Here is a 241,421-nt window from a genome sequence, read left to right as displayed (position 1 = left end):
AAACTCTTGCTGTAGGCTGCAGTAATAACTGGACTATTAATTGCAGCATGTTTTTTTTGGGATGGGGGAGATTGCATTCAATTTGGAATAAAATGCTATCAAAGACATGTAGGCTATATATACCTAGAAAAATTAAGCGGTTATCCCTACTGCTCTGACATACATCTGCAGTATTCTGGTAAAACGTTTGCTCAAGTATATCAGTGCTGAAGAGCTACCAGATAAGGGTAAACTGCATTTTGTAGACTTGCAAACAATGAGAAATGTAACATTTATGTTCATTGCCATTGGTTGCCCACAAAGTCTTTAATGCTGGAGTCCTTTCTGTAGATCTTTCAACAGAAGAGCTACCCAGCAACACCTCGTGGCACTATTATATTAATAATTAATTACACTGTGAATGACAATTAAGTATTCTCATTTGTATTGGGCCTGCTCTGTACCCCCAAAACTTTTCAATGTGTACCAAACAATTTGAAAACCTTAAATTTAGTGTAACTCTTAGAGTAGAAGTTCCTATGAGGCAATAGACGTAGGTTAGATGCCACATGAATGGAATGCGTGCTTACTTTACTAAATACCATGACTCATTTTTACTGGATTCCATAATAACACAAGAGATGTCAAATGTGATGTTGAAACATGTCTAGTGTATAAAAAAAAAGTGTTTCATTGTGCCAAAAAGCAGATGTGCACACCCTTGTTTAGAATAAAAGAAAACAAGACTGCCCATGTTTCTTATTTTTTCGTATGCATATATTTTGCATTTCGATTGCTGCTGTGCAAGAAGCATTGAAGAATATGAATGTATAAAACAAACGCAGTCTTCAGTCTCTTATTATACATAAATCGCCCAGTTCAATTTCATCTCACTTGCCAAAGAGGTGAGACCAGCACTGCTTTTTCAACGATTTGACACAAGAACCATGAATGAGAACAGACAATAACAACAGCAAAAACATAGGCGATCTTATTAGAAGTAATTGTAATGTACATTTGAAGAAAGAAAAAAGTGGACGCAAAGATAACTTGCCCTGGGCAAGGACCGAACCTGCGACCCTCGAAAAACGCCAGGCCTGCGCGGTATAGGCGCAGCGCAGTCACAGCGAAAGCTATAAAGGCAGCCTTTCAGAGCCTTTTCAAAACACTCATTGGGTAACTACTACAAGCACACTTGCTTGGTACCCACAAGGGCATTAATATTAAACTTTTGGGTAGTAGGCCGGCATTCGCTATGCTATTTTCTGTCATTCTTCTGAGAAGCGTGGTATCCGCTAAACACTTGCAAGAAATTTTGTGACATTTGTCCATGCAGTGGCTGACGACGATGAGGAATTATGGCTGAAGTGGGTATGCGCCACAGTTAATAGGGGAACAAGAACAAGCTTTTGTGATGGTTTGGAGTATTGGACGACCCACTCGTTACGCTATTCGCATTGTGCGACGACTGCTTGTTCTTTCGCTGTTGTAAAACGCTTTATAAGTTGTATTAACGAGATTGCTTTCCCGACATCAAGCCTGCCTAAGGCAAGTTTGACAACAAGTCACAAGCACCGGCGTAACTCAGCGGTAGAATATTGGGCTGGCACTCAGCGGGCCCGGGTTCAACCCCCACTGTGTCAGCGGTGCAAGTTTTTTCTTTTTTTTTTTTTTCTAATTTTGCACTCTGTGGTTAGGGACACCGGCAGCAGACAACAACTGCGCGTGACCCGAAAAGTGCTCTCATAACTTTCGCTGTAATAACGCGTCCAGTGCTCTACCAACTGAGCGACCATGGTGGCTATACCTAGTGGTTTACACCATCCGGTGCTTTGCAAATAGTGTTATCACAACAATTCATGAACTGTGCACCATGATACGAGCAAATCTACAGTTCCAGCATCAGGTGAGTGCTTATTCCGCCACACCCGCACCACAGGCCCTACCTTTGGCTCTGAATGCACCTGCACAACTAGTTCTTTCCAAGGACCATGTGGACCCAAGAGTAGACAAAGAGTAACCAAACTACACAAAGCTGTTATCTTCATAAGCTAAACCATCTGTTGATACATATACTGTAGAACCCATATGAGTCAAATTTAACATATATATATATGTTATATATATATCCCACATATATCGAACTCTAAAAAAAGAAAAACAGGAGTCAGTTTAATATATCACGCAATTTGGTATAAAACCATTAAAAGAATTTCTAATGTTTATGTGAATTTTGATGCACAAGTTGACTTGATGGCACCGCTTCCCGACAACGCAAGAAAGTTGGCTTCACAGTGATATGCTAGTATCTTTGATTTATTTGTTTACTTTTCCATGGTTTGTAGCTGCGAGTGTCGGCTATATGCAGGGGGAGGGGGATCATAAGCGAGAAAATACAGTGTCGATGTAAACAGCCCCTGAACATCATATGGAGACAAGCATACGCAATGGCCACCAGACCTCTACTCTGCCTTGGCCCTCACACTGCTGTTAACTTTCAATATTAATATTAGCTGCCTTCTAGGGATGCTGAATGCAGCAAGGATGCCAGACTTCTTTTCTTTATGTTCGAATGTGTTTACAAAACATCGCCAGCCCAGCAGAGAACAGCCAGGTTCTTCCATTTCACAGTAGCCACTGAGTTAACAAAAAAGGGAGTGAAAAAGAGAATGGCAACACCGCTGATGTAGTCGGGGTTCCGCCCAGAGCACGGGAGCCAGCCAGAGTCTCAAGGAGATGACGAGGAGAGGAGCCCGGAGCTGTTAACAGTAACATTTAATTACAACATTTACAGGTAGCGTGTTACATGATGGTGGTAGCATCATAGAAGCTCTTCTTGACAGAAGCAAGATGGGAGCTTCTGGGAGCTTGTGAGAGCCTGACGGGCGCGCATCGACGCTCGCATTTTATGTCCTGTCCTTTCCAGGATTCCCCGCAGCAAAACAATGAAGGCCAGAATAGTCCAATGAAAATTGCCATATTCACCTCCGCCCCCAAAAGGGTAAGGTGAAACGGTGCCTTCTTCCCAAACTACGAAAGGGGGAAGAGGCACGCCCAGTTCAGCCCATGGCGAGGGAGAAACACTGCACAACACGCATGACACAGCACAGCATGAAGACGTTGAGTCTTACGTGGAAGTCAATTTCGCAGTCTGTTGCAGTGATGGCTATGTGGCGCCAGGCAGACCACAAATTGTAGAAACAGCGGCATCAAGGCGCCACGGAGAACGCGGGAAATGAATCTGCAGACGGTTGTCACGCTGGGCCCTTTGCCTGGGGCACCTTGGCAACAAAGCAAGCCGCCTCGACGGCCAGCAACTCTTCCTAATCCGTCAGTCGCTCAGGCGTGTCCAAAGGGTTTTACGAGGGGCACCGATGACCTGGGATAGCTAAAAGTACGATTTCTCTGTTGTAGCCGCTCTTGGTGCATCTCTGGGAGCCCCGACTCAGAAGAAATCAGGGTAGGCTCAGCCACAATGTCTCATGCGACAAAGCGGCTTCAAGCCAGGCAGGCTGATCATAGCACCAGAACACAAATATCAGGTGCGATGACAAAGAATCGTGAGCAAAATCACGCAGTGGCAGGCAGTAGTTTATACTCGCTCTGCGTGGCACTCTCCTAATCACACCCCGCTTACTTTGTCAGATGCATGCGGGAGAGTTCCCTTCTGCACGAAAAAGCCAACTTCTCAGGGAGCTTCGCACTGCCATATTTTTGACATATGAAGTGTTCGGACTGCTTTTATTTGATGTAGCCATTATTTTTTTATGCACTGATGTCAAAGCATTGCCGTGTTCCGAAATGGTTCATTATAAAAGACCTGAGTTCGATATTGTCAGGTTTGAATGTAGTTCGATACAATAACTTTAAATACAAGGTAGATAGATATATGTAGGGTTTAACGTCCCAAAACCACCATATGATTATGAGAGACGCCGTAGTGGAGAGCTCCGGAAATTTCGACCACCTGGGGTTTTTTAACACGCACCCAAATCAGAGCACAGGGCCATACAACATTTCCAGCTCCATCGTAAATGCAGCCGCCGCAGCCGGGATTCGATCCCGTGACCTGCCGATCAGCAGCCGAGTACCTTAGCCACTAGACCCCCGCGGCGGGGCAATCTTTAAATACAAGATATGTTCATCTGAGCACAGTCTAAAAATTTCATACACCCCAAACAGTCACTTTCGATGGGGAAAGATGTTTTTTCCTCAGTGGAAGAGGGGGGTAAAGAGAGACGAACACTGCAATTGACTGGCAGCACCATATTAAATTATTGCACAACAGCTCGTTATGTCTTCCAAATGTCGTCCCTGGTTGTATAACTTGATGCATTACCTAACAAGGGGCAGGCTTACGACAAAGTGTACTAACAGAAATCGCAACATGCTGCCGAATTCTTTAATATGGGCTAAAGCTTCATATAAGCCCGCAGTACTATAGCATACATTTGGGTGTGACTTTCTTAGTTGTTACAAAAATGAATTCAATACCTGCGGGTTTGACTGCACTTGAATCGCAATATTATGCATTTAGCTTCGAACTTTCTCATTGGAATAGGGCCTCTATGCAAATGTTTTTTTTTTTTTCAACCAAAGGAAGTCGAAACAACTTTCAGTAGTAGCAAGATTTGAGTACCGGTAGGATGCGAGTGATAACTCATAAAGCACGTAACATTTTAAAATTTATTATACGTAGAGCATGTAGGCAGTCATTACAAGCTTTTAACTGCAATAAAATAAAGAATTGATTTGAGGGCAATATTTTCATTTAAAAAGGCCCTGCAACATTTTTTCAAGTAGCCATGGAATGGATTCGCTAAAGTATCTTATCGCCTCACGAATTCACCACTGCAAAAATTTTTAGAATCTGTCCAGTACGAGTGGAGTTTCAAAAATTTGTCAAGCACTCCAATTGCATTCTCTCTTCTCGTCTCGACGAAAGCACTGGAAGCTAAGCAGGGAGGGATGGAATGGGGAAAGAAAATAAGTCACGTGCACCTTGTGACCTTGAGCACTTCCTTTTTTTTTTCTTTGAATACACGTTTTAGTGTGCTCGCACACGCACGTGTGGAAAAGTTGAGGTCTCTTACAGCGATTCCTGTAATGACAGAGTGCGCCATGTTCAAATCAGCCAGTGGCTGATACAATGGCTGTGACAAGTGATTTTTGAGCTTATAGTGCTATTTGCCGAGAGAAAAGAGCAATTTTCAGCAGACCGAGAATATATTGTGAATTTCAGGCCATGTGCTGCGCTATAATATTTGGCTCCCGCGTTCTCAGTAGCATCGACTACCGATTCTCTGAGCATGCTCAAAAATTGTTGCAGTGCTCCTTTTAGTTTGAAGGGGGGCTTCGCGGCAAAACGTATTTCCTTTTGTATAATGTTTTTACAACTTAGCGCCCCCACACTGCGGTGAAACAACCTTTACAGGCAATTGCATGCGGAATAATATTTAGTTATTCGTTCATTGTGGATACTTCAAAATTTTCAAAATTTAAAATTCGAATCGAAACGATTTTGAATACTCGACAAGTCGTTCGAATATTCAAAGCATTCAAATATTCGCACAGGGCTATAGCGAATGTCATTAGTATTTGCTCCCGCGTCAGCGGCCTCCATGAGCGAAGAGGAAAAAGTTAAGCATATCTTCAAAGGCATCGAGCACGCCCGTTTCTCGTGTGCCGAAACTTACGCCCAAGAGAATCTTTTTTCTCCTCTTCCCTACGCAAGAAATATGAAGTACGAAAAAAAAAACTACTTTGAAATTGATGATGTCCAGCACAAATATTCCAGCACGAAATTTAAAAATGAAACTTTCTCCTTGATTTCTTACTTTATTAAAAAAACCTGTGATGGTGGAATGAATGCTGTTAGAGTTTTCAGGGTACGATCTATCAATCTATACCAATTCATCGCTTCACATTAGCGTCCCTTTAAAGGATTGATGGGGCACTCCAGATATGTCAGCTTCGGTGCATTGCACAGCATTCAGTTATTCATGCCTCACTTGAGGATATCGCCATTTTATTCTTCGGTTGTTTTATTCCGACATTCTGACAGTACCTGAGCGCAGGCACAAACTAATTATAAAAACAATGAATGTGGTTCAATGTCCATCGATAGCTGCACGCTTCAAATAAGAAAGAAAATATTAGGCTTTTGCGAATAGTGAATTTCAGGGTCGAAGCGAATAGTGATTTTGGTTGAATAATTTCGAATCGATTCGAATAGTATGTATGACATATAAAAAAAAGGAAATATTTATCATAACCTAACTAACCTGCACGATATTTCTTTTGAATTGAAATAGGGGCTCTATGCAAATGCCTTTTTTTTTTTCGTTGAAAGGAAGTCGAAACAACCTTGATTAGTAGTTTCGGTAGGATCTGAGTGATAACCTGCAAGATACATAACCTTTTAAAATTTATTATACTTAAATCATATAAACCATCATAACAAGCTTAATAAAATGGATTGATTTGAGGGTAACATGTTCCTTTAAAGGGGCCCTGCAACACTTCTTCCAACTATCCATAGAGCCAGTAAACATGATTGTCACCTCACAAATTTACCGCCGCAAAGTTTCTAGAATCGGTCCAGTACAAGCGGAGTTCCAAAAATTTGTCCCATGCTGCAATTGCATTCTCCATTCTTGACCCGTCGAAAGATCTGGAAGCTAAGTAGGAAGGATGGCACGAGAATAGAAAAAAACGTCATGAGCGCCTAGCGACCTTGAGCATCTTTTCTCTCTCTTTTTTCTTCGAATACGAGGCCTTTCAGTGCGATCGTGCACGTACTTGTGGACAAGCGGCGGCCTGACGCGCCGATAACAACGAGCGTGCCATGCTCAAATCAGCCAATGACTGTGACCAGAGCCGTATTTTCTTTCTTGGCTGTGACAAGTGATTTTTGAGCTTGTAGTGTCATTTGCTGAGGGAAGAGAGCAATTTTTAGCTTTGAAAATTTCTTGTGAATTTCAGGCCGCGTGCTGCGCAATAATACTTGCCTCGCGTGTTCTCGGTAGCTTCTACTACCGATCGGCAGCATTTTCTGACCATGCTCAGCAAGTGTTGCAGGGCCCCTTTAAACCTGAAGGGGGGCTTCGCGGCAAAGAAAATTTCTTTTGAGTAAATGTTTTTACGGCTTTGCATTACTACATTGCACTGAAACCACCTTTACAGGCAGACTAATGTACGTCTTTTTGTTTATTGCGAATATACTTCGAAAATATTCGATAATTTAAATTCGAATCGAAGCGAATTCGAATACTCACCTATTCATTCAAATATTCGAAGCATTCGAATATTCGCACAAGCCTAGAAAATATGCATGCTTCCTTCCTCTATCATCCCAAATGAGAGTAAAGACGCAACAAACCTTCTTCCATAAGAAAATAATTTATTACTTCATTGCGTACAACAGAAAAAATTAAACGAACTTGCAAGCCTTGAAATGGGTACAAAGTGTGTTTTTTAAATCTTGGATTAATATATAAAATATAAAAAGCAACAATGCACGTATATATGTATATATGTATGCGTCTTATGTACATTATAATTGGCTCTGTGCGATTTCCATACTGGTTAATATCTTTGGGTCCACAAAACACCCTGAAAAATCATAAAAATACCTGTAACATTACAGTACACCTGCATAGCAGACAGGAGATTGGAGAGTGCCTTACCGAATGTGCGCTCAAAACTTGACAGCAGCAATGACAATGATGGCAACCATAAGAAGGACGATAACAAACCAGTACCCTGGAAGTGAAACAAAATACTTTAGACCGCAGCTCTGAAACACAAACCAAGAAGCGCGAGAATTTGTACAAAAATGGAATAATTACAGTACAAAATGAACAGCACTTCTTGCCCACATCCGAACGAAGAAATCCGCTCACCCACTGCAACGGAGCTGCACCACTTAACAGGACGTCACATCTACTTCAACCACCATTGCCCTGTGAACACCCCAGAGGGACTTGGAATGGGTGATGGGAATATTTATTTTGTTCCCAGGGAAGGATAAGTGCTAATCCTTCTGCTAATCTGCTAATCAGTCCACTGACCACTGATCATGGGCCACTGATTAGCATCTGCTAATCAGTGGCCCATGTTCGCACGGAAAAGTAGAGTCTCACCAAAAGCAACATCATAGATGATCCCTCTTTTTATACTGGTGATCAACCTGCCTCGTGAATACCTCATTACATACAAGGAACACGAAAAAATAAATAGAAAAATTGGTGTGCTTCTAGAGTCTGGTTATATCTTGGAATGATAGGGCAAAAACACCAATGATGGGAAGTTATGGCAGCAGCTCATATATGTCAAGGTGACCATTTTACAGTGTTTATGGTGGTAAAAGCTGCTGTTCAGGTATGACAGAAAAGCAGAACTTAATTTCAGGGTAGAATGTAGATTTTAAGTAATCATGTGGGCGATTCACATATCATTAGTGTATGCTTTAACACTGTTCCCCAACATAATATTAATAATAATAATAATAATAATAATAATAAATATATGGGGTGTTACGTCCGAAGACCAAGATGTGATACGAGAGATGCCTCAGTGGAGAGCTTTGGAAATTTCGACCGTTTAGTGTTCTTTAATGTGCACCTTTAATGTGCACAAGGACCCTAGTCCCAATAGAGAGTTGCATGCCAGCTGTTATATATACATCAGCAAAATTATGTTTTTACAATTAAGAGTCTCTCTAATTGATGAGAGGGGAAATGAAGACCTTGAACCCATTTATTTCAATGCTGAATTTTAGAACATCACAGTACTGTATTTACTCGAGCTTAACGTTACTTTTTTCCCAAATTTTTGCTGACTGAACTCGACTCACTTCACAATAGAATACCGAAATTCAAGTTGTACAAAAAGTTCAATATGCACACATTTCTTTTATTATTTTTTCTTGAAAAGTCACACATCGAGTTAAATTTCTGGTTTCATTACAATAGAGCAAACACGATACGTGAAACTTGCTTCATAGTTTCTTTCACATTCTTTATGATGACAAAAGAATCGAGAGGAAGCAATGGTCAACGATCTGAGAAGTTGACTGCAAGCACGTCATATAATCATTTCTAGGGAATGTGCCACCCCCACAAATTTGCCTCAAGGTGATACAGAGAGAGGGTACAAAAAAGAAATAGTGATTTTGAGAGTAATGCTTTCTAACTGGATGTACAAAAAAAACACTAAAGAAGTTAAAATTTTTCAACTTGTCCAACTATGAACTGTAGAAAGTCTCTCAGCGAAACATCCTCTGGTGCCACACAGTTTTTACAATGTACTCAAAATTGGCAACAGAACCTGGTAAGGCAAGCCTGTATTATGTAGTAATGTAATGACAGTGCTGAAATTTAGGCATTAAAAAATTATAAAAATGCTTACAACAGGTTCCAGACTTCTTATCCACAACAGCAACATTTCTTGTTTCTCTTATAAGGCGTTCCCTCATGCGGTCAGTGTGTTCAGATATATCATCAATGATCTCTGAAAGAGTGAGATATCATAATGGCATCTTCCATCATTTAGCCATGTTTCTGCAAATTTACACTATTTATCAATTGCTCAATGTTGCGAATGCTAGTTCCCAGTGTATTCAACCAGCTTTACCATTGTGAAGGTTGAGCTCTTCGTTGAAGCCAATGGCCATTTCTTTTTGCCTACCCAAAACATGTGAAAGACCTTCCAGACCTTTGTCTTGTTCTGAAACATTGAGAAAAAAAGAGCAAAATTTGGGAATTTACATGTTACATAGCTTAAAAAAAAAACAGCAAGAACACACTGATGCGATCGATGAAACATAAATGGGCTTGTAGATTCTTCCCATTAGATGTAAGGCAAAGTTCAATAACCAGGCTACTGAGCAATACCATTAAATGAACTTCAGCACTCAAGCCGAAAGCACAGGTAATGTTACCACAGTTTCACTAGAACACCACTGCGTGTAGTATAGCACTGCATACCTGAAAAGTGATGGTCTTATTGACTTTTTATTTTTAAAGCAGTTATAGAGTTTATAATAGCAATTATCAAGTCATCTTCCTTGGCTTGAGACCAAGCAAACCTGTGTCTGTATTTCTGAAAGCTCCAGCGTATACTAAACAACAAAAATCAACCGATGTTCCTCAGCTAATAGACAAAAAACTATTGAAATAAACACACCGCTAGCAACGCGTCTTTAGAGACAATATTCTAGTAAAAAAGAATAAGTATGCCGACATTTGTAAGCGTTACTACAGTACTGCACATGTGCTAAAAAAATACCCCTCTCCAATTCTCCACTGTTCGTACTGTGTACTACTGTTTTCCCAGTATTTTAAATGATGCCACTTTCTGGAATGTATCACTTTAAAGAACAATATTAGAAGCAGCTACCTGAGAGTTATTAGCTGCTGCGTCAATCACAAAACAAGAAAAAGTCAGTATAGTATATGCACTGAAAGCTTGCCTCCATGGTACAATATCAAGCACATAAATTCAAATAAGCATAGCACTACTCATTATTCAATATATCCAAGTCTTCTTAGAGATTCATGAATTCAATAATTAAACATAATTAGCAGCTATTGAAGCCATTCGGCACACACAGCAGAAAAAGCGAAATACGCGTTGTGAACACTGTCACTGAAAATTGTCCCACTTCCTCATTTTGCGAAAAAAAGCTTTCAAGTACCTCTAAGTATCCTCTGTTGTTGTTGCCTAATTTCGCCCACAGAGAGATTCTGTGTGGCTTCGGTTTCCTCTCCATTCCAACCACCCTCACTCACACTGGAAAGTTCCGTGCCAAAAAGCTCTTGCCTGGAAGTACGAGAAAAAGAAATCGTGTAGCACTTAACAAGAGTCCAGCAACCTTTAACCCTTCTCAGTCCGAAACTTTTACCCTCTTTCCAGTTCTACCAGTCGGGAACAATTTTGCCAATTATCGGCAACGCAAAAAAAAAAAAACTCGCACTGTAGAAGAAAAACTCACGGGATATTTGTTTTTGCTCCTGCACTCTGCAGGCAACTCATTTAGTGATATTTGTGCAGCGTATGATTGCGCTCAGAGCATTCTCCTGGGTGCAGGCCATCATTGTTACTTCAGGTTGTGCAGAAAACTACAGTCAACAGAGGTGTTCTCTCCACTGCCCCCGTCTTCGTCACTCACTTCTGTCGAATCACTGTCATCACTGTCTGGTGGAGGCCCGTAATTCTCTTCCTCAATTAAGTCATCGCCACTTCCACTAAAACCACCACCGTAAAACTCAGGCAATGAAAACGTGGTCGTGCTTTTCAGTGAACCGTGCACGAGTGGGCATGCTCTAGACTCCTAATTACCATAGTGCTGCATTCTATTGTAAAAGTAAACCTCAAAAAACAAAGCTCACTTACTGCTTAAGAGATGGCGCTTCATGTGTTTAAAAAAATGCTCATGGCTTGAAGTGAAAAAACCGCAAAATATAAACCACGAACACACTTGTCGGGCGGTGCCCGACAGTGGGCCATTACGATTGTGTTGCGTTGTCGGCGCTGCAACGAACCGCAAAGGGAAAGACACACAAAAAACATTTATTTAGCTTGGCTTTACGATTCGAAGCAATTTACACTTCAAAGAAAATGGCATTTAAACCTTTTAAAGAGATACTTAGAAAAACAATTGAACTCATATTAGTAGGTTATTCTTGCATAATACCAAAAAAGACTGCTCTTTTCGCAAGATACTTGGTAAGCCACAAAACACACAAGAAAAGACACTGGTAGCAATGCTGCCTGAAGGTTTCCACCACGGTGCAAGACTAAGTTAGGTGGTGACACTGCGCCTGGCACCGCATCCAGATTGTGTTCGTCGCCTGGGCTGTTTTCGTTTGATGCAGTAGATGGCGCTCGCGGAGGGTGGACCAAGCGCTCACTGGTGAGTGACTCGATCCGTGTGTAAAAGGTTATTGCTGTGGAGCCTCGCTGGTTTGTTACACTCGATATACAGATATACATGGATGTCAATAAATTAATACACTGTGACTCAACTGTAAAGAAATTAATTTCCTAGTTTGATATGCAGCTTATTAGCTAACAGTGTCTTTGTGATATAAATGCATCGACTGCACCTAACGTTGGCTTGTGGAAAGCAGTTGCATTTTGATGCGACAGCACTAAAGATCTCGTTTCGTTGAAATTGCATCGGCATCTTTGGCTCAGAACAAAAAGCAGCGTTGTCCGTGAGAAAACAATTTAGGTGTTTGCAATAAGGATAGCAGCTTGAAGGCAAAAGGTGCGCTAGCTATTAGGAAGGCGATAGCCTGCGTGCGTGCGTGTGGGGAGGGGGTGCGTGAGAGCGTGCATGCATGCACGAATATCACTGTCGTGTTTTCTTGCTAAGAAAAATCAACGAAAAACTTCGTCATAAAACTTTCAACTCGTGTATCAGGAAACTCGCACGCATTATATTAAGAACCTAAATTGATACACTACCCAAAAGCAGTTTTACTGTTAGCTTCACGCAGATTTCTGCCTTTGGCAGTGTATGCAGCATGATATGGTGGGAAAGCTTCATTGGGTACTGAAAGTCGACCCTGGGTTGACCCGTACTACACCTATGTTGGGGCTGTTGGGCCAGTGCCATCAGCCATACTTTGCGCTATTTTATTAGGCCATGCAGAGTTCAACTTGATGAAGTGCTTATGAGACAGTGGATGTGAGTGCACTACCTAATACAGTATATCCTGTGCAACTCGACCCATATGCCACAGACGCGGGACGCCAACAATCATATTCCGCGTTTGATGAGGCATATAAAGATATCTAAGGCTTTCGCCTTAATGAATAAAAGGTGTTGTATCATAAGTATTGTAATAGGAAGTGCACCTGCAATGTTGCAAGACGGTGACAATGAAGCGCTAAGTACCTCTAAAAAACGAGAAAATCTAGCTTGACCCCATGAAGCATGAAAAACTAATTATAACCACGATGGCTGCATCACAGAATTAGTGTGTACAATGATTTCTGCTCACTGGTTACACTACATTTAATTTTGCTTGGTCCAAACAGGCACAGATGAGGCATCTCAATTTAAAACAAGAAATTACTATTCCTGGGTGATGAACTCAGTCGGTAATGCACAGGCCCACACTATCAGGGTCATGTTGAGAAGCATCCTCCTGTTTATCTGGAGGAGGCCCTGTGTTTTAGAATAGCCACAGGCGTAACATTGAAAGTCTGAGGTGAATATATTGAGCCAACGTGAATAAAAATAAAAACAGAAAAGGCTTCAAGATCTGCAGCGTCACTCTGGCATACTGACTCTGGTAGTTTATGGCAGGAAATCCAAAAATTTTATTATAACTCAAGCCATCTTGTTATTGCCTATACAACCACATATTTCACAGATTTGATGAATGAACTTTTTTGCGAGTGAGCATTGTTGTCTCTTTAGCTTACATTATTGGCTGCGCTGAGCGCATTAGCAAGCATACTGGCAACAAGTTAATCGGCAGGAATTGGAAAGTTTTGCACGCTCAGATCAATTTCTTTTTTTTTTTATGTGGCAGCGATTTTGACTTCTAAACAGCATTTTAAAACGAACACAAGAGTGCAGTATTCGTGGTGCACTGCAGTGTGCTGTTGTCCAAATGGCTCACTTTTTCTGCGTGATGGTTTGCCACACCATTGCACCGGTTTCACAATGAAGACTCATGACGGGCCTTCAGGGCGTGAGAGTGGCAGTAGCACCACTTCGTGCCCAACACGTGCATGCGCATTTATGCTTTGCATTACGACCCGTATGCCAGAGAACCTCACACAGCGCGATCGACATAGAACACTTTATTTAGCGAAATATCGAACTATTGCACAACTGAATCTTAATTAAAATGGACACGACTTGTGGTTGTAGCTTGTGAAAACCAGAACTCGTTATAACGCATGAAGACGCCATTCACATACAGTGCACTCATGCCAAAAACGGTATAGCTGCATGGCTTGAATAGACATTACGATAAGCATAGAGGCTTAGCAAAAAAACTCACTTGCCGAAGTATTATCGATGAATTCCCAAGAAAAGCTTCCAGACAAATGCCAAACACTAGAGGTCACACGCATTTATTTTAGGTGGTCCAATTAGGCGGGAATCGGACTGGTGGAACGAGGAGAAGTCAATTTCTTGGCAATATGGGCGTGTGTATTTGGTGCTAAACCAACAATATTTTGACCAGAAACACTTCACTCCTGTTTAAGCAGGCGAAATGTGAACTTCGGCACAAATCGCACAAGATTCATTTGAATGGGTGCAATAAGGTGCAAAGAGATGTAATTGTAACAAAACGGCACAAATGACGCAGTTAGATCACCACTGAAATATGGGAAGCTTAGTGAGCAATGGAGAACTAATCTGCAGCCACTACGACCAGGCCTAGGCAAAGACGTCATTTTCCAAGATGCCTTGGCCACAGGCGGCTTGTGAACATTATCATAAATGCTGCACAAGGCCGCATCTATGACGACCAGAGTCCGGCAAGTGATGTACGTTAGAAAGTCAACATTATGTAAAATACAGACAATAAAAGTTGCTGCGAATGTGTAGTGCAATACAACCTTCCAGGTTGGCCAGGTGCTTTGCTGTTGAGCAATGCATCGAGTTCACGCCCTTTGTTTAGTAATGAGTTGGCCATGTACTGGCGCCGCTCCACCTCTCCAGTGGTGCTGAAAATGCGCGTCAAGGAGAGAATGACACTTTACATGAACTGCACTTTTTCTTAAAATTCTGCTGTGAATTAAGGATACATTAACAGCGTATTCCTGGATAGTTCTTCTTGGAGTTTGGTTGCATCCACCATGTACTGCCGAATCATTTGGCGTGCCTTGGCAGTGGTCTGAAAAAAATGGTGTGCACGTTATGACAGTGGCGATAGAGATAAGACTGGTGAAGGTAGAAAACTGGAGGCACTACACCAACCACGATAAATATTTATAATAAACACCCACAAGAAAGTGTTGCAGTTCACACACAAGCATGACGAAAACACGAGTCCTAGCAACTCGCTTTAACAACACTTGAATATGTCATGCAAAGAGCGCACATATACTAAAGATAGATTACCATCGCCACTGTTGAGAGTGAGCAGAGTGGTTATTATGGAGCTACTCAAGATAAAGAAACCCTGACAGCCCTTTTTCTCGAACGAGAAAATATTACTTCCCCAGTTGGTTGCATATCCCTCTGAAGCACGCTCAACCAAACCACTGGGTTTGACATTTCCTTTCCCGTGTGCTCAGATTTGGATGCACGTTAAAGAAAGCCAGGTGGTTGAAACTTCTGGAGCCCTCCACTACAGCGTCTCTTATAATAATATAGTGATTTCAGGACGTTAAACCCCATATATCAATCAATCTATTTCTTCACATCATAATTTACCGTGACGGGAATCGCCAAAAGTGTTCTTTATCAGGTTTTGTAGCAGGAAAAATTATGATTTCCAGCAACTGCCCTCAATTTTGTAGCACGTTGCGAAAACAAAAAAAAACTAATCAGATGGCATTTTAATGCTTTTATTATACAATAAATTGAAGTATTAAATATAGTGTGCACATGAGTTCAATGATGGCACAACTAACGCAAGCTTTAAATGAAGCCCAGGATCACAAACATATGAAGACGGGTTGGCACAAAGGCGCAGGTACACAATACATGAATGTCACTTGCATGAAACACACTAAGCTTTCTTCCCTTTTTTCTCTGCATGCAAGTGTGACATACACTCGGCCATCTTTTTTCATGCTTGAGCACGCACTGCTCAGCTCAAATGACAGTGCCACCAGGTACCGAGACTACACAGTGACAAGCCTACGCACTACAGCCACGTGCGGCTGTCAGCCGCACGTGGACACACGGGCTAACAATAACAAACTTACACCGCCCATGCATTGGATTGTATTGAATTGGCTCTGCCTACGAATGACACGAGAGGCGGCAGCCTATATGCCACCTGGTGTTGCTGAAAAATCCCCTTGACGGTGGCCCCCGAGATAAAGCGGCGCATTGCCAGGTAATCTTGGAGGCTATGCGTAGCAGCTTTGGAGCAGCTGTGCTCATTTGAAGCATAGATGTAGCAGCTTTAATGAAATGTAGCAGCTTGGAGCAATTGTAGCAGCTTTCCCATCACTGAGTTTAGCCATCTTCAAAAGTCACCAGTTTCGCCAACGTACACATAGTGACAGTCCGCGTGTGGGACTCTGTACACAATAAAGAAACTTCTCTTTAAGCAATTTGTTCTTAGCATTGACAAGCGAGTGTCGCACTTTCTGGTCTGGAACGTGTGCCACTTTCACTACGTAGGGACACAGAACATGGCTTAAGGCTTTGCTTATGGAAGGGATAGATGGCATTTCCGCACTGTTTGACCAGAGGCAGCACATGGTAATTGCAGACGTGTGATTTGTTGTTTGACAGCGTTCAAGAAGGAAATTTAAATGCCAAAGACTCAGGAGTGGCTCTGGTTTTCTACCTTCACCACGCATCGTCCAGACCAGAAAACCTTCCATCAGACTTTAGGGATGGGCTAAATTAAAGACTGTGTCCAAATGTGGCAGTACAGTGACATCTTGAAAGCAGTGAGTGCACCAAGACAAGGACAGAGAAAACATGACAAAGCGCTACTTCCAACTAATATTTATTGCAACAAAAATACGCCACATAAATATTAGTTGCAATAAATATTAGTTGAAAGTAGCGCGATGAGTGTCGTTTTTCACCGACCTTGTCTTCATGCGCTCCCCGCTTTCAGCGATAGGACCGTAAAAAATACAGAAACGTGGTTGTAGCCGTAAGCCTCAAATTAGAGGTTGAAATTATGCGGTAAGCGAACGAAACAATTAAACTGCGTCATCTAGTAGAACATAATAAAAGGAAGAGCAGCGCAACAGACAACGCCTGGCGAAGAACACGCACAGCGCTGTGAGTGCATTCTTGGCTACTCAGAGACTGTTGAGTTATTACTCCTATTACATGTCCAAAATTTTACCCTTCATTCTTGTCGCAGTTTCGTCACAAGCCCAAAAATCCGGTAATCCATGCGACACTAGAAATTGCCCCTGAAGAACCTCGTTTATGTTCGACAAGGGTGCTCCTGTATCCCCTAAACTATAGCATTCACCGACTGCCAATTTCCTGATCAATGTTTTCAGGTGCATGCGTCAGAAAGCTCAGGCTGCGAGGACTGTAGGTAATTCATGTCGCATTGCAAACATAAAAAGTGCAAGTAGGAAGACACTTCGCACTCACCTGCACATAGGCAGCGGTCTGCCGCCCGTGCTGGTTTCTCTGCATGATGAGGCCCATGATTTCTCTTCTTTTTGTCTCGCAGCCATCGTAAGCCGTAAGCCTGAAAGCAAAGGTACCCACTTAAGTGGAAGCATACGATTTCTGTGTAATGAAAGACGTCGCGGGAACGCCTTAGGGCTCATGTGACTTGGTTGACAAAGATAGAACGAGCATGAAGCACCAACACTTCACTCGGTGATGACAATACGCCACCAGCTCCTGTAGTACAGTGCTTGACAACGCTCGCTTGGGAGGGGGACAAACAACCACAATTTCCCCTTCGAAAGTCATACGCAGCGTTAGCTAAGGCAACCGCAGGAACAGAATATCGAATACCAACCACGGATCGGCCCCACTGAGCGCCATTTTGCACATACGCTGTCAGGCGTATAGACAAATGGAAAAAATCAGCTGACTTCTCTCTGCTTTAGACTCACTTTGCGAATATGTCTTATCTCTCTAGGCAGTCATTTCTCTCATTTTTATTTTGTTCAACGTTTTCGCGGCATATACAAGGTGAGCAAACGTGTTTTGTAGGTTAAGAAACGTTCGAAAGGTATTTTGACTTGCTTGGCTCTAGGTTAATGACCTTCAAGATGCACTCGACAGTTTTGTTACTGAGCCCTGACCTGCGAGACTGGCGAAACTACGGGCAGCTACGGGTGAGCGGCACAAACATCGCCTCTGGAGTGAGCTGGACCAGTAGGTGTTCTGTGGCTGGACCACGGGAGCTGGACCCTCCACAGTAACGTGGTAGGTTGACAGGAAGAGAAACCTAATAATGGTGTTCTGTGACTATCCAGAGGAAGCTGCGTTGGAGCTTTACGCTCTTCCTCCTTGTTTCCTCCGTGGCCCTCTTTGTAGATTGGTTGGTTGGTTGGACCCAGGAGGATTGGGTGAACCCGCTACGGGGGATCAGCCATAAATCGCGTGGCAGTGGGATTTCGGGGAAGAAAGGAAAAAAAAGGAAAAAAGGAGGAGGAAGAGGATGCATAAATATTTTTTTATATAAACGAAAAGCTTAGATGTGCTAACAGGCTAATATGAATTGTTTAAAAGGAAAACAAATAAAAATATGAAATAAATAAAAGTACAGTAAAAATATATGAAATAGACCAATGAAAAAGAAAATAAGTGATGAGTATGTACTTACGAGATTAGCATGGTAGCCCTTTTGATTCTTTTATATAGTTATATGTCTCTGTTGCAATGACCTAGTGCCGAAGCACCCAAGGAGAGTAGTACCGTTTCAGATAGCTCAAGCCCGTGTTTTTGGAAAGCTGGTATTAGAAATGTTTGCCCTAAATTTCGATATCGGCGGCATTCTGTGAAAAAGTACTCGATAGTTTCTGTTTGTGTACAGCATTGACAATGGGGGGAAGAAAGAAAACCAGGTCTGTATAAAGAAAAGTTTAAAGGTGGAATCCTGCATCAGAATTTAGTGAATGTCACTTCGAATTGTATTGTTGCACATCATGCACTGTATCACTGAAACGTAAGGTGCTGAAAATCTGCACCATTTAGAACAGAAGAGTTGGTGTGTTCCTGCCGTATACAGAAATTTCGGAATCGTATGATTGTATATAGGCAGCAGGGTCTTAGAATATTTAGGACGGGGCCTTGAATTGATTCTGCCGCCAGTTTGTCCGCAGCTTCATTTAGTATTAGTCCCGCGTGTCCTGGCACCCAAACATATCGGATAACACAAACATGACTGGGTACATACATATGGAATTCTAATAAGCAAGGCGACGTCTTTGGTACTGTCAGAGCCGTGCAAACTGATAAAGAATCAGTCGGTATAACAGCCGAAGAGATTTATGTTCATAGCTTGTGTATGGCCAGAATCACTGCCATCAGTTCTGCTTGGAATATTGGCGCAAAATCAGGTAGTCACAGTGAATAAGACCGATCTAATTCTGTTGAGTAGATGCCCACTTTTGCTTTTTCGGCATTACCGGAAGCATCTGTAGCAATAACGGAACTTATCTGTAGTCTATTCATATTTTTTATTGGCAAAAGTTTAGCATTTTTTGGAAATATATCGCCAAACTCTATTCTTACCGTAGGATTCCGTATCTGTGAGAAACTCACATCACGGATTTTCACCCCTAATGGCTCTAAGAGTATTTGCACATAAAATATTTGAGGTCGACGTAGCCAAGACCACTCACAATCAAAAAACATGGAAGGCTCGCTTATAAATACATATTGGGAGCGTCTGTGGGGAGGCATAAATGTTCAGAATTGTTTGCACAGTCAGTATGCGAAACCTGGTTTGTAGAGAGGGCAAATATGCTTCATCATAAAGAACATTAGTATCGACAAACTGAGGGAGGCCTAAACATAGGCGCCATGCTTCACGCTCTATAGAAAGAAGAGGACGTAAGTTATAAGTGGGTACCTCACAGAACAATACGCATCCAAACTCTAATATTGGGTGGACACACATGCAATATGTCATCAACAAAGCTCTTCTATGCATTCTAATTCAACCATTGCTGATGCCTTTGAGCAACCCAATCGCACATAATCCCTTAGATGCAATATACTCAATATGTGAACTCCTATTAAGATTTGCAGGGTATACTATACCCAAATACTTTAATGAGTCTGCCTGTGCAATGAAGTCCTGTCTGTACATCGATGATATTTTCACAGGAGAACTCAGTGGAAATACAAGAAGAGCACTTTTCTTAACATTAGGGACATGCTCAGGTCCCTGAGCCATACTTTAATAGCATTTAAATACGATTGGAAAATGTTGTACAACAAGTATATGTCATTGGAAGCTGAAAAGAAGGCTATATCGTCTGCCTATACATATACTTGCACTTTATCGTGAGTAGGGATAGAGCTTAATAATATATTGAATAAAATGGGTGAAAGAAATAATCCCTGAGGAACTCCCATTGTCTGTTTGTATTGTTGGGAAGATAGCCCATGCGAACAATAGAATGTATGTCCATTTGAAAAAATTTGAATACATGCAATTATATATTCGGTAATGTTAACATTTCAAAGTTTATTAATCAAGATGGCGTGCTTCACACTGTCATACGCCTTAGCAATATCTAAGGCCACAAGAGTGGCATATTGCTTTCTGTGCCGAGCAAGTTTAATTCTAACTTCCAGGTCAACATGTGCACATCATATAGAGCACCCAGGTCTGAATCCAATTTGCGATTCACTCAATACATTATCTTGTTCTATCGATTTTTCAAAATTTCAATATAGAAACCGTTCTATTAGCTTTACAAGATTAGAGGTGAGGGGAATAGGTCTAATGTTGTCTATATAGCATAACCAGCTCCTTGTTTTTAAGTAGTGGTGTTACTTTAGCAACTTTTTAGTCAGGATGCACCCAGGCATTTTGCTATAGAAAAATTTATAAAGTTAATGAGATTGCTGGGAGACAAATCAAACATAATTTTTATCATCACTGTAGTTATGTTATTAGGGCCTGGAAATGAAGTTAGTAGTGATTGTATTACCTCTGATGTCTCTTCTAGTGTTGTTGCCTTGTATTCATTAGCTGTTTCTGTATCCGGCAAAGGGTGGAGTAGCACCGACGTAAAACTATCTTCTAAGCTTTTCCTGATTGCTTCTAATGACTGCGACAATTCTGCGGCCACAACTGACCCATGCAGAGAAGAAGATGCGTGCATCGCGTTCGATTTTGACTGATCCCTTTTCAATGCTGCTTTTTTTATCCGCTGGGCTTTGCGATTTGGAACAGCAGTCAAATTTTCTGAACTCGACTGCACGCGTGCCTGTAGCTAAGATAGCTCTGAGCCCGTGGTGACGCCTTTGAGCGTGCAGTCTGTGCACATAGTATGCCATTTTCGTAACTTTTGGACTTTACATGGCAAATCTATCTCGCTTATTGAGATACGGGGTAGCGTGCTATATTAGTGTTTCCTTTCTTCTATGGAAAGGGAAACACTACAGAAAGGGGGGGGGGGCAGTCATTCTTGTGGAGAACTAGACGACTGGCTTAGTAGTTTCTTAGAATGCATAGCAAGTTGCTTAGTGTGCACTAAGCAATTGTTGCTTAGTGCATGAACGTCTCATGTTTGCAAATGTGTTTTGTTGTTGTGTAGTACGATTGAGTGGGGTTGAGGCGTTGCTTGTTGGTTGAATATTTGTTATTGCACAGGATTACTCAACATAACTCATTTCATATTAAATACATACCTGAGCACACTCCTGCCCAAACGCCAAATACATGTGAATGATGCCCAAACTGCATCATATCTAATCTGGGTCCATGTTTTAGAACTCACACATTAAAAGCTAACCATTAAACGAATGCTATTTACCTTGACTGCAAACCTATCTAAAAGCAAAGCCTCACTTGTTTCCTTAATTCATTTTCATTCCAAACCAACTGTCTCGAGCAGAGTAGAGGACTCGATAACTGCATTTGCTGTAGGATCTTTGTTTCGTTTTCTTAATTTGCCTATATCTTACGTAATATACTGCCTTAGGCGTATGAGCCGGGGCAGTCAAGGAGCGCTGAGCCCCCCCCCCCCCCCCCACTTTTGATAGTGGTCACTCTTGCTGTGCGCTGGGGAACCCAACATGTAAGGTGAAGTTTTCCATCACAATAATCACTCAGTTATGTTCTTACGGGAAAATGAAAATGTTACGAGGCAATGTTACAACATAGTGAAATTTTCCCATCATTTCTTCTGTGATGATCTTCCTCGTGGGCTCCTTGCGGTGCGGGTCGCCTATGCGATGCCTTTGGGTCTTGTACTGTAGTATTTCAAAGCAGGTAAGCGCTGAACAGGGGCTCTATGATATTACATCACTTGTTCCTGCTTTTATTCTGCTGTGACTTGTTGATGAAGTTACGGATGGGAACGAGCAAACTTTTTAAAGACTGGTGAAAGCATTTGCTGCTTCTGGAAAATCATTTTCTTCAAAAAGGATATATCATCACCGCTGCTCTGTCGAAACTGTTGTGAGCCAATGAGTGTTACGAATCGTTCTGGACACGGAAATTGGGCTAAGGGCACAATTCCTCAGTTAAACTGAGATTTGAACTTTGTGGAACTCCTAAGAAAGCGAGTCTTGTCACCTCTGTGTATGCAAATTCATATGAAAGTCCGATATATATATATATATATATATATATATATATATATATATATATATATATATATATATATATCCCGGTGGACGAGTGAGGTAGGTTTGCCCCTTTCCCTTCCCCACTCATGAAAGAGTTGGTATGCCACTGTATACTGCTATTACCATTTAGGTGCTTGAACATAGTGTAGTGTCACCTCATGTGTGCATGTTTTGTTTTGTTCTTTATTTGCGACTTGGCCAGGTTCTGAAAATTGTGTAGATGGCAGCTGCTTCGCATACTTGTATAATCCAGTTTTTTGTCATACTGAAAAAAAAGTTCTCACCTGAATACATTGAAGTAAGGGTATCGAACATTGATATGTGGGCATGGACGTTACTGCCATGCCCACATTTATAAAAAATATTAGAACTTGCTCATACTCACTCAAGAAACATATTTTGCTCAGAGAGCTCTCTGACTCACTCTCCTAAATTTTTCTACCTGACTCCGACTTCTCCACACTTTTTCTCAACCGGTCTCATTCAAACTCAAACACACCAGTGTATCACCTTGCTCTACTCACTCAGACACAGACTTGCCGCTTGACCTGAGTCTGAGTAAGCCCCAGTGTGTCAACTCACAAGTCCGCTGACTTAAAGGGCCAGTCAGCAGGCTCCGAAATGTGCAGCAGAAGCTTGCGCATCTTTCGTGCGCCTGACCAACCTGCTTCCAGGGGCAGTGACGCCAACTCAACGATCGACGAGGTGATGCAGCACACAGCTAGTCGATTGGTCCAGCACACAGTTAGTCGATTGGTTTTGCAAGTAGCGTTTTGCATCAGGTCTCAAAAAAGAGTAATAAAGTCAACGTCGTCGATTGCCGAGTTCACGTCACTGCACCTGGATGGAAGTTGGTCAGGCATATGAAAGATGCGCGAGCTTGTTTGGAGGGTGTAAAAAAAAATTCTGAGCCTGTTGACTGGCCCTTTAAAATTACCTTTTCCGATCATGGTGTATCTGGCTCAGCAGTCAATATCTCACATAATCAGTGCCCTATGATACGCCTTTTGATCTTATACCTTCTAATACGAGCTATCAGAGGGGTTGCTATCCACGTGAAATTTAGGGCTCACAAGACATATCTCTATCAAGAACATCCTGTAAAAGAGTTTTCGGGAGGGGGCGGGGTCACGGCACCCTTCTAACACCCACCTTCAATCAGTAAACATTAAGCTAGGTGGCGCATGCAGGCCAGTGCATTGAGATATGTGCAAATAGACTCCATTGTATAAACATAGGCTGATATAATACTGACAGTAATTCTAATAGGGGAGTAAATCAGACCATAGGTTGACAATAAAAAGTAGAGCTCACTCAGACTTACTCAAGAAATGTACTTTGAGCTTAGGGCTGGCTTGTACATGAGCTTGCCAATAATTTCCTCAACTGGATTCGTACGGACGCAAGACTCACCAAAATAGTACTCACCCGGACTCACTCAGACTCGGCTTGATACGAGTCCGAGTGTTTCGACTCATGAGTGAGTTTGCCGACCTATAGTTTCAAGAAAGGATTATTTCTGAAGCTCTATTAAGAAAAAAATGGATGTCAGTGGCAAGGCATTGTTGTGCACTTTCTTCACGACATTGCCGTTAGTTTAATCGCAGACAGACTGGATGTTTTGTAGCACTACTGAAAAATGATCTGCCATCAATATTGCATTCTGCAGTAGTTTATGTTAGGCCTTTATTCTTTTTTAAATGTGGTAATGTACTTGTCTGGTTTATGTATCGTGTGATAACCTATACTGTGAAATAGACACCGATCGCGTATTATTTCGGAAATACTTCAATAATTCATGGAGTAACAGCTAGCGATCCACTGTTATATAAGCTCAGCTGAGAAATAAGCTCAGCTGAGAAAAACATATTGGCTGATGCAGGACTGTTATTGAACAATGAGACTTTGCCAACTCTTCGAAATGGCGTGCATGTGGATAGTCCAGAAAACACAGAGCAGCCCCTTTCACGAATGAATTGCCACAACATTAGTGCTTTCTTTGTATATGCACACCTTCAGGTTGTTATGTACTATGGCCTCTTTTAAGGCCATAGAGCTATTTAAGATATTTTGCTACTGTCGTATTTGACTCTATTATTAACTGCGTCTGCATGCTTTACATTTTCTCTCATGTATCACTCAGTTGCTGGTAAGTGCCTATTTTGACTAGACATTTTCCACCCACTATGTAGCAAATGGGTTCAGACACATTCACAGCTGAGTCACATTTCCATATTGTCATTCATTGGTACTCTGTCACACATTATAACTGATCTGGCACTCTTTGGCAGCACCTGGCCTTTCCATCATTAAACTCCATACATCATCATCATCATCATCAATATGTTGGCTAAGGTGAGTATCGGTAAGCGAATTGCAATTATTGAACACCGAGTTCTTTAACAGCTATTGTCTGTAGGTGTTCTCAGATAACACTTCTAGAGTAAATGAATGCATCATGTGTCTCCTTTGAGCAGGTCTCTTATTAGTAGGAAACGGTAATTGTTATTCACACGGACTTTATTTACAGTTCACAGTTTTCAGCAGCATTCGATGCGGCTGATGCAACACACTTGAAATGCCAAACATACCGCACACTTCCATGATGTTTGATGTGTTGAGGAGCAGAGAAAGTAGCATTTTGGCAGCGAGAGGTCGTCATGGACACCACGCTTCCAAAATGGTGAAGGGAAAAATGAGACCTTTCATTCTTGCATAGCTGATGTAAAATGCCCTACATGCCGCTTGCTCCTCCAATTCGAGAGGCAAGCAGCCTTATCATACTTGGACCAACGGGCAATTTGAGAGATCTGCCACTGTGGGCAGTGGTCAGAACTTTGTCGCTTCACTGTTCAAATCGTGTCTTTCTATTGCTGGTAGGTGACTGGATCTGCGAAGGGCAACCGCAGGCGATTCATCACTGATGAAGCCATTTTTTTCTGTTACGATGGATGTGTCAGCAGGCCTTTCTTGCTCAACTTCTGCCGACTCATCACACTGCTGTCGTGCAAAGTTCACAAAGACCTGAAATATTTGCGAAGGGGTTAGTACAGGAGTAGAAACCATTGAATCAAAATGATGTTTCTTGCAAACCGCAAGAATAATAGGTGCGAAACTATATTGCAGAAGTACAGTTCGTTATTAATGTGCAAACAACATTATTTTTTAAAAACTTAATCTTGTATTGTCTAAAAAAATTAATGCAGTTGCTTTCGTTCTATTTATTTGTTCAATAACTTATACAGTATTACAGCAAAGGTACACTAGGCAAAAACAGAAGCCTCGTTACACAATCGTTGCCCCAACTCTTGCCATCCCAGACCCAAACCAACCATTTCATGCTCTGAGCTGTGTGGTAGTGTTGAACCAGTTGTTGGCAGTTTCCAGCCAAACCCATGCTGTTCATCCTTTAGCCCTAGTCCTACTGCTAAGTGGCTGATCATAGCCACCTCATTTAAAAGAATACTGAAGCAAATTTGTAAAAATTGATGAAAACCGCAAAATCCTACATGGGAAATGCCACTATTCTGACAGAGTTAATTTCACATATTTCTGAACAGCTGGCTGTATTTTGGCTGGATGAAATGTGACATGCACCCTCCAAGCACTTCGGAAATGCTTGCAGGGTGCACGTATTCCTGTCCTCTTCTTCCCTTTCTCCACCTCTCCTTTCATTCTGCTCTCCCCCTTCCACAAAAGCAGTGATGCCTTGCCGCAGCAGGGCATTCCCTGCTGTTGTGGTTCTGGGAGTCTTAATGAGAGCCGAGTGGGTGTAGAGACACGGACGACAGCTGGGACTGTTGGGATGCCTGTTTCCTATGAGGGTAACACCACCAAAGACACCCCCTCTAGTTCACGGCATGGTCACCAGATGCGATACTTTGTAAAAAACTAATTAAATTAGTTATTTTTCTATAGTTTCTGTCTTAAATGAAGGCTGTGTTTATTGATTTAAACACCCTCTCTTTCAGTATGGCTGAAAATCTTGGCGGCAAAAATTATGTTCGGCGTCCCTTTAAGAACAACACCACTTTGCGGTATTCATCAATGACGCACTTGAGCATGTTGAATGTGAGGACATGGCATGAAAGATCTGACAGCCTGTCTAAATTACTTTCAATGAAGTGCTTTCTCCACCTCATTTAAAGTGTAAGTGAACCACTTACGACTGGAAAAGTGACAAACGCAAGGCATGCGAGTCCTTACCTGATCTAACGTCGTCTGAGACACGGAAAAGTCTAAGATGCTCAAATCACTGCTGTTCTTTTCTAAGAATTTAAACACAGAGGAAAGCGATGTTTGCTTCGAAGGTAGGCTGAACTCCATGATGTTGAAGTGTTGTGCCTGCAGAGGAGACAAAATGCAGTGAGAAAAAATTAAAATCTATGACTCAATGATGTACCTCGAGCACGAGCTGGCTTTGACACAGAAGTTTCAACATGTCCTTTACGATATTTAGGAAAAGGAAGTACTGAGATAGTACTTATTCTAATATTTATCTATTGACTGTCACATTGTTAGCCCCACCGCGGTGGTCTAGTGACTAAGGTATACTCGGCTGCAGACCCGCGGGTTGCGGGATCGAATCCCTGCTGTGGCGGCTGCATTTCCGATGGAAGCGGAAATGTTGTAGGCCCATGTGCTCAGATTTGGGTGCACGTTAAAGAATCACAGGTGGTCGAAATTTTTGGAGCCTTCCACTACGGCGTCTCTCATAATCACATGGTGGTTTTGGGATGTTAAGCCTCACAAATCAATCATCAAATCATCAGTCACATTGTTACTTTATATGTGCTGCTCCAAATTATGTAAAAGTTAGCTTTTGTCTCCTCTAGCTCATTCTTAGTTACTCAGCCTGCATTGAAACTCCATATATCTTGATCCATACCTTTAGTGATGCTGCGGGGAAGTGAGTAATTAGACATTTAATTGCTTGCTTCCAGTCCTTGACATTTTCAGCCATGCGTATTGTGACGGTAAATCCTGCTCCAAACCTGCAGAGAAGATATTTTGTTGATGTAGATCCAGAATTGCTAATGACTGAAAAGAATTACTAGCACATGAAAAATGCTAACATATGTACCACATGTGCAAGGACAAACTGCTTTTGTTGTGGCTTTACTTTCGACTAAATGTCTGCTCTTGTGGTACTCATTAGCTGTGAGCAAAGAATATTGCATTTAGAGATTTGAAAGAAAGAGTTGGACCAGACAAATAAGAATACTATTAATTGTACACAGATGTAAATATGGTCTTATTCGTCACATCAGTAAGTGATAAAGATATGCTTACAATAATATCAAATTAATGATGCATATTTTTGGGCCATATTCAACTTCATTATGGAATTTCACTAGGGTTGACGTGAAGTGTGATTGGATAAACTGTACAATACGTCAAAAGTGATTTTATTTTCTGCTTTTATTTTTCTTGCCTTGTGTAGTTGCACTGATTCAATTAAAACTAGGAGTTTATTTTTTCTTCGTAAAAATAAATTATTACAAATATTAACATTAATGTCTCCCCTTGAGTCATCGCTCCAAGAGGGACAATGAAAAACACTAAAAACTTCTCACGCTCTCTGGTTGCTTTCACAGTTATTGTTCGTAGTTATCTGACTACAATGCTCAGGAAACGACTAAGAGTTGCATAAGATGCAATTTTTTTGGTCCTTGGTTCAGTTGGTGAATTTATTTTTGGGCATTCAAGAAGAAAACATATTAATCCAAAATAAAATATTAAAGGTGCCCAAACTCTATACATATAAACTATGCCTTGAAATTATACGGCAGGTTAAGTCTGACAAACAATCCTTCCAGACTAAATACAGTGTGAAAATGATAGGCTATAATTTAAGAAATAGTTTTTTGTCTACACCACATAGTAGAACAAAGTACGGGAAACAAAAACTGGCTGTGCAAATTCCTAACCTCCTCAATAACTATACCTTTATCATGGATCTCCTCAAATCTAGAATCAGGAAGCAAGCATATAAAAAAAATTAAAAAATTATTATTTTCAGAGGACTAAAGCAAATAAAAGAATAATATAGTTGTGTATCAAATGTTATGTACTGTTTTGATTTTCTTTCTTTTTATCTGCTCACATGTGGCTTGTGAGCCGTACAAGTTGTTCCTAGTTCTTTATTTTTGTGTATTAGTATAATGCAATTTTCTTTTCCCGCTCAAGAGTTGTGCATGCACATTTTTTGTTAAAACTGTGATCATGTTAGTGCTACATAACTGTGTAACATTGAGCTGAGGTGTATTATCTGATTTTTCTGTACCCTTTTATATTTGTAAATGCCTTTTCCTACTGCTGCTGCTGTATGGGTGGCATGGCCCAGCCAGGCAATGTTTGCCCTTCGCCGTGTCTCCTTGGACAATTCTGTATTTGTTTCTAATAAACTAATAAAAAAAGAAAGTAAAAAAAAACACCTGGACTCAGCAAGAAGACAACACGAGCACCAACTTTCAACCGACATTGTTGTTCACTAAAAAGCAGGCCTAGTAGCCACGTAACCCTTCACTGCGCAGAGTACAAATATGCACCATGTGTTGTCTTCGCGGCGTCGTTGAAGCACATGAGACGTTGTAGTAGAAGAATAATTTAATAAACTCCCATGAAACGCTGAAGCTACACAAGCTACAACCGCCACACAGGCGAAACGCACGTGAGTGTCTCTGAAATGTCGCCGTCCTCTTTCATTAGCTACTTCAGGGCATGTGCATCTAGTGCATGCTCTCGCTATTTTTCAACGAGCTGCTGTACTATTTCAACACGGTGGTCGAACAAGGTAGCTGAGGCTTTTTTCATTGCAATTTTAGGTGATAAATGCATAAGCCACTCATCTTTATCCCTATCTGACAAGAAACTAGGTTTTCTGGCATCAGGGCTGTAAAAAAGAAGTGAAATTGCTGATTATGTTTATATAGTTTTTGTGTTGTTGGACGGAGTCGTTGTGCATGACCAACTGTTTTCATGTAGTATGCATGTTCTCTTTCCGAAAAAATAAACGTCAGCTAAAAGATAGCGTCAGTGTAGTCTTCTTGCTGTGTGAACGCGTTTCTTTTGTGCTATTTTACAACGCATTACCACCCAGCTCGGCTTTCCGTACTACTTCAGAACGTTTCATCTTCTTTTTCTTGTTTCTACTGCCACAGCAGTTCCACTCAATCTGTGGTCATCGACTGCTCTGCTGTGTTGTATATTTCGTTCTTGACTCTTGGAGCTACTCACTTGTGTTTGAGATACTGTGGGCTTCCTATACAGCACAGTTGTCCATTCACCATGATTGCGAGCCTTGAACAAAGTAAGTCGCATTCGGCCATGCTGCATCGATGATGAGAAGTGAAAAAAATTTGAAAATTTTACGCTGGAGCTTCTCAAAACAATTCTGTAATGCAGTCCAACAATAATCACATTTCATAGGTGTCATTATTCTCCAAATATATGTTTATACTGAGAGATGGACTTTTTTCACTTTCTGCTTTGCGGAAATATTTGAGATGGGGCGCATTACTGCAATACTCACTTTCTTGTTTGCGAATAAAAGGTGCACCATGGATTTTAAAAAGTTGTGGCACATGGGTTTTAGACTAATACTTAGGAGAATCTTTGTAGATACACTTTTTGCATGTGGCTCACTAAAGAGCCCATCAGTTGTTTGCTTGTACATACTGGTGCAAACCTTGACTATGAATCGCACTCTGCAAATCCGTGCATTGGACTTATTAAGCTTTTTATTAAATCGTATCCACCGTGGCCTTTTGGATCTCCAAATCATAAGCGTGGGCAGGGTTCTCCGAGGCGAAAGTTATTCATAGCACCTCCTCTCCCTATTAATTAAGTCAACATATAAGACAGACTCTATGCCTCCCTCGTTAGGAGGTCAGCCGGCCCCCTCCTCCCCCGCACATGCCTATGCCCATAATGAATTGTGAAATTACTTTGCTAACAGTTAAATATCATAGCACCTAAAGGCAACACTGCCAAACAACTTGCATAAGTTTAACATATTCAAAGCTTTTATTTATTTATAATAGGAAAAATAAATTAAACTCGATTGTTGCTTATTATGTGCAAGGGTTCTAGCTTTATTAACTATAATTTTAAAGCTGATGGATAATCTTGTTTAGTCCCACTTATACTGCACTAAGTGCAGATGCTCATGCTCATATAATGTTTCAACTAGAAGCATCATGCAAATTGCTGCAAGTGAAAATGTCCAAATATCTTGCCTGTGTGATGTTAGCAAGACGGATCGCTTTTCTTGGATGGCTTCAGAAACATTAGACCAAACCAGTCTACGAGTAACAGGATCCATTCCACTTGTTGGCTCGTCCTGGAATTCAGTGAAATAAACTTGAGAAATAATGTCTTACCTACCATAAAAATTTTGGTGCTCTCAAAAGTAGGGTAAACCAATAAGCTGCTTTTTATGTGACCGCACATTGAGTGTTATGGGCGTGAATCGTGAGCAAAGAATAAAATTGAGCACGCACTCAGCTTTGGGTGTTGCAGCTTATTTCTTGTGCATATTTTATAATTGCACTTTTAGAAACCTGCTAGGCCTCAGCCTTGTCACTGTGTTCACAGTATGTTTGGCTCTTACGTGCTTCTCAGCGCAAGTTTTTCTCAAACTGGGTCAGGAAATCTCAGTACGCGAAATGTTCATTCTGCTGCAGTATATTCGAATCAGTGTACTGACCGCCATACTATTTCTTTTTATTGTATTGCAAAACACCTTTTACAAAACAGCTGCCTTCTTTAACATTTACTATGTGCCAATCACACCTGAACAAAACCCAGCTCAGTTCGTATAACTTGTGCTGTGGCCTGTCACTTTAGGTGGAATCAATAACATAAACAAAAGGCAGTATGTGTATTGCAAAGATAACTGATTATGCGAAGGAAACTAACCAAGAGCACGATTTGTGGATTCCCGAGCATTGCGATGGCTGTACAGACTTTTCGTCTTGTGCCACGGCTGAGTGTTCCCACTTTGTAATTGGCATGAGCAGAAAGCTGGAACCTTGCGAGGGCTTCCTCAACAACCTGCAAATAACATTAATTGTTGTAAACATTGCATAATCCGTGATGTAAAATATTTGAAAGAATGGGAAGCAGAAAAAAAAAATCGATCGGCATTGTTTTGGAAAGTAGTAGTGTATTGAGAAAGTGCACACTAGAAAGTTCTGAAGGCTATGTGAAGATGTCTGCATTGATAAAGTTATGTGTTTAAATGAAGAGTTGCCCAGAAACGCTACCCATTAGCAATTGTGTAGTAGTTCCCTTGAAAAAAAGGTTATGTCAATTCGGATTAGCTGCAATGGTGTCATGATGAGTCTGTGCGCTGTTTGACATATATATTGGCACAGCACCGCACATCCAAATATCTTGTACAGGCATTCAAGCTGTTATAATTCGTGGTGTTTCTGGATGTTATGTCTTGTTTAAAGCTCAAATTATGCAAGTTCTCTAAGCTTACTTATGCTATCAACTACAACTGCATCTACACATTGTGAAATGCAGCTTTTACTTCTGAATATATGGCTTTATTAAATTGCTGGTTGCTACACTTGTGTTTAGTGGATACATTGTTCACTTTGGTCCACTGTACACAAGAGCCACAAGAGGTGAGCCAATAGAGCTCAGTACTGTCTACAGTGGCAGTCTTTTCACTTAGCAGTTGTGTGGCTTATACAAGCTGTGCACACCCTCACTATCACAGAGAAGCGTTAGTTTTCGGTTTCTTTCTTGCACTGGCAGTATAGTCGCTGAAGAATAAGGCAATCACCTCCTGGATCTCACTCTTTGGTATCCCACGCATCATGGAGTAAATCACGAGGTGCTCCTTTGGAGACAGCAAGTCGTCAAGTGCATCAGCTTGGGGACAGTAGCCCACCAGCTGTGTGCCTTTTGCAAACACTTTGTCCAATCTGTAAGCAATGTTGTTCTCAGTTCAGAATATGTTTAAACCACACATGTCAATTTATGCATCGTGTGTGTTCTAAGCAGGGCTACCTTGTATCTTGAACGAGGGTGGTTCCCTGTGTAGGCTGAAGCTGTCCAGTTAAGATGCGAAACAAGGTTGTCTTTCCAGCTCCATTTACACCGAGGAGTCCAAAGCACTGGGATAACATGATTAAAAATTGATGAAATTGAATAGTATACAACATTGCTTCTGTTATAGAACTGTTTCTTATGTATGTTAGAACAGTAAAGTAGGTTGTAATATTCGAAATCAGCTTAGCATCAGATAATTGTAACAAAAAACTGTGAAATTAATCTCGTATATCTAATACAGCTATAAGCACATTTAGTTTTAGTATCTAAGGGAATAAGTACTGATAGACTACTGTACTATAGTAATATACAAGTACATTACTAAATCATACGTCATTATTACAAAGCCTCGTGCACCAGGTAAATAATTTATCACGCTCCATATCAGTGATGAACTTGTATTTAGTACTTGTTGATGTCAATAGAAGTGATTTTAAATTTAGTGCTTTGTTACATTCAGTACGATACAAAGAACTTTATTTAAAGATCTGGAGAAGTGTCACCCTTTAGGGCAACACTGCGGGCCGCTCTCACGTCTAGACGGTTAGACCTAACCTAACCGCTGCATCGCAGGCCCTCTGAACACCTCTGAGTTGATGCTGATATTCCGAGCTTTTGAGGACCGAGCAACGTTTCTGCTCGCACATTCCCCCGTAGCAATGCGACTTGAAGTGACTTTGAAATAGACAGTGCATCAAAGTGAGATTCGGATAAAAATTAGTCTAACATCCTGACAGTCATCTCCAGTGGTTTCGTGAGATTTCTGTGTGGTGGAGGAATTACCCTTCTTTCCAGATAGAAGTGTTTTGTGAATTCGTTAAACGTGAATAAAGTTTCTTGGAACTCTTGCACCCTGCACTGTGGCAAGGCTTCTCCTACACGGAGAGTTAGTATGCGTGCTTGGGAGTTGGCATTGTCGTTCGGGTTGGTGAGTGAGTAGAAAGTTTGGCCTAGGTGTGCTGGGAACCAAGTGATTGTGTACATAGTTACATTCAGTAATCAATTTTAATAATTTTTGCTATAACCATGTTCATGATATTGATGCGTTACTTATTTTTTGCTTGTAAGTAATATAATAATATTTTAATACTGTGACGCAGCTAGTAAACAATGCCATCTTGTGTTCATATGATTAGTATGATGCTTACCTCGCCTTTTGGTATGCCAAATGAGACATTGTCCACCGCTTTGTGTTGTCTTTGATAAACCTGTGCCGAAAGCAACTGTGTTAATAGAGCACCTATGATTGTAAGTGAATGAAAAGTAGAAAATGACAGCATTTCTAGGTGTTTGCCTGAATAGAGCGATGTCACAACTTCTGTTTCACCTTATACGATGATGCTAGACGTATATCATTGTATCATTGTCATGTGCGCTGAAAAAGTCAATTTTCTGTGAGCACATGTGCAGATGTTTGGCAAAGAAATGATCGCGTTTTTTGCGCACCAAAAATACTGGGTGTTCTCACTATTATGTGAACATAGGAAAGACACAGCATAATGCAACCTGTCATGAAGATACCAGGTTAACATAAAACAAGGGAAGAAACTCTTCAAATAATGTACAAATGAAATGATATGATCCTTATTTACATGCACCCAATGGACTGTTGCTGTTTATAATAAGTGAGCAAGCATTTTTTACTCGTTATTACCCCTCAACCTGCAACGCAGCAGAGGGTGCTAAGAATTTCTATATCCGGACAGGCCGCCATTGGAACCTGAACTTGGCAACGTTCAACGCTAGAACCTTATCTAATGAGGGAAGTCTAACTGTACTATTCGAGGAGCTAGAGGGTGTTGAATGGGATATGATAGGGCTCAGTGATGTTAAGAGGACAGATGAGGCCTATACGGTGCTTCAGAAAGGGCACATCCTTTGCTATCGGGGCTTGGATGAAAAAAGAGAACTGGGAGTGGGGTTCCTAATTCACAGAAACATAGCTGGCAACATAGAGGAATACTATAGCATTAATGAAAGGGTGGTAGGTATCGTAATTAAACTGAATAAGAGATACAAGATGAAGGTGGTACAGGCCTATGCACTTACAACCAGCCATGATGACGCTTCAGTTGAAAGCTTCTCTGAAGACGTGGAATTGGCAATGAGTAAGGTAAAAACACAGTATACTATACTGATGGGAGACTTTAATGCAAAGGTAGGGAAGAAGCAGGCTGGAGACCAGGTAGTAGGAGATTATGGCATCGGTACTAGAAACGCCAGAGGAGAGCTACTAGTAGAATTTGCAGAACGCAATAATTTACGGATTTTGAATACCTTCTATCGAAAACGAGGAAACCACAAGTGGACATGGAGGAGCCCTAATGGCGAACATAAAAACGAAATAGACTTTCTAATGTGTGCACACCCAGGCATCGTGCAGGATTGTGAAATAGTTGGCAAGGTACGATGCAGTGACCATAGAATGGTACGGTCTCGAATTCGCCTAGACTTGAAGAAGGAACGACAGAAACTGATACGCAAGAAGCCAATCAATGAACTAGCACTGAGAGGGAAAGTACAGGAATTCAGAGTCTCGCTTCGGAACAGGTACTTGGCTCTTAGTGAGGAAACCAACCTTAGCGTAGATACAATGAATGATAATCTGACGTGTCATTATGGAGTGTGCAGTGGAAGTTGGAGGCAGGGTAGTTAGACAGGACAGTGGCAAGCTTTCCCAGGAAACGAAGAATCTCATTAGGAAGGGTCCAATCATGAAAGTCTCAAGTACAACAGACAAAACAGAACTGGCAGAGCTTTCGAAGTTGATTAATAGGCGTAAGGTATGCGATGTAAGAAAGTATAACATAGAGAGAATTGAACACGCTCTGAAAAACGGAGGAAGCGTCAAAGCAGTGAAGAGGAAACTTGGGATAGGCAAAAATCGGATGTACGCACTAAGGAACAAAGAAGGCAAAATAACTACCAACATGGATAGGATAGTTAAAATAACGGAGGAGTTTTACAGAGATCTGTACAGTAGCCGGGACAACCACGACCTTAATACTATAAGAACTAGCAGTAACCCAGATGATGCCCCACCAGTAATGATAGAAGAAATCAGAAAAGCTTTGGAGAGCATGCAAAGAGCCAAAGCTGCTGGTGAGGATCAGGTAACATCAGATCTGCTGAAAGATGGAGGATAGAGTGTGTTAGAAAAACTAGCCACTTTGTTTACGAGGTGTCTCCTGATGGGAAAAGTACCAGAGTCTTGGAAGAATGCTAACATCATCTTAATACATAGGAAAGGAGATGACAAGACTTGAAGAATTACAGGCCGATCAGCTTGCTCTCTGTAGTATATAAGCTATTTACAAAGGTAATTGCTAACAGATTAAAGAAAACATTAGAATTCAATTAACCAAAGGAACAAGCAGGACTTCGAACAGGCTACTCAACAATCGACCACATTCATACTATCAATCAGGTAATAGAGAAATGCTCAGAATATAACCAACCACTATACATAGCCTTCATAGATTAGAAGAAGGCAACTGATTCAGTAGAAATATCAGCCGTCATGCAGACACTGCGGAATCAAGGCGTCGATGAAGTATATATAAACATCCTGGAAGAAATCTACAGGGGATCAACTGCTACCATAGTGCTTCATAAAGAAAGCAACAGAATACCAATCAAGAAGGGTGTAAGGCAGGGGGACACAATCTCCCCAGTGCTATTTACCGCGTGCTTACAGGAGGTTTTCAGAGGCCTAGAATGGGAACAGTTAGGAATAAGATTTAATAGAGAGCACCTTAGTAACCTGCGCTTCGCCGATGACATTGCATAGCTGAGTAACTCAGGGGACGAATTGCAACTCATTATTACGGAGTTAGACAAGGAGAGCAGAAAGGTGGGTCTTAAAATGAATCTGCAGAAAACGAAAGTAATGTACAGCAACCTCGGAAGAGGGCAGCGCTTCGAGATAGGTAATAGTGCACTTGAAGTTGTAAAAGACTATGCCTACTTAGGGCAGGTAATAACCGCGGAGCCGAACCACGAGACTGAAGTAACTAGAAGAATAAGAATGGGGTGGAGCACATTTGGCAAGCACTCTCAAGTTATGACAGGTAGATTGCCACTATCCCTCAAGAGGAAGGTATATAACAGCTGTATCTTGCCGGTACTAAGCTACGAAGCAGAAACCTGGAGACTTACAAAGAGGGTTCAGCTTAAATTGAGGATGATGCAGAGAGCAATGGAAAGAAAAATGGTAGATGTAACCTCAAGAGACAAGAAGATGGCAGAGTGGATTAGGGAACAAACGGGGGTTAAGGTTATCATAGTCGAAATCAAGAAGAAATAGACATGGGTCGGGCACGTAGCGCGTAGACAAAATAACCGCTGGTCATTAAGGGTAACTAACTGGATTCCAGAGAAGGCAATCGGGTTAGGGGGAGACAGAAAGTTAGGTGGGCAGATGAGATTAAGAAGTTTGTGGGTATAAATTGGCAGCAGCAAGCACAAGACCGGGTTAACTGGTGGAACATGGGAGAGGCCTTTGTCCTGCAGTGGACGTAGTCAGGCTGATGATGATGATGATTACCCCTCCCAGTAAAAGATTGAGACCTTTGCTGCTGTTGTATGGATGGTCATGTTGAAGAATATAACTTTTCTAGTCCACCCTAGAAAACAAAAATTGTCCAGTATGATATACATCTACATTTAATTTTTTTGAAGAAGTAACTTAATTCCCAAATCAGCTCGTACGCTTCAGGGAAGGGTAGAATTTTCACTAGATCTACAGTTGTTATAATATGAAAGTTTAGGGTTTCATGTCCCAAAACTATGATATGATCGTGAGAGACCTCATAATGAAGGGTTCTGGAAACTTGAACACTTGATGTTTCTTGCACCAGAATCTATCTACATTTGCAGAGACAAAAAAATGTTGACTAGAATACTGTTAAATTGGCAGTAGCACTTGTTTAATTACTAAATGTAGCAGTTGCAGCACAATGCACAATATCAACGGTTGGCGATTGACCTGATCTCATGAAAAATTTATACACACTGTAATGATATCAAAGAAAAGTATGCTTGCGCTTTTTTAAGCTCACTCTTGTGCCTACTAATATAGCGTTTTTGCTACCATAAGTGTGGAACCCAGCTACTCAAGACTAGAAGTGGTTATGTGGCCATCACCTTTACGACATCCAGCACTCTCAACACATCATTCTTGCCACTGTCACCATTCGCACGCATTTTTTCCGCTGTAACATCCGTGTCTTCAGGCACCTTGGATTGTCTTTGAGTCCTGAAATGAATATATAGCGATTTCTCTGAACCAGAAACTTGTAAACCTGGGTATTCTGTCATTCATGCTCTTATTTTTTTCATGAATTGCATCAACTTCCTGAGAAGCAACTGTGTAATACAAAATTGTTATAGGCTCTCATTGTAATGAACATGAATAATAATTGGCTGTAACATTGTAAATATAAGGTTTCTTTTTAAAATAACATTTTAAATAGTGTGTGCCTATAAAGGGATATGAGATGCAATAGAATTATTTTTGTGTTGGTTGTTATTTCAATAATGTTTCTTCTTACTCTCAATACTGGCTTTCAAGCAGTTACTATTTGGTAGAAAATGTTTAACAATATCTGGCGGCTAAATGAAAGCACATGCTTGCTTTTATGAATGCTGTCTCAATAACCGAACTCCATTAACAAGTAATATAGGTACTACTGCTTAAATAAAGAGGTGAGCCTTATCATTTCGGTCTAGCATTGTATGCCTGTCACACAAATATGCCTTGGCTGCACAATATGCCTGATAGATTGTTTTTCATTTTGATAGGCTTGTTTTGTCCACTCATCACTCCTCTTTCAGATCTCTTTCTCGCTGTATTTGAAATTGGCTCCCCTTTTTTTTTCTATATTAATTAGGAGTAAATATTAACACTCCTTGACGACACATTATTTAACTGTAGTGCTCATTGAGATGCTTGCACACTCAAACTTCGTTATATGAAGCCAGATATAACAAAACACCGGCTATAGTGAAGTAAATGAAAAAAAGTTTTACAACTGATGTACTGTTGAAATTAAACCTTTACAACAAATTTCCAGCTATATCGAACCAATTTTTGTGTGAGATGTAACTTTGTTATAATGGGGTTTGAGCCTATATGAACTAAAGCTGTGTGCTGCCACATCTACAGCAAACAAAAATGAAAACGGAAACTTAAAAAGATGTGGGCTAGTCTATTAGATGGTGTTACTAATATGAAACAGCACTGGAATACTGCTGTCATTTGGCATCACTGTCTTTGTTCAAAACATTGTTTCATGGTCGTGCATTTTTCACCTGTTGGTAAGTGACGCAATGCCATATCTGGAAGGCTTTATGGCTACCTTATTCCCTCTCACATATAACAAAACAGTTGCACGTATGCTACAAGGAGACATGCTACAAAGCTCTTGCCGAACATGTTCAGCACACTTTCACACTTCTTGCATGCTGTGTAGCAACACTAGATACGTATGGAACCACTGTTACTTTGCCACTTTTTCAGAGCTAGCGTCTCTTTCCACCTTGCTGCTAGCTTATATTTCTCAAAAGGGGCTGCTACCATTGTATACTGGGTGGCAGTATTTGTGGGTAAAGTTTATTTTGTTGGTACCTGCAAACCCACTCAACATTGCCATACATGCCACTCTGTGTAAGCACATATTCAAGGCAATCAAGGCCTTTTACTACCATCATAACTTGTCTAAAAGCTATATTTCAAGTTGACAATTCATTCGCAGTACTGTATACTATGATAGATTTTTTTAGTTGCTACTTGTATGGCAGACAATTGTTTTTATGACCTCTGTTGAAGTGAGCAGATGAGAAAGCTTACCTGGAATGCAACGGTGCTTTCAAGTGACACTCTAGAAAGAGGTTGATGCAGAAGAAGACTACTCCGACCAAGAACATGGCATAAAAGTTGTAGTTAAGGACTTCATTGCTGAATGGGTTCTCGTAGGTGTCTTGTCCGTACCGAGCATATATATCAGCCTGAATGTGATTCTTGGCGAGGCTGACAAAGCCGCCTATCAGAGCATACTGTGGGAAAACGAGTGCGGCATTCTGGAGTCCAGTCATGAGTTGACGATTGCCCTGCAAACGGAGTCATAAGATGTGGCTTAGGATAACTCCGCTAAAGCATTAAAGCACAGGCAATAATTGTAAATGCATATGGGAGCACTTTTAGGTCTCTCCCTTGTCAGCTAAAAATTAAGACGCATCGTATTCATGTAGCTGAAAAAAGACTGTGGCTTAGAAATGTGCATAAATATTCATAATTTATGTAAAAAATTGTGGACTTGCCTGCTATGTTCTTACCGCGGCAATTGTTTAATAGTATCGTATCCTTGAATGTACTTACCGAGCTTATCTGGATCATGTTGAGGACAAGCATGACAATTGCTATGTTGAGACCGATGAACAAGTTCACACAGTACAGAACAACAAATGAGATGCTTGCTTCTTTGAATAGCCGTGACAGGCAGTACATGAGAGGTGTGGTACCCCACCTAGAAAGCATTGAACAGCCATTTGTATGCATATATGCAACGGATACGTGTTCACGAAAATTTCGTGCTTAGTAAATGCCGCGGTGCAAAGGACAGGGAAATAGATTGTGCAAGATGATAGGGTGCCACCTAACATTATTTGATTTTCGAATTTTATAAATTGAGTGCTTTTATTTTTGCTGTTTTTTATTATTTGTATTGTAGTGGGAAAAAAACACCCATACAAAGAGATTATATAAACTGATTTATATTTCTCAGCTTAAGAAAAACAAAGATTCTAGAAAGGTTCAGGCATGTGACAGGAATTTTGAAGTACCCTTGATAATAAAATATTTTTGTATTTTTTAATTACGCGAAGTCATGTGTAGAAAGTGAGCAATAGAATTGGAGTTTACCTATACTAGTTATTCAGTGAATACCAAAAATTACTGCCATCATAAGAAAAAGCGTTAGTTAGCAATAACATATGCAAAAACAAATAATAGATAATAGCTGTATATTGGAATTGCCACTCCAGGGCCGCAATTTCGTGAAATTCGGTAGTATCAGCTAGGGTCTAGATAATGATTCATGAAACTACGTTGTGATGTAAAGAGTCATACACTGAACTTCAATATTTTCGAACATTTTATTGCATCTCAGTGGTCCGTATCACTGATCTCACACTGAAAAACCTAATCAAACTAAATTGGCTTAGTTTCGATGTTGATAACATATGACTTGCCATTAAAAACTGGCCTTAATGTTTTTGTGTGGAAAAATTTTTTCGCATTCTGACTGCCACATTCAAGGTAACGATGAGGCTGTAGGTGGGTTCTATTGATAAGTTTTTTTCGGCTGCATCATACTTACCCAAACAGAATCATGAGCAGCAGCACAGCCGGGAAGTTGAGCTTGCTGACGTACACAGGGAGACCAAACGCGATGATGATCAGGGCAGAAAGGGCAACTGTTGCTAGGACAATTCCCATGTCCCAAATAAATGTAGTCGTCCAGTAAAGCAGCGTTCCGACTCCAGAGATGCTCTGAACCTGTTTCTCATCACGTATACGTTCATTCACGACGTAGACTATCACTCGCGATGGAATGAATGCCAAGCCCATGAGCACTACCATGGCAATGCCTACTTCGGCAACGTGTCCAAGTCTGTATAAAGAGAAAGCAGCATGCCATACAAGATTTTGTTGTGAGATGCGAAGCTGGTAAAACACTCGGGGAACATAGCATTTGTTGAAATATAGCACTTGATCCTCTATTAACGAAGCCGGGTATAGCGAAATATAGGTTACAACAAAGTAAATGACGACTGGTTTTGTACTAGACATAGTGTTAGAAAAATACATTTATAACAAATTTTTGGATATAACATACTTCTTTTTTATTAAAGTGCATCTTTGTTATAATGAGGTTTGAGTGTCATGTACAAACTATAAATTGCACGTGTAAAGAAGGTATAAAAGTATGCGAGGTATGATGTAAGATTAACAGTGAAAAAGTGCTTATTGTGATGAAATGTTACAGATGTGAGTGTGCATTGTTTTATTGCAATAAGTAATCCTCTGTTGTGAATAATCTTGAATTATGGTACAACTTTCTGGCTGCTCTTGCTGAATAAGTAGCACCTAGCGGTGAATGTAATCTGTCTTCGATTTCTATGTTGTTATAAATAAATTCATGGTACCTTCACCATGACTTGACAAAAACAGCTGCACAATACCTTATGACCTGTACAGTTGTGCTCATTGTATGGCCATTCTATAAATTTTTGCATATAAAAGTAAATTTGAAGGCGGCACAATTTGTTTGCCTGAAGTGCAAGACAGTACTGATAGCACAAACCGACTTGGAATGCATGACAATAAAACAAACACATGCTTGAAAATTAAAACTGTCTGTGCCTTTGTTGTGCGAGTGACAAATGTTTTAGTACTTTGTGACAAGCTACAGAAAGCTCACAGAATATTTTAGTATAACCACGAACCTTGCACGTAATTATCAAATGTTGCTACCACTGATGCACATATTCCCATTAGTCATGAACTAATGTGCATGATCATAAAAAGTGTGCATGAAGACCTGATCATAAAAAGTGTGCATGAAGACCATAAGATCGAACCCTGGCTGTGGCAAGTTGGAGCGAAATTACTAGAGGCTCTGTAATTAGGTTGAGGTGCATGATAAAGAACCCCAGGTCATTGGAATTTTGAACCCCTCCACTACTGTGACTCTCATAAACATGTCTCCACCTTTGTTTAACAATGTGAAACCCCAGCAATTATTATTATTAATAAATGTCAAAGTTGTATCGTTTCAATCCATGATGCTGCGGGCTCCAGTGGAGGCCAGCTCACAGGTTGAGCTTTCGCAATTTGGAAATAATTTCACTGACATCTAATGTAAAAACATTCACTCCTGCCACATTTAATAAGTGCATTTAAATCATGGCCTCAAAGTGCCTATGTAAATTAATTTTTGACTCCAAGTCTTGAAAAAAAGAAGGTCTTTTATTACGGCTTATGGAACATGGCATGACCAATAGCTTCTTTATCGTGGAAGTGCTTGGTTGCGGTCTAGCAATGCTTTGTACTCGCAAGTGAACTGGAGTAACATTATATAAGCTGAGGGTTCTGTTGATTCACAACTCAATGCCCCTCTTTTTTTTTTCTCGCCACTACAATACAGAATGCACAAAGGCAAGCCACACACACACACACGAGTGCACCACAACAAGAGGGGTATTGTTCGTAAGAATAAAAGGCGAGGGGACGAAGAACGGCGATCCTGTTAGGTTGTTCCACACCCAGCCACACATGCAAGTTAGACATAGAGTAGTAACATGCCAGTGGCATGCACTGGAAAGCATTCACTTACATTGTCTGTTTCCCAAGCTGTTCGGAAGACAAATGAAGAGGGTGGTTGTACACCGTGATCCCTTCAATCAGAAAAATTCATAGGGAAGTTAGTGCCATATCGCAAACCACCAATGTGATTCTAATGAAAAAGCATGCAGTTCCAGTACGATGCCTATTGCTTTTTTATTTTTTTCTTTCATGCATCTATTAGTTGCACGTAACTTAGGTAAATAGCCATCATGACTGCTAAACTTACCCACTCTGGAGGCATTTAGGGGAGACGTGGAGTGGCTGATGGCAGACCTGAGAATGGCGTTGCTGAGTGCATTTTGATATGCAGGCATCGAATGGAAACCTGTGTTGTCGTACCATACTTTCACCTGATTCGTCTCAAAAGTCCAGCCGCCATACCTGCAGTGTTAGGAATTTCATTAAGATGCGCGTGCACTTATCATGATAAAATCCAGTGTAACAAGAATTTTCACCTGCTAGGTGAGCCACTGTACGGTGTACAAAACTAGGCTTCAAATAAAAGGTGACCACTTCTTGATTGCTCCATGAACTGTGCTTGGGTTGCTTATACATCCAAAGTGAATCCTTGTGTTGAGGGCTAGGTTGTTATTTGCTGGATTTTTGTAGGTATACTTAGCAATAGCTACTGTAATATTTACAGAGCTAAACTTGGGCACACACTCTTACGTGTGTACAGACGAGTTATAGTTGAACATAATACATATTTGTGTATTCTCTAAAAGCATTACGTGAGATGAAATTCTGAAGTAGAGGTCTTAAGATCCTGTGTCTTTTAAGACTTAATATTTTCGTAGTTTATGAAATTTAGCATGGCACTGAATCATAGGCACAGTTCGCCTAATTTTATTTAGTATGCCTGTGGTCAATGTTAAGTCATCGTGTACAATTAGTCAAGATGGGAAATTGAGCGAGTTGGTGCAGATTCATTGTGGCTAACAGCGCGAAGACCCAGAGTAGAAGTGAACATAGAGTAGAAGTGGACTTGGCGTGGACATGGCACACTGCCATGTCCACGCCTTGTACTCTATGTCTGGATCTTTGCACTGTTAGCCACAATGTACAATTAGTGTCCATATGTAGCCGACACCACAGAACATTTTCACTTTGAAACTATAGCTAAAAAACTTTGTCATCTTCCTAGAAGCCTTAAACATTACCTTCTTTCTATGAAATCCGGGAATGACGATAAGAGATAGTTTGGTATGTTGAGTCCTGTTACGTTATACACAATGTCAGTGGTTTCTGTCATAATAGTTTGCCCATTTCCCCATCCTTCTTGAGTTTCTGAAGTGTGGCAGGTGTAATGGAGCGCTCCCTTTGGTATTTTCATGGCATTGCTTGCCATGCCAGTTGTGCTCATGCAGTGAGACCTGTGAAAATAGGATAAATATAAGATATGTAAGGGCTTTGATACAAGCATCCAAATAACTTTGTCATTATTGTGCCTGCTTGTTGTGAACAACTTGTCCATATTACAGTACACAGGGTTGGGAGGAAGTTCTCTAGATAGAAGCAGTACTATTTTTAAAATATTCCTTTCACACTTCAAAATATAACCCTTCCATTCCTGTGTAAGCTGTATGAAGTTCAATGTTGATACAGTGAACCAGTATATAATGGACCATTACCTAAAAGAAAGTAAACGTAACATTATTACAAAAATTGTTATTTATATAATAATTGACACATATAACACACACCTTCATATCGAATGTGACTTTATAATCACCAGATTTGACTAATACTCATCCAGTGTTTCATTTATATAAGCGTTTTTAAGTATAGTAAATATGAAAATAATGTTGCACAAAAGGGCATCAAGCTTATATATCCTCATGTTGGTTGCAGTATGCATAATACAAGAACGAGTTCACTTACTGTGGTGCATTTCTTTCTAGGCATGATGAGCCTACTCCAGGATAAGAAAGCATCCTTCCAGACACATCGGTTGGTGGTATCTCACTGTAAAAGTGCACGAATGAACGAATAATCCAGGTTTTTAATGTACTTAACGTGAAATATCTTACACATGCAGTAAAAAATGAAGTTTCAGCAACCGCTTAGTACAATTTTGCTGTGTCTGCAAGTACCCCAGCCGTCTGCCCAATAAACTTAGCATCATGGTCTTTAACAGTTGACAGAATAACTGCTTAAAGTTATCTCCATGCTTTTAGAAAACTAAGAAGGGATCTCACTACATACCTTATAAAACCAACTGCTCCGGGCCCATACAGCTGCGTCGATAACCTCAGCGATGGCTCGGGTACGGTTCCTGGTGCAATCATGGTGAAGCCCATGGCGATGGCGATGAATGTGCATGGAAGCACAATGCTAAAGAATATTGCTTTCCAGTTGTTCACGGTGTGATGGAAACGTTTCAGAATAAGTGCCTTGAATTGGCTCACTTTTAGCTTACGTCCCATCAGAGGGTTTACAGTTCCCAAGGAATGCCTGAAGTTGGGACATTCTAACGTGACATCTGCAAAAGTACAATGGTTGGATTTAATTGACTGTAGTGTAGCACAATTCCAGTTTTCATTTATTATGCTTGCATACTATTGTTTACATATAAGTTCTGTGATTGCTAGGTTACCACTTCCTCCACCATTCTTTTATATATCGAGATATAGCTAAGTACGTTCAGTAAATTGCAATTTATGATTGCTTTCATAAAGCACACCTTGTCAAATTCTTATTTTTGTCCGCAAAGCTTTACAAACAGTGGTAGTTAAAAAAATATCAGGCATGGGTTGGTGTCCTGGAATTGATAACTGTAGCTGAAACTTCCATGTGGGTCTTCCATGTATTTGTTCATTAACATGTCAGCTACAGTTATTACAGCTGTAATAATAGCAGCACACATTAAATGTTAACTAACCTAAGCCCAGCACTGTTACAGGAATGATATCGGCACTTGTTGGCTTAGCAGTCTACTAACCTGTGTGACGATGCTTGTCACGTCTGTCAAAAATTCCATATCTCGCCGTAGTAGGTAGTGTGTGGCCTGACTGCACTGGTTTGCCTGCATCGCACAGGGCACAAAGGGAAAGGAACACTTCTTCCAGCGTTGTGCTTGAGAGACCGTAGTTTCCGAACCCAAACTCGAGCATGCGTTCGTCGAGGAGTGAAAGGAGGTGGGAGTAGGAGTAGAGGACGTTCTTCTCTGGATCTCGTTGTGGGAGGCTGATCACCACTTCTCCGCCATTGTTTTCCACCACTTGAGCCGGTGGGACAACACCTCTGATAACGTGAAGGATGCCTTCAATATCTGAGGAGTCATCTGAAAAGGTCAAGCACAGCAGTTCGATGCTCAATCCTTTGAACGCTAGAACTCATGCACAGATGTATAGCATGATATGGCTGTACGTATAGCAACAATAGTTACAAGGTGACAGGTGTATCACCTGACCTAGCCTAGGCTAACAGAGCCCTTTTTTGCAAATTCTCGATTTTCAGCTAGTAACTTTCCTGTAGTCTGATGTCAACAAAATGCATACAAAATTTAAAATTTTAAAAAATATCTAACAAAAAGGACTTCCTCTTTCTCCCATCGTACATAACTAGCATACCATCAACACTTGTTCTTGACACATTCGATGAGTGTCCAGAGTCACTGTCTTTGTTAGGTTCCGAGCAGCTTCTTGTTAATGACAACTTGTAGCCGAATCCAAACTTGCTCTTCAGTAGAAGTGGGGAGCCTTCGCACAACAGTTTGCCCTGCAATAAAATGAAAAGTGTCTCATTTTTAGTACACTTGCTGTAATGCATTCATAACATAATGTTTCGAAGGGAGCATACCTTGTGTATGATTGCAACTTTGTCGCTGAGCACGTCGGCTTCATCCATGTGGTGAGTTGTAAGCAAAATTGTCCGATCTGGTACGATAGACAGAAATCCAGCCATTATTAATGTTTATTTCTCTTATAAAAATGCTATATGTACAATTCAGGTTTATATGCAATAAGTTTTGCTTAAACCAAATAGTTGTATGTATAGGTGCCCTCACCATGTTTTTAAAGTATACTTTGAAAGTGGAAGTCTTGCTTTTGTTTTATTTCAAGTCTTTTGATGTTGCTAAAATTATTAGACCACAATGTATGCTCCTGTGTATTTGCATGGGCTTCTTTTTTTTTGTTGTTGAAGAAAGTGGATGCATTTGATATGCAAGTTCGTGCTAACTGGTTTGATCTGTATATCGTTGGAATCCTCAGAAACATTATGTTTAACTGGATTTATGCAGTTGTACTACATATCATGCACGACAGTTGTATATGGAATAAGAAGGAAGCATTGGAGATTTTGCATGCCAAATTCACATTTTAGAAGCAGTGGAATACAGTGCCAAAACAATGACGCACGGAGTGCAGCAAAACATGAAATTACCATGCTTGTGCTTTAATATTAGGTCCCATATGTTCCGGCGGGCCATAGGATCCACGCTGCTTGTAGGCTCATCTAAAATGACGAGTTTTGAGCCCCCAACAAAGGAGAAGGCCACGCACAACCTTCGCTGAAGCCCTCCTGATAGATGGCATGCCTGCTTGTTTTCCATATGCTTCAGACCCATTTGTCGTAGCAGCCTGCAGGGAAGCAAGTAGAAGAACATCTTTTTTGGTCAAGAACAGCTTTAGAATCCAATCAAACAGTGAATAAAAATGAGATCTATGTGAATGTTTGTCAAAACGTCAGCCAGCTGTCATTGCGTGTTCAAGGCTTTGTGAAGGTTCAATGTTCTATGGTGCCATCTGCGCAGTTTGGTTTTCTTAATATGCTAGTGTAGCTGTAAAGTCAGCATATCACTCCATTCTTTCTTTTTACACAATAGTTATGTACCTTTTCTTAAATGAAGAATACCTCTGTCATATTGCTGCATGTGATTTGTAGATGAGTGCATTTTCGGTGCAGAGCGCAGATAAATAAAGAAAAAATTTGCACCAGCATAACTTTTTAGAGGATATGCAAGACCAATGTAACCATATGTTCTACAACCAAACTTCAATATCACCTTTCAACATCTTTCTCTACTTCCTCTGGTGACAGCAGTTCTTTCAGATTGCCGAAGAAGATAAGATGTTCCTTGACAGTAAGCCTGAAACACAGCATTACATACAGGTTTTAGTTGTTATAAACATTTCTACATTTACGATAGAAGATGGAGATGTCAAGGGATAAATAATGAGCTTACTTTCCATACAGTGTGTTGTACTGAGGACAATATCCCAAGTACTTTCTGATTTCTTTTGCTGCATTGTTGACATTCCTTCCATAAACATACACTTCACCAGAAGTTGCTGAATGTTGACCAGTCAGTACCTTTCTGTGAGTGAATAAACCATTTCAGGCATGTCTCATCAGGTGCTGTTAAAGAATCAAGTGTAAATGAAAGTTAAAAAATTTTAACAGGATTGCTCCCTCACATGGTACTGGTCTTTCCTGCTCCGTTCTGGCCGAGAAGCGTGTTGATGTGGCCCTCGTCAAAATTAAGAGACAAATGAGACACAGCTATTCTTTCTGTACTCTTCCCGCTGTTATAGGCAATGCACAAGTCCTGTATGGATATGCCAGTTGATGCCATTGGCGCTTTGTCATTGATAGTGTAAGGAGCTGTGAAAATGAAATATTAATGCATGTGAAGTTTTATAGGTTGTTGGAGGGTATATCAGTACTTAATTATTCGGCAGCGAAAAAATACATACCTTTTAGATTATGAGGTGATATGCTACCATTTACAGTGTTCTGTAAGTAGTACTGCGTCGCTGAACCACTATTCTTAGTTGAAAAAAAGGCCAGCAATTTTCTTCGTGAGAGAGACGCCTTTTCACCTGGAATGAGAGCATAGTAGGTGTAAACATATTGTAGCAATCTATCAATAGAGAGTTGTCGCATGGGAAACAATGAAAAATAAGCTTATTAACTTAAGCCGTAGTGTAGAGGATTTATCTAGTAGAGGCACTAGATCTTCTAGCTATCTAAGAATGCAGATAGACAGATTACAGAAAACTTATACTTTTATCCTAGCCTCGTAAAGACGAGTGGGTCTTTAAATAACAGTGATGCTTAGGATGCGAGTAGGGTTTGTTAGCCCTGTAGCAGTGCTAATTAAAAGTGACCAGTACACTTAATAATGTGGCATCTACAATATTGCACACACCTTTTCATAATGTATAACCTGAGTGTGGCCTTAGCTGTGTGTGCTGAACTGATCAGTAATAAAAATAGAGCTGTGCAAATTATTATAAATCTTCAATGCAGATAAATAGTTTCTGTCATTTGGTTTATATTCAGTTTGAGAATTTACTATCTGAAGTCGTATAAATGAAACCCGCTAGTTGCATGTAGAGGAAGACGGAGTGACAAACGTAATTAGCATTCTAAATGATTCTGTTGCATGATAGCCGAGATTGTTGATCGAAGTCCCCGGTTTACATTTGTTCACAAAAAGTGCGGCCGCTCTTTAATAAAATTCAGTGCAGTGCTAAAGCTTAATCAATCCATGAAGACTGCATTCCACTTACCTAAAAATATATTCGACATTACAAGCCCTATCGTGAAGTATACAAGGCTGTCGATTGCCATCATTACAATGCAATATCCCATGTTCATGGTGTCTCCAGGAATTGGGCTTTGCCATAGGTATTCCCATTGCACACCTAGGCCTTGTTCTTCAAATCTACTAATGTAGAGGCAGCCATAGCTAAAAGATGTTGACATGGAGAGGCACTGAAAATACAAAAATCTAGTCAGTTCCTATAGGTGGAAGGCATGCAATGAAATTATATGGAGGCGAGATTGGGATCAGCATTTCAAGTGCCAAGAAACTTGTGTTTCATATAATGGTGGCACCAGTTTTCAGCTTTATAAAGCCCTGATAATCTCTCTTTCATGGTGGCATTAAGGAATCCATGTAATGAAGGTATAGTTAACATCTGCTGACCGACTACGGTATGCTCACACTTGCAGTTAAAAAAGTACACAATGCTTGGTGCTACTATGATTACTATTGCATGCCACTGCATATGGACTTGCCACGTGGTCTATTGTACCACTTGTCATGCATGCAACAATATTTAATGTAGAAACCGGATTTGCATTACTGGTTACATTCAGTTAAAAATGTGCTTGTACATTTTTTCAATTTTTACCAGTACTGACTCCTTGTCAGGCAAAGCACTTCTCAGCGACACTATACAAAGCTTTCTCCGCATGCAAAAGCACACACAGACATAGAAGTGTGCATAGGGGGGGGCAGAGGGGGCAGCCACCTCTAGTCACTTATGACGAGGGGTGCAAAGGCGGCGCTACACATTGACATAATAGGGAGGGGGGAACTGTGACTCAGGGGGGGGGGGCACAAAATCAGCTCTCTTCATTGACATATTGGGAGGGGGGTGCTACGAAGAACCTTCTTTTCCCTCCTGAAAGGGAACTTCGTGCACGCCTATGTGTACAGATAAGTGTGAAATATGTGTGCACCTGTGAAATACACACAACTCAAACACGTGCAAGCATGCACACAACAGCAATTATATTTATGCAGATGTGTCATACATTGCTTGATACTGCATGCAAAAACACTTACGAGAAGGAGCTTTTGTTTGAGTGAAAATGTTGCCTCCATAGACACAGCTATCACAAAGGGCAGAAAGCTGATCAGGTATCCCACTATTCCAGTTAAGGAAGCCACAGTAGCTGACTTGAAGAATATGCTGATCATGTAGCTGAAAAAACAAGAAGAAAAAAGTAATGGCATGTGTCATTCTTGTATAAAAGCAGTAGACATTGTAGCAGGGGCAAATCCAACCGCTCATTTTTGGAGGGGGGGCAGTCAGCTAAAGTAACACCAGAGAGGGGGGGGGGGGGGTAAGGTCATGACTTTTTTTGTTTTAGGGGCGAAGCTCGTTATGGCGTGGGTATGTCGCTTCTCCGTATGTATGTATGTGTGTGTGTGTGTGTGTGTATGTATGTATGTATGTATGTATGTATGTATGTATGTATGTACGAAGCCACCAGTGGCATATAGCCACTCTAGAGTGGGTACGTGCCACAGGGGTTGCGAGATGGGAGATGGTGGTACTTGGAGGGTTCATTAGATGGACGCACGGACGGCTGGATGGACGAATAAATGGACGTGCGGACGGATAGATGCACAAGCGGACGGATGGACGAACTCGCAGACGGACACACGGACTGACGCATGGATTGATGCACAGATGGTCACGCGGCCGGACGGAAGCAAGAACGAACGGACGACGGGCTGGCGAACGTTTCGCCCTACTCATCATCATTCACTCCATGGATATGCCGTTTCTTTTAGCAGCAGAAAAACCTCTCATAGCACAAACACTGTTTATGTGTTCTCACAGTGGTTTCACTCATTTGTCTTAAATAGTGATAGAAGGTGGACTACGAGCACTGAATTGAGGGGGAGGTGGGCTGACAGAGATTTTTTTGGGGGGGGGGGGGGAGAGGCGATCACCCCTAAAGCTCCCCCTCTGGATCCGCCGATGCATTGTAGCAGTCTGTTTCCATAGAACAATGTTTGATATCCTAGGCAGAATATGGAGATCACACAGCAAAAGTAGAAATATGGATGTTGAAATCACATGTATGCAGACATGTACAATTCTATATGGCAGAGCAATAGACAGACACATGGTCTTTTTTTGATACAAACAAAATAAACATATCTTCAATAAAAAGTACGAAAAAAATGCTTAAAGGTTGCCTTTGGTTCAGCACAAAAATGAAAAACCTATAGCTTATTGGTGAAATTTAAGAACCAAAGGCTCTCCAACACAAGGACAACTATTGCCATCTTTGAATTGTTTGTTGCTAAAGTATTCTTTTAAATGTAATGTCAGCAGCCACCTGCACAATCCAAAGTGTTTGTTCAACTTATGAATGAATAGTTAATTTTAACCTATTAGTTGTCAAGCTATTCTTCAGTCAGGCATACATCAACAATGCTTCGCAAATGACAACACATTGAAAGAATAAATTTTTTCACACTGCATGAAAGAATTGTCCGTGATACTTACCAGAACATGATCACTGAGAGTGCAAAGGTTCCATAGAAAATGAAGAGGAGTAGAGGATTGCTGTACGGTAAAATGCCTCCGTAGCAGAGAATGGCAGTTGTGCATGCCACAATGCCAATAGAAATGAATATGCTGATCAGGAACGATGCACTCCAATCAATCCAAGGTTTCAGGCCCATAACTTGCATGATCTAGTGAAAGCCAGGGGGAACAAGAGGATGATATATAAATAGATTTCAGGAAGGCAGATTGGCCATGGAAAATTTCACAGTAAAAGGCCTTTACTGTTTTGACGTAGGACATAGATGCAACATATATTTCAATATGTATGTCTGTGCATTAACCAGCACTGCTTACATATGGCACTCTTATATTTGGCTTTACTGCTGGTGCCACCAACAGTAAGCAACATTGTTAGTTACCAGCAGTGGCACTTATATATCTTAAGATGTACGTGACCATACGAATGAGAAGCTGAGCATGATTGATATGTGGGGTTTAACGTCTGAAAACTAGGCTATGATTATGAGAGACACCGTAGTGAAGGGCTTCAAAAATTTCGACCACCTGGGATTCTTTAACGTGCACCCAAATCTGAGCACACGAGCCTACAGAATTTCCGTCTCCATCGGGAATGCAACCATTGCATCTGGCATTCGATCCCGCGACCTGCGGGTAAGGAGAAGCTAAACATGGAAAGCTTATAAGGCACACTGGAAATCTCTAGTTAAAGCATTCACAAAACTGGGGAAGCTGGTTATCATCATCATCCTAATTATTATATCATCTCGACTGAGTTGAAAACTGTTGCCAATGCACTTGCACTGTTATGTCCGAAAAACACGATCTTAACTTTCATGGTGATGTTAAAATGACTCCACGCAGTTAACTGCTGAGTCTGCCTAATGAATATTTTAGTGGAAAGAAAGCATGTTAAGAAAAACTCAGAGTGTGGAATCCTATTTAATTCTTGGGCAACGTCACAATCGTATATGTATTGTACTGAACATCGGATATGCCAGGAAAAGCATCAAATGTGCTTTTTTAGTCCAGGGAAAATACATGGCAATAAAATAACCTAAATATTCAACCGCATTAATAGTGCATAAAACTGCGAAAAATGTGCTCTGACGCATATTTCTATGGTGAGACGCACTCATATCAGCATTGCTCCGTCAACCACTTTCATTATTTTCATTGATGTTTTTCAACTTCACCTTGCACGTAGTTTCTGCAAAAGTTTAAAATGCCAAAAGAACTGGTTTTTATAGAATGTCTCATTATAAACTTTGTAAACTTAAAATATAAAGTTTTTACAGTCTCCTATAGTCCTAAATAATTTTTCAAGAGACGTGTGTTTTGTAATGCATGCACTGGCATGTTGAAACTGTACATAATATGCGATGTTGAATAATAAATAAGGTGTACAATTTTCTTCCTAATATAAAAGTAAAATCACCATATTTTCAGTTGCTTAGTGAATACAAAGAACTATACACATTTTAGAGTAAAAGCTCATTAATTCAAACTCAATGAGTTTGAACTTACAGTCAATTCGAACTGATGTCCTAGTCTCAGCACAGCCCTGTGAATTTCTACCGGGAAAAACTCTCAAAAATTTGAATATGTCAATGTCCATAACGATCCATTTGAACTGGGAGCCCCTTGTTTTCATTGCTCATCAGAGAAGTCAACCCTAAGTGGTTCTACGAAATTTACCATAGATACAAAAAAATGAAACAGTAGCATATCTTAGCAGATGAAAATTCATACCTTGCGCTGAAGTTCTCCAGCAAGGTGCTAATGATGCTCATGCAGTCGCGACAGAAGAAATGCGAGCTAATGCAAATTACTAATTAGCTTTAATTCTGATTGTACTAACTCTGCAATGTAAATAAACCCATTTTGGAGCATAAATAGCATCACTTATTTTACGTTCAAGCTCAGAGCTAACATGAATACATGACAATGCTTGTTTCTGGCATTTCACAGACTGATAAATTAATTCTGTTCTCTGTTAAAGCTCCATGAACTAAATTTTTGAACTAACCTGCCACAAATGTGTAGTAGCGTCGAGTTTGCTACAACGAGTGAAGATGAGGCTTAACGCAGTGAGGTGCAATGTTCATTTATTCAGTGCCCGCCAACTAATTAAACAATTTTATAATCCCTGTCTAGTTTGAATTAGCAAGCTTTTACTGCATATTCAAGAGGTGATACAATGAGGTATTTTTTCTTCAGGATGGGCTACATACTGCCCTGTGTTAATGTGCCGTTGTGCATTTTTCATAGATTGGACTACAAAACTTCATTTGGGCACTTACTTCTTCCAGGTGCAATTCTTTCGGAAGGACCCTTTCTCGTACGAAAAAGGCAACCAGAAAAATCCAAGCTAATGTGAACACCAGTGGTAGCATTGCCTTGATATAATACCCCACTCTGTAAAAACAAGAATCGATTGGCTTAGCTATATTTGATAGAACCAACAAGAAGAATATCATGCTCATTAGAAATTAATAATGATAATGAAGTGACAAAGATTTTTACCTAAATTAAAATTCTTCAAAACAATTAACATTGTTATAAAATACCTGCATTTCATTTTTGGTACACATCCTAATGAGAAACATGTGATCCAAAGGGTAAAAATAGAGAATTTAAAAAATTTTGATCATGTCTTGGTATAGTTACCAGAAATATTGCTAAGTGCTACTGTGCTATCTGCCTTGCCTACTTGATGATGAAATAAGCTAATATAAATCAATGAACATACAAAACTATTTTGATTTGTTTTATTGCAGCAACGAATACTGCATTCTTGTTGCAACCATTGCAGGCCTTGCTTGAATCTAGTGGATTTCATCCAGTTAGTGTTGTTCATTTCCTTTGTTCATCTACTTATAATTTCCTATAGTCGAATAAAACTTAGAAGTCCAAAGAGGCCACACGCAGATAACCGAAGCACAGCAGCTGATTGCCTCCTCGAATAAAGAAACAGTTCTGCTCATGCAATCAACAACATTCTTCAAAGACGACGTCACTGGCTGTTTAGCTAACGATGTCAGTCTGCAGTGCATGCCCATTGGTGTAGGCTAGAGGGCATTGGCCTTCGAGGAAGAAATTCTGTGGATTTCCAAAGTTGTATCTGACCATAGAGGTTAAAATATGCGTAGCTGTATGTGTCAAAGAGCTTTGTCATCTGAAGTTACCCTGCTGTTTACTTACGAGTCCTTCATGTAGCAGGGATAAGGGAACTGTTGCAGATAGCTTCGAGGGTAGTGAACTGACTCTCCCACATGCAACTTGGTGATTGCCCTGTCTATCAGCTCTTGGAAGTGTGCAAAGCCTCGTAGGTATCGCATATCGTCCAAGAAGTCGTCGTTTGCACCTGGTTGCCAGAACCTGGGGTAAAAAAAAAAATCATGCGGCGTCACGTCCAATTGTATCTTCAGTCTTTCTGGCTGGTTTAAAACTTGCCGCTTCATCACTAATGTAGAATCAAAGAGGTATTGAGTATTTTTGATAAAACACTCCGTAAGTGGCATATAATCATTTTTTATAGAGTACATGTATAGCAGCTGACATTGTGAAGCACAAACATCCTTCCTAGATTGTGACATTTATCTTGCCACCTTTCATCCTCTACCATTTAGCAAGTGTTCTGTTATATAGCAGTGAAAATAAATAAAATGAAAACTATTGTGCACGTTCTTTTTAATGAGCAGTATACCTTTAAGACCATTTTTGTATAGAAAATGTCAGGAGTGCCGAGCTCATATTTAATCGCAATCCTTTGTATTTTTTTGTGAGTTGTAAGCTTATCAACATTTTAAAAATACAGTTAAATAGTTTGAAGGATCTACTCATACCTTGATTTAACAGTCTTTGTTAGAGGAACATTATCAATGTCCATTCTGATCTTGTATTGAACATCGGGGGGCAGCAAGGATTTCACAATAGATCCATTCTCCAGGCGCAGCTCATTATTTGTATCCAGGTTGAGGAAAACAACAGCTGTGCACAAAACAATGTTTTTTGTCAATGCAACAAGCAATGTTTAGCTGTAGTTATTTGACATTGAAAATGAACCTTAAACATTCCATGTATTGGCACTTCCCTTTAAAAGAACTGTCCACCATGTCCACTGCACGTTGAAGGTCATGAAAATTTTCATTCATGTTTCTAGCCAAGTGAGTTTCTTAGCTGGTGAAAGTTAACTGGACTGAATACATACTCATTTATGCCTTGTACAGTGGAATGCCTGTATAACAAAATGATCAGGACCTTCAAAATACTTTATTGAACAGGTCAATATATTGTGAAGAAGCACACTGTAATGTTCACAATTTTACCAAAATGTATCGAATAATTTTATATGAAGCTTATTTCTTTATAGAGGCCTTCATTTTAGAGGTGACAATTTTAATATTGGAGGAATGTCTACATAGAAAGTAATTTTGTAAGCAAAAAAAAAATACAATAGTTAAAGGCGTCATTACTTGAAATAGGGTTAGTTTTGAGTGATGTGTTATTACAAACACTGATGGCTGAAGTTCAGCAGCACCGTAATAAGCGTTCAAAAAGAACACATTGTTGGATGTGTTAGTGTTCGATTAAAAACATAACTGCAGTGCAAATAGTGTGACCACACAAAAGACAATAACATATACCGTCTCGGACATCTTATTGTTTTCTAATTTTTTACGATACTATTTTTACACTACAATACATTACGTTCCATTAAGATCGAAACGCACGTTGTTACCACTTCTATTTAGTCTACAGAATTCGTCTACTGTATACAGCATCACCTTTTGTTGTTGAAGGAAGGATTACCCAGCTGAAAAGGTGATGAAAACAGAAAGTGAATCTGTAACTTGCCTAGTATAAACTCCCTCCTGGCACCGAGGTGCATCGCAGTCTTCACCAAGTCATCTTCATTGCTATGCTGCTTGAATCTATCCAGCTCAAAGCACTGAGATATACTTCCTACAAGCTGCACAAGGTCTAGCAGTCCTCCAAGGTCACCAAATTCATGACGCAGGTCCTCAACGCTGAGGTCCGTAAGAAAAGCATACACGTCATCCCCAAGCATGTCCTTGGCAAGAGGCTGCAGACTTTTGGATGAGATCAGCTCCTGCAACAATTTGCATGCATTACGTTCCAAACCTTCCTTCCATTCGCCATGCGTCTGTTCACTCTACAATACATAACCCACTTCGTTTTGCTGCTGCTGCTTCACTGTTGCCATTGTCGCATGTGGGGCAATATTAGGAACGCTGCATTCGTTTAACTCTTTCTACTCATTCACCGTGGTTAAACTAGTGACGTTGATTCATGGTGTTCTACACATAAGCGTAGCTAAACATTAGTAATGAAAAATATAAATTAGCCATGACTTACCTAATTAATGCACGTGGACAAAGCATAAGTGCATTCAACACTCGCGAAAAGCATAGCACGCTCAGTGATAGCACTTGCGTCCCTATGGTCATATGGGCAGGATGTATATGGTGAGCACAACTCTTCATTAGCGCATGTGCAAAAGCCGACTGCATGAATAATGTGTTGGGTGAAAAAAATAAATAAATCTGTTACCTTCAGTTTCGTTACTGGTCCATTCTCCTTTGTCAGAAACTTTAGCCCGATCGTTCCCTCGCTCCACACGTGAAGAGCATCGATTATAGAGGACATGGACTCGAACGTCTTGTTCACCTGCAAATTCATCCCGGAAAATTGGCAAATGATATCTTGGAGTTCAAATAGGACATATGAAACAGAGTGAGAATAGCGGACGTTGACAAAATGGCACCGCTAATTACATGATTGGTCATGATAGTTTCGCATTTTAAAGAAAGCGAGTTGTGGTTTAAGAAAATAACATGCGTAACACGGTCCTTCATTTCGAATCAGTGCACATCCTCTGTAGTAGCTTAGTCGGTTAAACAGTGGTTCGCAAATGGCGGTCCGTGGAACCCAGGGGGTCTGCGAAATTCTCAGAGATCTGCGGGAATCATTCACGAAAAGACAAAAACGTGTTCTTCAGAAGCACGCTACGTCTCCAGACAGTGGCGCCTTCCGACTTTTGACATGCTTCATCGCATAATTTATTTGCATTGCGGCGGACTTGACTTGCGCTTATTTCCTTGATGAGTTTTTGTTGCAATATTAAACGACATACAGACGCTAGCACACACGTAGTTCTTCTATGCTTGCTCATTTGAAGGGCAAATACAGCTATACGTAGGCTTCAGGTGGCTGAAGACACATTCACAAGCTGTTGAGATCAAATTGGCATGGCTATTTAATTTTAGAACTGACCTGACACATGTTTTACGAGGCATGCTGTGTTGTCTCACTGCAAAGGGTACCTCATCGCTTCCACTGACCCACCGAATCATCCATGTCTGCGAATCATTCCCGCCGGCAGTGGAGACCCCCGCCATGGTGCGCCTCATAATTGAATCGTAATTTTCGTATGTGAACGCCCTTGAACGTACTTATTTTTTTTTTTTCAAAATACTTCAGGCTAGTGTATAGTAGCTACATCACAAATGTTACATGTCGTAAGGAAGGAAATGAGTACATGATAGCAAGAATGCAGAGGACAAGACTATCATAGCCTTAACCCACCCTACAAGCTTCTCTCCATAATTCATTCATTCATTCATTTTCTGAGTTCATAATTTGCGACACGGCCTGTATTGAAGCAAGAAAACGGTGTGAAAGATTAGTGCACACATCGCCTCGAACCAGCTCATGTATCCTGTAAAGGGTACTCCTTTGCATGCATGATCTAAGTGCAAAAGAGCCAGCTTTACAGGAGCGTTAATATGAAATTTTCAAAAACAATTGTTGTAATCTTGTTAGTACATTTTGTCAGAGAAAGTGAAATAATGCTACTTCTACTGAGAAGCCTAGTGAAAGAAAAAGTAAAGTGTAAAAATGATAATGGGGAAAAGACATTTCTTTTTGACAGAAAAGCGGAGAGGTCGGCCTGACCTAAATTTCTCAGACACCTGCAACTTCGCATGTTATGTCGGCGTGGATATTTTCAAAACTCACTCTCGTGCTCTTGGGTGATTCTATTCGCACTTGTGACGCTGGTGGCTTTGTCTTTTTTGCGTGAAAAAAATTCTTCAGTGCACAGTAAGGTTATAAGGACACATTCCAGAAAAAAAGTGCGTTTCGAATTCTAGCGTTATTGGATAACTTAGGTGAGCGATTTTATTTCTTCTTACAAATTATAAAATAAACTCGGGATGCTAAAAATTATTCTTCTCATTTTTTTCTTTCTTTCTTTCTCATTACGCAATGATTCTTCCTGACTGTGTTTCTCTTTCATGCCGGGAATAGGACTTTCGTCCACGAACTTAGCAGCGCAACGCTTTAGCTGCTACAAGCAACAATGAAAATCTTGCCTTAATATCCAGCCAACCATGAAAGGTCGCAACATGAAATGACAAGTCACCTCGGCGAAAGGCCTGATTAGCATGTCAAAAGCGGCTGATCGCAGATAAACACACGATCGTGAGAGCATCAATTATTGCAAAAACGGCACGTACAAACACGCACGTGACCGGACTGCCTTCGAGGGTCGCATTTCCGTTTACCGACACCGAGTTTATCGCGTGCTCACCGGAATTTGTGAGTTATGAAATCTTTGCCTAATAATTACAAAACTGAAAACGACTTCAGGTCGTCTGTTGCCCCGCAAACAACTGCAAACGTACATCATATAGTCACGGCAAGCACACTCTACATACGCTAAGACGCAGTACATGGTACTTACTTTCTAAAATAAGATACGAAGGGGAACTTCCCTATGTGCGTCGTCTCTTTCGCGAAATGTCATTCGATATTTAGGACCCTGATGAAACAAGCTGCCGACTGTGACTGCCGACTGTGACTGATCGAGTCAGCAGTATATATATCCTTCACTGCTGCTGAAGAGTCAGTAGTTGATTTTTATCTTGACAACAGCAAAGTTACGAAAATGTAGATGGCGATGTACCAAAGTCAGTAGTTGCAATGTTCACCTCCTCGTACCACTATTTTTTAAAATTTTGCTTGCTTTTACCTCGATTTCTACTAAAAACTCTTTTTAAAAGTTTACTTATTAATAGTTTAGATTAAGAACTAGAGCGGTGCGAATACCAACTGATTAGTGAAACTTTTTATGAGTTTAGCTAGTGCCTTATATAACGCGTCAAAAAGTGAGGACTATAGACCATACCTCTTGCATAATTTGGAAAGCAGCCGGTGATCTCGGTGCATACAGTATCTGGCCTCGCAGAATGGGCTTGAGAAATCCCCAGATAATCGGGCCACCGGACATCCTCATCACTTGTTCATAGCCACGACGACAGAACTTGCCTGTGAAAAAAAAGTGTGACGCGCGTGGTGACGAACGTAAGCGTCATAAAGGCAACAAAGAGAGCTAGATTCGGAATGTTCATGAAACAACAGACAGGGCATGCATGGCCTGCGTAAACATGACCTGCATGCTAGACAAATGGCTTTGATCTACCTTTTTTTTATTGAGATTACTTTTTCGCGGACATGGAAAGATACAGACACACGAACGCATGCAGAACGTAAGCAATCGCAACGAAATTCGCGACTCTAAAAATTAAGCCATAAAATATGTGAAAATACCGAAATACGATGCGATTGTGACTGTCGTGCCATTTTTGACGTACCGTGACCTTTTCATTCTAATAGAACTTTCTATTTTCTACCTTTGTTTAATTTTTAAAAATAATGTGTTGCGTGATATCAAAATTTATGCATTGGTTTATATCCGGCTTGTAAAGAGGTAGTCTTTGCCCGGTGTATTTCTGAAAACCGCTGTCAAGTTCCAATGCCCGTGTGATAACATAACCTTTGGGTTTAAACACGGAGCATAAGTTATGGTATAACGTAGGGCGAAATCTGCGGTTCCGTGCGAACGAAATTACGCAGTTGTGAATTGCAGTGAAATGACTTGCTAGGAATACATAACTTTCGCAAAAGTGAAAACTGAGGTATTCCACGAATCGTCGTAAAAGCTAGTACTGTTTCTTTACTATTTAGGGCCACATATTAAACTTTTAAATTCGCATTTCTATTTTACTTGTCTCTGTTCTCAATTAATCACGCACACTGACAAGTAACAAAGGATCCTACTTGGTAGTTCCTCAATTTCCTGCACGTCAAGTGTCGGCTCGCGAGATGACGGTTCCAGCAGATAAAATTGGTCCTCGAGTGCTTTGAGGGGTGAACCACAGAGTAGCTGGCCTACTAGACTCAGCGCTGCGGGACCTGTGTGAGATCAAAAAGAGAAATCGTTAAGCTATCAGGTACAACACTGATGCCATGAAGTATATTCTAAACAAACTTCGTTCTTTTTTTTTTCTTTCGGTGTTTAAAGCTGCAATGGGGTGCACGTTCATGGCAGAAAGACTCGTGTAATTTAAGCATTTTTTTAGGTTTTCAGGACACTGACTTGCTCATGCAGAATGCGTGTAAAGAGTGATGTTAGAATTGTTAGATATTTTCTTATTACCATTACTTTGCCTTAAATACAGGTACACCGCATTGGAGGCTGTCGTACTTGTCAAAACGCTGATGCCGTCTTGGGTGATGTTGAGGTCGGAGAGGGCCTTCGCGGTCTTCGGGTCCAGGGCTTCAGAGAGGAGCGACAACTTCTCTCGTATAACTGGAACGACTTTTGGTGCTGTGCTGAGTGCCTTCAAGGCGGCCTTCACCACTTCCTTGCTGAGGTTCGACTTCCGCAGTACGCCGTCAAACACAGCATCTGCAAACTTCAAGAAGAAAACAACAACAAAAACAAATGGAATCAAATAGGTGGATTAGTGTATGCATTGCGTTAAAAAAGACATGCTTACAAATAAAATAACTGAATGATTCCGGACTCACGTTTTTGACGACCTTCGACATCGTGAGTTCGGGGAACGGCCGGTATTCAATTTCTGAAGATAAGGCTGGAGTGCAACCTTCCGTGAAGTCCTTGTGGCGAACATTTGATTGGCTTTCGACAACGTCGCAGATGACAGTTGCGACGACATTGTTGATGCTTTCGTTGCGGGCGAGCTGGTCGAAGCAAAATGAAGGCTATTATATTTAGCATCATCAAAGGCGATATCAGTACGTAGAATAAGTATTACGAGAAGACTGTGTATGCGCCTTGTTTTCTTTTTGTTATTCGGACAACGCAAACGTACAGTTCTCGTAGATTGAAACCCGACATCATAACTTTCAATATGCCAGGTATGCAAGGCGACAGGTATGCAAAATTTCTCGAGCTCACGCGATATGTCGCTAAGGATGTGGCAGCACAAGATAAGGTTGGCTCTTATGTAAATGAGTCAAAATTAAGCCGATATCACTCGAAGATCAAGGTGGTAGAACAAAAAGCATGCTTATTAGATGCGAAGCATCTTATGGTCGAACTCAATCTGGCATGAGCCGTGACCACCCTCACTAAGCATGCACATCCCCTCCTCCTCTTTGTCCTCTCCTACACCCCCCCTCTCGCCTCGCGACGCCGACGCAGGCAGCGTCTGCTAGCGATTTTCTTGATTGAAAAAAAAAAAAAGCCACAGTTTCACCGCAAGGGCGCAGCAACGAATGCGATGGCAACAACTTGGAATGTATAACGCTGAGAACGGCAAGCAGATCGACACGTGCAGCGTTCTGCTCACGCACAAATGACGCACGAAGACAACACACACAGGATGATAGCAGAACTAACAACGTTTACCGCTCGACATTAAACACGCCGTTTAAACAAAAAAAAAACGACGCACGATACGTAATCACAAGTACGGACGAGTGCAAACTAACAAGTGTCCCAGTTGTTTTATAGTGCATGAAAAGTGCGCTCTTTTCGCAAACAGAGCCTGTGCAGCGGAGCGCAGTGACCTTTGTGGGCCCGGAAACTAACGCAGTCATTCCGGTGAAAGCCAAAAGCACACGATTCTCCCCACAAAAGGATAAGCGCGCGCGCAAAAGCATATACCCCCCTCGCCTCTCTCCCCCCCACCCCAATTCGCGGGGCAAAGTAGGCGTAGGAGATTATCAGCGTCGGCGCATCTTGACAAGCTGGACTTCGGGCGGCTTCTTTTTTTTTTCTTTTTTGAGTTTTAATATATATAGACACGTATACATATACGGTGAATGACGGCCGTGGCGACGGCAAAAAAGTATCCGAGACTGTCCATATAACTGTTATCGCAAGAAAAAAAAAAGCAACTGCTCGGGCTGCACAGCCGTTCACTGGCCACACCGTATATACAGGGTGTCCCAGTTACCACGCAGCACGATTAAAAAAAAAAGGAATGGTGTTACGTGGACCAAATTTAGTGCATATTGTTTCCAGTGCAGTGCGGTAACCACTGATAATTTTGTTGTGACAATTAATTAATTAGTCCTAAATTGACTTGCATCTCAGAAGGTACTAGCCTATTTATCTAAATGTCAATGAAGCAAATGTCCGCATGTCGAAACGACACCTGTCTGCTACTTCCAAGAACGTACTGATTGCGTGCTCATTTCTTTATGTTACTAAAGAAAACCCGCCAAGTATGAAAACGACACGTGACTAGGCTGCTTCGCGCATCTGAAAGCAGCGCCATCAAACAAGTTCACTTTGAGGTGGCCAGTATCAATGGAAGAAATGTAGCAAAGAAAAACATACGAATCCCGTCAGAAGAAACGCACCGCTGTGATCATAGACAGTCGGTATCTAATCAGAAGAGTGTTCCATCCGCTTTATCAATGAAAATAGTTGGCCGTGAGATACGAGTAATGATAGTGATGCACAATCAAGCGAAAAGAATCCCTGCAAGATTGCGGCATATGTTGTTGGCGATTGGCCTGTATAACTTCGCAATGAGCGGAACGCTGTCTCAGGCAACGGGAAAGAACCAAAGCGGTTGCTTGCAGTAAGCTTAAATGAGGGCGCTGCTTTCTCTCGCGAGTGGGAGCGCAGTAACGTGCTATATATTTTTTTTCATATTTCGCGGGATTTCTTTATCAACAGCAAAAAATGAGCACGCAATTATTATGGTGTTGGAAGTAGCACAGATGTCGTTTGAACATGCCCCATTGACATCTTGATAATTAGGGGAGTACTTTCGGAGTAGCGAATATAATTATGACTAATTAATCATTTAGTAGTGGCTGCTACAGCATACTGGTAACAATGTGCACTGAGTTTGCTTCACGTAACGTCGTTCCTCTTTTTTTTTTTAATCGTGCTACGTGACAACTGGAACACCCTATATAGGCACTGGATCTGGACCTCCAAGGTAGTGCCAGTGGGAGATTTCTCCCATGCGTTACTGAATAATAAAATTTCACAGCATGCGCGTTAACTAAAAGTGGACTGCGGATTTTTGTGTCCAATTGGAGTCTTCTGTCTCTAATTGCCAATTATCAGCGATTGGCATGTTCCAGTAGGAAATACCGGTCCATCACTGCGTGCTTTCTGCCTCCCCAGGTTTCTCTCCTGTGCAACGCTGCAATGAGCGCCAGCGTCAACGCCACCGCCAGTGTAAGCGTTAGCGCCCCCTGCTTCGCATCTACACATGGTTCCTTTCGGCTGGCGATTGTGTCATTTTTATTTAACCCTAAGTTGACGCATTTTAATCAGTGACGACTGCACGTATATAAGTACAAAATTAATGGCTCAAATCGGGACTTACACGGGTGAAAAAGACGGGACGAAAAAAAAAGCAATGACAGAGTGTAGATCCTCACCGTATTTATGTCCAGCGGTCGCTTTAGCACTTTGTCAATCTCCTCTTGAAGCAAGCTCAGCTCTCTCTTTATGATTTTCTTGGCCTTCTCCTTGTCAGAAAACGTGTCCTGAACGCTGTCTGCATCACACACACAAAAACAATTTCTATTATGACTCACCTACCGTATCAGCATAAATATTCATTGTACGCTTGCCGGCAATAGAACAGCCCTTCTGAATTACGAAATCACCTTATTCGCACTATTGCTTCATTGAAAACTTTCTTTCCCAATCCCTGCTGGCGGGGGTAGCCAAGCACGACTGTATCGAAGTCGGGTAAATTGAATTATTCTTTACATCAAACGACTTTGTAGCACGATACTGCTTTACCGTCAATGGCAGAAAAATGGCGCACCATATATATATATATATATATATATATATATATATATATATATATATATATATATATATATATATATATATATATTATAAAGGAGATTTATTGAGCAGAAAGGTTGATGCTTGGAAGGCGATGCACCAGTCGCAATTCACGAGCTCGAGCCGCTGCTGCACGCTCGATGCTGCTGTTTCTGCGCCGGAGTACCTCCTCTTCTTTAATATATATATATATATATATATATATATATATATATATATATATATATATATATATATATATATATATATATATATATATATATATATGACGCTATGATGAATTGGTTACGTGGCCTGGCTCATACGCCATGTTTATTCCGTTCTGACTTCTTCCTTCTCTGCTTCTACAAACCATCCATCCCATCATATGTCACACGATTCCCCCTCCCCCCGAAAGAAGGCATGAGTTAAAACTTACAAACAAGAAAAAGTGAACAAGGAGTGGCTTGGAAGCCACCAATGTCAAAATAAAGAGGTAGTGTCACAAATTTTAAAATGCACGTACTGTCTTTTTCGTCGCTAAGACTTGAGGGGAGAGTGTGGCAGTCCGGTGATATCAATAAGAAATCTGGCGGGCGAGGCTGATGGTTGCGTTCTGGATAACACAAGAATGCTTTGGACGTGGAGATAGCGGAAATCGCAGCCGGCATTCTTGTGAAGAACAAACGAGGTTCGAACACCTTGTAGAATCGACAGTTCGGATATCGTAGGCATCAAATTCTTCGTCGTGGCACAGGCCGTGCAGGCAGCTTGCGTGCGCGTTGATCGAGGTTTATTGGGCGCTGCCTGTGTTTCTGCCGAGGACAAGGGGTGCTTTTGTGGCTTTTGGAGATTTTTCTATGGCGATGTCGCAGATGTTTTGATCGAAGGCACACTTTTGATCTTTGGTGGACAATGTATCCACCACGATGGACCTTTTTGCAATGTTCTTTAAGCCTTAAGAGTGCACTCGATGAAGTTTTGTTTCGTCGTTGACAATGTTGAAGTATACGTTGAAGTTGTAGTTTCTTGGTTTCGTCAACTTGCTTGTGGTGTGACGTTGATCGTGCTGCACCAGGATTCTTAGCAAGTTCTCCGCAAGCTTCTACGACGCCAACCAATGCAACTATTTCCGGCGTAAGATAATGTGGCGGGTTTGGTGCACTTGAATCGTCTGTATTTATAAACCGTTCATTGTTGGTGGTTGCCTGAAGCGTACTTATGTCTTCAGAAGTCGCACCTGCGGGTTTGTTTTCACTATAGGTAGTGACGTTGTATACTGGATTCACGTCGCTTCGATCTTGTGATTGATGAACACTCAACGCTTCTGCAGAACACTTTTCTTCACATGATGCTGATTGTGAATGCTTCTGTGTTTGTGGAACTGCTGAGCTGAATACTTTGAACAAATGAGATTTCCGTGAACATTCGTTGTGTGGTTTGGTTTCGTGCGGATTCACTAAATCGTCATACGTAAATGCTACGACCTTATGAGGTGCTTCATCAGGTATATCAGTAAAGTTGATGACAGGAGATGGAACTGCTGAGCTGAATACATTGAACGAATGATGTTTCTGTGAACATTCGTTGTCTGGTTTGGTTTCATGCATATTTTCTAACTTGTCATGCGTAAATGCCGTCACGCGTCCGAAGCCATGTGGGCCATGTGTGCGACACGAAGCATCAAGTGATTCGGGTTGTTCAGTAATACCTGAAGTATTATGGTGCCGTAAATACATTGGAAATGTCGATTTAATTGCCCGTGAAGAATCCAACCGGAAGTTCGGTCTTTTGGCAAAATGGTCTACATTCTAATCGGCATACGGTGGCATTACCTTCTCTGATGCGACGTGCAAGTCCCTAGTTGGTGTTGTAATGCGTGAAGTGTATTCGGACGAGTCATATGATGGTACAATGGTGGAATATTTACTCTGAAGTCTTGTTTGGGAAATACGCTTACTGCGGGAAGACTTCGCGTAACTGTGATGGTTGAGTTGAAAAGCCTTCAGCTGATGAGGTATGGAGAAGTCTTCATCGTATTCTTTGAAACGGGTGACCATTTCTTCTTTGCTCTTTTTCCAAGACTCATCGTTCTCAAAGATGTGGGTGAGGTAAAATTTGAATGCCTCACCTGAGATGTAGTCAGTGAAGTTTGTGATCATTTCCCGTTCCGACCACGATGCAGCGGCAGCGGGGAGCTCGAAAAGGTTGAACCAGTTCTGTACGGGTCCGTCGTCCGCTGATCCGGTGTACTTGGGGATGTCAAGGTCGTCTGATGGTGCTGTCATGATGCTGGTCTTGGTGTACGGTTGGGATGTACTTTTGTGGTCCACGTTCGGTCACTGCGTCTTACTGAGACGTTTGAAGATGGTGGCCGGTTGATGAAGTGGCCGCCAGGTCTTCATCCTGCCGACTCGTGTGACGCTATGATGAATGGGTGACGTGGCCTGGCTCATACGTGATGTTTATTCCGTTCTGACTTCTTCCTTCTCTGCTTCTACAAACCATCCATCCCATCATTTGTCACACACACACACACACACACTACATATCTATATATCTATATATATATATATATATATATATATATATATATATATATATATATATATATATATATATATATATATATATATATATATATATATATATATATTGACGTCGCTCAATGCAGGAACAGGAGCCTAACATAGCTGTGCTCTAATATAGCCCCGGAACACTTCGGGCAAGAACATCGCGCAGCAGGAAGAAGTTTATTTCCCTCACAATAGCTGTTTTACCTCGCAAGTAGTTGGCTTTCTCTCACCGAAAAGAACTTTTCTGAGCGAATTCGAGAGTGCGAAATGTGTGACAAGATTGGGCCGCGCGGAGTGAGTAGAAACTAATTGCCATCACGAGACTTCTCCGATAATTTCTCGTCGACCTGCCCTTCATGCGCAGTCACCGTTCGCTTTTCTACGATTCTCTGCCATCTTTGTAAACGCGAAGGCTTCCATGAAAAGGAAGAATTGGTTATTTTCCGCAAAGCTGTGAATAGTTAAGACAGTCGGGCGTGGAGAAAAGGAGGCTGGCGTCGCCGGTGCGTAGAGCATCCCAAGAAACACAATTAGTAATAATATTGAATGACAAAGGTCACTTAAGGGCCAAGGCGGTCAAACTGAGTATGAAGGCGCTGAGGCGCTCTTATCATCCTTCGTAATGTAGGGAACCACTGCCGCGAAACCGAACTGGGCACCAAAGCTCGCACTGAGAGTACGGTAAATGTATAAAATGTTTTGAACCGATTTAAGCGACACGTTCCAGGGTGCGACATATAAAGGTCCTTCCCGGGTGTATGAGCGGGTTTAATATATGCGGGTTTAACCTATTTTAAATGAAGTTACGAAATGATGCTCTCCTGGAAATTGCGATGAACGGGGCGAGAAATTCACACCGGACCGTTTGACGCAGCATGCGAGATGAGATCCTGCGTTATTCCCTTGGAACTTGTTGGATATACAAAGATAGCTAAACATCTCTTCCCCCCACATGCCAACTTGATTGACACTACAGGCGGTAAAACTTTAGAAGGCTGCTAAATTTCTATCTGACAAACGGATGTGCACAAACCTGCACCAGTGGGCGCGTGCCCTGGTCTCACGTCATAAGCCGCAAAGCCAGTGACCTCGCTGTCGGAGTACACTTTTGAGAAACGGGTGGGGCTACATCTTCAGTTGTGGTGGCAATCGGATGGAGCGCTCCGGTCATGGTACCACTTCTGCCTTCTTAACGTGTACCCAATACTTATTGTAAAGAACTATATCAGACATTTATACTGTGCCTAACAAAGCAAGCGAGCCCAGTAATTCGCATCTATGTTAATCAGACTGTATCTGATTAAAATCAGATTGTATCTTTAACTGAATCACGTGGTGATAATAGACTTACGACGCAGTTGCCCACGAGCGTCAGCAGAGTTCTACCACAATGACGCCGCCACCATCAATTGAAGCCTAGATTTAATCAAATTTTTCAAGAATCCGTGCTATTGGAGTGTCCATCCGGCGGCTATATCTTGGTTTTTCTAGCACGTTTTCGCATTTAACGAAGTACCGCTTACAACGAAGCGCGTTTTCTGTCTTTATGATTATGTTATAGCGAGAGCTACAATGTGATTTGTGTTACGCAATGTGCACATAGATATCGCTAACACTTAGATAGAACCTTTTCAGAAAAAAAGCCGTAAACGGAACAGTTTTATCATGTCTACAATATCATATATTATCATAATGTGCGATTCACCTTTGAAGGATTGTTAGCGGAGCGACTCTTATAAATGTGGAAAGGGGCAAATCAGACTTACACGTCAGATGAAACAGGCCACTCTCGCCCAGTTTTTGAACGCCTTTGAGTCCTTGAGTAATCAAGTTGACGTATTCCGCTATAGAACCTCCAGGAAAAACTGCTTCCGTTAACTCCTGGACTTTCTCCAAGCTGGATAAAAAATTTTACTTAGTTGCTTTACTGGAACGCCACAATACAAAGTAAATGTGATGCAAAAGATGCACTCGTCCACTGTCTTCACCTGTTTATGAGCTCTTTAATGACGCTATCGTCGAGTAAAGTCAGAACCGAGGACAGCGTGCCAGCCAAATTATCGCTCGACGTGTCCAGCGAAAGCGCTTTCGTCGACTGAAAAAGCTTGGACATAGCATCCCACAGTGAGGCCGCGCCTTTCAAGATTTCGTCCAGCCACTTCGCTGCGTAGAATGCCTTGGTTTGTGCTTCCATAACCTGTAAGAGGACAGCAATAACCAAAAGCACACTGAAACACGAAATGATCAAATTTGTCATGATTGATTGCTCGAAATGGAGGTTTGCAATTCAAAGGTTACACTGAGGCGTAGGAACGATGTCTCACACTTTTGCAACGCAAAACGAAAGTAACAGTAAGACGGTAAGTTGGGCCAGTTGGTTAGGATCCATAGTGAACTTACTTACAGCGCAACACCAGAAAAAATACAGGACAGGAAAGATATGATCCCTGACATTTGAGTTTCAAGTCGCTCGCTTGCTTAGGACATATCACGCTCACCTGCTTCGCAATTCCGGATGTGTTGAACAGAGACCGGGCAAGCGCTTCTGCGAAATTAGCGTCGCACAAGTTTTGTCCCTCCTCCGACTTGTACGCAAGCAGACGCCTATGGGGGCTGCTGCATAGAGCCTGCTCGAACGACTCTTGCGAAAAATTATGACGAACCAACTGCAAAGTAAGAAACATCGGTGCTGTGCGTCACTAACGCAAAAAAAAAAAAAACTGAGCCCAGCCAAATCGACGCACTTTCTCGGGTAGCTCGTATAAACAGCGCTCTAATGAGCGTGTATATGCATACATACCCAGTTCAAGTTTATTTCGGCATTTTCGATCACGTCCACCCATGAGCTGGCGCCTCCGTGCAATGATTCATTGAGCGTCTTCGTAGTAACAATGTTCGACAGTGTTGTATAAACTACAAATATAAAAGAACAAAAAAATGTGCACATCTAAGTATAATTCGATCAGTTTTAATATTTATAAGTAATTAAACTACAGTCAACGCTTTATTTCAATGAATAAAATATAAGTGCCTAACGAGTACGCCACACAAGGCAGATACAGCATAATGACACATTTCAAGTGCTATTTACATTATCGCTATGTGGCCATTAGGATGCAGTATGAAAAACTTTAGCAGTGGCTTCGCCCGGCTATTCCAGGGTAGACGTAGCGTGAGCTACGGACGGATGGACTAACGAGAGAGCACGCGCGAGTCAAAGTGCCAGCCCACTAGTGAGACGTCACTCCAGCAATCTCCAGGCTTTCTCCGGTGCTTCGTGTGACGTCACTCCTCATCGGGCATGCGCGGCACGGCTCTCAATAAGCCACGCGAAACTGCTCAACCTCGGTCAGTGTAGCTTACGCTACGCGGTAGACTGCAATTTACATCAGCCCTTCAGATACTGTGGCATATAGACTGCAGCAAAATTTGATTTCTTTTGGAGCAGGACTTTACCGTATCCGATTTAAGCGTCAATTCAAATAAGCCGTTTCTGAATATGTGCACTAAAAAAAAGGAAGAAAACGCGTCATTAAGCCAGCAAAAATAACTTCCTCGCTACAATAATTCGTGGACAAATTTTGGCCGACAGTAGGGGATTAGGCCTCACTCATCATTGCCTTCCCACTTTTCTAATAAAAAAAATGCTAAGATGTTTGTGTAACTGATTGCTTCCATCAATTCACCTACTGGTAGTGAACTTGTACATTCCTCTTTCTGTATTTATCTTCCCCATTGCTCTGGCCACAATGTAGCCTGAAACTTAAATTAGTAGACACTTGTTATGTTTGCTAAATAGTGACACGCCCCACCGCAGTGGTCTGGTGGCTAAGGTACTCAGCTGCTGACCTGCAGGTCGCGGGATTGAATCCCGGTTGCGGTGGCTGCATTTCCGATGGAGGCGGAAATGCTGTAGGCCCGTGTGCTCAGATTTGGGCGCACATTAAAGAACCCCCGCTGGTCGAAATTTCCGGAGCCCTCCACTACGGCGTCTCTCATAATCATATGGTACTTTTTGATACGTTAAACCCCACATATCAATCAATCAAATCTAAACAGTGATATGGGCACGGCAATATATTACATTGCCACCATCCAGGTTTCGGGAACAAATGTATAAAAAACGGGGGTTGTAAGTGTTGACAGGGTACTTTATTATAAATTACCCTGCTCGTAAGTTTTGACATAATAATCTGGTTATAAAAGTATCCGTCGCCGCTTTACGCAAACAGATCTGAACACATGCTCTATAATATTCACGCACATTTTTTGCTGACACGTACGTGATAACGGATAACCAACCTGGTAGTTCGCCAACGACCTTGTTTACGAGGAACTGAAGCAGAGACTCGTCTTGAGAGCTTCTTTTCAGCAGCAGCTCTTTGGCAAGGTCGAACAGATGTTTTGTTAACGTCACGTATCTGAAAATTGTGGAAAAAAAAGCCATCATGGCACAGTCTTAGCAGGGCCTGCAGGACGAGATCGGGGCCGTATGGCCGAGTGATATGCTGCAACACAGGCTGTACCTTTCGACGCTGTATTTGAAAGTTCCATTGTGATACACATCGATGCAGTGTTCGAGCTTCTGGTAACTATAGTCCTCGGTGAGCTCACTGACATACATGTCGATGATATTGCCACTGGCCGATAGAACACCCGCAATGGTCTTGCATTGCTGTTGACGTGCAGCGTTCGGGTATTTGATGGCCACCTGAAGCTGTAGTGTAAAAACAATGTTCGATTTGGGCTCTTGTGGCGAAATAATATATAGAAGGTACAGGTGGAAGCAGAGTATGCCGAGATGGGCACAAGCCGGCATGGCACTGCTGGCGAAATTTAGCACCGAGTTCCCACACACCCATCCCGCTTTGCGTACCAGTTAACCTCTTGTGTATCGATCGGAGTTTTAATTCGACGAGTGAAGAGCCGGATATATTGCCAACAAGTCATTTGTTTTTCTCACCTTTGAGATGAAACTCCTGAGGCTCAGTCTCTGGGAAATCCACTTATAAGCGTTGGTGGCAGTTTTGTTTGGAAGCGCACATACCAGCTCTTTCGGCTCTGAAACAGAGTGTTGAACCTTGTAGCCATGAGGGTACGATCGCGTGTTAGCTGGCGTAGAAAAGTCAGCACTAGGTGTAGGCATCTGTTTTTTAGGTGTACATGAAATCTATTTGGATTATTTATTATTACCCGGAAAATCTTGGAGACGATTGAACACTACGTCCAGAATGGCAGCGTACGGAGCGCTTTGGTTATGCTCGCAGAAGTAGACATCTCTGAAAAGAGTAAGAAAGAAGCATTTGATGACACGTTGCTTGGGCGGGGAAGTTAATTTTGTGAGTATAATTTCGATGTCCACACTTACGTAACGTTAAGAACGATGGATAGGAAGCGAACGATCTCAGCTGGATTGTTAAAAGACTTCTGTGAAACGAGTTGTCTCAAGAGCTCCTGTTTCTGGAAAGGATAATGTACACGCGCACACTAAGGATGATTTGGTAAAATATTACCAAAGGCTGCATGCCAAGTGCGTCATAACGTATCGTCTGCAGTTGTGAAATGTGTTGGAGCAACTTTTGCCTACTCACACAACTTTTTGAATAAAGGTATACAGGGATTTCAAAAAGGTATATTTTACACCACACATGAAAAATTTCATAAAATCGGTTTACTCTGCATGTATTCAAGCTCATAGTGGTTGTCTAAGTGGTGGTAATGGAAATAATGTTCGTGAACTACAACGACGCGCTGTTCTTTTAGGAGAGAAGCCCCTTGAGGCGTGGGCTGAGCGTCCCGTCGTAATCGTATCTAGCCAGCCATTTCTCGTTAGTTCTTGAACCGGCCGTAGAGGGCAGTACTTGAACATATAACGAAATGCATATATGCTGAAAAATGCAAATGGTACGATACTAGAGGTCATTACCTGTATGATAAGTAATAAAAATCACATCATATCCATGGAGCAAATGATGATGAGTGAGGCGAAGCGTCCATCATTCCGACCGTGCTTCTGGCCTTCGTTCATTCTCGCTTCCATCCATCCATCCGTCCGTGCGTTCATCCGTGCGTTCATGCGTCCGTCCGTGCTCTTGTGCGTCTGTCCATGCGCCCGTTCGTGCTCTCGTGCGTCCATTCATTCGTGCATCCGTTCATGCGTCCGTCCTCTCGTGCGTTCATCCGCGCGTGCGTCCGTCTGTGCGTCCGTTCGTGCGCCCGTCCCTGAGTTCGTTCATGCGTCCGTCCGTTCGTCCTCACGTTAAACAGACAGACAGACGGACGGACGCGGCCAGCGGATGATTCACGTTTTGCCGATAAAAAGTGTGATACGCGCAAGGCGGCGGCGGCGGCTCGTGCTCGAAGACGGAGCCCCGATGTGCGAACGCGCGAGAAAATAGGAATGACGCCACACGAATACGTTGGCGATCGCGTGTTTGTCAGTGGCGCCGTACGCTAGGGGGCGCAGTGCTGTAAAATAGAAGCCGTTTTGGTGCGTGTGCGCCCGCGTTCAGAAGGTTGGCGGATAGACAAGGCTACAGAACGGCGTGCGCGCAAGGCGGCGGCTGGCGCTCGAACACAGAACCCTGATGTACGAGCGCGCGAGGCAGAAGCGTGCCGTGAAACTGCGCGGCGGCGCGGACAAGATTCCGGCGTGCTAGAACGGGAGGCCGAAGAGGCACGGAAGCGGCGCGTGGACACAGCTGAATTCGCTCCACTCTCTATCATTCACTGCGTGGATATGCTGTCTTTTTTTTTCTGTCTTGAAAAGAGAACTTGAAATTAAACAGCATGAAAGGGATGAAAAACACTGATGATTCTGCTACTTACATCGTCTAAAATATCTGTTCCAAAGCATCTTGGACATGAAGGAGTTCTTCTTTGCGCAACGTAAGCATTTTCTGAAGGCACTGTAAACATAACGATATTGCAAATGTATTGAAAGAACTATTGCCAAATTATCAATATTGCATTCATTCACTGTAAGCCTACAAGCAGCAATAAATAATCTATTCAATCATCTATCCTTTACGATTCTATTTATAATACCTACAATATTTTCGTTTTTATTTTGTGTGTATCCTCTTTTCGATCCTTATTTCCCCCCATCCTGTGCAGGGTAAAAAAACCGGCTCTCCCACCAGGTTAGCCTCCCTGCCTTGTTTCCTTGTTATTTGTTTGTCTCTCTCTCTCTGTCTAGTAACTGTTTAGAAAAGAATTAATTACTCATCACCAATGTAGCAAAGAAGGACTACAAGCATTCTTCTTGATACAGTGAGAGTTCTGCCTCATATGCCTGTATTCTACACGTGGCTTAAGATATGAGCATGAACTGCTTAGAGATGTACATAATACGCACGCATTCAGCGCATAACTGGATCAAGTTCAATAAAGCTGGCTTTTATGCCACCGGCCACACGGCGTAGTACATTGATACACATCTCAACATCGGCTTATTCTGCGCGAAGGTTGAGGCTTGCATGTTGCGTATTAAGAGGATTTTAAATCATGGTATTTAGATGTGGCATACTAGTAGATCTGTAATTGTAGCGTGCAATGAGCGCGATGTGAGCAGTAATCCTGTAATTGCCCAATCCCGAAATTACAGCATGTGGTTCCGCATTCATGTGACTTTGCGCCCGTGCACGTGACGTCTTGTACTGTGCCATTCAGTCATCGCACTTTTTGCTTACGATTGGCTAATGCATTAATTTACAACCCGCTATATATGTCACGTGTTTGGCCCCAATGCACTTGATTTCAGTCGCAGAACCCTGATGCTTATAATTATCGGCGCAATTTACTCCAACTACATGCATTCATTCGACGGCGGACATGAAATAGGGTGACAATGACGATGATTATAGTTATGATGATGATGATGTTGATGATGATGATGATAGGCGCCGGCATGCGAACATAAAAAAGAATACTTGCATTGCTCGAAGTAGGAATTGAGGCTTGCGGCGAGGTCTAACAGTGTAGGGACCGCGGAATTCCACAGCGGCGAGCTGCTTGTATTCTGATGCACCATCCACATCATGCTTAGAAATAAACGCGTAGCGCTGCAAATGAACATGTCGCAATTAACTCTCGATTTCCATTTACGTTGCAGTCTTCAATTTTCTTGCTTAGCTAATCTCGTACCTGTGCAAAGGTCTGCTCGCATAGCCTTCTAGGACGGTCATCACTGTCGCGCTGACTTGCTCATCGTTGACGAGTCTCACGGTGTCGTTGCCGTCACTGTGATAACCCGCGGCCATGTCTTCGGCAAGCCTGTCCATTTCCTCGAGTGAGAAAGCAAGTTTTGCTTCTGGCATTTGTTCGATCCATTCGGTGTCAGAACTGACGCGGTTTCGGACCTGCCATTTTGGGAAAAAATGCATCTGAGAGAGTGAGAATCCGTAAAAACCATCATAAAAATATATCACAGAGATAAGATATGATGTGTTACCTGGCTAACGTTGACGGCTCGCATAGTCTCTTTGTAGTCTTTCCACTTGTCCATTGTGAAAATGCTCACTAGCAAATCCGCATCTGAAGAAACAGGAGAAGCAACTTTTATTACTTAGCTTTACATCTAGCTTAGCGTATACAGTGAACGACACATGCGTATAAATTCAGACGAAGGTGCGCCTACCCTGTGTTCTAGATTCCGAGGCAAGCATTGCGTAATGATAGAACTTTCCGATTTCTTCTGACAGTTGCTTTGCGCTGAGCTGACCCGTTGCGATCAACAACTTTGTGAACTTTGACAGGCTGAGAAAACGAACATTGAAGGAGGATAGTTAAACATTTCAACGTACACTAAAGAAGCAGCGTTCTTTTATTACTCTTTAAAAAAAACATGACAGAGTGGATACTTCCTCTGTGCATATAGTGCTGTGGTTGAAACATGTTTTTGGTAGTCTCCAAGGCATGCCCATTAATGCGAAGCGCCTATCTAAGAACGCGTAGAACGTTTTGGAGAACACATGACGAATGTATTTACAACGGACACTTTACATTCAAGAAAACGTCGTACATTATCACTGGGACGTAAATGTTTGCTCTGTCGTTGCAGAAGATAGTAGAGATATTTAGAACAATTCTTCATTACCATAACGCCGCGACTGCTTTTTCCGTTGGCAATTTCCGAAATCTGAATATTCCGCGCGAGTAACACGCCACGTCTTCCATTCTTAAACTCCTTCAAATCTCATTACTGTATTTTGGCAAGAATGTGCAACGTTGTTTTGTATACAGTAGTGCAGGTGCTATTAATGTCGAATGAGAGGAAGCAGTGAAGCAAGTGAAAGATTTCAGCAGTTCAACCCTGTGCCTGTTATTAGCGTACATCGTTCTCAGCATACGAAAAGTAGCCACCACATGTACCACGAGATGACCGTTCAAAAGAACTCAAACTAGATTGCAAGACTTGGAAGTTCCTTTGAAACAGAAACGTTCTTAGTTTTTACGATTGAAGAGCGTGCAGAGTTGTATCACTAACTGAAATAGGCGCTTAACTCTTGATTGTGATCCCTATAAGAAGTTGTTCCTAAAGCTCATGCATGGTGTCACGCAATAACATTCTGCGATATTCAGAACGCTCGCAAATGTTCTCTAGTAGCTAGAGAAGACGCATACTCACAACCTGTTTGCGGGGCAACAAAAATCAACCCAACAATGGTGACAGAAAAGACTAACTGTGTGTTTCTTTTTGACTTTATGGCAATAATTTACCGATAACGCCAGTCAAACACTCACGTTTTCCACGCAGTCTTGTCGTCCAAGAAACTCAACAGCTTTCGCATCTTAATGAGGGCCACAATTCCTTTCCTAACGGCAGCGCTGTCGGACATCCGTGCATCTAACAGAGCTTTGTTAATGTTGAAGGTCTCCCACGGCGACAGGAAAGTGAACTCGTCGTTCCAGGAATGTCGTTCACTGGTGGAATTCACGAGCGACCCCTTCGTGGTTGTCAGTTTTTTTACCAAGGTGTACATTTCCCAAGCAAAATGCTTCGCTTCTTGAGACGTTTCCACGTCTTTTACAGTCTGAAGAAGAGGGAGAAAAAAACGTTATTCATCATTCCTTTCTGTTTTGTACGCTACACCAGCAGAAAGTCACTACTAAAACGCTTACGTTTGAATCTGCCATCAGTTCTTGGATGACGGCTGTGAAGTTTGTGCTGCAAATGGCGTGTGTGAACATGTGTCTCTCCAAATCGTGGTGCACCATGTCAGTTTCGTTCCACTGATTGCATATTTGGCGCTGCACTTGAAGGAAATTCCCGATAGGAGAGTAGTTCTGCGGCGATTTCAATTAAACGATTGTTACACGGCTGTCTGATTAACTGCAATTTACTACCTTACCTTTGCTTTCTGTTGAACGATTAGCGACGACATCATCGTCTCCGCAGCCGCTGGAAGCATTGGCAACCACGTGTTTAGAAAGAAAGCTGTGTTTGTCTTGTTACCAAACACTTCGTCAATCGGTATGAATGAAGATCCTGAAAATAAAGATTTGATTATTAATAATTGAAAGAACGACCTTGGAATTTCGCTCACTGGCAGGTGCTGTAATAGCAGCAAAGGGTATTATAATTTCTGAACTTAAAAAAAAAAAGATTAGTTGGCACGCGCATAATTCAGTAGGATTTGTCACTTAAACCTGTAGAATTTAAAAAAAAATTGCAAAAGTGAACTAGCAGCAAGCGTACGCACATACGTGAAAACAACGATAGGTCGCATCTAGCTAAAAAATTTAGGTGTGCTTTTGAAAACATATCAATCATACGGAGGTAAATATATATAAACTTCAAATATTTGGGAGAATTACAAAAGAACAGCAAAATCTCACTAACTGCCATCTACCGCTTAGTTATTTTAAAATGTTAGGAGTAGTCTATCTAAAGTACTTTACAAAACGCAGTAGAGAACTAACAGAATTGTGAGGCTCTTCGTGGAGCGGAAATCAACAAAGTTGTGTATCGAAGACGGAAAAAATATCAAATAACAGAATAAAAGAAAAGCTGCGAAAGAATTAAACGTTAATAGAATATAAGGCATGATATAGAACATATATAGAAAGTTCTGGTGCATGTGGGGATCAGTTTTAGTGATATGAACAAACAGTCAATAAAATTTTGCGAGAACCACCATGAAACCTTATAATTTTGGAAAATCATGTGTTATCGCTGTAAGCATGCAGAGAACAATTCTTAGCTAAAATATTGCCGACACATATCCCCCAAGGCTTTAATATATTTATCGAGTACGAGCCATTCTAGGCATGAAAATTTTGCATTATCTAGAATTTCTGATATGTCAACTATGCTGAAGTGTGCCATTAGAAGGGGGGTGCACATAGCGTCTCCAGAGCAGACCACCATCTGACCCGAGTTGCAGGTGCCCGTCGTGAAAACTGCTAGTATCGCTGCGATTCGATGGAATATTTTGTAAAAGTGAAATCACCCCCTGTGGACTCTCTCAAACGCGCCACAAAGGTAACACCAAAACTAATTCAGAGACATAAAAGCTTAACAATGCATTCAAATCGAATGTCTGAAGACTCTCTGAACAATAGGTTCGAAGAAATGGCCGTATACCTGCCTTTATACTGCCGTGTCATCGTGTGGACCAAGTATTTAAGGGCACTTAGTGCGTGGTGGTAGTTGCTGCGGGCTTCGTCGCTTTCAAACTGGGCTTCTAGGAGCGAAGACCACGTTTCTACCCTGTAAAGAAACAGAAACAAGTAAAATTTTACGTGATATAACGAACTGTTTTGCAAATGTACTATTCCTCAGCAGTGGATGTTGAGCCAATTATCGTCAAGGGGCACACACTGCATACAATATTTATTAACCTTGAAAACATAACACTTATGTCCTGAAAATTTATTCGCTGACATTGAATGCACATCACAACTTTTTCTAATATTTGGTAATCGATTTTGTACGACTTCATTATTTCTCGCTTCACGCATGGTCTATTTGAGCAATTTAAAGTTGTGCGTTGTTTGTGTGAAAGCTTCAACTGGAATAGCACGTGGAGGTATAGCCTATCACAACAGTTAAACCTGGATATAACGAAATTTACGAATTCTCGGGAAAATTCGTTATAAAAAGGATCTCGTTACATGAAGGTGCGGTACGAAAATTCAGAAAATAAACGCGCAATTTAAGCAAAAGGGGGACTGGAAAAGGCAGAGCTAACCCAAAACACAACAGTAAAAAACTGCGATATTATTGCGATACCAATTATATGGACACAATTGGTGGGGTTTTGCCGTCGCCGCCATGTTCCGTAACAAGTTCAAATTGCTAACATGCTCGCGCGTGGTAAGTTTCACGAGCGGGTAAAAGTAAAAGTGCGGGAGCACTGCGGAAACAGAGATCAAATGAGTTGGCCCATCCCTATCTCCTGGAAAGTGCATAAGATACCATCCTCCACGCGTTAAAACTGCTGTCGAATGCTGAAACAGAAAGTAAACCACCCGTCTTGCACTACCATGAAACAACGCGGGGTGGGGTGGGGGGGGGGGGCTCTCGAGTAGCAATAATGAACTTAGATATTAGCCAGGGCGGTCGCGATCGCTGGCACGCTTGCTATCTTAACGAGTAAATCAGTGCGCTTTCAACGCGAAGAGACTGTGCGAAAAGAGCACTTATCCCTGGAGCGGCCGTATTTGCTCACACCCGCGTTTTTTGGTAGTTCGGCGATATCGGATCCAAAAGAGTTGGCTGCCAGCCTTACTTCGTATCACATTTTTTTTTGCTATTGCGTTCATTGCAGTGCATTCAACGCGCCATCGTGTGGCCAGAACTGATCGGCCAACAGCGAAAGCTTGCGAATTCGCGGCGCGGTGCAAGACAGAAGCGCTTGACGAGTCGACCTCCGAAGATCCTTCGTTACCGTGGTCGCGGAGAGTTTCCATCAGCGCCTAATCTGACATCCCCTCACATCCCCTCGGCTGTGACGACACGGTTGTCCGAAATCAAGAAAATAAAAGTCACAGCTTCACCACAAAGGCAAAGCAATGAATGCGATAGCAACAACTTGGAATGATTTGATGACTGATGTGTGGGGTTTAACGTCCCAAAACCACCATATGATTACGAGAGACGCGAACAACTTGGAATGTAACGCTCGGACCGGCAAGTAGATCGAAACGTGCAGCGCGCTGCTCACGCACAAAATGACGCATGAAAACAATATACACAGGACGAGAGAGAACTAACAACGTTTACTGATTGACACTTAATGCGCTGCTTTAGCAAACACGAGGCACGAAACGTAATCACATGTACAGATACGAGTGCGAACTAACAAGTGCCCCAGCTATTACTTCGCCGTGTTTGAAAGGCGCACTCCTCGCAAAGGGCGCCTGTACAGTGAGCGAAGTGATCTTTGCGTGCCCGGCAACTAAACAAAATCATTCCGGTCAACGGTCGAAGGCGCGCGATTCTCCGCGATTCTCCCTATCGAAGGATAAGCGCACGCGTACAAATCATCCACCCTTACCCCCCCCCCCCCCCATTCACGGGGCAAAATACGCGTGGGAGATGAGCGCGCGTCGGCGCATCATGGCAAACTCGGCGCCGAGCGCGGGCGGCTTTTTTTTTCTTGAGCTTATATATATATATATATATTGTGATAAAGAAAGAGCGTCGTTGGCAAGCAACATCGCCACCGCTTGGGTACTGGGTGCTGGGCTTCGCTCGCTCGGCTCGTGCTGATCATCGCCGGCATCTGCTTGACCGTTGCTCTTGCACGATCGTGTTTCTTCTTAGGACCACCGTCGCAACAGTCGTCAATAAACCCTTTTTCAATTGGTGGAGGTGCTGACATTCCCCGTCGCCTGAACCTGGGTGCTGCCATTCGCCATCGCCTGAACCTGGAGCTGCGCAACCGAACGCTACCTCCCATCATGGCTACCAACAACGCGCAACCTGGCTCTTCCACTCCATCCCCCAGCAACCCCGGCGTTCTTCGTTTGCGAGAGCCCAAGGTCTTTAGCGGAGCTGATGAGACCGACGTGGAAGACTGGTTCGCTAACTATGAACTGGTGAGCGCAAACAACAAGTGGGATGACGCGGACAAATTGACTTACGTCATCTTTTACCTCACTGACGTGGCCGAAATGTGGTATAACAACCACAAAAACGACATCACGACGTGGTCCACCTTTAAAACCTTGTTTGCTGACGTTTTTGGCCGACCCGCAGTCTGCAAGTCCAGAGCCGAACAACGCTTGCGGACTCGCGCACAATAGCCAACGGAATCTTTCACCAGCTACATCGAAGACATTATTGGTCTTTGCAACCGTGTGAACACCACCATGCCCGAGTCGGAGAAGATTCAACACATCCTCAAAGGGATAAATGACGGTGCATATCAGCTGCTCCTGGCCCGTAATCCTGCCACCGTTGCGGAACTTGTCACTTTGTGTCGAAGTTTCGACGAGTTGAGCAAGCAGCGCGCCCTGACTCGGCCATTTTCCTCACACGCCGACTCTCTCCAGTCTCACTTCTGTTCCCGACCACTCACCAACCCTGCAAGAGATTAAAGACTTTGTGCGTGAAGAAGTAGCTCGGCAACTGTCGTTGATTCCCTTCACGCAGCAGCCGCCGTCCTCTCGTCTGCCCTCACCACTCCGCGACGTTATTGCCGAAGAGGTAGCTCAGGCTGTTCCCGTCGCTGCCCACCAGCAGCCTGTGGCCATGCCTGTTGCCCATGCGCCGGCTATGCAGCCCGTGGCTGCGCCTCTTACGTATGCCCAGGTGGTACGTAGCAGACCCCGCCAGCAGCATTTGCCACCCATGTCTTCAGTCGCTCCCCACTCCGCCCCATTTTCGACACCTTGGGCCGCACCACGAGTCAGCAATTCCTGGCGCACTCCTGACAATCGACCGATCTGCTACGCCTGCGGTACTCCAGGACACGTGGCACGATATTGTCGCCGTCGCTTCCAACCACTCCACGACGCTACTCGGCCGTTACCGTATGACCCTCAGTCCATGCACATACCTGCTCCCTATCCCTCACCGCAGTATGGATGCACTAACTTTCCTGAGTCTCGGTCACACCAGCCTCAAACTCACTCTCCCCGCTCCCCATCTCCTCGCAGGCGATCACTGTCCCCAATGCGTCCTAGACCCGCTTCCTCCAACCGGGAAAACTGAACGCCGCAGTTCCAGAGGCAAGAACTGCGCCGTCGTCGAAATGCTCAAGTCCTCGCACTTCACCAGCTAACGTCGTCGCTATATCTGTCGATGGTGTTTCTACCTTTGCCCTCGTCGACACAGGTGCTGCCGTTTCTGTTATAGCCGCCCAGCTCTGCCGCTCCCTACGCAAAGTGACCACGCCGCTCTCTGGACTATCGCTTCGTACAGCTAGCGCACAACAAGTTCGACCTCTTGGCACCTGCACGGCCCGCATATTCATCCAAGGCTCTATGTACGTTGTCGAGTTCATCGTCCTTTCGGTGTGCTCGCATGACGTTATCCTCGGGTGGGACTTTCTGTCAAATCATCATGCCATCATCGACTGCGCACGCGCTGAAGTTCAATTTTCGCACCTGTGTGACGAACCTTTGCACGAAACCCTTGAGCGGTCGCCAAAACTTGTCGTGCGTGAGGACACTGAAATTCCGCCAGCCTCTCTTGCCGTTGTCCCGGTTTGCTGCGATGACTATAACGATGCTACAGTAATGTTTACACCTTCCGACATTTTCATGAGCCGCAGAGCCGTTTCCTTGCCTTTCGCTACACTCGACGTCACTGCGGGCCGAAGCAATATTTTCGTCCACAACCCCCTTTCTGCACCGCTTACGCTACTTGCCGGCGAATGTCTCGGTCGAGTGGAGTACCTCGATTCCTCTTTATTCCATAACATGCCAGACGAATCGTGCAGTAGCGCCTCGACCGAACTTCATGCCCTTTCCCCACTGGAGTGCTCATCGAGTGACACCTTCTCGAGTTCCATCGCCGACACCTTAAGTGCCCATGAACGCGCCGAGCTTCTTAATCTCCTCCAGCACTTCGCGAATTCATTCGACGTTTCTCAGCCGCAATCGGGTCGGACTTCCGCAGTGCACCACTACATTGACACCGGTTCGCACCAGCCATTGCGTCAAAGACCGTACCGTGTCTCTGCTGCAGAACGTCACGTCATCAACGACCAGGTTGAAGAGATGCTACGCCGTCGCGTTATTCGACCATCGCACAGTCCTTGGGCATCTTCTGTCGTTCTAGTTCGAAAAAAAGATGGATCGATTCGATTTTGCGTCGACTACCGGCGATTAAACAAGGTGACGCGGAAGGACGTCTATCCATTACCGCGCATTACCGCCCTTGACAGCCTACAAGGAGCCGAATTCTTCTCCTCCTTAGACTTACGATCTGGATACTGGCAGGTTCCTATGGCAGAAGCTGATCGCCAGAAAACTGCGTTCATTACACCAGATGGCCTGTACGAATTTAACGTAATGCCATTTGGTCTTTGTAATGCTCCTGCCACGTTTGAACGGCTCATGGACAACACACTGCGTGGACTGAAGTGGTCTGTGTGTCTATGCTACCTCGACGACATTGTCGTTTTCTCTCCCGATTTTCCTACGCATCTGCTTCGGCTCCAACTGGTTCTGACGTGTTTAACCAACGCTGGGCTCCAACTGAACCTTAAAAAGTGCCGCTTCGCCACGCGAGAGCTGTCCATCTTAGGGCACATCGTCTCCAAGCATGGTGTTCGACCCGACCCTGCAAAACTGCGAGCAGTCGCTGAGTTCCCGAAACCAACTACACTGAAAGAATTACGCAGTTTTGTCGGACTATGTTCGTACTTCCGGCGCTTCGTGCGAAATTTTGCATCGATCATGTCACCACTGACCAACCTCCTACGCGGTGATGCAGACCTTTCATCCTGGTCTTCTGACTGCGACGTCGCGTTTGCCACGCTCCGTAGTCTGCTAACATCTCCTCCAATTCTTCGGCATTTCGATCCAACAGCTGCAACGGAAGTTCACACAGACGCTAGTGGGGTTGGTCTAGGCGCCGTCCTCGCCCAACGCAAGCCGGGCTACTCCGAATACGTCGTCGCTTATGCGAGTCGCACACTTACTAAAGCTGAGGCCAATTACAGCGTCACTGAAAAAGAGTGCTTGGCGCTAGTGTGGGCGCTTCGCAAGTTCCGCCCTTATTTGTACGGTCGCCCATTCGACCTGGTAACGGACCACCATGCACTTTGTTGGCTCGCCACATTGAAAGACCCTTCTGGCCGCCTAGCTCGGTGGGCACTGCAAATCCAGGAGTACGACATTCGTGTCATCTATCGCAGCGGACGCAAGCATTCTGACGCCGACGCCCTGTCGCGTTCGCCTTTACCTCCCGACTCGGCCTGCGGAACCACTGGTATCTCCATCGCATCTCTCGACCTCGACTCCTTTACCAGGGAACAACACAAGGACCCGTGGATCGCTTCTCTTTTTAACTGTCTTTCTGGATCGTCAACCACTGTGGTACCACGATCTCTCCGACGTCAAGCTGCTCATTTCGCCATTCGTGATCGGCTACTACACCGACGCAACTACGCCCCCGAAGGTCGTAAGTGGCTCTTGGTTGTCCCGCGCAGCTTGCGATCACAAATCTGCGCCTCCTTTCACGACGATCCCCAATGTGGTCATGCCGGAGTTTTCAAAACTTACGAACGCATTCGCCATCGCTTCTACTGGCGCGGAATGTATAATTTCGTTCGAAAATTCGTTATGGGCTGTCCTGACTGTCAACGTCGCAAATCACCGCCTTTCCACTCGTCCGGTGCGCTTCAACCGCTTCCGTGCCCTGCCAAACCTTTCGATCGGATCGGAATTGATCTCTATGGCCCTCTACCGACAACATCAGATGAAAATCGGTGGATTATAGTCGCTGTGGACCATTTAACACGCTACGCTGAGACCGCCGCCCTTCCAAGTGCCACTGCGCGGGACGTAGCATCCTTCATCCTTCATCGCTTCATATTACGACATGGTGCACCTCGAGAACTACTAAGCGATCGAGGTCGAGCCTTCCTATCAGAAGTCGTCACGTCTCTGCTTTCTGAATGCCATGTTGTTCATCGCAAGACCACGGCATACCACCCGCAGACTAACGGGCTCACGGCAAGATTTAACCACACCCTTGGCGATATGCTCGCCATGTATGTGACATCCGATCATACTAACTGGGATCGCATTCTTCCATTCATTACGTTCGCATATAACACTGGGGCACAGTCTACCACTGGATTTTCACCTTTCTTTCTTCTTTATGGACGCGAACCATCCCACACCATCGATACTCTCCTTCCACACCGTCCTGACGCATCCGAATGCCCATCTGTGTCCGAAGCTGCCCGAAATGCGGAAGAGTGCCGTGAACTCGCACGCACCTTTACGTCTCGAGAACAACAGCGCCAGAAAGAAAACAACGTCGACTCTTCACAAAGCCCCAGCTATTCCCCGGGATCACTTGTATGGCTGGCTGTTCCTTACCAAACCCCCGGCATTTCCTCAAAACTCGTTCCAAAGTACGAGGGCCCATACCGCGTTTTGGAGCAAACCTCGCCGGTGAATTTTCTCATCGAGCCACTTTCCCCATCTAACGACATGCGCCGGTGGACGTGACATCGTCCACGTCGCCCGCCTTAAGCCATATTATAGCCCTCTGCCTCCAGACTCTTAGGTCGCCAGGATGGCTCTTTTTTGGCGGGGGCAAATTGTGATGAAGAAAGAGCGTCGTTGGCAAGCAACATCGCCACCGCTTGGGTACTGGGTGCTGGGCTTCGCTCGCTCGGCTCGTGCTGATCATCGCCGGCATCTGCTTGACCGTTGCTCTTGCACGATCGTGTTTCTTCGTAGGACCACCGTCGCAACAGTCGTCAATAAACCCTTTTTCAATATATATATATATATATATATATATATATATATATATATATATATATATATATATATATATATATATATATCAACGTCGTCGGGGGCCAAACCATGCACACGCACACGGCGTTAAAAACGAATAGGGAACGACACGGCCACAGACACCGCGGAAAACTATTCGGTAAAGAGCCCTTCATATGCAACTATGCAACGTGGCCCCACATATGTGACGATAACTAAATGCGCGGCACTGCCAACGTGAAAACTAGTTTTTTTTTTTTTAGCTTTGAGTGTGTGTGTGGGGGTGGGGGAAGGTCCGCGCATGCGCCCGTTTTGGCGAGAACGGCGGCAACGCCGGGTCGTGGGGTGTAGGCCCGTCTGCCCGCCTCGTCTTACACCGCTCGCTCTCGCCTGGTGCATCCTGCGTGCCGCCGCCGCTTTGCGCTTGGTCGGGTCGGCGGCGGGGCAGCTTCGGAAGATGCATGCTCGTACCAAAATGCTAAAATCTGGAGTGAAATTTCTAGATTACCCGTGGCGAAAGTTCGTTATATCAAGGTTGTCTCCCGCTGTTACTTTGTTACATAGAGGTCGCAAGCGCATGTGCTTCTATAGAGCAACGGCGGGGAATAGAAAACTTCATTATATTGAAAAAAATCGTTATATAGAGGTTCGCTAAAATCAGGTTTAACTGTGTTTCATGTGTTTGCTGAGGATGAACTGGTATTATCTTCTGGCAAGAAGTTTTTACCTGTTTCAAATGGTAGTTGATGCTAATTAGGCTTAGGTTCATTTGAACATTTATGAAATACTTTAGGCGAAGTTTCACAGACATCATATCGCTAACATTGTATCCCTACAACTTTGACTGGCATCAATAGCATGCATATGAGCACACACCCATAGTAATTTAGTGCGCAGCCTTTTTATTTGCTTTGTTTAGTTGTCTCACCTGCGTGCCATTTGACTCCAATGGCGTCTTCATATTCAGATGTAGTGGTAACTGGAGAGACCTTATTTATAAAATTTTCAGCACTATATCTGTGTATATATTTCTATAACTCCTAATTGCACCCTTATTGATTGGTATACTTTGTACAATACATATTGGTGCTTTAAAACTGTTTTCTATACTCACTTTTTTAGGTCAAACTTCAAGAGACCGTTGCTCAGTTGATTGACAAAAGATTCGAATAGCTCTTTCCATTTGACAGCGGTCAAAAATGGCACGTCTGCTGTGGCACCTGATCTGTACGAAGCAGCCAGTTCATCGTAAACGTCCATGGCGGCGTCGTAAAATTTGTTAACATCATCTGCATTAGCTGGATTCACCTGACAAAAGCCAAAAAATGAATTAGCTGGAGCAAACTTACCTACTCGTTTCTGATATATAACGAATATATGTACTATTTCAGTTGCATAGCATTCCATTATGAGGAAAGCTTAATTACCTTCATACATAAATCTATGGTACCTGTAAGTGTTGTTCGCTGCACTTACAAAGGACTGGCTGCTTACTATAAGGTGACTGGGCAGTGGTTGGCGAGTGAAAACGAATTGACAGATTTCACACTTGTCTGTTATATAGGGTGACATAGCACTCAAAACTGACGGTAATGTCGATAACTATGCCGCAAGAACGTCAGTTCAGTCCGAAAGACGCAATATTGATAGCGTTTTCGGTGTATTATACAACTATACAAACTAAGGTTCAGTGGCATCGGCCATGTATTGCAGTAAAAATTCACTATTTAAACAAAAAGAGACGAGAACACTGTTATGCACATAGTGGAAAACGTGAATAGATGTAATTACACGACTACAGTCTCTCACTGCCACAAAGCTGATTTAATGAACGCTGTGGACAGAAATGAGCAAACTTATTGCCTCTCGAGTCGTAACACTCTCAGCGGGGAGACAGCGCACGCTAAAGTGATCAGCCATCTTGATTCGTTCAAATTTGCCGCCCTCTGTAATAGGAGGGCCGCGTACGGCATGAGCTGGCGAAAAAGACGCACGTACACACTTGCTTCAAAGTAAACTCAAATAAAATCTTACCTGAATTTGGTCGCACTTTGACTTCAGTTCGTTTACCGTATCGGCGGGGCTGAATTTGCAGGCCAAGTGGTGAATGGAGTCCGTTGGGACAGTGTCAATGTTGTTGCCAAGAGCAAAGTACTTCGTCCATTCGGTCTTTTTTAGAGAGCAAAATCTCTCAAGACCGTCTTTGGTGTTGGCAAAGTCAGTTATTATCGCTTTCACCTGAGAAACCGAAAAGTGCACAGCTGCTAAGCGATCATTTTCACAGGGCATATACGCTGTCATAGATTATCAGAAATGATGCAATACAAAAGTAATCTCAAGACCGAGACGTACATATTTGGACTCCATGACCGTGTCAAAAGTGACGTCGACAATATTTGTACTGGCGTTCAGGACTTGCAGAATCGCGTTGATATTTTTGTTGTTCTTGTTATTTTGCAACAGGCTTTTCCACTTCAAGTTCCCTGCCATACAAGAAGACGAGAGATGAGGAGGCACGTGCGGACATTTTTTTTTTTTGTACCGATAGACATCGACATAGCCCAACAATATAGGTATACGTACAAAATGGAGCCTTCAGTCTGCATGCTGTTTTCGAAGTTGCCTTAAATATGGACTCCAGCGCAGCAGTGTCATTTTCGAAAACAACGGTGATTCCCTTGAGAGCAGCCATTACTTTGAGCCGATTAGCCGATGATCTGAAAGGAAAAAAATTATGAAAAACATGTTCATTGTTTGAAAACCTTATGTTCTATGATCATTGCGTTTGTTTAATCTCAACTTCGTAGATAGAGCGTAGTGCAGATTACGCAGTCATGCACCTTCTCTTTCGTGCTTATTTCATCGTCTTTCTGTTATAAGTCTTGAAGTTCTGAAGTATAACTACAAGTATACAACCCAGGGCTTGCTTGGCGGCACTGAAAGATTTTCCTGGCTTATCAGCGTTGAACAAGTTTCTCTTGAAATCTGATTAACATTAAGCGATATAAGTTATAAAACTGGATAAAGTTGATTGATTGATTTGTGGGGTTTAACGTCCAAAAAAACTGGATAAAGTGGTGCAAGTTCGCAGTAAACAGTGCAATATGAAAGATCAAGTATGGCACAAAAAAACAGTAAGGCCGAATGCAGAAATAGTTGAATAAAGTGCATCGAGTGCTCTTAAGGTACCACTAATACACGACGAGAAGTATGCTGTCCACGCAGCTACTCTCGCGCAAACACGTGGCGTTCAAGAGTAACAGCAGTGTAGCTTAATTATCGCATTGACGTAGCGTCAGCAAGCGCTTACCTGGAATCCCAAAAGTTATTGGAAAGAAAATGGTTCCACTGAGTGCTGTTGAACAAGCGAGAGGCTCCCGACTGCGGTTCTTCGTTTTGCAGCAAGCTTACGATACGATGAAGGATCTCGAAAAACCATTGCAGCTGGTCTTGTTTTGGAAGCGGCTGTGTACGGCCACTTTTCTTTAAAAAAAAAGAAAAAGGGGCACATAAAGTGAGTATTAGGTCAGAAAGAAGAGGTTAAGAGTGTGCAATATATTTTCAAGGGGCTCCTATAACAACCTCTGAAAATGCAAAGAACGACGGGGTTACTCCGTGCATTTCTGTCTTGTCAGCACAATTCGTAACGTCGGCAGTCTGCTGACGTGACATCATGAGCAAGTAAGAGCTCGATTGGTCCGTACACGAGGAATGTCAGTTGTGAATCATCTGCTGTACCCTGCTTTACCTAGATACGCACGCCCGTTATTCCGCGTCTTGAATGACCATAGCGCGCTATCAGCTTATTTCACTTCGTTTTGTCAGTTTCAGAGTGTGCAAGTGTAAAAAACGTTGTGCGGACGAGAAGCGCGAAATTCCGATAGGCGCAACGCTTAATGCAGACATTGTCTACATGCATCGCGAAAGAGTAAGTGGCGATGAAGGGATACCGCGTATAGGAAGGACGGTGAAGGCAAAAAGAAAACCACTGTCGTCAATAAAATCAGAGAGGTTGTACAGACAAATTGGTATACTGGGCACCTGCAAGACTTCGTGGACACCCGTGAAATTAATGGCACACAGGTCTTGGAGGGCTGAGGTGGCGATCTCTACCTCCTGCATGGGCACCGTGAGGTAATCTTGCACGCGGTTATTGCAGAACTCGTCAATTGCGTACTTCTGCTTCAGGAGGTAGGATATCTGGAGATAACAGAAGAAGAAGAAGAAAGAAACAATTAGTCACAGTTTCGCCACAATGGCGAAGCAATGAATGCGATAGCAACAAATTTGAGTGTCACGCGAAGAGTGGCAAGCAGATCGAAACGTGCCACGCGTTGCTCACGCACAAATGACGCAAGAAACGTACTCGCAAGTACAGATGAACGCGAATAAGTGTATCAGTTGTTATATTTCTGTGTGTGCAAAGCATGCCCTTTTTGTAAACGGAGACTGTGCAGCGAGTGCAGTGACCTCTATGTGCCTGGTAACTACAACAGAATTGTTCCGGTGAAAGCCCAATGCGTATGATTCTCCCCACCGTGATATAAGCGCGCGCACGCGTAAGCTTCTACCCCCTCCCCTCCGCAGGGCAAAGTACGCGTGGGAGATGAACGCATCAGCGTGCGTCGCCGCGTCGTGACAATCTACCGACGAGCGCTCATTGCGTCATCTGAAAACGCAATAGTGCCTCCGAGATCGCCATCGCCAGCGGTAAATGGTAAATATAAATAAATTGCCGTTTCAACGTTGGAAAAGGTGCGTTTTCTTGGCTCAGTGGCTAACGCCACGCACTTACAAGCAAAACGTCGGACGTTCCTTACCGCGCGCCGGAGTCGTTTTCTTTTTCTGGATTATTTTTCTTTCTTGGGTTTTCATACATATAGATACTTATGCATACATATACAGTGAATGTCGGTAGTCACCAACGACGACGTCGGCGGCAAAATCCAGCCGAGAGTGTGAATATAATTCTTATCGCAACGAAACAAGAATATGGTGTCACAATGTTTAAATGAACAACGCTACAACTTTCTTCCGCTGATTCGACAAACATTATAATCTGAATAGTCCGGCAGAAATTCCTGCCATTCGCGCGACAAATGACACAAACGACCGACCGACAAAAACTGGGCAAAGGTCACACATAAAACCTTCACGTAAGGCTAACGAAAGATTGCATAACGCTACATGATTAATTGTTGAGATGTCCGACGAATGGCACAATACATCGCGATCTAAATTAAGATGCAGCTGTATATTCCTTCGAAAGTGTCCGTACGAGACGTCACCATGCCAATGCCCGGGTTAATAAGTGCCATCCAATCAATAGGTACAGGCTGTGCAAGACAAAGAAGGAAGCAACAAAAGGGAGAAGGCAGGGAGGTTAACCAGAAAGACATCCGGTTGGCTACCCTACACTGGGGGATTAGGGAAGGGGACAAGAAAGATGAAAAAGAGGGAAGACAAGAATACATAAGAAAACAAACGACAACATTTTACAAGCATTCTAGTGATTCCGCTCTTGACTGTTACGTTACATTAATCGACAACTTACACTAACTGTTGCATGTTTTCACCCATGCCGAAATTCCGAAATTATCGTAGGTCTCCCTTATCGACGGGGAAAAATCTGATCTAAGTCCAAACGTTTGCTGCGAGCACTTTAGCATGTATACGGCATCAAAAAGTACGATAAATCCAGAAAGTCCGCTCAAATAAGAAACAAATTTCTTCCTTTGAGGGAAATCAGAATTCCCTTTGTTTAAAATTGATCTCCCGAGGAGCTGTAAACTGGAAGTCTGTTCTCTCTTATTCTTTTCAACAAAAAAACGGCAAATAACTATTATAGATGTTCTGGAAGTTGTGCTTTTGAAATGCTTAATCCTGATCACGATCTAAAATAGGTAACCTCACCTTTTTCGGCTCCACCGTCAAGGTATGAACGAAGTATTCCATGAGCTTAACAAGGTAGTTGTTGACCCAACGAACCAGCAACTCGAGGTCACTGGCGTTCTCGAAGAGCTGCGACAAAGTTGTTTGCTGGCTGTCTGAAAAGAGAAGGATGAACGAACGGCTAATAAAGAGAGGCATTTCAGTCGAGTGGATTCAGGTTCAGGTAAAAGTCATTGTTACCCGTGGCTTCGCTCCACAGGCTTTCGCTGGTGGTGAGGAACGAGGCAATCTTGAGCAAGTACGGCATCAGAGTGTGGTTGAGGTTCGCGTCCAATTCTTGGAAGGCGACGCTGACCAGCTGAAGCACTGCGCTTGCCTTCCTGAAAACCGTATGACGACGTGTTAGCTCGAAAAGTTTCGTTGAAACGTTAAGAGGCAGCCGTTTAGTCTACTGTGAAATAAAAGTCACAGTTTAGTCGACATCAGTCACGGATTAGTCTGCATTAGGGACAATTAGACAATTATTCGCACCGGAATTAGATTCAAGAGCCATCTCCTATAATTCATATACAAGGTGCATAAAAAAATAGCAGTTTCGCCTCAAGGACGAAGCAATGATTGCGATGGAAACAAATGTAAATGTTATATGATGGAAGGCCAACGTATAACTGCTTTTAGATGCGATCTCACGTAACTCTGCAAAAAGCTGTTGTAAGGGCCGTTCCACGCGCTTCCCGCACAGCCGCAACGCACGTGCCGAGACCCCTACTGATTATATATATATATATATATATATATATATATATATATATATATATATATATATATATATATATATATATATATATATATATATATATATATATATATATATATATATATATATAGCGCACGAAGCGGCGCACGCAAAGCACAACGCCGTTTCGTGCGCTGTGCTTTGCGTGCGTGCTCGACGTCGAGTTCTCTCTCACGGCCACTTTAAAGAGGAAACGGGAAAGAAATGACTTTGAAACTAAATATTCAAAGCGCTTTTGCAAACTTCAAGAAAAAAGTGTGGCGCTGACGCAATTTCGCAGGTCACATCGCAAAATGCGGAAGCCCGGTAGGGGGCCACGTTTCGTGGATTGCGTCGACACTCACGCTGGCTGTAACGCATCGCGGCTTCTGCTGAGAAAGTGCGGCGACCCCTATTTATGCATGCACCAAGTTCCCACTCATCCGTGCTGCTACGAAGATCATCATCATAATCATCCTGACTACGCCCACTGTAGCACAAAGCGCTCTCTTATGTTCCACCAGTCAGCTCAATCCTGTGCTGCTGCTGCTGCTGCTGCTGCTGCTGCTGCCGCCGCCACATTAGCATACCCGAAAACTTACCAATCTCATCTGCCCACCTATCTTCTGTCTTCCCTTCATCCGCTTGCTGACCCCCTCACCCGCTTGATATAAGATACAGGCGTATAGGTTCGAATGGTATTTCGGTACTGGTCTATTCGCATTTTGTGAACCATTTTGCAATCGCGACACACGTATGCGGACACGAACTCTTGGCGGTCATCAACTCTGCCACACGGGAGGCACCAATCCGCAGCTTGTCCTTGGCAGATCAGCTCTTGGCTGTTCGCCAAGCCCGCGAGGCGGTTGAGAAGCTCGGCATCTCAGTCCCCACGTGGGAGCGGCCCGCGACACAGTGATCTGTGTTTTGGAGGACCCGATCAAAGTTTATCCAACCCAATTGAACGCCAACCTATTTAACGGCAAGGGGAATGCATCGCCGAATGACGCCTTCGGTGTCGATGACGTCGAACGTATGCGCTACGTTTCAGGATCAAGGGATAGATTACATTGCGGCTACATGCGCGGAAAGACGCGCTGTAGTCCTAATTGCACAATGACTGCGAAATGTGTAACGTGTGACACGTTGACACATACGATACATCATTAGAAAGCGTGCTTCTTTAGAAAACCGAGAAAAGTATGCAAATAGGTTTGAGGCACGCATGCACGTATACGCAAGGTAATGCACACGCCAGCGTGGTGCCGCGAAGAAATACTCGGAGCTCGGAAGGTCGCCCGTGTTACGCAGCCTTCCTGTGCTGATAACATAAGCAGTACATTCATGCTTCGCGGGAACAGGTAAGAATACACCAGACGTGAGCTTTTCTCGGGTTTCGAGTTACAGCGTGAACTCTAAAGGTATAGCTTTTGCGAGTAGGTAAAGTTATAAGCAAGAAACACCTATACAGTAAGAGGAAACGAAGTGCCGTGTTTGTAGTCAGAGACGGACCACACTTTTTGGTCGGCGCGATTACTTCGCCTGAGCTCGCAAGCTTTGGAAGTGTCGTTCAGTTGTGCATTCCAGGAGCATACATATTCTGCAATACGTTCCGGAAGAACTCGCTAAATTGTTTGTCTAACATATGCGAGAGCATTCGCACGCCACAAATATTTAACTGCCATAAGAGTCGGCCATAAGAGTCGATAGAAACGGAGTCTGCAGACAGGGCGTTCGTTTGATTTCGTTGCTTTATTAGCTGGGTGCGGCGTTGCCCATCTCTCAACTACAGGCCTCTATATGCGCTAACCGAGTGCGTGCGGCGTGACAGTTCATTATATCGTGCTCTAATACTCTCCCGCTTTTTTTTTTTTTCGTATAACGTGTGCCCGCTTCACAACTGCTGTGGACCAAGGTTGGATACACACATGCTACCGGCTGCTAGTTTCTTTTGAACTAATTCTACGGGATCATGATAAGAAGGCCATAGTCAGGCCAAAGTGTGCAAGTGCTCTCGCGTTCAAGAAAAGATGAACGGGCAAATTCGGCCATAGTATTTACACGCACCCTTCCGGGGTGTCGTCGGCGCCGAAAGCGGTTCTGGCCTGCTTGAGAGCGTCCTTCATAGCCGTTCCGTGAAGTGCTGAGACGTCCGCAAACGCCGCCACCTTCTTGTCCCCGAGTACCTCCACATTTCTAAGCAGCACATTCAAGCGTGCACCCATTGCGGTCCAACTGAACGGGACGTCCTGACCGTGGTTAACTCTCTGTACCTGGAAGAAGAAAAATATATAGTTCCGTTACTTCCTTGTTTTATCTTCCTATAAAATGAAGGAGCAGATTCATGTCTTTGAGCTTCTCATAACTCCGTGATCCGTGTAGTGTGCCCCGTGACGGTATTACCGATCCTTCGTGCGCTTCTCTTGCTCTAGATTTTCTTGCGCCGCATTTTTAAAACGACAGACTTGTGCAAACTTGCTTAATGCTCTGTTGCGAATGCTATAATTTATTGCAACTTTCTACGTCAACTATAAGAAGTTCGAGCGGTAGAATATTCGTCGTACTAACCCCTAATTATACGAGGTCTCTTTTTGATATTACCGTTATTTACACAATTAGCTCGGCCCCCTCCACTACCAGTGGCTCCCCGCTTACAGCAAGCAATGCTTTAAAATTTCTGGTGAATTATTTAGTTACCCTCTGTTTCTTACGTAAGTAGAAAATAATATGCAGTATTTCCCACGTATATAATGTTCCTCATATTTTTTGAAAGGTCTGGTTCTTACAATAGTTCTCTTCTGTTTGATCTGCGTGACTGATTTATGAGCCATTTCTTTTTCTGTACTTACGAGTGATTATTTAAAAATTGCAAATGAATTTTCGGTAGAATTCTCAAGTTCGCTGTGAAAGTAGACGAAAGAATGACTGTACGGCTTCCGAAAAGGAAGCATACCACCTCGGCGGCGGCTCGAAAATGTTCCAACAACAACAACAACAAAAGAAAAACCCTTCAACATTTCTTGTCGTCAAGTTTCCTTTTCGGGACAAGTAACAGTAAGCCAGAAACGTACCATTGTGGATATGGCAGCTACATGTCGCTCCGCAAAGAACTCGGACATGAGGAGAGGAACTTGTTGGCACATCTTCTCTTCGAGTCTTCTCAAGCTCTCCGTGTTCCCCACGCTCAAGAGGTCGGCAAACTTACCACTCTGACAGGGCACGTAAAACTTTTTCACCTTGTTCTCTTCCAATTTTTCAATGAGCTGAAACAAAAAAATTCCACTAGATGCAATGATCGAGCCGTTGTCTCAATGTTAATGTATAGCTGTCGAGATTCGACAGTATCTCTGTAACTAAACTTCTAGAGCGAAAGCTGTACTACTTCACGCCATTCGAAGTCATTCATGTCGTCGCAGTAACCTTGAGCAGCCGAAGCTCTTTCTACTATTATGAAGCACTGACAGCACATTCATTATTTGTGCATAGCCTTTGCAAAACTTACCCAACATTTTAGTCCGTTGTTATTGCCTAATGATAAAAAACGAAACTTACAAACCTGTATGTCATATTAAACTCGACATATTCATCGACATTGATAAAATAACCGCCGATCTCTAAAAGTTTGTTATAATACCAATTCATTCTTGTTGTTTAGCTTTTCGCGAAATTGTGAAGTGGCGTGGTCGTTTGCCATGTCGATGCCGAATCGTAGATTTTCGCGTGATATCTTGGTATTTGGAACGCAGTTCCTAAATGCAATTCGTCGCCTGGGACTGCATTATTATTTAGGTTTATTTAGCATCAATCTCCTCCTAAGCGCTCGAATCTTCAATCCAGTTTAAATAAGTTTATTTCATTTTTCTAAGAATAAGGAGCCGAAACTGAAAGCTGCAGCTTGATAAGGTTCCAACACCATAAAGACGACAACAGTGGTGCAGACATCAATATATGCTTCATATGCAGAATATTTTACCTCCTTTCCTGCCTGAGGGTGTAAAGAATGATGATGTACAATGCGCAATATAACCCACACGGGGCTGATTGATTGAGTGACCGACTGCTTATTTGTGCAGCGGCAAATTGTCACTTGCGATTGTTGGCAGAAAACGGAATATGTGGCATTTTTTCTCAACAACCACTGTGTGGCATATCTGAGCAATCAAAACCATTCAAAAATTAATGGCACACATGTGTCGCATAAAAAAATTACAACGCCGAAATCCTATGCATTCTTTTCTGAATCAGTGCTATCGTAATACCGTCCATTCTACTGAAGCAAACGCCAGGAAGAAAGTGCAACCAGATTTTCTTTCCAGCAAAAGTGAAGTTATAAGTGCTATTCACACATTATTTCAATTAGAAGGTAGTCATTTCACCCGCATAAACAGCACGAATATTTTCTACAGCGTTACCTTATGCTCCAGGAAATGCGATTTAATTGAATTCTTTCTATTTAGTTTTAGTAAAAGAAACGTCTCATGTAAGATAGCGGAACATGCTGTCTTCGAGGTTTATACATATAAATAGGCATAAATGCAGCTATATAGACTTACATTTGCCAGGTCAGCTTGCAGGACCTTCATCCCAATTCGTATGAAATCGGGCAAGAATTCCAATATTTCCGTTATAATAACGTTCATACTAGGAACATTCAGCGCAACGTTGCGCACAGTGATCCCGCCTTCCACTGGAACATACAAGAAACAAAAGTCAGCGGAATTTTTATCCGGTTCTACTAAGATATAGCCACCCAAGTGCTTAAGATTTCTCCGAATCACTTCATCCTATAGTCTTTTATCTGCATACTGTGAACTAATGAAATGAAGTGACAAACTGCACTGTTGTCAAAATAAAAAGCAATTAAGCGACAACCTACAGGCACACTGTGTTGCACCAAACGAAGTGCGCAATGTATTACGCGGCATTTGTGTACTACGCGGAAATAATTGGTGCTTGGAAAGCCGGTATATTACTGTTGCCAGTTGGGTTTTCCGTGTATCTAATTTGCCGGAAACAACAAGCTCGTGTCCATTAAAAAAACTGGCTTTTGGAAAAAATAGGTTATTAATTTGAATATAGATCGGTCAGTAATCCTGCTTGCATGCCATTGTTTCTGTATTATTTTTTTAATATTTCTGTATATTATGTATCTTGTTCGAATTTGTATTCGCACTTTTGTGTTACAGAATTCCGCCACTGTCCGAATGTCTTTTCTACTGTTTATTTATGAGTGCTAGTTTTTGTATAATATTTTGCACACGCATGCGAGCGTTCTGTGCGGTGAATGCATGTATGGTGCTGGAGGGCTAGCCAGGGGGCGTTTTTTTTCAACTTCACCTTTTGCCACAAGCACCAAGACAATTTTGTATCGTTGCGAAAATGAATCAATGAATAAAATATAAAAAAGTATAAGCAATATGACCGGCGAGCCAGGCATTGCTCAAATGTTCTGTTGTTTGGCATCGTTGATATTTACCGTGAGAGCTCGTACAAATCGCTCAGGCTACTTTGTTTGCTATAGCCCCCCCTTTCCCACTCCTCGCAAGGCACTCGCCTTTACCTTTTGGTGCCGATGTCCTCGTAGCGCATAAAGATAAGGAAGTCGTGAAAGCCTGCTCGTTAATGCGCAGTTTTGTCAGTTGTGGCACGTTTCCTGTACTTTTGTAACACTCTCCTTATCATCGCCATGACGACTGACGATTACGCTTATCGAAGCGCAGCGTTCAGCTTGAGCGACGCGTTTTCAGATGTGAACAATCTCATTTTTTCCGTGCTAGGACAATATTTGTCAAATTACGCGTACCTACGCACTGGGTGCTTTTTTATTTTTTGTGTTATCGAAATACGCCCCATATTTTCGTAATTGAATTGTCAACTGCAACGCTCTGTGGCATCGAAAACTCCTATACGCTAGATCGTGCGCTGTAGTTCTTGTGTAAATCCTGGTGTAGGTCTAAATTCTACGCTCGTGCAACTCAACTAGCGTGCACGCTAGTTGAGCTGCACTCTATAGTTGTATTGCACTACTTGCATTGCTCTAGTTACATCATACTATAGTTGCCACTGCACTTGTTGCAGTGCACTAGTTTCACTGTGCTATATAGTCGAGTTGTGCACGCTAGGATACACTGTGCACTTTTTCGCCCAGTGGCCGTGGGTGTAATGGTCAGTGTACGCGCACGATGACTAAGTGGTCGTGAGTTCGAATCCCGTGTGTTTGCTGCAAATTTTCCAAAATTAATTTTTGAATATGATGCTTGCACATCGATCGTACATCTAATCAAATGCCAGCAGGCACTTCGAAAGGCTGGTTAAGCCAACCGAACCCTGATTTTTCTTTTGCTAACCGTTGCTCCATGGAGGAGTAACCGTGAGAGCGTAGTTACTGCTTCCCTGTTACTCCCAAAATGGTGCAATGGGTGTGGTAAGTTAGTTACTTCCCTAAACGAGTAACCTCGGTACCCCTTTACTTCATAGAGTGTAGTGTATAGTACGGCCAACCGAACAACTTGATTGTCTAGTACTCTTGCCGAGGCGGTGGCGCCATCTATTGGGCGAAGCAGGTATCAGTCGGATGCTCCAGGAGTGTTTCTCGCGATTTTATGTAACTTATTGCGGCTAAGTGTTGATTATTTCTGTAGTTTATACTATTTTAGACCTTAGTAGTTATTTAATACTGGTGTTGGGCATTGTTAGCCTCCTTCTACGTGTGTACAGACCACTTTGTGACCATGCCACAGTGGATACCCTGTATACTGTATACCCTAAAGCTGTATACCCTAAAGTGCCACGCACTAGAAACAGGCACGTTGCGCGTTGTTCAAGTTTTTTTTTTTTTTGTAAGGCAGTGGTGACAGCCTGCACATTGGTCTTTGTGGAAATTGGGCCAGCATCCGTGTATAACAGTGTCCATGACTTAATATGGATGTGACAAGTAACACGCTAGCTCCAGTGCTATTTCTAACCTCAGCAGTACTGCCGAGGGATGTCGCCGATAGAAAGAGAGAAAAAAAGAAACCTTCGCCCCTAATGCTACATACGCCATAAGCGATTCGTAACGTCTGAGTAACCCTGTTCACACCTGCTTCATTCAAAAGAACTGTGTGGAAAATTGCCGCATCTATTCCTTTTCATGGCATCTGAAGCATTACGAGATCATCATCTTAAAATGTTGCACGCTCGCGATTGCTTTACAGCTTCATGCATGAACCGAGCGAGACCACTGAGCAAACCCATTGTTTAGGAGGATCAACCGTAACGGCGTTGTCAGTTACCTTCGTAATGAGCCAGCGCGTATTGTGCATGCATCGTTACTGTGGCGAAACATGCCAAGATGTAAAAATAGAGCAGTAGTAAATATTAAATGACACATTACTCACCTAATATACCTCCCATCATCTGGTTCAGCAGATCTGTTATTTGGTCCGCCATGTAAAACACGGCAAGAAAATCATTCCAGTACTTTAACCGCTGAAGGGAGACATAGTTTGAGACTGTCTGAACAATCTTCATAGCTGATGTAATTCTGTGAAAAAGAAGCGTTTTTTTTTTTTGCGCAACATATAGTAAAGCGAAGCGAATGTTTCAAATTCGGCGCATACAAGGAAAAGAAATTATAGTAATTTTGCGGAACTCTTCGAACCGTTTCATTAAAATTATCACTTACCTTTCCTCTCTTGTTTTTGAGTTCCAGTGGCTCTCAAACTTTGCCGCAGCCTTGGACACGCCAATCCAGTCGTACGAGAGTCTTTTCATATTGACGGTCTTGTTCAAAAGCCCGGTGATGTCAGATATTTTGACATTCATGGGACTCCATGTCGCGTCATGTTTTTCTTCCGCAGTGGCAGATATGTTCCGAAAAGTTTTCAGAAACTGCGAAGGAGAAAAGAGAAAGAAGGGTACACAAGTTGGATACAAAGACGCGCCGTGTAGATATGCTTCGAAAATAGCCCGTGATATTCAAAAAAAAAAAAATCTTGGTGGAAAATCCAACTTACTGCAGGGACAATGTCTCTCAAAAAGTGGCATGTGAAAACTTGGATGTCCTTTATTTTGTCCGAAGCAGCACGGACACGAAATATAGTTTTAAACTTGTCCTCGGTGCAGGCCACGTTCAAAATTCCGTTAGACGACAATATTCGGTTGACCTTGGGGAAACAAAAATGCATCTTGTAGCTCGGAGGAAGTAAAGATGCCACGAATGCTGGTAGACAGTGAATACAAGAGACGCACTTACCCGTTTATTCGATGAGAAGGTCGTCACCAAGCTTTCGATCATTTGTGGAAAGAGGGCGTTCTCGGCGTTTTCTTGAGAATTCTCTAAATCTAAAAAGAAAAGGCAGAACAGAAGACACATGCGCATATTATACTGTATACATAATCGCAGAATGTTATGCAGAATAACAAAATCGTGTATACCATAAACCCGTTAACAATTTTTTTGCCAGTGCAAAAATGTAGCTACCTTATAATTACGTGTCATTGTGTAATGACATGCGACTATAAAGCATTGACACCACTGCCAAGTCTGGCTGTTTCAAGCAGCCTCACGATTGAGTGGGTGCAAAAAAAATTGTTTAGGGAAGGAATATCTGTACATTAGACAGTTTTCATATTGAAATTATAGACAGTTCATTTCCCTATTCGTGGTTCTGTATATGATCAGTTCTCGCAACAGAAAATGGCGATTATGTGTTGTGAAACTAGACAATTCGTTTATAGCTCATTTTTTACAGCCGTCGAGATTTACCTGCTCGCATGAACTCCACCACAATGCCGATAAGTCTCGCCGTGTAGTACATTGCATCCTGCCTCGTCCGTCTGTGTCTCGACGATTCCCGTTTCGTCGACATTAAGTCCTCCAAGGCATCAAGCATTTCCTGTCTGAGGGAGCAAGAAAAAAGAACTTTTCTGATTCCGCTATATAGAAATCGGCATAACACGAAAGTGAAACGTGTCTTTACAAAGGTAGTTGTGCATTTATTGTGCAAAGCTTCACGAACAGCGACAAAATGCATTCACATTACGAACGGCAAGCAGCTAGAAACTTGCAGCGCACACCTTAAGCAGAAAGCACGCACGAAATCAGCATACACACACGAACGCGGACTAACAACTGTCACAGCGCGACACAAAGCGCACTGTTCAAACAGAAAGAAAGATGCTCGAAACAAGCGCACACGTATAACAAGGCAAGCGCGAACAACCGTCACAAATCTCGCTGCACCGTATGTCAGCAGCGCGCTCCTTTCGTAAACGCGACAGCGCAGCGTGCGAAGTGACCTTCGTCCTTTCCCGAATTACGTGGTAAACGCGCGCGCGGGAAAGACGACACTACGTGGAGAAGGCCATCGCGCCCTCTTTAACGCGCTGAAGTTTCGAAGCTCTGAGGAGGACTGTCAAACGGTGTATGGTGTATATAAATGGATTTCTGTTAGCAATCCAGACAACGTACGCTCCGTGGCGTAGGGGTTAGCGCCACGCGCCTAAAACGAGAGGCTGCTGGTTCGATTCCGCGCGACAAGTGCTTGCCTTCAGGTTTCTTCTTTTTTTTTTTTGCAATCTCGTAGCATATATTTAACATCACTTCCGTGACGGAAGTATATCAGCGTAGCCATGCTGTACCCCGGCATAAAAAAGCTTAAGGTTAAAAAAGGAATCGCACATTGCATTGAGAATCGCCGAAAAACTTTTTTTAGAACCCGTCCAGTAAGAGCGAAGTTACAAAGATTTGTCGCATGCTGCAATTGCATGTCTCTTCTCTCATTCCCGCGAAAGCACTGGAAGCTAAGCAGGGAGGGATGGCACGGGGAAAGAAGGTATGTCGCACGGCTTCGTGACCTTGAGGGATTTTCTCTCTCTCTCTCTCTTTTTTTTTTTTGAATAGGCGGTTTTTCAATGTGATCGCACGCGCTCTCGTGCGCAAGTAGCGGCCACCCATTGACCCCATTAAGACCGAGGGCGCCTTGCTCAAGTCAGCCAATGGCTGATACTGGGCCTGGGGCTATAGTTATTTTTCTGCTTGTAACGTCATTTGTCGAGAGAAGAGGAAGCGATTTTGAGCTGACGTTTAGAATTATTTGTGAATTCTAGGCCGCATGCTGCCTATAACGTTTGATTCGCGTTTTCTCGGGAGCCTTGACTACCGATCGGCAGTTTGCTCAAAAAGTGCTGCAGGGCCTCTTTGAAGTAACTTTAGAAGTCGTAGCATACGAGTTCTGCGGAAACACGCAAGGTGGCGAGAGGGTTAAAAAAGGGAAAGAAGACAACCCTCGGTTTGTAGCACGAAGCCACAAGAAAATCCATTTCCTTGTGGCTTCGTGCTACAAACGGGTGGTCGTCTTCTTTCACTTTCTTGACTTGAGGAGTCAGTTGAATAAGCATGCCGTGTTTTGCGTCGCGTTTTCAGTTCACGCATAATTAGATGTGACGTAAGTTCCGACCCATCAAGATGTCGTCACTCACAAATTTGGCTACTAATTTACTTCACTGTGCTTCATAGTTTACGAGATCCTTTCCAAACTTTCTCGCCGTTATTACAGACTTGAAAACTAGAAGTGCCGGCCCCTGTGGTGATTACTAGTTATAATGTTGTTGCGCTGCTAAGCCTAAGCACATTAGTTCACTTCACTTCCTGGCTACGGAAGCCGCATTCATATCAGAGCGAAATGTGAAAACTTCTGTGTTCACATGTTTACATACGCGTTAAAACGCTCAACTTCGCTACAGTTAACTTAGAATGGCGCGCTCAACGTATACCAAAACACGTCGTAGCAGTTAAGGTAGGGGGGGGGGGGGTTGCTGGGGTGGCAGTATAAGCACTCAGAAATGTATTGTGCTGCTTTTAGAGAATGCGAGTGCGGATAATTAGCATGATTACAGAAAACAAAATTCATTACCGATGCGCTCCATTGACATCATTTGTCACAGCTTGATCGACTTACATGGTAGTGGACTTGTCGAAGCCGAAGAGCGTATGGAAGAAGCGGCCGGCCTTTGACTCCGGCCCGCTCGGTGACTGAAAGTCGTTGACAAGCTTGACGGCAGTGTTAAGGACATTCCCTAGAGTGCCCTAGATAAGTGCAATAAGAAAGATAGCGACATGTAAACAACCAACGTGTTGATATATGAAATGTAAATTTCGTTAAGTTAAAAATGTTAGAAACGTAACGGCAAAAAAATTAAAAGAAAACAAACTTACCTCTCGACTAGGTGGGGTGCTTGTAGAAACAGGTGTGTCTAAACCGTAGTTAGGAGGACCTTCAAGAAATAAGGTGGAGTAAATTATACTCGAATCACATCATGAAATGTAAAAAAAAAACGCTACTACACGTGCACTTTTTTCATGAGTTTCATAAGACTGTCTGAAAACAGAAATCTAGTAGATTTTCTTTAACGTCTACTAGCGGACTGCGTAGCCAATGGACGGCACGGATTACCTATTTGGCCCGTGCTTCCCGAAATCCATTCCATGATGGTGTTCACGAGTTCCCTTTCGGGGCTTGGCACGACCTGCCCGACGTCATCCCAAACCGCTTTCAACCTGAAAGAAAGGCGAGTCGAAATTACTTATATATTTCAAATTTCTCCTTGCCACTACACGCCCAAGGATCATCTCTGTCGAGACAAAACTGTAACGTAGACAGACGTCGTTCCTGGATACGTCGTCACTTGAGGTTATACACAGTTCGCCGCAAAAAAGACGAAGTATTTGAAGTGTTCGATGGTTTGCTTTTGTGACGGTATGTCGGTAGCTAGTGCGAGTTTACCTGAAGCCTCATTTGCGCAAACATACACGAAAGAAACAACTTCATATACGAGCGGCAGGTAAAGGGACCGTCAACCAATTTTTATGGCACCTATTTTCTTTATCCCATTGGAAAGCTTATCGGTCAGTCTGTTTGCGGAATGGTGACGTACAAAACACCGCCAAGTGTGCTGCGGTGGACCAGTGGCTACGATACTCTACTGCTAATCCGGAGGTTGCGGGTTCGATTCCGGCTGCGGCAGTCGCATTTCGAAGTGGTCGAGGTCCGTGCGCTTTGCAGTGTCAGTTCATGTTAAAGAACACAGGATGGTCAAAATTTCCGAAGCCCTCCACTATATGGCGTCTCTCATAACCATATCATGGTTTTGGGACATAAAGCTCCAGATATTATTCGCATTATTAAAACGCATAGAAACATTTGTAATTACAATTTTTCTACCTGGGGAGAATATGATGGCCTATACATACGTGACGACGCATGTGTTGCGAACATTGAGCGCTAGAGATGTTCGAGAGTGGGGGCTTACTGTGCAAACGCTGCGAATGAACGTGGTCCACTGGCGGTCATGAAGGCAGCGTGATTTCTCACCGTACAACTCCTTTAACTTCGCAAACAGCAAAGAATGGAGCGGGGCTGGATAATAACATACATACTCTATACTTTAGGGGTGATTATAGAGTACATGACAGCATCAGACTACGTGACTACGTACAGCAAAGAGATCGCCTCCGTATTCCAGCTTCAAAACTCTTCCACTAGACTGCGCGACATAACCATTTTGCTATTTCTAAACGCGATTTTAGAATTTAAATCCTAGCCACAATGCAAAAATGCTGAAATATGCCACTCGACTTTGCCGTCTTCTCATTAGCACCAGTATCTAATGACAAGTTCTGGCCAGTTGTCGGTTCTTGTAATGGGACCTTAAAGAAAAACAACAAGTCGGCTCAGATTACAAATCTTACTCTGCAAAACACTGACGTCGCTAGTTTTACCGTCATATACATATTAATTGAGTAGAAAATTAAGGTCAATATTTCTTTTTTTAATATGGCGCCGAAACATAAGCGCAGGACGTCTTGATTTTCAAAGTGCATTTTTTTCATATTTTGCCCACATTTGCTCAAATAAGTTCGTTGAAAGTGGGGACAATATCGTCCTGGTAAACTCAGAGCCCAATAAACCTCAATCAATCAATCAAACTTTATTTCAGGAATGCATACATTACATGAATAAAATTCTACAGTACAGAGGAGGTCCCGAAGTTAGAAAACTGTCGGGGGGACTTCCGTTAGAGAATAAGTAAATTGCGATAACAATGCAGCAAGCAGTGAAAAACACTTTGTACGAATTAAACAAAGAATGGTTAAAATTTTATAGTAACAAGGAAAGAAAAGTTCTGTGCAACAGCAAGTGGTATAGTTAGTAAAAGAAATACTAAAATTAGGAGTAAGGCACGACGGCAGAGTTTAGAAAACACGTTTTGTGATTAGGTACTCTTTAAACATTTTGCGAAACGAATAGAATGTGGGACATAACTTTATTTCAAGTGGTATGTTGTTCCATACGGATACACCTGTAAATTTAAGAGTTAGTTTTCCATAATTGCTACGCACTTTAGGGAGAAGGAAATTGTGACAGGCTGAAAACCTGGTGTTATTAGTATTGACAAGATGTTGTGTGGATAGCCTTGAAACACATAGACCATGATAAATGAGGCGGTACATCAATATAGCTAACTTTAGAGTGAACAAAAGATTAATTGGAAGCACGGAAAAATAAATAAAGAGTGGCGTAGAAGGCGATTGAAATGGAGCGAAGGCGATCAGACGTAGTGCCCGTTTCTGAAGATGTAGAAGGGGCTCCAGGTGACTGGCATATGTATTACCCCAGGATGAAATGCAATAGGAAAGATGGCTATGAATATATGCATAGTATAATGATAAAATAATGCGTGACTGAAAATAAGGGCGGGCTTTAATGAGAACATGAATGCCAAAAGAAGCTTTTTTTTAATATTGAGAGTACATGATAGTTATATTTCAAATGCTTGTCTAGTATTACGCCTAAGAACTTCACATGATCCGATACGGAAATAATATGGTTGTTAAGAGATACGGAAACTGGTGAGGGAAATGTGTTCTGTGCGGATGAAAACACCACAAATGTAGTTTTAGAGGGATTCATATAAAAATGATTGTTAACACACCATTGATAAATATTACAGAGATCGGAGTTTAAGCTACTTTCAAGTTCAGCAGTTGTTTTCTGGGATGTAAAAATAGTAGTGTCATCGGCGTAAAGAAGACAGTTAGTATGATTAAGGGAACTAGGTAGGTCGTTAATAAAAAGTAGGAATAGAAGAGGGCCTAAGATTGAACCTTGAGGGACGCCCATGGTAACTGGCTTAGCAGATGACGCAATGTTATCGACATAAACTACCTGTGAGCGATTTGTTAAGTAATTGCGAATGAACTGCAAAGCGGGACCCACAATTCCGAAAGATTCAAGTTTACACAGAAGGATCCGGTGGTTAATTGTGTCGAAAGCCTTCGTGAGATCAATAAAAACTGCCCCAGTAAGTAATCCATTGTCTATGGCTTGTTTAATTCGGTCAGTAAAGCTGAGCAAGGCGAGCTCTGTCGAGTAGTCAGGTCGAAAACCAAATTGGTGGGGAGAGAGTAGGTTAAATTTAAGCAGATAGCACATCAAACGCAAGTAAAAAAGCTTTTCAATTACTTTGCTAAAGAAAGGAAGTACACAAATCGGACGGTAATTATTAGTTGACAAACGATCGCCCTTTTTGAAAACAGGTGTTATCTTTCCTACCTTTAAAGCATCAGGAAATGCACCTGCTTTGAACAATTTGTTAATTATTTCAGCTAAAATAGGAGACAGTTCACGTGCCACGAGCTTTATCTTAGACGGGTGAATGGAATCTAAGCCTGGCCCTTTGGTTTTAAGAGATGACATGATTTGAAAGACTTCGTCTGCAGATGTAGGGCGTAAATAAAAAGACTGAGGTGAACGAGATAGAATGGGAAAATGAAGGTCAACTAGTGAATCGGGGGAATTAGATGCAAAAGTATCACTGAAAGCATTAGCGATATCGAGTGGCTCGGTAAGGGAACGTCCGTCAACCGTTATTTTTGATAAGCATGTATAGTCTCGCTGCTGTTCAAGAATTTTTTTATTAGCTGCCAGCTTTTCCTGGTATCATTACCGTTCTTATCTATTTGTTTTTCATAATACTCGCGTTTGGCCCTCTTGAGCAGCATTGAAAGTAGATTTGAATATCTTTTTAAGCGCGTTTTTAGAGAGCTGTTTGAAGGCTGAGATTTTAATTTTCTTCGCATGTTTTCCTTTTTAGATATGGAATGCAAGAGACCAGGTGTTATCCATGGGTTTCTAGGCGTGCGAAACCAATGTATGACGGTACTTGTGGTTGTGCATTCTGCAATGAATGCGCTTATTTTTGCCGAAAATTTATTAAACGCTTCCTCGCCACATTCTTCTTGTGCTACAAAGTCCCAGTTAGCATTACGCACTATCTCAACAAATTCCGCTGAGTTGAATACTGTCTTGGTATTATGCTTATTTTTTATGGGAATACAGGCATCAAGACAGAAAAATACAGGATAGTGGTCGGTGAATAAATAGTCAATAACCCCGGACTTCGAATCAGCAAAGATATTTGACAGTACATGGTCGATTAATGTGTTAGACCCATTCATATCACATCTAGTCGGGGAGTGAATCACAGATTGTAGGCCAAAACTAAGAAAACAGCGAACATATTCCAAGCAAACTGGAGCGTTAGTATCAAGGATATTTATGTTTACGTCACCGCAAATAATAATGTTTTTGTTTTCCAGGGTTAGAGTAGCAAGGATTCTTTCAAGCTGCACGCAAAACTCGGAATTCGAGGATGAGGGAGAACGGTAGATGGATGCAATGGCTGTATGACGATTGTTCAATGGCAGAGCAGAAGATTCTACTTCAAGCCAAACAGACTCACAATTAATGTCAAAAAACAGATCCTGACGGCGTTTGTATGGTATTGATGAAGTTATTAGGACTGCAGATCCGCCACCACGATTTGTGACACGGTGACAATATTCGGATTCATAGCCTGGCAAAGCATACATATGCCCTTCGTCTGCCGACAGCCACGTTTCTGATAGGGAAATTACGGAAAATGAGTGTGAAAACCTGATTTTTGCCGATTAGGAATTGGGCAGACCTCAGTGGCGCCGTCCGAAAACGTCACGGGGATATCAAAGTGGCATCGCTGCCCGAATCTTATTTTTGCGCGTTTTGTAGCTTACCTAGCAAGCGTCTTCTCGAAGCAAGCGTAGTGATTTTGGTATTGGTTAAAACGTAAACTACTGATGCGAGAAAAATTGATATTGTTTTCAGTGCGCCTTTAACGCATTGACACAGTGACACGCGCACACATGCTCGAAAGAAGGAACAGCTAGTTGCCGTTGTTGCATTAGAGAGCGCGGAGAAGTGCTCTTATCAAGTGGACAGCGAACAGTGGCAACCATTGGCAGTGCTATGGTCCACGTCGTCCAGTCATTATCATCGATAGGCGCGCTAATCCGTTTTGACGGCACAGCGCTTGTGCGCCCCTGTCCATGCGTGGTGGCGACTGGTCGGCGAGCACTATACCGTTGCGAAAGCTTGCGCTGTTCGCGTTTCATTTGACGCCGATAGTGTTGGACACTTACAGATCGACGTTGAGCTGCTGGTCGGTAAAGTCCTGAATGAGTGCTCGAAGGGCATCCAGGCTCCCGGAGAAATCGCTGGGCATCTGCTCGCTGATGCTGCCGAAAGCCGTTACCATGCCGCCCACCTTCTCCATGGCGAGGCTGAAGTCGTCGAGTCCCAAGCTCTTTACGACTTGCGACACCTGTTTCCCGAAAAGGTAAGCAGTTCAAGCTTTTCGCAACGACTTCTTAGTCGGCATTTTGAACGAGGAAACTGGCCGTCGAATTAATCGATAAATTAGCTTATTTCTATGAGAGGTCACTGAATGAGCAAGGATATCACGTTTGCCTGTGCGTTCGATATACGTCACGCTTAGTGTCTTTTCGACATGGTCTAATGCATAAAAAGTGCTTAATGCTTATGGATTGTACGAAACGTACAGTTTAACTAATTTTAGATGAGTTGACTGCTGGGCGAGTTGGCATTTGGACCAAAGACCATCGTGAAAAAACGTAACAAGACCGGACAACAGAAAGCTCGTCTACTCTTTCCTGTTGTCCTGTCTCGTTGTGCTACTCACGGTGGCTTTTACGTTACCTCCATCTTTACGCTACAGGCGCCGCGGTGGCCCTAAAAAAACACGGCTGTCTCGACAGCAGTATGTTTGATCCTGGCCGCGGCGGTTGAATTCCGACAGACGCGAAATGCCAAAGACCCGTGTACTATGCGTTGACAGCGCGCATTAATGAACCCTACGGTGGTCGACCTTACACGGAGCCCTCTACTATACGGCGTCTCTCACAGCCGGAGTGGCGATGGAATGCTATATCTCATAAATCCGGCCGGGCATGTAGCGCGTAGACAGGATAACCGCTGGTCGTTAAGGGTAACTAACTGGATTCCCAGAGAAGGCAAGCGGGTTAGGGGGAGACAGGAGGTTAGGTGGGCAGATGAGATTAAGAAGTTTGCGGGTATAAATTGGCAGCAGCAAGCACAGGACCGGGTTAACGGCGGAACATGGGAGAGGCCTTTGTCCTGCGGTGGACGTAGTCAGGCTGATGATGATGTTTATGCCATTGAACACGTTCAGGTGTCGCTGTTTTGGTGTGTTATTTAGGGTGCCTCGATGTTTAACATAGATGCGGGAAAAGATAGGAGGGCGCACGCCTAGCGTCTATATAAAAGCCAACCTCTTCGAACGGCGCTCTTTCCCTTCCCCCATCTGCCACCTCATTCTCCATACGCTGCCACATCTCCCAACATGCTCCTGATTCGTTTTTTTTTTTTATGGATGAGCTCCATAATTGTCCACGTCGTGCTTCCCTCTAGTTGTTCTTTTTCTTTTTTTCCCCTCCATTACAGAGAAAAAAAAAGTTTCTTTTTTCCCGCTCTTAACTTTTTTTTTCTTTCTCTATGCCTCCATGGTTATCAAGACCTGTCTGTGCACTTACCAGTTTCATGACTTTCCCATAGTCGAACACGGACTGCAGTTCCTTCATGAGGTTCTCCTGTTGCTCGTGGGACAAGGAACACAGGGAGTCAGCGACTGTTTGTAGCACGCGAGCGTCCTCTAGCATGATGTACGATGACAGCGTGTCCACGTTACAGTCTCGTCTGCTCTTCCGTTTCATACCGGATCCGAGAACGTGCAGGACCTGCGAAACGATTGGGAGCCGAATAGTAAATGCTGGGACGGTTACGTCCAGTGTTGATATAAGGTCACTAGTACTATTGTGGCTAATAAAACATCCAGCATCAGAATACGTTGGAATGCGCCCCCAAGAGCGAGTTTAACGCCAAAGTTGCTTCTTTGTGTGTGTGTTTCCTCTTACACGCGACGGTTTTAAATGATTATCCGACCATTACAACGCAGGAGTATTAAACAACGAAATCATGGTATAATGAATCCTTTACCGTTTAACTTCAGTGTAGGCACGCCGATATTGCTTTTTTTTTTTGGAAGGCCTAGCTCTTTCTTCCTCATTATTTTGTGTTTTTTGTCTTTTTCACTATTCCATACTGTTCTTGCACCTGGATAAAAAATATCCTTTGTAAGCCGCCACTAGGTATCTCGAAATGGCAATAAATACTTCTCCACAAAACAGCATACGCAAGGAGCACTACCATATATCTGGCAATTATACAGCGCTAGTTGCTCAATTATCACTACCAATCTGCGTGCGTGGAAGTGGACTTGAGACTCACGGCAGGAACGTTGATGCGCGACTCCAGAAGCGCGTCCACCGTTTCGGGCGTCATATTCGTGTTGCTGAGCAGTACGCTTCTCGCGTACCGCTTGTTGGCGACGACGTCCGTCAGGGGAAGTCCCTTTCCTGCGTAAAAAGCAAACGAAGTGAAGTGGTCCGTTGCACAGCGCAGTGGCAATGCGACAACCCGATGGACAAGCGCGGAGGAAACGGGCTCGCGTAGTATGACTGTAAATCGATGCATGACCAAACTTGCGTCTCTGTCTGCGACACGGTGCACTTGTGGTCGTTAATGGGTATTTCTTGGAAAACTCGTCACTCGCCCACGCTCCTCACACAGAGCAGCAAACATCATGCAATGAATGTACCTTCAGTTGAAATCCACTACTACAGGTCTAGCCACGCAATCGCTTAACTCAGTAGCGGTAAAGAGGAAGTATAGCCTGGTTATGGCTTTAAGGAAACAAGTATGCAGAAATAAATTAGTACGTAGTGGTTGAATAACTATTATCAAGCACAATTCAGGAGACAATAGACGTGGTGTGACGAACACATCATAGCGTCGAAACAAGTTTTTTCGTTCGCCTTCCGTGATTTCTAGTATTGTGACACTGCTCGACGCCCAAGTAATGCATAAGCGATAATGCGTCTGCGCCAGGAAAGAGTGGAAGCTACTCATATTTTTATATTTTCTGTTACATTGTGATACAACATGGTGATAGTATACAAACCCTTATGTCATGAACAATTACAGATAGTTACCGAGCAGCTTTTGCGTCGTATCGTCTTGAAACAGGGCCTCCAGAGGCCCGAGAAGATCGGCCAGCACGGGTAGCGACTTGATAACGGACAATATACTTTCATCTTGAAGCAGCGGCGATAAATCTTGGACTAGCTTGTTTATCCTGCAATGCAGAAGAGAACGGCAACAATCACTCTTTTCGCAAAGGATATTTACGCTTACAGGCATGTTTTATTCAACGACGAACAAGAAACAAAAATGGGTTCCAGTTTCAAACTATATTGTGGAAGATGGGGAATGAATGGAAAAAAAGTAAACATTATTTTTTATTTTTAGTGCGTCAATATAGAAGGTATATATCAAAACAAGATGATGCAGGACTGAATGCGAACAATTCTTGAGCATACCGGTATGTAGACTCGATGGTCGACGGTGTGGCTAGCTTCCACAGGCTTCTCGTCTTACCTGCCTATTTCTACATTAATCTATTCGCCGTTTCAAGCTTTCCAACAAGCATTTGAGAAATCTTGTATGCGTGATTGCGGTGGCGGTGCTCTTGCACCGCCACCGCAATCACGCATACAAGATTCGGAAATCGCTCGCGATACCTCTCGTATGTTAGCTCTGTCGAAAGACGTAAACATTGGCTGGACGTCGGATGGTCTCGCGGCGGCAAACATGCTGGGGCTTATTTTAAATAAAATGCTAGATTTTTAACTGAACACATCACCTCGTTTTATGAATATGCGGGAATAATATGTCCATTCGCCGGTATGAACTGGTTACTTTCAGATAGACGCTAAAGCCACGACGCTTGTTCAATGACTCGAAACAAGTTTCCCAATCACTCACGTCCCGCTTCATAGTCATTCGTCGCATTTTTTTTCATTTGTCTGGCCATCACGCGTTCTGGCAGCTCGACAGAAAGACATCGGTTATAGAAATGCATAGAAGAGACAGCACTCGGCTTCTTCGCCCGTGCTCCTCGCCTATTTCTTCTTTCGAGCTTCAAAAGGCGCATGTTCTAATGGCTAACTAGCTGGTGATTGCGCGTTTTTGTTGGTTAGCATGGTGGGAGGCAACAGAAGCGCTTGGCATATGTGAACAGTGGTGGTTACGTCATTGCCACAAAACCATTCAGCAACAGTATCCTCTATTGCTTTCTTTTACTCGTTATAACGTTTCGCAGAACTGGGAGCTGGGAAGGACGACCGATTTTCTTGTTCCTCCCTCCACATGGTGTAGCTTCATTCAATGTCGGGTGCTCCTTTTACGCGCAACACTCTGGCAATAAGGAAAACAGCGAAGTCTGTCAATGACTTCATCTATACACCCGGCTGTTAGCGTTTCCGTGAAGACCTTTGAGACGGATTTAATATAACGTTATAGATTTAATAGCAGTTATATCAATTCAACACAAAACGTAATATTGTGCTCACCTTGACCCAGGATAAGTGGGTATTTCCTCGTAGGAAGATTCGTTAAGGCACTTGTTGTCTACGTTGCATATGAGAGACTGGAGCACGGGCAGTCCGCCCGCGCTGGGCAAAGCCCGGGCATTGTAGTAACCTGCGACACAAAAAGACGTTCTCCATGCTCTAAATATCGATATATGTATACATAGTTCATGATGATGCATTTTCCGCTAGCACTCCCTTGTTTTACTTCTATACATTTTGGACAGTATTGTCGAAGTGCAGTCTCAGTATTGTTCACATCTAGGGTGGTGAGAGAAAGGGGAAGGGGGAAGCGAGGCAGAATGATACGACGTCTGGCCGTTGCCCTCTGTCTTCCCGTCGCGTTGTTTTTCCCCGTACGATTAACTTGCTAACCAGCTCACGTGAACTCAGTTTAGTATATTCCATGTTTTCACGTGAAAACATGGGAGATACTATAAACTAAACCAGCATGCACCAACTTGACGCTTCCTTTTTCGCAGTGTGCATACCGGGACGCGTGTTTTCAAAACATGGTGCCTACAATGCACGGGGCCATTTCTGCGATCCTGTCCGCCACATTCGGCCATGAGATTTTCTGTACGTCTCCGGCGCTTGTTTTATTACTCGGTGGCTGCCAGGTTGTGGAGACGCTGGCTACAGTATGTACGCAACCTCTGTGGAAGAGGAGGCATTCAAGGACTCGTTTTTCTTTGCTATTCACAACATTACTTCGAACTTACAAAAAAGAAGCCCAATGAAAGCATATGGGGTGTTGTTTGTAGTAATTACAATGTAAATGTGATGAAACTAAAGTCCGCCAGCAAAAATCAGTTGAAAGTTATCTGCCGGCAGAAAGTTATCTAAGTACACGTTAATAGCGTCTAATATAGCCAGTATAGCTTGGTTAGTCGGCAATAGTACTTAGAAACAGTGGAAGAACTGCGCATAAAACGAAATCATATTTGTTTTAACTGCAGGGCAGAGCAGGATACATTGCAAGGACAATATATGAGCGCAGTGTACACTATGCATTCGTTCATTACGGTTTTCATAGCAGCCAGATGATGTTAACAATCGCGTTCGCCCGAGAATCCTTCGCAGTGACAAGAAACAGAGGCCCGGCCCTTGACGAAAGTTGAACGCAGGTGTGTTACCTTCACGGCTACGGGTACATCGTTGGTACACACAACAGCAACTGTCCATTGACCGTGCGATGAATGCAACTTACCTGTAAGCTAGAAAGGACAGAAGGCCTTCAACCGATGTAACCCAGGATGTCACGGCTGTATCTTGCAGGGTTTATTTCTTTGGTTTTATTTTCTTTTTTTTACTAGCGTAATTTCACACGTGACGGTATACCACCACATGTGAAGTTACATTGGGGTGTTGTGATCCCCCATCTTTCATTTCAGTATCTACTTCTACTACGTTCATGTCGATCTTGTACAAATTAGATGGGATATTACAATGAGATTATGTAATTTAAACATGTTTGTTTAGCTCTGAAGCTTATCACTCATGAGATTGACTAATCTGAGCATGATTAAGCTCACTTAAACTTTAAATAGTGTAAGAACGTGGAACTCAGCTCAACGGCAATGATCTCATGTAAACTTCATGGGAACGCAACAGAGAAAAATCGTACGGACGTCGCAGTGTCCGTAATATGTACTGACTATATGTCTGTTGTTGTTCACACGTACCTGCTAGGTCAAACTATTTAGGCTAGGTTTGGCATACATATAGCCATGAACAGCGAGCTTTCGTCAAGTGCTGTATTGCTATGGTAGGCTAACTTACATGTTTCTTGGCTAACTGGAGGAACGACCTTCCGTAGGAGTAAAACAAGAAGAAAAATGGTGAGCGGCCACAGCAGCTCTAGGGCGAGGATCACCTGCACAGAAATAAAGCTGTCTTAGATGCGTGACTTGCGTTCATTTCATGTATCCTTTAATAGCAGGTACCTCATGAAGCATCACAAAAGCAAGTAAGCAAGTGCAGTATATATATATATATATATATATATATATATATATATATATATATATATATATATATAGGACAGTTCTGACAACCTTGAATACCCGTACATTGCCCCGCTTTAACATGCAAGTTATAGCCCCTAATAAAGTTTCACCACCATGGGTTGGCTTGCCGGCGCTGCCGTTTCGCAGCAGCTGCGCGAGCCTTCCCTGTCTCTGCCCCGCCGCGGTGGTCTAGTGGCTAAGGTACTCGGCTGCTGACCCACAGGTCGCCGGATCAAATCCAGGCTGGGGCAGCTGCATTTCCGATGTAGGCGGAAATGTTGTAGGCCCGTGTGCTCAGATTCGGGTGCACTATAAAGAACCCCAGGTGGTCGACATTTCCGGAGCCCTCCACTACTGCGTCTCTCATAATCATATGGTTGTTTTGTGACGTTAGACCCTACAAATTAATCAATTCGCTGCCTGTGGATAGACTTGTCGACGTTCCTGTGCTGCTGCGGCTTCGCAGGCGAGAGCGCGTTCACGTTCGTTTCCATTCGTGGCAGAAAGTTCATATTCATGTTCACCTATTGCTCGTGGCGCATACCCGCTGTGGGGTATCGGCCAAGAATTGTGTGGCTTGATAAAATAGTACTAAGTATTAGAATAAAGAAGGTTATGTAATAGAAACATTACAGATAATCTAGAAAATTATGGTACTTGAACTGAGGCATGTAATTGATTAAGTAATTCTTTAAGTTAAATCAGTATACCCTGATATTCTAGACGTATACTGTTGCAGACACGTTTGAATAATAATGCTAATTATTTAGCCAACCGATTAGTTTCATAATATAGTCCCGGACAGCTGCGCATACCTTCGCACCGGAGAACCCAGAAATAGCGGCTCCAAAAGACAAAATAACAGGCACAAATAAATCCATACCAATACAACGCAAAGACATCCTTCCAAAGGGGTTTTTCGTACTGCAGTAAACCGTCTGCAGGTCAAAAATAAATTATCTGTTGTTTCCAGTTCCCTACAGACCACAGCTCAGCCTCGTGATAGCTACTTCAAGCTTACGAGTTTGTCAAAAGGCTCTTCAACCGAGATATAATAAATGTCTATATTTGGAGTTTGGCAGTGATGTGTCTCCAAAGACTTCCGTGCGCGCGCCTGCGGAATCGAGCATCAGTCACATAAGCGGATGATGGAAAGTACGGTAAAATCGGTCCACTTATTGATGACTAAGCTGAGGAATCGGCCATTTCTTTGAGAAGCAACCCAAAATAATCGTAGTTTTCTCAAATGCGCAGGTAGTAGTGCCAAGAACGCCTTTATATTACTTGATATTAAGCATTAACACAAAGTGCGCACAGAGAGATAGATAATCTGTTTTTATAACGGCTGATGTAATTGCCGTATCCAAGTTGCTCAAGGCGAGCACTATACTGCCAGAAATTCAGTTACGAAAACGGGTATGAAATCGGGTATTCAAAGAGAATAAGTCCAATCTAAATTCGGGATAAATTTATCAACACCTGAATTTTCGTCACATAGTGATGCGTCTGTGGCAATAACGACGCAGAAAATGAATGTGTTGTCAGGAACGCACTTATTCTGCATCGTCATCAGTCACAGTGCAAAGTACACATAACGCTTTACAGGCGTGTAGCGGGCACCTCAATCATTAGCAGAATGATGACTGACATAGTGGGTGATTCATGGTGACCGTCATTGTCATGACGCAGAGTGGGTACCTTGAATGTGCTGTGTCGTGGTGGCAGAAATAGAATGCGTTGTCTGTAACGCGCTTGTTCTTCATCACCATCAGCTTCATCGTCATCGTCATCGGGGGATGACGGCGGATATTACTCGACCCTAAGGAGTGTCGTGTCTCGATAAAGAACTCGCAGGATGCCTTATGCGTTCACCAAGGTCGACTCAAAAGTGCAAGCCATCTCCAAGCCAACTCCCTCCGAAAACTATCTGCCCCTAGCGTGCTTTCGCACTGCCTCTGAGATCGGCTCACTTTGACCAAGCGCGAAGCGTCATGTGATGACGTCACGTTTTGCCATGTCATATGGTGACAGCATCACGTGACGATTATGCACGCCATTGGTGTTAACGTTTAATTTTCCCGCTCGACGAGGCCCCGAGGGTTTATGCTCGAATAAAAGTGGTTTAGAGCCCTATGTAGACGAGCCGACCATGGAAGGGCACTAAGTCGTGCCTCACGGTGTGGCTAGATCACCACGTATACTCTGCTACGACATAACGGGATGTTCACAGCAGTGTCAACGATTGGGTGTGTTTTCAGCAATCTAATACGGGGTAATGTCCAGAGAAATGGCAGACATGTTTAGAAAAAAAATGTAGACGATTCAGAGTAATTATAGTATGGGCGAGCTCCCAGCCACGTGCCGCGGTCCCGGTTTTACAAATCGCTATCGTGTTTTATGTTGTCCAAAAATCCAAGTGTGCATGAGCCCACTTAGCTTGAGTAATTCTGAAGAGACTCCCTACTGGATATGGTTACGCTGCAGAGCTCGGCGACCCGGCTTTTGTCGCCAAAATGTTAACAAATGGACGAGCCGTCATTCGCACGGCGAAGCCCACCGTCGACCTCTTCTTTATTCGAACACACCCAAAACTCATTCTACTCGTCCTGCCTCGAGCCCCACTAACCTTCTTTATCTTTATGTCGACGCCCCGCCGTGGTGGTCTAGTGGCTAAGGTACTCGGCTGCTGACCCGCAGGTCGCGGGTTCGAATCCCGGCTGGGGCGGCTGCATTTCCGATGGAGGCGGAAATGTTGTAGGCCCGTGTGCTCAGATTTGGGTGCACGTTAAAGAACCCCAGGTGGTCGAAATTTCCGGAGCCCTCCACTACGGCGTCTCTCGAGAGACGCCGTAGTGGAGGGCTCATAATCATATGATCATAATCATATGGTGGTTTTGGGACGTTAAACCTTACATGTCAATCAATCTTTATGTCGACGACGTACACAATTTCCAAAACCATCTAAAGCTTTGTTTTCAAGCTACGCGATAACAAGTGTCTAAACAAACAAAATTAAGTTGCTGATTTATCCTTTAAACAAACGACAACGTACATTTAAAAAAAAAGCATAGAGCAAACTCGAGTTTGTCCTTCAAGAGTAAACTGTGATAGCGTAGTCTGGTCCCCTTCGCATCGCCTTCTATAAAGAAAAAAATCATGCATTTCGGCGAAGTTAATTATGACAAGTGGGCGAAGCTAGGTCGTAAGGTCCGTAATGCCTACGTTGAAGTCGCCGACTAGTATAAAGGGTTTGTGTTTGTAGGTGTTTTATACTGTTTCGTCACAATTATGATTGAAATTAGTGTATTGTTAAACCTTCTTTTTGTGTCTTACGTAAGTTACTCGAGCGTTGCCCCCAAGCAGGTTTTAAAAAATTGCTGGAGTGGGAAGTATTGTCCCAGAAATAAAGCCTTACCCACCGTAAGATGGCGGCTGTGGCTGTCATATTTCTAGGGGCATGATCCTCGCACGTCCATCATAGCAACTTTTGCGGGTCAGATAATGCTCAAAGTACGCCTTTGTGCGACTATAGTTTTCTTCAGTTAGTTTTTTTTTATTGCAGATTACGTCACCGACACTTGTTTTTATGTGTTATTTAATAAGAAACAACTACCTTTCCATTTATAGTTAACGTAGCCTTTAGACTAACTGATCAAAGCAACTTCATTTCTAAGTGAAAACCACTAGAAAGGAGCATGTTTCCAAGATCTTTGGTGGGCAAAAGCTGGCTTTACTATTTTTGGCAAGGCTTTGCGAGAGCTTAAACTCCAGCAATTGTTTTAATCTCCTTGGCTCAACTTGTCTGTTGTCTGGCATCGCTGATATTTAGCGTGTGAGCTCGTACACATCGCTCTGGTACAGTACACTCTAGCTCTGGCTACCTTTCCTTCTATAGATATGGTCCCTAGAATATATAGCTACGACGAATATATTCTAGGTCCCTAGAATGTATTCTAGGCACCTAAAATATATTCTAGGGACCATACTATAGCTATTCTTTTCTCGCTCCTCGCATAGGAGGAGGAGGATTGAAAGAGGAAAGACAGGGAGGGCGGGAGAGGAGAGCTCGCATAGAACTCGCGTTTACCTTTCGGTGCCGATGTCCTCATGGCGCGTAAAGATAAGGAGGTCGTGAAAGCTTGCTCGTTTGGGTCGGCAGTTTCGTCTCGTCAGTTGTGGCAGGTCTCCTGCACTTATGTAACACTCTCTTCATAATCTCCATGACGACTGACGATTACGTTTATTAAAGCGCAGCATTCCGCTTGAGCGACGCGTTTTCAAATGTAAACGATCTCATTTCCAGCGTGGTAGGACAATCTGTGCCATATTACGCGCGCCTACGCGCTGGGTGCTTCTATATTTTCTATATTATCAAAATGCGCGCCATATTTTCTTCGTTGAATTGCAAACAACGCTCCATGGTATCGAAAACTCCTACACTAGATCACGCGCTGTCGTTCTCGTGCATATTCTTGTGTAGTTCTAAATCCTACGCTCGTGCAACTCAACTATCGTGCATAGAACGCTAGCTGAGCTGCAAAAGTTACATTGCGCTGCACTGCTCTTGTTGTAGTGCACTACAGTTGCCCTGCATTAGTTGCGCTGTGCCAGTCTAGTTAAGCGTGCTAGGGGAGTGCATAGTACGAACAACCCAGCGACTTATTTGGCTAGCGCCTTTGTCGAGGTGGTGGCGCCATCTCTTGGGTGGCGCGTGCATTAGCCGGATCCATCGGGAGTGTTTTTCGCAATTTCAGGTATATTAATGCGATTGATTGTTGATTATTTCTATAGTCTATAAATTTTCAAATTTTGGTAGGCCACCACGTCCTGAGCACCACTTGTCGCTACAAGCGTTTGCCGTCACGCATGCGTATGTGTTCTTTAATACGGCTATTGTTTTGTTCGTGACTTTTAAGAGCTAAGGCCACATTTCAGTCGTTGCTACTTTTGTGCTGACGTTGCGCTAAATTACTGGCATCTAATTTTCAACCTTATTGTCGCTATTTTTCATTATTGCTTCTTCAGGGGTGCCAAGGCGTCGCGGCCATAATGCGGTGGTGGAAATTCTACTTACACTTCGCCCCGCCGTGGTGGTCTAGTGGCTAAGGTACTCGGCTGCTGACCCGCAGGTCGCGGGATCGAATCCCGGCTGCGGCGGCTGCATATTCGATGGAGGCGGAAATGTTGTAGGCCCGTGTGCTCTGATTTGGGTGCACGTTAAAGAACCCCGGGTGGTCGAAATTTCCGGAGCCCTCCACTACGGTGTCTCTCATAATCATATGGTGGTTCAAGTTTGGACGTTAAAGCCCACATGTCAATCAATCAATCTAGCTACACCTTCTGGAAGTGCTTGTAGTGACCTTTAGCTGACACAGACCACACAAGCGCAGCGAACGTTACGCCTAGATATTGGTTTAATGCAATTACGCCCTTCACCGAAAGAATATGCGTGGGAGGTACTGCTGCTTTCTTGATGCACCGTGGTTGCACATTCACGAATCTGCTCGCCACGTCTGTTATCGTTTAACAATTTAACAAGAATAGGTAGATGCTATTAGCTCGTCGGTGCTCGGCATTACTCGACACGCTGAGCAAAATCACCTCCGCAGTGGTTCCCTCATCAGCTCGTCTTGGCGTCTTCACGTAGTGGTGGCACGCATACTGAAGCATTTGCATTCTTAATGCGCTAGTTTCACGAATCATAAAGGCTGCCTCCGTGCATCGCAGGAGGTGAGTCGCTCGATGTTTTTATGTTGGCTCACTTGTCTATACGTATCTAATACCGGTGTCACACCGGCACTGTTAATCGCAATTAGTGTCGATCCGAATTGACCACAATCTGGATTAGGTGCTGCTACACGGTCACTTTTAGTCACGATCAGCTGTGATCGGGATAAAGACTATCACGATCCACGCTTCGCGATCTGATTTGATTTGATTGATTGATATGTGGGGTTTAACGTCCCAAAACCACTATATGATTATGAGAGACGCCGTAGTGGAGGGCTCCGGAAATTTAGACCACCTGGGGTTCTTTAACGTGCACCCAAATCTGAGCACACGGGCCTACAACATTTCCGCCTCCATCGGAAATGCAGCCGCCACAGCCGGGATTCGAACCCGCGCCCTGCGGGTCAGCAGCCGAGTACCTTAGCCACTAGACCACCGCGGCGGGGCCAGGCGCTTCGCGATCTGCCCGATAGATGGTAGTATATAGGCGTTCTGTGATCTGCCTGACACATTGCCATTTCGCTGTCTTCTGCCCCCCCCCCCCCCCCCCCCGGCTGAGCTTGTTGAAAGGACAATAAACAAGAAATTCGAGCATAGTTGAATGAAAACATGTTAAAAAGCTGTATGTTTATGAAAACAAACTTCTAGACCTTTCAAATTGGAACAATATCTGGCATATCGCATATTTTAAGTTTCATATCGACCGGATGTAGTTGCGGGAGTGGCAGACAAGAAGCAGACGACAAGCAGACAACCATTGCCTTCCGCGCTTACTTCAACTCTCGCACCGTCAGAGCTGTTGGAGCACCTCGAAGCAAACTGATTATGAGTATCGCAATCGTTTCGATTAGGTCGCAACGTATGCGCACTTCGTGGTCGAAAGAACATACCTTTACAGTAATTGACCACTGGCAGGAGCCACTGGAAGACTTGAGGCGCCAGAATTGAAACTCTGGCGCCTACAATGAGATTGGCGCTTCGCCGTGACTGGACGGCTACGAACGGGGGCCATCAAAAATAAAAGCGAATGTTAAGAATCTCACACGGCAATACTGATAAGTGCAAGTAACACTCTATCGAATGATGGATTAGTGAAATTACTCTTGTAGTGGCACGAAAAATGTTTTGTCGTTCCAGTGGTTGTTGCACGAATAGCATTGCTGATAAAGGGCTCTATATCGTACGCTGACTTTCGTCAGTGACATGTTTTACGGTACGCAAGTGCCAGCTGGTGCATTTTATTTGACCCAAGCTCGAACCGAATCACCTTGGGCCGCGTAGCAGCGGTCATAAAGTTGATCGCGATCCAAGAAAACTGATCTGGATCGCCCTGATCGCGATTAAAAGTGCCCGCGTGACATCGGTATAAAAGAAAACAAACGAAAAAAAGATTAAAGAATACGTCGAGTTCAAGATGTCAAAACAGTAATCGATGTTACGGTCATAAATTTTCAAAGCAGTTATTGATGATATTGTCCATAAGCCAGAAACCTAACATCTGTTGTTCGATCTCGCTTTCCTTTTTTCTTGTCTCACGTACGCATTGCTTCCAGCATGCGCCATCAATTGCGAGTAACACATAGCCACACCTGAGGTGTCGCTAAGTGTGTTTCTTTCCGTGAATGCCATTGACAATGAGGTTGTTTTTTTTCGCTGAGCGCTGTATAGGACGCTACTTGAATTATACCTCTCGAATTAAAGATGTGTCTCGAAGCGGCCAGGTATACGTACGCCGAATATATTATTTTTGTTTTCCTACACTATAGTAGACCACGCAAACCAGAACAAAAAAAAAGCCAGAGCGAAAAAAAGAAAAGTCAGGTCGAAGACTGGACTCATGAATGAAGCGGAGGAAACCGAGTGCTCCGAGCGGGCAGTTGCGTTATGACATTGTAGTGTATCTCCTTTCGAAGTGTGTTTGTCAAGGCCAGTGTTATGACATATAGTCGCACGCACACAATTGATTATTTAGCACTTGTAATGTACATCAATATGTCATTGTAATCTTAGCTCTGAAGGGCCTGCAAGAGTGCCATGTTCGGAAAGCGATGGTCATTTTCGAATTATATTGCACATTCAGATGACACCATGAGAAGGCCAATTTTTAATTGCTTGTCATTGTTCTCCGTGCACCACCTAAATATTCGTTCCATAACCGAGGCAGGTTGGAAACAAACAAGGGATGGTTGTTCAGCTTTTTTGTTAGATATAATTTATTGTAAGCCCCACAAGTAGACTCATTCTAATTGACTTTGTACGAAAGACCAAATATTCACAACGTCTCTTCACAAAATGCTATTTGATGGAATGACCCGAAAACAATTCTAGATCATGAACAGCGAGGGGGGGGGGGGGAAGAGCCAGTCTGGTCTCGTGTTTTGGAAACGTTAGACGTTATCCGTCAGCTTGGGACCTTAAGGAGCACTGATGTAAAATTGTGACGGATATATAACTTGTGGGATGTATTTGTGCGGACACAAACGCATCATACTCAAAATATTGACGACTAGTATTGCGTAGACTATTTTTGAAATGTTTTAAAGCGCGAATCGCAGCACTACACGTAAAGCGTCCCACTTTTCGGCATCGACAAGAAATTCGCTTTGTTATAAGCAAACAGCCACCTGCATAACGATTTTGTGTTGGCTGCCACGATCCTTTCGAGCGCTCTTTCCTAACAGACAATTTCGACGGAAAGGGAAGTGGGGGTCACCTTCTTTATGTTCTTGCACGGGAGCATGAAAACTGAAGTCTAGTAAGGTGTAAAGCTGGGCTAGTTGGTGGCTGATCAATATACATTATCTAACTGCCTGTTTTGCGCACTCAAGCGATAGGATAATCGCGGCACATGTCGAAATAGATCTTTGCTCCCGTCAAAAGTGCGCGCTGTACTTCACTATACGGGATAATGAAAACCGAATTTGTTGCCTCCGCGGTGCCTTTGGGGGGGGGGGGGGGGGGGGTCCACACGTATTCAAAATATTCCGGAGGTTGTGATAGCAGCATCAAGGGAACCTTCGCTCAAAAGGATTGCCAACGCAGTGCTTATTTGAACGCGTTTTTTTTTTCTGCTCACGCAGCCACCTATGTTTACAATAAAGTCATTTTGGGTCCCACCTCTCTCGGCGCTACTTGAAACCAAAACAGCGACTGGGAGCTATAAAACCATGTCCAAATAATTAACCATTGACTGAAGAATAATAACCAAACAATGTTTTCGAGCCGTGACAAGTGAGTCGTTAGCCACTTCTTGCAGTGTGGCAGCTTTGGATAGTTGGTATGGCATGACGATAGTTATAGCGCGAGAACAAAACAACGACACAGAGACAAGAAGGACACGAAAGACACGAGACACGAGCCTGTCTCACGAGCCTTCTTGTCTCTGTGTCGTCGTTTTGTTCTCGCGCTATAACTATCGCCACTTCTTGCATCAGGAAAAAAAAATCAAGATTTGAAATTCGAAGTTTGAGTCGTTCTTTTCAGGACTGAGAGCGGGTCAGTTGCTCCTTGATCATAATGGGGGCGGCGTGGCAGCGGACAAAGAACGCAAGGGAGTGGGGAGAGACAAACGTCTTGTGTATCACGGTGGCCCTCAACTCTTTGCCGCTAACAGCGCAAGGCTCAAGAATCGTCTCTCACTTTCTCCGTCCTTTTTATTTTTGTCGCTTGCCTGTGCTATTTTTTATCTACATCTTTCCACTATTCTTTTTATCCCTCCTCCTTCCTCCCCCTCCCCTACAAGGCACTGTGCCGTGTCGCCCAAGAGGCAGACAAAAATTAGGTCCCTTTTTCCTCTTTTCAAGAACCACTCATTCTTTAGTCTCCCCACTTGGCGTAGCTCGGCAACCCTTTTTGTGTCATTCCGAACGACCCCATCTATCCGCCTGTCCTCTTGGAGATTGAAGGAATTCTGCGTACCACCATCCTTTCACCCCGCCTCCCCCTTCCCCGTTCGCTTTGGACCCTGCCTGATTACGGGCACCTACGCGGAGACCACTGGCATGGCCGCTGGATGGAAAAGCGCACCGCGTGCTTTTCGGTACCATCCCTCCGTGCCTCTGCGCACGCATTCAGAAGTGGCTCAGTCGAAGCACGGCCCACAACGGTCGGTGGTCATTTGTCTCCTCTGCAGCCGGGAGCGTCAAGCCGGGTGCTTCAAGTGCGGCAACGCGATTGTATTGTTGGTGACACGGGAAGTACAAGAGGGGTCGGACGCCCCGCCGGCAGTAGGATGGCCCGCTACGAATTCCTAGCTGTTCAGGTGGCGTGCACCCTGTAGTGCGCCGGTTGACCAAGTCGAGATGTCCGTGACTCTTTTGGACGCTGACTGGTTCTGCTGAGTGTTTGAATCGGTGCTTCTAATTCATGGCTCTTTTACGCGGCTGCACCCCCGCTATGGCATTTCTTGCAGGAAGCTGCATTTTCGTTTTCTTTTTTCAGGGGCGAAGCTCCTTATAGCGTAGTATGTAACGTAGTATGTAACGAGTATAACATTTTGGCCTCCAAGGTGGTGCCGGTGAGAGACTTCTTCTGTGCGTTGTTGAACAATAAAAAATAGTGCTTAATGTACATGTCAATGGCTGCTAATGGTGAATGAGAGACAGGAGCATTCCGCTTTTAGTTTACGCGCAGGCTGCGATCACCATTAGCAGCCATTGGCATGTACATTGAGCACTATCTTACAAGAAAGGGTTGCTACGTTATACTCGCTGGGTGCAACCTCCTTAGCTTTAGAAATGTTTAGCGAGCGTTGAGCCACAGTGCCATGAATACAATGAACTTGTATATACCATGAATGAACTCGAGGTGGTTAAAAATGGGAAGTAGATACGAAGCGCAAGCCGTAAGAAAGTAAAAGCCGAATTCTCCGCCTCTCATTTCCCATTAGCAGCCATTGGCATGTACATTGAGCACTATCTGACTGAAAACGTTTGCTACGTCATACTCGCTGGGCGTAACCTCCTTCATTTTCGAAAGGTTTAGCGAGCGTTCGGCCGCAGTGCCATGAATACAGTGAACTAGTATATACCATGAACTCGAGGTGGTTAAAGGTGGGAAGTGGACCCGAAGCGCAAGCCGTAAGAAAGTGTGCGTGTGCCACCTCTCGTTTAGTCCTTGGAATGTCCGCTGGATGGCGGTGCTTCTATATGAGGAATATATGATAAAAAGATGAAAGATGGTGGTACTTGGAGTGTTGAATAGATGGACGAACGGGCTTATAGACAGATGAATGGATGGACGCATGAACGGACGCAGGGGTGGCTGCATGGACGAACGCAGGGACGGACGCACGAACAGACGCGCGCACGGACGGGCTGATGGACGCATGGACGGTCACACTGACGGACGCATGGACGGAAGGAAGCAAGAACGAATGGACGGACGAATTCTTCGCCCCACTCTCCATCATTCACTCCGTGGATATGCTGCCATTTTTTAAATTTCAATTCCTCAGGAATTCGTCATGGGTGTTACATAAAAGAGGTTAATGTGTGTATGCAATAAAAGCAGGTGTTATGGTGTGATGCTTGTTTGCGCAATGTGTAGAAATTCAGAATGACGTATTATGACAGCAGCATGGTGGGACAGGTCATTCCTGTTTCTTGAAGCTCGAGGAAAAATGAGGTTTTGAGGTTTAAAAAAAAAAGCGAAGCGTAAATCCCATATCGTAAAGACAAGAAGCTCGCGCGACAACGTTTGTCACATAAAAAGTTCCTCTCAGTGAACAGGACCTCGCCTCAAGGTAGCTAGCAAAAGAAATTGCGAACCCCTATATAGTGCTTTCTGCTGCGACAAACTTCAAGCGCATGAAACGCAGGCACGCGCTTGAAGACACAAAAGGAAAGCTCGTGCACAGCTATAATAAGCCCCACTAGCTGTCCATGATAACCGTACCTTCATTCTTACTTGAACTGCACTCACCGGTTGCCGTAGCCGGAGCACTATGTTCTTCCATAGCACTAGCTTGAGCTGTGAACAAGCTCCCATGGCATGTGGGGCGTTGCAGGAGTCAGCGCCGTCTTGGCTGGCGGCGCTCCAACCGGGAAAGAACCTGCGGTGGAGAAGAATGCGCACACTTAGCAAACAGGCTGTACGGTGTGAGTGAACACTAAACGAGACAAACAATTAAAGAAAGCAAACGCGTCTGCTTAATATCCAGTAAATAGATAAAAAAAGTAAGTGCGCGCACTTCAACAATAACATCGTAACCATTTTATCCCACTCCTCTACATTTTCACCTTTTTTTTTTCTGTTTTGTGTAGCTACGACCGGACTGTCATATGACCAGGATCAGCCGCATTTATTTACGACGTCGTCTATGAGTACTTAAAGTATACTCTCGTCCAATAAACAAAACGCCATACGAATGGTTATGTGGGCTTCCCATGTTTATGCACATGCGGCTATATAGCTGCAGAATATAAGCATGGTTTCATACACGTGTACACTTACGGTATCACTCAATTAATGGTGTTGCAAGAGATCCTTGCTGCCACGTCTGTAGTGGCGTTTCAGGTACTCGATCAATGTAATTACGACGTACTTCAAAGTATCCTTACTTTATGCGCACGCATTACTAGAGTATGACCGCCCGCTTACGCCATCCCAGTTTTCCTGTTAACAACAGCAGCAACAACAACAACAACAAAAAACAAGGAAGTATTGTACACGCACATTGTAACAATTTCAGTGTGATCAAAGCCTCGTGGGATGAAGTAATACCTGCCTACTTCTCAGCTTTAATAAAACAAAACGAAGGTACTCCTCGCACTGCAACACACTCGGCTTGGAATCGCGTTCCGTTGGTCAGACATCCTAAACAAAGAAGTTCAGCTCGAGCTGTTTATTCTCTGGAGGAAGCCGGGTAAATTTATTGCTATGTGGAGTTTAACGTCCCAAAAACACCATATGATTATGAGAGACGTCGTGGCGGAAGGCTCCGAAAATTTCAACCCCTGGGTTTGTTTTTTTTTTTAACGTGCACCCAAATCTGAGCACACGGGCCTACATCATTTTCGCCTCCATCGAAAATGCAGCCGCCGCAGCCGGGATTTGATCCCACGACCCGCCGGTCAGCAGCCGAGTGCCTTAGCCACTAGACCACCACCTCGAGGCGAAGGCGGGTATATTAACTGCAGGGCTCACAGAGAGGCCATGGTAGCAGCCTTTTGCTTACACCAGAAGGCATACAGTACTGCGTGTTGACACGTAACGCAGAAAAATAAAAGTAAAAAAAATTCATGTCAGACGTTCGTAGGGCCCAGTAGCATCGCCTGTATTTTTCACTGCGAGCTTCTAGGAGCGCTGTGGTCTAAAAAGAATAAACGGCTAAAAAGAATAAAAAATATGACGAAAAATTCATATGCGATTCATTCATACGCGTATATATTGATTGAACTGCAAGTAAATAAACCTACAGCTCGCATCTTTCAGACTCAACGCATATTTGCCAAAATTTCCCAAGTGTAGTATTCGCATAACAAACATTTCATTAAGGCTCGCGTAATTTAATCCCAGGACGACATATCACATGATCAAACAGGCCCTTCTTCAGTCATCGTTTCATCGCGATAGCGTCAAGAAGCTCGTTTCGCGGCGTCTGCGTCGCCGTCGTTGGGTGGGAGCGAAAAATCATCATCTTCTGCACGACCGAAACATCGAAAAAGATGCAAATAAAATAAATAGTAACAAACTCTGGGTCTGAGCGAGGATCGAATCCGCGTCGTAATTAGCAGGCGGCTGTTCTATACCACGCGTTTGCTTGGAAAGTAACTTCCTCACTTCCTCTGCTTGGAAATGCACTGAAAGTAACTTGCAATCTTCGCAAGCGTACGCGTTCTGTTTTGATTGATATGTGAGATTCAACGTCCCAAACCCACCATATGATTATGAGAGACGCAGTAGTGAAAGGCTCCGGAAACTCAGACCACCTGGGGTCACTTTCACGTGCACCAAAATCTGAGCACACGGGCCAACAGCATTTTCGCCTCCATCGAAAATGCTGGGATTCGATCCCGCAACCTGTGGGTCATCAGCCGAGTACCCTAGCCGCTAGATTACCGCGGTGGGGCCGTACACGTTCTGTGTACACGCTTCCCAGTGGAACATGTAATATCACAGTAATAGCCCCGCCGCGGTGGTCTAGTGGCTAAGGTACTCGGCTGCTGACCCGCAGGGCGCGGGTTCGAATCCCGGCTGCGGCGGCTGCATTTCCGATGGAGGCGGAAATGTTGTAGGCCCGTGTACTCAAATTTGGGTGCACGTTAAAGAACCCCAGGTGGTCTAAATTTCCGGAGCCCTCCACTATACGGCGTCTCTCATAATCATATAGTGGTTTTGGGACGTTAAACCCCACATATCAATCAATATCACAGTAATAATGCGTGGTACAAACGTACATTGCGATCCGGCGTCAGAACATGTTATCATCATGACTTGATGGTTTAAAGCGGTCTACATACAGAAGGCACACACGCTACTGCGTCTTTTTTTTTTTCTTAAGGCCACATAGTGGGTGTCTATAGCAAGCGCGAAAAGATTTCACGCCCGCAATTGCCCGTGGTTAAACGCATGCTACCCATTACACAGATTGCAGCCGCATGCTAAAGCTTCACTGACGCAAGCCACTTTGAACTCGGTATATGCACTATAGGGACCGGATATCGCTATTGCGTTCAACCCAATTTTCGTTCAGCCTGGCAGAAAGTAAAAGTTTTTGATCGATCGAAGCCTTCAAGTATAGCAGCACGTTCGACTAGCCCAAAAGTCTCGTTGTTCATTCTTTAGTAGAACTCAAGCGTTAAACGTACACAGACACGCATGCGGCAAGTTTACATGCGGTCGTTACAAGAGGACACTCAATTTGCATAGCCAGAGTGAAGGTTTGGCGCGCGCTCTTCAGCGTTCTACATTATACGCAACCACCGAAGTGAATAAAACTGTTAACACGTGGTCACACCACCGGAGGTCGCGGCATTTATTCAGCAGCGCCGACGACACCCTGAGGGCAATTCCTTCGTGTTGTTTTCCGCCCGTCGTTACTCACGGCAAACTCAGTAAAGCCCTTGTTGTGATGAGGAGACCTGACAGCAACATCACTTCTAGTGATAGACCGGGTGTTATTCATGTTGTCGTGGGTGCAGCATTTTAGTCGGCTCTTGGTCAATGAACTGGGCTATATTGTGTGCAGCATGGTCTTAACACCAGGGGGTTGTTCCTCTTGAAAAGAGAACAAGAAAAAAAACTACGTTTGCTAGAACAGGGAAGAGTATTTCGCCAAATAATTAATCGTAAGGCATTTTTTTCTGGTTGTCACTGGCATAGGAACACGAAGGGGCCCCCAACCGGCAACACAAGCCTAAATACCCCGGAATAACATTGTGCACTCGAACAATTTGGGAAAACTTTCCGCTGCTTATATTCGGCAGTGGTTCAAGTGTAGGCGAAATTAGCTCAAAAATAAAAACTGGTGCTAATGAACAAAATGCCATACGTATTCGACACGTTATTTCTGTGCTAGGTCACGAGACGCCGTCAAGCTTACACACATGGGACGACTTGACGTGACCACTCAGTCGAGTCAACATTCGGTTGCCGCGTTACATGGTTTGACCAAGTTATTGTCAAAACAATCGGCTCGGTATCACGTGCTCACAACCTGTGTATACGTCGATCCACAGATATAGCAGTGACCTATACACGTTAAATAAAAGCTGTGCGTACGATATATTTTTCAATTAAATGTATGTAAGGAGAGGTTGGTGCCAATGCGTGGCGCCGGCTACTCCTCTTGCACAAAACTCAACATCGCACATTCAGTAGCAAACACAAGGCTATGCATATGTACATAGCACAACACTTACACAATGAGTTCACGTTTTTCAACACTGAGTGTCCACACCACACAGAAATGAGTCCACACTGCGTAGAACTGTGTCCACATCACACTGAGTTTGTAAAAAAAAACACAAGTAATCAGGCCAATATAAATGTTCACACAAAAACGTGAAAGTTCAATAAAATGTCTAAGGTGATCTTGTCGCTTAAATACTGAAATGTTTTCAGAAAGGCTTTCCCAAAAATATCGTAGTGAAACACGAAAATACTGTTTTGAAACATACCGCGGTTAACAGTGAAGTACATTTGTTTTTTGTTTAGTACTTCTGAGCTATTTCTGATTCCTCTAGAAAGTGAACGACTGCACGCGCTGCATTGGCTAGTAGCTTTCCTTTTGGCCATGGACCGTACGATATCCTACCGAGTAGCACGCATGAATTCATCGAGAGATGAACCATTCACAATGTATACGCGTTTCGTAAATACCAAGAAACTCTTGAAGTTTTCGCCACATCTGCATTGTCCACATAGACCGTTGTAACGGCCCCTGCACGACATTATAAAGTCGCCCACGTTCGACTCTCTATAAAAGCGCAGGACCTAAAGAGAGCCGTAAAATCCGCGCAGGCTTCTGCTGTGGTATATTTATATCGTTCTATACGCACGGAAAGCGCAGGCTTTTGCAGATGGCCAATCGGAAACGGCCTTGGGAAGTTGCTCTTAGAGCGTACATTATATTCATCATATTCGTTGTCCTTGCGCACTATGATTTCGAAGTACATCGTTTCTAAATTTTATTATCAGAACGTTTCGTCAACTTCTTCCGGTCTCCTTTTTATAGATTACAGATTTCTATGTTTTCTTGTTGGCAAGCATTTTATTACACCTCGTATAGTAGCTGCAAACGCTGTGGTTCATGGCGTGACTGCAATTATTGAAAAAGACTGAGTGGCTAAAGTTTGTAGGAGGTGGCTTAAAATAGGCCTAATTTAAATTATTGCTTATTGAAACATTTACGATGCAAAATCAACCGATGTGAACTCAGAATTGCAGAGAAGAGGATCATTTCTTATTCACTATATACCGATGAGAACGAAATATTCTGAATTCGTAGCTAAAGTAAGCACTGAACGATAGAGCAACTTGCAGGGCAGAAAAATCGAATTTTTCCCAACAGCTTAGAATAAAAAGATGCACTGCACATTAAAAGCCTAGAATAAAATATCAAGTATATACACATAGCGTGCAACACAGAGTCAGAAAACCACTTGCGACAAGCATCACTACTATTCGCTCATTCTCCAATAACTCATTTCAGAGCAAATCGATTTTGCTCACTATACCAAATGACCGGGACATTCATTAGTGCTTAGAATGGCCGTATGCATTGTTGTCGCGAAAGTAAACTAACGGAATAAGAAAGTATACAAGGACACATTGCGAACGGATACAGTGACCAAACGATGTGATAGGTAAAAAAGAAAAAAAAATCTCAACATATCTATGGAGTGAATGATGATGAGTGGGGCAAAGCTTCGAAGGGTTTTATCGATAAACCGTGAATCGTCCGTCCGTCCGTCCGCACCTGCTGAGTGAGTCATTGAACTAGGCGGTCACGCGTACGAGTTATAGAGAGGACAAACCCACGGCTTTACGAGCTTCGTCTATATTATATTCTCGTATTCGTTACAAAGCGACACTTTATCAATTTGGAGAGAAGCATTGGAACATTGCCTGCGAAGCTGATACGTAGAAACGAATGGGTTCTGTTGTTTTGTTTTGTTTTTAAACATCGCGTGTGGGTGCGTTTTTGAGCTCCAGAAAGTGCGCAAGTCTACATGAGCGTTTTAACAGGTACAGAGCAAACATCGTTGATTTATCTATAGCTGTTGAGTTTTTTCGCAAGCAAAGCAATATTGCCTGGGCGGACTGAAACCCCCCTCCAGTCCCTCCGTAAAGCAACAAGTGAGCATTTAACTCAGGCATCAACGTTTCCTGGAGTAGCCTCTTAATGCTGAGGTGATGAGAAGTAGTCGAACTTAACATAAGAGCCAGTGTTTCGTCTAGTATGTACTTGTTTTCGTGAGTCCCCTTGTTGAACCACTTGTCGCAGCAATTGTTTTTGTTCGACTGCTTCGCAAAACTTCAGACCTACATCCTCTCCTCGCTTCCATTCTGTTTGGAGTTCTTTTTAGGGGCGAAGCTCTTTATAGCGGCACCCGTTCGTCCCTCGTAGTCGTAGTCGTAGTCGTAGTGTGTAACCAGTCTTACGTTTTGACCTGCAAGGTGGTGCCGGTGGGAGATTTCTCCTGTGCGTTGATGAGCTATAAAAAATTCGTAGCGTGCGCGTTAACTGAAAGCCGAATTCTCCTGTCTCTCATTCCCCATTAGCAGCCATTGACATGTACATTGAGAACTATCTGAGACGAAAGGGTTGCTACGTTATACTCGCTGAGTGTAACCTCCTTAGTTTTAGAAATATTTAGCGAGCGTTATGGCTAACCTCCCTGTCCTTCCTCTTTCAATCCTCCTCCTCCTAGCGAGCGTTGAACCGCAGTGCCATGAATACAATGAACTAGTATATACCATGAACTCGAGGTGGTTAAAGGTGGGAACTAGATACGAAGCGCAAGCCGAAAGAAAGTAAAAGCCGAATTCTCCTGTCTCTCATTCTCCATTAGCAGCCATTGGCATGTACATTGAGAAACATCTGACAAGAAAGGGTTGCTACTCGTCGGGCGTAACCTGCTTCGTTTTAGAAAGGTTTAGCGAGCGTTGGGCCGCAGTGCCATGAATACAGTGAACTAGCATATACCATGAAGTCGAGGTGGTTAAAGGTGGGAAGTAGACACGAAGCGCAAGCCGTAAGAAAGTGTGCGTGTGCCACCTCTCGTTTAGTCCTTGGAATGTCCGCTGGTTGGCGGTGTTTCTATATCGGGAATATATGATGAAAAGATGCGAGATGGTGGTACTTGGAATGTTGAATAGATGGACGTACGGACACACAGACAGATGCATGGACTGACTTACGGATGGCTGCACCGACGGATCGATGCATGGACGGACGCAGGGGCGGATGCATAGACGAACGCAGGGACGGACGCACAGATGGACGTGCAGACGCACGAACAGACGCACGCACGGACGGGCGGATGGACGCACAGACGGTCACACAAACGGACGCATGGACGGACGGATGCTTCGCCCCACTCTCCATGACTCACTCCGTGGATATGCTGCCATTTTTTAGGAGAAAGTAAATTGCACGTTTCATGTGCACACAAAATATACCCAGGCTAAAACCAAACCACAGGAATTCGGTTAGCTTCGCCACGGCGTAACTGCTCTATTTTTATCCACATAATATGCATAGCGCATACAAGCCAAGGATGGCAGAACCACGCCTGATTTTGTAATCAGTGGGCTACCACAACAACTGTCACATCACTCCTATCAAGTGTAAGCGCTAGTTGGTGACATGCGATCTTTCTAGCTCTGGCAGGCGGATGTTTACATTCGTGATTGACTCACTTGGGTTTTCAGCGTTTGACCCTGGGCCACATTGAACGGCCGCAGCTGTTTACGTGCAGCCGCAAAAAAAAAAAAATCGTCGTCGCTGCCTGTGGCGCAAAACAGAAAATAAAACGCGTAAAGCCGAGCATGTACGCTGTTCCACATAGTTTCACGCGACTGGCGGGACCTATCGTTTTAGGTGCTTGCCATAGGAGCTTTGCAGAATAATTTTCGTCTGCATCCCGTGTGCCACGCACAAAAACACAAATCATGTGCAAAGCATGCACCTCTTGAAGAATCACGCATGTTGCAATGAAGTATCTGCAATTAAAATAAAAAAATACAGTTTACCACGTTATCACGCAAATGAATTCAAGACAGAACATTGAGATGAGTAACATATGCTACTCCTTGTATGTCCCTTTCACGTTAATCAGACGCATCTCTTCGTTTCAAGTTAATAAGACGCATCGATCGCTCTTATCACTTTATTTGTACTCAGACTGAAATTAATCTGTGATTGGCGTTCCGTAGCTTTCACTACATGCAGCTAACTGAAAGAAACGAAACAAGTGCTGACGAACGTTACTAGTCATTTATCCGCTTTCATGGTTCAAATTAACCATATCAGCTTCGTTAAGCATCACAATTCAGAGAACGTACACGTGGAAGTCCGTGTACCCAACGACACACAACAGCCCAGCGAAGCTCATATTAAATTTAACTTTGCACAAGCAGCTATTATTCCAACTAGCTCGATGCGAAAGTGCTGATGGCCTTTGAAGTTAAGGTGTGAACTGACACTAGAGCAACGCGAGTTTTCCATCACTGAATCATAACAGGTACATGACGCATTCAAGTTGGCCTGTAAACTTGCTACGAAGACTGCACGCGATCCTGAGTAAGAGTGGTACTGAAGGCTTCAAGGACATATGGTATAGACAAGGGCGCTATACGTAGCGCACAGACGAGATATAGGCTGGTTAGGCGAACGAAGAAGAAATACGAAGTCCTTCACAATACTGTTTTCTCGTTCCGTGAAAACCCTGATCCAGATTAACACGAAGCTCGAAGTTTCGTGCCGCTACCGACACACCACACAATAAAATGAGGCCGCTCTAAGTTTTTTTACGGCCGCCGGTGAAACTATTCAGGCGATGAGTAAATGTGATAATAGCTTTCACTCGCGATTTCGCTCAACCCCGTAGGACTGCCATACACTGCCGAGGCTGTGCTAGTTCGATAACAACTGCGCGCTCAGTCGAAGTGAGGTAAACCCGTTATCAAATTGTCGAGTTGCATTGGGAAATTGCCTCACGAGTAGTACAACCGTGGATAAGTGTACCGAGGTGGCACGGTCAACCATTTCGTCCGTGACCTTGCCACCAGCTGATTCTATGTTTTGGCGCTGGGAATATATAGGCTCGGATTGACAGGGCTCCGTGATTAACGGTGTGAACAAACATGCTTTTCGGACTGGGGCAAACACGGAATTTCTCTCACGTTCACATTGTGATTCAGACGCCGTAAGGTTTTCAAGGGTTCGCGGATGTCGAGAACAGTAACGGAAAGAAGGAAGAAGTGTTGCCGGAGAAGAAAAAAAAAGCTACATACAAGTGCTTGTGGATTCAGTCGCTCGCCAGACTGTCTCCTCTCTTCCGTGCCTTCATTTTTTTTTCTTTCTGAAACAGCTGTCCGCATTGCAAACAGACCGGACTTCCAAAGCCTTCACGGCGAAGGCCATGGCAACGCAGATACTCGCACTTCGCGGCAACACCGACTCACGCTATCAACATTTCAAAGTAACTGCAGAATTATTTCGGGAAATGTCGTAAGGTTACTGAGGCACGCGTAGCGACCAGCAACGCACACACAATAGGCTTGTGCAGCGTTCGCTGGTGCTTGCCTAGCGAATGTGAAATAGCTGGTGCTTGCCTAGCGAATGTGAAATAGATCATGTCCGGCTTCGATAGGGTAAAGATCAACGCTGTTAAATACTTAAGAGGCTCGGTCAAAATATACGTAAAAGCAATACTATAATATGTTTCTGCTACAACAGCCACTACACCATAGTGCCACTACTGCTGCAACGGACACTACATTATACAGTCGCTACTGCTACAATGGATACTACACTATATATGGTGGCACTACTGCTACAATAGCTACTACACTGTAGTACCATTACTGCTACAACAATCACTATACTATGTGCGACCACTGCTATAGCCACTGCACTATAGTGTCACTACTGCTACAACAGCCACCATACTATAGCGGAGCTACTGCTGCAACAGCCATTACACTATAGTGCCACCACTGCTACAACAGCCACTGCACTATATATAGTGCCACTCTACTGCTACAACAGCCACTGCACTACAGTGCCACTACACTGCTACAACAGCCACTACACTATTGTACCACTACGCAACGCATTTTTAGATGCAGGTCAAGTTGAGTTTAGTGGGCTATAAGAGGCGGCGTAAACGGTAGAGCTGAGTGCCCGTGATAATAGAATGAAAATGAGCTCTTGCTAATTAATAGCATTCTAATATTCACTTTCTTTCCACTTCGTCCTGTCGAAACGCGTGCAGGAATCTAATCTACAATGTCAGGCTGAGCAGCAGAAACGTTATGCTCAACCGCGGTGGGCAAAGTGCACCAAGTAAAACTTGACGGCCCATACTCAGCCCCTTGGTGCTAAATTTGCGCCGGTACCGTGAACTCACCGCTGCGTAGAACCGCCGGCCAGGTATACGATTGTCATGCATCACCAACCGTTCAGTCCTCGTGTTCGGATTGTTTGATCGCCTTGCGTTACCTTTGCTTCTCCCACGTCTCTTCCTGAATTACCCTGCAGCTCTAAAAATTTAGTGAAGCTAATGACTTCTCCCGGTGTTTTGCTCGTAATCATGTGAGCAGATCGGAAGGTTTCCTCTGTTTCTTTGCCCTTCGAGCTGCCTGAAATACGGGATGAGGTCACAATCACTGTACCTGAGACACTATCATTGGTCAAATCCCGCCCCCTCCGTATCTAATACCACGCCTTCAGCTTTCCATTACAGTCACTGCATATGCTCCGGTCCAAACCACCCTCATGGCGTGCTGACTGTACCGTGAATGTGGGTTCTTGAGTTCGCGCCAGCGGGAACAGTCCCTGACCTGAAGCGGTGGACATTCGTTGGGTTTCACCTTCTTTGTCTGACAGCTTTTGAACGCCTTTGAAATTCAGCCCGAACGAAGGCTGAGTTACCGCCGGAGTTGTAACACTCGATGGTGACACCAATTCCAAGGTCCTGCCGCCGAAATAAAGCCAAGGTGAACACAGACGCGTACACGGCCGTTCACGCATCGCCCCGGGCCATTTTATTCCTGGGAAGGCAGAGACCGCCACGCGCGGGTAATTTGTGTTAAGCTCCTTTTTCAGGCAACGGAACAGCCTTACAGAAACAATTTGTGCGTAGCATCGCGTTCGGCGAGTGTAATTGGAGAAACATGCGCGTCCTTGAGCAGGGTTATTACGCTATCCCAGGTCAGGGACTGAAGCGAAGTGTTATACCGATAAAGCGTTTTAGCTTCGTACTCCAAACCGGTTATCGCGGTACCGTTAGCATGTGATTCGAAAGGGGCGTTGCAGTGCTGCCAAGCTCAGTTGTTATCCGAATTTTATGCATGAGTGGGCTGTTGGTACAAACGCAAAGGCTGGTAATTGTTGGGGTTTCCCAAAACCGCCATATGATCATGAGAGACGCCGTAGCGGAGGTCTTCGGAAATTTCGACCGCCTGTGGTTCACTAACGTGCACCCAAATCTGAGCCCACGGGCCTCAAGCATTTTCGCCTGCATCGAAAATGCGGTCACCTCGGCCGGGACTCGATCCCACGACCGGCGGGTCAGCAGCCGAGTGCCTTAGCCACTATAGACCACCGTGGCGGGTAAACGCAAATGCTAAGCGTATATACGTGAGACCGGAACATTGACTATTACGTTGTTGTAAAACTTCAGCGGTAACAGCCCTGAGAAAAATTTGCACCATAGCTATTTGACGTACAGTCGGTGTCAGAGAAAGGTTCAGAAAGTATGGTAAAACTTTGGATGTCCTAGCAATTTGTGAGTGTGTTCTCTTTCAATCACCACGTTGTTAGCGTGTTTAAGAACCGGTCGGGAATCAATACTAAAGGTTACCTAAGGGAGCAGTGCGAATATTCAGCTTTTTATTGTGCCTTGTAGCCTCCAAAGTTTCCGTTCCGACTGTGCACAAGCGCGCCTTCGTGCATGTGGTGTACACAGATTTTAATTGAGTAAGGTACCTATAATTCCACAAGGCGCGTACATAAAAGAACACATAGGCGTGAGTATATGAAAGGGCCAATCAACAGACTCCGACTTTTTTGTTTTTTACACCCCCCCCCCCCCTAAACAAGCTCGCGCATTTTTCCTGCGCGTGACCAATCTCCTTCTACGCGCAGCGACGTGAACTCGGCGATCGGTGACGTTGACTTCATTACTCTTTGTTGGACCTGGTTTAGACCAATCGACGAGCTGCGTGCTGCATCACGTAGTTCGTCGATTCGTGCTGCGTCCCGGAATTCGTCGAACTACGCCAAATCAGTGCCTTGACAGCCCAAGGTGGACTACGCGAACTTACTTCTATGACATAATTTCCCTTTGAAAGCTGGTCAAGTCGGTCCAGTTTTGGCTAATTTGCTCGAAAACATTTCTTAGCAGTTGCCTTTCAGTCGTTAGTGTTGTATATCGTTGTTGTGAGTATTAGTGCGTCGTCCCATGCATTTCGCATTTAATAACTTCTCACAAGGGCCCTTGAGGGCATTATAAATAAATGACAAAGAAGCAGCCGTACGACAAGCTGTTATAGGGGGAAATAACCCAGCATTATACGATCTAGGTATACGCAAATGCTCACCAACAAAACAATAGATTCAGAGAAAATCAGGGAGTTGTGCGGTGACACCCACAAGCACAGGCGTGTTCAAATGCAGTAATATTTTTTGTCACTTGTAACAAAGTTCTATACTCAACGGATAAGTTTAGTGATGCAAGGGCAACAATGCGACCCTTGGGGTGCTCGCGCTTGCAGAACAAAGTACACCTAAACCGTTAGAAGACAGTCTCGAACCAAAGGGCACGCTGGGAACCAAAGGGCAGGTTGCTCGGCTCCGCATTATAACTATGAGCTGTCGAGAGAACCGAGAAAGCCGCCCGAGTTTAAGTTGTCATGGCCTATACGCCTATGGGCCGAGGCTGAGGCCCGCACCGAATCAACTTCGCTGGACTTGAAATAAAGTTACGTCATTGATTCAGTCCGAGCTCCCATTCAATCGATCCGAAAATAATTTCCGCCTGCTTCGAAAACGGCTCCGATATACTCGGGGCCAGTAGCATCACTGAAGCATGCTACATCAGTGCAGTTACTCAACCGCCCCAACCGAAAGATACGAAGACGCGGAACAGGATATAATTCAGCGCCGTGTTATATATAGCGCTCTCGTTTCCTCATATCTCTCTTTTATCTCTTACATTATTTTCTCGTTAGCTCGTAGCATCACGCTCGATTCGTTCCGTCCCCATCGTTCGAAGCGACGGCGGCTGCGAATTTCCGCCTCGCGTTTATAGGCGGAGCGCGCAAACAGGGGATAATTTGGATTCAGGTTAAGGACAAGGGTGGCGGCAAAGAAACTGGACCTCGATACGGTGGCGTCCTCGTGGCGCGCCGTACCCTCGGAGGACGGAGAGCAGAGCGGTTAATTAAAAAAAAAAGGGTTTCTAGGTTAAGGGTCTCGCGACGATCTCGCGCGCTTCCAATCCCCGCCCCTGCTCATTCTTTTCCAGGAGGGCGAGCTTTCCGGCCTCGTTGAGATAAGATCGGCGATGAAGGGAATCGCCTCGCCGCAGTACACCGCGAATCGTTTTTGTTGCTGCGCTGGCGACCTTGCATCGCGTTTCACTTTTTCTTTTGCGGGCAAGGTAAGGTCGCAAGGCCTCGACGTGGTGCGGACGTCGCAGGTGTATATGGCTGTTACACGCATCGTGCGCCTACATGCTCCAGCCTAATCCACGATTGTCGTCTCGTTGCGCAAATGTTTTTCGCTTTTCTTTGTGTGCGTAAGGCAGTGAGCGTTTGGGCGTGACAGAAAGAGAGAAAGAGAGAGAGAGAGTGTGTGTGTGTGTGTGCGTGTGCGTGTGTGTGTGTGTGTGTGTGTGTGTGTGTGTGTGTGTGTGTGTGTGTGTGTGTGTGTGTGTGTGTGTGCGCAAAATGGATGAGTGGAGGGGGGCGTTGCACATACTATCGCATTATCTCCGCCCAGACAATCTACAGAGATAGCTATACCTTAGTGAAAGAAAAAAACAAAGTGGGGAAAAAAAATGAGGTCAATGGTCAGAGCTTCTGTAGTGGGTGTATACTGTTCGGCATATGAGACGTATATGCAAATATTTATTGCCCGCACTTGATTCTGCGAGTGTGCGTTCTCTGCGGTGCAAGAGAATGAATGAGAAGCTTTGAAGGAAGATTCCTACTAACTGGGTTACTCTCTGGTGGTGAAGGTCTATACAGTGCAAACTATACAGTGCAAGGTCGGTTGCGCTACGCATACGACTAAAAATAAATAAATAAATAAATAAATAAATGTGTTCGCAGGAAGGTACGTCGAGTAATTTCGACGCTCATCATCATCAGCCTGACTACGTCCACTGCAGGACAAAGGCTTCTCTTATGTTTCGCCAGTTAACCCGGTCCTGTGCTTGCTGCTGCCAATTTATACCCGCAAACTTCTTAATCTCATCTGCCCACCTAACCTTCTGTCTCCCCCTAACCCGCTTCCCTTCTCTGGGAATCTAGTTAGTTACCCTTAATGACCAGCGGTTATCCTGTCTACGCGCTACATGCCCGGCCCATGTCCATTTCCTCTTCTTTATTTCAACTATGATATCCTTAACCCCCGTTTGTCCCCTAATCCACTCTGCTCTCTTCTGGTCTCTTAAGGTTACACCTACCATTTTTCTTTCATTTGCTCGTTGCGTCGTCCTCAATTTAAGCTGAACCCTCACTTTTAGGCTAAACTGGGCTTTAGAGCTTTGTTTATCGCGCCGATCGAAATAAGTGGCCGCAGTGCTGGCAGCCGGGAGATGCATGCAGTAAACAACAATTAGCAATGCGATGGATGTGTTTGGACGGCGATGTTGTGGCGCTGTATTACGAACGGGCGAACACGACGCGAACTTCCCGTGCTTCCCACTGCCATCCAGGCGAAGCACACGACTAGGCAATGATGAATACTCGTATTTCCTGAAAATATGTGCTCATCAGTTGGCAGCTATTCGCTTCGGTCACTCACTTATACCCTCTACAGCGCGCAAGTTGAATCACGGTAATCTCTTGCACACACGTATACTTTCTTGTTTGAAAAATCATCGCATCCCCCATTATTCGTCTCCCTATCTTGGCCACAGTGAACTATACAGTTCAGACCTGCATTCATTTCGGAGTGTAATCCCGTCGCGCCCTTCGCAGCATCGAGCTCACTGAATCCGCAGTGCAATCGACCCAGAAGTCAACCGGCGCTGCTGTCAACGAAAGCGTAATACTCTCCGAAGAAATTGCTTCTTCGTACTCAAAAACAAGTAAACCCCATGGCGTTGATGAAAAAATGATATTGAATATTAAAAAAATCATTAAGGCAGCTTCGCACTATGAGTGCCAAGCCTGAGGGAAGCGCGGCGCTGGGCCGCCCTTTTATTTTTTTTGTCTATATTCGGTGTTATCTTTCTTTGTCCTTCTCTTTCTATCTTTTTTGTATTTGCCAGTTTTTTCTTCCTTTCTTTTCTTTTTATTTCTATTTATTTCTATCTTTCTTTTCTTCCTATTTTTCTCTATTTCTAGCTTGCTTGTTCTTTTCATTGTATACTTGGTTTTATTTAAAGCGCTCCGCGCTTAATATCGTCATTAGGGCGATCGAAGAACAAGAGGACAAAGACTATAGCGTGTCCGGCGAGCGAGCGCTCAGGATGGCTGTCTTATATGAACCAATTGGGAAGCTAGGTTTAAAAATAACCGTGGAAGTAATTTTATCCTTCGGAGGGATTTCATTAGGTTATAGCCACAGGGAGGTTTACTCTGCTTTGTGTGAGTACATAATGGCAACAAAAAGATTACCTTGTTAGTCTATTGTTAATATTTACGACTACGAGACTACCCGAATGCCTGACTTAGCACACTTGATGATCCTGCCGCCCAATTCTTGGCCGATACGCCTTTGTGAGCGAGTGCCAGCAAAGCTAAAAGATCATCATCATCATCATCATCATCATCATATGCATAACCCCAGGCGACGACGACAGCGTGCGACAGCATGGTCCTCTAAAGCGCTCAGCACACAAGTTAACTCGAATAGTCTCAATTCGCCATCTGGCATCGCCGTCCGAGACAGCTTAGGGTAGCAACGCTATTCACGAACGCTGATCGCGCGCGCACAGCGAAGGGTGCAGAAAATCTTCTCTCTCTTCATCACTATGCAGTGTGGGATGGTCACCAAATGAACACAATGCGGCTGTTATGAAAGCGGGTAGGCCAGCACTGAGTCTTCTTCCGCTAAAACAAGGAATAGCGAACCGATATCAGTTAGTGATGGCGGTGGTATTTTATGGTATTTTAGGAAGTGTGGTAGATGAATTCTCCAAGAACGGCTGCGGTGGCCGCAGTTTCGGTGGAGGTGAGACTACTCGAGGCCCGTAAACTTAGATTTAGGTGCGTGCACGTTAAAGGGTCCTAGGTGTGACAATTTTCAGGAGCTCTCAACTACGGCATATTTTATTTATTTATTTATTTATTTATTTATTTATTTATTTATTTATTTATTTATTTATTTATATACACATACTGCAGCTCTACATGTGGTTTTGCAGAAGTGGCGATAACATCACATGTCGAGCGCAGACGAAAAATCGGTGAATGGTAGAGCACGAAGAAACCCAGGCAAGGCATTCCAACGGTCAATTGTTGCAGGGAAGTAGGTATATTTGCGAACAAATCAGTTCTAAATTTGCGGCAAAAGATTAATATTATGCGAGCTACGAGTGCACGAAGGTTGAGCAAACGAGTGGGCACAAACCGTGGGGATTCAATCGAGGCGTGCATGAACTTGACGCTTTCCCTGTGGCGACGTGTTGCCAGAGCTATAGCGGTCAGACATAGATTAAAAAGTTCGGAAGTTCGTATTCCAAATAATAGATGCATATTCTAGGACTGGGCGGATTAATGTTTTGTACGTGAGCAGTTTGGCTTCTTCAGGAGCTTCTCGAAGGGTGCGCCGGAGATAGCCCAGTTTTTAATGATTTATCACATATTATCTTCCATATTAATATCGTGATTTTGGAATAGTAAACCCCGACACTTAATTACCAAATGAATTATCTAATAAGTTATTGTCGTCGTTACGACCCACTACAGAAATTCGGTAAGAAAGGCCCGCGAAGACACTGTCCTCAAGTGAGGTAGCTATGGTAACAGAAGATGTGCCTGGCAGAGTGCGGCGCCTATTTCTCCGCTCGCACGGGTCGCCGAACACAGGTCATCCCGGCGTCGGCGATTCTGGCGTCCCGCATACTCGGACGCTGCCCGCCGGCCTAGGCCCCGTCGTGGGTATCGGAGTCGATTCTGCAGCGTTGGTGGCCACCACACGCAACCCGACTGTGGCACGGAAAGAAACGGGTCTCCTATAGATGCCGCCGCATCGCGTAAGGCTCGCTCTCTTCCCGGCGAGCGTAAACGGATAGGCGCGCCTATGCAAATGCGCCGTCCGCACGGCACATGGAACGCGTGCCACAACCGAACGCACGCAACCGCTGCGCGCCGTGCGCACGAGCAAACGATGGATGGATGGACGGATGTATCCGGCTGTGCCCTTTAGATCGGGCGGCGGCTCCCGCACCTAGCCATAAGGTCAAGTATGCTATCGCTATGTGTTTTAAGGATTTACTTTCACTTGCGCCTTGGTTGTATACCCATCAATCGGTTAGCCTCCTCCTGGTTATTTCTACCCGTTTAAAGTTTATTTTGCTTTCGCTGTCCCTAAACCCTAATGCTTCGAAAGATTCCGCGCCATTATCTTGGACTATACGGTGGAGCCCTCTACACAATATTATCAGATGTTCAGCCATTTCCTCCTCTCCACACGCACCATATAACGTGTCTGTGCCTTCACATTTGGCTCGGTACGTCTTTGTCCGTAATATTCCCGTTCTGGCCTCGAACAGCTGAGCACTGCCCCGGGAATTATAGTAGATGTTTTTTTTTTGCAATTTTCTGCTTGTAAGTTAGGTCGGTCTCAATTGATTTCGTAAGCATCCCAATTTTCCACATCGAACGAACAAACGGGGAGCCGCGTTTCTGCCGCATCCGCCAATAGCCGCTTAAGTATCTTTGAAGCGGCATGTACTGGCCCCCTTTCACTCTCTCTCTCTCTCTCTCTCGCTGTGTGCGTGTGTGTGCGTGTGTGCGTGTGTGCGTGCGTGTGCGTGTGTGTGTGTGTGTGTGTGTGTGTGTGTGTGCGTGTGCGTGTGCGTGTGCGTGTGTGTGTGTGTGTGTGTGTGTGTGTGTGTGTGTGTGTGTGTGTGTGTGTGGCAGTCTCGTACACTACATCTGCAACATGTAGAAAACCCAAGGGAAGTCGGTTGAGCGGAGCTTGTCGATGCGTCTTCGTTTCGCCATCGGCAAACCACGTCCACAATACTGAAACGTGTGGTCGTTTGGACGTCTTCTTTGCGGCGTAACGAGAAGGATGGAAAGAAAGAAGTTAAATTGAAGTATGGAATGCGCTTTCGAAAATATTGAGAGGAGGGACTTTGGAGTATGTGGCCGACTGGGTGCTTAGAGGAATAACAAAGGGAGAGAAAGAGAGACATTCCGAAGAAAACGAGTTGGGAAATATCCAAATATTTTCGTCAGACACGGATGGCGTTGGCACAGCGCTTAATGCCTGATCTGAAGCTGCACACGTTCTAATAATGACGTTTCGCGGGGTTATTGGACTGCCAACTTAGGACTGTGCTTCCTTAGCAGAAGACCTGAATATAAAGGGGCACAAGAAAGAAAAAAGAGAAAAAGAAGACAAGGGACACCAAGATCTAGGTAGATAATTTGAGCGGCTTCATCTTCAGGAGCGAAGTTTGTCGACAAACGCATTTCACTTAAAAATATTTCAGGCACAGAGTGAGTCTCGGATTGTAAGGCCAGTCATGTAATACTGAAAACAACGCTTCAAGTTATCTTTAGCCTGTACAGGACTTTTCGGCGAGGTGCATATCAGCAAAGGTACAGAATTTCGACTTCACTGATACATACTTACCAGCGCGATCTGTTTTACGATATGGGCGGCAATGAGAGATGCCGTGAACGGTAAAACAGCTGAGCTGATGTTTTTATCACATATGTACGCATATCTAGTGCATTACTGAATAATGAATGTAGTACAAGCCTTTATATGCATTAGATATAACCTCACGTTTCTAAATGTTCAATTAGAAAATAAACAAAGTAACACACTAAACCATCACCTTGTTTTTGTTTTTTGCTTGTGCGATCTTGGTATGTATATAACTGGCCGTGACCTGCATACCTAATAAAGGCTCATAAAGGTAAGAGTACAACGCCAGATTACTTGTTTTTAAATACACATCATGCGACTACTGGCGCTGGTGATGCGATTCCGTGTAATTCATGAATAAGACATTTTCCAACACGCCGCGGAGGAAGATATAACATACATTACCTTCATTCTCTCTGTTCCTCGCTTATTCGTGTATGTATTTTGCAATAGATTGCGTGAAAAAACATCGTTAGCCCTTGCAAAGCTTATGTAAACATTTTATCTCCGTATGTTTGTTTATGATTTGTTTATAATTTGTTTATTTCTTGTCTGATATATACCTGTATCAAAATGACCGTCAGGATTGTGCATTTTCGAAAAAAAAGAAAGAAAAAGAAACAACTAAAAAAACGTATGATTTAAGGTCGACAGATTTGCGAGTTTGCCCCGCCGCGGTGGTCTAGTGGCTAAGGTACTCGGCTGCTGACCCGCAGGGCGCGGGTTCGTATCCCGGCTGCGGCGGCTGCATTTCCGATGGAGGCGGAAATGTTGTAGGCCCGTGTGCTCAGATTTGGGTGCACGTTAAAGAACCCCAGGTGGTCTAAATTTCCGGAGCCCTCCACTACGGCGTCTCTCATAATCATATGGTGGTTTTGGGACGTTAAACCCCATATATCAATAAGATTTGCTAGTTGGTAGCGTGAGTTTCGCAAGGCGCCGTCAGTCAGTTGCCCATTTTGCGCAAGCACGCGCGCCTCAAAAGCTTTACAATCTTCAAAATCAAAAATTCAAAATCTTTAGTTGACAACGGCGTGGTCATGCTGCTTCTCAGTATCGCGTTTGGCGTGCGTATACCAGCTCGAACCTACTTAGCGTAATCAATGATTTTGTGAAAAAAATTCCGCCATATCCACGAAGTGAATGATGATGAGTGGGCGAAGCTCCGGAGGTAAACCTGGTAAACCATGAATCCTCTGTACATTTTGCCCACTCGATTTTATTACATCGCTCCCCCTAGCGTACGTCGCCGCACTAAATCGAACGATTGCCTTGAACCAATGACACGCGCCATATGTGACATCATTCCTGTTTTATAAGATCTCGCGTCTTTCATCAACTACAAGTACCGCTTTCTAGTTTATAACATCTTGCATCTTTTCATCATCAGCTACAAGTACCACCATCTAGTAAACACTACAAGAACTAAACTAGAGGTGGCTACATACAGGAGACGGTACCGCCATCTAGTGAACACTGCAAGAACTAAACTAGAGGTGGCTAGATACAGGGAACGGTACCGCCATCTAGTGAACACTGCAAGAACTAAACTAGAGGTGGCTACATACAGGCTACAGGGGACGCACAGCCCACGCCCTAAGGAGCTTCGCCCCTAAAAAACTGAGATACCTCTGTTGATTTGGTGATCATATAAGGCCTGTGTATAGCGTAGCACGTATTTACGTTCCAACCATTCAAGCACCCAGGGGTGAGGCGTGCTCATCGTACTTTCTGATCATGAGAGGAATTCGAGTGGTTTGTGGTGATGTGCAGAGCAACCGTGCCTTCGGTGATGTGCATGCATGCATGGTTGCGTATAAGGCGATAAACGCGATAGGCGTCAAATGCAAAGAGTGTATATATACGTATAGTGTTCCCCGCCGTGGTGGTCTAGTGGCTAAGACACTCCGCTGCTTACCCGCAGATCGCGGGATCGAATCCTGGCTGTGGCGGTCGGCTGCATTTTCGATGGAGGCGAAAAAGCTGTGCGTGTGTGCTCGGATTTGGGTGCACGTTAAAGAGCTCCAGGCGGTCAAAATCTCCGAAGCCTTTCACTACGGCGGCTCTCATAATCACACGTTGGTTTTAGGACTTTAAACGCCACATATTATTATTATTATTATTATTATTATTATTATTATTATTATTATTATTATTATTATTATTATTATTATTATTATTGGTGGTGGTGGTGGTGGTGGTAGTAGTAGTAGTAGTAGTAGTAGTAGTAGTAGTAGTAGTAGTGTTAACAAAGGTGAGCTGAGGTATGGTCGAGAAACCCCTACATTCAATCACACGCTGTAATTTGAGACCATTCATTCATAAACCAATCTTCACACTTATTTCATTTTCTTGTATTGTCGCATTATGTAATGTTCATGTTTGCCTTCATTTGACGAGCACGCTGTGCGCTTCACTTCTTTATTCACGTACATTAAATGGCGATGCTGCTTACGTGAATCTCAAGCGGAGCATAGAGCTATCCCGTGCATGCCTATAGTGCAAGTCCATGGTTGCTTCGGAGCTATAGGTTGGAGATGCACATCTCTTTCTAGCATGGTAGTCGCCCCCATTATGAGGTACAACGCGGAACGGAATGAAAATGTTCAACCCTAGAATTAGCAAGAACTTTACCTTACGAATAATACAGTAAGAAACCTCTGAAAATGCTCAAAATTTAAAAAAAATAGCAGCTGAAATCAATTTCATCGATCGTATCGCGATGACAGCGCCCCGCTGTATCGCAGTGCTTGACGCCGCGGTGCTCTCTGGGGCGCCGTTGCGTGCGCATAGCCTCGATGATTGCGTTGCTCAAAAGCGGGCCATCACGGTCTGTGTACAGGCGGCATGACGATCGGTCGACGGGCAGGGAGATGCGGCCCCTGTAACAGAAAACGTCTGCAGCGCCGCGGGAGTGGCCCACGTCCAAGTCGTAGTCCGGGAGGAAAGAAAAAAAGAAAAGAGGGCGTTGAGGTCAATTTAATTTGACAGGTGCGCGCGCTTCTGAGCGTCCACCGTTCGCCCGCTCTGCAGGCATCGCTGCGGCGACCGGTATTTAGGACGTCAATGGGCCAAAACAAAAACCGGGTTGGCTGCCGCTCGGCGCCTTTTATATTTCGTCTATCTGCCGTTTCTTGTTTTCTTGTTTCGTATATTAGTTTACGCCCTGTTATTTCGCCGGCCCGCGGGCGTCGCTGGTGTACGTACGCGATCGTATATACCGGTCGCAGATGCAGGAGTCGTCGTCGGCTAGCGCCGTTGCTTCGGACGACGGCGCTCCCGTTTCGCTTTTGTTCGTCGGAGCGCGCGAAAACGCTACGCCCCGCTTGTCGTGGACGAGTTGCGTTTAAAGCGAGCGAACGGCAGCACGGCGTATTTCAACGCGTTGCCACTGCACTCAAAGCGGGGGCTGCTCGCTGCTTTCTTTATTGGCTTAAATTAAAGCGCGACGATATTGATTGATTGATTGATTGATTTGTTGGGTTTAACGTCCCAAAACCACTATATGATTATGAGAGACACCGTAGTGGAGGGCTCCGGAAATTTAGACCACCTGGGGTTCTTTAACGTGCACCCAAACCTGAGCACACGGGCCTACAACATTTCCGCCTCCATCGGAAATGCAGCCACTGCAGCCGGGAATCGAACCCGCGACCTGCGGATCAGCAGCCGAGTACCCTAGCCACTAGACCACCGCGGCGGGGCAAAGCGCGACGATAAATGCGCGAGTGAAGCTTCGGTCACGAGCAAGAGGCGCGCTTCGTGTCGCGATATCAATCACTCTGAACGACGGACATGCCCGTGCAACGCGGGAGAGCGTGACCTCGCGAGCTCAAAGAGCGCGCGTGGCTTCGACTTACCCCGATTTCTACAAATAAACAGTATTTCGTCATTTGTCATTATCTACACGTGAAAAAAACAAACAAACGGTATTTAGTTGTGGAAATCAGGGTGAGCAAAAGCTGTTTGATCTTGGAGATGGTTACGTCACGTGCTCTGCGTGTTGCAGAGCAAACGACAGCGCTCATATTGAGCACGACTGTACCTGCTACAAACGTTTTTCTCTGCGTGGGCGCGCGCGCGTGTGTGTGTGCGTGTGTGCGCGTGTGTGCGTGTGTCCGTGTGTGCGCGTGCGCGTGCGCGTGTGTTATAATGCATTGCATACTCCGCCTAGTCAAGCCTAATCAAAACTGCCGAATCACGCACTGCACTTTGGCGTTCTCGCGTGCGCCCGCTTCGCAGTTTACATGCGACTTCCAATCTGTTCCACGTGCAATAAACCTTTAGCGGAGGGCAAAACACCGCCTTTGTTTTACCAGCACTGGCATAGGTAGCGTGCGGTGTCCTTTTAGCACCCCTGCGAACCGCGCATTACACTAATATTTTCCATGCCAGGGGCCTTCATGTTTGGTCGTCGTTGCATTGGTCCTTGCGTGTTGACTGCAGTGCGCCTCGGTTGATCGTAAAGAAACGCGCCAGCTCTTCACGAGGACTCTGACAGCTGTGGTATCTATAACTATAGAGCGTGGTGCGGCTTTATGCGACACCTATAGCGCGGCGGAGATGTGGTCGCTATGCGGTCGGGAAAACACGTCGCTTGGCCTTCCTTGATCGGTGGTGGAATCGGGAAAGAGGCAACTCCTATTCGTGCTTTAGGTCGTGCACTGCCACGATCGCCTTTATTACGGCGAGTGGCGTATATACGTGTAGACGAGTCTGAACAACAGCGTTCTTGCGCACGAGCCTATAAGACTCGTTAGCGCTGCTTATGCCGTGTGTCGTCCTGCATATCGGTGAGTGGAAGTTCAACAGCCGCAGTTTTCGCTTAGTGTTGAACTCGAAACAAACGAAAACTCTCATCACAGGGGAGACGCCTCTGTGAAATGAAACGGAATGTAACTTGATTACAATGACAAGCAGGAAGAAAAGAACTCACAGGGTTCCTTTTGCAATCGCCTGAGACGACTCGGAGGCGAAAGCCGCATTCTTTTCTTCTTGATCAACGTACAGGGGGTTTCGCACAGCCTTCAAGATCGGAGACCAAACAATCTTCCTGCACCCAAGTTGATTTTTGCATTGCCCATGTGGTTTGCCCACATTTAACCAAGCAACGATGTCGAGTGATTACGTCAGATGACGTTATAATGGTGCCAGTTCCTTTTATATTTGTGAAGTCATCGCGCGATGTTTCTTTGCTTCACTCTTGTTGACGCCGACGGTCCTTTTTCGCTTTTGACGAGGCACCTATGAGCTTTCAGCTTTTTTTAAAAGTATCTTTGCGTTCTATATTCTAGCGTGAAGGTATCTTGAAACGCATTAGCTAGCGACGACCGCGTGACGTTCATTTCTCGAGACTTTCCAAGTCCTTGTACCTGCATTGAGTCGAAGCGATGGCTTTATCACCCAGATGCCTCGGTTGATATGAACCTATACACTGATATACAATACATTATCTTTTTCGCCGGCCCGCTTAAGGCCATCGATCTGCCGCAGCCGGTTTTGCAATGTCTAATCCTTGGAAACGGTCCCAGCAGCTGTTGGGTGCACTTCTCGGAATGTATAACGAAGGCGATGCGCTGTTAAGGTTGCGATACGTAAGGCCCTTGCCATGAGCGCAAGGAAGCTGTTCGGAGATGGCGAGTCAGTGACATTGATTTCTTTTTTCCCACGGTCGGTCACGTATATACGCTACGTGAGGACCTCGGCACGAAAGTACACGAAGAATATGCGTCACGGTTGTCTTTTGATGGGTGCACGCTAAGATATTATATATCCTTTCACGACGTCCAGCAGTAGTTAATGCAAAGCTACGCGCATGTTCCCATGAATGCCATTTATAAATTTGTCGCCTGCCCCCCTCCCCCCCAAGAGCAAACATAATCAAAACAAACCACCTAAATTCTCCGCCTCCCTCCACCGCTCTCCTTGAAGGAACTCGCTTATCGTGAGTGCCCCCCCCCCCCCTCCTAGTAGAAAAATCCTGGCGCCACCCTTGATGTACACTATAAACTCTGCTCAAATTTGTACGATTCGCACGTACTACAACTCCCAGCAAAAGGGCATATAATCGTAACATTACATGAAACATATCCTATCTCCACATTATATATGCGGGAAATGACATGCCGCGTCTTTCCGTTACTATTTCGCTCCGTGCTCCTCTCGTATATGAGTAACACGGGTTTCCTCGTGGCTACACTCTTCGGTGCAGGCCTGCTGCCTTCCGAAGTGCTTCTTTTTCCGGCACGCCCACCGACATGCGGAGCCACCAAGGGAAACTGTGCCCGGAAACATAGGGGAAAACCCCAAACTGTCGCTTCGATCGGCTGTGAAGGTGTTGGTGATGTTCTGTGCGACCACGTGTATGGTCATTAAGGTGATTAGCGTCGCGTCTGATTCTTCGACACGAGACGTTTTTCAGGTTGTAACACGATAGCGACAGAACAAATGTATGAAAACGGGCTCTGCAACAGCCGAGTGCTATCCAAGTGTCGCGCATGCGCGTGATCATGATTTGCAACCGATGGGAGCAATAGGTAATAATGAACTTGAATAATCAAGCCCCGCCGCGGTGGTCTAGTGGCTAAGGTACTCGGCTGCTGACCCGCAGGGCGCGGGTTCGAATCCCGGCTGCGGCGGCTGCATTTCCGATGGAGGCGGAAATGTTGTAGGCTCGTGTGCTCAGATTTGGGTGCACGTTAAAGAACCCCAGGTGGTCTAAATTTCCGGAGCCCTCCACTACGGCGTCTCTCATAATCATATAGTGGTTTTGGGACGTTAAACCCCACATATCAATCAACTTGAATAATCAAGCCTTCTCGCGCACACAGACAGGCAAACGTAATAGAAATGCCACGCCTTGGATGTAATAATATGAAACGTATATACTTTACGAAGGTATACGGCTTGCTTTCGTAATCTTGAGCGTGCTACTAGGGGCTGTGTAATGGAGCGACGTTTTGTCCGGCGGCTGTATATTGCAACTTTTTGCGCGAAATTTATATCCTACGCAAAGAAAAAGAATGATGCCATGCATTTCGTGGTATTCCTTATGTCCTTGTCTATTCTGACTACCGACACGCACTCGAGGCACGATCATATTTCGTAAAGGCCCGTGTCGACGGACAAATCAAACACGTCTTTTTGAACGTTTAAAACAATTCAGTACGGACACCGGCTAAAACTGACATAAGCAGGTGTGATCGCCGAGAAAGTGAAATAGTTGCACGGCGAAGACTGTTGCCTTTCCGAACCTGCACACTTTACAAAAAGGCATAACCTTTTGAAGGCCGCATATTCACGACTCATAGAAAGCACATGAGAGCAAGTTGTCGGCTTTCAGACAGGAGGCAATATCTCATTTGTTGGATGACAACGAGAGTCAGCAGGAGCGTTTAGCCAACTTGGCTAACTGAGGAATAGATACGCTGTGCATGAACGTTACACGACTAACCTTTTCATCGCTAAGCAGCAGCGTACTAATCGATCAGCGTCCAACCGCAGTGTTGCAGTTGTCTCTAAACTACGCGAAGTCACGTACCACCGCGGCTTCTCCGCTGAACACAACCGGACGTGCACGAAAACGCATTAGAAGTTTCGCGAGCGCTTCCCAAAATGGAGGTCAAATAGGTCTGAGTGCCTTCTTCGTGCTTATTATTTATTTTTTTCTCTTTTTCGAACGACACCGGCCTCCTTCTGGGAGTCGGTAGACGAGCGGTTCGGCCCCCGAAGAAGATCGACAGGAGGGAAGTACTGATGCGGACGCGTGCTACGCCTGAAGCAGGCGCTGCGCGTGTGTGTGTACTTTCGACCCACAGCGCGTGCGCCCTTGCCATCGCTGCTGCTGCTCGCATCGGCAGCGCGCGTCCTTCAGGCGTTGCTCATTTCTCCTTCCTCAGCGTGCGCACCAGGTGAGCTGCGCCAGGAATAAAAGAAACAGAACATTCTCGACTACTACCGCTCGTCGCTATAGCTGTCTTGTAGTACAAAACGAAAGGAACATCGCATGACTGCCACTGCTGCGGCGACGGTGGCGAAGAACAGCCGAGAGACGTCGAGCGAATGCTCCGAGCTGGCGTTTCACGCCGTGTCGTTGACCCCGATCCGATGGCGGGAGAAAGTATTTGGACGTGTTCGTCGTTCGGCCGCCTCGTTTGACTGAAGGATGCTGCGCCACACTTTTTCTCTTCGACGCTCGTCCTGTACCTGCTGGCCCGGCGGAGGTTGACCCTAACCGAGTTTCTGTGCTTCCCTCACCTGCCCTTCCTCACCCAAACACCACTTCCATATTAAAGAAAGAAAGAAAGATCGTGCCCCAGGAAGATGGGGCAAGACCCGTCCTTCGCGACGGACGAAAGAGGCCTTCGAAGGGTGGAGTGGGGCATGACCGCATGCGCGACTCGTGTCGTATGTATACATCGCTAAGAGTACGGCTTGGTTGAGAAATCGATAGGTATTCCCTCGGTCAAATAATAATTGATATGTAGGGTTTAACGTCCCAAAACCACCATATCGTTATGGGGGACGCCGTAGTGGAAGGCTCTGGAAATTTCGACCACCTGGGCTTATTTACGTGCTTCCAAATCTGAGCACACGGGCCTACAGCATTTTCGCCTCCATCGAAAGTGCAGCCGCCGCAGCCGGGATTCGATGCCGCGACCTGCCGGTCAGCAGCCGAGTACCTTAGCCACTAGACCACCGCGATAAGGTTTGCACGGTCAAATACCTCGTCAGTCTTGCGAAAGCGTGCGCACATAGCGCAGTGAAGGTGTCTGATGACAACGTAAGCTATACAAGACGGCTCACGTCATTCAAATGTTGCAGACGGTGAGTAAAACCTCCGTAACCCTGGAAATATTTTGTCCTGTTTCCTCTTAGCAAGTTTATTTCAGTACAATAACGTCTCGATGAAATCATCGTTGGAGATTTAGACAAATCCCGACGCTATATAACCGATTATGGCCTTTGTGCAATGTGTCTACAGCTAAGCGCACTGGAAGGAAAGCGTCGGCGTTTCAAAGTTTTGCGTGGATCGTACACGCAATGTAAGATACATGCGGCAGATCCACTGTCCATAAAGACAGAAAAGAAAACATGCGTTTAGGTCTGGCTTTTAAAGCACGTTCGGGACCCGGAATCGGCTTCTGCGCCTTATACGACGCCATTGCAAGTGGGAATGAAGTAGAAAGTGTTCTTCATGACTTGGGTGGCATAAGCCGGCGATGTCAGAAGGAGGCTTGATGCCGCTTGCTGATTGAGGTATACATACTAATGCACGCGAAACGACGCACAGTGCAAAAACCACACACCACTGTTGTACACTGCGATTGAAAGAAAACCCTGTACGTTGCAACAGTTAAAAACGTGTGCGTGATAATGATAATGCCACCATTAAGAGACATGTATTTGCAGATACCAACTTCATGTTGAAGCGCGCAGGGCCGGGAAAATTTAGCACCATGTAAAGGAAGAAAAAGACCAACCACGATATTTTTCTCCGAAATTTAGGTGGGCTCCTTCAGGCTCTATTGTCCCTCCTCTATTTTATTTTCATTGACAAATCTGAAGATATTGCGGGAATTCTGGGAATTATCACTCAAGAGAGACTACACATTGACGATACCAGCTAGTTCTGATTGTGCTTACCCTTAGATAGAACGCCGCTTCGAAGTATTCTTTAAAACTTTTGTTAGAACAGTTGGCTTACACGCACCTCTACACTTGAAGAAGCGTTTTTTTTTTTCGCATATAGATCGCGTATTTTTTTTTTTACTTTTAAACAAAAGGCGCAATATGTACTGACCAAATATCCTATCGTAGTTGACGCGGATGCCACGCGGTGTTGTCTGCGCGACTACACAGGCCTTCGGGTAGAAAAGGCAAAAGCATCAACTAGAATAGCGTCCCTGTTGAGACAAAGGCACCAGTCGGTGACTTGCGTTTTCAGATAGCTCGAGTTTCTCATATTTGAGCCATATGCCCATTCGAGGCTGCGTATTGTGCAGAAATCACCAACTGACTGCTCATTTACTAGTTTGTTGCGTGTTCTCTCCATACGTTATAGTCGATTACAGCGCGTTATAACCGTCAGGCTATCGTACAGCAGCGCAGCGGTTGAATCAATGATGCGTGGGGCATGACAACTGAGCAGGCGCTTAAACGCAACTGTGAAGAACTGTCAATGAGTTAATTTGCACGCATCTTAGTTAATGTATATGCACAGAAACCTTCTGTATAGCGAGAGGCACATGAAAAAAAAAATTCTGAAATCATAACGAATGGATAATGAAAAAATATATTAATCTCAGTGTTTTTACGCCCCAATACAATTATTAAGACGATGGCGTTCTAGACACTGCGATCAGACTCAACTGCGTCGTGAAGGCACAAGGCAAAAGATACTTGTTTGTGGAGCTGCGCTCGGCAGCGCTCTGCTTTCACTTGAGCGTCCCCGCGTCTACCTCTGCTCGCGCTCTTCTTCGGTTCCTTTTCCCAGCCCGGAACGTGCAAAATAAGCAACACCATGATGTAATGATGAGGCAGGCATGCGTTGGCTCCGTAAAATTGAGACCATGGTGTTCTTTAACGTGTATTCACATCGCACAGTAAACGGGCATCTAGCATTTGGTCTCTGTCAAAACGTGACCGGGATCAAACCCACCGTTTTCGGGTCAGCGGCCGAGCACCTTATAACAGTGCCACCTCAGCGAACCAACTTGCATACGATGAAGTGGACAAGCTGGCACGTTCTCGTGTTGAAACTTCGGCGTGAAAAGCAGATCGTATCGACGCGTTATCATTGTCCCTGATTACGGTTCTCGCGCCGAAATCTGCGCACCAATTTAAACTGTCGCTTGGTTTTCAGACCATACTATAGATCACTAACAGCAAAACAGCATCTCGCAACAACCGTCCGGCTCTATAGCTGCGCGAGAACGCAACGAATTGACACGCCGACCGGTTTGTCCGTCAGATTTGTATTTGCTGGGGGACGTCGCTCGTTTCGCCTTCTTCCGGTTTACATTCGAGGTCTGCCAGCCTCTTTTCGCTTCGGAATACACATTCGCGCGTCGCCGTGTGCGTGCGTGAACACGAGGCAGCAGCGACCCGCTTCCGCCCCCCGTTGTGAAACGTGAGCATCAAACCGTGACAGCCGAAGAAGAACGCCGAGAGTGAACATGCGCGTGCGCCCACAGGGCTATACGCACGAGCGGCGCTGAGGTTTGTGACCAGGAATACCCATAAACAAAGAGGAGAAAAGGGTTTTGCGGCCTCGACGCTGCTGCATCCAGCCGAGGTATACGGTATATACTGCTGGAGACATAAGTGGGCATCGGTCGCCCTGAGCAGATCGCGGGGAGAGGTGCTTGTTTAGAGGACTGCGGCTATTTGGAACGGCGGCCGTGTTTTGGCATCCTCCTGCCATTGCGTTCCTTTCGCTTCTATAGTCCCTGCATGTGTGTGCGTGTGTGTTGTGTTTGTATGTGCGCCCGTTCGCGCGTGTGCTCACTCTCCGGCGTTGTGCTTGTTCGTCGTTGACTTCCCGGTGTGGGCTGAGTTCGCGTTTCGGGTTCTCTGTGAAACATTCTTGCTTCGTGGTTGAAGACCGTCACGGATGAGTGGAGAAGGCGGCCGCCGAAACTCGCTGTGCGGCATGGATGCGCAGAATCTGTGGTCTTCTTTCTCGTATCTTTGTTTTTTTCGTTCATTTTGTTAAGCTCTTTGGACGCAGTAACCACATGTATTGGGAGACCGTTGCCGTCCGTTCGCACCAAATAGAAATTCCTATTGCTTGTCCTGCGCTGTAGCGTTCTCGCCTTACGTTGTAACTGAATTGATTATGCGAGAAATTCAAGCTCACTTTTTCTAAGCCATGACCTGCTCCTGCGATCAAGTGCTTACGAAGAACAGAATTTTTAAGCTAGTTGGTTTGGTACATTCGATATGGCAGGGACCACAGAAAGAGGAGCGCACATCCTGTTCTCTTTCTGTGGTCTATGTCTTATCAGCGCTATGGCTTCATTGAAGTGCTTGTGGTCTTACGCTGCTGAGTCGAAGTTCTCAAAATAGAATTCTGCAGCCGCATTTCGATAGGGGCCAAGTGCTACAGAGGCTGTCTACCTTCATTTAGGTGCACCTTAAGGAATCCCAAGTAGTCGAAAAATTCAGAGATTTCTACTACGGCATCCATCGTAATCATATCGTGGTTTTGAGACATAAAACCTCGAATCGTTTCCTCAGCCAAGACTGGGGCCATGATGAACTACGGTGTCATCTTTTTCACCTGATGAATTATTTGTGTGGTGTACTACAGCAATAAACAGCATTGAGCCGAAAATGGGGCGATCTTTCTAACAACGCGACTAAGGCCTGATACATTCTCAATAAACAACATTGGTCTTATTAGTGATAGTTAATTTAAAACGGCCGCTCAGATGTCTACGCCACTCTCAAGTTGATCACGCTGATCTTTTGTATATACCTGTTGTAGCAGCAACACTGGCCGAGCTTGCTGCGAGAATGCACGCAAAAAATGGCAAAACGCCACGATGACCTGCTCCCCTGGGGCGACCACATTCTGCGTCATGAAGTCGCGGCAACCGCACACACCTATACACGGGAAACGAAACGAACGCCAGTTCGAAGAAAAGCTATCGCTGTAAATTGCTGAGCTGCGACGTACTTGCGAGGATCTTGTGGGGCATTTTTTTACGTAAGACACAAAAATGATACATTAGGCTCATTCGCGGCGGACTTACACTGCTCTTATCGCTTGTACTACACCGATGAAGCGTTTTACATTAGCAGTGGGCGTTCAACCCTACGAACACTGAGTGCCACACAAACAACCTTATTAAGGCGGCGAATTTTGCGGAGTACGCAGCTCCGTGTACACCTGCGTGACATCCGGGACCTTTTACGTCGTCATTTTCAACTTCGCCACCAAGTACTAATCGTTTGTGACGCAGCACTTGATAAGCAATCGTCGTGTACTCCATGAACGACCACCAAAGTCGCGACGCGAAGGAACATGCGCTGAATACCAACTAGTGTCGCTGCTTTCTAAAAGGAAAAAAAATATTAAGGACAAACGGAAGGGAGAAGTTCGGCGCGCTAAAACAGAAAACAACGCAGCTCTTATTACAAGCGACTGAGGGCTTTAACCACCCCGGCGCTTTTTTTTATTTTTCCTTTTTTATTTATTTGTTTCTTTCTTTCTGTCACTCTTATTTCTTTCATTCCTTTTCGGGGTTGTCTTTCGATTGCAAAGTCTTGTTAAATTTCATTTCATTTCTTTATTACCTTAAAGACCCCGTATATATAGGGTTATTACATAAGGGGTGGTTAACATAATAGTAGTACAATAAAACCAGATGTTGTGGTGTGATACATATTGTCAACGTGACCAAATATTCGGTATGACTTCTTATGTCGGCAGTGTAGAAAAAATGAGGCTTGAAATATTACTGTTCGTACTGTTCAACTGCGAAGTCTTGATAAATTTCATTTCATTTTTATTACCCTAAAGACCCTGTTTTGGGTTAATACATAAAGGGTGGTTAACATTCCTGGACGGGTTACTTGCAGTTGATGGCTGGTGCGCAACGACAAGCGTGATGTACCGCCGCGGTGGTATAGTGGCTAAGGTACTCGGCTGCTGACCCGCAGGTCGCGGGATCGAATCCCGGCTGCGACGAATGCATTTCCGATGGAGGCGGAAATGTTGTAGGCCCGTGTGCTCAGATTTGGGTGCACGTTAGAGAACCCCAGGTGGTCTAAATTTCCGGAGCCCTCCCCTACGGCATCTCTCATAATCATATGGTGGTTTTGGGATGTTAAAACCCACATATCAATCATCAATAAATCTTGTGGCACGATTCTAAAGTCATTCGAGCTCATTGATGATGTGTGCTCAAGCCTATCGAGGCCAATCGCTCAAGCGAGCTATTTGATAATCCCCAAGACGCTCTCGCATGAAGGTGCGAGTATAGTACGCGCCGGGACCTGTCGCTTATACTCGCTCACCTCTGACGAGGATGGCGTACAGACGAAGTTGAATTCGGGAGGAGAGAGAACGAATAGGAACAGATCGGGCGAGGGCAATAACTCCGGTTCCGCCTATCGTGGATACGAGACACGTGCGCGCGACGAGGCGTTGACGATTGCGTCGACTCGTAGCTGGCGGCAAAAACAAAATATTCCGCGCATATATAGTATGTCATCGTGTGGAGCCAGTCGCGTCAAAGACGGTGTTTGCCTCGCGCCCGCGCGGCACCATCGGGCCGCAGTATAACAGTGACCCACAAAACACGAATACTATAGGCTTACGTGTATGTATATGTCTGTTTACACATGCGTTACAAGGTTGAATCGGCGGGCGCCGCGCGCGGACCACCGGGAACGCGTCGCAGGCCTTGCGACGCGCGCTTCGCCGTCGGGCTCGTACATGACGGGAAAACTTATGTGGCGACGGCGGCGTGACGCATGGCGTTGTTTTCCCAGAGCTCGTGGTGTCGCAAGGGTTGAACGCCGCAGGTGGTGCCCGCTCAGACGAAAGCCTCGATCGATCCGGGAAACGCGACAATTTAGCGCGAGGTGGTGCTGGAGATGTCGGACATGAAGAATGTCGATACAACATGGAGGAAGCGAACCAGAAAATTGACTGGTAAATACTTGGAAAACAGCAGGGGGCCAAACCAAAAAGAACTATCGGTTAAGAAGAAGGTGAAGGAAGCTGAGACCGATATGTGGAGAATTGGCATGATTAAGAAGTCTGCACTAGAGATATATCGAACTTTTAAGCAGTAAATTGCCAAAGAAAGGATCTATGATAATACTCAGGGTAGTTCTCCACTGTTTGAGGCCAGGACGGGAGTACTGCGAACCAAGACATATCGGGCCAAATACGTAGGGGTAGACACGGTATGCAGTGCGTGTGGAGAGGAAGAAGAAACTGCCGAACACTTGATAATGTTCTGTAAAGGGCTTCACCCTATCGCTTAGGACGATGGCGCAGAGTTTTTCAAAGCACTGGGGTTTAGGGACAGGGAGGGCAAAATAGACTTTAAGCGGGTAGAATTAACTAGAAGGAGGTTATCTGGTTGGTGGCTTAAGTCAAGGCACGAGTGAAAATTAAACCCTTCACTGCAAAGTACGAATCCTCAACCTCACTATTTAAGGGGAAGAAATAAATCTAGTTTTTGGTTCATTAAGTACTACGGCTTGGTGGCGCTAGCCACCGCCCGATCTAAAGGGTACAGCCATATCCATCCATCGTGGCTCCGCTGCGAAGAGTGATAACTGTGCAACGCGTTTGAGGAGGTGATATATGCGCAGCACTTCTTGTGACGCCGCTGTGTTTGCTGAAAGTGCTGGGTGTTCGTCTTCTTGACGAATACGAGACGGAATGCAACTTTTCCTTCTTTGCTCGAAGATATATAGCACACGACTAAGCCGAATCAGCGCCTCCTCTATTTTAGGCGCTGGCCGAATGCAGTGATGCAACGACATACCTTACCTTCTCAAAAGAAAATAAAAGGCTAGAAACTTAGGTGTATGACAACGCAAAAGGTTTAGTTACACCTTGTAACCACAACAAATTGGTGCTTATTTCACATGTGGTGCTGTGCCGCGCATACCGGTTTTCGAGCACTTTTTTTTTACTTTTGTTCTTGGATGAGCACGGCTTACAGCGACGGTATTTATGGGATTCTTATTAATTGCCTTGATTAGAAATATGATGACCTGGAGAATGAAACGGCTGCATTCTATTATTATTTTTATTTCTGCGTGTTTTCAGTACAGGTGACGCACAGCTTGCGTAATAGCATAGATTGGCGGGTCTTGAGCGGTTATACAGGCAAATAATAGAACGAGAGTAATCTGGCACATCGTAATGTATGCTTGCCCATTAACCTATAAATAACTTGTTCATTAACATACGTAGTCATTGCCCATATAAGCATGATTTGTAGATGTCTCTAGAGTGTTAAACGCTGTACTGAGAAAAGCAATCATTACCTGTCAGAATGCACACATGATGTTGACCAAACACTAATAATTTAGGCATCAGTTCCAAATTTTCAGTTACTAGGTATGTTGAACGTTTTATTGCTCATGACCATATATACATGGCAATTTTTAATAATATTACCGGACAAGTCAGCGTAATTTATCACCTGGTTTGCTATGTCATGGGGTGATGACCATGGTACCAACAATGGTCACACACTTAAATATTATGTACCTGCAGTCCAAAACACACATGGATATGGAAGAGTCATTCACAAAATTTCGTCAACTCGCGTACTGTCCCCAAGAACACCGACAGCGTTCTGTCCATAGTTTGAGTGGGCCACAAGTTTAAATTACTGGGCTAGTCCTGTATTTGGACGAACGCTTTTTTTTTTCTCCCGAGTATCGCTTACCGCAATCGATTTTCGCACCTGTAGGAAAGCGTCTCAAGCCTGTTGACGAGCAGGAAGTGGGATACCATTAAGTCCACAACAACTTTTCAGAGGAAAGTTCAATTCCCCGATGTCGGGGGCACCAGGCGAGTCGCGTATAGCTAACGACAGCTGCGGTCGATTCGAGTGACAGGCACTCACCGACACACGAGAGCATCGCGTTCCACTGTCACTTTCTTCCGCAGAGAATGCATTGAGCGTAGGGAGCAATGTGGCGGCTGCCGGAAGCAGTTTTGCCCCACTGACGGGTGGTCCGGTCACGATGCCTACGCTCCCTTCGTACGCGGTCACGAGCGCGGCCCGACAATCCTATTCAGCTCGCAGTCTTCCAAGCCCTGCGTTACTGTGGCAATCTTTTATTCGCGGGGATTTGCTGAAACCGGATTGAGTGAAAGACATCAACGTGGTGGCCACGAACCGCTGGCTGGCCCGGCATTACCTTGATCGACCGCGCGACACCCTATAGAGCCCGGAACGATGCTCGAAATGCTCTAGTCGCCTGCGATGTCGTTGAACAAGGCGAGTCCACTCTACCAAGCTATAGCTCAGTGTTTTACTGCCTCGGTGTTTCTTAGATAAACTCTATATTGAAATTACAAAGAGTACCTTCCTTCTTGTGCATCCCATCCTCCTCCCTCACGAGAAAAAAAAAATATTCTGAAGTATCTAAGTAAAGTGCGGTGACAAACGGTGGATGAGGACGGACCAGCGCGCGTGGCGCTTCATTAGGAAATTGTGGTGAGTACAAAAACAACGCGAAACATGAACTTGCGTGTGTTTGCCTGATGCTTCTCATCGATTTACAATGCGCGATAACAGCTCCCGCTTCCCTTAATCCCTTCATTCACCACGTGCATTCACGACCGAGCACTCTAGTTACATGCTGCACACCTGAATAAAAGGAAGGCGGCGATTCCGACTTCTGAAAACGAATGTCATAAAGAAGGTAACGCCCCGGAGGGTTCGCCGATCGTCTGACCGCATTCAAGCCGAATACAAGCTATGTGACAGGCATCGAACTGACGGAAGGCTAGGTGGTCGTTCTCACAGACTGCGTAGTCATGGTACATATCGCTTTGGTGTAGTCTGCACGTGTGTACTGGCTTGGCAACTTGAACCTTGAAACAGACGTTTTTTTTTTCTAAATTTCCAGAGTAATAATTACCGGCATTACACACCGTATTACTCGAAAGCTCGACATAGGCGCTGCCACGGGGGCACAGGCGAAGGTCTGTCGTCGACCTCGTCAGAGGCCAAGGTCACAGCAGAACGGCTTTAATGACGCGCAGTCATGTTTACGAGCGACATGTTCTGTCGCTGGCTTGAACTTGTATTGGCCCTTTGACCTCACATGTCCTTCTTCAGCGAGTCAACTCTACAGATGCTCGTCTCAACTTTTTCTTTGCCCCACGCCACAAGATGAGCGACCTAGCGTCAAACAAGCGAGCCAACAGAACATTTCTCACGGCATTCCTTCACTTGCAACAGGAACGCCTTTTAATTTATTTTTCTTCGCACCATTGTAAGCCCATTTACGGTCGGCTGTTGTGTATTACGCCAGGGCGTATCCGCCTGCATGCCTCACACGTCGAGAAATTCAGGTACGCTGCCTGCATCCACCTCGACAATCTGTAGCCATTCGATCCACATCCAGATGTGAAGGGACCGTACGGACACTGTTATAAGTGGACAATGCATGTCTCCGTATAACATGCAGTTCAATCGTGGAATCGTTACCGCGGGCTATGTAGTTTACATAACCCGCGGTGTGTGAAGGGTCCGAGTAAAGGATAACACGTTGACTCTTCACGTCAGGTCAGACCTTTCGGAGCCAGGGAAGTCAGACGAGGCTGACGTGCACGGTGATGGGGTTCTCGTGTAAGAAGAACGTGAATTTGAATCGTGTGCCAGATACGTACCACAGAGCGCCCAGCACGCGGCTGGCGGTATGCGACCTGCCCACCAGCACCTGTATGCCAAGGAGGTAGCGGCGGCGGATGCGGCCGAGATGATGGGGAGGGGAAGCAGCGGCCCCCCGACTGGCCGACGCCAGGGTGTCCCAGTGCGCGCCACCAGCCCCCGAGCGAGATGGAATGAAACCGATGGGGGGGCAAAAAATGCACTGGCGGAAAAGAGGGAAGACGACCGGGCCGGCAGGGAGGGCCGCTCCTCCTAAATTCAGACGTTCATTCGGGTTGACTGGCGCGTCGCGATGAGGCCGCTCGCTGGCAGATGTGGGTCGGCCGGCCGATGCGTCGCCTATATTGCGGAGCCCAAACGGCACGTGCCCGCCCTGACCGCGCCACTCAACCTGAACCCTAACAACGCACCCTTTAGCACAAGTCCTCCGGAGGTCGCCCTTCAAGTTTTCGGTCTTTTACATGGAAGCTGTCTTAGCCCACCCTGCGCGTCGTCGCCGTAGTAGTAGAAATAGTGTTGTTGTTGTTGTTGTTGTTGTTGTTGTTGTTGTTGTTGTTGTTGTTGTTGTCAATAGCAGCAGTAGTAGTAGTAGTAGTAGTAGTAGTAGTAGTAGTAGTAGTAGTAGTAGTAGTAGTAGTAGTAGTAGTTTTACATGGAAGCTGTCTTAGCCCACCCTGCGCGTCGTCGCCGTAGTAGTAGAAATAGTGTTGTTGTTGTTGTTGTTGTTGTCAATAGCAGTAGCAGTAGTAGTAGTAGTAGTAGTAGTAGTAGTAGTAGTAGTAGTAGTAGTAGTAGTAGTTTTACATGGAAGCTGTCTTAGCCCACCCTGCGCGTCGTCGCCGTAGTAGTAGAAATAGTGTTGTTGTTGTTGTTGTTGTTGTTGTTGTTGTTGTTGTTGTCAATAGCAGTAGTAGTAGTAGTAGTAGTAGTAGTAGTAGTAGTAGAAGTAGTGGTAGTGTTGTAAGTAGCAGTGGTAGTAGTAGTAGTAGTAGTAGTAGTAGTAGTAGTAGTAGTAGTAGTAATGGTAAGTGTCTCGCTGGTCAGGTGAGCCGAGAGGGGGGGCGGTGTGAGATTAAGTTAGTATTTAAACAAAATAATGAAATTGCTGTAAATTACTAGAAGAATGGTACTTTTCTTCATAAACATAAAATCAAATCATGATTATGATGCTAGAAATGATGCTCATGATGGCTTGTACTGAAATTCGTCATTATTAGGATCATTGCAGCCTCGTAGTCCGTTGGTTTTCAGGGCGTGTAACACTGACTGTTCTTTTTTTTCTTTTTCGCCTGTGCAATCTACTACGCAGGACTGAACCGGGCGTGTGAGAGGCTGACTATCCAGCCTTTCCATTTCTCAACTTGTTTTGAACTACAGCTCATTAAAACCGTAAAGCTTGTTAAATATAAAGAAATTGGCCCCGTATCTGCATGTTTCACTGCAAATGTCGTCGAAAGACGATAGTCTTGCGTGTGGAGAGAGTGAACAAGACGTTTATTGGATGCTGTGCACGAGAAAATCGGTAAATTGTATTCTGGAAGCGCTGCGTTATACAATAGTCTCGGTCCGTGCAGCGAAGGCGAACGAGCGCATCGAAGCACGTTAGGCACGAGCGCTATCTGGCAGTTATCTTCGAAAACGAAGGAAGGCGTGCGCGACCGCGGAAAAAAGATGCGTGCCTGTCTCGGAGGCGATAAGGTGTAGAACGCAAAGCGACGGGCAGGTGCCACCACCGTGTCGTCTTAGCAAAGCGTTGGAAACACTTGCCTTTTTGAGCGTCGCGTTGCACCAGTGTTGCACTGTCAGCGCAGCGTGATAAACGCTACGGTCCTTAGAATTACCTATGTGTGCCTTCTCTAGCATAACGACACGCATACAGAATATGGACGTGTTGCTATTGTGTCTCAGATATGCGCAATAATTGCTTTTTAATTGGCAACCACACAAGTATGAATGCTGAAACTTGAGCAATATTGGTGGGCGCTGCGGATGGGGTTGGCTGTTTGGAGTATCGTTTCGCGCCGTTTGGAGAATCGTTACGACGCACAGACAGACAAATGTACGGAAAGGCAGAAACAGTTTTGGCGTCGAAGGTCCCCAAGAAAGACTATCGTCTCTAAAAGATCTGCGATACATTTTCCGATGCGAAGTGCTGCGCGCACGAAGCGCATACTTGTGTTATCAACTTCATGTTGGCGCTGAAGGGCGGAGCGTAAGGAAAAATGGGGTCGACGCGTATACCCTTACTAACCTGTTCGCCGATCGTCTATGCCAAGCACCGCATTCAAGCCAAATATATTACTATGACAATGGGCATCGATGTGAGCGAGGATAGATTGGCGCTCTTATACACTACGTAGTCATGCCGTAAACCAGCATTACCCGCTCTTGATATTACACGGATTTACACAGTATATGCTTCGAAAACAAAACATCACAAAAATAACTCATAAACTTTTAATCCTCTAATGGATACTTAACCTTAATGACAATTTTATACGATTGTTTCATGTCATACTAACATTCCAAAATGTGATCTACGAAACAGATAAATAGCGTTTCAAACCTGGGGCCACGAGAACGCGTTCACACTGATTCTTGCTGCTGGCAAGCGCTCCAGCCGGCAAGTATTGCAACGGTATTATCCGAGCACGCGATTCTAAATACAGACCGCACCGCGCTATAGCGTGAGATGCTTCGGGCGATGGTAAAAAACACGAGAACTGCGCGTGAGCCTTCGTGGCACTCGCGCAGTATGGTACGCCCATATAAACGAAGTCTTTCTGGAAATGACGTCGCGCGACGCAAAATGGGTCCAAGGTCCCGCCGCGCTCGAGGGCAGATGCAGTTGTTGCCGACTGTACGTAATATAAAAACAAAAGAAAAAACTTTACGACTCGAACCGTTTATTGAAAGACTACATAGCCGCCAGAACAGCCGCACATTTTCCACTTATGCGCGATATACATTGACAACTGTAATAATAATCGTGACAGCGTTTTGTTTCTTTTTGCGAGCATGTGTTAAAGTGTCCTACTTTCTCGGGGTGAAAGGTGCCGGCCACGTCGCTCAAACAAGCATGACCTTACTTTTTCGTTTGCCCATGTAAAACGCTGCACTTATGTACGGGGCGTTCAAATTATCACGCAGCGCGATTAAAAAAAAGAGGAACGGCGTTGTGCGAAGGAAAGCTGGTGCATATTTTTTCTCAGTGTACTGTAATACCAGCTACAACCTTTTCGTTAATGGCAATTAGTTATTTAGTCATAATCAAATTTGTAACTCAAAAACTACTCGCCTATCAAAACGTCGATGAGGCAGATGTGCGCATGTTGAAACTACATCTGTCGGTGCTACTTTCAACGACGTCGGCGGCTGCATTTTCCGGAGGCGAAAATGCTGTATACGCCCATGTGCTCAGATGTGGGTGCACGTTAAAGAACCCCAGGTGGTCGAAATATGTGGAGTCCTCCACTACGGCGTCTCTCATAATCATATGGTGGTTCGGGGACGTTAAACCCCACATATCCACAAATAAGAGGAGCCGCACTACGCGACGCGGCACGTGAATTGGGGAGTCGCCAAAAAACAAAACGCATTCTCGGCAACGAGATTACATCATCAATGCGCTTAGCGAGCGCGAGTTCCTTTACTGCCGAGGATTAAACGTGTTTCCCTCGTACACGTATAACCCGCGGCACTATCTATTTACCGTTTAATCCTATACTATTAATCCCTCCTTGCCCCCATCCCTCGTGAGCTACTGTTGAGGTGTCGCACTCTGATGCAGACAGTTACGGGGTTCACTTTTCTCTTCTTTTCTTTCTAAGAATCACATAAGAAAGCACTCGGCGGAGAAACACCGTGGCAACAACTGTTTGCTCTGCAACCACACTTTTTAGCACTCGCTCTAAAAGGGCCTGCGCTGCTGTGCCAATGGTCACTGAGCACGATTCTGATGCTGATGACCTCAGATGGATGGCGCTCATCCACCGAGGGGGATTCGCCAAGAACCGGGCGGCAGGATACTTAAATGAAACTAAAATGAAATTAAAGCCAATCTGAAAAATTAGTCTAGAGATAATACTGGCAATAAAGAAAAATGTTTGCTGAGCAAGCGGTCAAAGCATCTCTTGTCGCTACGAATTATAAACTAAAGATCTGAAAAGGTTAGGGTTCACTAGCACGGTAATCTTTTAGTTGCATTGATCTTCTAGGAATCAGTTCTTTCCTTCTTTTTTTTTTCTCGGTAGAATGTTACCATACCCCTGTAATTTCCTTCACCCAAGACTATAAGCCCGCTCGGTTTGTTCACTCCTTCTTGACACGCAGCCAACTCACCGACTCGGCGTGGAGAACGTGCAGGAAACGTGGACGACGAGGAAAGGCGCGCAAACACACATATATGCGAGCGGACCACTTAAAGGCCATTACACTAATCGCCCTTCCACCGAAACCGTATACCCTCGTGTAAATGCCGGATGGTATACCTCGTCATCTCTGCTATCTGCTTTTTATATCAATACGGTTTAGCGAACATGATTATTTTATGCAGACCTTTTTCTTCTACGCATTTGGTGCGTGCGTGCCATCGAAGAGTAATTTACTATATATATATATATATATATATATATATATATATATATATATATATATATATATATATATATATATATATATCTTGAAAGTCTTCCTGGATTCCGGTCGAGTTATAGGTCACCAGAAGAAGCCAACGAGCAAACGAAAAACGATGCTTTATTGCCAACGTTACGGCCGGAGACCGGCCTTCGTCAGGGCATACGTATGCCCTGACGAAGGCCGGTCTCCGGCCGTAACGTTGGCAATAAAGCATCGTTTTTCGTTTGCTCGTTGGCTTCTTCTGGTGACCTATAACTCGACCGGAATCCAGGAAGACTTTCAAGATATATATATATATATATATATATATATATATATATATATATATATATATATATATATATATATATATATTGTCACGTTACAACGTAACTGTAACCTGCTGATAATGGCACAGAAGAATGTCAAACTGATCGAACAACGGCAGTACGACTATTGTTTTTCTCTGCACGCGCATCTTTGTCCTCTTCTGAACAGCGGCACATACAAGCATGCCAGCATCTGTGGAAATAATAGTTTCTTGTACTAGTGGCATTACCCCCCTTTCCAATGGACATCGTCCCGATGTCATAACATTATTGCCAGATGAAAACACGCACGAAAAGCAGTACACAATGGGGTGTTCACAATCACTGTATGTCTACTCAAGGGAGTGTGACGAATAGTCAGCGTTGGTAAAATGGTTTCATCCTCGAAACATGAACGACGTGTGGCTGTTGTGAACGGCGGGATTGACGAGCCATGTCCTCGTCAAGAACCTCGTAGTTCACTTCACTGAGACGACGGAGAACTCTATAGGGACCAAAATAGCGGCGTAACAACTTTTCTGACCGGCCCCGTTGTCGAATGGGAGTCCACAACCATACTCGTTCTCCGGGTTGATAAGAGACATCGCGACGACGAGCGTTGTACCGCAGTGAGTCGATGCATTGTTGCTTATGGATTCGTTCGACTGCAAGCTTACGAGCCGCGTCTGCCAGTCTGATAAATTCGTTCGTCTTGACACTAATTTGGTGTCTGTCTGGTAGAAGCATGGCATCCAGCATTGTAGTGACCTCCCTGCCATGAAGCAACCGGAATGGTGTGAATCCAGTTGTTTCTTGCACAGCGGTGTTGTAAGCGAACGTGACGTAAGGGAGGATCTCATCCCAGTTTTTGTGGTCTTGGTCAACGTACATGGATAGCATGTCAGCGATCGTCTTGTTTAGTCGCTCTGTTAGGCCGTTGCTTTGTGGGTGGTATGCAGTAGTTTTTCGATGTGTTGTGCCGCTAAGCTGCATGACGTCTTGTATCATCCGGGCGGTAAAAGCTGTGCCACGATCAGTTATGACAACTGCTGGTGCTCTATGTCGGAGGATGATGTTTTTCAAAAAAAAGTGGGCGGTCTCAATGGCGGTGCCACGTTGTAATGCCTTCGTTTCACAGTAGCGCGTCATGTAATCAGTAGCGACTACAATCCAGCGGTTGCCGTCACGAGACTTGGGAAAAGGTCCGAGTAGATCCATGCCTATTTGTTGAAACGGTTGTGTCGGAGGAGCGATGGGCTTCAAAAAGCCGGCTGGGCGCTGATGTGGTGCTTTACGGTGCTGGCACTCGTGACACGTCTTCACGTAATGCTTCACGTCTCGGCTGAGCTTAGGCCAGTAGTAGTGTTGGCGAATCCGGGCCAAGGTACGTGTATATCCCAAGTGGCCTGAGGAAGGCTCATCGTGACAGGCTGACAAGACATCGGCTCGTAACGCTGGCGGGACAACGAGCAGATACTCAGTTGCGTAAGGGTCGAAGTTTCTTTTATAGAGGATATTTCTGCGGACGCAGAACGATGATGACGAGCGGGCGAATGCTGGTGGTGGATGCGGCGTACGGCCTTCGAGATATTCGATTAATTGTCGGAGCTCGGAGTCGTTCTTCTGCTGTTCAGACAAGTCGGATACACTAACCGCGCAGAGAAAACGGCCGTCGAGATCGTGATCACCTGGCGCTGTTTTGAGAGGAGCTCGGGAAAGGCAGTCCGCGTCAGTATGCTTCCGGCCAGACTTGTACACGACTGTCAAATCGAACTCCTGGAGGCGTAAGCTCCACCTGGCCAGACGTCCGGAAGGGTCTTTAAGGTTCGCCAACCAGCAGAGCGCATGATGATCGGTAACAACTCTGAACGGGCGACCATACAGGTACGGTCTGAATTTAGCTATTGCCCAGACAACAGCTAGGCACTCCTTTTCAGTTGTTGTGTAATTCGCCTCCGCAGATGATAAAATCCGACTCGCATAAGCAATAGGGCGTTCGACGCCGCCTTGCCACTGGACGAGGACTGCACCAAGGCCGATGTTACTGGCGTCTGTGTGTAGTTCAGTGTCGGCATATTCGTCGTAGTGTCCGAGTAAGGGCTCAGATTGGAGACGCTGCTGGAGCTCGGAGAAAGCGCGTGTTTGCTCAAGGCCCCACACGAAGGGAACGTCGTCTTTTGTCAGACGAGTGAGGGGTTCGGCAATGTTTGCAAAATTCTGCACAAAGCGTCTGTAGTATGCGCAGAGGCCTAAAAATCGACGCACATCACGTTTGTTGGTAGGTGGTGGAAAATCTGCGACAGCCAATGTTTTGTCTGGGTCCGGCCGAATACCGTCAGGGCTAACAAGGTGACCGAGGAACTTCAATTCGTTGTAACCAAAATGACATTTTTCTGGTTTCAGTGATAGGCCTGCCGTGCGAATTGCAGCAAACACAGATCTAAGTCGTTGCAAATGCTGCTCAAACGTTTGGGAGAAGACAACGACGTCGTCTAAGTAAACAAGGCATGCTTCCCACTTGAGACCGGAGAGCACTGTATCCATCATCCTCTGGAATGTCGCAGGGGCAGAACACAGACCGAAGGGCAGCACCTTGAATTCGTACAGACCATCAGGCGTTATGAATGCTGTTTTCTCTCGGTCGCGTTCATCAATTTCGATCTGCCAGTAGCCACTGCGTAAATCCATAGAGGAGAAGTATCGGGCGCGTCTGAGGCGGTCTAGTGAATCGTCGATGCGCGGAAGCGGATAAACGTCTTTCTTTGTGACTTTGTTGAGTTTGCGGTAATCGACGCAAAATCGGAGAGTGCCATCCTTCTTTTTTACTAGTACGACGGGGGACGACCATGGACTGTTCGAGGGTTGGATTACGCCATCTTCGAGCATCTGCTTAACTTGAGAACGTATAGCCTCTTGTTCCTTTAGTGATACTCGGTAGGCGTGCTGACGTATGGGTCTCTCAGCATGGTCAGTGACAATGTGGTGCTTTACGGTTGGCGTTTGTTTTATCTTGGATGTAGACGCGAAACAGTCGCTAAACATGCAGAGGATACAGCGGATTTGCTCTTTCTGTGCACATGACAGCTTCGGATTGACATCGACTGTATCGGCTACCGCGGTGTCACTTTCAACAGCTGTAGAAATTGGGGCTATCGTCGTACACGCTTCATCGTCAATGGCTTCGAAATGAGCGATAGTTGTTCGCTTGGCCAAATGTTGGTATGCTCCACTAAAATTGGTGACCAACAACTCAGTCATCCCACGTTTAAATTGAATTATGCCGCGGGCAACACAGATTTGCTGAGACAAGAGCACGGAAAGGTTGGCTTCAGCGATACCACGGCTGTCATGGTCTATGTCGCCCTGTACTGTAACGAACATACTGGTGCGTGGCGGTAGTGTGACGGTGTCGTCGACAATGCGAAGCGCAGTCTTCTGCGGATTGGTATCTCTAGACTTCGGGCCATAGTCGTCAGCAAACGTTACGAGGCAGTTTCGAAGATTTATAACGGCGCCATGCTCACGAAGGAAATCCATGCCAAGGATAACTTTCCGGGAGCATTCGGGAAGCACAACAAAAGAAGCAACGAACGTCGACTCACAGATTTGCAGCCTTGCGGTGCATCTCCCGATTGGTGTCAAGAGATGACCACCGGCTGTCCGAAGGTTTGGTCCATGCCCCCAAGGAGTCGTGACTTTCCTGAGCTCAGCCACAAGTTCAGCGCTGATAACTGAGTAGTCGGCACCGGTGTCGACCAGAGCAGTCACTGGATGGTTGTCGACACGAATGGCAATGTCAGCAGAAACGGGTTCGTCAGCGATGTGAGGTGTCGGCTGAAAGGAATCGTCGAAGGGCGGTGGAAGGGTCGGAGGAGGCTGTTTTGACGATAGCTTAACAGCGGTCCCACCCCCGGAGGCCGCTGATTCTAGTTTCCCCGGCGTGGACTTGGGGACCTAGCGGATCGTCTCGCAACAACATCGGCGAAAGTGGAGTATTGATTCGCGGACGTAGAGCGTCGAGGAGACGGAGAGCGTGATTGGCGTCGCTGAAGATTCGGAGACGGTAGACTTGCCAAGTATTCTGCGATGGCGCGGGGTCGTTCGCCGTCCCTGGGCCGACGAGCGTCTGGCCGAAATCCAGGTAGGCCCATCTGTCTGTACGAGCACTCCCGGTACAAGTGACCTGGCTCACCACAGTGGTAGCATAGTGGCCGATTGTCGGAAGCGCGCCACACGCTAGATTTCCGCAAATTAGGTCGCGGATTCTCATAGTGTGGTGGGCCCGAGAAGTACTGCGGCATCTGCGGGCAAGTCGGTCGTTGGTTTTCATAGCGCGGCCCGCCCGAGAAGTGCTGTGGCGTCTGCAGGCTAGTCGGTCGGGGGAAATAGCTGGCTGCCGGTGCAGGAGTACGTACAGCTTCCGCATACGTTAGCAGAGGAGCTTCGGTTGGAGGTGGCGCTAATGGTCGTACCAGCTGCCGCACCTCTTCACGGACGACGTCTGTCAGAGCAGCCACTTGAGGCTGTGAAGGCACTGCGTGAAGCTTTTGCAGCTCGTCGCGTACAATGCTACGGACTAGCTCAGCAAGGTCTCTCACGCTCGTGACATCGGGTGTTACCAAGGGTGCTGACAGACATGCAAGGTTGTTGGACCGCTCATACTGCGAAGACCGCTGTCTAAGCATTCGCTCCATTGTCGTCGCTTCACGGAGGAATTCTGCCACGGTAGCTGGTGGGTTTCGTACAAGTCCTGCAAACAGTTGCTCCTTGACACCCCGCATCAGAATGCGCACCTTTTTGTCTTCCGTCATTTCAGAATCCGCTCGACGGAACAGACGAGACATCTCCTCAACGAACATGGCCACGCTTTCATTGGGTCGTTGATTGCGAGAATGGAGGAGACGTTCGGCTTGTTCTTTCCGGTCAGCGCTACCATACGTGTTCCGCAGCTGAGCGCAAAACACTGGCCAGGTTGTCAGGGCGGCCTCGTGATTCTCGAACCATATACGCGCCGAATCCTCCAGGTAGAAATAGACATACCGCAGTTTCCGGTGCTCGTCCCACTCGTTGGCGACGGCGACTCGATCGTATTGGTCCAGCCAGTCTTCAACGTCTTCGTAGGGCTCCCCATGGAAAGGCTTTGGCGTTCGAGAGGCTGGTAGCCATGGTGCTGGCGGAGTCGCGGTCTGTTCAGTCTGGCTTGCAGTTGTCGCATATGCCATGGTTCTGGAGCGTTCCGGAAGAGGGCTGAACTGGGGTGGTAGGCCTAGTTGCCGCCGACTGCGTCGAAGGTTGGCTGTTTCTACTAAGGCGTCAATGTTGGGACCGAGATCTTCCTCGTGGTAACAGTGCATAGACTATTACCCAGCACCTCCACCAGTGTCACGTTACAACGTAACTGTAACCTGCTGATAATGGCACAGAAGAATGTCAAACTGATCGAACAACGGCAGTACGACTATTGTTTTTCTCTGCACGCGCATCTTTGTCCTCTTCTGAACAGCGGCACATACAAGCATGCCAGCATCTGTGGAAATAATAGTTTCTTGTACTAGTGGCAATATATATATATATATATATATATATATATACACTTGCGTGGCCACGGAACTTTGCGAATAAGCGGTTTTCGTATATACTTACATAGACCAGTGGAACGATGAGAGCACAATTTTGTTTAGTAACTAGGAAAATATATCCAGTGAGCGGCATACCGACAGGAATAAAATACCCTTCGAACATCGGTGTCGGCAAGATTATCTAGTGGGGGCTGCAAACCTATAGTGGCATCGTGGTGGGCGAGGCGAGGGGGGAGTGCACATGTGGCTTGGGCGAGGGGGGAGTGCTGGCGTCGTTTTGAAGTGCCCCTTTCGCACTCCCAGGCCTAGGTTCATGCCATCGCCCCCAATGACGGCACGTCTGCTTTTGCGTCGCGACACGTTACGCGGATTCCATGCGGAGATATTTACCCGAAGCGAAACGCCGCACGTAACCTTAACGAGCGAGAAACCAAGAGACGTCCACTTGCCGCAGTAGCCAGCACTTACAACTTAAACGTTGATCAGCTTGGAGGAAACGGCGCGCGGCTCGCGCACCACTGTTCCAGAGAGCGACCTGATCGAGGCTTCGGCAAACCAGTACTGCATAGGTTTACCACGAAAGCTCCTGCAGTCAAGTAAACGCGAACCACTCGCATATGTTGGAAATGTACTGTACAGGAACATGTGCGCAGTGTCATATAACATTATAACGCGCGTCGTCACGACTCATTAGACGAGAAACGCATTTCTTGTACTTTCCGCGTTTTAGATCTTGGAACTGGCGCGGTACTAATCTACCGCGCAAGGTTGCTGTGAGGACGAAGAATGACAGAAACGAATGCTAATTGGCTCCTCCTCGGGGGAGGAATCTTGCCTCCAATGCAGTGAAGCGTGACAGCTAAACGTTGTGTAAGTGCGTGTACGCAGTCATGCTCGATGCGACCAAAGCGACAATCTTTATGGCCAAGTAGTGTCGTGACGCAGAGTCGTGGAAATTCTGGTGAGCGTCTCTGCGTCATCTGTCGTGTGCCAGGTACTGCCACGGTTATCTTAAGTGAAAAGCTACGTGCAACCATTTATCCTTATGCAAACAGTCGTATAATGCCGCGAGACAAGTAAAGCGAGAAGAGGCTTGACGAAATCATAGTTACGCATTCTTTCTCAGAGCCACGTGTGAATACGGCTGTTTGAATACTCCTTTTTTTTGTGTGTGACGAAGTTAACACATGCCTGAAGTAGCCTAGTTTCCCGAAAGTGCACGGCTGTGTCGTTTTATATAGCCCTCCTGCAGTATAAAGATTGCACTGTGGTAGTTTTACCGAAGGCCACGACCACTACATGCATACTTGCAGAAGCACCGTTCAAGGACAAGCTGTCCTCCGGCACCAGCATCTACTTTGTGATTCTTAGTATGCATGAATTATGGTTAAGTGCCTGTCTGCGCGTGTCCCCAGAGCAATCACGCTCCAGACACGGTAACGTTAGTATAGATAAAAAAAACATCTTTACAAACGCGGGTAAGCTCAGCTGCTTTTCAACAGGCCTTTCTCTTGATGCTTCGGAATGTTTGGTTATGCACTATTCGTGATGAACCATGCCGGCAGTGTTCTGGTGCATGAACCCCCTTTTAAATAGTTAGTAGTAAATTATATAGATTGAATGCTGCGAAGTAGTGGTTATGCACTATTCGTGATGGACCATGCCGGCAGTGTTCTGGTGCATGAACCCCCTTTTACATAGTTAGTAGTAAATTATATAGATTGATTGAATGTTGCGAAGTAGTGGTACATGGTGGAAGACCACAATTTTGACTGCCAATGACGGTCCACTCCCGCCTTCTCTCATCGCGAAAGAGAGACCGAAATTTCATACATTCAGCTCAGACATTCAGCTCTTTGAACGTATACCTATGCGATGTGACGTAGTTCGCCAACGCGCGTGCACTGGTTACACGTACGCCACTGGTCTACGTGACAGCCTTCGGTGACTAAAGCCCGCTTTCGTGAGAATGGAGAAACATTCAGTGCGCTTGCTTTCTCATACGCATATAAGAGCATGTCTTCCAGACAAATGTGCATTGTCAACCCAGACACCATGACGGCTGATGCAACTATTCCGCTTACGTGCAGCGCGAGACGTGTGGCTGCTCCTAATCTAAGGCTAACTATGCGCAGTCTGCTGTAGTGAGAGCAACTCACTATCTGTTAAAAAAAGATATAAAAAGGCAAATGTCTCATTTCTTCACGTTTTCGAACCTACTGTTTAGTTTTTCTTCATTCTGAAATCTCGTCCGAGTATAAAACTGGCAATCTCGTTAAACCACGAGTGCATATCGTGCATGTTTTCATGCGGGCTGCAGAAAACATGCTTTTTTTTCCTTTTTCGCAAGTGCACGCATCTGGAAAGGGGGCCAGCTGCCATGCTTGACAGGGGTGTAGAAGCCACAGTAAACTCAAACCAGAGGGCGCCAAGGACACCGGGATGCTTTCATTGGAACTAACTTGAATTTATGAGGGAATGAAATATTTGTACCAGTGTAAGCAGTTGAAGGACAAAAACTGTGGAGTCGGTTCAGCGAAGTTTTTTTTTTTGTAATAATTGTCTGTTGTTGCTGTGACAATTATTCTAGCAGGTAGCGCGTTCGCAACCACTATCCCATATTAAGTGGATGCTCGTATAAAGGCATTTTGCTTACAAAAGTGCGAAATGTTACTAAGCCTGTCGAAGTTAGCACTTCAGTCGGGCGTGAGGGAAAGCCATGCACTTTGTCCCATGGTGATAGCGTGTCCTGGCGTCGAGTTGAGCTGTCCTGAAACATCGATTTCATGAAAGGGACGATATAATAGGACCCTGATGTGGTCTCACGGCCTCTGTTAATTTCCATCGTCCATGAATGCGAATATGACTGCTCTTATATTCCCAGTTCAGTGATAGCTGCCGACGTGTATTGTTTGTCTGTTCGCATATGCAGACAAACCGGCTAGTATATAACCATTAATTTCAAAACGAGCGACTTCATTGGGACAGTTTTTTTTCTTTTTAACTTCATAGATGTTTCTTTCAAGGTTTACACACGCCAAAAAGATTGGGCTGCTCAATCGTCATTCGTCCTGAATTTTTCTGTCATGTCTGGAATCCATCAACAAAGATGGCATGCATCCCGACGCCATATGAACCTGAGCGTCTGAATTGTTTTTGCGGAAATATGTTATTGTAACATTTGTTTGCGGCAAATAATTTCGGCACTGTACGTTTGATTCAAGAAAAGTGACAGCTTTTGCTGTACAGATGTCCCTGGAACTCGTGCGACTGAGGTACGTGACCTACATGTCTCAGCGAACACTACCCACATTGTTCTTAATTAAATGCGAAGCATTTCTTATCAAACTGCGCGAACGTTGAGCGCATCTATCTATCTAGCCACCTGCGTCTGGCTGCTGTTGTGATCGCCTCCTTAACCTAGCATAGACAAAAATTGGTATGGGAGAGTAAGAGGGTTTGGCGAATATGTCTGGTTGACGTGAATAACGTGGAAGTATCGTCGCATGCGTCGTCAACCTCTTCAGGCACGTGTGGTACATACCCGTATACTACGGGCCGCGGTATGCTGGTATGCGCCACAAATCATTCACGGTTTATATCTACCCAGTAACGCCGAAAACAGGCATTGGTAATCTAAGTTTAAGGACGTTAATAAAAACCAATATTGGCAGTGTTGACCCGACAAATGCAACGAATGAATTGCAGGGCCCCAGCAGGAATTGAACCCAAGCATTCTGCATGGCAATCAAACGGTATTCTACTACACAGCTACACCATGTCTCGAAACTGCTTTGGAAGAAGACCACATATGTGTTGACGTAATGTTGGTGAAACGTCAGTTGTGGTTGCACTGCTGGTCATCTAATTTTATAAAGATTACATACGAACTCCTATGATACAGGCGTCACGTCGTGTTAACGCGAATTGCATACTTAAGCGTCATGCAGTGAAGTTGCTCTATGTCTGTCACAATAGCCAGGGACACCATTCTCGCAAACACACGCGTTACATATCACCTTGGCGCTTCTGGTGCTAACACCCATGTTGCTGTTGACATCGCTACGCAAGTGTGCTATAAACATATGCAGTTGTTCAACATACGTTTGTACGTAAAACATTTGTACATATCTTGAGCTTCATTTCGAGACGTTTCGCTCAATAAAAAAAATTACACCGCTGTCATCATTCGCATGCTTCGCATAACATGTATTACCGTGGTACGTGTGATCTGCTTTTTTTTTTCGTAAGTTGTACAGCTAGGGTGAAAATTGTGTTGGCGCACAGAAAATAGGGGTGGCCGAACACTGCAACAATCGCACATTGTAACGGCTTTTCATCTTCTATATTGTTTCTTTGCTTCGCTTCAAGCTTGATTGATGATGACTGATATGTGGTATTTAATGCCTCAAAACAACCATGTGATTGAGAGACGCCGCAATGGAGGGCTTTGGAAAGTTCGACCACCTAAGGTTTTTTTTTAACGTGCCCCCGAATTAGAGCATGCGGGCCTGCATCATTTTCGCCGCCATCGAAAATGCAATTAACCGGTACAGCCGGGATTCGATTTCGTGACCTGCGGGTCAGCAGCAAGCTTGACTATACATTAGCTTACACACACTACATGCATAATAGTTCCACGATACGCCTGTATATAAAATAAAGAAAAAGAAGAAGGTTCATGTATTCTACTTTTTGTCTTTCGATTAAATATACAATCACCTCCGACAGTGATCGTAAGCAACAAACTGCCTGATACTTGTAATCAAGTGAAAGCGCAATACCATATCTCGGCCTCCTATTTCATGTATTATAATAAAGTGACGGGATTGTCGGTCCTTTGTATATTGCATGTGTGTTAAAAAGAAAATCAGGGAACACGAGTTGATTATGAACAGCTTCACGCACAGGTTTCAATCACTCATACGTGGCAATAAAAAGTTTAACATTTTTTTTTAAGAAGAAATGCCAGTTTCGGAAGAAGCATTCAAAATGACAACAAGAGCAAGTTCGTGCGCGAAATCGCATGTTTCGTAAGCAGTTAAAAGTGTGCGCTCGTTTTATATCAAATCACTTTGACCGAAAACAACCAGCTACTAATCACGCTGGATAATGGTAGGTCATGTTAACAATATCATTAATAACGAGCTTATGGCGCGAAAAAAAAAAACACGAGAGAAGGACAAGCGCAACTTCTTTCGCGCCATAAGCTCGTCAAGAATGAACCCGACTCGCCCAACAATTCACTCTGCTGCTTAACACTATCTGCAGTTTCGATTTTCACGGTGTGCAAAATATACGAGCATGGAGCCAGCTTCAACTTGCACTGCCCAGATCTGTTTGATACTCGTACGCATGTCGCTGGCACTGCAAAAAAAAAAAAACATTCGCTTTTGCCCGGCCATTTAGATGCGTCTGTCGACAAGCACATTAATTGCAAAGAGGAAGCACCGGATAAAGGTTCGCGCCAGTTGTGCTCGCGCGGGTCCACCATTGCACTCGGAGAGAAAATTGCGTGTGCGAAGCGAAGCGCGACAAATTCTGTCCGCGTGCTCGCGTGCACACTGTGAGCACGAGGAAAAATGGAGCGCCCCGCGCACCAGCTCGTTGATTCCCACGATCTGCGAGTCGGGACTCGCCGAGTGGCTTTGTTGACGCGCTGCGAGTGCTTTTCCCAGACTCAGCGTCGATAAGCGATTGTAGAATCAGCGAGTCGACGAACCGGAGCACGGCAGTGGAGCGGGGTAGCTTTGCAGTGCGACGGCACACCTCGGTCGAGCCCGACGTTTGCGCCACGTCGCGATGGAAGAGGATGCATTTCGATGAACACTTAACACGCTTTTCTATACACCTACCCCCGTATTCAGAAACACTCCTAGACTCGACTTTCACCCTTCACTTGACAGAGTTGAGCACTGCGCCGCCGCTCGGCTGAAAATGGTGCTGCGCTACTCAAAAATCGCAGCAGATTATCGCCGATATGCAGTGACTTGCCGTGCCTATAAAGACGGCGCTCCCATCGGCTTTCTCAAGTGAAGGTGAAGCGTTGAGTGAAGGGACGTTCTAGAATACGGGGGTTACTCTAGGATTATCAAGGTACTGTATGAAAAAAAAAGGGGGAGGGGGAGATGACAATCAAAAGACTGCCCAGAAAGGCAAATTGACAAGCACTGCTATGTGGTACGAAGCCACGTTGAAATCGATACGTATATCAAACGGAAAACTTCGATTTTCCTTTGTTATAACCCTTCCACCACTTAGTGAATTCCCCAAAAACGGTTTGCGAAGCGATGGTACTCACACAGAACAAATACAATAGAAAGACCGAGTAATGTGCTTAATTTTAACATGAATTATACAGTGGTGGGTCATAGTGGTCGCACAGTAATCTTGTCGTATCCGGGCTCCGACGCTCAAGAATGTTATTCCGCAATGCGTGGACTTTGCTTCGCTACGATGTACCGAATTCGCTACTTATCTTCATCGGATCTATAGCCACTTTGTACAGCACTCGTTCAACGTGTTCACAGATGCACGCGTGCTGGCCAAACGAAAGACAAACCCCACAGAGCCACGAAAAGCTGCAGTCTACTGGGAACCCGTAATTGGCAAGAGGCCCGAGACTTCTTCTTCGGCGAAGGCTCTCTTTGAATTCTTGCTCAGGCGAAAAAAAAAAGAAATATGAGATGCGAGACAGGTAGAGGATATCTATTTCTGCGATCGCTGTCGAATGTCTACCTCGCCTGTCAGGGAGAGCCCGGTTGGGCGCGTCTGTAGCGTAACTGTACATCAAGGGCACGGACGTCCTTTGTGTCAATCTTGCGTTTGTTTCGTTTTATTTTTCATACTTGTCAATAGACATTCAATGGCAATGGAAGATGACGGGGCAGGATGTCCTCACCCTCCCGGACTGCTGAAGACGCTATGCCGACTGAGATGTAGCGTTCACCATTCAAGCTCATCATAGCAGTGTTCAGCGATCGACAACGAGGCACCAAGTTGGGCTATAGACACACACACTATTCACAATTCATTTCTCTGAAGCAGCGTTGAAACGCATTCGTATACAAAACAAAACAAAACGCAAAACAAAACGTTCAGCAAGTCACTGTACAAAACATGTTGTTATAACCACCGTTACCTAGAATGCGAGACTTCTTTTTTTTTTCGAAAGTTTCCTTTTCATATTCATTCCTCGTTCAGCAGCTGCTAGATTCTTCGAGCCTTTTGAAGCCACCTTGCTGTCGCTTTCAAAAATGTTAGGACTAACAAGTCGTTGTCGTTTAGCTATACACTTACACTGTGCTCAATCTTTGTAGTTCAAAGAAGATTTTGCTGCAGAAAATGAAAGGTATCTTTCATAATATATCCGTGTTCGCCTTCGAGAAGAAGCCACGTGTACCTTATTTTAGTGTATTTGTTAAACAAATGAAACGTCTCGCGTTATATAAGTGGCCTGCCAGACCGGGCTACCGTGAGACAACGAATTAGACGAGACGCGTCACCTGCGCCCAAGGCAAAGATTAACAAGTCTGCCAACGTGTACACGACACGCTTGCCAACTTGCGTGTTTTAAGAACGATGCCAATAGTAATGATGTTTCCTCGTCCAAAGTAAAGCTAAATGAACAGTCGACTACAGCCAGTTTACGTCGCAGATTGCCATTCGCACGACGTTACGAAACGAAATAACATTGCATCTTTCAGAAGTTGATTACGAAAAGACCGATATGTCGCTTGTTAGTGCCATGAACTTACGTTAGTTATAAGTTTAATATCACCTCACTTCAGTTGAAAGGCTGATCACAGATATAGAAAAGGTGTTTAGGCTAAGGAAGTTTGTAAGAACAAGAAAAAAATCAGTCAAAAGTGACAGCGAAGACATTGTTATACCGAAAGCGGCCGACCATTCACAAAAAGCTCTCAAGAGCAAGGAGCTTATACAGCCTACACATGCACTTTGGCTGTAAAGCAGGGTGTGCTTTTACGTCGTCGTTTTCTCGCGCTGTTATTCGTTCATGCATATTGAATCAGAAACACCTTGCCCGCCAGCAAGCACTAATTAGAATAACTATTCGCGGGTTTAAAAGCGTCCCGAAACTACGACGTGATTATGAGAGATGCCGTAACAGAGGGCTCCGGAAGTTTCCACAGCCCGGGTTTATTTAATGTGCACCTATATCTAAGCACACTGATCGTATAGCATTTTGCCGTTAACAAAATGCGGAAGTCACACCCGCGGACATCAGGTCAGCAGTTGAACACCATGGCCCCTTGGCCACCGTGGCGGTTATCTCAACTGCAGAATTAAGCATGCATGCTGCAGTTTTGCGATGTAGATACCCACCAATTCGATTACTCGCACCATTCTATTCCGCAAACAGCTAGCTACAGCATGCTACGGCTTGAGCGAGGAGAATGACCGCGCGTATGTGGAAGCGGTATCAGTCACGCGATTCGATGGCGCACATTTTTGAGCCAATAGGGAGTTTTAGAATACCGTTTGCAAGTGGTGCGGGCGTAGCGGGCGCCATATGAGCTTTAGAATAGAGTTTGCCCTGCTGCGATACGCAACGCACGATCGCAGTGACACCGTAGCCTCGAAACCAGCGCTTGCGTGCCACATGCGGGCCGCCATCACCGCACGCAATTTCGGATTTTTTTGCGTGCGGTCCGCGAACGTTAACGCCGACTCGCGTTACAACGCATGCGCAGTGGCAGCGACCGCACCGCAAGGGCTCGCGGTGCGCTATCTTAAAGCTCCTTAATGTCGGCGCAACATTATACGGTATGCGCGTGTGTTGCGGAGGAGGGCTTCGTCCCACTCTGGAGCTGCGATGGTGTGGCTGTACGGCTACCGACTTTCCGTCGAGGTTCGGTGAAGCACAACGCTACATGTGGAACACGCGGATTCCGTAATGACCCTGGAGCTTCCTGGAGCGCCCGGCTCTCTATAGCGTGCCTCTCTACGGGCGGCTAAAGTGTCCAGATCGTCCACACATTACAAGGCGGCGTGTAACGATAGCGTTGATTGGTATACGCGCGGCAGCCATCGTTGTACATTGTCCATAAGCGATGCTTGTGATGAGCAGCGGCGACTATATAACGTTTTAGTAAATGCTGACCAAGGTCAGCGAAAGTGCATACGCGAGAGGTCCGAAGTGGTATAGCGTTGCCGGTGCCGCACAATCCGAGGTTCTTCAAGTCAGCGAGGCAGCACGCCTAATCGCTGACATTCTCTAACACTGCCAAAGTGCGTTTTTATTGAATCCTGCGTCTAACTACACGTGTAACTCAACGCTAAACTTGAACATCCCATGGACGAGCGTAAAACAAGTGTGGAAGTCGCGGACATCAATTGAACGAAGGCTGTCTAGACATGACAGCATGTTTTACTTTGTAAGCAGAGGTGCTGGAAAGGACTCGCACATCAGAAAACACACGTGATATCGAAGAGAAAAAGGTTACGTCGAACCTGTGTGACATGCACTGTATTTTGTTCACACTAACAGGGCGAAATTCACTTCGAGACCCGCTGGTAACAAGGCGAACGATTCAGAGCGATACTTGGATACAAAAATTTGCGAGCGTACGGGCTATACTTCGGGAACAATGCTGGCTCATCGCTTCTGCCTCATAATTGATATTTATTATTCAAGACCTAGGACAATGACTAAGGCACATGTAGCCTGTATTTTCGTGACTCCCTCTCACTGTAGCATTGTAATTCCCGAACAGCTTCTTCCTTCCTCTTTCGGAATCAACGGTGTACACAATTATAACGTGTAACGGAAATTCAATGGCCATAGCTGAAGGTTTAATCTAGCATCCGGATGTCGAGCTTGATTTTCTACAAAACGTTATTAGGTCCATCGAAGGCTACAGTTCCCATCTGCAACGGCACTTCTGACAAATCGAAAGGACCTTGCGTATGGGATTTTGTAATTGTACCAGTAGCGTTTCTCCTAAAATTCCGAGGTCGAAGTCACGAAACTCTTCTTTCACTAGTGGTATTTGTGATTGTGTTTTTTTAGATATCGACAATCAAAAGCCCAACATGTCACTTGTTATACCGCCGTGACCTGACATCAGTTATTAAAAAAATTACCGTAGCTTGAACGGAAGGCACAGTAATAAAGAGACTGCTCACCTTCGCAAGCGGTATGACCAGCGTCGAGGTTGGCGAAAATTTGGTCTCATGAAGCATGCAGACAAAAGAGGCTCTTGCCAATTTTTACTCTATACACTGAACTCACATTGCCACTTCTTTGGCGAACCTTTGTACGGGTGACACGAGGGTTAAAATTTCTCATACTTTCGTTCTCATTTGCCAGCATGTGCGACAAGCGCGCAAAATGTCGCATATGCTTTGCTTCAGGGCGTGTCACTTTGTCTGTACAAGCAGTCACGACCTCTTTACAAATTCAAAAAAAAAACGAGCACACGTAAAGGGACACGTTCCTCCTTCCCCCTCCCCTAGGTCTTTCCACGAAAGAAATAGCGGGTCACCTTCGATGATATCAAGAATAAGATCTTTGTCGTGATCCTGTTGAAATTCTCTCGAAAGGCACTTCGGTGATATCGTTAACAACGCAGCCTATGCAGCACTGATCTTTAACCCACGCGAGATGAATGTATGCACCTAAACGGCATCGTGTCTGGTTTCTTCTTAAACAGCAGCGATTCAAAGCACTCGCTCCTATCACAGAAAGCGCACGCTAAGCAAGGAGGATTAAAGACGCTAACCCTCGTATTCACAAACGTTCCTCGACTCGACCTTCACCCTTCACTTGACAGAGTTGAGCCCTGCGCCACCACTCGGCTGAAAATGACGCTGCGCTACTGAAGAATCGCAGCAGACTATCGCTGATTAAGCAGTGATTTGCCGTACCTAGAGATGGCGCTCCCATCGGCTTTTTTAAGTAAAGGCGAAGCGTTGAGTGAGGGGAGGTTCTAGAATACGGGGGTAATTCAGCGCCAATGCTCCAGCCGCATGATGGCGCGAACGCTGAAGCGACGCTCATACGTAAAGCTTTCAGCCCACCCCGCAATTTACGAAGCCAATGCTGACCGCGCACTCACGTAGATGCGCGCACGAGCTCCATGTTCGTTGCAGTGCAGCTGCACAACGTTCGCAAATAATATCGTATGTCGGACAGAACGCGCCAAGACTTCGCTGTAGGAAGCGGCGAATGAGCCGGGCAAGACATGCTCTGAAAGTTCCTTACCGAGGAACAGTGAGCAAATTCGGGGCTCGCTCGAGATCGTACGGGTGCGCGCACAGTTATGCAGCGTGGAGAAAGTAAACACAAATGTAAAGAAAAGAGACAAAGCAAAGGCCAGATACGCGGCCGAAAACAAGAGTGCCCAGCCGAGGGGAACCCGACGAAAGCGAACGCGCGTTGGTTGCGCTGCGGGCCCTCTTCCTCGAAGGAGAGGGTGGTGATGTGAGGCTGATGCACACGAATGGCGAGGAAAGTGGTTCTCGAGAAAGCATTGCTGGTTGTGTACGCAAGAAGTGTGCGGTCGGCCGTTACGTTTCCCTGGGCTGTTCGTGATGGTAGTTTGTCCTGTTTTTTTTCTACTGTTCGCTGCAGTGCTTTCGGAGAGAGTCATTCACTTCCTCAATGAGTCCTTCTCGCAGCGTAAAGCGAAAAAAAGCAGAAAAAGAATGAGATTAAAAACATGCGCGCTAGAATCACCGCTTGGGAAGTTTCCAGAGTCGATCATTTTGTTTTTGTGAGCCTGGCACACAATTGTTTTTGAAAAATTCCCACGAGAAGAAAGAAAGAAAGAAAGAAAGAAAGAAAGAAAGGAAAAAAAGAAAGAAAGAAAGCGAAGTGAAGAAAAGAAAAGACTATGTAATAATTCTGGGGGTTTGACATCACAAAACCACGATATCAATATGAGCAACACCGTATAGTGGAGGGCTCCGCAAATGTCGACCCCCTAGCGTTCTTGAAAGCGCACCTGAATCGGCTTAACGGGCCGCAAGCATTTTCGCCTCCATCTAAAATGCAGCCACACCGACGGGATTCAATCTCGTGACTTTAGGGTCACTAGTCGAGCTAGACCACCACTAGACCACCATGGTAGGCAATAAATAAATAAAAAAGTAAATAAATAAAGAAAGAAATGAAGAAATATTCAACTGAGTAGGCGAATGTGTGGTGGTTAAAGGGGTCGTTAACCTCTTTTCCAAACAATCATCGCATGATCTCGGCAGACTGTATGGAACACGGCGCCAGCACGTTGCGGCAACCATTGGCGGCAACCCGTGGCAAGAAGCGCATCTGACACAAACGCCGCTCCTGTGTTCTTGGTTGGCGTCGGCTACTAGCCAAGGGCATGCTACTTGGTGTGACGCCAAACGAACGATTGCCGGCAGCTTCGAATACAGTGAGCACAGGCCTGTTGACGGAAGGAGGGCGCCTGGCTGGGACTCGCTCGCTGGATTCCGTGCCGACCGGTTGTGCCCCCGCGATCTCCGACGACAGCGCAGCTCTGGCCGACTGGCTCGCCCTCCGCAACTCCCGACACCGTGAAGCTCTCGCTGAGTGGTGCCCCGTCCTCAGACTCCTTCGACCGTGTCCCCATCTTCCTTCCTTATCTTTACTTTTGTATGTGGGTGTTCTCATCTCTAGCTTTATCCCTTTTAATCCTCCCTATCCCTTTTAATTTCTCCTTATCCCCATCCCTCGCGAGCCACTGCTGAGGTGTCAAACTATGATGCAGACAATTACGGGGCTGACTTTTATCTTCTTTTCTCTCTTTTAAGAATCGCACATTTCACGCATGTGCTTTTAAGAATCGCTTGAGGGCGCCTGAAAATGGCAACTTTGCACCCCGCCTAATACGCTCCTTGCAGCGCGCGAGCCTTTTCGCAGCCTGTGTCTGATTTCCACAAGTTGTGTTTTCTAACCAAGCCAGAGCGTCGCTTCATGAAGGTTTTCAGGTGTAACGTGCGGGATTTTCATAAAGACAATGGCATTTGGTTCCGTCTTTAACGGGACACTAAAAGGAAAACGATTTTTTTTGCGTATTACTAAAGTGCCATTTAAAAATGCCGAAAACAGCACTCTTATTGCGAGAATACGCTTGGTAAGCGAGAATACGCGCTGAAAGAAAATGCGCGCAGATGTGACACCTGGAGATTCCCGCACCAAACACCGTGACGTCGTAGATTCGGAAAGCCTCTACTTGTTCTACGTAGCTTCTAATTAAAAAAAATGAAGTACGTTGTCATCTGTAGGTGCTATAGACTTAGCATACAGAGTGTCGGGATATTTTGTCGAGGCAGTGTCACGAAAATACTCAAAAGTACATTTTAAAATTTTTGACGTCACGCACGGTGATCTCGGGGCGATATTTAAAAACAAAACTTCAGGTTTGCTTTTCTCTGCCATTAATGAACTTATGGCAGTGAAAATGATAGTTCTCAGCTCGGAGTGCAGGTTATCAATGTAAGCCAATTCATTGTTTGTCTTTAGAATCACTTTAAGGCAACATCCTTGGATGCCACGTGAAACGCCAAATATGACCGTCGACGTCGGGGCGTTCCGCAGCGTCGGAAATGAGTGACGCAAAAATTTACCATCGCGTTATGACGTCAACAAGACATCACGATGGTGTCATAGACGTTTACAATTAGTGACGACACTGTGGCGCTACGCGACGTCACGTAACGTGATGACGTCATCGCACAGCGCCGTAGCTTGTTGAAAGGTGGCCCGACCACAGAGGCAACGCGAAACCATGCGAGGTGCCTCAGCTCTCGGAGGCATTACACAGCCACTTTAGTCACAGAACGGTTTCGAACGGCTTCGATAATCAAGTATCAATACATACAAAAAGCATCAATACCTCTCAGGGGCTTTGATTACATCGACTGGTAAGACGAAGATGCCTTTCGCCTTCGAGTCATATTACCTGAATGCACAAAGAACTATGAGAGTTTTTTTAACTTTAGTTACTTGTTTACGCCGTTCGCATACTTTGTGACAAATCTATGAGGTATACGGACTTCTTCGCCACTTAAATGCCGACGAGTAATGTGCGTTCTGCGGGTATTTCACCCAACAGCATGTATCGAGAGCACCGTTGTTTATGTGCCACGCGTGCACCCTGAAAGATGGAGCGATAATTGCGTTCAGCATCCGCTAATGAGATACATTTCAGGAGCTACTGCGCATTTGTTCCCAATGTCAGAGAACGGTCCCGTAAGTTTAGTAACTGCGCCACGGGAAGCTTGTATACTTCCTTGTGTCATTTTCGCTGTGTTCGCCGCTGGACGTCGCTAAGTCAGCACACACACATGCAGGTACCGAGTTCTCGCGAATTATTTTACAGTAGGAGCTCTTTTCGTGACTGCAGCCTTCGATCGCTTAGGAACACACGCAAACTAACTCATTCACTCACAATTACAAACTCACTCACTCAAGCAGACAGATCACTCACACGATCACACACACGCACACATGCAAGCTGCGCACACGAACATGCACACGCCACAAACACGCACGCACATGCATACACACACAAACACACACACAGCACTGGCGAGTGGGTCCATCAAACGATACAAACTTCACCCTATATAAACACTGCCGCTACGCACAGCAGGCATACACCCACTTTACGCAAAAGGAGACATCCGTCAGCCAAGTAATTGATTGATATGTGGGGTTTAACGTCCCAAAACCACTATATGATTATGAGAGACGCCGTAGTGGAGGGCTCAGGAAATTTCGACCACCTGGGGTTCTTTAACGTGCACCCAAATCTGAGCACATGGGCCTACAACATTTCCGCCTCCATCGGAAATGCAGCCGCCGCAGCCGGGATTCGATCCCGCAACCTGCGGGTCAGCAGCCGAGTACCTTAGCCACTAGACCACCGCGGCGGGGTTCCGTCAGCCAAGTAACGGTGCTGGTTCGAAGGTTAACGGGATCGAATCTCATCGTGGTGGCAGAGTTCTCGATGAATTAGAAAATGCTTGAGACTCGTGTACTTAAACCTATAAGTGCACATTTAATAATCCAATGTGGTCAAAATTTACGGAGTCTCCCATAGCGGCGTCCCTTATTATACTATCCCAACAATTCTTATTTATTATTGACATGCCGGCTAGAATGTTTGTGCTAAAAGTTACTCGCCAAGTTTAGCCTGGCACCACTGCAAACGCACGTATGGTGGGGCTCGCGGGATATTACGATGTGAAAATGAAGAGATAATGAAGTGGTGGTGTAAATAAAGATAAATTTACAGGCAATTTACAAACTGCCTTCATTGCGCTTCAAAGCTGACAGAAGCAAGTTGTTGTCAGGCAGCTGCCCCAGTGCTCCATACAGTACGAAGAGCTACACGAATTCATCGCCTGCTTATCGGTGCCTCCTCTTCATCGAAAAATTTCTGTCGTCCCAAACAGGATATCGCAACTATAAGAAGAATTTACGATCCTACAAAAAAAATAACTACGTAGAATCAAAACTTGGGAAATCCCGAGGAATTCTCCGCTGTCATTAAGAGGCTCTTTCACAATGAATATTTCGACATGCCGCTCGAGCTATGAAAACAAGAAAAAAAAACGCCGTGAAAACTCGCTCCCAAAAGGATGCACTCCCGGTAAAGCGGTGTACATCTGTCGAGATAAATCCGCTATCTGCTGCGATATACGCCCGTCATATACGTATATATGCCCATCATAGCCACGCGACAAAGCCCCGAACATTAGGCGGGCTCGCCTTCGGGAAACCCTGACCCGATGGCGAAACGGTCTCGTTTCTACATAGGCAAGCGAAGGACGCGGGTCGCGACTGCGAAACTCGTATACCGAAATAGTGCAATCGAAACTTGACGCCTCTGTGACAGCTGAGGCTGAGCGTCCACTCACACTTATACGACAATCATCCGTCGCCTTGCCACGTGGTCCACGGTCAGCAGCAACGCCACGTCATGCTACGTGATCCCTGTCTACGTATACGAAGAAGACTCCTGATCAATCGCTGAAAGAGAAAGAGAGAGAGAGAAAGCACGCATTTTGTGAAGTGAAGAAAGCGCCCGTATTTTGCGAGCAAGACACGCTGGACAGCTTGAATTTCGTCTCGTCGTTTTATAGAGGTATACACACTTTTTGCGGCGGTTGCTATGCGCGAGCACGTGTTCAGATCGGCACCCTGGGATCGTTTCCACCGAGAGTAACTCTGGCAGGCGGATTATCGCATTGCTCGCAAAAAGCTCCTCTTGAATAATAAACCGTGGGCAGCCCCGTTTCGTGTGGCTATTCGCACACATCTATGGAGATAATGGATAATAATCAGGAAACAAAAAAGCGCTGATTTTTCTTGGGCAAAAAGCACGCTATGGGTATTTAGTTTTCGCTTCGTTCGCAATGGGAATACCATTTTATTCCGTTTCTTCGTCACTGGCTTTTTTGCCATTGATTCATTTTTTTTTCCTTCTTACAGCCGCATTAGCGTGTGAACTCTCCGTACGTGTTGTATTATGTTGCGACACCTACCTCTGTATTCAAGATATCTCTCAATCCTGCCCAAAGCATCGCGTTAAATATTCATTGCGGCATGTCGCAACCTCGCCTGAAGTCGCGACGTTATGACGCTATACCCAGGTTCCCCGAAACGCAAAAACGAGCTTTCGCGAAGGACTCATCCGGATGTGAAGTAGAAACAGCGGATAACTATTATCATTATCATGACGCTGACATTAAACTATGGCGCATATACCCATTAACACGTAACATACAAGAAGCATTGTGTCATTTCCGCATAATTCATTGCACGAAGGATTCAAATATCGATATATGAAACGAAGGCGAGGTAGTAAGAAACATGGCCAACGCCCCGCCGCGATGGTCTAGTGGCTAAAGTACTCGGCTGCTATCCCGCAGGTCGCGAGATCGAATCCCGGCTGCGGCGGCTGCATTTCCGATGGAGGCGGAAATGTTGTAGGCCCGTGTGCTCAGATTTGGGTGCACGCTAAATAAGCCCATGTGGTCGAAATTTCCGGAGCCCTCCACTACGGCGTCTCTCATAATCATATGGTGGTTTTGGGACGTTCAACCCCACACATCAATCAAGTAAGGAACACGTTTAAACACGTGATGATGAAACGAATGGTATGCGCGCTTCTGGTTCATGTGTTCTCCTTGGATACGGTCGAAAAAGTGTTGGCCACACATTTGCGTGGGACGCGGTGTCCATGTATAAGATGTAAATATTTAGGACACGTCAGGAAGGAGATGGTGATTTTATATTCTAAAATGTATGGCTCGCGCTCGAAACAGAATGTTTTTTTAACACGTAAGTGTTTTATGCCGGGGTCCACCGACACTTTAGTGACGTGTTTCCGTCACGGATATGACGTTGTAAAATTAACGCTACCAAGAGAAAGAAACATTCTAGGAACTTCCTCAACCAGGGGCGTATAGAACCTCAGAATCCTTTGGAAACGACAAAAAGAGCCCCTCGGCGCACAGTGTCGGTGGCCACGGTAAAAGCTCTAAGGTTAACCTTCTCGTTAGCAGAGAAAAACTCTGACCGAACGAGCATCGGAGAGTCGCCGACGCAGTTATGTTCTTTGCCTTTTGCTTCGTGAAAGCGCGTGACAGCTCGTTGTTGAAGTCGTGAAGCTTCAGAAATGCACCAACGATGTTTCGCCGCCGACTATACTTCGAGTGTGAAAGCGCCACGGCTTATTTAATAAAAGAGAGAGAGATAAAGATGCAAAGGAAGGCAGGGATAAAACTGCTGCAGCGAGCACTGCAGCAAGGCAACGACGTCAATGGGCGAATGTCGTGTCTTGGTTATGGTGCCTTGGTGGGGCGAAACGAAGGCCAGGAGATGCACTGGGGCGCGTTCGCGGCTCCAGCTAGAACCTCTGCGTCCCGCGTTGCTGAAGCGCAGTATATACGCGTGAGTGCTGACGTAGGTTCCAGGAGTGTATATAGCGTGCCGTTTCTCTCCATAACTGACGATCTTTGAAGAAGCGCATATCGAATAGCAGTGTGTAGTGTGGGCTTGATGATGTCATCTTTGTGCGCGATTAACGATACGCTGTGCCAGGTACATGTTAAAGACTTCAGTTACCACAACGTTTAAATCATGGTCATGGGTGGTATAGTCGTCGCGATGTAGACGCGTGCCACTATGCGCCAACATGGCTGTGTCCATGTTAAACGGCGCTATAGCTGCAGAATGCCAATGGCAATTGTACAAGCTCTCATATATCACTACACTATAAGCACTACTTCCATGAAGACGCGTTTCACTTTCGTGTTATACCTATTCCTAGCACAAAGGGATGTATAATGTTTTTTAGATGCGGAGCATCTTATACTCGCGCCTTGTAGTGCGCCGTCCGCGCCGTCCGCGCCGTCCACACCGCTTCTCGAACATTCGACAGCTGACGCGCGCATGCGCCGTCGCGCCGTCGCCCACTCTTCCACCATCTGTGCATCCCTTCCTCCTCTACACACCGCGCGCGCTTCACTCCTCCACCATCTGTGCACCCTTCCTCCTCTACACACCGCGTTCGACATCTACAATTCTCCTGATTCTCCAGTGGACGCGCATGTGGCGTCGCGCTTCGAGAACATTCAACAGCTGACAGCGCATGCGCCGTCGCGCTGTATATATACTCAAGGTCGGCGCTCGCTCGCTCAGTTGCCGCTCGTCGGTTGGTTTGTACGGCGCGTCGACGTCCAAGGTCGCGGTGAAATGAACTCCAACGAATCCACAAACACAATGATCGACGTCCCTTCGACCAGCGCCGCCCTTTCGCATACGTGTGTACGTGTTCACTCATTTAACACCCCCTCCTACAACCACGTTAACCAATTTAGCCATCGACCCAAGTAAGTCGCAATTTAACACCCCATTTCACAACCACGTTAACCAATTTAGCCATCGACCCAAGTAAGTCGCACTTTAACACCCCGTTAACCAATTATATGCTCCGCATCCTCCTCAGTGTTCCCCCGAGGGAAGCTGCGGGCAACATTTTTTGTTTTTATTTTTTCAGGACAGGATTATTTACTTCCACTTTCGTAAACGGTTCGTAATTCCACAGTGTTGCGAGTAGTCTGATATTTTCAAGTATACTAGTTGCATTTTTAAGCTGTTGTAGGGATTTCTTAGTTGAACTTTTGTGAACAGTGGGAGGCTTCCAAGTGTGTAGAAAATCAGTGTACTGTGAGTAGTTTGATATCTCCCATATTGTCAGCTGTGGTGTTACCTTGCCATGTTGGTAGTGATGACTGCGATGCGAATTAACTTTTCAATATTACCTGTAGGGTTTTACGTTCTAAAACCACGATATGATTAGGAGAGACGGCGCACTGAAGGCCTCCGGAAATTTCGACCATCTGGTATTCTTTAACGTGCACTAACATCGTACACTGCACACGGCCCTCAACCGTTTCATCTCCACAGAAATGCGGCCAGGATCGAACACGCTACCTTTGAGTCAGCAGAGCACCGTAGCCACTAATTCAGCGGAGGACACTCATAAACTATTAGCGCAGTATAAAAATACATCAGCTTGGTCTTTATATCTTGCCTCGCCGGCAAACCTTCTACTTATTTTGACCAAACAAACTAATTTAAACCTTCGAACCTTAATCGATTATCATCTTTCCAGGCAAACAGCATGAGCAACCAGCGAAGAATACGCGTCTCCCAAAAACGTATGCTTACTCCGTATACCATGCACGATCCTTTCAGCCGTGCCCACCTAATCGCACGTTTAGTCCAAGTTGAAACGAATCACCCATAGGAAGGTCGTGTCCCTTTAAGCGAGTTATTCGTGGTTATACAGATCATTTCGTCACCACAAAAAATAGCCGTTGCGGCGCTGCATAGCTGCATAGTATACAGCACGTTAAGATATAGTTCGGTGCAGCGTTCAGAAAACAGGTGCGCGAAACCATTCAACGCTGTATACTTAGACTTTGTAGCTGTGCTCATAATTCCTGTTTCCACAGTTCGCATGCTGCCATCGAAAGCCGTCTTCTCGACTCGCGTCCCTTTAGCAGCCAATGTTATGGTAATCAGGAGTATCAATGACTACTATACTACTACTACTACTACTGCTACTGCTACTATTACTACTACTACTACTACTACTACTACTACTAATAATAATAATAATAATAATAATAATAATAATAATAATAATAATAATAATAATAATAATAATAATAATAATAATAATAATAATAATAATAATAATAAAGCCATCTTAAGCAGAAGACGGCGTTTGGTATCCGCGCATTAATCAAAGCTCGCCCTTTCTTTTCCCGTGAAGCTCTACTGGCGCTGTATTTTGCGTTCATTCATAGTCATATTACTTACGGTGTAGTCTCATGGGGCAACACTTATGCTTGTCATTTATCATCAATACAGCACATTCAAAATTAGTCAATCCGCATTGTCACTTCTAGCTCTTCACAATCGAACGCCTACACATTACTATGCTCTTACAATATTTTGCCAGTAAATATTTTGTTCCGGTTAAATCTTGTGACCTTATTCCACAACTGCTGTATAATCAACTCGCATTCCCATTTATTACATCTGATTTTTTGCTGAATAATAATGTGTCCAGGTGTGCGGCTGATAAAAATTTCCTGTTACCCTTCTCTCATACTAATTATGGGCAAAAAACTTCCGCTTTCAGTGCGTTATTCTTTTGGAATGCGTTACCTTCTAGCATTAAGCGTTGCACTTCAATTCCTTTGTTCAAAAAGTCCGTCAAAAATCATTTTCTCGAATAACCTTCCTTGTGATCGTTTACATGCTTGACTCGTTTGTTCTTCGTTTTTTTTTATACCATAATGCGTGTTATGGCTTGATTTGTGATATAAAAGTGCATTTTGATGTCCGTATATTGTATGAATTTTCTGTTGCTCTGTATAAATTTTACCGTCGATTTGTATCGACAAACCGAGGGTCCCACTAAAGTCTCTGGCTCTGGGACCCTCGTCTGTATATCTTAGATTTTGTACCTTCTTTTGGAAATAAAAAAATTTGAAATTTGAAACTTGAAACTTGCAAGAGGAAGAAGAACTACAAACACAATCGCATGACCTTGGTATATAGTACATTGATGGTTATCTCGAGCCGTAAGGCTTCAATTACATCTGCCATTGTGGTCTATATTGTGGTTACGGAGTTCTCACCCGAAGGTCGCGGGATCGAATCTCGACGGCTGCTGCCGCATTCAGATGGAAGCGGAAGAGCTTGAGGCCCACGTTTAAGAACTCCAGTTGGTTGCTTTTCCTGAAGCCTTCCGCTGTGACGTCTCTCATATTCATACCATGGTTTGCGGACAAAAAACCCAACTATATGTGGTCGTTAGTATAGAATTAAATTCGAATTTCAATAAATGAAATTGGTAACCCCGTCAATAGGGAAGGGGCATGTCTAAAAGTATGGAATTTGGCGACATAAGGAACCCATGCGAAAAGAGCAAAACGCAATGTCCGGAGACTCGAACCCTGGCGATTTCGACAGACTGGTCGGAATGAACAGCGATGATCGTTAGCGGCGAGACGCCATTAATTTTATATAGACGCTGCAGCGTGCGTCGACTATTAGCATGAACGCATGCACTGCAACCGCAATCGCACCGGAGAGCTTGCCTTCGTCGTTGTCTGTAGAAGGCCACTGCCAATAAGAAGGCAAGAAAATAATAACAATAGCAGGAAACGACAAGCCGTCACTGAATTAAGTGCCGTGCAAGCATATATAACGAGTTGGAGAGATGCCCAATTCCAAGAAAGTGAGTACTCGAGGCACAGCAGAAGCCGTGTCGCAAGCTGCCGCCGCACTTGGTACTTCTAGTCGAAAAACAGGAGACGTTTCGTAAAAAAACAATGATCGATCAGGCGCAGTGGCGTAAGACGAAATTGAGTGGAGTAGAGAATCGCGCGAACTCGGCGCAGCTTTCTAATGTCGCATAAACGAGACACAGTACGTGTATACAATGCCGCGCGAAGTAAGGTTTTGCTTGGGAGCACTGGCCCGGCCGCTTGGGGTTGACTAACACAACCGTCCGTTGAAAACAGGCGAGACATATCGGTTGGCTGAACGTACAAAAGAAAACTTGAGAGCAAGTTGTGCCGATTATTCGAGTCTGGCAAAATAAATTGGCTCGTCGTACATGCATATGCATAGCGCTATGCCAATCCCCGTGAGAGTTTGATCTTTCCCGTGGCATTCACAATGAGGCGCGTCCTTGTGTGTTTGATGAGGTTGCGCGCGTTCCAAATCAAAGCTGTTAGGAAAACTGCATATATATATTAGGAGGAGAACTGCGCAATAATTTATACAGGCGTTTATGTTCTTCGATGAACGACAACTATGCGTGCGAAAGCCCATTTATGTCCCGAGATTTTCTACATTATTTTTAATACTGTTGCTAGGCTGAAGCAACCTCCAAAATAATGTCTGTAGGCAGGTGCGAGAATCACACACACTATGACTCTCATGGTTCGCTCTATTATAAATGTTGCTACGGTTAAGTAGAGAACGCGCGAGAAGAAACAAGACAACGTGACAATATTTACATTTCAAAATATTCCGACCAACTGATCGTCAAACCGCGCACTTTATTTTAATTTATTTTTTCTTACACGCATATATAGCTCGCATATACTGCATCAGAATATAGACCAAGAAGGAACTTCAGTGACACAGCAAGTGCTCAAATCACTGAGATATTTTGCCCGCAGGGCTGAGTAAACATTGGACCCGTCATTTCTATAATGGTCTGGTAATGCCTTAGCTGACCTGTGATCAGTAAGACCATTCACAAGCGCCCAGGCCGCGGCCCAAGATGAATTCATTTTGAACTTAAGACGTCTCTCCTAAATATAGATGTCCAAAATGAAGATTGTTTGTTTGTTTGTTTGTTTGTTTGTTTGTTTGTTTGTTTGTTTGTTTGTTTGTTTGTATCCTTTAATCCATGGCTCGTACCCACTCTGGGGGATTGGCCAAGAGAACAAATAGTCTCATATGAACGATAACTGCATTATTGCTTACAACGAAAAAAAAAGGGGGGGGGGAGAAGATGTTTTGCCCTCTCTCTGTCTTCTTCTTTCTCTATCTGATAATGCGTTCTCTACGCTATTGGAGTTCGCTTTCCTGGCGAAGATACACAGAGGCATACGATCGTGGAGCAACGTTTTGCTTTTGTTATTCTTCGCTTGCAAACAGGATTCGCGTCAAAAACCAAGGCTGCTTCGGCGTTGCGTATACGGCCGAGGTCTGTCTATTATCTCTCATCAAAACTGCACCCCCACACAGTAATCGTCGAAGGTGAATTACCTCGTTCAAAACGAGATTTTACCCGTAACGAAAATGTATAAAGGCGTGACATTGGCCGTCGAACGGGAGACAGGCATCGGACGGGCGCCGTCTTGTAATCTCGTCTGCGCAATGGAGGTCACTTTGGCGTTTTTTTTTTTTCTCGTTCGATATTTTGGGCGCTGGGTGAAGGTCGTACTAACTCGACGGGTTGGCCCTGAATAACTTTCTTGAGTGGACTTGTAATCGGCCGCACAACCGAGGTTGACGTATACTATATAATCATGAGAGCGAATCGTGAAGGCTTAATCGAGTTGAACACTGACTTCGAAACAGATTTGTAAAAATATGTAAAGAGTGATAATAAACTAACGTTTGTATAGACGTGTCGGATGCGCAGACTATGAAACGAATATTAATACAGGCTGAGGAAATTACGCCTCTGACACTTCTGGGTGGGTTCTTGGAACTAAAATATGAGGTATTGCGAGCCAGCAATGACGCTAGTAATAGTAAATTAGGATGCACTAGTATATGAAAAATTGGATAGAAAAATAGCAGATTTGCGCTAGAAAAATGCAAGAAGATGGTGGAAGAATTTAGTTACGCCGATGTGAAGCGTTCCGGAAGAGAAAGTTCCGGCGCAAACTAGAGAGAGAAAGGTCGTCTAAGCGCATTCACCAGCAATGACCAACCTTTCTACTATTGTTTTGTGAAACTATTGCGCTATTCTTTATCAAAGTTTACGACATTAGCAAAAGAACAGCCTGTATTAACATTCCTGTATACTGTTAGAAGTCGAAGTGAGGGCCGTCAGATGTAAGCAAGGTGTTAAATGAAGGTTCATTATTAGGAACTGTAGTTGCATGTGCGAGAAAGATTCTGACAGATCTTGCACATATGGTTTCCGCGGGAACTAGAATTCGCGGGGGGGGGGGGGCTAAACGTTAAGTTAAAAGGACAAAAAACCAAGCATAAGGCACGATGATGAAATTGCAGTTATTCCCCACGAGTATGGCATCTCTCACAACACGAAAAAGATAGTAGAAGTTGGATACGCGATCTTTTTTTAAGCTCCCGATCACTTGCCAAAGCTTTGCAAAGGGATCAATCAGATGGGCCGTCGAATAATGTCGGTTGCACCACAATTGATTGCGATCAGTTCGTGCGATATGCTGAGGGCGTCGTTTATTCTATTCCCGACACCCATGCTTGAAGCCCGCGCACTTGCGTTAAAGAACACCAGTTGGTCGAAATTTCCGGAGCCCTCCACTACGGCGTCTCTCACTATCATATGGTGGTTTTGGGACGTTAAACCCCACATATCAATCAATTTTCCGGGCATTAAGTTCGCCTGAATAAAACGTTTAGTCTTCAAGCCACCGAATTCTCGCTTCTTCAACGTCACGACCACGTGATTGTAGTTGCCGCGGTGTAATGTGAGCAATAAAACGCCAGTTAATCGGCGCCTGCGCCCTGCGTTCATTCTGCCCGTCCTCGCCAATCGTGAGCCGTTTTGGTCTCGTTATCATCAACCGACTAGCTCGTGATGTGTTATTTTGAAACATAAAGAAACGCTCATACGATTGCAATCACGTCGTTCCGTGCGACCGAAAAACAAGAAGCCACCGCTTCCGGCTCAGCACGCAGCAACGGCGCGCCTCGCTACACGATTCCCACTCGGTGCGCCCTGCCGACGCTTTGACGCCCGGGCGGTCGTCGCACTTGCCATGCTTCGTTTCGTGTCGGAGTCTGTCATCACAAACAACTTACACATGTACGAGCAATATCTTTGTTTTTCTCGTATATATGCCCTTCTTACGGCGCTCTTACGCAGTATTTTTGTCGCAAAACAAAAAAAAAGGAAGAAAAGCCGTTCTGTGTTCTATACTGCTTCTATTATTATAGTTGACGTTCTGTATGCCCGGCGCCGTATTTGTCCGCCGACTTCTCCTTTTACGTTATATCAATAAAAAAAAGGGGGGGGGGGGTGTAGCTTCAGAAAAAGAAGGGCTGCCACCTACCCCCCCCCCTCCTCCGCGTGCTCACACACCCCTTAGAGGATGTGTGAGAAAATCATTAGACTGGTCAACGTGTCGGCCCGAATCGATTAATAAGGGGAGATCATCAGACAGCGCTTTCAGCGGCTATCCGCCGTGACACCACGTGACACCATATTGCAATCCTTATTAATCTAAAACTTTGCGAGGATAGCAGTGCCGCCCGATAAACTAGGACAGGTCCACCTATCAGAACGTCAGCTAGGCGAGTGTGGCAAACTTTACAGTGCTTTACACAACTTGCATACAGTAACAGGTATACACATACATGAGGCCGACAACGAAGCCCATGCTATTTGCTTAAGCACCACATATACATGTAAATACCAGCCACAGCGTCGACGAAGAAAAGAAAGGCTTCGAGCGACGGATGTCCCAACCCGTTCGCGTGTGCAGAACCATTCTCGACTCGACGTCGCAATTACCGCGTGCTCGCCCGCCTAATAGTCAAGGTCGACGTTCACGCGGGCTTCAAAAACGCTCGTGCCGCGCGAACCGATGCGAAGGCGTGCGTGATCCGGCTCAGAGGCATAGCGCGCCTTGTTTTCTTTATTAGCGACGGGAAGTTCCTCGCCAGAGTGAATGGATCTTTTATCAGGTCCGCCTTGCTTGAAACTTGCCGGTACCGACGGTTCCGACGGGCCAGCGAGTTTTAATCACCACGAGCACTCATTCATTAAAAGCAGCTAACACCGGAGGCTTAGACAGGCAAAAGAAAGAAAGAAAGAAAGAAAAAAAGAAAAAAAGAGGGAAAGAAAGAAAGAAAGGAAGAGGGAAAGAGAAGAAAGAATGAAATAAATAAATAAATAAATAAAAAAAGAAAGAACGAAAGAAAAAAAGAAAGAAAGAAAGAAAGAAAGAAAGAAAGAAAGAAAGAAAGAAAGAAAGAAAGAAAGAAAGAAAGAAAGAAAGAAAGAAAGAAAGAAAGAAAGAAAGAAAGAAAGAAAGCCTCTATCGAACATGGTGTTTTCAGTCGCATATACCGCTCCTGGAAAATGCATTGATTTGGGACACAATATCAATGACGACTAACAGACAGTGATGCCAAGGAAAGTACAGGGGATGATATTAGAAGTAATTTTAATGTAGACGTCAAAAAACAAAAGTGTGCAAAAAGATAACTTGCCTCCGGCAGGAACGGAACCTTCGCACTTCGAATAACACGTCTGATGGTCTACTGTTATTTGAAGGTCGCAGGTTCAGTTTCTTCCGGTGGCAAGTTATCTTTTCACCAACTTAAGTTTCTTCACATTCGCATTACAATTACTTCTAATATCATCTCCTGTACTTTCCTTGGTGTTATTATCTGTTAGTCCTCATTAATGTCTAAAGAAGAAAAAGAGTTCTTTGATTTACACTTCTTCCCTTAATTAATTTTAGAAGTATCATACGGAATTTCGCTTTAAGTTTATCAAAAATACCGCTTTCGCTCTCTCTCTATGGCGGGCGAATTTCTGTGTAGTATATTCTAGCGTCCCGCTGTACAGGCGTCATCATTACGTCACTTATTTCGGTCTAATTAACTCCATTAAACATGAACGTTACGCTACACCAAAAGCAGCTATTACTATAGTACCACGTCCTGTATTCAATGGTGGCTTTATTTTGTTTATTTAATTTTACTTGACGCGGGCGCCAGCACTGACACCATAAGATTGCTTCCTTGAACCTTAAATAAACGATTGATTGATCTATAGATGGATTGATCGATCGATTGATTGATTGCGTCCCGCCGCGCTGGTCTAGTGGCTAAGGTACTCGGCTACCGACCCGCAGGTCGTGGGATCTAATCCCGGCTGCGGTGGCTGCATTTCCGATGGAGGCGGAAATGCTGTAGGCCCGTGTGCTCAGATATCGGTGCACGTTGAATTACTCCAGTTGGTCGAAATTTCCGTTTAAATGTCACACAATTTGAAAATGGTGCCCCGGAGATACAATGTCAGTCATATTACCCGCCTCCTGCTGGTTTTAGAGACTCAGCAGAATGACCGGCCCCCGGATTCATGGCGGCTACGAGACCGATGGCACAAAGCACGGGCGGCCTTTTGTTAAATGTGCAGAACGGGTAGTATACGAAGTTCCTTTATGTTGCAATAAAGTGTATGTCAGCCAAACTGGGAGACGCTTTAACGATGGATCAAGAGAGCATGTTAACAACATCAAAGATGTGAACGAAGGTAAGCAGTTTGAATGCTTTCGAAGAGGCAATTGTCCAAGGTGTCAAAACTGCTCACCTGACCTGTAACACGCCTCCGTAATGAAGAAGAGCTTATTGCGCTTCACGCGAGAAATAGTTAATACTGAGCGCGTCTGTAATCTCGTGGAAGGTCGCGTATGCGTTGCCTCCATAACACTTTCCAATAAAGAGCTGTTATGTTTACGCATGCCCTAAGAATTGCGTACTATGCCGTACAGCTTGAATACAACAAGTGCAGATTCCAAAATAAATGTTGTTAGAATGTGAGAGATTGTCTTCGCCGTCTTGTTCTGTCCTCCTCTGTAGTCGTTGCTTTTCTTTGCGCTGCAGTATTTGAAAAGATCTACCTACACGCCTAACTCGTCACTTCAATATAGCGTGCTATGCCTTTTCCCAAAGTTTTCGTGATGACTGCATCCTTTCGATGCCTACAAACTCCAGCCGACCATGCAGCCTAAGGCCAGCAAGATTTTTCCTGCTGTGGCAGCATTAAAAACAAGAGTAAATGCGCAGGAGCAGGTACTCTGCGTGCGGCACTTGGATGTGACACATACAGTGTCTTCTTGATGACGCCTTTGCTTCGCGAATGCTCGCAGCAATGTGCCAGAGATCGAGCACTTGCAATTAGCGTGACAAGCGGGAAATCATTACTCATTTCTCGCTAATTCGTGTTCCTGGAGATGCGAAGTGACGTGCCCGCTCAAGCACGCCTGCGTATGCGGTCATCGATGACTCCGAAGGGGTCAAACGCAGCAGTGTTTGTTACCTCGTGAAAGACGTGAAATGAGAAATACAACAAGAGTCTCTTCAGTGACATTGTAGAGGTGTGTCTGGTGTAGTGGTGTGTCTGGACGCATTGGGCGCCACTCCACATCTCTATAGAGAGTAACGAAATAGTGTGCACTATATATATGCGCGACACATGCATCTCGCACACACAATGAAAGCAAGCTGCAGCATATTAAATGCGAAGCAGCTCTTTGACTATAGCCTGTGTAACGCTGTCCCTCCGTACCAGTGACGTCACACTCCCCTTTCAAGTTTTTAGATTTGATTCCTTTCACTGTCCGTGAATGCAATGCGAATGTGACAAATTGATTGATAGATATCTGGAGTTTAACGTCCCGAAACCACCATATGATTATGAGAGACGCCGTAGTGGAGGGTTCTGAAAATTTCAACCACATGGGGTTCTTTAGCGTGCACCCGAATCTGAGCACACGGGCCTGCAGCATTTTCGCCTCCATCGAAAATGCAGCCGTCGCCGCCGGGATTTGATCCCACGACCTGCGGGTCAGCAGCCGAGTACCTTGGCCACTAGACCACTGCGGCGGGATCCAATTAATCAGCGCAAACGATGCGTAGATTTCACCGAAAATGTCATCTGTTAGATTCCGCTGTCATGCAGGGGATGTTATATATGCAGGCCAAACAGAAAGGTGTCTGAGTGACCGCCTTCATGCGCACAACAATAATGAGCGCAATTCTAAAGAAGGTTTTTCGCCCATTCATTACCGCTCTTGCGGTTACTACCCCCCCCCCGTTTTAAATGCGAAGCATTTCTGAGTGAACTTCAGTGACTTTGAGCGTATCTATCTATCTATCTATCTATCTATCTATCTATCTATCTATCTATCTATCTATCTATCTATCTATCTATCTATCTATCTATCTAGCCGCTTACGACGTTTAGCTCTCCTGGCCGTTTTATTAATGGTATCGATACCAAACTTGGTGAGGCATAACATGACTGTATGAAGAAGATATTTGACTAGTCATAACACGAAAATCATGACATGTATGTCATGAAAGTCATGACTTACAAATCTTGCAGCTCTCGCGGTGGTTTCGTTCACATGACATGTTGCAAAACTAGTATGGTATGACATGACTGCAAGGCGAACGCAAGCGACAGACCCTAACATAAAGATTATAACATTCATGTCATGTAGGTCATGAATCATGAATACGTAGTCAAAAACCTTCTTTAGAATTGCGCTCATTATGAGCGTGGCGCACCATGAGCGTACACGCCACGCTCATGGTGCGCTTGCGGTCGTTTCGCTGACTTCACATTTCCAAATATGGCATTGCGGGACGCGAATGGGCGACGAAGCTACACGACTGGTACACACATGATAGTCATGAGATGCGTGTCATGTTTGAACATGAATACATGCACGCTAATGATGCGCTCGTGTTCGTTTCGATAGCTTCACTTGTACCAAATTAGGTATTACGCGACGTGAATGGATGACGAAGGCATGTGACTGGTGCGAACATGATAATCATGAGATGCGTGTCATGTGAGAACATGACTACATGCCACAGTCAAGGCGCCAATACATTTTGACGTTGGAGGCGGAAATGTTGTAGGCCCGTGTACTCAGATTTGGGTGCACGTTAAAGAACCCCAGGTGGTCAAAATTTCCGGAGCCCTCCACTACGGCGTCTCTCATAATCAGAAGTGGTTTTGGGACGTTAAACCCCACAAATCAATCAATACATTTTGACGTGACGCGGTGCGCGTGCTCGCCGGCGTTCATTTCGTCGCGTCACGCCGGCGTAGCCACGCCAGGCGCCGGTCCTGCCAAACACTCGCAGGGGCACGCCGCGCTGCGTTGCTTTAACGCGACGCATGCGCGTTTCAGCGCGTCCGCCGTCCCTCCGTCACGAAAAGAGGGAGACGCAGTGTTGTCTGGGTAACGCATCGGCGCAAAATGCAGCATGTCGCATTTTGCGTCGGTTGCCGTTGGGCCGTGCTGACGGACGCTGGTCGCGCCTGGCGTCAGACTATATATAGAGTGCTCGCGTTTTGCTAACGTAGCGTCGCTGGGCCCAGCGTGCGCGCGCGTCAACGCTACTTTGGAGTATATAATTGGGCGCTTCATGATGCGCTCGCGGCCGTTTTGCTAGCTCATCATATACCAAATTTGGTGTTACGTGACATCAATAGATGGCGAAATATATGACTGGTGCAAACATGATAATCATGATACGCATGTCATGTAACATCATGACAACATACCACGCTCATAGTGTTCTCGCGGGCGTTTCGCTAGCTCCACATATACTAAATTTGGTATCGCGTGACGTGAACAGATGACGAAGGTAAACGACACATTTAAACATGATAATCATGACACGGAAGTCATGTACGGCATCATTTACCTCCACGTCGTAACGTTGTGCTGATTTTAAAGTTACATATCAATTTTTCTCATTCGTGCTTCGCATATCATAGATTGCCACTGACGTGGGATCTGCGATTTTTTTAGATGCGGAGCATCTAATACTCGAGGCTTGTAGTGCGGCGCCGTCCGCAAGCTTCCTCCTCCTTCTTCCACCATCTGTGCATCCCTTCCTCCTCTACACACCGCGCGCGCTTCACTCCTCCACCATCTGTGCACCCTTCCTCCTCTACACACCGCGTGCGCTTCTCCTCTTCACGAACATTCGCTAGCTGTATAATGTAGCGCGCATGCGCCGTCACGCTTCGAGAACATCGGCAGCTGACGCGCGCGCATGCGCCGTCGCGCTTCGAGAACATCGGCAGCTGACGCGCGCGCATGCGCCGTTGCGCTTCTCCCCCTTCTCGAACATTCGACAGCTGACGCGCGCATGCACCGTCACCCACCATCTGTGCCGCGCGCGCTTCTCCCCTTCGAGAACATTCTACAATTCTCCTGATTCTCCAGTGGACGCGCATGCGCCGTCGCGCTTCGAGAACATTCAACAGCTGACAGTGCATGCGCCGTCGCGCTGTATATATACTCAAGGTCGGCGCTCGCTCGCTCAGTTGCCGCTCGTCGGTTGGTTTGTACGGCGCGTCGACGTCCAAGGTCGCGGTGAAATGAATTACAACGAATCCACAAACACAATGATCGACGTCCCCTCGACCAGCGCCGCCCTTTCGCATACGTGTGTACGTGTTCACTCATTTAACACCCCCTCCTACAACCACGTTAACCAATTTAGCCATCGACCCAAGTAAGTCGCAATTTAACACCCCATTTCACAACCACGTTAACCAATTTAGCCATCGACCCAAGTAAGTCGCACTTTAACACCCCGTTAACCAATTATATGCTCCGCATCCTCCTCAGTGTTCCCCCGAGGGAAGCTGCGGGCAATTTTTTTTTCAGCTATACCTCCGATAATACGGTGTGTGTTAAAATGTAAAATTCACTAAATAGACACTTGTTTTCTTTTCCCATGATTTGAAGCGTTAGACAATGCATTGTATCAAGTTAGCATACCCATTGTTCGCCATTACATATCGTAATATTGTACTGCAGTGCCGCATCTCACACGCCGTTTGATTCGTTTCGCTATTTTTTGTAAGCTCTGTTTATTGTTCAAGTGCATTTCCACGAAAAAAGTAACACGTCCACTCCTGCTTAAGACCAGGAAATTCAGGTCAGCAGTATTGAATAAATAAATAAACAAATAAAGTAAGTCTCAGATTACGTTTTCTGCCTGGCAACACGGATGTAGGCTACGGAGTCCTCCGCTTGTGGTATATTACGTAATCAGTTACTAGGCACGCTACTCATATGTAGAGTGGCGACTTTTTTGGCGAAATTTAAAGAAGAATGACGACTTTTCGCTCGACACCTCCGAAGGAAGTGGTAACACGTATCTACGACGTGCCAGACTACACTGCTGTGGAGTATTATAGCATTGCTGAAATCATACCACACCACGCGCGTCACTGTACACGTTGTTCAATATCCATAATACACAATGGTAACGCTGCCAGCCACCGTATCCGCAGCTCGTATTCGATTCGGCTTGGAAATGAGGCCGGTCCATTGAAAATACGATCTACAGTTTCCGGTCCTTGCACTGTCTCCCTCGAGATCCGTTACTATCCCAATGTATGTCATACGGTGCACACGGTACCTGAATTGTACATTGCCCAGTCCATGCACTGTCTCCTTCGGGATCCGTTCTTTCCCGCTATCACATTGTACTCCATACGGTGCACACGGTACCTGAATAATACATTGCCCAGTCCATGCGCTGTCTCCTTCGGGATCCGGTACTTCCCGCTATATCATTGTACGCCATACGGTGCACACTGCACCTGCATTGTACATTGCCCTGTCCATGCACTGTCTCCTTCTGAATCCGTTCTTTCCCGCTATCACATTGTACGCCATACGGTGCACACGGCACCGGCATTGTTGCGCAAGGAATGTGCTGTTGCGAGAAATTTTCCTCGAGCTTGGATTATATCATAGCACGTCATATGGACGTGCATATACGGTGTTCGTACTTCATAATATTGCTAGAATAAGACAGATACTATATTTTAGAATGAAGTACTAGCGAACCTGAAGTGAGTGCTGTTATTGCAAACCTCTTGCAATGTCACATACAATAAGTTAGGTTGAAGTTCATGTGACCTAATTGTTTGTGAATCACGACCTGTTTCCTCTTGTTTGCGTTTGGTAAGCGAGAGGTGGGAAATGTTTGCTGCCTACTGCGTATACCTCTTTTAAAGACGATAGTCTTTCTTGGGGTCCTTCGACGGAAAAATTTTGGTCTGTCTGTCTGTCTGTCTGTCTGTCTGTCTGTCTGTCTGTCTGTCTGTCTGTCTGTCTGTCTGTCTGTACATTTGTCTGTTTGTCCGCCCTCACGATACCACAAACGGCACCAAACGGCCAACCCTGTCCGCAGCGCCCACCAATATTGCTCAAGGTTTAGCGTTCACAGTTGTGCAATTGTCAAATAAAAAGCAATTATTGCGCATATCTGAGACGCCACAACAACTCTTCGATGTTTTGTATGTCTGCCTTTATACTAGAAGAGGCACACACAAGTAACTCTAAGGAATGTAGCGTTTTATCGCGCTGCGCTGACAGTGCAACGTGATGCTCAAAAAGGTGTTTCCAACGCTTTGCTACGACGTCACGGTGGTGGCACCTGCCCGTCGCTTTGCGTTCTACACCTTATCACCTCCAAGACTGGCGTGCATCTTTCTTCGCGGGCTGCACGCCTTCGGTTTCGAAAATAACTGCCAGATGGCGCTTGTGTCTAACGTGCCTCGACGCGCTCGTTCGTCTCCGCTACACGCTCGAGACACTCTAACGCAGCGCCTCCAGAATACCATTCACCAATTTTCTTCCGCAGAACATCAAATAAACGTTTTGTTCATTCTCTCCAGACGCAGGACTATCGTCTTTCAACGACATTTGCGGTGTAACATGCAGATTTGCAACCAATTTCTTTTGTTTTTTGTTTCGTTTCCCAACTAAATTTTTTATGCCCTGTCTGCATAGGATAGGAATCAGCATCATAATAACAAACTATGTCAACCTCTCCTGCACACACATATTCATTATGGGATATCGGACGCAAATTATCTTAAATTGTTTCATTAAGTAATCATTATTGCTAAGCACGATCTGTTCTCATTTTGCAACAAGCCAGAAGCCTCTCAACCCACCAGCCCATATTTCGCATTCAGACATAGGCACCTTAGGCATGTACACGACACAAGACTGAGGCGCAGCCACGCCCCCCTAACGCCCAGGGCACGAGGCGCATATGCTGCCCTATACGTTTACTTAGTTATGGCCACCAATATTTTATATGGTAATGGTAGCCGAAGGCTTCTCCTTCTATTGTATTCCAAGAACGTTTTTTTTTTTAACTTTACATCGCTGCGTCAGGAAAGTCAGGGTGGCAATTGTCATAAGCATGCCATCGCTTCACTTTCAATTTTTGTCTTTCCATTTTCTTTATTGTGGAGAATGTTGCTCTTTGGAGTCGACAACGAGGGGGTGGGGGTGGGGGGAAGGCACTGTCGTAAAACATTGCCCCCCCCCCGCCCGCACACACCTATTGCAGACACCGTGGCTTCAGCAGCATGTAATCAAGACGAATAGCAGGGCCGGTTGCGGTGTTGTCTGATGTGCGTTGTCCGGTCGTTGAACTATCTGACGAGCGGCGGGAAATACTCGTTCAACATGCCTCCCCGCATGCTCATAACATTTGGCATACCTTTAGCGCATTCTGTCGGATGCGCACGTGTGGTACTATGTATGTGTGTAGGCACGTGTGCGGGCATGGTTTTGTGAGAGAAAAAATGTATAGAACGTTCTTGCCTGCGACTGCGCAGCATCACAATGAACGAAGAACAGGAACAGGCGGATACGAAGTAACCTTGTATCTCTTTTCGCGCAGCGGCGTGGGCCGGTATTCTCGTTCTGCGCGGCGTGTTGATGAACGTTGTCGTTGTTCAGTTGTCGCCGTTTGCATTCCGGAATTCCGAACCTTTCAAAAATAAAAGCAGACGCGCAGATACACGCGAACCACGGGCGGGATGATGGCCTCCCGCTGCGCGGAAATGTTTTACAAACCGCCGAGCCGGAAGAACCAGCGGTGAATGTTTACGCTCGTCTTGCTTTCAGTCGCACGAGCATGCATGCAATTGACACATGGTATCTGCTATGTACGAGAATAACGACAACCTCTGAAGTTGGTATGAGCGCAACGCCACCTCGACTATACCACATAAGTAACAAAGCGTGCGCTGTTTTCAGCGAAAGTAAAATATACTAAAATGTTATCACAACTTGCTGCTGATGCGCACTGGTTGTAGATTGCGCGAAGGATGCGCAACGTGCGCAGTGCATTTAATAGTTGTCTTTATCTGCGCCGGTATTCGTTTGAAAGGAAGCGTGATTGGTGCGCAATTGACGGCGCCGCTTTAGTGAGATTAACAGGTGATAATCCCGTTTAGTTGCAGTCACTAGAGTTCACGGATAATTAAGCATGAAATGAAAAGAGCTGCGCATGCGTGAGGAATGAATCAGCACTATAGTGATGCGTCGTACAGACCATGACAGCGTTGACATGACACGACTTGTGGTTCTGTGTGAATACAAGTCGGTTGCGCAACCTCGCGAGACCCTTATCAATAATAAATAATAACAATTTTCGAGGTTTCACGTCCCAACGCCACCACATGCCTATGAAAGGCGTCGTAGTGAAAGTCTCTCGAAATTTAGACCAGCTTGAGTTCTTTAACGTGCTCCTAAATTTAAGCACACGGGCCTCAAGCATCTTCGCTTCCGTCAAAAGTGCGCCCACCGCGACCGGGATTCAATCCAGCGACCTTCGGGTCAGCAACTGAGTGCTTGATTGATTGATTGATATGTGGGGTTTAACGTCCGAAAACCACCATATAATAATGAGAGACGCCGTAGTGGAGGGCTCCGGAAATTTCGACCACCTGCGGTTCTTTAACGTGCACCCAAATCTGAGCACACGGGCATACAACATTTCCGCCTCCCTCGGAAATGCAGACGCCGCAGCCGGGATTCGATCCCACGACCTGCGGATCAGCAGCCGACTACCTTAGCCACTAGACCACCGCGGTGGGGCAAGCAGCTGAGTGTTTTAGCTACTAGACCACCGTGGCGGGTTAACAATGGGACATATTTTGCCGCATGTGTTTACGGTGTCACAATAATTACAGCGTCATTCTTGGCATGAAAAGGCCCGCGTTCACGAAGCTCTTCAAGTGGCTGACATTGTTCTTATAGAGGAAATATATCAGCCAATTTTGTGACTGGGCTTATTATTGAAATTTGTGTGAGTTTGGCGTCCCAAAACTACGGTATAATTATGAGGAACGCCGTAGTGGAGGTCTCCAAGAATTTTGACCCTCTGGTGCTCCTTAACGTGCACCTAAATCCCAGTAAACATGGGCCTCGACCGCACCAGCTCCGTCGAAATTCGGGCGGCGCGGTCGGTTTTCGATCCCGCGACCTTCGGACCAGCAGCGGAGCACCATAACCATTAGACCACCGTGGCGGCACTGGGATTATTCTTAGCAAGAACGGCCAACTAGTTAGAAAGAAGATTACTTAATTAAGAACGGTAATCTGCGCTGCTCATGAAGGGTAACTCACTGGATTCCCAGGGAAGGCAAGCGAGTTAGGGGGAGACAGAAGGTTAGGTGGGCAGATGAGATTAACAAGTTTGCGAGAATAAATTGGCAGCAGCAAGCACAGGTCCGGATTAACTGGCGGAACATGGCAGAGGCCTTTGTCCTGCAGTGGACGTAGTCAGGCTGCTGATGATGATGATGGTGATGAATCTTCGCGAATGCGGCCATATCACCTCCGTTAAGACAACACACGGCAAGCACAATGCCCTCGTCGCATCACGTGCGGGTGGCTTGACTGCCACTCTATTCCACTCTATTTTCGTTGTACGTCGTCATTGCACTCTACCACAATAAGCGCTGCATGACAACCCACCTCTCTCGTGAATATATGGCTCGTCTTCGTCTTTAGGTTGTCGGCATCTACGCATAGTACGCCTTTTTTCCCATGGCTCCATCCCCGCTAAACGAAAGACAACCTTTTCACGCTATACTGTTAAAGTGTTTTTCTTTTTAGCCCCACCGCGGTGGTCTAGTGGCTAAGGTACTCGGCTGCTGACCCGCAGGTCACGGGATCGAATCCCGGCTGCGGCTGCTGCATTTCCGATGGAGGCGGAAATGTTGTAGGCCCGTGTGCTCAGATTTGGGTGCACGTTAAAGAACCCCAGGTGCTCGAAATTTCCGGAGCCCCCCACTACAGCGTCTCTCATAATCATATGCTGGTTTTGGGACGTTAAACCCCACATATCATTCGATCAATGTTTAAATGCTTTCTTCTTTTTGGAACTCGTCCAATTGAACGGCGTGCGCCATATATGAGCGCATCCCGCACGTTTCCGCGGAGAAAAGAAAGACCGAGCTCTCTCTGTTTCCTCGACTCGTTTCCACGCGGACGCGTATGCATAAACTCGCAAGCTTACGCGCGCTGCGCCGTGGAACCTGCGCACGATGCCTTAGGGTCGCTAAACAATTACGACAGCGTCGTGGGGCGCGTGTGTGACGCATCCTGCTGACTGCCGTCTCACGGGAACAGACGCAATAAAGCCAGACGTTTCCTTACTAGAAAATGGCGAGGGGGCTTTCCCTGTGACGTTTAACTTATATACACCCTCGGTAGCGTAAACGTCACGATTTGAGCGCGCGCCGACGGTTACGAGATACACAGTTGATTCAGCCGCTTTCCTGCGCAAGTCGTAGAGAAGCATGCGTTTCGTCGGACAGTATACAGAGTATACAATCGTGTGTTGCTTTCGTAAACACAGCAGTGTTGCATAATGTCACGCTTGTTTTTTTTGCTTCTTATTGGAGTTAACCATTACGTGATAGTCATCACGGTCTTGTGCAGCTGTTGCAGTGGAACGATTCATTAACCTGTGGGCACGTGCTGCACATTAAAAAAAAATCATTGGTCATTTTCTGTGTCACTGTTCCCACTTCAATAAATATCGCGACGTGATCCATGCAATGTGAGATGAGCATGTAGACAGTGTGGACAGTAGACAGTTTTTTTTGTGTGTGTGTGTGCTAAAAAAATCATGGAGCATGTAGACGTTGACGAGCGGCCAGAATACCAAAGGGAAGTCTCGGGTTTCTGGCGATGCACTTCATCAGCCTAGAAAGCCATCTACGCTTTTATATTGTTTTTTATAAATATGATATATAAGGAGATGTTGGCGCACCATTATGGCGCCGGCTACTTCTTAGCCGTTGATTGAAACTTGAACACGTATCTTGAAGCAAACCGTACAAAGCAGTGCATGGAAAATAGAAAACTCGAGCACAGATATGCAAAGACACACTTATACGCACATATATCACAACATAATGGTAAGTAAATGTTCGAAAGTCAATGAAAGAAGTCTCTGGAAATGTCCCTCGTTAATATTCGGTCCACCAGCACAAAACAGCAGAGCACACGTCTGATCCTTATAAAGATGCATTCGCTCGTATGTACATAATAGTCAACACGTCATTCATTTTACAACACACACGTGATGGGTGTCCCATGATACTGTACATAATAAGTACATGTGTTACAAATGAAAGTTTGTTCTTTCTTAATACTTGTCAGCGATCCCGCTGTCTTGTAAAAAAACGTGTTAATGCTTTTAAAGCGTGTGACTGTAAAACTCCAGTTGGCCACGGGCCCAGAAGTTTTTTCATGCTAAATGGTCTGCGGTCCGATGCGAACAGTTCGGACTTAAGACGGCGTCTCGGCGTGTCATGATGTGGACAGTCTATGAGAAGGTGACAGACGTCTTCATCTATAAATCCACATTCGCATTCGGGAGTTTCAGCTCCGCCGATTCTGTGCAAAAAAATGTTTTGTGTATGCGGTGCCTAGCCTCAATCGGTGAATCGGCTTCCATACTTCTATCTAATGCCAGCGTAATTTTGAATTCAATAAATGGATCGATGTGGTATAAATCGCAGCTCTTTGTACTTTGGTCAAACCAAGCAGTTTTGCTCATTCTGAAAGTTGTATTCTTTATAATACTACGCAATTCATTTTTCGAAATTGGTAAAGAAACAGTAACGTCTTTACGATTTGCTTGTCGTGCTGCTTCATCGGCAGCTGTGTTTGCAGGAATGTTGCAATGGCCAGGTATCCACTGGAATTTGATCTCATGTTGCGCCTTCTTTGCTTTGGTGAGCTCTTTCAGCGTTTCGTATGTCATACTATCACTTATTACTGTCCTGTTTGTACTGGAGAGTGATCTTAATGCGGCCTGTGAGTCACTGAAAAGTACCCATTTTCTAGCGTCTGCTACCGAGTTTATAAACTTTAGAGCATAAAAAATAGCGAAGAGCTCAGATGTAGTAGATGACGTCATGCGACATAATTTAAACGATTCCTGAATATTGAGCTGTGGCACGATAAATACCGATGTTGAAGATGTTTTAGTACTTGAGCCATCTGTGTAAATGTGTATGTACCCTGGATACCGCATGTGTATCTGATAAAGCGCTAGTTGTTGAGCAGCTTGGATGAACATGTCTCTCTTTCTGATAATGCCATCCACTGAGAATTCAATGCTTGGTATTGCAAGCAGCCATGGCGGATAGTTCATTTCAGAGCTCCAAAATTCATTTCGGGGTAATAATTGTACATTACTCTGTACATCGTTATGAGCATTGCTTTTATCTCTTAGTAAAATCTCCAGCGCCAATGGGTGGTCCTTGTGTTGCGTCTGTAAGCGAAAAAAAAATGGCGGCATGTTTCAATTGTTCTCATAACTGGAAAGGGTGGTTGTCGAGTCTCTGCTATGACAAGGCTGCTGGAAGTCGCTCGTGGAACACCTATGCAGACGCGCAGTCCCCTAGCTAATAGCCTTTGAAGTCACTCCTCTGAAGTGCGGGAAAGGCCGTGTAAGACTGCTGCAGAATATGCAACTTTTTGTCGTATTAAAGCATTGTGAACAGCGAGCATGGATGATACAGATCCGCCCCATGATGTCCCAGCAATTCTGCAGAGTATATTCACTAGCGTATTCACCTCGTTTTCGAGTTTCTTTATGTGAGGTGCCCATGATAGCTGCCTATCAAGTATTACTCCGAGAGACCGATGCTGTCTTATAATCATTAGTGGTTCTCCTTCTAAAATGAGATTGAAGTTCTTCAACTTCTTACGGGTGAAGGGCAATACAGCTGTCTTTGCGTGCGATAGAATCATTCCTCTTTCTTTTAAAAAGTTGTTGATAATATTTATTCCGTCTTGCAATGTAATCTGAATTAACCGTATGTCCGTGCCAGATGCCCAAATGCACACATCATCAGCATATAAGGAGTATTTCAACCTGGAAGGCAGTCATTTAGCTAAATCAGCCATAACACATTTGAAAAGAAAAGGGCTGAGTACACTTCCTTGTGGCACTCCCTGTCTGACGTCGTGTTCTGCACTTTTTTCTTCACTCGTCTGAATGAATATTTTGCGACCTGATAAAAATTTGGATACCCACCGCAAAGACCTGACGGACAGTCCGAGTTCCAACATACTCAGCAAAACATGAGTGTGACTGACTGTGTCAAATGCCCTTTTGATGTCCAAGAACACTGCGACCGTCAAACTACCACAGGCGCGTTCATGCTCCACATATGTTACTAAGTCCAGTATTGCATTCATTGTGCATCTCTGTTTCCTAAAACCTGTTAAATAGTTGGAGAATACACCAGTTCTGTTGCACCACCATTGAAGTCGCGCATCAATAATTTTTTCCATTACCTTACATAGACAGCTTGTCAGACTGATTGGACGGAAGGATTCAAGGTTCAAGGGCGTCTTAGCCGCTTTTAAGATCGGAATGATGCGAGCAGACTTCCAAGACTCGGGTACAATTTCTTGCATCCATAGATTATTCTAAATATCTAAGAGAATAGTTGTGCCTGTGGGCCCAAGGTTCTTTAGCATATTGTACGTAATGCCGTCCGGTCCAGAGGCCGATTTTTGACGACATGATGCTATAGCACAATGCAGCTCCCTTAACGTAAATACAGGGTCTATAGTTGAGGATGCTGGGCCCAAAAGAAAGCATTAATTTTCTGGCTGGCTAACGCGACAGAATTATCAAATAAGGCACCTTGTGATGCGGTGGGCCTACTGATAAGTTGACAAAATTCATCTGCTACCACAGCTTCCGGTTTGTCCAAGGCTACAGCAAGAGCACGAAATGGGAAGCTCTGTGATACAGGGCCACTAAGTGCTCGAATTACAAGCCAAATTTTTGGAACAGGTGTGGGGGGAGAGAGCGTGCCACAAAAATCACGCCAGCGTCGTTTACCTAAATTTTCTAGCCGTCTGCGCATTACACTGTGGATTTTCTGTGCATTTTTGTATGATTCTAAACTTCCGCTGCGTCGATACGCCCTTTCTGAACGTTGTCTGATGGCTCTTAGATGTTCATACTCACTATCGACTGCAGCATAGTCTTTTGGAATCGGGACTTTCTTTGTACATTTATTCGCATTATCTTGCAGAAATTCAGTAAAGCTTTCAACTGTCGTGAGTTCACTCTTTTAGTTTGTTAGGTGGTACCGAAAAGCTTTCCAGTTCGTCAGTTTGCTGTAGCGTCTGATGTCGCAATTTCGCAAGTAGGGGTGATTTATTGAAATGAGAAAATGGTCACTCCCACGTGTTTCTACATCCGTTGTCCATACCACACCATTCACTATATAGATCTTGGGAACACATGGTTACATCGATGCAACTCGAGTAATTATGCCCTCGGAGAAAAGTTGGGAAGCCGTCATTTAAAATTGTCAAATTGCATTTGTCTGCGGCACACTCAACAATGTTCCCACGTGCATCACATCGATCACTACACCAGATTATGTTGTGCGCATTAAAGTCTCCGCATATAAACGTATATGAATTAGAAATGTTGAAGATATTTGTTAGCTCTTCCACCGAAATGCGGCTTGAAGGTTGTAGGTAAAAATTGATCACTGTTACGCACTGCCCACTAAAGGATACTTTGCAAGCGACAAATTCCGGGAAGTCCGAATCACTTGAGTGAACTTGGTGAGAAGGTAGGTCCTTTCTGACGCACAAATGCACTCTGCTAGGACCACTTCGACGAGATGACTTATATATCACGTAGTTGGAGAGGCGGAAATCATCATTCATTCCTGCCTCTTGGATGCAAAGTATTGGAAAGTTATACTGCAAAAGGAGTTTACGGAAGTCAGCACACTTCCTTCGAAGACCATTGGCATTCCACTGGTATATGGAGACATCTTTGTAGCGCTTATTCATTTGTTACTTGTCGCAGGTTTGACCCGGATTGTTGACACAATAGTGCTTCCAGAGGCAGCAGGGATTTTACTTCTGGCAGGTTGTTTGCTTCCGGTAGAGCAGACAGGATTGCCTTAAGTGCTGCGAAAAGCATTGGTAGAATCAATTGCATGACTGATGCAGAGGCACGGTCTCCATTGAATGGTTCATTTTGTGAGACCTGTTGAGAATGACGTGACGTTTCGATGTTGTAGTTGGGGCGAACACTGGCACTGTCGGTTTTGCTACTTTCCGGCAGAGGTCGCGTGGGCGTTCGCAGCTTTGACGCGTAGGTTGGGTTACTTGAAGGTACTTCTCGTGAGTGGTCTCTCGGGTGTGCTCTTGGTGGTTCTCTTGGCGTGCTTGTCGGCTGTTGTTGCGGTGGCCGCTGAGGTGGATCAAGTACAGGATGAACAATCTCAAGGTTTGGAGATGGTTCATTGGGGCACGGTTTTCTTCCATGGATGAGTTCATGCCGACGCATTTTTGCAGCAGCTTTGCTTTGCGGGCAGCCTGAATATGAGGCAACGTGATTACCTGCACAGTTTGCACACTTAGGCTGAAGAACTGACTTGCACTCCTTATGATGGTGTTGTTCTGAGCAGATCTTACACCGGCGTGTGTTACGGCAACTTTTCGCCATGTGTCCGAATCGCTCGCAGTTATAGCACCGAAGTGCTGGACCAAGATATTCTTCCACTGGGTGACTGGTGAATCCTAAGTAGATTCTTCCTGGAATTGGGCGGTCATCTCGAAAAGTCAGAATCACTGAGTGAAGTGGACGCGACGTTACTCTTCCATCTTACTGGCGGTAGTATTTTATTTGCCGTCGCGCCGATATAACCCCTGCATCTCTCAAGTACTCTAGGAGTTGTTCATCTGAATACTGCAGAGGAACGTGTTTTACTTTCCCAACGTTCCGAGTGTATGACTCTGGGATGAAAGGCTTAACTTCCAGGCCACCTACATTTGAAAGCATCAGAAGACGCTTGGCTGAACTTAAGGAAGCAACGCTGACACTGAAGCTTCCATCTCTGGTCGTTCTGAATGACTGCACGTTTTCTTCAGCAGCGGAAACTACTTCGGCTGACACTCGAATGGGGTTCACTTTCCAGAAGCTAGCACCTTCAACTGTTGGACGAAAGACGACTGGAATAACCTCTGCTCGTTTCTTTTTATAAGTAACCAATGTAAATGGTTCATTTTCGCCCATGTCTTCTTCATCACTTAGGTAATAGGTTGACGTTTTATCGTCGAAAGGATTGTTGTTGTTGTTTTCCTTGTGCAAATGGCTCGTACCAAAAGAAGGGGATTGGCCGATTATAAGGTGAATTTGCCCTAAACTTTCAGCATTGCGTCATTCCTACAATTTTTTTTGTAACTTAATTTTGATTTGAAACACCGGTATCAAGTTGGCAGAAAAAAAAGAAGCAAAATAGTGAGACAGCAATTTAGCAAGAGAATCGTTTAGTCGCAGTGATGTATTCTTGAACGGCGAATAAAACATCCCTGTGGCTGAAACCCAGTCTTCTAAGCGAATCTTCTTGCTCTCAGCTTCATCGTCTTCCATTGCTGATGTACTCGCTGGAGCCATTTCGCGATTGTGAATGAGCAAACGGGCCGGCTTTATGATGCTTGGGCGCACCTGTGAGCCCCCAGGCTTTTCATTGTGTCCTGCAGTATCAATCATGCGGTTTAACGCACTTGGACGAGCATAAGGCTCGTGGCGATGGCTACCAACCACCGTAGTGGTCGCGTACTAGCCAAGTCTTTGATAAAGGAACCTTGTACCTGTAGGGCGCCGAGCCCTCTAAGTCTTCACCCGACGTCTTGTTGGCACACCGCGAAGAAATGGTTGTCAGCGTAATAATCCAAGAAAAGAGCAGAAATTGAACAGTGCACAAAAACAGCGACCGAACAGATCCACTTCTTCTTCTTTTTCCCCTTTTATATTGTTCGTAATTATTTACATTTCCTAATGCAGTATCTACTCGAACGTAACACGAGCCTATTTCCAGGTTTCTGCTACCTAAAGTCGACCCTCGCGTCCCCATTGTGATTGCGTTACAACCGAGCAAGAACGTTAATCTCAACTACATTCTTATATAGACTGGTCGGCGTTGTCGCGGATGGCCACCATTCATTAAATGCTTGTCTTGCCCAGTAATATTGCATCAATGTACAATACATGTTTACTGTTTATCACCAGTAGGAGGATCCCGTGCTAACAACGCATAAGATGTTCAGGTGGAACAGCTACCTGCTTACGCCAGGCTAGCCCTGCCTGGCGCAACACCAATTTTACTATTAGCACCATTATGGTGTCAACATATCGTTTCTTTAACATGCGAAACTCAAAAAAATGTGGATATTTGCTGTATTAGGTCTCATCAAATTCAAAATAATAATTTCGTGCTGTGTTCTCATCGCACTTCAGGCCCGTCGGCACAAATTCTTGTCCAAAGCGTGACATATGAACCAGCTGATCGCATTAGGATAGTGTGTAAATAAAGTTCGAAGACACCGCGAGTATTTCCGATTCTTAAATGGGAGCTTTGGTGTTTCGCCGGTGTATTACACAAAGCTACGTCTCACGATGTTTTTGGCTGTGCTGAAACCACTGCTTACATTCACTGCAAAGAAAGTCTTTGCTTCATGCATAACCACTGGAATGTTGTTTTCTACGAGGCAAATCATTTGCATTGCTAAAGTAAAGGTGTCTTGACGTCGCCGCACTAATTTTCCCCTTCTTTTTTTTGCCCACTCTCGCCTTTCTGTTCCTGCATTGAATATGTGTCGACAGCCTACGTCCATTGAGTGTGAATCAATTTCAATCAGGGATACCGTATAGAAATTTCCTCCTCGTTTTACGTATAATTTGTAGACAGAAAATCTATTTCACTTTCCTCTTCCCGCTTAGTCAACGCTCCCTATAGCAGTGGCACTGCCTGCGTTATGACGAGCGTCCAACGGTCACGAGCGACGGACAAGGAAATAATCTAATATAACGACGGGCGTCCTCGAAGCGTGCCAAATCCGCAGCCCTGCATCGAATTGACGGTGCCTTCCAGTCCGCTGAACGAAGTTGATCGCAACGCAGTGACCTGATCACAGGCTGTGCATCTGGCTCCATGCGCTGCGCACTCGCAGGTCCGATTCGAGGAACGCGTAGTGAATTATCGGCGAGTAAGGAGTATGCGGGGCGAATATCGGCTCGAAGGGGGGAGCGTCAGCATCACAAACCAGCGGTTGTGCCAACGTCAGACGCCCTCGGGGCGTAGAGCGCGTGCCCGCGCCGCGGCGTTCACGCGATGGAGTCATCGCGGACTTCTAGAAGAGGTGGGTATGAACTGCCGATGATGCGCATACACCCAATTCGAAGCGTGAGAATCACCCATTTTCGTGCCCATCTCGCATGCACGCCCTCAAGTGACGCACGAGGAATGCAGCCTGTTCTAGCATTGGGGCACGACCACTGATTTGGGTCTCGTTTTTTTGTGTGTTGTTCAGTGCTACAGCAGGTGGAAGCAGTGGACAGGGGGTGGGAGGGGGTTTGAAAGAAAATGACGTGAGACACCACCGATTTTCAATAATCTATGTCTTGCACCAACTTTCGGACGCCTTTCACGAAAAAACACTACGAGGTACTCTTTTCTATAGTCGATAATCCTATATAACGAGAAAATCACGTTAACAGAAGCACAGATTTTTTGTTGCTGAATTACTCCTAGACGACATTCACATCACACTCGCAATTCGCAATGTACCCCAAGACCTCAACAACTGTTTGTCTCCTGAATCTTTTCCTTCTAGAAGGTCACTTAGCTGGTGTTGTGTGCTCGAATCGGGCTTTCGAACGAATGAGCGAAGCACCTACGCACATTTGCGCCAGCTTTTGGGAATGTTCACAGCTACAAACACGCCCACTCTGCTATGCGACACCACTGTATACGGCGGTACTTGGTGTATACATACGGTGGCCCTCTATGCCGCGAGCTTGGAATAGCACAGAGCTGAGCTAGTTGGTAGGGTATTCATGTTGAAGAGACAGCGCGTGCCAACACGGGCATGAGGGACAAGTCGAGAGGTCGTCAACACTGCGCTTGTTGTATCCAAGGAGGATTAAAAAAATTGCTGGAGTGGAAATGATTGCGCAGAAGTGAAGCCGTTCCTCTGGAAAGATGGCGGCTGTGGCGGCCATCTTACTAAGGGCTTGATAAATTATCACCGTTCAGCGATTAAAAACGGAGCGTTTCCCTCGCACGCCCAACGAGTTTAAGGTGGGAACTTTTTCGGGTGACATAGTGCTCCAAGTGCGTTTTACAGTTACTAGTTTTCTTTAGTGAGCCTGTAATTGGAGACAAAGTTATTTGAATATTCAGTCATCCATACTCCTTTCTGTGTTTTATTTCGTCGGAAACAAATATCTTTTAATATAGAACTAACGTAGCATTTACATAACATATCAAAGCCACTTGATCTTTAAGTGGGCACTATCAGAAAAGAGAATGTTTCCGCCATCTTGGCAGTGGCAAAAGGTGGCTTCACTTCACCTGGCAAGGCATTGCGGGAGCTTCCACTCCAGCAATTTTTCGTTATTCCTCCTTGGTTGTATCTCGGCGTCTCTCTCGTTTCCGTGTGTATTCACCTTTTCATAAACGCCTCCCTGGGCGCCACCATAGCCCTCCTTGGGCTGTCCAAATTGGCGCGTCCCCTTGAAAATGCACTGACAACGCTGCGCCTTTAGCCTTTGTACTCCGCACAGCCCATCATGGTGGTGTTTTTTTCCTTCCGGTGAAAAGGTGTATACCCCCTGTCGCTTCAACATGAGCGCCGTGAGCGCGTGTTTCAGCTTGTGTGCGTTCCTTTTCGCCGCTGTTCTTATTGAGCGAGGCCTCCGAAAGTTGGATGAGCTGTGGCACGACGCGAACTGGCGTCGCGCTCTCCTCCGCTCGCTATTTATTTGGAAAGAGGATGCAGACAGAACTCCCGCTGAGAGCGGTTTCCTCGAGCACAACCGTCAAGAGCAGGTGTCGTGCGTGAAACTCCTAAGTTTGCCATTGTACGCAGTGCGTACTGCTGGCACGCTCGTTTCACGCCCCACGAAACCTTGTGCAAACGCATCGTGTGGAAGAGCACTCAAAACAGGTATAAATAAGTGTACGTACGTGTAATCTTGGGAATAGCTGACGGTTTTTAAACAACACGCTAGAATAGATGAACGAGAAAAAAGATGGGCCTAGAAAGATGTCATCTCAAGGTGTCTCTGTATGAAGAAGAATATGGGACTCGGGAGGCCGTAGAATGATTTGCATCTTCATCATCAGCCTGACTACGCCCACTGTATATTTCAAAGACCTCTGCCATGATCCACCAATCAACCCGGTATTGTGCCTTCTGCTGCCACGTTATACATGCGAACTTTTTAATCTCATCGGCCAACCTAACTCTCTCTCGCCCCTTCGTGCGTTTGCCTTCTCTGGAAATCCCATTCCGCTTTCTCTTAGTGCAGGGTATCAAACCGGATGCCCCAATTTTCAGTTAACCTCCCTTCCTTTCCCTCATTTTATTCGCTCGCTCTGGGAATCCAGTCAGTTACCCTTAATGACCAGCGGTTACCCCGCCTACGTGCTACGTGCCCGTTCCATGTCTATTTTTTCTTCTTGATTTCAAGCATGATATTCTTAATCCAAGTCGGTTCTCTGACCCACTCTGCTCTATTCTGGTCTCTTGAGGTTACACCTATAATTTTCCTTTCCATCGGTCGCTGCGTGTTGTCCTCAATATAAGCTGAACCCTCTTTCTAAGTCTCCAGGTTTCTGCTCCGTATTTAAGTACCGGCAAGATGCAGCTGTTATATATGATTTGGGTGCTCGTTAAAGAACCCCAGGTGGTCAAAATTTCCGGAGCCCTCCACTACGGCGTCTCTCATAATCATATGGTGGTTTTGGGACGTTAAACCCCCAATATCAATCAATCAATCAATCAAGCTGTTATCAATCAATCAATCAAGCTTCCTCTTGATGTTTAGTGGCCGATTACCATTCATGGCTTGAGAAATAATTTGCATAGGTTGCGACAGATAGTGAATTGTTGCTGCCGATGCTGCTATAACGTACGGGTACTAAACATCATGGTGACATTACTTCCTGGGGCAATACTGACCCGTATGATCTCACAGAACAGTAACGTAGGCGGGCTTACTTTGTCGACCTGTCGTACAAATATTGCATTTAGTCCAACTCATCGGCCGGCGAAATCACTCATGAGTCAATTCAGTCAGGCTCACGCTGACTGAGGTCGAGCCGTGAGGCCGAGTCCGAGTGAGCCCCGAAAGCAAAGTACATTTCTTGAGTAAGTCTGAGTCTGTTCCACATTTTTTGCCGACCCATATGATCCAACTTCGCGCTACCGTGTCGTCCACTATATCGACCGCTTTTACGGCTTATGCACCTCACCTGCTCCACTGTTATAATAATAATTGTTGAGGTTTAACGTCCCAAAACCACCGTATGGTTATGAGAGACGCCGTAGTGTCGGGCTCCGGAAATTTCGCCCACCTGGGATGCTTCAACGTGCACCTAAATCTACGCCCATGGTCCTCAAGAATTTTCACCGCCATCGAAAATGCGGCCGCCGCGGCTGGCAGTCGCGGCATCGAATGCCGCGAATGTGTGCATTCCACTTTTGTGGAATGCACACAACACACAGACACATTGAAAGGTCCTGTGACTTAGGTGCAGGTGCTTCACATTTTACCCTATATAAATAGTTAGCGACTAGTCCGAAAAGATGCTAATTGGAGGTGGTAGCGTGGCTCGCGTTGATGGTATTTTTCTGCTGCGAGCAACTCCAGCTGGTTATAAATGAAGACTAGAGACTAAATATCTAAGACCTTCACACACTCCCGATGAAAAAACTTTGTATTTCTCTCATGTTGTTTGAGTACCACATGTTTCGACGCAATAAACTATATATGCAGCCGCGCAACACTCGTTGGCTAACCATCGTGACTATATGCGGCTTGCGGAGAGGGCATTGTAATGGCGGACTCCGTAGCAGACGACGTGGTTGTCTCCACCCTCCAAAGCGGTGGATAGGGGCGCGTGCATCGTGGAACCCTAGGCCACAGTTCATCCCATGTGACACAAACAAACTTTGGCCGATTGGGAGGTATGGGAGGTCTAACGTCCCAAAGCGAATGGATACGAGAGAGTCTCAGATAATTTAGGCCAAGCGGGATTCCTTAACTCGCACTGATATCGCATAGCGCTCAAGCCTCAAGCATTTCACCGCCATGTCTTTCAACACATGCACTGCAACACCACTTATATAGAGTGGGATAGAGCAAAGACTCTGTTCATTTGACGCTACTTCATTACGCTTTACACGTAATACGAACTGCCTTCCGCCAATTCATGACCGTTGTATAAAGTAGCAGAAAACGGTCCATGTTATAAACGTAATGACATCCAAGAAAAAAAGAATAGTTAAGTCATGCTATAAGCCCAAACTTGTGGGTAGTGCCTCCGCACCCCCCCCCCCCTTCTCCATTCACACACAAACAGCAACGTCAGAGCTGCGCACGACTAGATGCTGCAATCGCAGGCTCCTGCATATCGAGAAGGCGTCTACGACAGCTTGCAAACAGTTTCTGTAAAACAAGTAACGTTACCGTTTTAGCCAGTCTACCCGATGTATGATCGCTTTCAATTGCCTGTATATATATTCTGCCCTTTCTAATAAACAGTTTACTTGTGAGAAAGCGCTTGTCCTCTCTTCGTTTCTGTTTATTCGTGCGCTTTAACTGGTAGTTATACCATGCATATCCAACTAGCCCAACTTTCGATTCTGTTGCATGATCGCTTATCTTCTTCACGTCCTATTAGGTTTTTTTTTTTCTTCTTTCTAAGCAAACAGGTATACGCCTCACTTTTTATGTAGTTCCCCACAGTTCCGACGGAATGGCGCATGCAATGGTCGCTTCCAAAACCGCGATAAAGCTTTAACGTGAATGGTCCCCCGCGTCGTGCCGTCGCCTATAGCAACCGCGCGTTCGCAGGCGCGCCTCCACACGTACTCACGCGGGGCATCCCGGAAGCGTACGCGCCAACGCGTCACCGGCATCATAAGTTCCTCGTTTTTTTTATTTCCATTTATTTCTTTTTAAATTTACACGCTCAGCCGAGGACGAAGTTGTTGAACTCCCCTTCTCTCCCACTCCCGCAACTCTGCGTGATTCCTGTCCTCAGGAAAGCTCGTAAGAAGTTGCAGCATCGCTCGACGTGGAGGAAACGGGTTTTTTTTTTTTTTGCGGAAATGCGCAAATCAAGGGGGAGACCCAACAACAGAGTTATTTTTGCGACTTGCCCTTTCCTCGCCATACAGAACCACTGGCACCCTCTTTCCCCTCCCCCTTTTTTTCTTATTCTCCCCCCTTTCCTCTCTCGCGCTGGCGTACACGACTTCCATGCCTGAGTTCTCCTTTCGCTCTCTCTTTCCGTGACCTATTACCGGGTCGCCCGAGTGAGACCGTGTCACATATCCTCGTCTATAATAACTTTCTTATACCTACTTTCGTTCATTGTTTGTATCCGCATTTAGCAGTTACGATAGATATAGAGAAACGGGGGAATGAGCAAGTGCTCGCTCTCTTCCCCATGCTCCTCTTTCTCATCTTGTACGCTCAGCTCCATCCAGCGCGTACCGCTGACCTCTTTGCGTGAATACAGCGGAACAGAGAAGGAACGCTCTTTGTTTCGACGGTGCCGTGTGACCCGCGAACCGAGGTCTGTCTCCTCCGCTTCCATAAGAAAAGCCCGCCCGTGAATAGTTAACACCTCAGCCGGGAGCGCTCGATTTGCTATCTAGAACAAACCGCAGGCGCTCGAACTATATAGACTAATCCCTCGCAAACGACGCCGCGGGCCGGTTGGAAATAAACCGGACGCGGAAAAGTGATAGCCGATAAAGGGTAAAAAAGCGCGAAAAGAAAAAAAAAAAACTTCGTCGCGTTCGTGGAAGCGAGTTGTCCCCGCGAGCCTTCGCCGCATTTGAGTGTGACGGCGACCCAGAGCGCGCGGCAGTTTCACATTCGCCAGTGCTTCTTCCATGGCCTCGAAAACGCGTTGGACAAGCCGCTGTACCAGGATCCGGGCCTCTTTTTGTCTTTTTTCCTGGCTGATTACGGTGTCGATATTCGAGAAGGCTGCGCCGCGAAATGCAACACCTTCGAAGTGCGTCACAGGAGCTCTAAGATGCGCCTCGAACAGGATGAGTGTTCACGAGAAGTATCATGACCAGGACGAAGGGAAAAGGGGGTAATGAGATGGTTCCGTCTGCAAACTGAAAGCTCCGTTAAGGCGAAGACCATGGATGCCTTGCGAAACGTGAAATTTGACCGTCAGTGTCCCGCGGTGTCGGAAGCGCGTGATTAAAAAAAAAAAAGATGATCACTCGATGATGTCACCACATATCTCATGATGACGTCATGGACCGCCATAGTTTGTGAAGTCGGCATCGGATCACGTCACATGATGACGTGATGATATGACATTGTTGCTTGACCAAAGGACGTCTGATCACGGAGACTATGCGAAACCATGTAATATAATATAGGTGCAGGACACAGAGTGCAGGAAGCTTTCGAAGGGTGGCGGGGCACGATGACTACATCGTCTGAGAAGACAAAGAAGATGACTTTTTATACTCGGGGACGTGCACGCATGCGCGCACACACCAAAAACGCGCTCAAAGGGCGGAGCCCTGTTAAGTACGCGAGTAAACGACATCATGTCTACAACTACAGACGTCGGCTCGGTAAAATCAAACGGACATCTTTGCAAACGCCCAACATAGCTGTTCAGACTATTTTTTTTTTAATACATAACCGACTTGTGACATTCGCCGCGGTGGTATAGGGGTTACAGTACTAGTCTGCCAATCCTTAGGTCACGGGTTTGATTCCGTCCGTAGAGGTATCATTTCGATGGAGGCTAAACGCTTACAGAGGCCCGCATACTGTGCCACGCCGGCGCTCGTTAAAGAACTCCATCCACGTGGTTCTGATTTCCGGAGCCCTCGGCTGAGGCGTGCCTCCCAATCATATCGTGCCCTCGGCACGTAAAGACCAAAAATTATCAGTAATATAATCTATTTGTATGTCCTGTTCCAGCAGCACATTACGGTGTGGGCACATAAGGTCCCAAACGTTAGCAGAGCACTACAATTGCAGAGGAGCCGAAATACAGCAACACGTGCCGCACAAAAAGATTCACTTTTCTGTAGCTTTATAGGTCCATGCGCTGCAATATATATTAGTTTATCTTGGGCGTTAGCATCGCATGGATTTCGTTCATCGAAAAACTTTTACTCTATTTTTTTAAGCATTTGTAACCGATCGCACATGTCAGCGATCATGAGACACAGCTTCCCACTCCATTTCTACTCGTTCTGAATGGGTACACTGATAAGTTCCGTCTAAGTCAGCGTAATGTATATATAAGCGTCTATATACGTAAAAACGTTCGACTAAAGCGGTAAGATGAGAGAGAGAGAGAGAGAGAGAGAGAACGAAAGAAGAAATGAGAAAGTAAGTGACAGTGTGCAGGCACGCTAGACTGAGCATACACAGAAGAAAAAAAAATGTGGTGCAAGTCGACCAAATATAACGTTTGCGTTCGTATCATCGTAAAGTCACGAGTGCGGACAAGGGCCTCTTGAAGTGTGAGGCCCACGGGACGGCTTTATGCTTTTCCATAGTAATTGATTGATTGATTTGTGGGGTTTAACGTCCCAAAACCACCATATGATTATGAGAGACGCCGTAGTGGAGGGCTCCGGAAATTTCGACCACTTGGAGTTCTTTAACGTGCACTTAAATCTGAGCACACGGGCCTACAACAATTCCGCCCCCATCGGAAATGCTTTTCTATAGTAGAGTATCAAGCACTCTAAATCGTTAAACTCCTTCTCTAAACACATCGTCGGTATTATTCGAAACTATTGCAGTTTAATTTGCATTCGGTTTCTTTTTTTTTTACGTAAACGCCCGTTTTTTGCCACCAACTTGTGCGGATCATGTCTGCACCAGTGTAGACTCTTTCGCTGAATCACAATCGACAGCTACCGCACCATGCGTATGTATGATTGTGTAACCACTGCGAGCATCATTTTTAATTTGACGTCCCGTTTTTTTTCTAACTATGACAGATTGCGTCGGTTGTATAGAAATTCGCAGAAATAATGTGACGCGTTCCTGCTTTGCGTAGACGTCGATTTTTTTTTCATACTTTTCTGCTAAGAAAACTCATCGGTCTTACCAGAAGGAAACATCGTCAAGGCAACCACTCACGCTATCCTCGTGCAGCGAACGAGGCGGGTTTGAAAGTGACATTGAATGGAATACGCACACTATAACATAGGCAACCACTTTTATAGCCTTAATGCGTCGGTTATGCGGGACTTGAATTTGCGAATGCAAAGCTACGAAGCCGAGATCTCATCGAAAAAAGCATATATTTCTGCAAGTTCCGAGAAACTATCCAATAAGTCCCCGAGCCTGCAAGGGGCTGTTATCCTTGAACGAACAGCACGATCACGAGGTGAATCTTGATGAAGTGTCGCGATTATTTTTGCCGAGGGTGGGAAGTCGAAGGCTGGCGCACGCCTCGTATTTGTGGCGAATGAAAGAAAAAAAAAAGGCGCCTACCGAGATATCCACAACAGAGGCTCGTACGTACACAGCACGCTAAGCTAAAGGCGGGGAGTATACTAACAGTTCGAAGGAAAAACAAAAACAAGACAGTGTCCGCTGATTCACCGAACACGGCGCTGTTTACAAGGTCTAACTGTTAATCACGTGCGACGCACGCCGATCGCATGCATAGGTAGCCGGTATCAATGACGAGTCTGTGACGCAGCCTCGAATAAATCTTGAATCCCAACGTCCGTGAAGTGCTACCGTCGTGTACGTGCATGGAAGAGTAATTTAAACCCCATTTTTTCTTCCCCTCCCGTTTCTGTGCCTGAGTCACTATAGATATTCCGTAGCAATGTTAAGCGTGATGTCGACGCGTTGCTCACAGACGAGTTAACCACTCCGCGTGGTTCATTAAGCGCCGTCAAAATCAACTAACAAAAAGTGCACGCAGACACCGTTGGTATACAGCAGCAGGATCTCGACGGCAGACAACATCATCACGGTTGGATGCGATTTCGTTTCCGAAAAGGACTCGCAGACCCCGATTTCAATACATTGTCGTGAGCAAACTTTGCGGTGGGACACGACACCGTCTTTTAAAGCAATGACATTTACTAAGTTGTCCTAGCTTCCCAGATTTAAATAAACAAACGTCAGCACGAGCTCGTCCTTCATCCAATTCGATTAATATCGCGTATACTGAGTGGAAATATCGCGTATACTGAGTTTCCGGCTTCCAAATGAAGCGTGTGTCCGGCTCCCAAATGAACGTCACCACATGAACGCGAGTTCGACTATAGGTTGTGGTTGAGGATTTATTCTTATTCACCCTAATGGGGGAGGACGAGCATGAATATTGGGCCGTGGGTTCGACACATTAACTACGATGGTTTAGCTATCACGAGAATGGTCGTAAAAAACAAACAAAAAACTTGCTGCTCACGTTAAGTGAGCAACAAATGGGGTTGTTGACGGGGCGCTGCAAACACCTTCTTGATTAACGCGATGCGTTGAATGATCAGCGAATGAGTCGGTCAGCAACCAAAATCAAGCAGTCAGCAAATCCGTCATTTTTTTTTTGTTTACAGTGCACTTATGTTTACCAGCGCTTTCGTTGCTGTACTTACGTCTGGACTATGGGGGCAGTGGCGCTCTCCGTGTTAACCGTAGCAAAACATCATTGTTCACCAATCAATTCACATTTAATTAGCTAACGCTAGCGTTTCTTGGAACGCAAGTATCACTACCTGCTTGGTTTCACAATTACTCTTTAACGAACATTGTAGAACTTTCTATGTACGCGGCAGCTTGACCAAGTGTTACTCAAACAAAATTTTTGCAGTTAATTCTGCGGCGCGAAAATTGTAGTCTGTGCGGCACTCGAACGAATTTACAACGGTAGATAAAATTAATGGGGCATAATTTCTTTCAACGTGTTGCGCCATTGTCATGCATATTTCGCTTGTTTGTAGATTTTACGGCCGCACAAAGGTTTCGTCTTCTTTGCTATCTCTTTTCTTCGTTTTTTTTTTTGTTTTGTCGTCTCACTCATGTAGTTCTCAGAAACGCGGAACTTTTGGCAGCAGTAGCCATCGCGGAAGCAATCATCTGACCAAGCGCGCGCCTAACTGCGCCGCACAGACGAAGAAAGGCAGCCACGCGAGTCCTCGAAGCGAAAGTGTTGTCGGTCGCCTTTCTCGAGAAACCGAAAGCGAGAACAGGAGAGTCAACCATTCTTCTCGGCGAGTGGCGTCTGTCACACATTCAAGACTTGCCAGCACGTTTTCCGGGCACTCGCAGAAAAAAAAAATGTATTATCATCAAGAGCAAGGTAAAATTCCTGAAGGACAGGCTGACCAAAATAAAGGAAGTCGGTGGGTTTATATAAACGAGGAAATTACCCAAGAACTTACTGGATAAGTTCGGATGAGCGCCGGAAAAGATAGAAGAAAAAAAAAAAACAAAACAAGGTTATTCAGCGCTGCGCATTCCGGGTTTCATTCCGCGCACGTTTAGCGTTTTCAGCGAGATTCGAAGCCACACGCTCCTCTACTCACCGCACTCGGAAGAAAATAGCGCTCAGAAGTCGTTGCGACGGGAAGATCAGGACGATCCGTTGAAGGCACAAACGCGCACACCCAAGTTCCCGATCCGAGGAGCGGAGAGAAGCGCGCACGCACGCGGGAGCACTTGTCGGCAGCGAGCAGCGACCGAACCAGCACCAACGGCAGCGAAACACCGAATAGACACGATAGCCGCGAGCAGCTAAAACTTCCTCCCCGCTCTCGGACGCGCTTTCAAAACGTTGCCGCCGGCTCCGGACGACTACGACGACGCCGCACTGCGGACGCGGCGCGAAACTGGGTCGCTACCCCGCGACGGCCTGACTGAGGACGCACCGTTGTCGTACGACACTTTAGTGCCGCAGAGTTAAATCGAGGGCGTATCCAGAATTGTTTTGGAGTGTGTGACAAGGGGGGGGGGGGCCTTTGTGTATGTACGTGTATATATATATATATATATATATATATATATATATATATATATATATATATATATATATATATATATATATATATATATATATATATATATATATATATATATATATATATATATATATATATGGGGCATGGGAGTCACCGTTCACGAAATTCATTTTGTTCTTTATTTGAGAGGGATTGGCCAACAATCGAGTGGCCTTATAAAATCTTATGGAATTTTATAGTAGTGGGGGTTAAAGAATATAAGCATTACAAATTTTAGAATGAAGTCTTGATGTCCACTCAACTGTTCGAAATATAAAACGTTTTCATTTGCAATAGATCATAAATTAAATCAACGCCCTACCTCTCAAAAAAAAAATAAAGGAAGAGTCACTCGTGTGCTGTCACAAAGGGATAATATTATAAATTTATTAGTCTTTTGGTTTATTTTAGATAATTGCGCACACTCACGCAAACTTTCACCCTGATGAACCCAGGAATAGAGGCCCCAAAAATTAGAATCATGGCCACAGGATAATTCAATAACACGTAAAGGACTTGATAACTTGGATCTTCGAGCTGTACGCCTACAGGTCGAAAAGAGATGATCTATAGTTTCTAGCTCACCACAAAATGCGCACATTGGAAGAATAGCCTGACCAGACCTGTGCTGGTACAAATTTAGTTTCGGCCCCCGACAGCGCAGCCTCGCATTTGCCACTTCTAGTTTACGTGTTTCACAAAATGGTCGGCGTCAGGGGTACAACAAGTGCTGATATTGTGTGGAACTTGACAGGGCTGTACCTGCAAAGCTTTCCGTAATGTTTCGCCTGTGAACTCGTGCAGCCGTCACATAAACGAATGGTGGAAAACACGTTAAATTTGGTCCACTTATCGATTGATTCGCAAAAGAATAGGTCATTTCGTTTAGGAGCAGCCCTTTATAACCAGGCAACCAAACTAACCGAAGTTTTCTCAAATGTGGAAGTACTAATGCACGAAACGCCTGTAATATGTGCGAGTCAGCACCAACAGAAAGTTCAGCGCGAAAAGGCAGATAATCTGTAATTATAATTATAACTTGCCTCTTTAACTTTAATAACGCAATTCTACTTCCAGAAACTCAGTCACAAAAATAAGTGTGATATTAGGCAGTCGAAGGGAATAATAGGACCAATCCAAGTTCGAACTAAATATACCAACACATCTCTTTTGGTCACACTTTGATGCATCTGTAGAAGTCATTACGTTTGTTTTGAGGCTCTGCAAGTGTTCTTGCAATAAACCATCTAGAGTATGACAGCTAGGGGGATGTAACGTTATGATTTCTTTGTTTCGCACAACGTGCAGGTTCGATTCGGGAGGAGCCACCTCAGAACACTTCCCGAAGGACGAGTCCGTTTGACGCAAACATTTAATGGCAATAGCTTCAGGCCACTTAACCCAAAATATAAGGAGTCTTATCCCTCAGATACAGTGACCAAGAAATACAGAAGCTGTATATTAATCCCTAAACAAAAAGTCCCAAGCACGCAGTTCCTATACACAGTGTGTGTCGCGGAACGTCAAAAGAGTGTCATCTCACCCACGTCGTTGCGTAGGAGCCTGGGTCCGAAGCACGGGGTTGATGTCGTCGCCGTAGTCGGTGTCGGCGTTGGGCAGCTACACGAACCATAGGAGAAGCAGCCTTTCTAGGCTACCGGTGGACGCTGCACCAGCTCACGCCGCACAAGCTGACGCTGCACCAGTTGGTGCTACATTTCATGCACTGGCCTCGAGGTAGAGTCCCGGCCGGAAAGCCTCGCCTGAGCTCGAGCCCGAAGATCGACAGCTCAGACCTTTCCACGTGCACGGGAACGGCAGCGCAGCCTGTTAGCCCTGGAGCCCCTCTGGTCACCGGACGATGGAAGTAGCCGCCTTGGCTCGGGTCCGAAACCCGACCGTCCTGATGCGTGACTCGTCTTGTTTGTTTGTTTCTTTCTTTCTTTCTTTCTTTTATCCTGGCATAACCCGCCATGGGGGATCGGCCATGAAACGAACGGTGCCTCGCTATTTAGAAGGAAATGTTTACAATTTCGAAATGTGAAATTTTTAATGAATATGCTTGATTTTGATAACTTTTTTATCGATGAACTTAGCATTCAATTCTTCTCGTCTCCCGAAGGAAATCGCAAACGGCCTCGCAAAACGCTCCTCTGGCTAAAACCCAGCATGGTAGCCCCAAAGAGAAGATGAATTGGAACGGCTAAATTTAATCTCAACCTTCGAAGTGGTTCTTCTAGAAGTCTTTTTTTCTGCTTGATTGGTGGATAATCTGCAAGTTAGAAAGAAATGATCAAGAGATTCGCACTCATTGCAATAGAGGCATAAAGGTGACTGTACCAGACCAGACCTGTGTAGGTAAAAATTCAGTGGGTGGACTTGGCATCGTATTTTGGTAACTTCGATCTCGGTCCTTCTGGAGGAACACCATCGATTATTCCAGCGACAATAGGGGTGAGGGAACCCAGAAACTGACAACGCAGACTTAGCGAAGATGTCCGATCTGGCAAATTTCTCAAAACGCGTCGCAGTTACAAACGCCAACGTCGGCAAAATAGATATTATCGGAACATTACATGATAGAAGTGCGAGTGCATCCGCTTGTTCATTTATAGGTATAACTTTGTGCCCTGGTTCCCACACCAAGCGAATAGTACGTATATGTCTTGGAATGAGGGAATAAAATATTTCTAAAGAAATTGAAAAATTTGATGCAGTTAACGAGGAACAGACGGATATGCTGTCTGTCAGAATGATGGCTTCTGATAATGATAGGGGTAATTACCGTAGAGCTAATATAATGGCAAGTAATTCTGCATGATAAATAGGAGTAAAGTCAGGTAAGCGAATTGAAAAAGACCAATCCAAAGATAATGATGTAATTCCCACCCCTGCCTTTTCTTCACAAACTGAAACGTCAGTTGCTATCACTGCAGCGGTTTATAATCAAGATAAATGGTCCTCCAAAATGCAATTTAAGTATCTACTGGCCAAATGCTTGCAATTCTTAGGAAATATGTCGTAAACTTCTATTCGACTTGTTTGTACAGATCTGCTTATGATTAGTACTTCACGGAGCTGCACTTGTAATGTTTGCAATTGTGTCTGTGCGAAAATGACTTGGGGACACCGTAATCTTGACCATTGATGGTCGAAAAATTGCGTCGTATGATTAATAAAAATATATTGTGGTCTGCTCAATGGCGATGCATAGATCTTTAGAAATGTACGCATGGTTAGGAAGTTAAACCGAGTACGATGAGAAGGCAGGCGTGCTTCTTTGTATAAATTAGTATTTGATACAAATTTTGGAAGTCCTAGTCGTGTTCGAAGTCGTGTTCTGAAAGAACCAGTGGTCGTAGTTTGTATGCAGGTGCACCAGAAAACAAGACACAGCCGAACTCTAATATCGGGTGAACATACACGCAGTAAATCGTGATGAAAACATCACGGCGTAAACCTGAACGTTTCTTGCTAAGTCTATAAAGCATCCCCAGCGCACGTGTTACTTTGGCAGCATATTTTCTATATGTGGACTCCAATTAAGTTTTTCAATATAATTGATCCCTAAATACTTAACAGATTCTACCTGGAGGATAACGTATTGCCGGTAATGCAAAGTGATATGGACCGGAGCACTCAGAGGAAAAACTACCATCGCACTTTTTTTTTTTACATTCAGTGATAAGTTTATTTTTTCCGACCACGTTTCTAGAGCGTTCATATACGTCTGCAGACTTCGATAAAGTGAATGTATACCTGCAGCTGAAGCAAAAAAACACGATATCGTCGGCATATACAAACACTTGCACGTCCATCTGTATAGGAATAGTGCATAGTAAAGTATTAAATAATAGTGGCGATAACGCTGATCCTTGTGAGAGACCTCTAGTTTGTTTGTGCCTTAAAGACGACAGACCTGATTGAGAACAGTAAAATTCTCTGTCGTTTAAGAAGGAATGTACCCATGCAACAAAGTATTGTGGTAGACCTGCGTTTTTTAGTGAATTTATTAGTTTTGAATGTTCTACGCTGTCTTAAGCTTTTGTAATGTACAGGATTATTATAAGGTGGCATATTGTTTCTTATAACGGGCAAGCTGTATTCTACTTTCCAAATCGACATGGATTCACCAAATGGAGCAACTATGCCTGAAGCCAATTCGGCATGGGCTCAAGACCATGTTTTCATTCAACCAATTATCTATCCTAATGTGTAAGATTCTTTCAATTAGCTTTACCAGATAATATGTAACTGCTATAGGCCTGATGTTATCTAACGTAAACGTAGCACCTTGTTTTTTTTTCAATAAATGAATTATCTTAGCAATTCTCTAATCGGGTGGTATATATGAATCTCTGATAGAGTGGTTAACCAATGCCAGGAGATCCTGGGGTAGAACCTTATGGATGATTTTTATTGTCAAAGTAGTTATGCCATCAGGACCTGGCGCAGTATTGGGCAAGTTTATCACTACTTGTTCAAACTTCGAAGCAGTGATCTCCTCAAAACCGTCACTTTTCTCAGGAGACTGCGAGTGGTGTGAGAAGGCAGAGGTAAAGCGACATTCAAGTCCTTTCGCAATATTTTCGAGAAAACTAGACATATCACTTGGAGTAGAAACCACTGATTCAATATTGTTGGATGAAGGTATGACCTTTTTGCTTCTGAGGGAATTAAAGAGGGATTTCCTTTTGCTAGGTTTTGACAGAAACTCAGAACGCTGATATCATAGCTGTCTCTCGCAGTGGCAACTAGTCTCTTAAAAATGGCAGCCGCATATTTATAATCTCCCTAATTTCTATGACATTGGTTGTAAAGTAGTTTACGCCACGCAGCTCTTCTTAGCCTGTAATCGCGTGCACAAGCTGAATTCCACCAAGGATTAGAAGAACCTTTGTGAGATCCCTTTACGTTTACGTTGAATTTCGATTTATTTAACGATTCGTTTACCACGTTACTTTAATTCATGACAGTTTGCTGACACTTTCAACTATGCGTTTTGACCAGGCGGCCCGTAGTGATTTTTCAAATGCCACCGCTGTGACTCATCTTCTTTTTCTCTCTCTCACGCGTGCTTCGAACAATGCTGCGTCTGCGTTGAATTGGCGCTGCAGTCATTTCTTGTCATTTATTAACATCCCTGCCAGCTTCTTGTTCCTTGCCGACTTCCAACTTCGTTCATGGCGCGCAATTCGAATTCCACTCGCCCCGTTCCAAGTTCCGCGCACTCCACCCGCTTTAAATTCCACGCACTCCATCACAGGGGAGTAACTTCGCATTGTTAGGAAAAATGTCGCCAACTTGGATATCCACATGGTGAATTATCGCTATTCGCTGTTATCTCGAAGATACGTACATTCAGAGGGTTCAGCAAACGTTGCACAAATATAATTTGTGGGGTGCGAAGCCGTGGCCAGCATCAAAAAAGAATTCCGGGAGGGGGGAGGGGGGGTATAAAGACTGTCTTGGACTGCTGTAGCGGTGACTCGTAAGTTCTTAAAAACGTCTTGTTGCTCAAAATATGAATCCTGCACGAAATACAAGGAACTCTCAATTCCAGGTGTAAAATTCAGCTACCAATCGTTTTAGTAAAGCCAATAGATAAGCGTTGTGATTCTCTTTTTTTTTTTAATAAGAGGCCTGATATTATAGGCTGGAGCACCAGAGAAAAGCACGCAACCATATTCCAAAATAGGACGAGCGTACATTAGATATATCATCACTAGTGTATCTCTTTTCATGCCAATTCAGTAGTTTCTTATCCTACTCTACATGCCGACGGCTCATGCACCTTTTCCTTCTATATACGTATTCGATGTGCTGTCGCCAGTTAAGAGGTGCATGTTATATTACCCCATGATATTTATAGATTCCACCTGTCGTATGTCCTGAGAATGACAGCATAATGAGGTGTGCACGTGATATTGCAAGGGGAAGACAAGAAGAACTCACTCGGATTCAGTAGGAAGTGATTGTCCTTGAGCCAGTCCTCCAGAGTGCTGAGATAAGATTAAAACCGTTCATATAAGGTCTCAATGTTCTCTGCCGTCTCAAAGAACGCGACATCGTTAGCATACGCAAAAGTTGTGATTTCCTGGTTGATTTGAATGGTGCTCGTTAACATGTTAAATAGCACCGGGGAAACCACTGAGCCTTGCGGTACTCCTCTCGTCTCTGTGTAAATAGTCGATGAAAAACCTCCTTTTAAACAAATAAAACTTCCTGCCCACAAGGAATTTGTGAAGATACGTTACTATACTACGCCGCGAAATCGGGGGATCCATCAAAATACGGTGCTCTACGGTATCACATGCTTTAGAGATATTCAAAGTAAGTATGTAGCCGCAGATTTGTTGTGCTGTCGTGCTTACTCTATACGAATTTCTAAATCAATGTGCGTATTCGATATTAAACAACCAACCGTGAACCCGATTTGACAGGGGCTTTTCTTGCAGGCGGCTTCTTCTTTTTCTCCCCTTCTCCTTTTTCTCCTCTTCTCCTTTTTCTCCTTTCACCCAATGCAGGGGATGGGCCGAGAAGTAAGTGAATTTTTTTTTCAGTATTTACTTTTGTCTATTACTCGTATAAGCTAGAATTCATTCCTCTACCACAACAACATGGTGACTCTAAAGAAGAAGAGAAAGAAGTAGGATGACGAATGGGTATGCCAGTAAAATATCAAGTTGTAGTATCAGGCTTTTAGTTTGTAACACCTCGTTATTTCTATCAAGAATCTTAGATGGTGTGACTGCCTGCTCCGTAAGCATTTTCATTTACTATTCGAAGTCATGTTCTTAAACTAATTTCACAGCTTGACTTCAGCTTCACTGTCCATTACTTTAAGCATCCTGCCGCTCGGTTCCTGGCCCATCCCTCTTTGTGGGTCTTTGCCAAATCATCATCATCATCATCATGTCGCGGTAACAATAAAAAAATGAACAAAAATAGACAGAGCATGATTGGATTGACACCGAATGATGACATTGTCACTGTCATAACAATAAACAACCGATACTTGTCATTATTTAGGCAACATTAACCAACGTTAACCAGCATGACCCATCCAGTTAACGAAACGTCCGGAAATCCTGGACGTATGCTCGCCAATTCAGTAGTTTAATCTGGGGAGAATTTTTAACGCTCCATTACGAATGTTGGTAGAAAAGTCAAAGAAAGAGGCCGCCATCGAAAACATTTTTCAGTAACAATCGCTACGATTCTTTATCGCGTCACTAGTTTACAGTTCATGGGCGTCGGCAGCGCTAGGGCTTTGATACCCTGTTGATCTACTCAGGATCAAAAAGAAGATTCATTAAACAGCTTGGTCTGATCATACAAGTACTTCAGTCTCTTCTTTATATCCTTCTTTTCGTTTTAATCGTTGAATACTCTGCGTGATTTCCAACAGTTTGTGACAATTCTCGGGTGATCCCCCAGTGTGGGTACGAGCCATATGAGGAGAAAGTCACCACTGCCAAGTAAATGTTCAGGACATGGAACAAGGAAGCTGAAAAGGCTTCCGCTGTGGTGGCTCACAGAGAGGATCTAAGGACCCCGGCAAATTTTTCCCAAAGCGTGCTAATTATAGCATACGCTCAATGAGGTCACTCGGAGCAGTTACCCTGCAGCAGTCCGCTGCTGTCGTCCATCACAAAAGACTGTCCTTCCCTCATGCCTGGCCACGCCCAGCTGGAACTGCGTTCCAGCTTGCCCGCGAACATCACTGCAACATCTGGAAATCTCAGTGGGGTACACGGCCCATGCAGAAGACATCGGTGGTTTGTCAAGGACGAAGCATGATTGGGGTAGCTAAAACATACTTCACATTTATGAGCACGGCTACTATGTCATTCAAGCCGTTTTCACGGAGCTCGCAATTCGAAAGTCCGAAATGCACGACGGCTGTCGAAGAAGTGACACTAAGTCATGGATGCACAGCTTTATTCAACTTTCACACCAGCAAAAAAAAAGTAGTCACTACAGGCTTGCCAAGTGCTCCGCTTTTACATTAAAATATTTCACTTCTCCTTGGTTTCCCTGCTTCTCCATGTCGCAGCCAGCTTCTATCATTTCAGTTCCACTTAGCACGTTGCACCTGAAAGTTCCTCGGAGCGCCTTTGTTGAGATCTCTATTCAAATCGTTGTTGTTCCTTGGTATTCTTGAGTCACCCTCACATCTCGTATCTAGGCCTGGCCGTGGAAACATGTTTCGACTGGGTATCGGCGTGGGCCTGGTACGGGATAGTGCTTCGGGGGTGCATGCTCAACCTCTCCTTCAAAGTCTTCCCAATCTTAATGTTGCCCTCAGATCGGCGAACAGTGGCAGTCCAGAGGGCTATCTTGTCAAGCTTGGGGCGAACCTGAACCACAGCACCATTCACGTCGTCGCTTTGCTCGCCGAAACCCTCTCCAATCAGGCACAACAATATTTCGAGCCAGTAATGATCTAAGACCGTGGCCCTCTGGCTTTTGCTCAAGTTGAAAAGATAGCGACCTCCCTGCCTGTTACGGTTGTCCTCCCACATCGGCTTGATGCCGTACTTGAAAAGCGAATAATCGCATCCGAGAGGAAGCCTACTTGCCGGCTCTATGTTGTTGTAGAGATACCAAAAGTCCTCCACAGTGTCAAAAGAAGTAATTTCCAGAAGGTTCTCCTCCCAGCTGTGATTCCGGTCGTTCTTGTAGAACCACAAACTCCAGCGATTCTGAAGCGGATGCTTCATCATTACTCGCGGTGGATCTGGACACGCCGGAATCTGCACGGCCGGTCGAGCCTCGTCAGGGCCGCCTTTCCCGTCATCGCCCGCCATGTGGCAAAAATGTTGGATCGTCATAAGGCTCCACCCAAGCGCTGCCCCCGCTGATCAGTCTGTTGAGTGCCTGGCCTTGCGGACGTATCCACCGTAGGCGTAGATGTTGGCGCCCAGTTGCAAGCAGTGCGGCTGGTCTGGACCGGGCAGCGCGAGACCAGTCGTGGCTCGAGCTAGCACGCGGAAACGCGTGGCGCGTGTCGATTTTGCAAGGCATGCATTGGCGTCATGGATGATGACGATGATGATTCCCAGAGGAATGACACATCCCTGGGGGTTGGGCACGAAACTTGCGGCAGTATAGCTGGTGAAAAAAAAAATAAAAATAAGACGAGGGAGAGGGAGAGGGAACAGGAAGAGGGGGAATGATATGCGAAAAAAAAATCACAGCATATCCACGGAGTAGTTGGTGATGAGTGGAACGAAGCGCTGGAGGGTTTCATAGCTAAACCGTGATTCATCCGCAAATATGGCCCACTACATCATCAAAGACGTAACAAGTACTATATATACTTATAGAAGAAATTTTATTATTCGTAAGTGATAGCTATACGTCGCTTCTGTTCCCCCTTCATTATAACTGCTTTATGGTCGGTGAAGTGT

The 241,421-nt window shown here is 44.8% G+C and overlaps 3 protein-coding genes and 1 long non-coding RNA gene across 5 annotated transcripts; 1 reads left to right on the top strand and 3 right to left on the bottom strand.

Annotated features, from left to right (window-relative positions):
- Positions 1-7,361: 7,361 nt before the first annotated feature.
- Syx8 (syntaxin 8) lies at positions 7,362-17,931 on the bottom strand. 2 transcript variants are annotated; one of them, XM_037429438.2, is made up of 9 exons: positions 17,637-17,931; positions 17,258-17,357; positions 14,761-14,849; positions 14,572-14,679; positions 10,679-10,803; positions 9,616-9,708; positions 9,391-9,492; positions 7,668-7,743; positions 7,362-7,593 (listed from the first exon to the last, which is right to left on the bottom strand). In XM_037429438.2, the coding sequence occupies exons 1-8, from the start codon at positions 17,669-17,671 to the stop codon at positions 7,679-7,681; spliced, it is 717 nt and encodes a 238-aa protein (XP_037285335.1). In that variant the 5' UTR covers positions 17,672-17,931; the 3' UTR covers positions 7,362-7,593; positions 7,668-7,678. The 2 variants fall into 2 exon arrangements, with proteins under 2 accessions (XP_037285335.1, XP_037285336.1); XM_037429439.2 differs by having other exon boundaries at positions 17,482-17,675.
- On the top strand, positions 17,628-61,868 carry LOC142803685 (uncharacterized). The gene is made up of 3 exons (XR_012894228.1): positions 17,628-17,812; positions 17,877-18,049; positions 61,522-61,868. It is a non-coding gene; the product is annotated as an uncharacterized LOC142803685 (long non-coding RNA).
- Positions 24,938-231,745, bottom strand: LOC119178525 (uncharacterized). Its single transcript, XM_075889229.1, has 84 exons — positions 231,535-231,745; positions 127,824-127,953; positions 115,945-116,038; positions 114,145-114,274; positions 112,726-112,868; positions 111,962-112,089; positions 111,208-111,411; positions 109,777-109,958; positions 104,714-104,817; positions 104,476-104,534; positions 104,219-104,346; positions 102,025-102,158; positions 101,512-101,600; positions 101,273-101,422; positions 100,942-101,147; positions 100,655-100,800; positions 97,829-97,962; positions 96,347-96,538; positions 95,343-95,548; positions 92,741-92,880; positions 92,522-92,655; positions 90,650-90,808; positions 89,919-90,091; positions 89,192-89,325; positions 88,961-89,091; positions 88,643-88,846; positions 87,723-87,916; positions 79,285-79,406; positions 78,046-78,182; positions 77,816-77,980; positions 77,438-77,727; positions 76,332-76,450; positions 76,146-76,228; positions 75,839-76,053; positions 75,629-75,756; positions 74,522-74,601; positions 73,062-73,153; positions 72,887-72,972; positions 72,657-72,754; positions 72,220-72,410; positions 71,996-72,114; positions 70,494-70,606; positions 70,192-70,359; positions 69,682-69,890; positions 69,460-69,590; positions 64,718-64,836; positions 61,874-62,047; positions 61,548-61,758; positions 61,121-61,255; positions 60,189-60,328; positions 57,551-57,667; positions 56,834-57,089; positions 55,822-55,966; positions 55,178-55,354; positions 54,277-54,391; positions 51,953-52,143; positions 50,494-50,632; positions 49,430-49,634; positions 48,611-48,736; positions 48,332-48,518; positions 48,100-48,231; positions 47,920-48,003; positions 47,298-47,494; positions 46,713-46,789; positions 46,484-46,631; positions 45,853-46,194; positions 45,117-45,393; positions 44,793-44,876; positions 44,072-44,284; positions 43,138-43,292; positions 42,901-42,961; positions 40,882-41,175; positions 39,882-40,029; positions 39,354-39,613; positions 37,649-37,760; positions 33,652-33,711; positions 32,462-32,568; positions 32,235-32,376; positions 31,358-31,492; positions 30,676-30,779; positions 29,675-29,767; positions 27,324-27,429; positions 26,642-26,779; positions 24,938-25,459 (listed from the first exon to the last, which is right to left on the bottom strand). The coding sequence occupies exons 2-84, from the start codon at positions 127,887-127,889 to the stop codon at positions 25,265-25,267; spliced, it is 12,411 nt and encodes a 4,136-aa protein (XP_075745344.1). The 5' UTR covers positions 127,890-127,953; positions 231,535-231,745; the 3' UTR covers positions 24,938-25,264.
- Positions 231,746-239,932: 8,187 nt separating this feature from the next.
- On the bottom strand, positions 239,933-241,077 carry LOC119178527 (eukaryotic translation initiation factor 4E). Its single transcript, XM_037429733.2, has one exon. It carries the CDS (start codon positions 240,840-240,842, stop codon positions 240,180-240,182), a length of 663 nt encoding a protein of 220 aa, XP_037285630.2. The 5' UTR covers positions 240,843-241,077; the 3' UTR covers positions 239,933-240,179.
- Positions 241,078-241,421: the final 344 nt, after the last annotated feature.

Source organism: Rhipicephalus microplus, chromosome 1 (assembly GCF_043290135.1).
Source record: "Rhipicephalus microplus isolate Deutch F79 chromosome 1, USDA_Rmic, whole genome shotgun sequence".
NCBI lineage: Eukaryota > Metazoa > Arthropoda > Arachnida > Ixodida > Ixodidae > Rhipicephalus > Rhipicephalus microplus.
Note: the sequence above shows the minus strand (reverse complement) of the source record. Positions and strands in the feature narration are given on the sequence as shown.

Coding starts and splice junctions, on each gene's coding strand:
- Syx8 (XM_037429438.2), bottom strand. CDS start 17,671: ATGTGCAAAATGGCGCTCAGTGGGGCCGATCCGTG. Junction 9,709..10,678: donor ACAACAGAGGATACTTAGAG/GTACTTGAAAGC, acceptor TCAATGTTTCAG/AACAAGACAAAGGTCTGGAA. Junction 9,493..9,615: donor AGAGCTCAACCTTCACAATG/GTAAAGCTGGTT, acceptor TCACTCTTTCAG/AGATCATTGATGATATATCT.
- LOC119178527 (XM_037429733.2), bottom strand. CDS start 240,842: ATGACGATCCAACATTTTTGCCACATGGCGGGCGATGACGGGAAAGGC.
- LOC119178525 (XM_075889229.1), bottom strand. CDS start 127,889: ATGGGAGCTTGTTCACAGCTCAAGCTAGTGCTATGGAAGAACATAGTG. Junction 100,801..100,941: donor TCAAAAACAAGAGAGGAAAG/GTAAGTGATAAT, acceptor TCTTTTTCACAG/AATTACATCAGCTATGAAGA. Junction 50,633..51,952: donor CTCTCAGTGATCATGTTCTG/GTAAGTATCACG, acceptor TTGTTTTTTCAG/CTACATGATCAGCATATTCT.